Here is a 288358-nt window from a genome sequence, read left to right on the forward strand (position 1 = left end):
GAGGAAATTGGGGGCACTCGCTCTAACTTCAGGCTTCAGCCTGAACCTTTGTTGTGAAGTTCAACCTCCTTGGTTTCAAGTTCCACCTCTTTAATACGGAGGGTTAAACAAAGGCTTTCAGTGGGCAGCTGCTGCAGGTTGGTCAGGAGCCACAGCATTTACATATAACCAATTGCCCCAAGTATGACCAGTTCTCTCCACCAGTTTGTCACCCAGGCACTGCTTAAACTCTGCTTTTCAAGAACTATATGAAATCTCAACATTATAAAAATCATTGGGTGATCTGTACAGCAGTGAGTTGGTAAGTGCTCAAAAAAGAGGATGAGCCCCCATGTTATGGGGGGGGTCATAACATGAAGAGACACTAGAGCCTCCATTCTCCCTGTAGCAAGTCAAAAAGCATCACAATTACTCTGAAGCTGATTAATTAAGGTTTAAACTTGCATAGTTTCTCTTTAAAATAAAGATAAAAAGAATATCAGTTGTCTGTAAACAAAATGAGCTGCATTGAGAGGGTACACGAATGTATGCTAAGTTTGCAGAATCTTAAGACTCTTCCAGCTGCTGATAACTCTTCCATTGCTCCTGCAATTCATCATCAGTGAAATGAAATTAGTTCTGTTGAAAAATGTCAGGGGTTTGACAGAACTGACTCCTAAATTTCAAGGGTAAAGACGGACAACAGTCTACGTGACGACCCCCTTGCTATGCTGGTCCTCCTGTTTGGCCTGTTCCTCCTCATTCAGTGAGTGGCAGCAGAGAAGGGGCTCATCACTGGAATGTTGTTGTCGCTGGTCCTCACCTGTTTGTCTACATGTAAATAATCTTCACTCTCTGTTCCCTCTTGTGCTGTAATTTTACTGTAGGTTTCTTTCACCTGTGCATTCTCTCCGCAACACACATTGTTGCATCATGTACTTTATCTTCTCTCAGGTTCTCACTTTTCAAGGGTTTTCAAGCTTTTTCACATCTCGCAGATGTGGTTAGTCACTACTGCTCATTGGTAAACTTCTCCAATACACTTGTGGGTTATAACTGCTTTGGGTTTTACTTGTCATCATGTTTTTTGTACAAGACCTACACCACAAATGGTGCGTTTCACTTTAAAAAAAAATACAGAACCTTCCCCTATTGTATGGGAAGGGTGGGAATGCTAAATGTTCTCCCACTGAGCAGCTTTGCATACAATTTCCTAAATAAAAAAACAACAACAAAGAAACAAAATTTTTCCTGCTAGGAAATTGGTGAAGGTTATGGTGGAAGAATGGATCAACAAAACAACAGCCATTCTGTAACTGTGCGTTCACACCAAAAGCTTCCAAAGCGTCAAAAACGCTCGAGGGTGGGCGTCAGACAAGACAGCTACCAAAACGGCAAATATTTTCAGCCGCTTTGGCCGCTCGTCACGTGACTGACGTCAAAGTTCGACCGCGCTGGTCATTGGGGAGCCGAAATAAAGAAAAAAAAAAGAAAAAGAAAAAAAAGGCAGCCGACGGACATCTCTATTCTGACAGGCTGCCGCCGGTTGCCGCTTAACCGCGTCATAGCTAATTACCCTAAAGTTAAACCTGGCTCAACTTTTCATCTGGTGACACTTTGGACGCTTTGGACGCTTTGGAAGCGCGGCGACGCCTGTTGACGCTTTGGACGCTCAGTGTCGCCAGGCTCTCATTGAAAATGAATTGACTTCCGGCATTTTTGATGCTTTGGAAGCTTTTGGTGTGAACGCACAGTAACCTTTAGCAAGTAATCTTTACTACACACACAAAAAAAGTTAAACTTAGCTCATTAAACCCATTCTGGCATCATTACACTGGCTCCCTGTTCACTTCAGAATACACTTTAAAATTCTTTTGACCGTCTAAAAATCCCTTCATGGCCTCGCCCCTTCATACTCGGCTCGGCAAGCAACGTGGGTTAAAATCGGCTTGGCTCTGATCGGCTTGCAGTGGGAACACCAGACCCGGGTCAAAACGCTAATTTATGTGATGACGTTTAGCGTTACGTGACGCCACATAACATAGCGCCAGTCGCGTCTCATATAGGGTTGCCAACTCCCTGAAAAAAAAATAAGGGACACCTCACGCGGGACATGCCGGCCGACCCGATTGCCTTTACATCTCCTGCTGTGATTGATTTTTTAGCCCCCTTTTTTGTGCGTGAAACTATTTTTATAAGTATTTGTCTTGAACCTGCATTGAATTGGATACATAGCTATTTGTGTGACATGAACACATGGAAAACAAATTATTATCCAGAAATTCAATTTAATACTAAATAACAAAATTAGCTGAATAAAATATTTTTCATAAACATAAGCCTGCCCTGCTTAACATCAAACAGTACAAATTCATGTAAAAAAAAAAAAAATAGAATGTACAAACTTCATCCTGTAATAATAATAAATAATAATGTGTAATAGTGTTTTCAGTGCAACAGCAAGTGCAAACAGATAGAATGTAAACTTGTAAACATATTGTGAAAACTCATCACTCCAAATTTTTATAACTTCATACCTTCTCCACATTAAAAAAAAAAAAAAAAAAAAAAGATGGCTCAGACAGCATCACCAAACCATTGGCTTGTGCCTACACTGTTCAAAAAACTGAATAATAAACACTAATAATGAAACAATAACAAGATATTGTGCACAGACACGGGTCTCTCAGTCACTCTGCTCTGACTCGTCACCCATGCTGCTCTGTTGTCTTCCGCTATCTTTTCCGTGTGCAACACAAGGCTCGACCAATGGGATGAGCGTATTCTTGATCGTCATACTCGTGTGTGAATAAGCTGTCAGCTCATTGGTCACAGAGCAGGGCAGGGCCCGGGAACGAGTTTACCGTAAATTTTCATCTAGCGCGCCTTGTTATTCATTTTCCATTGGCTTTTTACTGACTGTTTGTTGGCTCTCACAGTAATACGGGACAAAGTGCGTCCCGTTCCCACTCAATACGGGACGAGTGTTTTTCCTTCTAAATACGGGACGATTCCGTTTTTCAAGGGACGGTTGGCAACCCTAGTCTCATATCACGTACCAAAACAAAGCTGTGCTCATATTCAAGACTGGGATTTGAGCGATTGATTTGAGCGCTCGAAAATTGTTCATCGTCCGCTGTCTTTCGACCGCTTTGAGGACGGACAAAAGTGCAAACAAAGAAAGAACACTGACCACCGCCTGACTCGCTTCCATGTTGCTCTCCATTGTTTACTTCCCTGAATTCTGTCGCACTTATGAGATCATCAACGCGATCCCAGCGTGATGACGTCACCAGACGCACAGTGAAGCGGAGGCCACGCAGCTTGCCAGCGTGGGGGTCAGACCCGGCTCGTTTTGGTCAATGGGAAAGGAGCCAAATGCCGATTGTTAGCGGGTCGACCTGCGTTTAAAAAACTTGCTGCCCCGACCAGCCCCTTCTCCACCAGTTTGTCACCCAGGCACTGCTTAAACTCCGCTTTTCAAGAAATATGATACCTCAACATTATAAAAATCATTGGGTGATCTGTACAGCAGTGAGTTGGGAAGTGCTCAAAAAAGAGGATGAGCCCCCAATTCATGTCATGGGTCAGCTGCTGATAACTCTTCCATTGCCCCTGCAATTCATCATCAGTGAAATGAAATTAGTTCTGTTGAAAAATGTCAGGAGTTTGACAGAACTGACTCCTAAATTTCAAGGGTAAAGTCGGACAACAGTCTATGTGACGACCCCCTTGCTATGCTGGTCCTCCTGTTTGGCCTGTTCCTCCTCATTCAGTGAGTGGCAGCAGAGAAGGGGCTCATCACTGGAATGTTGTTGTCGCTGGTCCTCACCTGTTTGTCTAAATAATCTTCACTCTCTGTTCCCTCTTGTGCTGTAATTTTACTGTAGGTTTCTTTCACCTGTGCATTCTCTCCGCAACACACATTGTTGCATGTACTTTATCTTCTCTCAGGTTCTCACTTTTCAAGGGTTTTCAAGCTTTTTCACATCTCGCAGATGTGGTTAGTTACAACTGCTCATTGGTAAACTTCTCCAATACACTTGTGGGTTATAACTGCTTTGGGTTTTACTGATCATCCTGTTTTTTGTACAAGAACTACACCACAAATTGTGCGTTTCACTTAAAAAAAAAAAAAATCCCCTATTGTATGGGAAGGGTGGGAATGCTAAATGTTCTCCCACTGAGCAGCTTTGCATACAATTTCCTAAATTAAAAAAATCAACAACAAAAAAACTAAATTTTTCCTGTTAGGAAATTGGTGAAGGTTATGGTGGAAGAATGGATCAACAAAACATCCAACAGCCATTCTGTAACCTTTAGCAAGTAATCTTTACTACACACAAAAAAACTTAAACTTAGCTCATTAAACCCATTCTGGCATCATTACACTGGCTCACTGTTCACTTCAGAATACATTTTAAAATTCTTTTGACCGTCTAAATCTAAATCTAAATCGCCTTCAATCGGCTTGGCTCTGATCGGCGTGCAGTGGGAACACCAGACCCAGGTCAACCCACTAATTTATGTGATGACGTTTAGCGTTACGTGACGCCACATAACATAGCGCCTCATATCATGTACCAAAACAAAGCTGTGCTCGCATTCGAGACTGGGATTTGAGCGATTGATTTGAGTGCTCGAAAATTGTTCATCGTTGTTGTAGGCTCGTGTAATTGTAATATGTAGTAGGAATGAAAACGACAGACTCAGTATTAACAGCTTTACTGCTCAACTTCTTCTCTTCTTACAACAGCACTTAGTCAACACAGTTAACACAGGCTCACAGCGACCCCCCTAGCGCTGCAATTCACAACATATTTCCCCCTTGTTTAAAGGGATATTCCGGCGTAAGTTTAACCCAGATGAAGTCTGCTAACCGCTAGCTTCTCTAGTTGTAGCAACTTTAGCAATGACCGCACCATAACAAACAGCGTATATGGATCCACGTGCAACCGATCAAAAAGCTACTTATAACCTCAAATAATGCTCAGAACAGCACCAAACATCATCAACAGTACAAACAGGGTCCCAGCATAATACGAGGCATCAAACATCTGTTAGCTTAGCCTGGTTTCTATTGAAACGAGACGAAAACAACTCACCCACTCTCCTCCAGTTATACGCTATGCAGCAACTTTCTGTGTCCAGCACAGCCAGGCACTGACAACCCATGTCCGTGGCCGACTGGCAGCACAAACATCTGGTTTCAGTGGCCACCAGACTGACCACTTGATTCCCCCAGGTCCAGCATTTAGACTCCACCAGCTCTCTCCCTCTGTCACTTTTAGCCTCCATTTCCAGAACAGTCTCCATCGCAGCTGCCCCTCTTTGACTTTACTCCTCCATTTCTTTCAGATTGTCTTCAGTAAACTCGGTCTCAAACTGATAGTGGCGCCCATCGAAATGAAACCAGTTGTTGTTGTTGTTGTCAAACTCCATAAACTCAGCCGTGTCCATGATGTCTCCTTCACTAAATTACAGACAGTCTCTTCTGTCAACGAACGGCATCGGCGTCCTGATCGCGCGTGTGACGTCGCGTCTAATCTCGCGCTTGTTTACGTAATTCTCTCCGTTCATTTCCCTCTGAACACTCGATAATAACTTTTATAAACTGATAGACAAGATACATAGGAACTTTGGCTGTGTAGTAAGGAGATGTATTATAGAGAATGCCCACAAGAGGGCGCAGTTGGTGTAGAGAACCAGTAATACACACAGAGGAAGTAAGGGCAGTTGATGTTTGTGACCAGCCCAATGTGATGTATGTCGATGTATACCCTGCCTGCCATTCTCCGGTTAAATGTGAAGTAAACCAGTTCTTCTTGAGATACCAGGACTCCGGTGTGAGTTACTACATAAATGGCGACGAGGATAAAGTTTTTTCCAGCGGATTGCCTCGTGAGAAAGCGCACAAATGCGTAAGTTGAACTGCTAAGTGGCTGCAACAGAAAAGCTAACAAAAAAAAAAAAAAAAATGGCTATGGTCGGAAGTACGGCTCCGTTCGATAACCGGACTCAGACGTGGGAGGAATATTGTGAGATTCTCCAACATTTTTTTGCGGCTAACAAGATAACAGATGCTGGTCAACAGAAAGCTATTTTGCTCAGTTCAGTGGGCAGTCAGACTTACGGTCTAATGAGGAACCTGGTTAGCCCCGCTAAACCAGGGGACAAGTCCTTTGATGAGCTCGTGAAGCTGCTAAAGGACCATTTCAACCCTAAACCCAGCGAGATTGTGCAGCGCTACAGATTCAACTCGAGAGCAAGGAGGTCTGGAGAATCAGTTATGGAATATGTTGCCGTGCTGAGGAAATTGGCGCAGGATTGCAACTATGGAGAAAAGTTATCAGAGATGCTTCGTGACAGACTGGTCTGCGGGATCGGCGACGACCGCATTCAGCGCCGGCTATTGTCAGAGCCGGACCTGACCTTCGACAAGGCGCTGAAGCTGGCTCAAGCCATTGAGACGGCCAGTAAGGATGTGAGAGACTTGCAGTCGCTGGAGTCCGCTGCCCCGCACGAGAGGATGCCCCAGGCTGTGCATAAGATGGCGGCGAGGCAGAGCTCTAGTAAGCACCAGTGGAAGTCTTGCTACAGGTGTGGGAGTGAGCAGCATAGGGCTGGGGACTGTAGGTTTGCTAGTGAAACCTGTCACAAGTGTGGTAAAACTGGTCACATTCAAAAAGTGTGTAGATCTAAAGGCTCAGCTAATGTAGCAAAAGCTAAATGGGGTGGAGAAAAACAGTCAAACAAATGTGCTAAACCTCAGGGAGCTAACTATGTTAGTCAAGGGGTAGAGGGAACAGATGAGACAGACACAGATGAGGTCATGTTTACACTGTACAAACTAGACGTGTTAGAGATACCGTCAGAAGAGCCATTTGTTGAGACATTGGAAGTTAATCACACAGACATACAGTTTGAAGTTGACTCAGGATGTGGGGTGACAGTAATGAATCACTCTGTGTACAAAATTTTATGGGGGAAAGAGGTACCAAAACTACAGCCATGCAGAGTCAGACTTAAAACATATACAGGACACACAGTTAATGTTTTGGGAGCAGCCAGGGTCAAGGTGCAGAGAAAAAACAACTCAGAAAAATACCTACCTGTGGTAGTAGTGACAGGAACAGGCCCTAGTTTAGTAGGCAGAGGCTGGATAAAAGAGCTAGGCTTACAGTGGAGATCAGAACCTCATATTCACCACATCAGGGAGGAGACCTTAGAGGAGGTTCTCGGGGAACATGCTGAGGTTTTCAAAGAGGAGCTAGGGAGGTTTAACGGGCCCCCAGCTAAGATATATGTGGACAAGGAAGCAACCCCCAGGTTTTTTAAAGCCAGACCTGTCCCATATGCGATGAGAGGAAGGGTGGAGGCAGAATTAGACCGTCTCTTAGCCCAGGACATAGTGGAACCTGTGAAGTATGCTGAGTGGGCAGCGCCTGTAGTTCCTGTCCTTAAACCAGATGACTCAGTTAGGCTGTGCGGGGACTACAAACTGACAGTAAATCTAGTGTCAAAACTAGAGCAGTATCCTATCCCCAGGATTGAAGATTTGTTTGCCAGCCTGTCAGGTGGACAGAAGTTCACAAAATTAGATCTGAGTCACGCATACCACCAAATCCCCTTGGATGAGGACGCAAAAAAGTATGTGACTGTAAACACACATAAAGGCTTGTTCACTTACAAAGTCTTACCTTTTGGAGTGTCTTCAAGCCCAGCAATCTTTCAACGGACAATGGAGGGATTGCTGCAGGGCATCCCTCATGTGGCCATATTCCTGGACGATATCCTTCTTACAGGAAAAAATGACCAAGAACACCTCCAGACACTGACCAAAGTGTTGCAGCGGCTGAAGGATGCCGGTCTCAGGCTCAGGAGGAGCAAGTGTTCATTCATGAGTGAGGAAGTGATGTTTCTAGGTCACAAGGTGGATGCAACTGGACTACACCCAGTCAATGAAAAGGTGCAAGCAATCAAGGAGGCACCTACACCTTCAAACGTGACAGAGCTGAAGGCTTATCTGGGACTATTAAACTATTATAACAAGTTTTTGCCAAACCTGTCCACCTTTCTCGCTCCACTGCACAAACTGCTACACAAAGACACAACGTGGCAGTGGGGAAAGGAACAGAAGGCTGCATTTGAGAAGTCAAAAGAGATGATGCAGTCAGCAGAGGTGCTGGTGCATTATGACCCAGAGAAGGACATTGTGTTGGCATGTGATGCATCACCGTACGGAGTAGGTGCAGTTTTGTCTCATCGTATGGCAGATGGAACTGAAAGACCAATAGGATTCACATCACGAACACTAAATGCAGCAGAAAAAAACTATTCACAACTGGACAAGGAAGGACTAGCAGTCATGTTTGGAATAAAACGCTTCCACAAGTACATTTATGGACGGAAATTCAGCATAGTGACAGATCACAAGCCGTTGCTGTCACTTTTCAGTGAGATGCGAGCCGTGCCACAAATGGCATCTCCGAGGATCCAGCGGTGGGCCGTCACCTTGAGAGCCTACGAATACACAATAGTGTATAAAGAAGGCAAGCATCACAACAATGCGGACGCCCTGAGCCGCCTGCCCTTATCAGAGAAATCAGACCAAGAGGGAATGGAAGAGAGGGTTCTCATGATTGAGAGCTCTGACATCACTCTGGTTACTGCAGACCAAGTGAAAGTATGGACTGATAAGGATCCGGTGCTCTCACGAGTGAGGGAGATGGTGCACAGAGGCTGGCCCTCAGAACTAAAGGGAAGTGAATTCGCACCTTACACAGTGAGAAAAAATGAACTCAGTATCCAAAACGGTTGTGTATTGTGGGGGGCTAGAGTGGTGGTGCCACAGCCAGGCCAAGACAGTGTTTTGAGACAGCTTCATCAATGCCACCCAGGGATGTCCAGGATGAAAGCGCTGGCCAGGAGTTATGTGTGGTGGCCAAAGCTGGACAAAGAAGTGGAGGATACTGTCAAAACCTGCACAATATGTCAAGAGCACCAAAATGTTCCAGCCCCAGCCCCTTTGCACCCGTGGGACTGGCCCGACAAGCCCTGGAGCCGTATCCATGTGGATTATGCGGGACCATTCATGGGAAAGATGTTTTTTGTTCTCATAGATGCACATTCCAAGTGGATGGATGTGTATCCGGTGAACTCTTCTACTTCAGCTACAACCATTGAGTGCCTGCGCACCAGTTTCAGCAACCATGGACTGCCTGAGTTGTTGGTGTCGGATAACGGTACTTGTTTTGTGAGCAGAGAGTTCAAGGACTTTTTGTACAAAAATGGTATTCGTCATGTGACCTCGGCACCCTACCATGCCTCCAGTAATGGGTTAGCAGAGAGAGGTGTACAGACATTTAAAAGAATGATGAAGAAATGTAAGGAAGGCACACTGACAGAAAAGGTGGCCAGAGTGTTGTTTGGCTACAGAGTAACCCCTCAGACTACAACAGGTCTATCACCAGCAGAACTTCTTCTAGGGAGAAAGCTGCGTTGCACACTGGATCTGATCCATCCAGATCTGAACAGGAAAGTGCTGAAGAAACAAGAACGACAGACCAGAGATCATGACACCAAAGCAAAAGCACGCTGGTTCAAAGTGGGAGACTCAGTGTTGACCCGGAACTTCAGTTTTGGCCCAAAGTGGATCCTAGGAATCATAGAGTCAGTAACAGGACCTGTATCCTATAAAGTGATGCTTGGTGATGGGAGTGTGGTCAGGAGACATGTGGACCAGATTCTGAGGCATCAACAGTCATCAGAGAAAATCACAGAGAGACATCAGACTGACACAATGCAGCAAAGTCACATCACAACACAGGACAGGACATTGCTGGATGTGGAGGATGTTGTTCTCGGCAGTGATAAGGTGGAGGAGCCAGCAGCTGCAGAGGCTGCAGAAAAATCAGAGACTGAACCAGAGACTATGTCAAATGCAAGTCCTGGGAGGAGAAAGTCAAAACGGGAAGTTAAGTTGCCCAGTCACCTTAAAGACTTTCAGTTGAACTAGAGGATTTGCTGAGAGTGTTGTTGTCACCTGTTGTAAAAGAAAAAAAAAAGAAACAAAAATGTTGTAATGTTCATGTTTCAGTTGGATGCATAGATCCTGCTTAAGGAGGGAGGGATGTAGTAAGGAGATGTATTATAGAGAATGCCCACAAGAGGGCGCAGTTGGTGTAGAGAACCAGTAATACACACAGAGGAAGTAAGGGCAGTTGATGTTTGTGACCAGCCCAATGTGATGTATGTCGATGTATACCCTGCCTGCCATTCTCCGGTTAAATGTGAAGTAAACCAGTTCTTCTTGAGATACCAGGACTCCGGTGTGAGTTACTACAGGCTGTATTATATGGAGTAATACACACACATTCATCCTTGAGCTGCGGGACTCTACTTCACTCGGTAATCGCCTCTACGCCAGCTGACTAACCATGGCAGTAACAAGCAGACATCACAGAAGGGACAACACGGCTGAGTGCAGTTTGAGAACAATGACAACTGGTTTCATTTCGATGGGCGCCACTATCAGTTTGAGACCGAGTTTACTGAAGACAAGCTGAAGGAAATAGGAGTAAAGTGAAAGAGGGGCAGCTGGAAATGCTGAAAATGGAGGCTAAAAGTGACAGAGGGAGAGAGCTGGTGGAGGATATGTGCTGGACCTGGGGGAATCAAGTGGTCAGTGTGGTGGTCACTGCCTGTCGGTGGCCGCTGAAACTAGATGATTGTGCTGCCAGTCGGCCTCGGACGTGAAACTAGATGATTGTGCTGCCAGTAGGCCTCGGACGTGTGTTGTCAGTGCTGGACTCTATGCTGGACACGGAAAGTTGCTGCATAGCGTATAACTGGAGCAGAGTGGGTGAGTTGTTTTCGTCTCAGTAGAAACCAGGCTAAGCTAACAGATGTTTGATGCCTCGTATTATGTGCTGGGACCCTCTTTGTACTGTTGATGACGTTTGGTGCTGTTCTGAGCTTTATTTGTGGCTATAAGTGGCTTTTTGATCGGTTGATAGTGGATCCGTATACTGCGCTGTTTGTTATGGTGCGGTCATTGCTAAAGTTGCTACAACTAGAGAAGCTAGCGGTTAGCAGACTTCATCTCTTGAGGGGGGGTCTAAGTCGGTGTTACGGTGCGTTGGACCATGGGTTAAATTTACGACGGAATATCCCTTTAAACGGGTGTGTTTAGAGCTGACAGTTGCTATGAAGATCTTTAAGGCTGTTGGCAGCTGCAGAGCTGGCTAGTTATATAAAATGTTCCATTTGTTACAGGCTCAGCCTGTTGCTGTGATTCTGTCATGTGGGAGGGGCTAGGGTTTCACGCGGTACGTGAACAGGGCATTCTGGGAAGGGGGGTGTTGTTGTTTTTCCGGGGTTCAGCAGTGCAGCCGTGTGTGTGACCCAGTTGCCAGTGTTGTATGGTTTATTTATGCTGGAAATAAATGCACAATTCTTCCAACCTGTTCCCGATCATTTTTTAAGTTACCACAACGAGCTAAACAGAGCTATTGTCAAGGGAGGTCCACCTACTACGGTCCGAGGGTCTGCCAGCTCAAGTTTGGTAAGACATTATACACACATTGTGACATGATTTTATTATAAAAACATATGGCTGCACCAGAACATTGTAAATGAAAGCATGAATTATTATATGCGATCATCAGTTTTACAGCATGGTATTTTGTTGTATTAGATTTATCTGCCCTTATGAAGAGACAGTTTTCCTTTGAATTCATTCTTTCCTTTTCACAAAATGCCTTTTTTTGTATAGCCACTGAAATTATAATTTCAAATGGGATAAATCATTTATTTGGCTATTCTCATCAGTCCCAACACAGTGGAGCTTGAATAAAGAATCATTTCATCTGTGCCAACTGCCAAGTGAATGTGCAGGAAATGACTACTTCAGTTTGAAAAAAAGGGGGAAAAAAACAGAAAACCAACCTCTTTGATTTCCTCCATATTAATGTGTGAGCATCACTTCACCTGCCAGCATCCATCTTTTTTTTTTTTTTTTTTAATCTCAGCCATGGAAGTCTTCAGCTTTTGCTTTGTTTTCTCAGAACAGGCACCTACCTCACTCTCTACCTGCTGCTGGAAGCCAGATTTGAAGCAGCAGTGGACAGTGAAGCAGAAAGACAACCTCACACACACACACGCACGCACGCACGCACGCACGCACGCACGCACACACACACACACACACATAAACGCCTTGTTTTCTACTGTAGGCTACATCTCTAATAGGGCTTCAAGGCTGAAGCTCCTTCCCCCACTCAACATTCATCCTGGGTCAAGGCATTAACCAGATCACTCAGAGGGACCCACCCACCCCCCTTCCCAACCACTCCCCACCTCCAAACTGTGGTGTAATATAATTTGTGCATTGAAGGTTATGTGGGTTCAGCTGATTATGTTAGCATTGCTGTGACGAGAGCTCAGCTCCTGTCTGCGATTCAACAAGGAGTAAAAATGAGCTGCAGACAGCTGGGGATGGAGGTATAAATTGGCGAGAACAGGGAGAAACAAGGAATGGTCATCATTAGCTCTGCATTTTCACAAACATTACCTTTAAATTGTAAAATAACTCTGTAATGTACCAGAGGGGGATTTTTTTTCACTTTAGACTGTAAGAGCCTAATGACTGGCTGTCAGAGAAGAGCAGCTCAGTTTATTTCTATCCTGCAGAACTGTGTCCAATAAACTGATTTGTTGTGTTGGAGGAGAAATGTTTTCAGGTCATCAGGTATTGTTTTGAAAAATTTGACAGACAACCTTTAATTTTTACAGGCAGCACTTAACATTTCATACATTTTGATATTCACCCTCTCCTCTCCTCTCCTCTCCTCTCCTCTCCTCTCCTCTCCTGTCCCTTGGGCCTATTAAGGCCTAATTGGAGCCAAGCTACTTACCACTGATGGGATCAATGGACGAAGCAACACTGGACACACACCATTTTCATTACTTACTGTAGTTCAATACACGGGCAGCCGCTGCAGCATTTAGTTCTGTGCAGCAGTAATAAGAACAGCTGCAGCCTGTCAGAAGACAGGAACAAAAATACAGTGCAGCTGGATTATTGTCCATAATGTGAATGGCTGACAGTAATTTTCTGAACATAAAGTGGATGAACAAATAAAATACACTTTAAAACACATTTTACTTTAAGTGCATTGTGATAATGTCGACTAAATCATTGATAGAGTGAGTCCAATGGAGGAAAGTGGTGGCACAACTGAAAATATCAAAGAGAGAATTTATGGTGAAGCACTCAGGTGTGAACTTGATGTCTTGTCATTTGTTAAATGCACGCCGTGCAGCGCACACACATTGCAGCTCCCATGAGATTTGTTGTATGATGGCCTTTCAGTGATAGGAAATCAATAGCTTCAGTGTATCAGTCAAACGTGCCTGACAAAACTGTCAATCACATCAAATCAAGAAATATGCCGCTGTGGTCCTCTAAAGCTCAGCCTCACTGCAGCTGAAACAAAAGAAGCAATATGAGAACCTTTGTTTTTGTGAAGCAAGGAGGGAAAAGTCCAATTTGCAAACAGATTACAGTGAACAATTGATTTGGCTTCACAAGTGAAAACACCTGTGGTTTGTCTAAACAAAAAACCTCCTTGATTGCTTTACTGGAATGGTGATAGATGGAGGCTATATTAAATGACAAGAAAAAAGTGTTTCCATTTGAAATGGAAAATAGGGTGAGACTTCAAAAAACATCCATCACACCTTTACTTGCACTTCAAAATACCATGACTGATTAAACAGGCGGGTAAATCACAAATGCACAAAAAAGTGATAAATGTGTCCGACTGAGGTTTCCGGAGACAGTACAGAGCCCATACAAAGTTAGAAACCAAACCTGCAGTGCACGCTATCGCCAACTCTAATGAGACATGGGTAATGACTGTAATAAATGACACTGTATGTCATTGTGATTGGAGTTAATTCACTTACAGCCATATGATGTTTTCCATGGCTTATTATCTAAGTTGATACTGTAGGCTACCTGTCCAGAGGTATTGTCCAGAGTACATCCAGACCACGGGCCACAGGCTTACAATGTCATTACACTCGGAAGGAAACCTTAAATACCTATCTTTATATTGGACATTATAATCTATAATCAAAACAGGATGCTTACGTATACGCTGGTTCAGACACAAATCAGAAATATCAAGATACATGGATGTATTACAATATACAAAAATGCAAAATAAAATGTTTTTTGCATTTTAATGCAGACAGGTCGGACCCTAAGGATAGTGCTCATCTGTCAGGAAGAGCTCTTTCTCTGTCTCTTTTTTAGTGTGTGTGTGTGTGTGGTGTGGATAACTGTCTAATATGAATCCCACTGGAGACTCAAAGCAGACTGCTAATGACACCGATCTGAGCTGCTTTGAATCACAAAGGAATAAAGAACAACTGAAACTTCTTCTTTTCTATCACAACAGTAATTATCAGAAAATCTGGCATAAATATTAGACTAGGGTCTTTATTCAACACCTGTCTGGAGGTACTTCTATCTATTGTATACTGAAATCTTAATGCCTTTTAAGGGCGTATACTGCATATACCTGCGTATCACATAGACTACACCACTAGTAATAGTACTCTAGTAAATATAGACTGCATTCAGCTGCCAGGTACTTATCATAAAGACTAGAAATGAAGAAAGAATTAATCTCACTGAAATCAGAAATTCCAGCCAGTAACAACGCATTAGCTATAGGTTTTTTTTTTTTTACTTCCAGTCCTCTGGAGCCTGGGACAGTTTCCTTTTTTACCACAGTAACATTTCAGTGATAAATGTTCTATTTAAACAGCATGGTGTATGAATAGAACGAACAATTTAACCAACACAGCTATGAAACGAAATGTGTTTACAGTGATCCATGTCTGTTTTCCCAGTGTCTGTTTACGATAGTGCTGTTATATTTTCCCCATAGCTCCAGCTGTAATAAATTTACCAGTAATTTATGTTCCTGTCTACACTATTGCCAGCATTAATAAAATGTGCCCTGGGGACTGGGAAGCAGTGTGTGTGTGTGTGTGTGTGTGTGTGTGTGTGTGTGTGTGTGTGTGTGTGTGTGTGTGTGTGTGTGTGTAAAAATTGTTTGACTGCAAAAAGCAGTTACACAAGCAACAAGGCATGCAGGCGCTGAGAGTCTAAGTAACATGTTGCATTTGTAAGATGTACAAATTATTAAGTCTCTAATGGATCTTGGTCAAAATAAGAAAATTATAGATTAGAAACATCTTAGCTACTAAGTACTAATGTTTGTCTGATATAAATACCATCTCTCCATCTTGACCCTTCTCAGACTTGTGTGACCAGATAAAGCAGTAGCCTAGCTTAACACCATTGAAAAATGAAGCCAACATGAAAGAACTGAGCTCTGAGTGAATCGACTCCCATAGACTGAAATATTGTCAAACTTTAAAACAGAAATAAACATGTTTACATCCTGGTGCAAACATGGTCCGCATCGCTAATTTCATTGGCTTAATTGTTTTGTAACTCATCTGAATAATATTAATCCTAATTGACGGTGTGCTGCTTTGACAGGTGAGTGAGTATCTGGTTGTCACAAACATGTCTCAGCTCTACACATACTCCACCCATTTGCCCATTTCAGGAGGCTAAGTCATACACTGACTGCCCACTCAGAGCTCCAAAACAGCTCTTCAGAAACCTATGAGGGACATCATAGAGGCTAAGTCCATCTCTATAAACAGTCAAGAAAATGTTATTGTTCTTTCTGTAACACTGTAGCCACACAACTGGATACAAAATAATAATATTAATAATAATAAAAAGACAAAATATCATGAAAATCTTGATCAACTCAAGTTCCCCCTGAAATCAGCTCCTCAATGCAAAGGACAGAGGCAAGGACATAGCTGGTGGGTGGAGACTCTGTGTCCAGACCATCTCTCATATGAGCTAATAGTGCCACAGCAAATGTCTGGCCTTCCCATCCATTTCTCCCTCCTTTTTTCTAACCTCCCTCTATCCTGAGAAGTGCAGCACTTAGTCTAATGTGAATAATGACGATGACTGTTTTCCAGGCTGGTCCTTACTCGCTGCCCCTATTGAGAAAGCAGTAAATGGGCCAAGATTTATTGCTATAAATTACATCATCTCTCTCTCTCCTCTTTAACTAGCCTTTGTTCTTCTTTTAATCAATGTCTTATTATTACTTTACATTTCGCTTTGTTACTTTGGTTACTGTTTTTATGTCTCCCGTCTCTTCTCTCTCTGAAATGAATTCACCTCCGTCTGCCTCCGAGGCATCAGTGCTCCATCTAGAATCAGCCGCACTGGTCCAAGTGAAAGCGCCATCTTGATTCGAGCTCCATTCATCTGCGTACATCAGATTCTTTCCACATTCACAACAGTCACCTAATGTTTTTGAAGCCGAAAACAGCGGCAACTGTGTCATCTGTTGTGTATCAGGTTCACGGATATCATCAAGGTAAAGAAGATGGCAACACTCACTCATTTGGGGCAAACAATAAATGTGTTTTACATCATCAATGCGTTTTATACATGGGTTTCAGTTTAATGTAACAGCCAAGAAATGCATTTATTTAAACTGTCTGATGGTGCAAAAGAAGCTATTATTAAGCATTAATCAAAGCTGTTATTAAAAGATCAAAGCTATTAAAGTGTGGGATAAAATGTCATCAATAAATAAAAGATAGGGGGGTGTCCGAGAGTCTAATTTGTTTTTTTTTTTCATTAGCACTTCCTACTGTCTTCCTTATTTTTTTTGTCATTTTAGAGAGAATAAGTAATGAGCTGCTGCAGGGCTGATTGTTGGTGTGTCTCTTTGTGCATGTGTGAAGTATACGCTCTGTCATTTTAAACACAGAGGAGGTGTCAGAGGGGACAAGTTTTGAGATGTGAAGCCTGCGGCTTGGCTGTAGGGTTGAAAGAAACACATATAGATACTTAGAGAGTGAAATATATTTTAAACATAATGCTCACACTACCAGCTGGGAGTTCAATCAGAGGATTGTGCTGAACTTTACTCATCAGAGGTCGACTGTTTTTCAAAGAAGGACCAAAGTGCCAATGATACATCAAACATGAAAGACCCACTGTGGGGGGGGGACCTGTGATTCATTCATTTGAAACAATTAAGATAATCACACACTAAACTATTCTCATGTGTTTTACTAACACATTGTGCATGTACGATCCAACATCAAAGGCGTAAACCAGTAGAGTCTCGGGTACTTGCTGTCATGTTCTCCATTTCCACTGGTACATTATTTGAGAGACAAAATTCACCTAAATATGGTTTGTTAAAATAATCATTAATATCAGAATGTATGTGAGGTTAAATGTTAAAGAAAATTTTAAATGTATTCCATTGGAAGTGTGGTCTTGTTTTACTGAAAACAAAGAAAAACACGCACTCTCGGAACAAACTGAAGAGGTGCACGGCCAGAAGTTGCACTTAAAGAAACAGAAGAAAGGCCAGCAGCTCGTGTCCTTCTCATCGTTTTTTATTGCAAACTGCGTTGGCGCTTAACACACACAGACCGGTTTCGACAACGTCTTCCTCAGTTGTCGAAGGACATGAGTGCTGCTGGCCTTTCTTCTGTTTCTTTAAGTGATCTTGTTTTACACCTGGTTTTACTTGAGTTCTTGCTTTACTCCCTGATGACCTGGGCTGATTGTGCAGTTGTGATGATAAAAAGCCAGAAATGTTGGATTTAACATTGCACATTGAAAAGCTTGATTTTGTTCACAATAGCCTTGAATTTTATTTCATTTTCAAATCCATCAAATTAATAAAAAAATTTCAGCAGGGAGTTGAACAATGCTCACCAGTTTTACAATAATGTTTGATTGATTTGATTAATGTTTCCTAAACATATATACATGTGCTGAATAATTTCTTGACTCTTTTCCACAGAATACTGAGGTATGGGATTGTCTCCTGCAGCTCAATCACGTAACACTGCAATTGGTTTCACTGGCACTCATTACCATTATACCTGCTCACATGCCTTAATCGGTTTTTACTGACTGAATAAAAGCTTCCTGCGTTAGTGTGATACCTGACTCCCCCAAGGTGAAGCACTGACAGTGAGAGGTGTAACATCCACACTCACATGCAGCTCTGTTTGAGACTGTGTCAATGTAATTTAGACTTGAAGACACTCAAGGGATTGTTACATGTAACTGCAGACGTGAATCTACATCAAACCAAAATGACTCAGTGAACCATGTCATTAACTAACATGAAAGATAATGAATCACAAACTTTTCACAGATCCAAAAAGTGTCAACAAAGAGCCTTGTCAAGTGCAGAAATCCTCTTTATGAAGGCAGGAAAGTGTGAGAAAAAAAAAAAGACAGGCAGAGGAACACAGTATTCACACATACCCTCATACATCAATGTGCTTTTAGGACCTGACTTCATCACTTCAGTGCTTCAACCAAAGTTTATGGAAAACAATAAGATAACTCACTTTCCTTATTGCTTTTTATTTATCCTCTGGAGTATGGTCCTGTTTTTTTTTTTTTTTAATTTTCTTGATTCACTTTCATTCTCAAATCTGTTTTAATCAGCGCTGATTTTTCTGTAATAAACTTAGAGCTTAATAAGAAATTTTCTCTGAGTCTACACAGCTTGTGTCAGACACAGGGACTAAGGAACTACAGCTAAATATTGTTTTTTTCCAAGCACACACCAACAACATGTACAGAGAAAGATTGAGAGAGAGAAAGAAGAGAGGGAGTAAACACCTTTTGTTAACTGTACCATGAGGAAAAAGATAATTTAAGTTTTTTTTTTTCCATCAGTGCGCTGCGCGTGTGTGTGCTTGTGAGATGTGTTTGTGTGTGAAAATAACATGATTGACAGCCTTGACAGTTCTGGCAGTTATAAGATTTTGAGGTGGGCTTTTTGATTGATGCGCCCGAGCAGACAGCAGTCAGTCCACACCTTACACACACACACACACACACACACACACACACACACACACACACACACACACACACACACACACACACACACACACACACACACACACACACACACACACACACACACACACACACACAAAGAAAGACATGCCCAAGCAATAATTGTAAACTGAAGTGTGAAACACATGATACAAACCATGTAATCTCTAACATTTAAACACAGCAATGTATGTGTGTGTATGTATGTATATGTGGAGAAAGGAAAACCAGATCATGACTGTGCTAAATAATATAATTTATTCAACTGACCTCACATGTTTACAACTATACTCGTATAGATCTCATAGACACTGCATGAATAAATAAATAGCTGCAATTTCACTGTTGACAAACATCATTCTCAGTGCTGCCTTTAAAAGTAGACGAATTTGTTCCTATGTTTTTTTGGTATATACATTTATCACACAAAAATACAGCATCATTGCAATTTACGACATAGAACCACAGATGTGTCCGTCTAACAGCTGATGATGATTCTTTTCAGTGTGTGTTCAGGTTTGTGGATGAACCTATGCTACAGCACACTCATTATGAGGCTTATCTGATGAGGAGGAAAGCTTACATTCACATTAAAGTCCAAAGAGATTGCCTGACACTTTGCATAGCATCAGAGCAGCAGTCACCCCATTCAGTTTCAAGCTGACGTCATCAAGGTGGCATATCTCCAAACCCACAACTGTATAAGACAGGGAGGGGCCAGGAGTCAGGTGGGGATTAAGTTTGCATCATTGTACTTCAACAGGTGTGGCTGCCTACAAGGATCAAACCCTCTTTATTCCCAAGTTGTGATAAAGACTAACTGCCAGGCCATTTCCACCTTAAAAGATAAGGCTACAATCTTCTTTCCGTCCACAAATCCTGTCAAATGACCAAAATCTACAATGACATGATCCTATATTCCCTCTGTAGCCAAAGTCTCTTTATATCCCTTTGTGTATTCCACCGGACTCTATTGTCCAAATACTGTTATAACCGTATCAGTAATCCACTCCTCATACTGTCACAGAATAAGGCATAATTCCCTCCGTAAAATAAATTTACTCACTGTAAATCATTTTTAGTTAACCCCACATACACCATCCTTCTGCAGTAAATAGTCACTAAACTACCAAAGGGCATAAATCCACATCCGTGGATTTCACACGGTCCATCCATTATCCACAGTGAAAATAGTCCCCAACACATGCATCATGTATCTTCCTTTAAATGACACCACATACAGTATTTGTGATCAATGTTAGAAGATTTTAGTCCTCAGGAATGAATGGGCTCATGGCTGAGTGCCACAGATGGTAAAGGGAAATCAGTGAACACCAGACCAACACGTAACTTGTGTTGGTCATAATTGATATTAACTTTAAAAAAACAGTACAACATTAGCCTAATGTTGTTGAAAAAGTTGCCATATTTGCAATGCTAATCCGCTCATTTCCCTCCACTGACCTCTGAATTAAGGCGAGTCCATAGATTAAAGACACCAACAAACCACAACAGCACTGAGGACAAACACAGAGGAGTCAACTGGACAACAGTAACACTTGACAATGCCAAAAATCATCATATAAAGTGACAACTCCTTTACTTCTACTCCTTATTCAGAGCTGCATTGTGTCCAGTAGTTTAAAACAGCCAGACCTTCGAGGATGTAAGGACTCAGATTGAGGAATGATGTGGATGATGGTCACATTAAAACTCTTCATCATTGTGTATAACACACTGTAAAACAAAGCCTCGTAAACCACAATCTCAAACCACTTTACAGCATTAATCAAACGTCCTGGGGGCTAATTGACTAGGGGCTGGATCAATAATGACTGGTGCTACTGACACCATCCTGGGAGGAACCATCACTTCCTGTCTCTGCTAACCTGCTGTGGCTGGCCAGTCAATACAGATATAGGATAAGCAAACACACTATTACAGGCACACGCACACAGACATATTTCAAAATAGATTCTCATTTTTAAAGGACCATATTTGTTCTTTAAAATAATGTTGTACTTTAATAACAATAATCATTTTCAAAACTTCCTGTAGTATAATCTTTTAGATTTCTGAATTTCGTACTGTCCAGGCAGCGATTTTGGTTCATTTGATTTATATGTGAAAATGAACTTACTTACATCAAATGTGCTTTTATTGTTGTGAATGCCTATGTAGATACAGTAAATATGTCTGTACATCAAAGCTTGGAAAAAACAGAGATTGCAAAATAGGTTTTCTGAATGTATGGTATAGCCAGTGGCTGCCTGGAAGGTAAGATTTTCAAAAACCTGTAAAACTATGGTATCTTTAATCTGGAGATTACAGTGGCCTTGAGAGTTCAACACATTGCAATTTCAGAAAACACAAGCAAAGACATAGTCTGTGTGCTGAAAATTCAGAAGTCTTCATTAGTTTGACAACACAGGAAGTGCATAAAATGACTGCACATACAGTACAAATAAATAGAAATGTAGACCGATTAACATGGAAGTGAAAGTGGTAGGTTCATCATATTTTCCTGACGGGGAGAGGGGAAAGTCAGAGAGACCATGAGGGACTTGAACCACTGTGATTACGCCTTCTTTGTGTCCCCACCCCTGGAAACACTTGAATTACGTAACATGAGTTGAGATTTTCTTTTTTTTTTTTTTTGTGCAGTGTTTGTGTATTTTGTGTTTTCTTCCGTTGCAGTGCGTTGAACTTTCAGGGCCATTGTAGGAAATCATTTCTGACTGGAGGATGTCTAATAAAAGACAAAGCTCCATTGGAATTACATCCATATCATGATGATTCTGCAGAATGTTTTACGTTTAGTGCAAACAAAAAGTACAAAAAGTGTGGGTGCAAGGTAGTAGTGGGGTGTATTTGATTTTGGCACCATAAACTTGGGTTTGGTTTTTTTGTTTTGTTTGTTTGTTTTTTGCTATTTTGTGTTATTCCAGCTGTTCTAATTAATCTCATTTCCAGTTTTCAATGTAAAGGTTCCGATAAACCCACTACCTGACAAAGCAAGCTACCAAATGGGAACCATAAGAATTTAGCAGCTGAAGAGAGTTACCTCAGATGTAGGTGGAGAACAAAGCAGAGGCAAAATTGTGATTAATTGACTAGTGTAGCTCTAATTTATGCATTGTGAGGAATAATAAATTGGCAGTGCACATTATAAAATGTGATTGACTGCAATCTGTGATTTTGCAGAATCATCCAATATCAACCTCCTGCTTAACAAGTCCAGGGTTTGGAAATATCATATAATATGGTGGTATGAGGCTCTTGAATTGACACTTGTTGTCAATTGTCAATTGACAATTGTCTGGAATAACTGAGAAAAACAGGAGGATTAAGAGCAAGCCGAACACACAAAACAAAATCTGCAAGGAATCTACCTCAAGTTAAAAACTATAATGCAACCTGCAAATTCAGTATAACGTATCTATCTGTACAAGACTGATCCTAAGAATTTTATTGCTCTATCAATAAATTTACTCTATGCAAACTTAACACTCAGTCTAAAAAGGTTGATGGAGCGCTCACTTGATGCTGCTTTGGCAGCAGGTGTACATACATACATACATACATACATACATTATGTACATCAACCCATACACTGCTTTGTGGACACAGTTCCTTGGTTATATTGCACTATTCTCATTACCCACAAACATTTGGAAACTTCCTCATATTGGTTTACTGTATGGCCACTGAATGTTCCCTTTATCACTGTAGCAGCACTTAAATTAAAATGGTTGTGGTGGTTTTGGATTCACAGTCATGATAGAAACACAACAATGAGTATGGTAAGCTTGACATAGCTGATTGACAGTCAACTTCCTGTCTCTGGGCAAGGAATCTCAAAAAAGAAGGAGGCACCATGTCATCAGCATAAAACAAACTTGTGGAGTCACTTGGAAGCCACAGCAGATTCCTGTTGATTTAGCTTCCAGTGTGGCAGTAGCAAGTTTTCTGAAGAATGTCAATGCCTCTTTGACTATTCCTTCTTCTTCATATTCCTTGGTTCTAGTTTCCTTTGTGCCTTTGTTGTCTAGTTTTCATTGTCAAAAGCCTCTGGGCTGGATGCTTCATCATCACTGAGGACCTCAGTGTTGATGAAGGTTCCAGCAAGTGACGCACCCAGGCCCTGCCTGACGGGCGCCATCTCTGAAAGGATGATGTTATCATGATTGCTCACTAGTGTAGCCTTGTCCATGATCTCCTTGCTGTGCTTGGACACCACAGCATCCAGGAAGTCGTACTTGTGTGACAGCATGCCACTTTCAAATAGGTACTTTGTGAGGTAAGAAAAGGCCACATTAGCCAAGAAGGATGCCACCATGGATACAGACTTGAACGGGAACCTCTGCTGGACAAAGTACTCCTTTTCACCAGTGAGGTGGTGGACCTTCTCCTGGGTCACCCAGCCAGGGTAGTAGATGAAGGGGGGGAGTTTGAGGTAGGGCTCCCCTCCACCAATGCGCAGCAAAAGACCAAAGATATAGCCAGCCACAGAACCATAGGTATTGGTGCCCTTGACGAACAGTACACTTAGAAGTTGGGGAAAGATGATGACATAGACCAGGTCAGAGCTCAGGTACCACAAGCCATAGACTGATCCTGTCAACAATGCCATAGCAGTGGCAAGAGCTCCAAATACAAAGATGGTGCAGCGCATCACCCAAACAATCTCACGATCTGAGGCCTGGAGGAAAGGAGGAAGGAATGAGAGAGTGAAAAAGGAAGAATGAAATGTGGAGAAGACCTGTTTACAGCTAGGAGCTCTGTAAGGCTAAACTAGCTAAAGACTAACGTCAGCGTTACCACAATGAAAATGTTAACTTATGTTTATTAATGTCAGTGAAATAATTCAGCGTATTAACATGTTACGACTTGCTAATTTGCATTTAACACAAAGTACAGTTAGTTGAAGTACAGTTATGGCGATTAATCCAGCGGTGCAATTACATATTTTCCAAATTGCATGTCCATTGATCTAATAGTTGTCGAAACATTTCAATCAAAACCATAAATTGCAATCATACAGTGCAGCTAGTTAGGGGTTCATTATGAGAATTCATCTTCTGGAAACCATGAATGTTTTATCCAATATATTATCCATTGGTTCATATATACAGTATAATAAAAAAAAACAACAGTTTATTATTATTAATAATTATCATTAATTTTGAGTGAACAGTTACAGTAAGTGTAGATTTATTTTGTGTGTGTTATTTTTAATCTGACTGATATGTGAAACCAATGAGATGAAACTGATTGATATATTGACTGACTGATGCTGAAACTGTGTTTCTTATATGTCGGTGTTTATGTTGGCACTCTTACCGACTGCCGAAAGGCGAGCTGATAGATGTTTCTGGCAAACATTGAGCTGGCGGAGAGAATCGACGAGTCTGCTGATGACATCACAGCAGCGGACACCGCCCCCAGACCAAAGAAAGAGACGTAAGGTGGACAGAGGTGCTGAAGCACTATGGGCAGGATCATATCTGATTGGTCCATGTCCTTCGGAGGGGAAGGATAAGAGGTTTGGTTCCAGTCTGGAAAAGAGAAAATGTTGAAATGAAAATGAACTACAGTGTCAATGCTTATTTTAACATCTCCTGTTTTTGAAAGTACTCTTCACTGCATCCAGTGGTTTTAGGATTTTATGTGACAGTGATAAAGAGAACAGAGTCATAATCGGTAAAAAAAAATATTACATCTATTTAATATTAACTGGTTAATACACTGACTTGACATTGGTGCAGCTTCACTGTAAAAAAGATTAAAAAAGTGTTGAGGAATACATTAAGTAGTTTAATTGCATTTTAATTGTAAATCTGATTAATAATCACTTATTTCATAATGATTCATTTCTGCAGCTAACCATTGACTCTAATGAGAGATTTTGATGGTTGATTAAATACAGAGTTATGCATGGATGGACTGTAGGCATATGATTTTTCTTAACCCATTTTGTGTATTTAAAAAATATATTTTAAAATGCACTATATCAATTTGGAATGGTTGTTAGTGGCTATAGTCAACAGTTACTCACACGGACATTACTCCCCTTCATCAAAGTCACCTATTACTGTAACCACTGCTGTTTTAGTCCTCCAGCTCAGAAGGCACTACATGTTCTCCTATACGTCTTTAGCTTTTAAACCCTCTGACATCTTTCCATCTCTCTCTGTTTCTTCATTTTACAGACGTACACAATCTCAGTCTCTGTCTTTCCCTTCCTTCCCTGGATATTCACAAACAGCAGTTGATTAGTGCCGGTTATACATGAAACAGCTTCAGATGGACCAGATTAATTAGCTCCTCTTCAGATGTAATATTCACTAAATCAGCATGGTCTGATGGCTCTCTCCTCTGCCCGTCGTGACAGGATCCGTCTGCTGTTGTTTACCCTCCAGACACTGTATGCATCTGCATTTACACATCTGAAAAAAAGCTGCTGGGGTGTAAACAACCCAGGAAGGCAGCGCACTCCCTTTGATCGCACTTTCCTATTTGAATAAAGGATCAGATTCCTGGATGTTTCGATTGTCTTATGATGTTTCATTTACTGCCTAATCAATGTACGTGTCTGTGTGTGTACACTTAATTCACAGATCAGCATCTGATATGTTTGTGTTCATCTGTACGATCTGTTTTCTCAGGTGCAATCCAGACATAAAAGTGTGTGTGTGTGTGTGTGCGTGCGTGTGTGCATCAAGCACGTAGACTCTATTAAAATACTTTAAAAGTTGTGTTCAGTGTTTAAACAGAGCTGTTACGTAAATCCAGAGCAACTTCAACATGTCTTGTAGTGACAGAGAGAGAGACAGAGAGACATGTGTGCTTATGTGTGCATGTGTGTATTTACCAGTGGAGGCCCCTATAGCTCCTATGAGTACCGAGGGGACGGCCATGACCAAGCAGCCGAAAGCGGCGATGAAGGAAAGGACCTGGGCGTAGGTAGCTGAAGAGGCAGAAAGAACCCGTTGAAAATAGACCTGCCAGGGAATCCCCCCCAACATCTAGAAACAGAAACACCATAGTAAATACAGACACCAAACCAATACATTAACGGTCAGCTAGACCACCTCCAACACAACTCTAAACATGTATCTATCTAATCTATCTCTTATCTATGTACTACACAACAAATGTGACAAATCTCTTCTGAAACTGTGCTTTGAGTGAATCGCAGATCATGTCATGTTTTTCACTTTTTGGAGAAATCTTTATCTTTAAAAAAAGAAAGAAAAGAAAAACTAGGCTGCACTGTGCTTGAGCTTTAATACTTTATTGAAGCCCACTTAGCTTATGACAGTTAAAGTGAAGTCACAATGTGTAATACGTTTACTTTACAGTGGTATTCTGTCTCCTACTGAATCTTCTGACAAGAGTTATGACTTACCAGTAAACAGAAGTTGTCCGCCCAGAGCCATTTGTCCTCAGGCTCAATCTTCCCCAGCCAGGGCGACTGGTAGATTACTTCCTTTGCTGTGATACTGATGTCCGACACGGCAGGATTGGACAAAGCAAAGGGAACACTGATCCACTGAAGTGTACAGAAAACAAAGATCATTATGGTTTCAACAAATATTTACTAACTCTGATATACAGTACTTCCATGATCAAAATATGCTCCTGCCAAATTCCCATTACTGATACAAATGATTTTTATTTAATACATTTATAATACATTTTGATCAGGTTTCATGTGATGCTTGTTATGCTTGATAAGTAACTCTCATCTTCATTGGTAAAACTTTGTCATCCCCTACTGCGTCGCCTCCATTGTCATCTCTAGTCTCTCCCTGGTGAGATATTAATCTGAAACTCACCAAGCCCAAAAAGATACAGAAGAGCTGGACCACATCTGTGTACGCAACAGAGTAGAGTCCTCCGACAAGTGTGTAGAAGATTGCTATCAGAGCTGAGATCACCACAGACATGTTGATGTCTATGTCCACGATGACGCTCAGAGTGGCACCTGCAGGGCAACACAGTCAGCTCAGCACACTTGGATTTAAAATAAACATCAAGTGATGGACATGGTTGAGTTCAGGGCATTTAAAGGCTAGTTAGGGGTTTTTCGTTTAGCCACAGATGTGATGACATTAAATATATACCATTTAAATTGCCTACCTAGGGCAGATAAAATGGCTGCAGACCAGAAGATTTCTCCCATGAGTGCAGGGATGAAGAGCAACCCTCCCATTCTTTGTCCATACAGCTGCTGGAAGGGATCCAGCATGGTGACGTATCCACGCGACCGCATGGGTTTGGCAAAGAAAAGGCCACCTGAATGAGTGGAAATTATTTTAGAAGGTGATTTTCAAAATTTGTACAGCATGACATGTATGCAAGTATATAGAGTGACTGTCTGAAGCATTGCATAGTGTGTAACTGACAGCAATCTGAACTACTTAGCTACTTAACAATAATGTAGTGACACAAAAAAACCCGATGACGATCAATCATTTCCTGCCCATTGTGATTATGTAAAATGAATGGAAATCTGCCTTGAGAGTAGGAAAAGCATATTCATCCTATGTGGTAAATGACGCATGTTACATGTGTGGTTCTTCATGAAGCTTGGTGCTTTTAATTTGCATCAACTCAACTCACTTCTTTGCACAGTTAAGATGAAAGAAATCGGTTCTTACCTACTACCAGACTAAGAGCATAACCAAAGGGCGCCTGTGCCCACGCCAGACCATAATCTGGCAGGTAGACATATTCTGCTGTCCCATTGATGTAGCCACCGCCCACCCAAGTGGCTGAAACCAAGAAAAAAAGTATAATTTGTAAAAAATAATATTTTTATTAAGTAGCAGTAGTACACGTTGCAAAAGCTTTACATTCTCTAAAATATAATGTTAAACTGGGGCAGTAAATTATATGTGTGACCCGTGCGCTCCCCGTGCGTAAAAGGTAGAGTTTGTGAAATTATGATCTTTTTCTAACCTCATATAACATCATATAACATCAAACACAGATTCAAAGACCGACTCACCGGTCATTGTGAATCCACCAACGAACAACCCGATGTCTCTTCCTCCGACCATGATACTTTCGCTCCGGTCTATGCCTTCGCTGACTCCAGAGTTCTTGTTCTTCCACGCAGCCCAGATCCCCACGGCCAGAATGAGGACATAAAAGACTATGATAGCCACGATACCCTCGGCGTGGACGGTCATCTTCCCTCCGTCCGCTTCCTCCCGCCGAGATCAGGTGTTAGTGCGCGCGGAGGGTTGGAATTTCATGGAGGGAGCTCGAGGAGGAGAAGAAACAGGTGCACGAGGACTGTTTGTGACTTTGATCTGGGACAAAAATGATGAGTTAAGAGAAGCTTCACCCCAAGTCTTTTAACAGAGACAAGACAGACTACAGTGCTCTGTGTCTGTGCGTATTGCGCGGAGCATGATTCAACCTGTTAAAACCCAATGGTCAAGTGTAAAACACCACAGTCAAAACTCTTTATCTGACGTTACCAAATTTAAAAACGTTACACTTACTTCGTAGACCTTAGTTTATAAAACTGTATTATATCAATCCAACTAATAACCACTGCTTTTCATTTAAACAATGCAAAGTGACTGACGTTCATCTTTTCTCCGTGAAAACGCTCTACAAAGACCTGACCAAATTTAGCCCATGCAATTCAGGAGTCATTCATTACAGGCGAGAATAAAACGCATCAATTACAATTTCGTGACAAATGGATTTTTGTTTTTCGTATTTTCTGTAAATAAAATGTCTGTTGGTAGCTTCCACTCAGTCATGTCAAAACAGTAAATTAAAGTGCGATGAAGTGTCAACCAGAAAAACATAAAAATGTCTGTTTTAACAAAACAACTCTCATATATTACTTTACGCAATAACCAGACAAACGACCAGCTGACATTGGAGGCTGTTTTGTTTGTTGTATTAAAATTAAAAATGTTCATGTTATTCTCGCTTTATTATTCACTTAATACCACAACAATAACGGTTTTTGGACTTCTTCGGTGAACGCTATGAAGAGGAGCTATACCTGATGCACATAGCAGAGGGAGAGGAACAACCAGTGCTCCTTATAAGATCAATGAATCAGAAAAATATTAAAACTAGAGCTGGTACTGATCATAGGAGTCCATAAATGATTGGTGGATCCGACACTGTCCAGCTTTAAAGACAGTTGAACATCTTTTACGCACGGTTCACTTTAATTACAGACATGCTTACTCCACTTATTGTGCTGGTTTACCCAGAGGTTCTCGGTTTATTTTCATCTTTAATTCAATTAAACTGTGGATAGATAGAAATAAGATATGGAAAATATGGACCGACACAGTTTTGTTCCTGTGCTGCTGCCGTGCGTAAAGGTCCATTACTTGTCCCAGACGAACCGTCACAAAAAAACTGCGAACCATAAACCAAAAGAGACCGAAAACAGAAGGTTAAGGTTTAATGTCCAATGTGCTGCATCACTTCAACCACAGCTGAGGGTTTCAGCTCCCGTTACGCTGACACCACGGTTTCAAGAGGCCGGTATTGCATTATTGATCTCTCTTTAAATCAACATCTGTCACTTTGTTCAAAAGCAGTTGCATTCAGCCAACACATTTAAGATAAAGGATGTAATATACAAAACGGACATTATCTTACCTCTCCTTCGGAGGAACAGGTGTAGAAACAGATGACAGGAGCAGGGCCTCCACAAGAAGCTTTGGAAAAGTGTCAAAGACGGGTTTTCTTAGGAAAATGTTGTGGTAACAAAAAGTAATCCTCTTGGACGAGCAAACACTATCCTATGATATTTTTAAGTCACCAATGCTCGTCAGAGAGCGAGAGAGAGAGAGAGAAAGAGAGAGAGAGAGTGGGAAAGGGAAAGAGCGAGGGAGGAGGGGGAGAGAGGGTGGAGATGAATGGGAGTGGTGGGTTTATTGGGTGCTGTCAGGGTGGGTAGATGGTGGATGAATGTCTTCCAGGGCAAGACGAAAATAGCACCTAATAGTGAGTGGCGTGACGCACGGCCTCTCCGGGAAAGCTTTCCAATATCATAATATCATACTGGCAATGGATGAAACATTTTGCTCTGCCAGGTTACATTTCAGGCCTGATTTACGATCTTGCGCAGGTCCTCGCTTGCTCCGCTATTAAAGCGCCGCGTTTATTCTGCAAACGCAGGCTGGATGGAGGTAATGGTGAGGATGTAAGGCCTGGGCAGGATCACTTTTTCATTTCATGAACCACCTTAGGCATGCATCCCAAGTTACGCCTTTTCTGGTCCAAGGCTATCACTTAACTCACCCCAAACATCACAACTACAAAATCTCCTATAGTCCTATAATAGAAACGGACATAAATTATGAGGAAGGAGTAGTGCTGACTCTCTGGTGACTTGAGGTACAATCCATTCTGAGACAAAATGGCAATTTTCTTTACATTTACGTGCCTCTCATAGCCTGACCCCAAACCTGGAGTGAAAAGGACCTACAACACCAAGCTACTGAATGACGGAGGAGGTTTCATAGGACCAGTCGCTGTCCGTGGTGCTGAAATGTGAAAACTCAGCCCCGACATCAGAAACCTCTTTCTAAATGAGGAAATTCACTTCAGCACATTATTATCCACTCACTTCCACTCAGGTCAAACGAGTGAATCTTTCTACCTTATTAAAATTTGTCATTTAAAACACACTATACATATACCACTGGAAAATCTTATACCAGGCAATTTTCTTCCTTGGATTCCAAAATAAACTAATTTTTCATTCTTCACCAGAAATATAGTCATTTAGCTCCCTGGTGTAAATGAAAATGTGACTACTGGGAGTAAGAAAAGTGATTTTGAATTGTGACATGTCCTCTAATTTAGTGTGTGTGGCTGACAGGCTGCTAGGCTGAGGGCAGCTCTAATTGGAGGGTTTTCGAACAAATGGGCCACAGTGTTACAGGTAGTTAGAAGCAGACTGTCTGGACAGCCTCACAACAGTCTCAAAGAACTTCACATCCAACATGCATCAGGTAATCATCGATTCCATTTCACATTAATGGTATTAATAGAGCTCAGTCTAGAAGAGCTGAGCATCAACCAGAGAGTCTATGCTACATCAAAGTCAGTGCGGGTCAGCTGCTTCCAACTTTGCGCCTCCTTCTCAAAGGATATTTGTCGCCATCTAGTGTCATCTTTAAGTCCGTGTGGGGGATATACGACAAGACACACTGCAGCAGATCTTAAGTGTTGAACTGAAGATTTAAACTGACAGAAGCGACACAAATAAGTCTAATGCTCTTAACTGCTGCAGGGTTTCCTCAGTGTTAAACTGTAACCAGTCTGATGTAAATATCACTGATGGATTTTGAGTCACGAAGTCAACGCTTTGCAACCTAATCCTGTCAGAGGCTTCTTTCTGTCCATATTTTGGAAGCAGGTTAAGAACAAGTGGAGATAAATCTGTTAAAGGCCATCAGCTCATGTTATTAGTTACAGCAACCATCTTACTGTACAAGTTAACATGTTAGCACTAAGAAAGGCCAATTAACAAAACATTTTTCATATTCCTTGTTTATCATTTATCTGAAAGTTGTTAGAAATGGAATAAATGTTTTTATTAAATAATTGACAACGTGAAAATGATTAAAAGACACAGACTGACTACAGACAATATGTTTGTTTAAAAAAGCACTTGTGCATTTGTAGAGTCTTTCACAAAATGTTTCTCCCAGCTAAAAAAAGAAAAAAGAAAAAAAAGTGTAGACTCCTACAAGGATGTGACGATAAGAATTGGTTATTCATTAAGAGTAGTATTGGAGTATTGTGCCAACTTGTTTATGTCCCTTGTGTGACTATTTGCAGGGATATGTTGCCACCTTCTGGTCCTTCAGGTACGTAGCAGCTGGTCAACAGGTTCTCACTTCACACAGAGCACAACAAACCCCAAAAACGTTTGAGGAAAATGTCATACTATGTAAATTTGTGATATTTCCCCAATGTGGCAGCTAATATTTAGTCAATTATAGGACTGTGGGACACAGGTCTGTTCTTTTCACTTTTCCAACTTGTTTAATTTGAGGAGGCAAAAATACATGGAAAGATGTTAAAAATAATTTGGAGATGTGAACAGTTCACTGTTTTGAATCATGCAGTATCATTTTCATTCATACACAAAGTTTGTGGCCTGTGGACAGTTATCGTGTTAGTGTCTCACCCAGTCTTAGACGTAGTTATTGAGTCTGTAGCCACTGCTAGAAAGGGAGCAAAGAGAGGGGGCATGATTGTCCTTCAGCGCCTCTGGGGGTCTGTATGGTGGGGCAGGAACATGTATGTTGTTGAAGGCAGGGGGAGGCGATGATGGTTGATTCCTCTGCGCATAGGGGGGACTCTGTGACCTTTCAACCCTGCTGCTCCAGCACAGAACCAGTCCTCCGCTCAGACTGAGGCAGGCCGAGGCGTAACCGAGGTATACGGCCAGGCCAATCTCATATTTCATCCCACTGGGAAGGAAGGGGTCGTAGAAATCCATTATGACATCGTTGGTGGTCCAGGACACTGTGACCAGGCAGAGTAGACCAGCACAGAGGAAGCAAATCCCCCCACTCATTGCCAACGGAGACTTGATCAACGAGCCACGGGCAAAGCGGGTGCACTTCATGCCCATGGCAGACACAACAGACGCCAGGACTGAGGTGATGCAGGACAGCACCATGAGCGCCCGGGCTGCCTGATGTAAAGGAGAACAAACACTTTTAGTGTAAGGACCAAACCTTCTGTCAGGCAGTATGAAGTTGGTCCATCACTGTCATGTGTGATTAAATGGGAAATTATGCAATTCCATAAGTCTTGACATAAAGTACACAAGGTGTTCAGTCATAGATAATATAATTTATAAACAAGTAGCACTAGTAGTAGTAGTAGTAGTAGCTCAATCAAATTGCTTCATTTACTGTCACTTCATCACATATGTTACAACAATGTCTCAACTTCAACACTTCTCTAAATGAATGAGTTGGGATGAAAGTGTTGTCGTTGCGTGCAGTTGTTTTTATCTTCACACATAAACCAGGAAGGAAGAAGTAAGGTTTAACATTGAAAGGTTAAAATTGTTTTCTGTCCTGTTGTGTCCTATAGTCATTAATTCAAATCACTGGTCAATTAATATCAATAAACAGTGACAACTGCACCAAAGTATAAATCATTCTTTAAATAATCTACTGTATTCTGCATCCCAATGTCACACAGTTTACACCTAAAATAATCCTCACTCAAATACCTCACCATCCACCTATTAATCAGGGGACTGCAATCTAAAATTGCATGAACTTATCATTGTAAATGATAACAAACAATTGTTTAATCTATAGATTGATCTACTGATTATTTTTCCAATTAATCTGAGTAACTGTTTTGTTGCGAAAATGAAAGTAAATAGAAAGTATTGTTAGGGTGGCATCCAACAGTCCAAATCCCAAAAATTAGTTTCCAAAAAATTATCCAAATCTATGGCAATTTACTTGGGCAATGGTAACACACAGCAAGGCAGATAAGATACATTATGTACAAGGTACATACATAAGTTGATTTGAATAAACACTATCAGTATGGTGTGTGTGTGTGTGTGTACAATACGTGTATAATACCTGCAGGTCGCGTGGCAGTGCCAGCAGAGATCTGTACAGCTCACACTGGTAAATACCAGTGCTGTGCCACACACACTCCATCCACAGGCCTTTCATGTAGGCGGTGGCTGTGATGATGTTCGAGCCCACATACGCAGTGCTGCGCCAGTGTGGGAGCAGAGTTGAAACTACGGTTCCCACAAGCCCCAACAGTCCCAAGAAGAAGCCAAAGAGCTGGACCGCCATGCTGGCCATGACTGTTTCACTCGGACAGATGCTCAAACTGTAAAGTACACAGTTACAGTTACAGCTGATTAGTGTGTTCACGTAATAGTACAGATTTAGCAGCATCAAGTATATCAGGCTGACACAGATACACTGAGTATCACACAATATAAGAAACTTTAAAAAGAAAATGAATGCAAAGGAACTGCTTTAAAGCACCTGAAAAAGAAGTACTTTAAGAACAAAACTACAGTCCCACAGGCCGAAGATGTGGCTGGATTCCTCCTGCGCTCCGCATGGTCCCCAGCAGTACAGTAATTTCCACTGAGCTAACATCCAGTCACAGCGTCTGAGCCATTGCTCAAGTGTCTCTGGAGAGCATTCAGAAATAGCTGCAGAAACTTTCAGTATTCAGGCATCAGTCTCTGGTGAGTGGCAGATGACTGCATCTGTAACTAATGAGAGCAGTGTTCAGCTTCACCTGTTTAACGCTCTCCTCTGGAGGGCAAAACCACAGCAGTCTATTTGTTAAGCTTTCCGCCACCCCTCAGGAAAGGAGAGACGGAGAGAGGAAATTAAACATTTACAGAAACTGCCCAAGCTGAGAGTACTGTTATAAACCACTAACTTTGAAATTTTTCACAGCTCTGCAGGGTATTTGACAGAGAGGGACTGAATAACTTGATCACAGAACTGCAGCCTGAACTGTGGGAATAAAGGATATTAGAGTGTTGTTGGAATAATTGGCAAATTTCTGTTATATCTAATTTACTGATTTGTGATCACCTGGCACTCAGTCGCTTTTACACACATTGCAGTAAAAATTCCACACCTCCCTCACGTAAGAAAATGAAAAACCCATGGGTAGTTGATCATTTACTTTTGTTCCTTTACAATGTTTTGAAGAGAATACCCTCTAGGTGACACGATTCTGAATATTGATCAGAGCAAATACGACCTCAAATCATGAATGGACAAACAACGCTCCTTAAATTCAAATTTGTTCATTGTGTCAACAAAACTCAGACAGACTGAGTTTTAAATTTTAAACCAGAGAAAACAATCTGTGCTCACACAGAGCCATTGTTTTGACTTCCTCAGAGAACAGAGGCTGTTTATAAAGCTTGATTATTGTTCAGTGTTAGACCTGGCGCTGTTGGGGCCCCTTAAATATCAGAGATACAAGCATCATTGTGCTTAATTAATGATTGACGACAGTGAACGCATAACAAGTAAGGAACAGGAACCGAAGCAAAACTGTGACAAGCTTTGCTTTTGTTTCATGTTTGTTTACTTTCAAATTAGTTTGAGCAAAAAACTGCTGTTGTGAACTACGTCACATGAACAGCTGGTTAATCTTACATACTTTAAATACTTAGTAAAAACTCTTAACATGTACTCACCAACGAGGCTACATGAGGTTACATGGTCACAGGTGTCCAGACGGCCCACTTGTCCTGAGTGACAGACACGTATTTGGAGACGTTCCAGATAAACAGGGTCACTGGCATTGATTCCTCACTGACCGGCTCCTTCTGTCTCTGCTTCTTTTTGAACAGACAAGTAAAGTGTGTGTGTGTGCACGCTGCAGGACTGTCAAATATGTGACTGGCCAGACATCATCATCATCAGCATTATTCCTGTCACCATCAGGAGCACCATGTCACTGATGACATGAGAGACGGTCCTGCTGCTGCTGGCTTGTTGCTGCACGCAGATAAACAGGGCGGATGTCAACTATCGGAGGCAGAGCGCAGATAGACAGAGGAGATATTGTCCTCACTGGTTGAGCTGCTTCAGTCTCAATAATTCAGCACTCTGCATCTCCAGATGTCTAGAAAATAAACACACATGAAACACAAAATAAAAAGAATGAAACGAAACAATGATTTCATAAATCAGATAATCAACTTAGATCCACCTTATAAAAAACCAAACATCAATCCACTGCAATCAGAAAGCAGTTTCACACTAAAAAGCAACAAAAACAACATTAAAAAAAGCATACATTTAAACAGTACTTGATGGTAATGTGGTACATACTGTGAGGCAAACCAGGTGAGATGATTCAAAGCAGTGGTTTTATCCCAGGTTCATCTTCTAAGTCCATCTTCTTGCTTATCGCTCGCTCCCTCTGCGGCTGAACCCACCATGACATCCTGTTGGGATACAAGAGCATTTCCCCGGCCCGTCCCCTGGGTCCCTCATGTAGTATTCATCTCTCTGTGAGAGCCCTATAGTGAAGGGATGATCCTCTCCAAGGTCTGCCTGTGGGAGACGCCATTTGAATGTGGAACACTTAATAGTCTTAGTTAAGCTGTATAATCCTGTGATTAGCAGCTGAGCGTAGCTGGTTTGTTGCACACTGCTAGAGGGGAACTCCATGTCAACAGTGTCGTACAGGCCCGGCTTTAAAAAAAAAAAAAAAAAAAAAAAACGTGTTCAGAGGTCTGAGTGGCTGCAATCCTCTCTGTATTACACACAAACCTTTTTTAACAACACATAACTATGCAGACACACACAAACACTCAACACTGACAAGATAAGCGTGCACACTTACCCTGCACACCCACACAGGTGTTGCTGTGGTTATTCTGGCTGATTGAACCTCTGCTCAGGTTTTGGCTGGAGGAGCAATGATGAGAGATATGTCAGGGGAAAAAACATTCAATACATGGGACGAAGCACTTGGCAACTTATGTGCTTCTTAAAAATAACAACAAACCTAGACCTTTATAGAGGCTATTGAAGGTCTAAGATACATATTACTTTGCAAATGAATTGTTTCCTTGTAATGCAACTCATTAAATAACAACACAGTATGTGGTTGTGACTTCCTATAATATAAACCAGGAAACAGACTATATTTATAATATGTATCACACTTTTCACTACTCATATTGTTTCAGTGACAGTTTGTATACTTTACCTTCCATGTACTGATATATTTAATGGACATATTTTTAACTATCTGAAATATTTCGTGCTGTTTTCTTGATGAAGTCTCTACTCGACACTTCCTGTTTACAGTTTATTTCGCGCCAGTGTGACCACGTCGTCACCAACAAGCTAAACTCACAGCAGCCTTGACCTTTACCTCTGCTGTTAATTATTACCTATAAATTAATGATATTGGTAAGTTACCTCCAACATAAGATTGATTTTTAAAAAATATTTATATATTTTTTATTTCTTCCTGTGGCTGCACAAACGGAAACGTTTAAGTCACAACTTACCCAGCATCACAGGAGGTTTGTCGGTGCTCAGTTTAGCTGCGGCTAGCGAGGTTAGCATGTGAGTTAGCATGGTCGGTTTACCTGGATGTAAAAGTGAAACTGTGTGAAACTGTAAAAAATGTGGCTGGTGTCGCCTCTTAGTGCCTTTTATCTACAGGTTTATACCCTCATCTTTGTATTTGTTTTATCTTATGTGAACGCAGTCAGCCCAGTGGTGAGGGTCATGGCGAGGAAATCCTCCAGAGGCGTCGAGAGGCGCTCACAGACACGAAGGAGCCGGCGACAGCGGAGCAGCCTCCGGCCTGGAAGAACCATGATGACCCGCAGCAGCAGCACCGGCCTCGGCCTCCTGAGCAGGCTGCCTGCCGAGGTGTTGGACTTGATCCTGGACAAACTGTCCCGTGAGTGTGACTGGCCTGGCTTTTATATAAAGTATGAACAGTTCATCAGTCTGAAGCTTCAAACATTCAACACCTTCCCCACAGGTTGCCCTATGAAAAGAAAAGAGCAAACAGGTCCATTACAAAGGCTTTAATTTTATTTAAATTAGTCAAGAGTCAATACAGTATGAAAGATACATGACAGGTTTAGACAGTAAAAAAATTGTTTTTAAAAAGACATATTTTATGCAGTTACTTTTTAAATGATTTATAAATTAATATATCAGAATATAGTTTTGCATAGCAAATGCAGAATACACACCATACTAAATACCAAAATATGTACTTTACTTTTAAGAGACATTTGTAACAGTAGTGTTGAAATTCCAGCATGGCTTAGCGCAATATTGACATTTCTGCAGCTGCAATATTCTCATAAAGATAGAATATGCTAACATAAGGTAATAATATGATATAAATGAATGGTTGTAGAGATATAGAGATGCCTCAGCCTATAAATCATATCTTATAGAATCTAGAAAAGGGGAAATGCTCATCTGGCTCAGACCACACAAAAATTATCATTGACAATTAGTGCAAGAGCCAAATTGAAACTTGTATTTTGATATTACAATGTATTTAATTAATTTAACCCATGTGCAGCATAATGAGTTGTGAAATGGTCCTTTGTGTTTGTCAGCGCTGGAGATGAGTGTGTTTGGCATGGTGTCCAAAGAGATCACTAGACATGTGGTGAACTACATCTCCACTGTGGCCTGGAAGAATAAAACGATTGTCCAGAGCTTTCACCACTCCACCTTCCCTGAGCAGCTGTCCATCACTGGACACTACAGAAACCTGGGTGAGCAGCACTTTTCCTGATCATCACACAGCACTGCTGTACAAAGTGAAAACATAGATGAGAGCACAAGTTGTTAATTTTGTCATATTTGGTAATTAACTTTTGTGTTGAACTGTGTCTCAGGTTTGTTGTTCAAAAGATGTACCCTGTTGCTGCCAACGAAGGAGAGGTTAAAGTTTATTCACAGCAGGTTTTCTGAGGTAATAAATGGCCAGGTTATATGTTTTAATTAAAGAGTGTTAGAAATAAAATGTTATATTATTATTGTTATTATTAGCTATTATTATTACATTGTTAAATAATTTACTGAAGGTACAAACTTCAGTGTGTGGGTGTCAACCACCATTATTACACCAGGCTGATTTTATTCATCAGATGGGCAGCACTAGTTATTGTTAGAATTTAATAAAAGATTTTATTGTTAACCAAGCAGTAAAACAGTTAAAATAGAGAACAGCAAGTCTGACTTATATTACATTGTAATTGTATTTGAATGAATACATAGTTCCAGTTCTCATTGGTGTTAACAGATAGTATTGACCTAGTATTGTCCTATTGATATCTTACAGAATCCCTGCTTTTTGTTGGAGCAGTGTCTAACTCCAGACTGCATTGGCTTTTCCACCTATGGTGTCTTCCTCAGGGTGAGAAATTTATGTTACGTCCAAATAAATTCCTGATAATTTGACTCTGAGTGTAATTAAACTAAATCTCAAGTACTGTTACACTTGATACAATAAATACCATGTAATTACATGCAGATTCCATGAAACTTTCTTTGTCCGTTTGAAATAGTTTAACAAAGTTTATTGTAATAAACACTCAGACTGTAGCTACAGCCTAGTACAGGGACATGCTCAAGTGCGACACCAGGCACAGATGAAAACATACAATTAATACTTTTTGTGTTTACAACAGCAAAGGCTTTTTAAAATGTCACACCTTTACTATGTCAACACCTCAAACACCTGAAAATGGTTGCTATATTTTGTTGCCCTGTGAGATACAGTAGCATCACTACATGGGAAAACAAATGTCATGTTGATTCCTTTTCAGACACTTATCGCAGGGTGGGATGAACTGGAGTGCCACAGGGTGTTCAATTTTGTGTGTGATGTCACAAACCTGCTGCATAAAATTGAGGCAGTAATCACTACAAAACCAGGTGTGTGTGTTATGTCTGGAAGTGAATGTAGAGTAGGACAGAGTGTAAAATGGGAAATAATCGTCAGTCTCTCTGTTAAACCAAGTATATCCAGTCAGAAAGTGAAGTGAAGAGTTGACTCTGACCTGTCTCTCAGTGACTCTGGGCCTTTTACTGTCGAGCATTGTGGAAGTCTCAAAAAGCCTTTTGTTGTGTGTGTGTGTCTGTTGGTCAGGGGTGAAGTGGTACCAGGAGCTGCAGCTCCGTCTTTTCTGCCGCCAGGTTCTGTTGGACCCGTGGATTCACCAACCTGAGAGTCGATTCTGGCTGATGCAGCTGCTGAAGCCCTGGCCCATGGTGAGCCAGGCACACCTACTGTTCATCCTCTATGGACCGCTGCTCCCTGAGGGTAAGACCACCTACCTATATATGGAACAGTTTATAGAAACATTTAAATAGCGGGGATTTTGTTTGATTTAATGAGACTGATGTTTGTTTTGCCGAGTTGGATGTTTCTCCATTTGTTTACACTCACTCCCTGAGAATATGAACAGACTGTAATCATCCTCTGTTTGCAGTAAAGGTAATTTCCATGAATTATTGTTAAGTGGCGAGTATTAGTGCTGAAATCAACCTCTCTCTGCATCAGATTTCCCTCCAGCAGAAAAAAGTGACTGCTGCCATTTTGGCTATGGCTCATTGATGTTCATGTATGTGGGCATTTGATTAAATGTAAAAATGTCAGATCAGTTTGTGTAACCACAAACAGCACTAATCAAGGCATAGACACTGTATTGTGAGACTAACCGAAATACATCATGGTGTGGTGTTGTGGTCACAGTAGGTGAGCGAGTCTCTCTGCTTGCAGGCACTCTGGGCTGGCAGCATCTGGTGGACCGGGGTCAGCCTCACAGCGCTCTGTGGGACCTCGCCAGCGCCATCCTGCTGCTTTTTGGCAAACTGACAGTTAAAGGCTGGACCACAGACTCAATGGTGGCAATCCTGGAGGAGCTCATTGGTAACATACTGAAGTATAAGAGGATATTGACTACTGAAGATACAGACCATCAGACAGACACATAGTCTATGGACCCCAAGGTTACACTTATGGTGCGTTCACACCAAAAGCGTCGGGAGCGCCAGCAGCATGGGCAGCAGACGCTTTCAACGCTCTGTTCAGCTCCAACGGCCAGCAGCCAAAGGGGCGGGACTTTCAAGCAGCGCGGAAGATGTGTCCACTCAGGCGCTCTCAATTTCTCCCACTGTGAGACTCCCGGTCTGCAACTGGCTGCCGCCGCCGCTGCGATGCTCCTCATTTGCATAAATGAATGACTTCTGGCCGCTGAAACGCTCCCGATGCTTTTGGTGTGAACGCACAGTTAGACACACCGTCTTATAAGCAAAGATCATAATTTATATTAAGTTAATATTGATAATATATTATTAATAAGATGTCTGAGAAAACCTAAGGTTCTATTATGTCAAATCTAAATCATATTTAAACAAAATTCACTATTTTACACTGATGTGATATGTGATATTATACCTTTAATGAGTAGATTGTTGTCCTCTTCACCATGTCCAGTGATTCCTCAGCCCTGGCACGTGGAGAACGTGGCTCGTCTGTTGGTGCTGTGTGGCAGCAGTCTCTGCTACACGGTCCTGGCCAGCAAGGCGCTGAATGGACGCCTCCCTGAGATCTCCAGACTCATCGTCTACATCATACTGGTGAGAGCACTGGTTGTTCTGTCATCTGCTGCACAGGGCCTCATTAGGCTCGATCAGGTATACTGGGTCTTTTCTTCAGAGTCTCATCAGTTAGGGTTGCCTTTTTCTGATTTGACACCATGCAGGTAGAGGGCAGAATTACTGGACAACTTCAACAAACTAACCATGAATGCAGGATAGGAGTGAATAGGAAAGGGTGAAATGAATCATCACTTGCTGCTCGAAGTGACTCATTTTTCCACGCCTGATTTTAGTAGTTACAGTGAGAGAGGAGTCAGTCTGAGGTGAAGAGAAAACAGAGGAGGTACTATCTACTTCGTACCATCTGTATTCCTTTCTACATCAAAGACGCAGGGCTCAAATGCACCTCAGGTGTGTTCGCTAGTTTCAGACGGACACAGTTGGTATTTTCCCATCCAGCATTATTTAAATAGTAAACACACTCACTGTATGCTCAGCTAAGAGGGTTATGGGTTTGTGAATCTTAAAGGGATAGTTCAGCATTTTGGCAAATTGGCTCATTGCCATAACCCCTACAGTCACAGCAGTAGGTTCGTTACCTTTAATTGTCGGTGCAAGCTATTTTTAGAACGGCGGAGCAGAGCTGCGAGCTGCTCAGAGCTACGCTACGGAGGCTCATGGGATTTCTTGGTTTCCCTCATTAAACTCATCAGATACACAATCCAACAACTCCAAAACGCTCTGGTGGACAAGTTGTGATCTGCACATTCACCACGCTATGAGATAAATAATGTAACGTTACGAGACAGAGCTGTTTTAGAGGTAAATGCCGAAAAACTGGACCTGAACGCGCATCAGTGGTTTTGCATGAATTTACCTCTAAAACAACTCTGTCTAGTAACGTTCCGTTATTATCTCATAGCGTGGTGAATGTGCAGGTCACAACTTGTCCACGGAGTTGTTAGATTGTGTATTTGATGAGTTTGATGAGGGAAACCAAGAAATCCCCTGAGCCTCCGTAGCGTAGCTCTGAGCAGCTCACGGCTCGGCTCCACCGTTCTAAAAATAGCTTGCACCGACAATTAAAGGTAACGAACCTACTGCTATGACTATAGGGACAATGGCAATGGGCCAATTTGCCAAAATGTTGAACTATCCCTTTAAAATGAGGTGTGGTCAGCTGCCTGGTTGGCACAAGGTGCGGTGAGTGGATAAGTGATTGAGCGAAAAAACCTTGTCTGAAGTCAGAGGAGGTTATTGTAAGGACACAGTGTCAGTAATATGTACTGTGATTGGTGCTGTAATGTGTCCAATGTATGGTATTATGTTCAAAAATGTGTTGAAAAGGCATTTAAAAAGTAACCTCTTTTTTATGTTATTTTCCTGATTTTGACTTTTTATTTTTTTAGAAAGTTTATTGGCTAATTAGCCTTGACACCAAATTATCTTAACTCGTAATTGCTGATTTTATGAGTTGAAGTTGTTTTGACAACATTTGTGCCGTGAAAAATGTCTGTTTGTTGAGTTTGTTTCTTTTTAACTGCTTTGCTCTCAGGTGTGTGAGAAGGACGGTTATCACATGAAGTGGGCGGTCAGGTTGGTACAACAGATCAGCAAGGTCTTCAGCTCGGCTCCTGAAAGGTTCAACTTCATCCGAGAAGTGGAGAATATGTTTTCAGACATCATCAGGGAGGTCTTTGAGTTTTCTGTGACAGGTAAGTTTTTTTTTTTTTGGATGATGATGATTTTTCAGTAAAGTTTTAAGTCTTATTTTGACTAAACTAAATATTGAACTCACTGGAATAAATAACATGAGTTTTTGGTCCAATGATAGGATGTTAACAACAACTATACAATTATATGAATGGAGGTTGACCGAATAAGATTTCCAGATGGTGAGATGAATATGTTATGTACTGTATGCCTGGACACAATACACATGCTGTATATAGTATAGAGGAGACATTCAGGGTGTGGAAGCAGGGCTGAGTTGTCACTGAGAAAATGATTTCCCTGCTGTGTGGAGCAGCTTGTGAAAGTCTGTGTGTTGGTGTGTGTATGTGACAGCTCAGACAGATGGCATTTACTGTAGTGAGAAGTCCTTATTTTTCTACTGGATGTGTCTTTGTCTCAATGTTTCCACCCAGAGCAAAAGTATTTTAGTAATACATGTTTAACTCAGTGCTAATGTGATGATCAGATTGTAATTCTTGTCAGCACACTCACATTTACCCACACACGCTGAAGATATTGTATTTACAGTATGTCATTTGTATTCTCTGGACCACTGGTTCTCTTCTGGCTCGTGACCTTTCACAGTTTCAGTGCTGACCCTCACCACAGGCTGCGTTTGCCTCAGAGCTGTGAACAGTTCAACCACACAGTGATATTTCCTCCTCATTTTGTTCCTGTGTAACACTGTCTGTAGTTTCTGGTCTCCTGCAGAGGCACATACTTAAATCTATATATATAAAGTCAGTCACACCATCATAATGTGTTCTAGGAAACCACCATGAACACAGTGAGACTCTGCAGACCCTCTATATCCTCCTGGACTCCAGTGCTCACTTCCACACTAAATTCCTCCACATGCTCCTGAAGTAGGACCGATGCAGATGTGGCGAGACGCACAAAAGAGGAGGAAGAGTCAAAGAAGAAACAAACAGCAGGAATGACGGGGACTTGCCTTCACAACAATAGAAAGACTTGAACATTGTGTTGCCAAGTGAAGTGTTGTCATCCCAGCTTTGACAGTTCAGAGAGATCCGAGGATGAATTTCGTTGACTATGGTTCACTATATGCACTACAACACATTTTATTAAGTGGTTGAAAATAGAAATGTTTTACTACTTTGACTGAAAAGCAGTGTTATTTATACAAGTTTTATATTAAATCTGCTCTTAATCCAATTTAGGTGTTATTTTTTATGAACAGTATTTGATATGTATTCATTAATAGTAACAGTATTTATTTGACACTATTTATTTACACTGAACCTTTCACCTTGGTGCAATAATAGCATTGTCATTGAATAATTTATTAAATTGTTATTTTCAATTTGAACTTGTCTTTGTTTTATCATCATATAGTGTGTATGTGTATGTGTGTGTGTGTGTGTATAGAGAGAAATGATAAAATATTTAACGTTCAGACTAATTATATTCAGAATGCATTCATGTTTGTGTTTGTAGTGTGTTAAATGAGTACTAAAAAAGCTTTTAAATTAAAATTTAGACAGACCAGTCATACAAGTTTTACTATTAGCAGATTTTTTTATTTCATTTTTTTTAAAGAAACTTGGCGTTAAATTTGTAGCACGCACAGGAAACACTAGACTATTTGACATTGAAGTTTAAGGCCTACAACATCAAGTGTGATGAGTACTCCAAGAGGTGATTAGGTCCACTGCATCCATGGTAACAGGCAGCTCAGTCGTTCATGTGTTCATTGTTTTGATATGATCTGGAAGGAGAGAAAAAAGTTTTTTTTTTCTATGACCTTGCTTTATACAGAACTGGTTAAAAACATCAACTTTTCTTGAATTTAAAGATGTGATCTAAGGGGTCATGTAGCATTTTCTGTGACCAGATGATCTACCAGGACACATACTGTATACAGCACAAGCTTCACTTTGGGTGAAGGTAAAAAAAATATGTATGGGAGATCTACAGTACGTAGCAGACAAGAGCTCCATTCGAACAGGATCCATTATTGTAAGGGAAGTTGAGTTTAGTACTGGAATCTCTTTTGTGTTAAATATGGTGTTTTACATCCAGAAAGATGCAGAGACACAGTCTAGCACCACAACCACCTCACACGCTAATGTGACACCGTCTGATGATACTTACTGTGCAATTTGTTCTGAGAGGGAAAAGAGACACAGGACTTAATGAGGAGGGCAGACAGCATTTGAACTTTGATGTTGCCCTCTTTTCTTTTTTGGCCTAACATGTGCCAGTTTTATTTAATGTACTAAAAAGAAACGTTACCTTGTAGCCAGTCCAAGCCTTCCTGTAGGCCCTCTCCCTTGATAGCATTACTGGCACTGAAAAAAATAAGATGTCAGGTGTTAATCTGATTGTGGCACACACTCACTTTCTCATGACTTTTCTTGGATCTTGGATGTTTAAAGCTGTCGAGCTCTTAATCCATCTGCTTTCCATCTGTCTAATGAGTAAACAGGGAGGAAAACACATGTATTTGAGAGAGCCAGGCATTGGAAGAACTGCATGCTGCCGTGGCTCCCAATAATGTTTAACCGACGAGCCACAGAAAAGGACAAGGAATGTGAACAGACTTTGGAGACAGACCCAGGAAGTAAGCACAGAGTAAACACACCTGGTCTCATTATTGTCTCTGTTAAATACTCTAAGCTGCAAATCTGGAAGCACAAAATGTTTCTGATGGGGAAGTGACAGGACTTGGCTGAGTTCAGTCAATTTAATCCACTTCCTTCAAAGCTGCCAAATACTTGAATGATTCCTGTAGCAAACAACTTAACAATGCCTCTGGAGGTTGTTGACTTTCTCTGGTTTTTCCCTCAGAGACGCCTCTTCAGGGTGACTACTGCACAATAAGGCAGCCACATGAACGCCACAGCAGGACTCCTACAACTGTGAAAGTGTGAAGTAGCAGAAATAAAGAGCTTATAAATACTGGAGCTCCGGACTGACGGATACATTACCAGATGTGCCAGGGTTTGTCTTTGATGTTCTCCAAACACAACATCTGTGAGACCTTGACAGAGGACATGGCGTCCCGCAGATCCATCTTGTTAGCAAAGAACAATACTGGTATCCTTTTACTGCGGATATCTGGATAATGAGAAAAAAAAACTGTTGAGTCATCAACCATCTAACATATATTATTTTATTACTAGAGCACAGACAGTTTTGGACTCAAGAATCAAGGCAGAAGATTATGTGGACATTATGTATTGGTTGTGAGGGCTATTTCTTCTCTTTTCTATTGTCCCTTTGGCCCAGCACCCCAAGCAAGGGATGTGCGTATATTTTCACAATTTTTTGACATTATGTATTGTAAAATTAATTTCTGTATTATAATACATTAAACTTTTTATTTGAAAGTGCAGTGATCAGTGAAATCAACTGTAGAGCACTGAAAACATAAAAACTCTAAACTGTTCATAATACATGAAATACTGTGAATAGACTAAAACAGGACACTGCTAATGCCAATAAATCAAATACACATTTGTATTTGTGTATCATACCATATTGAATTTGTGTGTTAGATCTAATGCATGTTACAGAGTTTCCCACAGTCGACCTGTGATCATATATGCAAAGAGAATATTACATTTAATTAATCTCATCTCTCTCTTTATATCACAGATGAAGAATATGAACCCGGAACCACACCTGGTGTTTCATAACAGTCCAACTATGATGAATATTTATTTACAGTATGTCTCTAAACTGTGTCCTGCAGATTGTGTCAACACATCAGACCGGACTGGACGGGGGAATTCACAATGAGTGCTGCGACAGGATATTTTTTGTACCTTCGTGGTTCAGAAGCGTATCCAGCTCCTCTTTGGCAACAACCATTCTCAGTTTGTCACCGCTGTCAATGACAAATATGATGGCATGGCTTTCTCTGAGGAGGACGAGAGGAGACACTGTCAGTGACACACAGCCACGCTCGAACTAATGCTGCGCCCACTAACATCAGCATATCACGTTGTGCGTTTCATACTTGTAGTAATGCTCCCACAGGTTTCTGTATCTGCTCTGGCCAGACATATCAAACACTGTGAAGGACAGGCTGCATGCAGAGAGAGAGAGAGAGGGAGAGATGGAGAGAGATGAGCACGACACTGCTGCATGTTTACTGTCTAACTAATAAAAACACAGTAGAAACGTCTCTAGGGGTCTACCTTGAACTCTTGAACTTTTCAATGTTGAAGCCAATTGTTGGGACTATTTCTTGTGCCTGCGTCTGCTTGCACACACACACACACACGAGCACAAACACAAACACACAAAAACAGACAAGTAATGGCAAAAGTATGTCAACAAGGAAACTATGAGGAAGGTATGATATGGGCTTTACCTGACTAGCATGTTTCCACTCCTCTGACAGTGGGCCTAAATGATTCGAATGCTGAAAACAAGCAATCAGTGCATGATTGCAGTGACATATAGGAGACTTTGACAGGCCGTCATCCCTAGTGATCATATGGTATTAGACAAGATTTACAGTATGTGTATAACCCACATGGCAGGACTACATACACAGAGGCCTCACAGTCTTCCTCTTAACAACAGTTAAACGCAGTGGCAGTGAAGCCAGTGTTGTGTACTCACATTAGTTGGCTTCAGCTGGTTGATGATAGTGGTTTTACCGCTGTTGTCCAGTCCCAAACACAAAACATTAACCTCTTTCTTCCTCAGGCCGAGCCAGCCCGACAGTTTATCCAGCAGCCCCATTAGACTCAGTTACCTCTGCACCATTAAATTTTTAACACATGGCCCCATAGATGGTCTGATTACTGCTAATTACACAAACTGCATTCACAAAATCTCATAGAAAGCAAACAATGAAGACAAACATAGCCGTGAATAGTGTGCTACCGCTTGCTGAGAATAGACACGAGCCAAGTTGCTGCCTGGGCATCCCAGCTTGTGACAGGTAATCCTATTAAGGCGATTTAAGCTCCGTGAACCACCCGGTGACCTGATCACGGTATATGGAGCTTCCCAGGCCCCCCATCCATCCAGATGCATTTGTTTTAGTGCCCTGAAGCACCTTACCTCTCTCTGAGGACCCCCTCTCTCACTAAAGGCCCCTTGAAGCCACATGAATACACAACATCAGAAGCTCCAACTTCCTCTGCCTCTAAAATAATTGCAGCCATTGTCAATCTGCTCCGTCAGCCGGTGTCCAACACAGTCTAATTCAACCCATCTGTCGAGTACATCTGTAACAAATAAGGGACAGGATGCACAAATCCATATACAGTACAAATGTCATGGCAAAGTACGACACAGGATACAGTCACAATAAACTCATATTATACATATTATAACAAATATAAGCTGACCTGAAAATGTTCTTTTCACAATAGGGCTTTGACAGTCTTCCTTAAATTTCACACCAAAGGTTAAAATTAGCATAATTGCAGAAATTCAATATAGACGCTTCACATGGCAGCTCTGGAGGGGGCCGGTGGTCCAACAGCTCCATCTCTTGGTTACGCATCACGTGTGCAATTCAATGTAGAAGTTTCAAGGTTGACAAAGGTGATTTACAGTGTAACAGTGATATAAAGCTGACAATACAACACAGGCCTACTTACAAACATGGTGGGAAAGTACTATGTAAACAATACAGTTTATTATATCATTGTCATTCTATCATTTCAAGCATGGACTAACTTTTTAAGTAAAGGTGGTGTATATCTTCTGAGTGGATGTCTGCTAGGTGTCAGGCTTCGGTGAGGTGAGGTGAATTGAGGCTGCGGCTGCAAGCAGCACACACTGTTTACTCGTAGAGAACCCTCCGACCCGGTGATATGGTGGTAAATAAAAAGCGGAGAGAGACGTACGGTTCATCTTAGCACTAGAAAACAACAGCATCTCCCAACCTGAAAAAATACCAGACAGCGTTTCCTCCTTGGAAATCAATGCAGTTCTGATTCTGTTTACTCGGACCTGAGATAAAAATCGAAACAGAATTAAATGAGCAGTCAACCACCAGAACTGTTCATCTTTATTTGCAAATAAATATTCGCTGTAACTGCCTCTTACAGTGTGCAAGATCTACAACATCTCTTTGGAAATCATAGAAAAATAAAATACAAGAATTATAAGTATACTTGTACTTTGTACAAAAGAATGTTCTAACATTGCTCAGCAGTAGAACATGCTAAACAAACAGCATCTGATATTCTCCATATTCTATAGAGGGGGTGGTGAGCATGTGTGTGTGTGTGTGTGTGTGTAAATATGTGTGTGGCGTGTGCACGTTTCCCTGCTCCTGAAGGCCTGGATGCATAACTAGACTGTGAGCCACAGGCACAGACCTCTAGTCTCTGAGCCTCCGTCTGTGATAGAGGCCACAGCTGTAGACCGGCGGCTGCTCCCTTCAACATGAAACACAACTCAAACTAATGGCTCGGTTCTGTGACTGCACTCAAACTCTTCAACTAAAGTATTTCTGCCTAACAAAGTGGAGGATATTCAGTGTGTGTGTGTGTGTGTCTGTGCATGTGTAACTGTTGATGTTAAAATGACACGAGTTAAGATGCTGCTGTTAATGCTCATTATTCCTCTTCCTCTGTGGTTCAATCTCAGCTCCGTCCTAACCACACAGATCTGAGATCAGTTTTCTTCTCTCCGTCAGGGTTTAGCTACTTCTGCTGCCTCCTACTCTAACTCTACTGACACTCTGCAGGACTTTCCTACTCATCATTGACTTGGAGAATGTAACAAAATCACATTAGTGGCAAACATCTGAATACTTGACATCATCTACTGCAGATCCAACAGTTTTCACTTCAGACTATGCTTATGTACACTAGACTCCCAAACTGACACGATTGCCACAACCTTAACATGACCACAGGGTAAGCACAGACTGGGGCAGAAGTAGTGCTCCCTGAAATCCATCAGGTGGCTTCACACCTGAGATGGATTATTCAGCTCTGACATCTTAGATCAACTTTGTCCCAGAAGGACAAACCGCTGCCTGTATCCGTGTATGCAGGCAAAAAAAAAGAAAAAGAAAAAGAAAGGACAAACATATGTGAGAGGATTTCTGATCAATTTCTGAAAAACCATAGAAGTCCAAGTTCAGTTTCCGAACACCTCCTATCTATACAGTATCTAAGATCTGTGAAACATTCATATGTTAAGACAGTGGAGCTGTGTGAGTGTCCTGTCAGGCAACGTTTAACATTCACAATCCCAAAAAAAATCAGGCCGATCACACTGTGAGTACACTGGCTGCTAAAAAACTGTCGGAATAGACTTGTATGGTTATTCACCTGAAGGCAACGGATCCGGTTCTGCAAGCTTAGCATGTGATAATAAAAACTGGTGCATGGTGTGTGAGCCTCATGTTTACATGTCAACAAGAGTTCTCTCATTGCACAATTCTTCATCTCTCTGAGATACTGAGGTGACTGCATAATACTGTATTGCTGACTTGGATAAAAATCTTAAATAAATAAAACATTTTAAATAAGATCCAGATTTACTAGGGCTTTCACATACAGGACTGCACATATATAGATATTAGGTTATGATAATAATTATCGATTAATTGTCTATACACTTTTAAACATTCAAGAAATCGCCATTACTTACTTCTTGCGTCTTTCTTCAAGTATTAGCGTACGATTCTCTGGAGAGAGGGTAAACTAAAGCAATGCAAATAATCCCTTCATGATAAATCATTAAACTCCAAAACAACAGAAAAAAAATATTGAGAATATTTTTTTTTTTTTCAAAAGACAAAACGTTTTCGATTGCACACCCGATAGCAGCTACATGAGCACATAACTCCGAGCGAGAAAAGAACAAAAGAATCTGTAGATTATGTTTGCAAATCTACATCTCTAGATATTGTTGCTCCACACACAAAGTACTGCTGCTGCAACAAGGCATTACATTCCCCTAAGTGAGGGCCGGCGCCAGTCTGTCAAGTCTGTGATAGTCTGGCAGAACCAGGTTTACTGGGTAAGAGGTGTAGAGTAGAAAAAGGTCTGTTACTACTGGATGTGAGGGAGACCACGGGGCAGTCTGCTGTGGCGGTCTGTCCAATGACCTCCTGCATGAGGGGTTGAGGCTCAGGCACAGGCTGCAGACTGTCAGTCCTACAGTCTAGACTTCACTTTCGTCTGCTCCATATATCTGTCCATCCCAGTTTCTGTCTGTGGGCGTCCTCATACATGGAAACCCTTCTCCTGTTCGTGCAGTAGCTGAAGACGAAGGGTCTGTAAGCTGCTGATGATCCGCCTCTGGTGGCCGATCAGCTCCACGCCAATACGCCTCACATCTCTAGGTCGAGAGGGAAACACAAAAACACAACATACACACACATCACTTTAACTTTGTGCTTGTTAAGACATTTGCATGAGCCTTGTTGGAGATCTTCTGAGTCACATAGACTACTGCATGTTTCCACTGCTCTCATTTTTCTATCCTCATGAAAACATTGTGTATGTGTATACAAACGATGAGTTTACCTGAGACGCTACATTTCAGTTACAGCGTCTTAAATCTACCAGCGCAAGACTCTGTATCAGCTGATCAAAGCCTCAAACACCTGAGCCAGTCATCTGACTTTTTATTTAGAAGTGGCTTATTCCGCACTGTCCATTTAACATTATTATTACTATTCCACTGATTATGGTTTATATTGGTTGTCCACCTTATTGATGATGTAATTATCATTTTGGCCTCTAGGATTGGTCATTACAATGTAGGGCTCAGAAAAAAACAGTGTCTACATTATGAATGTGTTGGTGGAGCAAGGTCTATGAAGAAAGTATTCTGTCTTTAATACTGACAGTGCATTGGAATTTATCTTCTTTGTACAGATCAACCTCTTCTATTTGAAAAATTTAATTTGTGCTTCAGCAATTTAATAAAACACTTTTTCAAAGGCTTTCAAAGCACAGTCTGAAGATGCACCTGATGACATCACCATGACTTTGTCTGGGTGACAGAAGACAGTCTGAATAGTGCTCCGTGTAATGATAATGTCAGCTCCATGAGTAAAATCAGCAAAGCACTGTTGCTGTAAAGATAGCTCCTCCTTGGTTTCTGGGCATGTAATAATGGTTATGTTTAGGCTTATCTACTCACTCAATGCCCATCCTGGCCACAGAATCCAATGTGTTGTAGCCTGCTGCCATGAAATTGCTCTTGTACTGACTCATCTTGATGGAGTCCAGCCAGTCACCGACGGAGATGAACATTGGGTAGTCCATTTCCTCCCCCGGAGACTCTGGTAGACTGATGCAAAAAAAAAAAAAAAAAAAAAAATCAGCTAATGTCAGATCCTGTCTATATTTATAAAGCATTTCAGAGTTGGAAAACTGGCCAGAACTTCTCAGAGTGACGCATATTTGCTGCAACTTTTTTTCAACTTTCTCACCCGAGGAAAGTGATGCTATCTTTGCCTGGGCTGAGGAGAGGCATCCTCTTATAGCTCAGTGTTAATTACTACTAAACTCTCAAGTTAAAGTAGTTCCAGAGACAAACATCCACTCAAATGAATCAAAGCAGCATCTAGAGTTGAATGAATTAAGAAATACTATCGAATCCTCAGTGCTGTACCTCTGAATGTCCTCTACCAGTGGCAGCAGGCTGCTGGGGTTGCGGATCAGTTTATCCAAGAAGGAGACAACATCTGTGAATTTGGGCCGATGACTCCTCTCCTTCTGCCAGCAGTGCAGCATCAGCTGATGCAGGGCCACAGGACAGCCCATTGGTGCAGGCAGCCGGTAGCCCTCTTCAATGGACAGAATCACCTGCAGAAGCAGATGGAGAGGAGAGAGGGTCAGATCTAAATGTGGAGGACGACTGCTGTGTCTGCTTGGTTGAAGAGTTGATGAGTGTCATAACCAGTTTGCTAATGGTCACTTTGAAGAGCTGTTTGTATTTGACACTTTGTTCTACAGAAAAAGGAAGGTAAACCAGGGGTGTAACATGCACTGTAATTGGCACAATTACACAAAGAGTTAAGAACAATTAAAATGTATCATGAATTTCAAATGTACCACATGTAATGTTGACTAAATTCACCTACTTTACTGCATTAGCATGCTAACTAATAATACTTCTAGAAAAAGAATGACAAAGATATATAGGGAACATTTAGGTCAAATTAATAAGAGTTCTGCCTGTCGGCAGCAAATAGTATTGACGTAGAGATGATGAAGAGAACAGAGGAAAAATAATCAAAACAGAGAGCGTGATCACATTTAATTGTTATTATAAACTTCTATCATTCCTCACAACCTCTTCCTTGGATATTTGATTTTTGTTGTGCTGAAACGACTATCAATCAACTCCTGTATGGTTTGCTTTTTCAGCTGAGCTGATGGTATGTACTGGCCTCCATATAGTCCATCTCCAATCATACTGTACCTGTGGTTGCTTGGGAACCATGTATCTTTGCAGGGAGCAATGGTAAGTGGCTGTCCAGGATGAGATAGTGTTGGGCTGGTTTTGCAGCTTGGCTGGCCTTTTGCCTTGGAAAGAACTTCTAAGCAATTCCCAAATCCTCCCCAAACCCCGAGACCTTAGTGAATGTGTTCGTGTGGGTGTCTGTGTATAGATGTGTAAGAGTCTGTGTGTAAGGGGTTGAAGGGATTACGGTGGAGCTTTCACACTCAGCGGAGAGAGGGATGGATCTGCTTCCTCCATGGCCCTTCCAATCCCTGACCACAGCCCAGGGATCAGCGGGTTGCTCAGCCACACTGAATCCACAGCTTTAAACCCTCCTCCCAACCCCTCTACTGGACCCAAGTCCTCTGAACCTCTGACCTTTACTGCTCTTTTCTGTTCCCCCCCTCCCTCATCTTTCTCATCCATTTGCTGAATCTGACCAGCGTTTCGGTTCCTAACCTCCTCTCACTCAGCTTTCTGATGCGAAACAGTCAGTCAAGAATCAGGCGAAAGGGCAACAGTTGTAACAGATGCAATAGAAAGTAATTACAGTTCAAAAAATGTGTGTGTGTGTGTGTGTGTGTGTGGAAATTCTGCAGATATTTGCAAATACAAAGAAACAACTTGTTTCTTTGTATTTGCAAATATCTGCAGGATTTTTCTAATTGTTGGCATTGCCACACTGACGCTTCATATAGCTACAAAACATAGTGCTGGAAGTCTGGTGAGTGCTTTATTCTTTTTAGTTACATTAGTTTCAATGTTGTTTTCTGATGCGGCTGATAAAGATAGTGGAATCTGCCGTGAGTAGATGATGCATACTCACTACACAGTCTATCATTTTTCTCCCTATTTGGGTAGACATAGCTGTTTCTGCCCTCAACATTTCTACAAATCTTGATCACAGTCATAATTGCAGCGTAGTATAAACAAAATAGAACAAACTAATGACTCCAAATCTGTTTTACTTGATGCTAACTTTAATTTTTCATTATTATTAACTGAGATCTCAACTTTGTGTTTAAGGAGGAAACCAGCCGGCAGCTCAGTGGAGGGGTGGCGTGGCTTTTTCTCAGAGGAAATAACTGTAGTGTAAACCAACCTCATGATGATTACAAATACTCACATCCTGATTGGACATCTCCCAGTATGGCCGTTCCCCGTATGACATCACTTCCCACATGACAATGCCGTAACTCCATGCGTCACTGGCTGAGGAGAATTTCCTGTATGAGATGGCCTCAGGTGCTGTCCATCGAATTGGGATCTTACCTCCCTGTTCACACACACACAAAATAAAATAAAGACATATGCATTTATAGATCAACTCAAACCATCACCCGACAGTCTTAAATGTTCCACATTTTACACTTTACTGGTTTTATGTTTTAAGTGTCAATATCCATTCTCTGTATTTGTGGATTTAATTTAGTTTATTCTATCTTTCAGGCTTCTCTCAGGAACTCCAGCAGACAACTCAGCCACTCTTTTATTGGCTGACTTTTCTGAGTGATACAATAAAAATGTAGCAGATTTTAAGTAAACATTCAGAGAAACTAAATCCAAGATTCGATGATGGGTTCATGTGGGTGGGGCTTGGGGCATGCTTGAGGGAAGTGGCTGCTTTGTTGTGACATCACAAAGTTAAGGAAGTCTCAATGGGTCATTGTAAGGTTCAGTTTTGGGTGTGCGTTTTCTGCAGAACTAAGCATTATGATCATTTCACAGTAGTAACCTTACACATATGGGAATTTTCTTCTAATGTTTATTAGGTACAACATCTGATAAATGTTTCAAATACAGTATATCTCCCCATCTCAATGGCCTCATTGCAATGAGTTTTGACTGAAGGAAGTTGTTGTGACAGTGTGCATGTAGAGTGCAGTTAGAGTCATGTAGAACCATTTTAACCACGAGTGCTTCTCTTTTCTGAATCTTGAACCAAATTCTCTCACCTCACCTCACCTCACCTCACCTCACCTCACCTCACCTCACCTCACCGTGGATTTCGATCGCAGACTTGTGAAGCTGAAAGTTTACCTTGGAGCCATAAACAACATTTCTTTCTCACAATAACCTCAATAGAAACCCAGGAAATAGAGGTCACTGTGGGTTCAGACAGATTTACAGAACAACGTCCTTTCAGCAAAAACATTTTGAAGTTGAGCTTTTGCTACATAAGGCAAGTCTTTCACTTTCACTGGCCTCAGGAGAGAAATTTCATCAGTCTAATCAGGTAGGAGAGGAGTGATGCATCAGTTAGCTGATGTGGCAAGCGTACATACACTTTAGAGCTTCCGTCTGTGCACACAATCTTTGATGTTTGTCCTTCAGTGGAAAGTGTCCAACATTTCACATGTCTTTCCAAAGACCTTCCTGATACTGAAGTCATTCCATCTGCAGCTTGTTCGGGGTACTGTGGGTACAAGTTTGTACATCAGATACTCTTTATGTTACTGTGATGTTACCGAGAGGATCAGCAAAAGGCGTTGCTTGTCGGATCTGCTCTGCAACTTAACGACTGTACCTTCAATAGTTTTAACTTCCACTGTTGCTTCAAATGAGGTTCTCTCAAAATGCATGAAGAGACCAGGAGGGTTGGCTTACTAGTCGTAAATGTGAATGACGTAGTAAAAATATGTATGCTTGATGTAACTGCTGCAATTTTAGCGTATACTGTACGTGGTGGAGGTATGTGTGTCTTGTCAATGAGACACCGATTTCTAGCACAATATTGTTAGTTTGTGTCAGACATAAATAACTGAGACATAGAGATTTTTTCAAAATGAAAAGATAAATCATTCAGCAAGACTTGGGTTATCTTTAATAATTTAAGATGACAGTGAGATTGCAAAGCAGCTGCTTTACCATGCGAACGCGCACAGTAAATAAATGACTTAAACTGATCCACACACTCTTCACACTCCAGCTAAACGTACTGTAAGGAATACAGAAAATCTTTGTTTATGTAATGTACTTTTGTTAAAGGGCCTAGATTTTACACTTGTTTTAGTGTTTCATTTAACGTTTTGATATCCATTGTAAGACATAGTTGTGGTTTTAGGTAACAAAACAGGTCAGCAGACCAGTGACTACTTTGTTGTGACTTTGTGAACTCACAGAAGTCTGATGGCTGGATTTTATAGCTCAGCTTGTCAATACAGGCTGTATGCACTTCTCTGTGGACTGAGGCTTTGACACTTTCACATGATTATTATGAAACCTACACCTACTTCATTATTTAAAATACAATACAATAGAGGATCTTCAAAAAGAAATATCAAGCAAAAAAAAAAAGGATCGGAAAGTGTGGTATGAGGTGTTTCAGATTTTTTAATGCAATTTAAGAATTGAGAAAAGTAGGTTATGACTATAGGAAAGCCTGAATTTCTAACTAGAGGAGCCCTGGCTTCTGGCATTAAACATGAATGAGTTCCCAAATAAACATAATAGCAAAATCTTGAAGCAATTTTCAATACTAATAGGTAAAAGGTATAAGTGTTGTCAGTGCTGTCATTCTTTGTGTCTGTGTCAAAACATATACAGGAGCTCAGCTATGATCTTCAGTGGATGATATATAATAAGTAAATAAATATAAATAAAAATAAATAATAAGATACAATTAGGTTCAGGATTACTGCATTATGCCTCTGATCCCCTCAAGACAGGATGCTGTTGTGTGAACTGTTCACCGCTGAAGTAAAACATGTTAATAGTGAACACTTCAAGCATTAAAAAGGTAGTGTACCGTTGTGGTGTAGGCCGCCTCCGGGTCGTCCTCCAGCACTCGAGACAGGCCGAAGTCTGACACTTTACACACCAAGTTGCTGTTGACCAGGATGTTTCGAGCTGCCAGGTCTCTGTGAACGTAGCCTATGTCTGACAGGTACTTCATGCCCGAGGCGATGCCACGCAGCATGCCCACCAACTGGATGACAGTGAAGTGACCATCATGTTGCTGACAGGGAGAGCAGACAACAGAAGAAAATTAACTTACAGAAATGAGAGAAAATGGGGAGAAAATAAACAAGACAAGGAAAGAACAATGACCAAAAGCAACAGAGTGTCTATTGAAACATAAATCGGAGACAGTTTATTACTGACAGTTTGACAATTGACATTGTGCTGCTATAAATAGTAGCTGCTATAAATATGCTCCAAAATTTAAGAGAAAAAGACAAACTGCTTGTTTTTCCTATGATTTTAACTAACTTTCTATTCCTCCTCTGTTTGCAACTAAGCACATTGTTTAGCTTGAGCCAGTGACTGAGGGTACATTTGCTATCGGCCTGCAGGGGCTTATAATGACCTGATACACACTGACGTGTAGAGGTAGTGTGGTTCCAAAAGACTAAAGCAAATGCAGTGATGTGCTTTTTCTTTTCATATCAGCAATTTGGACCTGTGTTTATTTCCTACAAAATACTCCCTGAGGCAGGAAATACACATAATCATACCCAAGTTCTTTGATCACATCAACACTCACCCTCAGAAATGAGTCCAATGATCCATTTTCCACATATTCCACCACGATCATCACAGGTCTGCCTGCAAACACAGCAATACACGGGCCTTACACAATTAATGAATAAATCATTGTTAATACCTGTAGGTAGGCATCAGTGCTCAAAGAGACAATATTATTAGATTTCATATAACCTTGACTGCTTGATTCAATGGATCAAGTCTCCTCTAACTACAGATTAAATTCATGTCTGCTAAGCATCAAGGGAATGTGTCAGCAGTGAAACTAATAAAAGCATGGAACAACACCGAGCACAGGCCGGTCAGCATGATAGATGATAGCACATGGTCACTCATCTATTTGTTCCTAAATGATCATCTGATCAACCACAAGATAATGTTTGGAGGTGGGAGGTAGGTGACACATTGGACTCTGGTAAACATTGGTGAACAAAAGTCACACAGCACAAACTGTGAGCTCAACAAGTCCTAGAGGGCGGTAGCAGGGAAGACTACATTGGTGTGTGTTCAGGAGTGGATTGAACAGTGATTGGTACATCAAGTGAAGATTCATATTTCTCCTCCATCTCTACATGTTCAACTGGCAAATGGGATCTGTTTTGCATTCAGTCCGTCTATAACATAAAACATTCATTAGAGACACAGGTGCAGGCGCACTTTCTCTATCCAATTGTTATTGTTTCCCCACAGAGGATCCCTGTGGTGTTACAGATTGACTGGTTTACAGCTGGGAGGCAGTCGTCCAGCCCCGTGTGCTGGTGAGCTGTAAAGAGCTCTCAACTGCTGGAGTAAGAAATAAAACTGTTACTGTGGCAAAGTGACACCACGGTATTACATTTCCAATTCAAGTCGTCTTTTGTCACTCAAATAGGAATATGAAAAAGCACATTGTTACAGGTGGAGATGACAGATTTGTAAAAGCCTTTCTTTAATACAACTAATTAACTAATTTAATACGACTGAATGCATGGTGTTTCACAATCCAAGATCAGACATAAGCAGTGTCCCTTCAGAGACTAAAGACATTTGATAATTTCCTCAGTTTCCACAATGAGGTAAAAGTACAGATGCCTATGACAATAGTGCACTTGCTCCACATATATTCCTTATTGGAGGAAATTAAATCAATTTGGGTAACAAGGAGATAGTTTACAGCCTGTGCCATATTACAACAAACCTAAATAATGGAAATCACCACTACTTCACACCCACTGTTTTATAAGCGGGTAATAACCACAATGTTAGTAAGGTAATTTTTTTTTTCAGGTGTTAACGATAGTTTAAGTAGCTACAAAATAAAAAAGAAAGACGGGAGAGTGTCACATGTGGTTTCAGCTCTGTATCTGATTTACCAGCCATGGGAAGTCTTCAGAAGTGGCTATAGGTTCATCCATGGTAGAGAAGCTGTTCAAATGCAATTTTCCAAACCAAGTGCTTAGTCCTCGTTGTTGTGAGGGAAAAACATACTGTGTGGAAATGCAGCAGATAAAGCATACATTTCACCTTTGTGTAGCTTTTTACGTACATTTATTTTTCATTGCCTCTTGTCCTTCACCATCCACATATGGCACCACTATGCCTGTTCCTGAAAACCACAAAAAGGCACAATCTAAGCTTCAAGCAGTAGGGTTTTATTTTGCAAGTGGAGGGTTTGGCCAACGCTGGTTGTGATTTTATTTCTCCTCCACCTTTGATGAAGAACAGCTCAAGGCCACTTTTCAAGTTTTTCATTGGGAGGCATCTGGAACTGTCAAATAATGCTACATGATTAAAAAAAACAGATGGTGCAAACTACTGTGACACCAAAACTGCATTGTTCCAGTGGATTGTCAATGACACACCCGTAACTCCACCTCCCAGTGTGGCTCAAAACATATGCTAAACAGGCACAGGTTAAAACACTGCTCCTGCAACGCAATGCAATGTTGTCATTATGAATGTAATGTAACATAACGTAACATCTTATTTCATTTATTATTGACAATTACTTTTTACACATGACTAAATGTTGAGAATGGCCATTTTTACATGTTGAGAATGGGCAGCAAAAGTCTGGGGCATACTGGGATATTCATCAGTTTATAATCAACACACCTTCTATTCAGAAAAACTCTTCATGACAGAAAAGACACAGTGGGTGAATAAATGGATGAGCAGACCGCTCAGTCTGTACTGAACTCTATCACTTTCTTCAGACCAAACAGACACTGTTGTTGTTTTTTCCCAGCTACACGTTATCATGATATCTTTAAATTTACAGGTACTGTCTCTGCACACAAATCCAGCAGGAATAGACAGGAAATTATTTGATCAAGCTTGGCTTTCCTGAGCTAATTAGCAAGGTCTGGAAACAATATATAGTTATGCAGTGCAGCGCCTGAACAAAAACAAACGCACCTGTTTACCAGAGTCTAATGTGTCACCTGTTATTTCAGTGCAGGTATAGCAGTCAGTCACAGCATAATACTCTCCATAATTAGTCTCTAAAGAACAACAACAGATGGAGGGAGAGGAAGATGGAGAGAGCGAGAGAAAGACAAACAGACAGGCAGGCGGACGGAGAGAGGGTACTCAGAATTAATGTCTTTCGATAAAGGATGCCCCACTGCCAAGCACAAATGGCTTTCGATTGTGTGATTCGGTGTGTGTAGTGTATTGTGTGTGATTGTGTGTGTACTGGATGGGCAAACACTGGGAATGGTTTGCTCTTCTTCCGTCAGAAACACAGATAGGCCTAACTAAAAAGCTTGTAATTACTCTATAAGGTTTTATTGTTTGTTTAATGTGATGTTATATACACACAGTGTGTTCTGCTCACATTTTCATACTTCCTCTGTATGCTCTTTTGCATTTATCTCAAAGTGAACTTTTTATCTTTTCCAGGAGGATCTATAAGCAGTGTTAGCATTACAGCTACATCTGGAAGAAACTTTGTGAGTTCAGCATCAAACTCCTTTACTGTCTCCAGTCTTATGTAAGTAACGGCAATGTCAACAACGTTAACACTGTGTTGTTGTGCTTCTGTTTTTATCACTTCTTTCCTGGTAGTGGAGTGAGCATGCTAACTAGCTCGCCCATCTCATCACTTTTGCATATTGACTGTAGCACTGAGGCAATGTGAAGGAAAGTGCTGCCCAGAAGACACATTATAACATCTTCCATTGCAATGATGAAGCTTTTGGACAGACTGACTGGTGAGAAAACAGATTCAGGGTTAATGTCAGCTGTGCTGCAATAGCAAACAGACAACAGCAATAACACTTTTAAACAATGACAAAATTATTATGTTTTGTGCATATCTGCTGTATTATATCAGTTTCTCACCCTTCCTTGTAATGAGAAAAAATAATTTAAAAGGTAAGGCCAAATAACATACAAAGACTGTCCAAATCAAATACTCAAACTGTCTAGTGAAGTCAATAGCTCTGAAAAAGCTGTCACTGACAAATAAGAGACCTGAATATCTATTCAGTGAAGCCAGTTATAGCTGACTCACAATGTTCATATTGTTTTACACTTTGTATGTGAGTAGTTAAACCTATCAGTGGAAAATACCAGCAATCAGCAGATGTAATGATAGAATAATGGCAGTATGGGCCTTTAAAATCTCTTATAAGTTGAATCCTTGTCAGTGGGGTCAGAGCTGAGGAGTGTCCTTTATCTGCATTCAGGGAGGGGTGGTGAGTCTTCAGGGGACACATTTATATTCACAGCCATGTCTCAGTTTATACACCCCCTGTAAAAACAACCATATGTTGCGCTGGGTGAGCCCCGTAAAACAGAGCTCGTTAACAAGTTCACATTTACACACGTACACATACACTCAGACACGCAGGCACACACACTCACCTTGTGCAGATAACACACACTCCTGCACAGAAACAGTGAATTTGAGCCTACACTCAAAGATGCATGCTGGCCACTTACACATAACACTGACGCATGTGTGTGCACTGCACACATATTCACAGTGAGACACAAAACTGTGCATACTGTATAAAGAGAACAGGCAGTAATCTAGGTAATGTGGAGAAAAACAAACCTTCAAGGTCTTTTTACTGTATTTTACCACTGAAACAACCAATGTCATACACTTACTCACCCATCAGCCTGTGATAAACTGTCTGATGGGTAAAGACCCAGAGACTTTAAATGCCCTTATTACATGTTATTTAGTATTTAGGCGAAAAGTCAGTGCAGCAGTTGGGTTGTCAACAGAGTAATTTTCACACTGAATGGCAAATGTTTCTATAACACAGTGACGTTTTCTTGTCTCTGTCTCTCTGTGCATTACTGGAATCACACCTGGGAAAATGCAGGACATGAACGTACAGGCAAAGGCAGCAGACTGACTGTATTACTTGTACACAGGATGATTGACACTCAGATTTGACAGAGGTGACATGAAAATGGGAGAAAGTGATATAGTATATATCCATGGAGTAAGCTATGCCAAGTTTCCCATAATTCCTCTTACTTTTGGTGACCACGCCCTCCAACCGGATGATATTGGGATGGTCAAACTGGCCCATGATTGATGCTTCACGCAAGAAGTCTCGCCTCTGACGCTCCACGTAGCCTCCTTTCAAGGTCTTTATCGCCACGGCAATCTCCTTCTTCCCCGGTGTTCTCAGGCGACCGCTGCACACCTCACCAAACTCGCCTGGGGTACTCACACACACACACACACATACCGACACACACACACACACACAAACAGAAGATAAAAAGTGAGGAGTCCATCACCTCCACTTGACACCTTCACTGTGTGACAGTACAGTATGCCACCTGGGGGCAGTGTTGCAGTTCTCCTCTAAAATCCAGCATTATTGCCTCTTGTCTGATTGGTCTAACTTAATAAAACTCTCTATTTCACCATCTAAAAAAAGCACAGAATCTATTCTTACACTTTCTTTTGTTCGCTAAAGATGTTAAAGCTTTAATATTCCTGTAGTCTGTGCAGAGAAAATGACAGTGAGACACAGGGAAATGGAAAAAAGGCGTCCTCTTCAGTGTGTACAATAGAGGAGAGGGCGGTTCACAGCAATTATGAGTGGAATGAAAATAGATCATCTCTTATGGCACATTTGAAGTTATTGTCATTCTAACCAACGTAAACTGATCCTCCCCCACCCACAGGCGGACTGCATGAATCAGTAAGACACAAGTGGATGAATAAGTAACTGTGTATATACCGGCTCCGATCACCCTCTCAATGCGGATCCTGCATGGGTCGATCTCCTTGGTGAACTCGTGGACAGCCTGAGTGGGGTCCTCATATGTGTCGGGGTCTACGTAGGTCTTTATTCCTGGGAAAGGGACTGTGAACACAGAGAGAATAAGAGACAGTGTGCTTGTTTTGTATACCACAAACCACAATGATTTTAGACTCACATCAATCATATATTCAAATTAATGGCCCACTGATACGTTGTATTGTTGCTGCCATGAACTACTGGGACTACTTTTACTGCTTTAATGTTATGATCTATCTCTACAGCTGCTACTGTTGCTGCTATAAATAAAGCCCAACCCGGGGCACTGGAACCCTGCAGACAGAGGTAACTCTGCATTTACCAGGGAGTGTGTGGAAAGACTGCAGAAATTCAGATGTGATTAAAAAAGCACACACGACATATTTTGGTTTACAAACCTGTGTGAGGTTAATCTTTAGTATATTTACTGTCACAACAAATATTAAACTACCAGCTACAGTACTGTACGATAAGCTGACTTCACGAGACACGCCTCCACATACTTAATTATGTTCTACCACTTTAACATGCTGTGCTGTGATTGAGAGGGCGAACAGGGAAGTCAGTCAATTTCAACTTTTGTAATTATTTTTGTTATACTGTGTAATTGCATGACATATATACATACATAAAACAATACTGTCATGTGCAGTCATGTGTGAGACTCACACACACAAAAATAACAGCATATCACTAGCTTGTCTTTTGTTGCCGAGGCAATGTGTTGAGCCCTTTAGCCTGTACTAAAGGAAGCATCCACCTGCTTAAGTGTCTATGAGCAAGTCAGTGGATCTTTAACAGGCTGCTGCTGATCTCGCACTGACACCTGACCTCCCAGTGGTGGGGGCTGGGGGAAGGTTACACAAAAGCTGTGTTACTCTTTCAGGGATCGATGTGGTATAGAAAACAACAATCAGTTCTCTCTGATGCATGAACCGGCACCAGTCAAACCCAGAGGAGCCTGTTCTCCTCCCAAAACTTCTGCTCAACGCCAAACTCAGTTCAGAGACCCGAGACAGGACACAGGACAAAGGGGGGCTTTTAACATCAACGCTTTATGGGTAAACAAAGACACTTTAGTGTGTTTCCTCGCCTTCAATTCTAGTGGAAAATTTGTCAGCTTGAGGTCAATAAAATATCTGTGCACAGTCTCCTGTAGAGTCGGGTGCTGGTGAGCAGCAGGAACGTGGAACATAAACTTGAAATGGAAAAACTACAGCACACTGGCAGACTTTACTCTTAATTGAGCGCGAGCAACGTGTTTCGCTTGCAGAGTCATCACGTTCGCAAAAGCATGAACAGGTGATTTTACATGACTGCTGGTCACATGACGCGTAGCAGTCACGTGACAGCTTGTTAGCTACATTCAACGCTATTACCTTTTTCTATCTCTTTCTGTGTCTCCAGTCTCGATCCAACTTCTTAAAACGTTCCCCACCCAAATTGTCCTCCCCTCTCTTCCCCTGCCCCTCTACCTGTTTGCCCTCATCCTCACTTCTCTTTCCTGTCTGTTTCTCATCTTGCAGTTGTCATGGCACAAACATTTTTGTACAGCTTTCACTTCAATTTGTGTTTTTCCATGTCAGGAATGAGAAGTTGGGTATTAGAAGACAAACAACAGGAAAATAGACAGAAAAAAAATTACAAGGGAGCAAAAGCAAACAGCTCAGGGAACAAGAAAAAAAAACCCCAAAACAAAAGTCCTCCCAAAAAACTACTCAGGTAGAAAGGGAAGAGTAGACATAAAGATGAAGGTGCACGGTGGTTTGTTGATTTCTCTCTGACTTCTTCTCTCACCAGAAAGTCTTTGCATTTGCATTCTGTAAAGCGTGTGGTGGGGTTTTGTCACTCCTAAACAAATTTTAAATATGCATAGTTCCAGAAACACATGGGAAATGATCCATACAGTGCACTGCGTTGAATGCAAACAGAAGAGCAGGTGGCTATCCTGTTAGCTGGTAACTGTGCCTCACAGAATCTCTCTCTTCTCGTTTCAGCCTCGTTTACTGGCAAAAACAAATCACAGAAAAGAAAACCTGGCACGTTTTCGCCAAATGGTTTGGTGCTCTTGGCAAAAGCAATATTCAACACTAATGTTGTGAAGTGTTCCAAACAGATTTTAAATTCCATTACAATTAGACTGAACAGACTTCCCCCACAATCATTACCATAAATATGTAAATTGATTATCCTTGACTCAATCTTTTTGCAATGTGAAACTAGTGAAAATGCCAAAACTCAGAAAGAGGCAAAAAACCAAAAACCATTCAAAACAACAGAGAGGGGAGAGAAAGACTGATCTCACTCACCATGTCCATTCTGATAACTGGCCCTCCTTTTCTCCTCTGAGGTCATCTTGGCCTTGAAGTACCACTGACACCTGCAAAATAAATGAATGTAACTAAAATGTGCAGTAATATTGTCTGGAATTACACTCTCTAAAAGAAAGGCAAGTTAGAAACAGGTCTAATGTGTGTGTCTGTGGGAACGTCATAAGACTTTACTTTGTTTCTTTCACAATTTTTCTCACACACACACCTAACTGCAGATCGTATGAGGTGTTTTAACAACCTCACACTCAGACTGTGGTAGAGGTTTGAATAGTGGCACCTGCAGCTTAATTCAACAGTTTCATGAACTGTGAAATGTGACAGTGAGGCAAACATCCATCTGTGTGGTTCCATGTTGAGTTTCTGTGCGGTGACTTGTGGAAAAATAGAACACAAATGATAAAATAGATGGAGAAATGAGTGAACCAGACATGAACCAGGAGGTAGGAGCAGAAAGAGAAAGGTTCAGTCATTTCGCAGAGGCTAATTGGGCTCTTAAAGCTGCCATCCATTTTCATAGAAACACTTTATGAAAGGAAAACAGAAAAAACAACTGGGACAGAATAAAACAGAACAGTAAGGTAAAGTTTAGTGATTCATCTGAAGAAAAATATTAATACACAGTGACAGTCTGGCCTTGAGTGCTAAACAAGTTTTATGCCAGGATACAGTAAATATGCGCAGACACGCAAATTCCTGCAAAGATGAAAGAAAGAGGGGTCGCCTGGTCTGGGTCGATGAGTGCACGTAACTTAGAGAAACAGATGCTCTGAGAATGAAACAGCAACAGAAGGGAGGTACATTTGCACGCACTAATGCAAAAACTCCCTCCTGTGTGTGCGAGTGTGTGTTTGTGTGAGAGTTTATCTGGGCACCAAGAGACCGACAGACAGCCAATGACTGATAAAAAGCCTGTCTGCCAAGAAAGTCTGAAAAGCTGCGAGATTAGATGACAGCATCTGCAAAAGACCACAGAGGAATTTATCCAAATAGATGCTTGGATGCTACTCTGAAATCAAAAACTGAGAAAACACAAAGTACAACCATCTACAATCACATCCATGGCAAAGTACAGTGTGCGAACGTGGACTTGACTCACAGCTAAAACACATTTCTGTTTAATCCAAAAACCGTTGTTCAAAAATACCCCAGCTACAGAGTATTTAAGGCACATTCTGTGATTGAGCAGAAGCTAAAAACGCAATAAATGTGATAAACCTCTACGCAGATAAATACATGACAAAAAGTCCACACACTTAAATGACAAAATGGATCATTAAATTACTGTGATGATGCTTCAAAAATAAAACAATAAGTGCTTTTCCGAGCTGCCATCACTGTGGTTCAGATTTGGCTGGACAGTCCTGTGGTAAAACATTAAAATATACGATGTAATCCTCAGTGAAACAGTACTGCAGTAAATAAGTGGACCATTTGGAGTAGAGCCAGTGAAATACATGAAATTGTCATCTCAGATTATAGGTGTGACTCTCAGAACTACAGTATACTATCATGATGATTCTGGCAGCAGGCAGGAATCATGTCCTCCATACCACTCCTCTTCTAACATCAGGTTACTGCAGAAATTTCAGACTGAAATTAAATTACAGTTCTGACTCAAGGTCCCCAATTTTCACTTTTCATACCTGATCTGGCTACACTAGGAGTTCATTATAACAAGTTATGCATAAAACAAAACTGGGAGGGCGGCACAGCAGCAGGGGGCTTAGCACTGTCGCCTCACAGCAAGGAGGCTCTCTATTCCTGGGACGTTTCTGTGTGGAGTTTGCCTATTCTCTCTTTACCATCGTGGGCTCTCCGGCTTCCAAGGACATGATAATTAGGTTCCTTGATGACTAAATTTCATGTGAATGTGAGTGTATGAGGTTGTTGTATCTCTATATGCCAGCCCTGTGATAGACTGGCGACCTGTCCAGGGTGGATGATGGATGGACAAAACTGTAACTTTTAAATCAGAGACGTATGTACAGGTATATCGGTTAGACAAGGACTAATACAAGGCTACAACTTCCTCCCCTGCTGCAGTAGTAGTGCATTCATAAAGGCTCTGAACCTCAGCAGCATTTATAATTCAATAATAATTCAACATGAACTCTCTGCATGGTCAGATACAGTATCAGCTGTGGTTAAAGCAAGAATGTCTTTTTCCTTTTAAATAACTTTGACAAACTTACCCATAAAAATAAAACATCAGCTAAGAGCCTTCAATCTTGGTTCAGTATCACCTAAATCCTCAATAAAGGAAGACCACAAGTGAAATAATGTTTGTTTTTCTTAGTTTAAAATCAGACTTTGACTGACTTTTTCAGGATTAGGGCCATGTGTGTATTTCATTGATTTAATTTAATCTCAGATTTCTAAAGAAAAACAAAAAACAAACTCCGTTGTGTCCCAACTCCTCTTCAGTCATTAACAAGTGGCGTCCGAGGGGGAGAGGTGGCACTGCTGGAGAGGAGCTGTGAGATGGAAAATAATGATGAAGGTAGACAGGTGCTCTCAATTCTGGCTCAGGAGGTATCCTGATGAATTTTAAAACTTATTTTGCAGTAGAGGGCTTAATTAATGACCATGTGCATGAGGGACCCTCCCTGTCACTCCTCCCCAGTGGATCCCCTTATAAATGTTCTCATATTTCATAATTTATTAGATAGACTATAGAATTATGCCGCATACGGTCCCACAGCAACCCCACTAGTTAAAATGACAAACTCAAGGCTGTGACTTTTGTTCTGAATCCCTCTTTACTCACATACTGTTTATTATGATTTTTTAATGGAAGATGATGCTGTGTGCAGCCGACATTGAATAACAAACAAGCAAAACTTTACTCCTTAACAACTTGAAATTTCAAAGCTGATTCAGTTTCTTTAGTGTTTTGACTGATGTTATACACATAAGAGACGGTAATTGAGTGATAAATTCACAACAGTGGTCTTAAGAAGGGAAACGAGACATGTCTTTAAAACCTCTGTGTATTTACAGCTTTCTGTCAGTGTGACAGTATTAACTCAGAGTTTTGCTTTGTTGGATGTGTGACAGAAATGTAAAGTGCTTCTTAGACAGACCGCCGTCCTGACTTTTTATAGACAAGTAAGCTGGCATTTATTCAAATATGAGATTGATGTGTTAAATTGCCAACACATTTACAGCACGTAATAAAGAGTATGTCTGAACAGGGCTTTAAAAGAGTGGCAGCAAGTAGAAGAGCAGAGCCCAGAGACTTGACCCAAACCCCCAACAGTGCCAGAGCAGAGACAGAAACAGAGATCTCACATAGTCACACTGTCACTTCAGAGGACAATCCTCTCCTCACTGTCACTGCTCCAGACAAGTCCGCCTCTCCCCCAAGCCCTGGGCCCCCACTACTGTGGTCTGGATGAGTGATGCTATCTCCCTCCTGGAGAGCTGTGGGAGCTGAGGGACAGAGGTCTACAGCTTGGTCCCACAGGACATGATGATATTGACATATTTATTTCTAGTTTGGGTGCAGAGCATGAATATAATGACTTGTCAACAAATGTTAATATTAAGCATAACTGATTATGAATTACACTTCAAAATACATAATCTGTCTCATTTTGGCTTCATGCAGCGCTCTACATCACTCCCCACATCTCCAGCTCCCAATATGCTGATTGATACCTCGGAGATGTAGTGACTTCACAGTGTGGGACTGAACACATGGTGTAAAACTGCCAATGCCACAATACAGAACCCACAAAACATTAGCAGCAATGTAACTAAAGATGTGGTACAAAATTAAACAATTGACACTACACATTACATTGGAATTACAACTCCAGGCTAACTTTTCCTTTGACCTTTCTATGGCACATTCTTCACATAAAATACCTACAGTGCAAAGATGACATTCCAGATTAATCGTTTCTAAACAAAAATATAACCAAGAAAATGCCACTTCTCCAAACTGACCTTTTCCTTAAAAGCAACAACAATCAGTGAAGCAACAGCTTCACAATTTTGTTGAAACCTGTTTCTGTTGTTCAAGGAAGGTCCACATTTTGCTCACACTTTGAAGGAATACAGTATATTATACAACATAAAAAATAAAAAAATAGGCCCATTTCCTTTTCTGTGCACTCACTGTTCAATCTGTCTGTCACAGTCTGATCTACACACTACATCACAACACAAAAAATGAAAAAGTTGGATCTAAAAAAACAACACACAACCAAACCAAACAATTTGCAAATGGATAACCTTACACAACAGATCCTGCAGCTCCCCAATTTTATATTTTGAACCCTTTTTTAGCTCTTTTGTTTGGTTTGATCACACACATATTTACTATGCTAAACTTGTATTCCTGGTAACTGCACTCACCACTTCAATTAGAAACTCACTATAATACAGTACCTTCATTTTCAAATCAACAGATCTTCATAGTTTTGATTCCACAAGATTTTGGACATTTTGCTTCGAGATTCTGCTTCGCATAGGCACGACCTTATCACTTCTCATTTCTATAGATTTGTCTGCTGAGCATTCATGCTGCCAGTCTCTTACTCTACATCTCAAGGGTCAGATCTTGACACAAGGCAGTTTGGGTCCATGGATTCATAATGTTGACAAGTCAGAAGCAGAAATCCATATTCACCAGACCAGGCTACATTTTACCAGTCTTCACATAGCCAGTTTAGTGAGCCTGTCCCCACTGCAGCCTCTTCTATTCCTGTCTACTATTGTAGTCCATCTGCCTCAGTTTTCAAGGTGTTGTTCTCTTTGAGGTGTTTTACTGCTCACCACAGTGGTAAAGAGTGGATATCTGTTTTACCACAGCCTCTCTGTCAGCTCCAACCACCACCTGGCCACCAGCCTAAACACTGTCCTGTGTGAACACCTTTTGAAAATGTTCAAACCTGTCATCACACCATGTTCAAAATCACTGCGATCACATTTTTTTCTCATTTTGATGTTGAATGTGGACACTAACAGAATCCTAACCTGTATTTGCATGTTTTTCTAGCACTGCTGCCACATGATTCACTGATAATCGCATGAATCAGCAGATGTGCAGGTGTTCAGTGAATGCATATTTATACTGGATACAGTAAGTCTGCAGCACATAATGTCTGTGGAGCTGAAGGCGGCCAGCGCAGAGTGACTGAGTTAGGGCTCTAAGGAGGCCGTAACATCTGTTGCACACTCTTTGTTCTTCTTATCTCTGAAGGCAGTTCTTTATGACTCTGCCTTTGTGTTCGGGCTTATTGTGCTGCTGCAGAATGAATTTGGGACTGATCAAAGCCCACCATGATGTTATTGCATGATGGAAGAGTCTAAACATCTGAGTGAGTGGATCTGACCATGAGCAATATCAACATGTAGTAGTGGAGACAGTCTGTCTGTAAATGCTTGCTTATATGAGTGTGTGTGGGTTCATGTGATCACATGTGAGCCTCCTTCTTTTTGAGGATTTAACATAATCCAGGTTGCCAGATTAGAGCAGGTGTCGGAGGGCTGTGAGCCACAGGTTGCCAGATTGGGGCTTCACCTCAGCCAAGTCTGTGGGATCCTGGACACTGATAGACAGAACAGATAACATGTCGAGTAACACTGGCAGAGAGGACAAGAAGGGGATTTGAAAAGCCACTGTTGACCTGTGCTGATGGGGTCAAGCTGTTCATTAAAGAAATGGTGGCATGTGCCTTTATCAGCCTTTTCCAGTCGTATCCTCTGATCCCCTTTATCCGCCTATCCCTCTGTCCCACTGGCTTTCATGTTGAAAAGAAGCTGCACACGAAGACACACAAAGACATTTATCACACACGAAGACCTTGGCTTCTTTCACTGATCCTCTGGGCTGCTGAGCATTGTTTCAATGCATATTCACACACACATTCACAAATACTTTCCCCACCGACGCACACCAGTAAAACAACCTTGCCCTGAGCCCCAATCAAAGCATCGTGATACAAAACCACTTCTCTCTTGCCCTAACTCCCCTTGCAGTCGGTCCACCATGACACATCTCTGCTGCAGACGCTACAGAGGGCGCAGCGGAAAGATGGGATTTCAGAAAATATGGAGAAAATGATACAAAAAGAGCTGCAAGGATCCAAGGATAATGAGTACACACACTTTAAAACTCTTCAGCAAGCCTACACCTGTGAAATTGTAGCGGCATTGCTCTCGCAGAAGTTCTAACTCTTCAAATTTAGAACGAGCAAATGCAAACAGATGTAAATTTCAGAAGCTTTTAGGGCAGCCAGGTGTTAAAGCTCCTCGTGCAGCAGCTCCTCTTATATCCTCACTAGTGTTGTACAACCTAAAAGAACTATGTCACTGGAAGCTCTAATCTTTCTCAAGCAGCTCAAGTACATTTGCAGCTTTTTCAAACTGAAAGAGAGTGAAAGTCCCTCCCACACAGGGCAGACGGATTGCAGATGTGACAGACTGGTGAAGTCAAAAACTACTTCAACTACTGCTATGACTGCTTTTAGCTAGACTGAGGTAGAAAAGTTCCTCTTGTGACAACACACAAAGATGTTGCACCTGGTGTTTTGATGAGTTTTTAATAAATAAATAAATTAGGAACAGAGTCCCTCCTACACATACTGCTATTACACCGCATATGACTTTTTTGGTAAAGGGACTGACTTAAAATTATTTTGTCATAAAGGCATCATGAATCTACAGAGTTCAGTGCTCAGTTGTGAAACTGAAACTGAAACACGGTTGAAATGCAGTTTCTCCAAAGGGACTAGATGCTGTTTTGGGAGGATCTGAGAGTCACACTGCTGAGATGTGAAGACTTTTTTTCTGAGAGCAAGTCTTCTTCTCAGTGTCAAGCCATGTTAGCTAGTTGTTCAAATTCTTCACATGATATTAAATATTCATTCACAGCTCCATTGAGCTCAGTTGAGTGTTCAAATACAGTCTACGGTTTTCACCTCATCTGAAAATGTAACAAACCTTTGTAGGCTCACACTGGTGTTCAAATTCATTTTACTATAGTAGGACTCGAGGTTATGATCAGACCAGGCTTGACTTCATTCTTCTTAATTTTTTGGATTTGTTCACTAATATTTCAGTAGATAGCAGATGGATCCATGTGTGGGATAAAAGTCAGTTTTGGTGTTTGGTGTGAGTCTTTTCTATAATATCTCATCACAGTTTCTGACATGCAGTTTTTATGTCCAATAAAGATCATTGCTTTTAAATTCACCTGCAGCATTTGCAGTTGTGTGAGAGAGATTTATATGCAAACCCGTTAACCCGACCTTTGCAAATGATGTGTATCCAAATGTGCAGTCATCCTAATCATATCTACAATACTTCTTAAAATGCATAAAGATCTCTCCTGACTACTGACACAGTGAGCAACTCAAACAAACTTGACTGTATGATGTCCAGCCTCTAATGGAGCTGACGGGGAAACACAACGCAAAAGGCTTTGGAAATGCTTCCTTCAGACTGTGTCGATGTGACTGAGAGAACCTTAAATGTCAGGTATTTTTTCCACAGACATTGTGCTGTCTAATAACTGCAGTCTTACCTGCAGAAGAGTGTATTAATGTTGAGATTAAAAATACCAATTGAAAAAGCGAGTGTGCTGTCTTGGTTGACAAGAGTTGCAGATTATCACATGCAGTTATGGAGGTTCCCATTTGCTTGTCTCACACGGCTTCACCTCTTATGTGTTTTCTACTTCTGGTGCTTGCTTCTTACTCTATTCAGCACCTTCGTAGTGAAATGTCAAATTATTTTGTTTTCAAACTGCACACTCCTGAAGCAAAACCTAATCTTTTTCTTGCCCCAGTGTTGTTGATTTCTTTTTTGCAGAGTCACACACCTACGCACACATCTACAAACACAAAAACAGACGGCTGTGTATGTGTAGGTGTGTGAGCCTATGTGGGTACTGTATGTGCTTCGAGTGTGTGTCCTCAGTGTTGGGGCAGATGCTTCTTTTGAGTCTTTCAATTTTCCCCAATTTAACTTGCTTTGAGTGTTTTCTCTGAATTTTAATTTTGTTAATGTGTGTCCACCTCCTCCATTATACATGAACATTGTGTCTGTGTACTTATGGCTTGCACGGGGTGAAATGAGAATTATTCTGAGTGGTTCACCCCGTAGAGCATGTACCGTGAAGGCTTAGTCCTAACGCCAGTTGCCCGCGTTTGAATCCGACTGGCAGCCCTTTGTGGCATGTTATCCATCCTCTCTCTCCCTTAATTTCCTGTCAATCTCACACTGTCACTATCAAAATAAAAATAGCAGAGACAGGCCCTCGTACAGTATATACAGCACATATGTTTGCTCACAGTAAATATTGCATATATTTATACGTGAGTGCTGGTCTCTACTACTGTAGCATCTGGACCTGTCAACACTTTTTTGGAGCTGTGCAGATGTTCTCTACACTTTCTCGACAAAAAAAGGCGTAAGGTATTAAAGGGATAGTTCACCCAAAATTCAAATTTCACCCTCATGTCGACTAAGGGCTGGGAGAAGTTTCAGGGGGGGTCTGCGCAGCACTGCATGTCCATATGACGGTTGCGAACGGAGCTCACTTTTCTTTGTCCAAAAAGACACACCAAAAAACATGTCCGTCTTGTATTGAAGCCCCAACATGAGAAATTGTTCCAAAAAAAATTAAATAAATCTATATTTTAAGCTAAGACACAGGCAGAGCAGTGAACTGAGACACTGGGAGCTTCTGCTACAAACAAGCTTAAAATATAGACTTATTTAATTTTTTTCGGAACAATTTCTCATGTTGGGGCTTCAATACAAGACGGACATTACAGACGAGCACTATGGAGGTATTTGGATGTTTTTTGGTGTGTCTTTTTGGACGAAGAAAAGTGAGCTCCGTTCGCAACCGTCATATGGACATGCAGTGCTGCACGGAGCCCCGCTGTAACTCAGAGAAGGCACAGAGGACTCTGAAACTTCTCCCAGCCCTTAGTCAACATGAGGGTGAGTAGATAATGAGTGAAATTTGAATTTTGGGTGAACTATCCCTTTAAATTGAAATGCAACACCACATTCTCAAACACATTATTATTATATTATTGCTCTTTCTATGAGGTCACAGACACATCCAGAAACAGCACCTGTTCAAACCTCGTACCTGCCCACACTTCCTCAGCACACTTCCTATCTCTTGATAACAGTGGTCCAGAGTTCAGAGTCCAAAGGCAATTGTTGAAGCAGAATGTAATACAGTCTGTTGTAATGGAGGGTTGTGCCAATGCCCTGGAGGAAATAATGAACACCTAGCCAAGGAATATGAAGCTCATGCGGTCGATGCAGAAAGAAATGAGATTGTCCTCCTGTAAAAAACAAGCCCATAGTGCTCTGTGCAAACAGCTTATTATGACCCGTAGTGACGTGTTATTGTTAGGCGACCTCTAGCACCTGCAGTAATTATGGCGGGAGCAAAAGGAGGAAGTTGGGTGATAAAAATAAATAAAGACTGACCACCTCAGGAGGAGGCTGGGCTGGGTGGATGGATTAACAAAACACAAGAGATCGCTATTATTTACTATATGTTTCTTACAGTACATCCATGACCTTACCATAACCTATTTTGTTATTGTGGCGATGACCATGAAGGCCCTCTAAGCTTATGTAAGTAAGTAAGTAATGTAAGTAAGTAAGTAACTTCTTTAATGTAACTTATTAGAATTTGAGGCTAATGAAGCTCTGGCACATCTGCATCCCTGCTGAGTTGAATCCAAGGGAAGGAGCAGGCGACCCACAGTATATAGTCATTTAGGTTGGAGGAGCTGCTAGAAGGACATGAAGTTGTTGCACCAAACAAAAATGATTTTTTTTCACTGTAATATCTGCAATGATTGACTCAGCAGGAAAAACACAGGTGTCAAGGCAACAGATCATTTAAGGCAAGTGGAGCAAAAGGAAGGAAAAGAAGTTACTCCCTTCTGAAGTAAGTCAAGTTTTACAAGAAAGGAAATGGTCTTCGTTCTTATAACCATGTAGCCTGGATCTTGTTCTATTCATAGTTTGAGTTGGTCTTATTCAGAAAAGTTTATTTAGTTGAACCCCAGTGACATCTCTGCGACATTGGACCAATTAAGGCCCAGAACATCCACAAAGGTTATCAAGTTATTCTGGCTGATCTGGCTGAAGGTGAATTAGATGAGGTTAACAAAACTCCTTAGCAAAACTGCTAAGACTCGACTCTGCCACAGGTGCAACAAAACTAAGACAGTGAGTGAAAGAAAACCACTCCCTGTACCAGCACTGCTTTGAGGGTATGTGACTGGATTACTATGAAAAAATGGTCATTACATTTCCATTCCCTCAAAAATGACTCTTGCACCCAGATATTTTTAGAGTGGAGTTACAGTACCATAAATATAAAACGTCTGATGTCGGAAATTAGTAAAACTGTCTGGGGTTAGAACAGTTTTTTTTCTGGAATGAAACTGCCTGCTCAGGGTTTCTCTCTGTTCTCATCAGGATGCAGACGCCTCAATTTACAGCATCATGGGACATCACAGAAAATCTCAGCTGACAGTTGGCAACACGGACTGGTTGATTTTTAAAGTTCAACTTAGTAATATTGGCAACATGTAACATCATTTCAAACCATGCAGTGAAAAGTATCAACAATGCACTGGGATAAGTGAATTCATCTTACCTTCCAGTGATGAGGAGGAAGAGTGTGAGGATGACGAGGAGGGTAAAGCCACCAACTGCTGCTGTGACGATGACCAACACCTGACCTTGATCAGAAGCCATGTCTGACGCTGAAGGTGGTGGAGAATTGGCAATGGTTGGAGAGAAAAGGCATGAGGAGGATGAGGGGACAAAAGAAGTAGAGAGACCAGAGGGTGCGACAGAGAGAGTGAGGAGTAAAGAGCAAGTCAGGATGATAAAAAGTGGTGAGGAAAGAAAAGAGGGAAATGAGATGGAGAAAAAGAAAAGTTTTCATTCAGTATCATTTTAAATATTCCTCTCCATCAGTGCCCCAGACACAGACCATGCGCGCTCTCTTGATAGGCAGATATTACAGAAAGATGTTTGATCAGCTTTTTGTCATGCAAAAATCCTCTGTCAGCTTTCGTACTGGAATGATTCATATGCCTGCTTCTGTTTAATTAATATTATTCATTCATGAAATTGTGATTTAGTCCATGATCATTTGGTTAAATTGGTCCCATTTGATATTCATGATTTTCCTTTTTCTGTGTCTTGTCACAAGGCTAACGAATCCCAGATAATTGAAAGATGATTGCTATTACCAAGCTTATTTCTATAATATTTTGCGCTTAATGAATATGAATTGAAGATCAGGGTGCGTGGTCGCTTGCCCAATGAATGAGGCTCATGTGGGTTTATGCTGTACAGTATGTGTGAATGTGTGTGCGTGAATGTGTGAGTGTGCTTGTGTGTCTGGATGGATAGAAGTAATTACAGATCACTCGGCAGGAGGGAGAGTGAAAGTGGCGGTGGCCCGATCACACAAGACATTTCATCCAGCCATCAGCCTCATGCACTCACACATGTCACTAGCTAAACAGATGTGCTGGACTTGTGTGTGTGTGTGTGTGTGTGATGAGAGAGCGCGAGACGAGAGATGGGTGGCGGATGAAGAATGCAAAGTGAGGGATGAGGAAATGAATGAGAGGAGAGATGATGACAAGTGTATAGGGAGAGAGAGCGGTGGAGGTGACAGACAGATTCGCAGACTGACGGAAAAACAAACACATGAGACTGACTGACAGGCGGACAGACAGACTGACAGAGGGAGAGAGAGCGACAGGGGCCAAATCTGCTTTCTCTTTCAGATAAAAGGCCAGGCAGTACAAAGGCTTGGCCAAGCAGCGTCTGATCCGCAGATAAAGCAGATCTCTGCAGCTTTGGAAGGGAGAGGGCCACTGTGAAGCCAAATCACCTCTCAACAATACCTGACCTGACATAAAAGGGCAGCTGGACCTTTATATTTTATGAGCAGGTTTGCAATAAAGCTACTACTCAACCAGGCTGAAAAAAAAAACATTGATTCAAAATATGCTGACCATCAAGACTGTATTGTCAGACTCCCTGGTTGATTGTACTGAATTTTTGATTGCTATTGCTACTGATATCCTGACGTTTCAGGGTTTTGTTACCACAAATCAATGAGAAACTGAAACTGTAGAGAAAACCCTGGTCTATCACATCAAATATTAATGAACAAAATTATGATGTGCTGCAATTTAGAACATCAGTTACACTAAAATCAAGTATGTATTATGGTTCCTAATCTTCTTTTACTACTTAAATTAGCATTGTTTATATATTTAAAATTATTAACCTGTTACATGTTGCTTCTATAACAATGGATTGATATTTTTTCTCTGTTGTTGATGTTGTAAATTCTGATAGCTCAACACCAGAATGAGTGCAGCTGTGGAGAAACTGGCCCAGAAAAGTAACCTAAGGTAGAGTTCAGTTACAGTTCAGTCATTTCCATTAAAATCATAGAACTTTAGAGTTTTGTTTAAAGGGACAGAAAATGTGTCTGCAACAAGCATGGAGAAAACAATCCAAAAACAGATGAAAATGTAAAAACATCAAGATTGCCTCAATAAAGATGCAATAAAAGGGACTGTGTGGATTGCTCCATACTTTAACACATAGCAATCACAAATATTTCACATTATTTCTTATAAAATCCAATCAGGAAGCAAACAGTGAGGGAAAATGGGAACTGTGTGTATAGGATGATATGAATTTAGTAGCTTCTTCCAAAATGTGTTCAGCAGCCACACATTGTGAAAGCTTCTCCCTGATTTGGCAGCACAGTGCACGTGTTTCTACACTGTTGTTGACTGTAGAACCAAACATCGCCAGGTCCCAAATTAACTTTCATGTGTTATGGCAAAGAGGAGCTACAGGTTGCCTGCAGTGTAAGAGCAACATCAAAAGGGACTAGAGTGTGATTTGGAAAGGATCAGCAGTGATGTAGACAGATGATGTTCTGGTTAGATGCAAGTGAGTTCTCTTTACTTTGATTATATTTCAAGAAGAGGTGTGGTGTGCTTGTGATTGTTTGACTGCAAATTTCCCAGTATCTTTTCAAAAAGCTGCTGGTTTGAATCCCACTTTTGGTGCAACTGTTCATGGACTCATATCCAGGTTTATTATTTGCTGCTGTGCCTTTCAAAACACATGGGCATGTTAATTATGTTTAGGACATTTGACTGAATTCATTGACTTGAATAATTTCACTGCACATAACTCAAAGGTTACAGATTAAACCTACATGTAGTGAGATTACATTACACCACACTAATGACAAACTATTACATTAACTGATCTTGATTGATTGATCTAAGCATATGGAGACTTTTAGAGTTCATGTGAAGTGCACTCAAAAATTATGGCTTTTTTTTTTTACACGTTTTCTTTGCTCCCATCTCATGGTTTCTGCACACATCTTCTTCAAAAGACATAAATACAACAGTTTGCCCATTACCTGAGCATAAACTTGATGATCTTAACCCTAAACCAATCCTTATCTCTGTCTAGATGTTCAAAGGGGTGAGGGTTTTTTCTTATCTTTCAGTTGTGTATATAATAATGTGTATATGTAGAATGTGTTACCTTTTTTATATGTGGTATTTTTTTGTTGCTGTCTTTTTTATAGGATTCCCTTTAACATCAGGCAGAGGGACTACCGATGAAAATTAGCCTTTTAGCTAAACTCAGGCACATTTACATTTGTTTTCACAATGTTTTATTAATGTACACTGTCCCTTTTCAAATAAACTAATAAATAAAAAACAAATAAAATCTTATTGTTTTGCTCACAATACACAAATACACACATTCCCTGACACACACACACACACACACACACACACACATGTATCCACTCCACATAAACATGCTCTGTAGGTCTCAGGTACTTACAGTCTCCTGTAGTTTTGTATTCATATTTCGGCGAGTAGGAACTGTATCCATCTGGCGTGCGGGAACGTACACTGAAGACGTACCACGTTGCTGATTTTAAACCTGAGATGATCACACTGGGAGCCTTGGTGCGTGTAGACGAGTAGCTCAGCTGCTCATGTTCCTGAGGGTGAGAGTGGAAGACAATCAAAAAAAAGAAAGATAAAATATATAAAAGAACAGATTTCCAAACCTGATCACGTCACCATTGACCATGTTTACCTGGGTGGAAGGTGCACTGCATCTCTCCTCCAATTTGGACCACAATACGTGTGTAATTACTGTCTCTTTTATTATGGCAGCTGCTGACTGCACAACCAATAATTAGGACTGTCTACAAGCGAGGGAGAGCTCAAAATCAAACTGAATCACTTTAGTTAACAAAAACAGACTTCTTTTTCCTGGAATGACATTTCATTGAGTTACTGGTAACTGTAGCCCCCCCTGCATAGCTGTGACTGTCTGCAGAGAGAGGATAGTAGACAGTATTTGCACTTTGGGATCATTAAACTCCAGGAAAACAATACTTTTATCTCTTGGAAGGTATTGGACCCTTCCTTTGGTTGATACAATGAGGAGCTTGTATTAATGAAGCTCTGCTGCAACAACAACAATTTAAAATTGATTATCACTATCTGTATAAACATACCAGACCATGAATAACTATGAAGTTAAAGATTATAAATCGGAGACCTCTGTGATACAGTCTTTTTTGGTTGCACAAAAACAATCTTCAGTGACACTGAGGTCAAAAGCATTAACTTATTTTTTGACTCACTGCTCACTTTAATTTAAACACAATTATGGATGATAAGCAAGACAGATACAATCTCACTCCAATAAACAGTACCTGCTTAATCAACATCACTGTGCCACAAAAACCTTTAGGTCTGAGGACAAATATAATAGTTTGGTCAGTCAACACATGAGTCTGATGCCCTGCAGACCTGAATATAAGTAGAAGTCAACGTACCTTTTCGTAATATTTGATCTCGTAGTCTAGGATGGGCAGTGCTGTCTGTTCAGGTTGCTGCCAGGACAGAGCAATGCTGTTGGGAGAGGCCCAGTCCTTCTTCACTGCCCCAACCACAGACAGACCTGGTGTGAAAACATAATACACAGATGTCAGCTTCAGTGTATTGACACAGTTAGTTCAATTAGTTCAGTCATGTTTAGTGAGCATTTAATGAGCATTGTAATGAGTACAATAAAATTAATGGGTTACATGTTGACACTAGATGGAGAAGAATCATCTACAAATCCTGAATATAACTGGCAAGCAAACTATTTCACATGAATGCATCACTCGCCTCCTGATACAGTGTATTTGGTGGCTCTTTAATTGTGTATACTATAGCCTAGAAGAAAATATCATTAAGTTAATCAATACAATATGTAAAACTATAAAATAAGTAGCCAGGGCTGACCCAAAAAAATCGAAGCTTCGATTATTGGGGCAACCCTAAAAATAAGGTATCATTTTTAAAGTAATTTGTGTTTCTTGCTTGTTTTGTTATTTTATCATTGTCAAACACATTGTTATCTCTGATCTTGATATAGCCTATGATTAAACTATGTATTATATATAGGCTACTGTTATACACCACCCATAAAGTTGGAATAACATTTTTTTTAACCTCTTCTTATGAAATGATTATTCTGGATAGATAAAGTGTAGGCCTATATCTTCTCAAAGCGTAAATGATCAATCTCTTCCAAACATATCACTGTGAAAATTAAACCAGAATTAACCTTTGTAATAGGAATAAAAAGAGGAATGTGTCTGAAAACAAAATAATTCCAACTTTATGGGCAACAGTGTATTTTTCATACTTGATTGTTTTGAATTTAGTTGAATAAGAACTTTATTTCAAATGTTACTGTGGGTCATAATCAAAACATTTCATAGAGCAAATATGTCAGTGTCAGCTCGATATCTACATAGAACTTTTCATTGCATGTCATAAAATAATAACATTAGTAGCATGTTATTATCTTAGGTCCAATGCAGAAGAATTGTGCGAAGAAATTGTTGCACTAACTCTACAGGTGGTTTTAAACAGTACATGAAAAATGCATATTACTCAGGGTTAACAAGATAATGAGATGATTTTACTTAAATTGAGTTGAGCAAAGCCCCTGAATAATGGATCACATGTAATTAAATTGTGATAAACTGCCTTGATTTGGGTTAATGCAGCATATTGTTCCTTCAATACCCAAGAGTATTATCAGCCAACACCTGTAAAAGACATTCCCATCAGCCTAAGAGGTAGTATGTGCCAACTGTCAAGTGTTAGTAGTTGACCATATTCAGCAACAGCATGGTACCCTTCTCAGCAAAATGCATGCTGATGTTACCATTTAGCTGCCATTAAGCCCGAGTACAGCCTCACAGAGCCTGGCAGTAGACTCTTGTTGATCTAGACAGAACCAGCTAACCCCAGCGAGCAGACAGTTTGATAAAAAATGTGCACCGAATACAGAGTGAGGTGAAGCAGGAGCTAACAAACAGTGTGAATGTGCATAAGCATTAACACACATGCGGGCTAAACACACACATCAACACCTACCCACCTTGTCAGCAATAATTGTCACACATCCGTGCGCACTCTCAATTATTCTATTTCAAAATCACTGTGAAAAGCATCCACATGACTCCCCCCTAGGATCATCAGGTTTAAATTGAAAATAAGTTGAGGGAGCTATCTTTTCCTGCACTGAATTGCATTAGCTTAGCTCCGTGAATTTCTGCTGGGTAAATAATTGCACTGAGTTCCCAAGAGAGGTCAGCAGATGTAACTGCCATGAGAGCTATTATTATATATTATATGTCTAATGTTACAGAGCTGACTCATTATGTGGCCATTAAATGTAGACCTGTTTTTCTCGTGTGTATTCAAAGTGAAACTACTGACTAGCTACTGAGTTTTTTTTCATTTCTTCTACAGCTGTGTGTCTGGGGAGGCTGTTTGCAGTCCTTTGACTGAGGTCGGGTGTTCTGGGCTGGGAGGTTTGTGTGCAGGGAATAGACGAGGGATCAGTTGTGGGGCTTAGGGTTGGGGGGTGCGGGTGTTAGGGAGGTTTAGGTTCAGGGGTCAGGTGTTAGATGAGATCAGAGATGTGGGCCGTCTGGGATTTGAGCTTTTTAGCCAGATGCTGAGAGACCCACTGCTACTAATGCAATAAAAGAAGCTGGAAGTGAACATCTCTCTTCCCATCTTCCCACTTGTACAGTACTTGTTCTATTTTCCTCACCACCTGTCTTTTTTTTTGGCCATTGACTCTCCATCTGCTGTTGGCTTTATCCGTTTGCATGATTATAAATTTCAACTTGTTCTCTGCTGCTCCTTTTTAAGCACATCTCTAAATTTCAGTCCTCGCTCATTGTGGGAGGAAATTAAGTCTCAATGTAATAGACGTTCAGTGCTGTTGGTGTTCTCAAAAACTGACTGAACTGAGCAAGTACTGTAACATCTTTACTGTTGAGAAAAATCTTTGTGACAAAAGTTGTTTATCAGACTCTGTAGATGAAGGTTAAGCCACAAAGGGATAAATATGAAAAAAACAAAAACAAATAACTCATTACAATCGCCTCTAATTGTGCTGTGTTTTTGAATAAATAAAAAAAATCAATTCAAATCATCTGAAAGGGCTTTTTGATTGTATTGTGTTTTGATTGTACTGTATAATGTGCCAAATTTGACAATAACTCTAAATTTACTTGACAACATGTTGGCCATTATTTACATGATGAACAAATGGTAGTTTTGATTACAAATGACTAAAACCTCCAGTTAATCAAGCAGCCAGTAACTCAGGTCAGTAATTTTACTGCAACAAAACCTGGTGACCGGTGAAATAGGGCTAGAAGGGTGAGGTACATTGTGCAGCATCTAGTTTACAGCAACAGCCTCTTTTACATTAAATGCCTTTTAATGCTTGGCTTCTCCTTAATAACAGACACCTTAATAGCCATTTAAAATTTGGTAGGTTGTCTGAAATGCTAGCCAAAAAAGAACAACGTAATATCATGCGTGAGTGAAAACAGTTAATAATATTAGCATAATCAGCAAGCTCAAAGGGCATGGTGTGTGTGTTAGAATACATGTGTATGTTGGAGTTTATGTGAGGGCACAAGTGTGAGTGCCTCTTCTCTGAAAAATGGAGCCGCTAGAGTAGAAAATACAGCCTTGCTTTTCCAGCGACACAATAAGCCAATGCCACTCTGACATCTTATTAGGCGTTATCATTAAATATAACCTCTCATATGGCCATTTTATTCTGAGTGTGCTCGTATCCTCTGTTCCCTCTGTCCTCAGTGTGAGAAAAAAATTCATCTCAGGGGGATTTTATCTGATCTAACTCTGGCTAATGAACCACTCTGCTGAAGCCCTGATGTTGCAAGGTTTCTTGCTCTGTTTGTGCCAGCTTGGTACAACGGTCGGTGGCGGCAGGGCGGCGTGGTTTGTGGCTAGAGTCACGCAGCGGAGGCATCAAACTAAGACACAGCAAGATGGTTGGCATCTGCTGTTAGCATATTGGCCCCTGATAGGGAACAATAAACAAAGCCTGAATACAATCTCCCTCTGACTCACAGATTCAAATCAACCTCCCACCGCAAGGCGCTGCAGAATGCACACTCACACGAGTTGTGCAAACAAACCAGGGAACACAGAACATGTCAAAACTGAACTTGTTGTGCCACAACACTCAAAAAATACTCCCAGAGCGAGCACAAAGTCTGCTGTTATTCTAATTGAACTACTCGTTGCCTTTACCTAAGGTGATACTCTATACACAATATATTCTTCGAATTAGAGCCTGAAGTGAAAAGAGGACACAGACTTTTGATTGGGTTTTTTGGACTTGATCATGCTATCGGATTCCTTATCACAATAATTTCACCTCTGGCTGGTTTTATAACTGACATGCAATCCTTTGTTATCTACAGTAAATGCAGGTAATTCAGTAAGACTAATGGGGAGGAGCATGATTTTGGACAAGGATCATAATATATTACTTTCAGTATTGGTTCCTTATTATCATTATCAGTCAGTCAGTGTTATCCAGATGTAATTTAATGATGTGATACAGTTGGCTGATGATAAAAAGCCCTAAACCTAAACTAGTTCCCAGCTACGTGAGTGGATAGGTGTAGTCAGTATCACACTTCTCCTAAAGCATTAGCCTTAAATAAACTCCTCTAGAGCGCGATCATAGACATATTTACCCATGAAATCACTGAAGACTCATGACAAATTATGTCCGCCTCAGTGTGCACAGTGGGTGCACATTGTTTATCTCTACAGACAGGAGTATGAGACACATCACCAGGCAGTGACAAGATACTTTGAGGACACAGGACACGTGGCAGCCATCTTTAATGATTCTGTATGTGGGTTATTAGAGCTGCAGCATGAAATCTGCCAGACGAACCGACTCTGTTTCTCTGAGATGCGGGAGCATTGGAAAGCCATTAGAAACACCAGTCAATTACGATGCCCGATGGATGGATTTTCCAGTCAAGCGTGGTTAAGCTCAACATAAACTAATGGGGAGTCTTTAAATGAGCTTGACCTGCATATGATTTTAATTAGCTTTCCTGCCCTAAAGGCTTCCATTAACTGTTTAAAAAAATCAATAGAGCCAGTATTGATGCTGTGCGAGAGCTTAAACGATGTCCTAACACTCCACTGATTCACCGCTGATAGAGAGGTAGCGCGAGAGAGAAACATACACACACAAATACACAATATAGGTGCTCCTGTTTACAACAGTCATATTGATATGTCTGTCTCTTTTCTGGGTATCTGGTTGCGTCTCGTCTTAACGGTAACAGAAAACGGTCCTTCCAGCACGACAGTCAGCAGTGAATAGCATTAGAGATTTACAGTTTGAGCAAACGTACATGTGTATATTGGATATAAAAACATACAAATATTCAATTTGCTTGAATGCACCGGCTGCCATTGTGAAAAGTGTGGTGTGCTTCACAGTCACTTCATAGTTGCTTCAGGGACTAAGGGAATGAACGAATGAATTGAAGTTGTCTCCAGCGTCACCGCTGGGAACGCAAGTAATCAGTTGGAGCAGTGTCACATTTATAGAATCTGCAATGTCAGTGTGTGAACATGTGTGTGGATGTGGTTTTGTGTGTGCTGTTTTTACAAACCGTAAGACAGAACTGAAGTGACACGGGGTCTGTCTGGAGGACGATCATCATTACCCTTTGTTAATGCTGGAGGTCATCCCCCAGCGCTCTCTGGGCTATCTGCTCTGTGCCATGAACTCCAAGCACAAACACTAGACACCACAGAGACCTGACAACGGTCAAATAAACTGTTGGGTCTGAGTCTAATTATAGAGAGTTAATGTGAAATCTGACACAAATAAGTCACTGATCTGCTCAACTCAATCAGGCTCAGTATAATTGAAATTGTTGCCTAATTAGCACGGGCCTCTGTGTTATCCAAGGGAGAATTGTGCTGCACTGCTTTCCCTGTCTTTTTGTTAGATAGTCAAGGTGTGTCCTGCAAATTGAGAAATACGGTTGAGCTCCTTCCTGAACTTCAGCCTTAACAGGTAGCTAGCCTCGCTTCATATTAGGAGCATGCGCATATTTTCCAAAATGTTGAACAAGGTGATAGAAGAACATTAAGCCACGTCCCTCAGTGTTTGTTGGAGGTTTGTTGAGCACATGCTGAATTTACTGTAAAAGTATTTTAGCACTGCTGGCAGTCTTGGCCAGTATAATTAAACTGATGCAAACACTTATCTTAGCAATTATATCAGGGTTGTTATGGTGTACTCTATAAATACAGGACTAACTAAAGAAAACCAAAAACTGACAGCAGACTCTATATGACACAGGTTGACTGGGCGAATGTTGGAACCTCATTGGAGCCACTCATGAGACAGCATCTTCTCCTCACTGTCAGCAGAGACTCCAGTCTGCAGTATCGCTGATAAACCTGAGAATTACGAATAGTCTACCTGATAAAAGTTAAAGGGATATTTCAACATTTTGGCAATTTCGCCTACTGTCATAATCCCAATAGTCTTTGGAGTAGGTTCATTATCTTTAAAAGGTACAAATCGGTGAAATCGGTTAGATGGCAGACGGACAACAGCCGCTGCAGGTAACGGCTTAAACAAGCCTTTATGTAAACAAGTGGCCCGTCAGCACGAGGCAAAACAATACACGTGACAATATGTTGTCATGGCGATGTGGTATTGTTGACCTGACCCACGTTTTACCGGCTTTCTCTCGACTTCTGTGACTAAAATGACATCTGGTTTGTTACCGACGGCCGTTTTTCCGACTGCACCTGAATGCAGCATTCACGTGCAGTCCTCACAGTCCTCACTGCACCGCGGTGACTTTTCACAGACGCCACCTCGACCTGAGCCGACAGCTCCAGTGTCTCCGAGTTTGAGTTTCCGTGGTTTCCTGCGGTCACGGTGCCACTGAGCGACACGACATGTCAGCCACCACCGAGCTTACCCGCTCGATGTATATATGAATGATATGAACGGCAAATTCAGAGCTTACTGAAACACTTCAGTTTGTTGATGGGGGTAATTATTGATGAATGAAAAACGTACTTTTTAATGAAATAATCGATTTTCGTGAATAGATAACAGGAGAACTTAGACAATGTACCTTTAATTGTCGGTGCAAGCTGTTTTGAGATCAACTGGGCAGACGTGAGCTCTGCACGGTGCACAGTATTTCCGGGCTTTCCCTTATCAAACTCATCAAATACACAATCCAACAACTCCAAACGCTCTCATGGAATATACCTTTAAGTTTGAGTTTCAGCCCTCTGTCTGCACTTCTGCATGCTCCATGTCTCTGTACTTTCAATTTGTCTTTCTCTATCTCTTTTCTCTCTTTTTTAGTAGGTGGGTTAAATGACATTTAAACGTCTCTGGCATTTAATTAACTTTCATTCCTGGTAATACAACCCATTCTCAAAAGACGAGAAGCGTCTGATCTATGTCCTACCCTGGTCAATGGGGTCTCACTGATGTGATGTTAACCCACAGACTCCTGAAGCAAGTTTGACCTGAGTAACTCTGTTGATGTGAATGAGGTATACATGCAAGATCAGTTCCTTATAAACGGACACATCAAACCTTTCCTACCATGTTTGACTGGTGACACCAAATTACCTGATTTTTACGTCCATTTTCTGCAAACAAAATGCTGCATTTTGCTGGCCATCGTCCTCTACAGCAGTGACAACAGTTATAGGAGTTTTGATAAATCCCTAAATAAGCTGTAAGGGAAGCACTGCTGCAGTATCAAATATGGTATCGGATATTTTCCTGGGCATCGATATCAAGTTTGAAATGTTAGTATTGTGACAATCCTACAGTACAATTCTGTGAAGACACACTTGGCCACGACAAACACAAAAACAGCAAGAAACAACTAAAATGCAAGAGAATACATGTCCTTGTACAAATTAAAGAGATAAATTAAAATGATTTTCCTTTCATAATCAGTTGTGTTACATTTTATATGACCATTTCATGTATGAGTGAGGGGGTACTTGTGGTATGACAAAAAGGCTCAGGGGGTACACAATACAAAACAGGTTGGGAACCACTGGTCTACAGCCATCTCTCTCCCTACTGCTGTGACGAGGGCGTCTTTTTCTAGAAGTATAATGTAGCTACCTACTGTACAGTCTCAGGGAGGAAAAATGGATGTGACCCCTATGACACTAAATAGCTGTCAACCGGATCTAAACTGGGACAGTTTCCTGCTCTCCCTCGGCACACCTGCAATCCTCCCCTGCTGTGGTTGTCTTTAGTGTGACAGTGGAGAAAAGCTCCTTAAGACTCCTTTGCCCCATCCAGATGGTGGCTTCAACAGCCACCAAGACCATTTATCATGTGTATCTGCTGAGTACAGGGAGTTAACAGGTAATTAAAATCATCAGTCACGCAACAAAAGCGGGGAATGGGGAGGGAGTGAGAGAAAGAGAAAAGGTATGAGACCTTTCTAAAACTCCTGAGCTATTTCTGTGGCGTTTAGTTGTAGCACGAAAAAAGAGACTGAGAAAATAGAAGCAGGAAAAGTAACTACAAAAGGGAAAGAGAAAGGAGAGGCAAATTAAACAAACCTAGTGAGACAAAGTTTGACTTTGTATGGTCTTTGACTTGCAAACAGCCTCTAACATTTATACCTCTGTCCTCTTATTGACAATCGGCACTAAAGCAATGGAAGAGGGATTTAAAGAAAGACAGACAGACAGATACAAAGTGAAAAGAAGAAGTGTTGTCCACTGTCACGTGGAGAAGGTTTGTGCGTTAGCTAGCCTGTCTGACACTCTAAGGTCCTGTCTTTAATAGGGTCCCAGCTTGCCACTGATCCCTCTTGTTCCCACTTAATGGGGATGTGGAGAGGCAATGACGTGTGGGAAAGGCCAGTGAAACCAGCCCTATACTGGCCCACCACAATCAATACTCATTTGGCCTCCACCTCTCTTTCCCCAAAAGTAATTAATGAGAAGAACGGAAGTATCTGGCTGCTGACAGCTGATTTCCCTGCCGGTCCCTGTCTTTAACACCCTGTCCACTTCTCATGCTTCTACTTAAAAGCTTCATTATGGTTGAAACCAAGCATTCAGTATTGGAAAGTGACACAGATATGGGCCGACACAGATGTCGATGTGCATAATATTCTCTCTTCTTATTCTCACAAAAGAAGAGGCGTCATACTAGCCAGTTCAGCGTGGTTGATAAAACACACAGACACATGGACACACACATACTCTTCATGACTTCTTGAATTTAAAATTCAGTTTTGTTCTACTGGGCCGTTCAATGGCAATGGGTTGAATGAGTTGTTCCTAAAATGCACTGGTGAAGCAGCACATCAGGGTTCGTCCTGGTACAACCAAGTGTTTTCAGTGCTGACATGTTTCTTGCTTTGGGCAAAACAAATGTTTAGAAAAAGGAAAAGAACATTTCCTGGCAGTGACCTTTATGTAATGATCAGTGATGAAATGACTAAATTCTTCTTTGTAACAGCAGCAGCAATATTAATACCTCTTGGAAACGCTAGAGGGGAAAGTGTCTATTGCAAATTCAAGAGTGCATATCAGAACAGAATATAAACTTTTTTCAAAATCTCCTCTTGTCTCCTCTCCAGTCCTCTCCTCTCTGAATAAGAGTGCATAGGGAGAAGAGTGGAGTGCCTCTGCAGTGGAGGTACAGTATAAATAGCAGTCAACCCTCCTATAGCCCCCAGAGCAGACTTACTGCAGCAGAACACACAGCAGGCAGAGTGGCATTACGCTCTTTCCTATAGAGCCCATTTCAAGCAGAACCATCTATACACAACCCTGCTGTCAAAGTCAACCATCCTCGGTTAAAGATAGCTCATACTATTGATACAGCTGCTGTATGAAAGGGTCATGATGAAGCTTTCTTTGAACAGAGAGAGCTGTAAGACAGTTGGACCCACACCCTGAAATGTTATCTCTGAAACAATGGAGGTTTCCCCCAGAATGGAGGGAACCACTTTGTATGAATTGTAGGGCTGTCAGAACGAACTTCGCTATTCGAATACAATTCGAATGTTAGTCAAAATGAGAACATTCGAAGGTGGAAACTGACGTTCGAACGTTTTTAACGAGGCAAATTAACGTAGTGCGTCGCGACGTTCAGAGTAGTACACATGTTGATAAAACAAAATGCAGTTGTTGTTGTGCACAAGGTAAAGCTGCAGCTTCAAATATACGAGCAGAGTTTTTTTAATTGCCCGTTCATTTGGCTGCCACGGTGCGCGTATGTGTCCCCACACTACACGCACAACTTTTTTTTTTAATTGATCGATCCGCGGACCACTTGTGTGCTGATCATGGATCAGCTGTGATCTGTTGCACCACTACTCTGGGCTGTATAGGCTACCCCGCCCGCCCCCGCCTGTGAAGCCGGGTTTCCACCGAATCAACGATCCTTTTTTTTTTTTTACCGCAACGGTTCACGTCAAGATAACTTATGTATTTTTCCATAGTGCTCTTTGTTTAACACTTCAAGAGACCTTTGGTTGGACAGCTCCTATGCAGGATCGTTCTGCTGTGTCGGTGTCGCCGTCAGGGCTATTCCTCCATGTTCAGAAGGTCACTGAGTGACTTCTCACCTACATCTGCCATCCCTGAACTAAGATATATGATATATATATATATGATATCAGATTCCTTAACAGCAGAATTCAGTTCTTAAAAGGCTTATATTCTTAATTATTGGTTAACTTCTAATTCTCACTGATATTTAATGGTAAAGTTATTTAATTAAATGGAGTCAGATTGAATAAATAATTACTTTACACTGACAAAACCTCATTTTAACTCTGGAAGGACAGAATAAGTATTGGGGAGATATCAACACGTCTCTAAATATTTCCTCTCCTACAGAGCAGCATGTTTTTTAATGATCCACCTAATCAAAACATTACTCCAATTTAAGTTCAAAGTTGTTAAGCCAAAATTATTATTTCAGTTTAGGTAATGGAGTACTTAATAGTAATTGATAGTAATCAAAATTGACATTTTTAGATCAACACAATGTTTTATTATTCCACATTTATTATATTAACTTAATGACTCTACATGGAACTTCATAGAAATGTGGAAGTCCTAAGGACAATAATTGCCATTTAAATCTAGTGGAATAAAAGTCATGTTAACTGGTAACCCTAATACTTGAAAAATAAACTGAACGCACAAACAAATGAGTGAGAGAAGAAGACGCGGAGTAGTCCTGATAAAAGACAGCTTGTCAATGTATTTGATGTCTCACTCGGAAAATATTTGAACACACTGTGGAAAATGGAGTACAAACTGCAACACCTTAAGCTGAGTGTCTTCAATGGTTGTTAAAATGTAAAAAGGTCTAGGGAGATTTAAGTCGGAACTGCTGTCATTATGAATGGTTTGATGGAGGGAGGCTAATGCAATTTCATTTAAATGAACTGAAGCGACAAAAGGCAGCAGCAACTGATTTATCTAACTTTCACAAGACAATGGGGTGGCATTCTTGGGAGGAAATTCACCCCAAAGATTGAAGAGGGGATTGAGGTGGGAGTTGAGAGAGAAAAAACTTCAGAGAACATCCATCAGGATTGCAGAACAATGAATCCAATCACTCTGTATTAATGAGTCAATGCTTAAAATAGTTCCCGTTGTGAAGTGAAGTCAGGGGAAATGATCTTTGCAGGGGGGGAGAAGCTTCCTGATAAAAGTCTGGGCATAAATCATTTTGTGGAGTAGAAATAGCTAATCTCTTTTCCTTCAAACTCCCCACCTGCTCTGAACACTGCTGAGTAGCGACCCTGGGGAATAGCTATTCTTACCGCTGACTGGTGAATAGGTGACTTACTGTATGTCTGGGGGGTTCAAAGGAGCTGGCTGAGGATATATATGGCCACACATAACACTGTACATGTGGACAGCTCAGTGGCGGCTTACAAAACCCAAAGCAGAAATGCATGAAGCTCCTTCAAATATCCAGATGCTGAGTGCTGTATAAAGCAGATTTTTATCTCCATAGCAATTCTATGACATGTTAAATTAATTTAACTTCTGAATTGTTACTTATACTGAGTAGCCACTGAATTTATGCACCTACTGAGAGGTTAGTAACTGTTGTCACAGCATCACAGGTGTGTGTCATCAAAGTAACAGAATACTTTATCTTTTGCAGTTGGCTACATTGGTGTAATTTTTCCCTTCATAAATTACATAGGATATTTATAGTTTTTTAACTGAGTTTGTGATGCAGCATGAGTCCCTCTATCACTTTGGGTCTAACTGCAAAAACTTAACTACTGGCTGGGGTTGCCATGAAATTTGTTTGGACATTTGGACAGTTGAACAAGAGCGCCTGACCAATCACAGACCTGGCAAATGGATCTCCAGCTCCTGCTGTACAGATGAGGAGCTTTGGATAATGCCCTACCTAAATGCAGCTATTTATCATTCAAGATTTCAGGAGGATGACAGTTAAAGGATGGGATGATGTCCTGACTCCTCCTTGACTTTAATTTATTCTTAATAATATGCCTAGGCTGCAGCTGAATAGATTATCATGTAATTTACTAAAGACCATGAATAAAAACATAAACTCCAACATGTTTTCAGTACTTTGGTTAACTACATGCAAAACTAAGACTAATAACTTCAATTGCACTCTTTGTTCAGTCCTAAATACTAAAATGGCAAACATGGCTGACGTTATAATATGTTATGAGGGTGTTTACTCTTAACAAATGGTGATGATTCCCTGTAGACGACAAACTTCTCAAACAAATGTGTGCTCTGTCTTTTAATAAATGGCTCCTTTTTTCCATTATACTGTTGTCAGGACCTGCAATGTTATCTGAAACAATTTTAAGATTCAATCAAATCACATCAATTGCAGGGAAGTTTATACTGATATAGCAAATAACTCACATTAATCTTTTATGCGTGTCCCTAAAGTTTGTCTTGACTATATGACTTTGTCACAAGCCCATGATCTGATGTTACCCATATTAATCAGGTAAGTATTTGGATGCTGCAACATGAATACAAATAAACAGATACAAGGCCAACATAGGTACAGATCTCCCCACTGGGCCCAGCTGTGCTTTAATGCCCCTTCTCACCTCCTCTTCACTTCCTCTTGCCCCCGTCACCTCTTTCATTCATCTCCACAAAATACACAAATGCAGCTCAATCTGATCCACAAAAGCCTTAATATTAAATCACCATCTCTCTTCACCTTTTGCACCTAAATGCAGAAAGTTGATAGATTTACATTTTATGGTGAACCTGAAATCTGCTACTAAGGGACTCTTATTTGTAATCCACACCTACAGTATTGTCGTTGTTGGTATTTCACTCAAAACTATTTTATTCTGTATGTTTGTGTTTGTGTATGGATGTGAGTGAGTGTGTGTGGTAGCAGCAGGTCATGGGCATAGTTAAAAACGGGCACTGAAGGGCAGAAAATGGGCAGGGGGCAACAGATGCCCCAGGTCACATGAAGCCCCATGGGAAGCCAGATGAACAAACCTGCCAACAAACACAGGAAGCAAACACCTGCTGACATCACAGATGCACACTGTTATCAAGTCTACACAAACTTTGCAGTAGCTATTTGCAGCAGGGCCTGTAATTCTTTACTTTTTAATGAATTATGTAATGAGCTGATTACTGTATATGGCCATTGTTCAGATTAGTCTGTCAGCTTTTGTGCTGGCCCAGCATTTTATTTCATTAAGTTTTTTTTTTTTTTCAATGTGAACCAAGTTTACACAGGCACATACTGCCTCAAGTAAAATAGCTGTATGCCACTCTAGAAATGACACTGACAAAAGCTCACACTCTCTCATATTTCATGTTACTGTGGAGCCAGAAAGGAAACATGGGGAGAGTGTAGGGGAGTGACATGCACTAAACATTGTGGCCGGCTGAAAGTCAAACTGGGGACCTGCTGCTCAGGACGTTTTACACTCATGTGGCATGCGCCCAAGCCACTTGACCATTGGGTCACCCATCAACTTCCATTTGCCACTAAACTGACAGTGGCAAAGTGTGTGTATGTGACACTAACCTATACACATGGCTGGACCCTGCTCTTCCTTGTCAATTTCTGTACATTCCCAGCTGCAGCCCATATGTGTGAGAATGCAACAACACTTGAAACCTTCAGGGCTCACAAGATTAGTTCATGTGGCAGTTAGACGGCAGACTCAATGCTTATAGCCTGTTACCCTGCAGATATTATTCCAGATTCCTGTTGCCTTTGGACCTTGGAGAAAGTCACTGCTTTGGTCTGGTAAAGCAACACAACTTTTATTTATTTAGATCATTTAATCATCTCCAGGTTACAAGTTCATAAACCTTTGTTTTTTTCTTTTAAGAATAAAAGGATGTTTCAATTTCAGAACATATTGACACATAATGCTTTACTTCTACTTAATAAAAAGCACCATACATGAATACTCAATTCATTTCCAGACCTTACTGTATACATTGAGAAGTGGTACCTCTTAGCACTTGTATGTGACTACATAATTAAAAATGTTAAAATGTTATTCATAATTACAGATGTAGCGAGGACCGGTATTTTTTGGTCCCGGTTCCTAATTGGGTACAAGGTACAGTTAAGATTCTGGACAAATGATACTGTTATCAGTCTACTTAACTGTTGCGTATTTGTGACACTGCCGAAATTAATGTATCGGTACCGATAAGGAGTATCGGTGTCGGTACCGTATAGATAAAATCCTAACGATATCATTAGCGCGGGAAGTTTGGATTCAACAGGAAAGCGGCAGTTGGTCGTTAATCTGTGAGAGTACATCCACACTTCCTTACAATACAATCATTGTGTTGGTTTGCCAAAAGATTTTAAAGTTTTAAACCAGCAAGGTCATATCTGCTGAATAATGTTAGTGATATAAACTCCAAACGATTTCCTCTTTTTCTTCCCCTTCATAGGCCTGTGTGAAAATACAGCCTTGGCAACACCACACAGGCTGAACTGATTAATTATATGTTAAGGTACAGTAATGTTGTGGATCAGCATTACTACTCCCTGCTGTGGCAGAGAATGTAATCCCATGATATCATTGCTGAAGACTTTAATACTGCTCCAGTAGAGGAAAGAGATCTTTTCCCATATAAAAATTGCACTGCAAAACTCAATTTTTCAGTAAGTGACATAATCTTACATTTAGATTTAAAATCCAGTCTGGCTTGTTTTGAGTATGGATTGGATTATCAAGTGCTGGCAATGGAAGGCTGTTTGATTAATTCTTAATTCAAGGAAATGCTTGTGTTTGTGTTTGTATTGTTTGATAGCAACTTACAAATTCAATTCAATTCAGTTTAAGCAGTTCAAGGCTAGGTCGGTACAATATAAACCTGTGGTCTCAGGAATGATCTAATTACCTTCTCTGATGAAACATATTAATAATAATAGTAAACTTTATCTATAGAGCAATTTTCATACATGAGATGTAGCTCAGTGCTTTACATTAACAAGCCACTGACTTCAGAGCAGCTTTTTGCTCATCGAACTTTCCAATGCCCTAAAATAGCAGTGCGCAAACAACACACCTCATTTTAAGCCCAGTATGCTCACAGGCGCGCCGACAAGCTAATGCGTAATTGCTGTTTAAAGCTACAGTTGGTAAGTCGCCAAAAGTGAAAGTAAAGTCCGTGACTTGGTTGGTCCCTCTATGAACCTCTGCCAAGCGCCCAGCACTGGCTGTAAGATACCCCTCTTTAGGTTTAAAACCTGGTTGGCCAAGGCTCCATAAAAGTACTGTCTGAGTGACATTTTATTATTATCTAGATAGAAACAAGAATAGCATCTGTTTTAAGACTTGTGGTACGGTATGGACATCCGGGTTTATTAATCTTATCAAGTGAAAATCACTTACTGCACTGGCAGCCCAATTTGTGTCAAGCAAAAATAATGCTCATATCTAAATTGATTTCACTTAAATGTTTGTAGTGTGTTCAAGTAGTTTTCACAGTAGCTCTGGAACTTTTCTTCAAAAAGGAAGGGTTTGGGGGTTATCACTATACTGATACTACTGTACTTTACCACTGTGCTGTGGTACCTAATGTATCCCAATGCACATTTGATAATAGAAGGGAAGTAATCTGGAGGTCTCCAGTACATGACAGGAGGGTTGTTACTAAGGTGTGATACAGACACCCAAAACCACTGACCTAAGATACCATCCCTGAAATCAGAAAGTAAATTATATAAATGAAAAACAATACACCACTTCATTATTTGAACTCTATGTATGGCTTGGAACAGCTGTCAGACTTGGCCTTTCTATGTGCCATTTTATTTAACTTGAGGTGAGGTTTTTCCATTTAACATGCTGGTGTTAACAAGGATATACACTGTGGTAACCCCGCACAATTATTGTGGGATGTGGAGCAGAACGAACAGTGAACTATTTAGGTCTGATAGATCATTTTTCTTGCTCAGGAGGAGAGCAAGCAGATTGAAAGTGGCCCTCATGGTACAGTAGGTACTAGGTAACCACACAGCCAACACTTTCAGTAAATCGGTTGTTTTCTGGTGCTAGTAAGTATGACTAGCAAGAGAGCAAAGGCAGAAGATCTAGATCTTATGTTCTCTCACTGTCTTGATTCTCTATTTCTCTCCATCCACCAGCGGCCTCCCTCTGACGGCTCTCTTTATCTCTTTTCTCATCTCTTTCTTTCCCTGCGTCTCGTTCTTCTCTCCCCTCATTCTTTCTCGTTGCCGAGCTCATGGCAGTGGCTGGGTTGTGATCCAATCACAGACTGGCTGCAGCAATCACCGTCTGCTGATTGGTTTTATAATCCTCACTCAGGATCTCAGATGGGAGAAAATCAGCTGGCCAAGAAGTGCTGCTCTGAAAGCTGTCATACTGATGCACACACACATGTTTGCTCTCTCTCTCTCACACACACACACACATACTTGTCGAATCTATATCACACGTCTTGACTCCATATCATTGCTTTCATTCTCTGTATGAATGTGTGTGTATGTGTATTGGGATAGCAATGATTGAACAACAAAGAGCAAAGGAAAGCATTCACTCACTCACTCATGGTTTGCTATCTGAAATAAAATATTATTCATTGTGTGTGTGTGTGCCAGTGACTTCGAGCATTTAGCTTTGTTGTGTATATGTGTGTATACGTACAATAACATGTGCATCAATATATTTTAGAACATGATGCAAGACCGCATCCTAGCCCTGCAACACCTCACAAGGGCACAAAGGGACAGGATGAAGTAAAATATAAGTGAATGTGGTAAGGCTACACATACGGCAGCCCAAACTCCCAGTTCAATAAACTAAGCTTTATCTCTCATATTTAAACATCCAGAGAAGAAAAGCTAATCTTCAAGGCACAATATCGCAGCTCAATCCACAAATACTCGCAGGTAACAGCGGTGGTTCGATTTGCCTTCTGGCACGGATAACCATATGAGAAGAGAAAATGTAATTAGTCAATACACACAGGTGCTATTCTTGAAAAAATACAATAACTCGTATATAAATGCACTTGAGCGGATGTGGAAAAATCCACATCCCACATCTGTGTGTGTGTATTGTTACTTTATTTATACATCTCATATCCTGTGTTTTACATCCTGCATTTAAGGATCTAAAAGCCTTTATTCTTTGGGTCTTGTTTTCTGCATAGTTCAGCGAGTTGCATCAGCCTGTAACCTACTGTATGTCCTATTTACTGTACTGTGTCCTTGTCCTATATCTGTGAAGTTGTACAGTAGAAGCACAATAGATACTTGTACTACTCTCAACATGTGTCTTCCGTGTGCCTATCAAATTTCACTGTACAAGTGCAGAAACATTCATAGGAAAATTTGAACTTGTGCTGTTTAGTAATCCAACAATGAGGCCAGGCAAGGAGCCAGCTAATGATTTTTATGACAGAATTACACAGTGTATTGAGTCTTTGTTTAGTTTGAATATTTCCTGTAGCTATTAAACACTCTCAGATTGTTGTTCATGTACTGTTCATAGGGTTTGTTAACATAATCTATATAGCAGCTATAGTATTCCAGGCTCATGCATTAGGCTTGACAGAGATGTAGCTTCTGCTACATGCACAGTAAGTATATGTCAGAGACATCATCCTCCTGTAGAAAACAAACCCTCAGGTTGTCTGTGTAAGCAGCTTACTTTGATTCATACTGTAGTTAACTTTTATTGTAGACCTCTAGATACTGTAGTAATTATGACAGGAGTGAAGGAGGAAATCAGGTGATGTAAACAGCAAAATGATATAAACAGTTTTGAATCATAGGTTGCAATAAGAATATATTGTTTTAGAAGAGGTTTTTACTGCTAGAGATTTAGATTCAGGATGCATAGAAATGGTCTAACATATTGAATGATTGGCTCAAATGTATTTATAGTAGGACTGTCAATCGATTAAAAAACAACAACTAATTACTAATCACAGTGGCCAGTGGCTGCTGAGACTGAATGTTTGTGCTGCCAGTCGGCCTCGGACGCTATGCTGGATGCGGAAAGTTGCTGCATATATTATGTATAACTGAAGGAGAGTGGGTGAGTTGTTTTCGTCTCTTTTCAATAGAAGGCAAAACAGATGTTTGATGCCTCGTGTTATGGGATAGGACACTGTTTGTACTGTTGATGCAGTTTGGTGCTGTTCTGAGCATTATTTGTGGCTACAAGTGGCTTTTTGATCACGGTTTGCGCATGGAGAAAATAGACTTGCTAAAGTTGCTACAACTAGAGAAGCTAGCGGTCAGCAGACAGCAGAGGGGGGGGTCTAACTCGGTGTCACGGTGCGTAGGTTTAGATTTACGCCGGAATATCCCTTTAAGTACAATGACAAACAAATCTATATATGACCATAACTTTGAAATCCTGTGTGATTTGCGTTATGAGGTTTTCTCTCCAGGTGATCCCTGAGCTCCACCAATGATTACAGATCTTCATCAACACCTCGGCTGTACACCCCTCTCCACTCGGCTGGTGTTCCAGTCCCAGATTATGTTTATTCTCACCCAAAGTTGCTCACCCCTATTCACTTCCAGCTCACAGGAGTTTATGATTAATACTGCATAATCTCCAGGAGGCAACGCTGTGGTGTGGGAAACCAAACTACATTCCTCTTTACCATGTGACCTGCACCCTAAGTATCATAACCTCTGTGCTAAAAAAATATAAACTCTTTCTTCATTTTGAATAAACAATGGAAAGGGTAAGAAAGGCATCATGTGCTGTACATAGCTGTAAACAGAAGCCAGAAGACACACACATGCACGCACAGACACACACACACACACACACACGATGCACACATCTAATCCCACAGCTTTGCCTTTAGCTCAGTGTGTGTGTTCACTGGGGTGAAACCACGCCACTGGGAGCATCATTCATTCCAGGCCTGGAGGGAAAGAGGGGAGACTGTGGCCCGAGCCTCTTCCCTTCCCTTCCCTTCCCCCCCCCCTCTCTCTCTCTCTCTCTCTCTCTCTCTCTTTCTGTAACACATATACATACACATACACACACATACACACACAGTCCCCTGTGAGGTCAGCAGGATAAGCTGGCTTGAGGAAGGTATGTACCCTTCACTTCCTGTCAATGACAACATGGGCTGGTAGCTGCTACGCACCACTGAATTCAAATCACTGTCTTCCTCTCTCTTTCACACTCATTGTTTTTGTCTGTATCTCTTTACCCGACAACTTCCCATGTATCAAATCCTCCCTCACCTCTGCATCCGCACCTCCCCCCAAATCATCTTCGTATAAGATGAAACTTTAATGATTTCCTTGGGGAAATTGGCTTGTTCCAGAGGAAATATATATATAAAATGTAGTCATAACAATAATGGGATGCATGAAAGAGGAAATATTTGGATCGGTGAGTGTGTTTTCAGGAGGGGGGCTTTTTTCTGCACACTCATTCTAGCTCTCTGCTAAGGTTAGTCTCATTTCCTGGAGCGATACAATAGTTTAATTAAATAAAAGATATTATTATTTTTCCTTATTATTCCTTATTTGAAAATGTGACCAACATTGGTCAAAACTGAAGTCACATTTTCAAAACTCTTAACCCAGCCTGCAAAGCCACAGTCAACAAAATGAACTCTTATCTCAGTTACTAGTTCACCACCTGCAAAACACTTAAGTTGTAAGCACATTTTTCAAATGCTAACATAGCTTGCAAGCTTGATGCATTGGTTAGTGAGCTAAATAACACGGCCCTGGTCAAATTTTAGCTTCATAATATAAAAGATGTAGCTGGTTTTCAAACATAACACAAGCACCCTTCATAACAAAGAATACATTAGAATAAAAAGGCAGTGGCAAAACCATCTCTTCAGTCTCCTCCATCTCCCACTGGGCTCTAAGCACACAAGGGACTGTCATCCTCACTCTGTCCTTTCACTCCTTCTGCCTCTCTTTTCTCAAATGTCAATTTTTTTTGTCCATCAACCCTCTCAACACATCCATGTCCCTCGGCTATTGGTAAAAAAAAAAGAAAAAAGAAAAACCCAAAAGATATTACAAGACAGCTGGCTGCTTCCTTTAGGCTCATTTAGAGTACAACTTCTGAGGATTGGTTTCAGATGTTATTGAGAGAAGACTTGAGTCTTTGGAGAAGTTGAAACATGAACAATCATGGAAGTCATTGTTTTTTTAATACCAGACCAATGATAATGGCAGAGTATAACAAAATAATCCACAGTGTGTATCTGTGTGTGATGTCATAACTCGTTGAAGTTGCAATGGTTTCTGATCAGACCGTTTTGTTATAATGTACATCAAGGGTAAAGACACTGATGAGGAAAAATACCAAGTCCCAGAGGAGTTAAAATTACTTGAAAACAGTCACATCTTTCCTCTATCTGCTCTTGCGGATAATATTTTATTCATCTTGCAGAGGCCCTTATCTGACTTATGATGAGTGACCAGACAGGGCATGACTGTCTTACTCAAGGACACTTTGACAGGAAAAACCTTCTGGTAACAGGACTGTGTAGTCTGTGGGGACTCAGTGGCAGCTAAGTATGCATGTGTGAGTTATGTGTGTCATCCATCTGTGGTGCTATCTCACACACACACACACACACACACACACACACACACACACACACACACACACACACACACAACAACTAACAGATGTGACTTCTCTGTGACACGTTAAAGATAAACAAACAAAGGTTTAGATGAGTTTCTGTCCACTAGTTCTTTCTGTGTTGTTCCCTTTCATCCCTAGCACCTACTTTAGCTTTTCTCACATACTCTTCTTTTTCTTCTTCCATTTCCATCCCCAGAATTTATCTAGTCCTCACAATAATGAACCACTGTCAGGGACATGTTTTACACCACTTGGTTCAGTACTCAAGCACTTGAAAGATTTAAGAATATTTGAGGGGATGGGATGTTTTGACTCAAAAAGTTTATCAATTTGACTTCGGTCCAACAAAGCAAATTACTTTACTTGAACCCAGGATTGAGGGTAAACAAGTAAAGTACAGAAAATCATCAATTGAGGGGCTAGGAAATACTTATTTATGTTTACTAAACCACAGGAATGATGTTGAAATTTGTATAGTTTCCACTCTGATCAGTTGCTGTGGATGTGAACAGCCAAATAAAAGCCACAAAATCACAACTTCTACCTCTACCCTCAGTCTGGGTTTGATTTCAGATCTAAAATGCTGTAGTACAATGCTGACAGAACAAAAGCTGTCTTCCTGCTCTAATACTTTCCGGCTTCTTTGTTCTCAGCCTTCTCCAATCTCTCTGTACCACTAGTTCTAAAGTCCTTCAGCACTGGCCTCCATTACATCTGACTGCTGACTGGACAATATTACAGTGCTACCCTCAATGTTACTGTTAAACCTGTAATGGGGTTGCTTATTAAAAATGGTCCACTTTTATTCTGAAGGTCAGGTGCCCTTACATTGGAAGTACTGTTGTCCGAAGAAGTCATTTGAAAGTGAGTACTCCTCTCTTCCATAACGTATTTCCTATACAGTGGAGGGTAACAAGGGGCTTGGATAACTTCTTGAAAGTAATTATCAAATATTTGATATAATATACTTTGACATAGTTTATACTTAGATACGGTATTAGTAGTGGTCTGCTGTGGCATTCAACCAAAAGCCAAGTATAAATCTCCATCTGTCTATTATTGTTGACATAATACATGTTGGGCTGGCCCTGTGGTGTAGCGTCTGTAGAAGAACTGTCACTGTCTCCAGTCAGTCTGTTCTGTTCATTCTGACCTCTTCTACTGTGTTGTCTGCAGGTCTTCCATCCTGTTACTATGCTTTAGTTGTATGGTAGTACCTGTGTGGTACTGAAACAGGTCCTTTCCATAATATGCTGATTGTGAAATGTCAAAATAAATAATATTCAGCATAATATCACCATAACAGCATATAAAAACAACTGGTGAAAAGCATCTTAACTATTTCTGCGTGGAGCCTTTGTTAGCTCTGTGCTCCAGTGTGAAAATGTCCCCCTATTGTTTGTTTATAGGTGCTATATATCACAGGACTTCCAATGGTAATCACTAATGATGTTGCAATCTCAAAGCATTTAGGCCACTAGTCTACAGCCCATACCAGTTTGATGGAGCTAAAGTCATTATTTCTTTGTGTGTGTGTTCACACATGTGGAAAAGTGTGTGTCCATCTTACTCAGCATTATCACTCAATTTTCAGGTGCAGGATTGTTCTGTTGTGCGTTGTTATGCATGCCTGTGTCTGCATGTGTGTGTTTATGTGTTTGTTTGTACCGTACTATTTGCACAATTGCAAGCGCAGCACTCCACTAGCCTAACACATAAAGCGGTCTCCCCTGACAGGTGCACTCAATCATGGTAATTTTTTACCGATACAGCATTATTCAACTGGCACGGACAAAACTGTGAGTTTACCTCCATAAGCTTTTGTGAAAGGTTAACAAGTAACCAGAAGGCTCACATTTGTGTTTGTTCACAGTGAGAAGATGTAATACACAACCTGTTAAAAAACCTTTTTTTTAGTTGGGACACGCCATACAATTATATAAACAGCAGCTCCTGTAGTTTCACAGCTGCAGTTTTAATTTCACCAGCAATCATGATAATGCATAAATCATCAACTTTCTTGCTACCAAAACTTTTAGTTGGAAATGACAGATAGAAATTCTGTTAACAGCCATGCTGCTCTTTGTGACAATCACTTGGAGATGTGATTAATTATCACTTTGTTGTTCCGACTTTGTGATAACAAATCTGTCAACTACTGTAGATTATGTCACAAAAATATTATGAATTTCTTCATATCTCAGTATAGGATAAAAGTACTGGCAAAGAGAGCAGAATGGATTTCAGGGATATGAAATCATTTGGTTATGACACAATGGAAAGACTTAAAAGACAAATTAGAGAAATAGGTAGTTAAAGGGATAGTTCAACATTTTGGCAAATTGGCCCATTGCCATAATATCTATTGTTTTAGGGTAGAGTAGGTTCGTTACCTTTATTTATCGGTGGAAGCTATTTTTAGAACAGTGGAGCAGAGCCGCGAGCTGCTCAGAGCTACACCACAGAGGCTCATTCATCAAACTCATCAAATACACAATCCAACAACTCCAAAACGCTCTGGTGGACAAGTTGTGACCTGCACATTCACCACGCTATGAGATAATAACGGAGCATTACGAGACGGAGTTGTTTTCTAGGTAAAAAGCTTGCACCGACAATCCAAGGTAACAAACCTACTTGTAAGACTATAGGGATTATGGCAATGGGCCAATTTGCCAAAATGTTGAACTATCCCTTTAACAATGTTGTACCGTAGTGCAGTTGTCAAGGTCAGGCATGGCTTTTACATTCTCATCTCTCGACTTCCTTGTCTGTCTTTGACTGTCCTTCTCTCAGGATTTTAAAAACCACGGTTCTTTATTAAAAGTAAGAAAACATGATTAAACCAAAGGAGCTTGGTGCTGTCTCAATTTGATGGGTTCGTGGACAAAGCCAGTTTCTATGTGAAGATTAAAAATGCATCTTAAGAGAGATGAAGAAAGTGTGAGCCTGAGCCTTCCTCTCTCTCTGTGTGCATGTGTGATTGTCTCCTAGCTCTCCTTGAGGACTTTACTCTATTAAAAGTCAGGGGTGTCAGAAGAGTACAAACAGCATTATGCACACACTGTAAGAAGTTTCTGTCACACACACACACACACACACACACACACACACACACACACACACACACACACACACACACACACACACACACACACACACACACACACACACAGCTTTGTAAAGTGTAAAACAAAATATATTTCCCGCTGAGACCTTCTCATCTACTCTGTTAAGAGAGAAGCTTCTCACCACAGAGTAACTACGAAGAAATTGAAATTATACCAACATTTCAGTCTTCCTGTGGAGACGCAGCACGGGAATGCAACAAGAAAAAACTTTGTCAAACATTTTCTACATTATGCGCAAATATAGGCAATATATATCCACTGGAAAAAAAGTTACTTAAGATAACAATGCTCATGTTGCCTTACATCCATACTGTAGAATAAAATAAGAAGAAGTTAAAAACATGCAATTAAACATAATGTGGATGATTGGGTTGGTATACAGTATAGGCACAATATGATTTCACAACCCTCAAGTGAGAATATTGTACCTAGAAGTGTCATCTATTAGTGTTAGCATGCTAGATGAAAGAGTGGTAAAATATTCCACCAAGAACTACATTATCCTTTAAAATACACTACATTTGGACTTTTATCTGACAGCACAAAGATTCTATCAAGTGTAATCTCGTCCATCCATGCCTCCACTTTTGCCACCTTCTCTTAAAACTGCCTTCCTCTTTTCATAGTCTCTCGGTGCTTACTTTCTCTTTCATCTGTTTGTGTCCCACTTCAAAGGTTGCTGCTATCATTACAGACTTGAAATGCAAAAAGCAATAGAGCAGTTATACAGTAGGTAGAAAGAGACCGAGGGAAGGAGCTACGGACGGCTGTGAACACCTTCAAAGCAGCAAAGATTTTAAATAGTTTAGTTTTACACGGAAATGTGATGTCAATGGAATTAGAGTCGTAATCACAACATTAGGACGTCAAACCTGGACCAAATCCAAGCTTCAGTACATTCATCAACAGTCATGACAAGTTGGATGTAGCATTGTCATGTCTTTCACATGTCAGGATTAGTGGGATAGTGCACTATGAGAGAATTTCTGAGACCTGTGTGTTCTCCCCAGTTTTAAATCTTACACTACAGCTCTACATACAGTATTCTCCTTCTTATTAAGAACAGGGCTGGTGCAGTAGAAGTGGAGTGGCTGTCATATATGCAGTGGTTCTAATAATGACATGTAAATCAAAGAAGAAAAAATGTCATGAAAATTCAACCCAGCTGCAAGACATGCAGTACATGTGCTGAAGCATTTTCTATGGACGTATTGCACATAGATGTCAAGAGAATGAGATGTATACACATGCACATAGGTATCGTATATTTATGTGCTGTACGTACATGTCACAGGAATGATATGTACTGTATATAGATGAATATATGAATAAATAGGCTATGTACATCTTGGAGAGGAGGGTGGCATATACATAATGTCCAAAGCTGGAATGGAAGCAGGGATGTAGTAGTAGCTACATAATATTTATAGTTGGCCTACATCAGTCTGAGTCGAGAGTGTTGATGTTTAAGGACGTCAAGCTTGAGAATCCAACAGTGGTGTGTCAATTCAAATACTTCCATACACTTCCATTATTTTGAGTATGTAAGTGAGTCTCAATTCACACGTATGCCAGAATGCAGTGTACTGTAGGTACCCGGATGGTGCACTCAAAACGGTCCAAAAGTTGGGTGTGGAAGGATGCACACTTCACACCCTCAATGATCGCCGTCGTGGTTATGTAGCGTATATGTAAATCAACATACTGGTAGGCCAATGTTTTCTGCCAGGAAGAGGAGCCGGCTGACGCGGCAGCATAATCTCCACCTCACATTACTGTAAACAGGTGGCGCACACAAGCAAAGAAAAAAGAAAAGAAAAAAAAAAGAAGTAAGGCGTTCATTATCGTTAATTGAAATAAGAAAACAAAACCAGCCGGTAAATTAGTTGACGGGCAATACCAACGGTCCAAAAAAATTAATATTAGTCAATTTTAGATTAGATATTAGAATTCTTCTATAACATTGAAAACGTCTCGGGGCGGCGTTTAGTTTTCCTGCATGTCATTGCCCCTCTCTGCCTCCCCATTTCCTGTCTCTCTCTCGACTTTGCTATCAATTAAAAGGCATTAAAAGCCCAAAAAATAAAACATTGAAAATTTTTCACTGTGGATGAAGGAAACTCCATCCAATGATAGGCTTGAACCTCTAGGAAACATTTGTGCATGGACCTTGAGCTGAGATTGTTTTCCCATGTCCATCTCCCTTTTGAACGATTACTCTTTTAATCATCACTTCAAAAACAAGAAAAGTCCAATACTGTACAAGCACAAAGTCAACTACAGTCAGAAAAAAAATCAGTGTCTTTCATGTTAGGATGAAAATGAGAACAAAGCACCAACAGCAAACACTTCATTATTTCCAGTAATACAGCAACAGCTGAAGCCTGCTCTGATCTGCTTGGTATTCAGCACTGATGTCCGAGAGTAAAGAATGAGTGTAGTAGACATGAGGGCAGTGAGGACGTGGGTGGAGGAAAGTGTTGGTAGGTGTGTGATGGGATCAGTCACCCCTGGGTGTTGAGGTCACTCAGAGAGGGTTGGAAAGGGCCGGAAAAGACCACAGAGGGGAAAAAAAGAAGTATAAAGAAAAGAAATATTATGGCAGGGAATCATATAACTGTCTGTCAAACAAAACATTTTCATTCAAATTTCAAAATGTTAAACTAACAAATACAAACTGATCTACTAGATTTCCACCGTACCTAGTTTAAACAAACAATGAACATGGCTTAGATGAGAAAACATGAAGGTACTGGTATGGATATGAGCATTTCAAGTCTACATGCTGCAAAGTGTAATTACCATGTGTTCATCATTGCACAGCTCTCAACTATCCAGCATGAGCAGACAGGTTCAGAATGAAGAATGAAGAATGAAGGATGAAGGATGAAGCAAAGAGATTCAATTTCCATCTCCACCATTTCCCAAAAGAAGCAAGTAACAAGACAAACAAATTAACACACTGGGAATGACAGAGTGATGGGTGAGCTGGTTGTTCCTATTTCTGAATGGTAATTCTTCCAAATATAGTATCAAATATTTCATCTGAATGGATTCAAATGAATTTAACCAACCAGAGTTGGGAAGGGAAGGATAAGCCAGTATTACAGTGAGTAGGAAATGTGAAGCTGCTAGTTGATAGAACAGATGAACTGAACTGAACCGAACCACTTATGAACTACTTATGTTGCATTTTGAGGTGCAGCAGGAGTAAAGAGGTGTAATCTCACATAATACACAGAAAAATAAGAAAAGAACAAGCAAATTGGGATCCTATGATTGCAGCTGTGGCTTTCAACTCCAGGATACAGGTTATTATCCATCTTCAACCCACTTTCCAAACAGCTCAAATTAGTGGAAAACGTAATGTATTGATGGTGTTAACCAAATTCAAAAGCCTCCTGTTACATGGGATTCACTGCAACACTTCACATTAAAAATTAAACTTCATGAAAATACCACATTTGTGGTGATCAACTGCAAAGGTCTTTCATGCTGTAAAAACTTGATTGTTGTATAAACAAAACAGAGGGTGGGATGTAACACAGCGCAAAGTGTGCATCAAAATATGATCAAGAAAGAAAATGATATTCAGACCTGACAAAAAAGTCTAATCATTGACTGTGTAGATCTGGGGAATACATTTTTCAATTTTATAAGGAATCAGGACGGTTCACATTAAACCCCCAAGTAATAATTTCTTTGCTATAATTGAACTGTATGCATGAAACATACAACATGGGTAATAACTACAGTCAGTATGACAATCCTGTAGAAAATTGCCAAGTGCAACATGAATATTTCAATACTTTTTCCTCTGGATAAAGATCTTAGACATCTTTATTTTCAGTGTGCAAAGCTTTATCAGGAATCATAATTCATTTCTGACGTTACCAATCTTACAATCTATAATGTAATCTGTGCTGATGTTACAATAATGACTGGGTGACAAAAAGAAAAAGCAGTATTCAGTGCAAAATATGCAAAATATTGCGTAACTCCTCTCATGAAACAAAAAGATCAGACAGAAAGAGATTAAAAAAACACATTTGATCTAATGGCATTTTACTGATCAGATAATAGAAATGCAAGTGGGAAGACAGTTAAACATTATGGATAAAAGGAGATAAGGCCTTTAAACTTCACCTTTAATGCAGTAAATCAGTGTCACACGGCTGCCTTGACACGGTAAAATATAATAGCATGTGTTGTCAGTGCTTGTAATGATGAACACTCACAATTCAAACACACACATGGCCTTAATGTAAAAGTATGGAGGGGGGAAAGAGAAAGAAGAGAAAAGAGAAAGATAAAGGCACATCACCAGGATAAATACTCTGATAAATCACTGTAGAGGCAGAGAGCTGTCATATAAATTTACACCAGCCTATTGTTACCCCTGTATCTCCCTCCACAGGAGGCATTAAGAGTGTGTGTGACTGTGTGCGTGCGAGCGTGTTTGTGTGTGAGACAGAGTGATGATGAAGATGACCCTGGTACTGAGCAGTTGCATTGATGAATACAGCAACATAAGGCACATGCACACACACGACATCCAGGATACGATGACACAAAATATCCCTTTGACACGGCTCCACATGCACACGTGACGCAGAGTAATAGGGGCCCCCCGGGGCCGATCTCTGGGCCTGGGTGCCAAGGGCGAGCGTTCCTTACAGAGGGGCAGATAAATCAACTGTTAATAAGCCAGAAAACGTGGAGGCGCTATTTACGACCGCTCTCCCTCAACAAGGCCAGCACCACCAGCCAAGCTGTGGTCACTCACACACACACACACACGCACGCACGCACACACTTAATCTTTATCAGACAGAGGACACCCAAGATACACATGCTCATATTATGGCATGTCAAGAAGAAAAGATCTTCTTGTGTAATGTGATATATTCAGCATTTTTTAATCAGTGCCTGGTTTTTCCCATTAACCCATAATGGAGTAGGGATCAAAGCTAAATCTACAGTACTGACACACACACACACATACAGTACACACACAAGCGCACACAGTGGACTTCAACCATCTCGGGCAGATCTACAATTGTAGCTGTTGCTCAGCATAGCAGCACAGTGGAAACAGTATTGATTCATCCACAGAAAGTCACCTTCCCCCTTACCCCACCCTGGATGTTGCCTCGGGGCCCCCGGTCATTCCACTCAGTCAATTTGTATGGCTGTTGTTATTATTAGTGTTTCTCCAGCATGGCGCGTTGGTCTCGGGGCACGGACGCACCACTTTATGATGCCGCGCCTAATAAACATCATTGTGATTTTCCCAAGCTAGTAATTAAGTGTGGGGCTAATTTGTCATAGTTAGTTAGATCATGGCACTATGCCGAGAGCCGGCTGCCTGGGAGGGGTACAGTGGCTGAGGAGCCCAGGACCTTAATGCACACCATTCATTCATAACCACTACAGCATAATTACATTGGTGTGGGCTGGGGGCATGGCACCAGGCCATCACAGATCAAGGTGGGCCAGAGGTTTTCCTATAATGAATCTGACATGGACAATTTTCTTCCCAATGCTCTGAAGGTTTGACAGGTACTATTTATTTATTTAAAAACCAAGATTCTCTGCCAGGAGTTAAAACCTTTGCATGTAACTACTGCACAAAACATGAATCAGACAATCATGAGACTGGGCTACAGACAGTCGGACACCATGCACCCCCCTTATCAGACCACATGAAGCATGTGTCAAAGCAACACTGGTCAAAGAGAGTGAAGAGGAAAAAACAGGAACAAAAAAGGATAGGGATATTTGAATAGAGAGACAGATAAGATTCAGCTCAATCCCTTTTGACAGACATTAGAATAAAACAGTAATAAGCCTTAAGAGGAAGACAAGCTTGACTCATATCAGTGAGAAGTTAATCTCTTTGGCTCAGAGTAATTGTACATGCAAAAAAAAAAATCTCAAATTTTAACACACTGCAAAAACATGACAAATTGTAATAAATGGAGACAATAATAAACGTTTTGTAGTGCAGGAAATCATCATCCTCCCTGTTCCCTCAGTAGTCTTCCTTATGGAATAAATGAATATCATTGGAAAATTCAGAATCACAAATCTATACAGCTAATTAGTGAAGTGAATTTAACCTGCCTGTGTGTCATGCGTTTTATGTCTTTGTAATCATGTTGTTAAATTTTAGGCACTGAGTTGTGTCCCAAAAAGAAAAGCTTAAGCACGTTCGGTTTTATTTTCCATGTGCCATCCACCCATCCATCTGTCCATCCATCAACTGCAGATACAGATTAAATTAGTGTTTCCAACTAACCCTACATTTGCAAAGAACATTAAATATTTCTCAAGACTTTGAAATTGCAGACAACCAACACACAAACTATAATGGAAGATGCTGCTATCTTATATAACACTACAGAACATTACCAAAAACACAATATCTACATCTTAAAAATGCAGATGAGGTTTGTTGCAACATCCCTGAGCATTGTGACTCACACCATCAGGTTTACAATAGAATCAGTATCTTTTATTAATAATTCCTGACTACACCCAATTCTGCACACTGACTCCAAAACTCTCTATGCATGGGTCTGGTATCATCAATCTAGGATCATCAATTTAGATTCTGATTGTCTCAGATTACGGTTTGCGTTGGCAACCCAGTGTGGTTTGCACTGTTTACTGTGCACTGTGACCAGGAGAAGAAACCCAGGCTAATGAGTGGCAGGAAAACACTGGAGCAGCTTTAACCCTGAAACCGTGTACGGTTGGCTGTGTTTACATGCAGACAAGCACACTCTCACATCAACTACGATTTTGTGGAATGTGGCGTATTATCATTGCTGATGCACGATGTCGGCATGCGCCTTCAGGTGAATGAAAATACATGCAAATGATCTGGACACTTGGAATCAATGCCAAGTCAATGAGCAGCACTCCTCTCGCCAGCTCCTCCCACGTTATTCCACATCACACAGATCTGAGATTGTTAGTTTTACCCGCTGGCTTTTCATCTACAAAAGACTGTCTGATTAGAGTCTTTTCAAGTTGCTGTAAGACTGTTCTGATGCGTCGCTGCAACTGAGGAGCTGATCTGTGTCTGATTGCTTTCAGTGACATACACAATTACCCAGCTGCTTCCTGTGATTAAAGCAACTCTCCTGTTTCTAGGCCATTTCCTCCTTCTCCTCCTCTTCCTCCTCCTGCTTCACTCCTTTCTGCAGTCATCCACCTGTCCACCCCCTCTCACTACTTGTTTTACGCTTGGCATTATGAAACACAGGTATTACTTTTAAAATCCCTCCTGTCCATATGCTGTGTACATGCACACACAGGATTTTTTCAAATAAATACTTTGAGCCTGAAACTAGCAAACACCTCAACTTTTTAAGAAGTTGTGTCAATACTTTTGAGTTCAAGACTAAAACTTGAACAGCTTGAAATTTTTTGAAAGTTTTGTACTGTCTGAAAAACTGAGAAAACATCCCTCAAGTTTTCTATCAACCTCAAAGGACTACAGTATATGCAGTATGAAGAAACTTAGGGTTTTCTATCTCTTCCTATAAGACTTCTAAAATATTGTTGGTTCAACTCAGTGAAATAAATTTGACCACCAAACTTAAAAAAAAGGCAAACTTAAGAAATGAATGAATCAATAATTAACCTTGACAACTAGGATTTCACTAAGATGATGTGTGGCCAGAAAAAGAGGAAAACTCTGTATACTGAAATGTGATGCAACTCAGAGCACTGCACCGACATACATCTTGAGGCAATATTGTGGTGGTAATGGTGCTGTCCTGAACTGTACCAAAGTGAAATGTATGTGCGCTTTGCAGCCAATAAAAGTAAAATAGGTGAAGGTGAACACCTGTGAAATCTGCATCTACAGAAGGAGCTTGTGTGAAGTTGGCAAAACGATAGGCAGATTCCAGCTAATGTGCTTATATTTTCGTAATGAGCATATTTTAGTACAAAATATAAAAAATTTAGTTAAAGGACATACATTGCAAATTGTTTTTGGCTGAACCTAGGAGTGCACAGATGTGTCCCTTTGTGGTGGCTTCTCTTTGCTCTCTTTATCCTTTGCCCACATTTCTTGTCAGCTAATTTAGCATCTTCTTCATCCTGCCACCCGTTTCTTTCCTCTTTAGGTCCTCTCTTCGCTCAATCATCTTTTTCATACTCTGCTTCTCATTTTCACCCTCTTCTTTTTTCTCTGTCACTTCATCTGTCTCTGTCCCGCTGCTCTCCCGCTCTGCACATCCATAACACTTCTCTGTCTCTCTTTTCTCTCCCCGAGTCCCTCTTCCTCTCTATTTACCGCTCAGACTTACTCCCTCATTTCACTTCTCCTCTGTTCACTTAACCTCCCACATCCATATTCAGCTGTCACTTGTCCTCCAGCTGCCTTGTCCTCTTTTCCTCCTTGTCCTGACCCAGTCACCTACTTTGTGAAAAAATAATAATCTTGGGCTCCTTTGAACAGCAGCATATGTGAGCAACTACATTACATACAGTAAGACATACAGCTGTAGTCAATGGTCATTGGTAAGGGGCCAGATGGGCTACTGAAACCATCTGGAAGTGTGTCAGGTTCCTCCTTCTCCTTCTTCAACAGCACAGACTAAAAATAATTCAGCATAGATCAAACTGTTGGCTGTGAACCTTTCTGTCCTCATGTTGACCATAAGCTGGTAAGTCAGACAGATCACAGCGGTGCCATGCTCCTGGTGCTGACTTCAAGAACCGCAAATGCACACATAATTTCCCCTGACTCTTATTCTCTTTCTCCAAATATGAGAGGATTTACTCCAGGCCCAGACTCTCCCCTGCTGTTAATCCTCATGCTTTATAATTCTCCACACTCAGTCTCGCTGTATGTGTATGTGTGTGTGTGTGTGTGTGTGTATGTATGCATGCGTCATGAAGATTGATGCATACATCAGATGAGCTTCACTGTATGAATTCAAAATATTGAAAAGGTTATGCCTGACAGGAAATTATCACAGGTCTATATAGTTTCTCTATGCCACTGATGCATTTGTACAGTGTGTGTGTTGACACACGGCAAATCATGGACTAACCTCACTGCCACAAAGCATGCACTAAAAGGGTCATCTGCATTTTAATGACTAAGTCTAATTTATCTATGGCTACTGCACATTATTACAGGAGACTGTTGATATTCCCCACATAGCCACACAGAGTTTAAGATGGCCGCCTAATTTCTGCTGATGGCGACGCTATGCTAATGGTTTTTTGCATTTTCAGTGCACCTTTCCAAACCAGCTCATCACAGAGACGTTTAGGTGGATGTGTCTCGGGAGGCATATGCAAAAGTATGCATAATTTATCGCAGAGCATGATTCAGATGAAATAGTGAAGGTGCCTCTATATACGGGCAACGCAAATGCAGCCCTGGGTTTCACAGTGCTGTGCTTGTTGAGGAGAGTAATTACTGCTAAAGTGCTTCAGTGCCACAACGGCAGAGGAAGAGTTTCACAGTATCAAGTCCTTTAGGTGATAGATTCTTTCCGTGGTGTGTTTTTTTCTGCAAACATTGACAAGAAGAGTATGTATCACTGTAGTGGAAAACAGAGGCTGCTCCAACTGTGGTTCAGCAGTAGTGTATGAATATGTGTAGATACTGTACAAGTTTAATAAGTTTTATTTACTGGTCTGGTCCATTTACCAATAAGTATGTGTGCAAGTCAGTGTATGTACTGTATATGTAGAAGTATATGTAAGTGCTCTTCTAACTAGAAACATTTTTCCAAGAGACATATAAAAATCAACTGGCAACTTATGAATGAATAATAATAATGATGAATACGTTTAAAAAAAAAAGGATCTGATGTTGTGTTTCAAATGAAAGAAAACATTAAAAACTTTTCCAGTTACTCTGTAAATAACATTTGGGAGATTATCTGTGAAAACAAATTGAAGCTGCACTAAAGATGAGGCCAAATGATTTTTTTTCAGTACATTCATTTCACAAAAACTATGTATCATTTATATCTTTTTTCAAAGTCAGTATATCTCAAAGGATAAAGCTCTTTGAGATTCATGCTTTAATGTTCAAGAAGCTTCTTACAGAACGTTGCATTTCACAGTAAATAAATAGATGAATAAATGAACAAAAATAAAAAAGGAGTTTAACTGGCTTGCAACATATAATGGCCTAATCCACAAATAATTATATTCTAAGCTCTACATTAAAAGAAAATGTCACAATAAATCGACAAGTTATTTAAGTAATTGGTACTAAAGAATGTTTGCTTTTTGTGTGCATGAAATCTCATCCTTCTGGTTTATATGCATCAGTCTACAAATCCTTTAAAATGAGCTTCCAGTTGAGGTGTGAAAAGAAAATATTACATTGTACGGTGTGTAAAATGCAAGTTTGTAAATATGTAGAAAACTTATGAGACTTCTCAGGGTGCTAGTCAGCACAGTAGTGTAAGTTGTAAAGTATAGGCAATAGTGTGCATTGAATCAAGCATACTGCTTATCGGTGGTTTTCAACAGAATGGTCCAGCTACAGCAAGCCCTGAGGGCAAAATGTCAGTCACCACTCACACAGCATACAGTAAATTAAGGCACACTATGTCATAGATTTAAGACATTTTGTATGTCATGATTGTTTAAGGTTAGAATTGGTCTATTGATAGCACCTGCAATTAACCTTGTAAACTACAAAAAACTGAGAGGGTAGGAGAAGTCCCCAATCATAGGATTCACTTAAATAAATAAATATAAACCAGAATAATCAGTGCATGGGCACACTACAAGCCAGCATAGAGCTAGCTGTTAGATCTGATCAATAACTCTTCACATGCATGATACTGTCCACAGACTCACTAAACTAAACTCTGGTTTCTATCAAGGTGATAGTGGTTAAACACATCATTCATCACTGGCGGAGGGCCACGAATCTGCCTCTTCCCTTGAGCATTTTAAATAGCTGCAGCGCGGTATATTAGTGATGAAATGAGTCTTGTGTACTGCCAGGGGACCTGCCACGACTACGTGCTAAAGTGGGCATCCTAATGAAATAAAAAGGCTACGTGTAACACTGAGTTACCTGTAAAGGCTAGAGTTGTCCCCGGTGACACAGAATAATGCATTAAATGTGTTTTGGCTGTATGAGTAAATGTATTTCTCCCAGACTCCCACGGCAACAGAAGGATGGAGGGAAGGAGAGAAAGAAGAGAGGAGGCAAGAAAAAAGAAAGAAAAAACAAACATGTTTGGAAGCAGGAAACAGGAGAGAGAGGAGGGGGAGGACAAACAACCGATAGAAAAAAGAGGTGAGAGAATAGTCAAGGGAGGATGGGAGCAGGAGGAGTGAGAAAACAGAAAACACAGTGTTTGCAAATCGCAAATTAAAAGCATAAGCGTTCTACGCACCAAGTCTTGTCCCAGAGGAAATGTGGGCCTTTCAGCATAAAAACCTTATTCAGAGCAAGTAGGTAGGTAGAGACAACCTCTCCTTGGCCTCCTGCCATCATTTCCACTAGCAGTATACAAAACTACAAGTACTACTGTAACACTAAGTATAACGTTTTTCAGAGTTAACCCTAGTCTCTGCCATCTGCAATAAAGGCCGCAGAGCTAGTACAGAGTTTTTATTCATAAAAAGTATGCTAGCTCCAGTTTTGAAAAGTTCAAGGTGCTACTGTGCTATTAACCTGGCATTTTATTAACATTTAGAACGTCTCATCATGAATGTGGTGGCAACATACACAGTGCAGACATCCTAATGCAGACCTAATTGGTCTAGGTACTGTATGGGGCTAGTATGGTGACAGGAAAATGTTGGCATTGAAAATCAAAATTAACTGTTGACTGAAAATAATTTTGATATACAGTATGTGATCTTTTTCAATGTCAATCTTCAGATTTTTTCTTTTTATCTGTCTTTTTTTGGTGACAGTGTTATGCTGTCAGTACTTTGTCACTGGTTTTCATTTTCAATTTTCTGTCAATGCTCTGGCGTGTGTGTGTGTGTGTGTGTGTGTGTTTTGGTGTGTGGAGCACTTGATTTATTAACACCTGACAGGACTGCATGCCGCAAGAGCTTAGTTCACCCGCAACTCCAGAATTACACAAAAGTCAGATTCTCTCCAAATAAATAAATAAATAAGGATTCAATGACATGTGGAGAATTTCCCAGTCTATTGCTAGCATTTACATTCAATCAATTTTGCCATCTATTAATGAGATGCCATCAAATTTTGTAAAAATGTTTTATACCTGTATTGTACTGTAATTTAATGGTTTATTCAAGAGATATTGCAGTTTATGTTGGATGTGCTGGGCCGAACTTACAAAGGATGAGTTGGACAAACAATTTAAAAATTATATTTGTATTCTGTATCTTGACATACAGTAGGATGTTGAGAGTTTACGTCTCATATATGTAAAGCTGTTCTTCTTAACATTTTTATACCTGCATCTTGAACATCCTCCCTGTTAGTCCTCCTCCGTCCTGCCTCTGCTAGCACATTGTGCTGTTTCTGAGTACATCACTGCCCCATTGATTCGTGGGATAATGTGTGTTGTGTTCCTCATGTGCGTGCATAAACAACATGGGGTCTCACTCACGTGTGGGTCAAAAACTCCACAAGGTACCTTAAAAATTCAGTTCTAGAGTTCCACAGTTCCACAGTGTGTACAGTGAAATGTCCAGGAAAAGTGAGTCATGAAAACAAACTTGAAATGTTCTTACCATATGGTGGCACTATCTCTGCCAAGAGTTCCCTGGCTCATGGCCTAACCACCATAAAAGTCCAATAAAATCTAATTAGTATTTCAGTTATTCTGCTAACATATGGGACTGAATGATGCAGATGCATTTATGGCCACCCATTAACCTTATAAAGCCATACCAGGCTCAGCATTATTACGGATTGCACCAGACTGTCTGTATAGACCCTATCTGATGTAATAATGTGATGGGAGATGGGAGGATGTATTTGAGGCGCATGCATTGCTATATGGAAACCCTGCCATAACTTAACAAAACTAATTAACCTAGTCATAATTAAAACAAGTGATAACTTATTGGGCTTTTTAAATACTGTGAAGTTAGACTTAATCTCACTGTTATTTAGATATTTGTCCTCAAGAAAACATGTTGTATAATGTGATCTTCAACACACTGTAACGAAAAACGAAAAGTGAAAAGTTGAGCCAAATTCTAATAACATATACTCACCACCCTGGTCAGTGCTGACAGTGATGATGGCTACCGGGCGAGGGAAGGAGCTCATGTCTGACACCCCATTGAGCGACTCAATCTCAAAGGTGTAATTGGCGTGTGCTGAGAAGTCTGTGACAGTGACAGTGGCGTTGGTCAGCCCTAATGGTCGTGGCAGGAAACGAAGCTCCTCCTCACACAGCCGGCACTGATTGGGCTCGGGGCCACAGCGTTTACACTGGACGTTGTAGGTGAGGTCCCGGCGTCCCCCAGTGTCGCTGGGCGGTGACCACTCCAGCATCAGACAGGTGTCGTTCAGGTTAAACATTAAGTTGCGGGGAGGAGATGGAGGACCTAATAACAGAGGAAAAAAGAATAGCTGAATCAACTAATGCTTAAAAAAAGAGTCACGATTACTGTGATCAATAGTTTAAGCACTGGTTCCTGTTGTGACCATGGCTAGTGGTACATGACACTTACTTTCAACCAGACAGTAAAGCTTTTTATTATGGTATAAAATCAATGATTCACAAACATTAAGCAGTTAATGTATTGGCTTGGAGGGGTTTTGTCTTCTGTTCCGTTACTCTTCTGATTAAAAGCCTAGCAGCTGATTTTAATGCAAACAAAGCTCAAGCCACTGTTGTGCTATTATTCCTCAGTGGCCGAAGAAGTCGGAATAATTGCAATGGCAAAAATAAAAAGGTTGATTACAGGCTACAGAAGAAATTATTCTGGAGAACTTATTTTGACTTTGGAAAAACATCTATAAAGGAGTGCGGAGAAAATAAGAAACAAAACAAAGAACAAATAATCATCATTATTATCTCTGCCGAGCTGGAGGCCATTTAATTATAAAGTCATTATGCCCATACCATTATGCAGACAGGAAGAAGAAACAGTCATACTTGAGCCAGCTGAATGTAGGGATGCACGATCGGTGCCAAAATTCACAGATGAGTCCGATTATTAAATATTTGCCTACTTACTTGCCTTATTACAGTGCCTTGGTAGGCAAATGCTTGCTGAAAAACTGCCCCAGACGGGAACGCGCATCAGCTGTTTTGCATGAATTTATCTCTAAAACAACTCTGTCTCGTAACGCTCCGTTATTATCTCATAGCGTGGTGAATGTGCAGGTCACAACTTGTCCACAAGAGCGTTTTGGAGTTGTTGGATTGTGTATTTGATGAGTTTGATGAGGGAAACCAAGAAATCCCATGAGCCTCCGTAGCGTAGCTTGCACCGACAATTAAAGGTAACGAACCTCCTCCTAAGACTATAGGAATTATGGCAATGGGCCAATCTGCCAAAATGTTGAATTATCCCTTTAACCTTAAGTGTGTATATAAACTATTAAAACTGTGGTCGGTTATCAGCATCGGTATCGGTTGTGAGAAGCAGGAAGTTATTGGTTATCGGTATTGGTGGGGAAAAAAGTTATCGTGTATCTCTGTTAAAATGCATTAGCTCCAACTTTGTGATGTGGCCAGGGACAGGAGGACTCGGAGCGCCTAGCAACACAGGACCTAAACTTGACCCCTGATGGACACCAGAGCTAACACAATATTCCAAATGTTCGCACAAACAACAAGTCAGTTAATCCAAGTTTGAAGAATCCCCACAAATGTAATGGCTGTAATTCACAGAGGTACGCCGCAGTATAAAATTGTTATGGTTAAATATCACATTATTACTGTACCACATAACTCTTCATAATGCATTCCTCTCCTGTGCAGTAAACATTCTAAGTTATTTCACCTCCCTCACATTTCACTTCGGGGAGGTATTTTGGTGCTGTCGGGGATGCGCGTGTTTGTCTGCCAGGGTAAGTATTGTGCTATAGCAAGCAGCCAGCTGTCAACAGGGTGGAGTTAAAAGGCCTGAGGGATTTGAACACTCCCATCCTGCCAAGCTCACTGTCTGCCCAGACAATGGGATGTTTTCTCTCTCCTTTATACCATCCATCCCTCAATCCCTCTCCCTCCCTGCCTTTGCTAAAATCTCAGCAGACAGGACGGGCTCCTCCCGTCCCTCCTCCACCTCTGTCAGTGGATGTCCATTCTCTCTCTCTCTCTCTCTTTATCTCTTTCGACCTCCATCGGCCATTATCTCACCTCCTCTATTCTCTCCATCGAGGAGAATCCACCCACCTCCCCCCTGCAGAGCAACCCCACTGCCATCACTCAGCTGCTATTCTCCTCTGGGAGAGATTGGTATCATCACCCTCCTCCCTTTCTCTCTTCACTGTCTACGCCATCAAGCCCTCACACTTTCTCTCCACCTTTATCTCTCTCCCTGTGACATCCCTTCTTTCTCTCTCTACCTTTGTCTTCCTCTCAGGCACTCAGCCTTTAATCTCCATTTCTCTTTTTTTGTTTTTAGATGTCAAGCAAGAAAACTGTTTATGCTCTGGCCTACAAGTCCCTGATTAAAATGCATTTCACAAACTTCATAGCTTGAAGAAAAGGATAAGAAAAAGAAAGGTGGTAGTCTACTCCCCTTAGACTGCTGGGTCGTCACATACCCACAAGCCTTTATACACGGTGTTTGAATTGGTACCAAAAGTGGCTCTCAAGATTCAGCATATGAGGCTGACTAGAACAGTTGGTTTAACAACTAACAACAACTGTTGTAAAGCTGCATCTTGAAATAAACCACTTTTCTGACATATCTAAAGCCATCTGATCAGCATTTTATTTTTAGATTTTGTTGACAGATGTGATTGCGGTTAACCCCGAGACAATTTCTCTGGTAGCTGTCCAACAAACGGATCATCTGAGTCTAAATTTAGAACTGAAAACCTTGAATGAAAAACTGAGCCTTACAGTGCACGTTGCAGGGCACTGTAAACTCACAGCATTCCTGCAATGACTGGGCTTTGTCTCGCCGTAAAAAGACAAATACAGTCTTTCACCCTGGAGAGCTCTCAGACGTGGCCCCCGTCTATCTCAGTGACAGCTAAATGGCTTTTTAATTAAAGGAGAATTAGTCCGGTTAAACTGTAATTTAATGCAAATATGAAGTCGTAATGACAGTCAGTGAATCATCGATGAAGACGAGGCAGCTGAACAAAAGCCATGTAATTCATCCATGAGACTCTCTAATGCATAGTTTCACACCAGATAAGTCCTAGAGACGAGGCTGGATTTACGGCCACAGTGAAATCTGAGAGACCACTGGAGTAATCCACCAGCTCTGTAGACAAAGTAATAACTTACCCCGGCATACACAAGTATAGAAACCTTTAATTAGAATTCACAATTAACAGAAAGTCTCCTGAATACCATTTTTGACTATCCTTATTTGTCTTCATTGGTGAGAGTCAACCTACTGTAAACAGCAGGGCAATTTAGCATTCTTGCAATAACTCTGATTGTATCTAAAAGGAAAGGACGGCTAAAAGCATTTTACCTCAGACTCACCTGCTTGAGAGCCTCACAGAGTCTTTAATGCAATGGCTGAGGTTTTGTAAGTCTATGCGGTTAGGTGACTAATGAGTATTAGGTTCTACTTACGTGTGCAAGCCATAGTTGGAGGATCTTTCTCGGCCCTGAAGAAGCCCATCTCACAGCGACAGATGGTAGCACCTTCTCCATAGCTGAAACTGTGCGGAGGGCACTTAGAGCACTTGATGTTTCCAGCATATGCCTTGTAGAAGCCTGGGTGGCACGCTGGGGGTGACAGAAAGAAACATGATATTTCAACATATGGTCAAGCCACGTTATGGACATAAAGGGAATAGTGATATTTTGCATGATTTACATGATTTTTACATGAAGTGGCACAAGGGGACCAAGAATAGGGGATTATTATTTCTCTACCCATGAGGCCCTAAGGGATACACATTGTTTCCTGAAAATATTAATAATGAAAATTTATATTTATGAATTTAGCATTATCCATTTCGTTAACAATATTGATCAGAAATTCATATCTTAGAACACTGAATACTAATATATCCATGAAAATGTGGTTTTATTTTCAAATATGGAAAGTGATGCAGCACAATTCACCAAACTATAATGAGACCATCTGTTTAGGTTTGTTACAACCATGTTGTTTGTTGCAAACCATGGCTCTAACAATTAAAAATCATGATTATCATTTTATGGGAAAATTATTATTCTCTAAGTTTTGGTGTCCAACTTTTCAAAAGATTTGAGAAATATGAAAAGTTGTGGAGTTAGGAAGAAAGCACGGCAGAGCTGAAAGAATTAGACTTTGGCTAAATATGTATTCTCTGTCACAAACATTTTTAAAATGCAAATTTCAGTTAATGCCCTCCAAATGAACAGTGAAATAGGCCTTTTTTAAAAACACCTGTGTAGGTGTACCATGGGCGTGTGGAAAATCTACTGTGCATGCAGTAATCTAAATAGAAAACATATTTACATGGCAAAAGGGGATCTTAGCTTAGAGCATGAAAACACATTCTGCACCAAGCTATTTAACTGTGTAGACTGAATGGGATGCTTCACCACAGTACAGTTTTTAAGGACACAACATCTTTCAAAGAGCAGTGATTGTGTCTTACATCTATAAATGAGGACAACATTATGCAGCGTTATTTCAAAAATAATATCAGTGTTGTTGCAGAGAAGACATACAGGCCTACACTTTAACATGGATACTTCAGAGTATTTTTAATTTTAAACACATAAAGAGCTGTAGCTCCTTCATTCTTTCCTAACAGAGGAGAGAGAGAGAGAGAGAGAGAGAGAGAGAGAGAGAGAGAGAGAGAGAGAGAGAGAGAGAGAGAGAGGCTTTAGGCATCTTGGTCTGCTGTATGAAACATTTTGCCAAAACAGCTGATCTTCTTCCAGAAACCGTGTGTATGAAAGCATGTAATGAAGAGGTTTTCTGTTGGTTCCAAATTTACACAAAACACATGTATTACTATCAAACCCAAGGTCTGGCATCAACATTTGCATATTGAAATAGAAAAAATGGCAAATAATGCTTGCATTGTGTTTGCAACCCTGGAAGCCTTGGAAGCACTTCCATATCACAAAGACACGCAAAAGTCTTCTGACTTGTGAGATTTCCATTGCTGCTGGTTGTCACCAAACACATCGATTTAACAAGGTAACACAAGCTGAGCAATTTGAACAGAATCACCTTGAAGCACCGAGTGCCTTTGTATCTCTCCATTGCTGCCTGTGATAAATGGAAGTGTAGGGAGGACAAGGAAGCACCCATAACCGTGACTGCTCTGATCTAATGGGGACAATAGGGACAATTAGGACTGAGGCAAAGAGGCTAACCCATACACACATGCAGCACAGGTTGACATTTGTATCCTTGTTTGTCTGTTTGAGGGCTGTTGGCCGGTAAAATGACACATTTACTGTATTGAGGACCAGTACTACACAGCTGAAAATAGCCCGTTCATTATAATCTGGTATTTTATAATCAATGGAATCTATATAACTAAATCTGAGCTTTTTGACAATTGTTGTATTCCATTTAAATAGAAAGTCATGTATCTCATAATTGGGTAAAATAAATGGTATAAAAATGTAAAATGCAAACATTTAAAAAAAAAATTGGCCAGTGAATTATTACATTCAAACTGATATTTGCCTCAACAACTTGACATACACACATACATACAGTACAGTACACAAACACACACACACCCCAACAGAGGTTGAGGAGGTATGATAAGTGGCATCCCCTACAGCGTACCAAGGCTGCCTCTGTCATTAACCTCTGATACCAACGTGTCCTTGAGTCAAAAACCGTCAGTCAACACCCCCACACCACTAGACCCTGTTTCAGACTCTGTCAACCTAATGATGCCTCTGTCCGACCTTCGCTGAACTGAGGGGATGTTCCTTTTCGAACCTCACAGCTTCCCTCTGCAATCTGTCCGGCCAGGCTCTGTCCAAGGCCACGGTACAGCTGTACAATGGCTGACCATGCATCACCCGAGGATGGATGCACACATGGTGGAAAGAAGGTTAGCACTCGCATGCCGCTGCGCCCGCAAATGCACACACGTGCCAGTGGACATGGCAACAGCACATTGAACTGAAGAGGGTAGCAGGTCGAATGTGAATGAAGCCTGGAGATTTGGACTGGAAAAAGACAAGCCAGAGGCTGTGGATCAAATACCACCGATGATCCATCAAGGACAATCATGTTGTCCTAATAATCAAGCATGCAAGCAGTTGGTGTCAGTATGACTAAATCAGTTACTTACAAAAAATCACTACTATTTCCACAATGAATAAACACTCTGATCAATATGCATGAAAAATACTTGGCATTGTGTTGATTTACACATTAGGCAGCTGATGGTCTGGTGACTCTGAGTCCCAGAACAAAACAGCACAGTGGAGGGAGGCTGCAGGACAAGACTGCCAATGTATGTCTGTGTGCGTGTGTGTGTTTAGAAGCTGTTCGGTTTCTTGTCAGGTCACATGCACATGCACAGTGCATTAAAATGCACAATCTTAATGCAGTGCGATGTTGCAATAGCTGCAGAAGACTGAACAACAATCAGTAAGGTGTCGTTGACAATCAGTGTCTCATGTAGCAACAATGAAGTGAGAGCTACTGCCTGCATCAAGTGTCACAAGGTTGCACTGACACTGAGAAAACATATTGTACTGTATGTCTGCCTGTCAGAGAGGCACAACATGACCGTTGCTCTGTTTGTTGGTGCTGACACCAGAGCCCAGCACCAACATTTTATAGAAGCACATGGAAACAGAGCAATGACTACAGACTCAGCAAACATGACATACCATTATTCATCACAGAACAAAATGCATCAATTACATATACTGTAAGAGATTTTCAAAAGTGAATATGAGAGATATTAATAAAAATACTATTTCCACTCTTTATCTGAGTTGAGAATAGTGAAATGATCATAACCTTTAATGCCAAAGTGATTATACACAAAATATAATACTTCTATACTTCTGTAATACTTCTAGCTATGAAAGTCGTTACTGAGTCTATCGACATACTAGCCTTTGGAGACATGGGCTGGGGTGTGCTGTATATACTGCACACCTTTGAAGCAAGTAGACTAGTGCTGAGCAGGGGATGGGAGAATAGCATCCTGACCCACTGGCCTTTGGGGCTCTGATCTAATTCTAGACCCTCAGTCCAAGGTTAATGAGATCTGGAAGTCATCCAGAACATCTTCAAGCCCTGGGCTCAAAGCCCTGATCTGGGCCCTGAGACGCAGAGGTAGCAGATTGGTTGGTTGGTTGGTGCTACTTCACACTCACTGGACCTGAACAACAGCAGGGCAACTGGCAGGCATGTCGGGTATGGGGAGTAGACCTGCCTGTCTGCTTCTGCCTCTCTACTGTAGATACTGTACTATGTGTAGGATTGTCTGCAGCAGCTTGGATTCTGGTTCTCTGATTGGATAGATAAGTGTAGTGGTGGAGTGAGTAGAGCTCCTTTTATTTAATTAGCTGAACAGGCTGGTGGTTCCAGATATTCAAACAGAAATGTGTGTGGTTTGTTTTCTCAACAGTATCTAAATTTAATTGTAACCGCAATCATTTCTGCTAATGTCTGCCTGATCCTTACCAGTTCTTACATGAAATTTATTTGCCATAACCTCTTTACTGCAGCTATCAAATAAATCCCCGAAAAATGTACAAATAATGATTATGTATATATAAAAATCAGGCTTCATTTAACATTATAACTTTCTATGGCCGCTCTCCATGCATTGAAAACTGACCTATTTGTCAAATGCAACACATATTATGACCTTTTCAGTGTATCTGCATGTGCGTTTTGTGTCTGCAGGACTGCTTGCATGATTGCATGAAACTTGCTGGCTCTTGAGGTTGTATAGCCGATGATGGTGGGTTCCTCTCCCGGTGGTCAGCGAAGAAGAACAATTCCAAGAGGAGCACAATTCTGCAGCATTTACTTGCAGAACCACATCAACAAATGTTGCAGAATAGTTCAGCTCTTGAAATCAAAGGCAGCGTGGTGAAGAGGCGATGTAAAGGATGAGAGATCATTGCAGAGATGGTGGCATTATAAGGCGAGATGCAGCCGGAAACTTATTGCATATGGGGAGAGAATGGAAGATGTTCCCGATTTTCTGTTTCATTCCACACAAATATCATCCTCCTCGGTGTCCCGTCCATGACAATGGTTGAACAATACAAATAAAAACCTTATTGCTTTTCCTCTGTCTCTGCTGACACAGAAGACATCACTGCCTTACATATTAGCTACAACTGTTTAGTCCCCCTTGATTTCTCCATACACTCTAATATCCATCATACTACACCAAAAAAAAGAAAGAAAAGACAAGACCACCCCTTCCCCCCAGCTTATACAGTACAACATAGAGCCATCCAAATAGAACAAAGAAGACTACCAATAGCACTAGGATAATTTAGGATGATAGAAAACCATGAGACTTGGTTCATGACTGTTGTTGAGCCAACACACTAGTTTGTGTTCTGACATACACCTACACTCTTTCTTGCTGTAATGCAATATGCATTATGTATTAACACTAGAGATGATGAAGAGTCACACCTCTTCTTCAGATTTTCTAAAAAAAAGAAAAAAAAAAGAAAGAAAAAGTAGTAGCAGTGGTGCTTTTAAACCTACCTTTAATACTTTTCACATGTAATCAAAAACAGCGCTCTCCAACACTCATAATGAAAAGCCCTCCTCTCTTCTCTCTTTCAGCCCGTCTCTCATGCTCATCAGCCTTCCTCCCTCTCTTCATTAGCTCAAAGCAGTGAGCGCTATCTCTGATTTGCACTTGAGGATTAGTGGGCCTCTCCAACACATCTCCGCTGAAGTGTTGGGAATGGTGTTCGCTCTTTTCACAGTCTCCCTAAAGTGACAGCTTCAGGAAGTTAAACTATATTAGAACTATCAAATGGGCAATGAGAATGTTTCTTTCTTTCTTTTTAGTATGTTGTATGGTCACTGTAACCATAAACATCCTAGTCATTACCACTACTTGGCCCAGTACATTGCCTCTATAGTGTGTGTTCTGCTGCTGCAAAATGTCTTGGTTAGTGTATTGGGAAAATACACTGTCGGAGGTTTTCCTTATGTGTTCTGTACCCTGTTTTAGCGTTTTCCCTGTACATCCTAAGGTAAAATCCTGGAATCTATGTAGTTAGTAAACACCATGGATCGCACTTTGTTATCATACTTAGTTTTCATGTATGACATGTGCGCTTCCCAGCAAAACATACACACATGGAACATCTGTTCAAAGTAATAAGCGCAACTGTGTCAATGTCTATGTTTTGTCTGAATATGAAAGACAAGAAAAATAGATCTCATATCTAAACCATTTTAGCAGCAACATGCAGCGACAATGGAGACTGAATGTATGGATATGGTTATAGCAGAAACCTAATGTAGGGTATACTCATATCATGTCAACAATGTAACAGGTGAAGGGCAATATTTGATGTATTGTATGAATACTAGGGCCCAACCAATATGGATGTTTTTAGGGCTGTTGTTGATATCAGGGAATAAATAATTCTGATAACCAATGTATTGGCCAAATAAATTATTAAAGTAAAAATAAAACAAATAGCTGCTTTTGATAGCTTAAATGTAGTTCAAACACTTACAAAAATATAAATTGAAGAAAGATCCATTTTACTATTTTCAAATACTTTTATTGTCAAAAATTGTATTTGTGTTGTGTGGGGCAAGCAGCAAATGAACACTTCTGTGCCTATTACCGTACATTATTCATTTACTTCAGGCCAGCAATGCATTTCACCTCTGCTTGATAAATAATAGCACATGGAAATCATTTCTTAGTAAAACCAAGTCATATTCCCCGCACTTTATTAGTCAAAATATAAGTGTTAACATCGGCGTCTATCGGCCAACATTTGGCTAATTAATGGTTATACAGTTATAATTGGCCGATTAAACGGGTCTGCTGATTAATCAGTCGGGGTTACCCTTACCCCTTTTCATGCTACAATGTGTCAGATATGTATTATGTGTGTGCATGGTTTTCTTTTGAATTGAATGAACTTTGCTTTCAACACTCATGAACATGTTTGGAGTTTCAGCCATCTTGAGGCGACAGTTTCCTCGGTCACAAAAAGCTCAATTCAGTGATGAAGAGGAGGGAATGAGTTGCATTCAGCTGCAGCAAAAGCATCATTCCCAACTGCTGCTTCATTTGTTCCCTTATGTTCCTCTTTTGCCACAGTTATTTGAATTTCATCAATTGCATTGATTTTTCCCCTGTTTAATTAGACTAGTATTTTGCAGCATGAGGGTTTAATACATTGAATTAGGCTTTGATAAGATACAATGACTGGAGATTCGTTATTGAAGGTAAGGTAATGAAGGTAATAAGCTTTTTCAATGAAGGGAGCAAACAAACAAACAAACAAACAAACAACAAACAAACAAAAACCAATACTATTAACCAGGATAATCAGAGCTAATGATCACTGACTGAAGAGGCTTTATGAAGAATTTAAATCCTTTGTACAGTTGACATCACAACTTTTACTAGGCTATATTATATATATGTTTTCTGTGAAATACTTGGACAATCATGGTGACACCTGTCCTTCCCACCCTCCACCTTCTCTTCCTACAATAGGCCCTGGTTTCATGGGAATACTTTAAAAAAGGGCACATGCTAACAAACTGCATTTATAGCACTTTACATTGTATATCTCAGTCCTCCATTTACACACACAATCATACACACATTTACATCTCTGATGAAACAGTATCAGGAGCAGTCAGGGCTTCAGTATCTTGCTCAAGGCAAGACTCTTCGATGTGACCTCTGAAGAAGCCGGGGGTTGAACCAGGAACTAGACAAACCACCCTGATCTTTCCTCGTGTCTAATTTGTACAAGTCATTGAACTGTTCCTTATTTTTCCTTTACATCACATTATTCATCCAGTTGTCTCATTAAAAGCACTTTGTGTTTTGTTTTATGAAGAGCAAAGTTTTGTTAAAATTCACAATACTAAAGCACAAGCTTTATACATTCTTTTTTTTCCTAATGAAACATTTGTAAAGCATTTTCCCCCAAGTATTTGAAATCTTGCATTGCTTACAACAATGTTTACTTGCTTGCAGTTTTCTTATTCCCTGCCAGTGGGAGTGGAAACAGTCACTAAAAATCTATGTGCGTGTGTGTGTGTGCAAATCCCCATCAACTAGAGTATTACTTCTCAAATTATTGTTACAAAAAAAGTCATCACACATGAACAAAAGACAATGTGGTGTAGCAGAATCAAACACAATTTGTTTCTGTTGCTGCGTGACATTTCTACACTCCAGGAGGATTAATTACAGAAACAACAGAGACACCTGGCATCAAAGTGTTTCCTGTTCTATGAAAACTTGGGAGTTATAGTGTTGGCATCCAGCTCAGTGAAATGTCCTGATAAACTAGTTTGGATATTTTTAAAGGAGATAAAGGTGAGATGAGAACAAAGTGTGCGATCCTGAAGAGGGGGAGACGAGCTTAATTAACAACCAGACAATGAGAGGAAGATGAAAACACACATTCACGAAAAAGGCAAGAAAGTGAAAGTTTTCACCAAAGGCAGTGCTGTGTAAACTCCTTCAGGGGTGGCCGTCGCTTATAGGAGGTATCAGTGACATTATCGCAGACAAAGATCTCTTTATGGACTTTACAGAGGTCAGCTTCACTGATCCTTTTATGGCAGTGTTTATAGCAGCGCAGAAAGAATCTTACACCCAATGAACCAACAGAGTAGTAAACCTTTCAAAAGACATCAGTTAACTCTGAGTGAGAGCAGAGTTCCTCTCTAAATCTTACTTTGGAGACGAAACAGTGGCTGATGGAGGCTTTGAGGCAGTGTTTTTATCGTCGGAGGTGCACTGCTGAGATAATGTCCTGGCTGGCTCCAAGACTTTGCTGACCTGTATTAGGATATCTCAGATGCATGATCACAACAATAAATCCATGAGAGCCCTTATCATTGGCCAGTGGGTGCTGACCCAGAAAACAACTAGTGAAATGTAGCACTTGTTGCTCTGCAAGTGGTGAAGTTTATGAATAGTGATGAGATTGATTCTTTCCACTTATCCACTTCTATTAGTACTACAGGACACAGAAAGCTGAGCTGTCCCTTTAGCCAGAATTTAAAAGACAAGGTGTTCTATAGGTTTTAGAGATTTATTAATTAAGAAAACCTGTTGCTGAGAGTAACACAATGTGAACATTGATATAAATTGAGGTAAATATAAACAATGTCACCATAAAGGTTTCGTTTACATTTTGGCATATCCATGCAGTGGAATTCAATGCTACATGCACAAGAAAACAGATAATTTATTGTAGAACTCATTCACCCGTTGCTTCTAAACCAGTTTGGTTTATATCCAACCCACTATTTTTATTGTTACCAAGTTTAATTATAAAATTCACAAGGCTGTATGCCTCTCGAAGAAGAGAGAATGTGTGTCAATGCGTGTGTAAAGAGGCTTAATGAATTTATTATAAGGTGTTATGAAGATTAGCATGTCTTAGCCCCAAACTTTTCCCTCACTCCCCGCCTTCCTTCCACATGATTGATGCTGATTGTGGTTTTAACACGCTGTTAAATCGACAGCAAATCGTTTTTAGCAGAGGTCGCATTAGCATAAAGGCCTTCTTGTGGAAAATAAACAACAGCAATGTCTTCTCAAAAACAGCACAAACAAAAGAGGGAGATAATGACATGGCAGCCCTTTAGTAACATCAACAACAACATAATGGAGCTAGAGTGAAATTAAAGTGGATCAGTCAATTTAAATGCCTTTGGTGATGCTCTCTCTCCCTCTTGCTCTCTTCATTTTCATTTTCCTTTCTACATCTCGCTCTTGCAGGCTTCTAATCCAAAGTGTAGGTAAGAGAACATGAGCTTGAAAAAAAGATTTGAAACCTTTTTGGATGGAAGGACGACCCGAGAACATAATACATCAGGCCCCAGCGGCCACCGGCCTGGAGGCAGAAGTAGGTGAAATGATTAACAATGATATCGATAATATACTAACTACTGACACTGTAACAGAAACAACAGAGAGACAGTAAACAGTAGCTATGTTTCCATCCACTTGTCAATCAAATTATCTGACATTTGCTAAAAATATTAATGAGAAAAAAGACTATGAGAGGCTATGAGGGGCCCCTTGAGAAATAATTCTTATTTGCTCTCTCACACACCAATACTCATACACAGACACTACTACACTACAGTATCTCACACACACTAGGCAACTCATACACAAACACACACCACTATACTATCTGAATACTGAATCACAACACCGTGTTTCGGTCACGTCTTATCAGTAATACACTATAACGTAATAGGGTAATAACTGCTTTATCCCACAATGCTGTGAATATTATATCCTATACGATTATATTTTTATTTATCTATGGTGTAAAAAAAATTGAACAAATCCACGTAAAAAAGAGAAGTCAATCAATCCAATTAACCCCGGAACTAAATTTAGTTCCTATTCTTGCGGTCTTCCAAAGAACCAATCAGAAACTGCCATTTCAATCAAACTCTCTCACAAATACTACTATACTCTAGGGCTGTCAATCTTGCCCAAAAATCAGGTTCGAATTTCTAACCCATCTTATGTTAAATAATCGAATAATATTCGAATTTTTAATGTGTTTTTTTTTTTTTCCTTTAAGCTCATTATAGGGGGGGGGGGGGGGGGGGGGGGGCGATGACGGTGGCGACACCAACACAGCAGAACGATCCTGCATAGGAGCTGTCCAACCAAAGGTCTCTTGAAGTGTTAAACAAAGAGCACTATGGAAAAATACACAAGTTATCTTGACGTGAACCATATGTTGCGGTAAAATAAAAAAAAAGGATCGTTGATTCGGTGGAAACCCGGCCTCACAGGCGGGGTAGCCTATACAGCCCAGAGTAGTGGTGCAACAGATCACAGCTGATCAGCACACAAGTGGTCCGCGGATCGATCAATTAAAAAAAAAAGGTGTGCGTGTAGTGTGGGGACACATACAGTACGCGCACCGTGGCAGCCGAATGAACGGGCAATTAAAAAAAATCTGCTTGTATATTTGAAGCTGCAGCTTTACCTTGCGCACAACAACTGCATTTTGTTTTATCAACATGTGTACTACTCTGAACGTTGCGACGCACTACGTTAATTTGTCTCGTTAAAAACGTTTGAATGTCAGTTTCCACCTTCGAATGTTCTCATTTTGACTAACATTCGAATTGTATTCGAATAGCGAAGTTCGTTCTGACAGCCCTACTATACTCTCTGACAGACACTACTATACCCTCTCACATATACTATAGTGGTGTTTGTGTATGAGTAAAGTATGTGTGTAAGAGAGTAGTGGTGTGTGTAAGACAGTATAGTGGTGTGTGAGAGAGTATAGTGGTGTGTGTGTATGAGTATAAAAGACAGTAAAAGTGTGTTTCCATCTAAGAGCTTTGCAATCAAATTGGTGTATCAAATAGATCTCTTGCATTTTCTTTGTTTACTCCTGCCATGTCTTTGAAATATCGGAAATACATACAGTACAATTGACGTAAAATGTGATGGCAATTCACATTTATTTGGCAAAAGCACTGTTTCCATCAGCATTTATCACATACGGTATACCTTTTATTGATCGAGAGAAAATCCAATGAGATCGACAGTACTGTACAAACGTTTTGTTGATTTTCATGACATTTAATCGAATTTTACTGTTTCCATAAGGCATTTTTCATTTGTGTGGATGGAAACATAGCAAGGGTCAAATTAAATTTCTGAAAAGCAGCTGTGGGATGTCAACACTTAGTTTGTGAGATGTGAGAAAATCTAACTGGCACACTGTGAATGTGTGAGCTTTGTGTGTATTTACCGTAGGAAAAACTTTGCCAAAAGAAAGCAGGGGCTACTCTGGTTGAAAGCAAAGGAGAAAACAGATGACAGGGTCTGTTTTCTATTGACCATCACAAATCTCAGAGAGAGACGTGGCCTTGTTCTTTAGCACAAAAAAACAAAGACAAAAAGTACATGTGAGAAGTTTGATAAATTAATAACTTAAAGCAGAAGTAAGCGGTCCGGTCGTTTTGGCTAATGCTGCGTTCCAGGCAGGCTTTTGAAATCGTAAATTACAGCTTCAAGTCACGGCTTACGACTTTGTAGCGTTCCAGGCAACCCACTCGTGTTTTTCCGACCTGTTTTACCTGTGAAAGTCACTATAACGGCCACTCGTAACTTCCGACCCGTGAACTCGTACCAGATCGAACTGGTACGACCTCACAGGTCGGAAAAACATGAGTTACGAGTTGCCTTGAACGCACCATAACTTCTTGTCAGCCGATGGAGTTAGCAGCCCCCGCCCTCGTCATGGATCTATTGGTCCTCGTCCCTACGTCACCACATTCAGGCGCATCCCTTGGCTGCACACACAGAGAGGACCGCCCCTTTATGCCGTTCTCTCTCCTCATTGGATAAAACTTGTAGGATACAAGAAAAGTTTTCTCCTCGGCTCAGAGCAGAGCAGAGTGACTGTCAGACCCGTGTTTCGGTCCAAACACTCTATGTACTGTAAGTGATTGCTGTCGGAAGATATAACTATTTAAGACTTATATTAACACAAAAATATCGCTTACTTCTGCTTTAATTATTTTCATTAATCCCCAAAGGGAAATTCATTTGTCTGGCAGCTCATGTACCATTTGCAGAAGAATGAAAAAGCCTGATGGCTGAAGGCCCAAAGGATCTTCTACGTCTCCTGATATCATTAACAGTTTGTTTCCAGTTTTTAACAGGATGTTTAGTCGGTATCCAACAACTTAATGGAGAATGTCAGCAACAGCCATTAGTGAGATGTACACAAGTATTGTTAGGTTTGAAAAAATGTCTACTTCCTGAGTCTTCATCAATATCTCAGCTCAGTTCATCGCTCTTGTTGGAGCCACAAAACAACCGCAGATGGGACGCAGAGTTGACATTTCCCATGATGACTGACAGCAGAACGGGCCTACATCTCCACTTCCAAGCTTTCACCTTTGCACCAGCACAGCAACCACGAAAACCGGGGTGGCAGCCTCCAGACTTTCTCCATTTTCAATGAAAGAAGCTCCTAACCTGAACAAACTCCTTTCGCCACAAAAGTATCCACCAGTAGTTGACAAAAAAAACAACATAAACATCCAAAGCATAACAAAAATAAAGGAAAGGTTGAGTAAAAACTCAGAGCTGCCAGACTTTGCTGCCACCAGTTGAAGTGCATGTTCTAGACTTTTCTGGATGACAACTTTTACCCACAGTTCTGGCAACTAATAATCTTAAAAACACTGGTATTAAAGTTTACTTTAAATAAAGATTGAGGGCCTTTAAGTAAATAATTTCAGTCAAGGTGCTAATGGCTTCATAAAGGCTGCTTTGCGGTAATCTGTCATGATTACCGGATCATCAGAAACCATGAGCCAAGTGAATATTTTGGCCTGAGGACAGACAAAAAAGAAAAGAGACCACAGAGAACATAAAAGCGCTCAATTAATTTCATTACAAGCTGCCCATTAAATTTCATATATATTTTACAGTACGTTAACAGACTGTACCAAAATTGATACAGTTTTATAGCATTTTATAGCAAACTGTAACTTTGAATGTAACTAGCCTTTATAAGGCTGAGAGAAGAATGAACATGCTTTACTTCATGGTTGGTGTGAAAGTCCTTCTGGTACACTCTGAGTTTGTGACTTCAGAGAACTTGCTTAGCAAAGGACAGAAAACACTCCGAGTGCAGTCATCTGGGATGATGGAGTGTGACTTCATGGGACTAGCGGGAAGCATTTGCCAGTAATTAGGGGGAGAATGTGCACAATTGGAGCACAGACTTCTCTTGTTAATGATCTGGGGACAACACATTCATTCTGCACGCTCAGTGAAACCACAAACACACACACACATACGTCAAACTCACTCATATTACCAAAGTTTCATGTTGTCTCAGTTCTGTTGGCAGTTTAGTTAAGCGACATCTGATGAGTGGAGCACAATCTTCCCTCCTTTGAACAGCACAGCAATCAATGGCCCAAAGCATTTATGATGTGAGGATACAATGAGGCAGAGCCTGAACATGTTCCAACATCTGCACAGCATTTATTTTACTATGCTCTACATAAAATATAAATCTACTCAACAGAAATAGATGGTGCAATATTTGGAGGAAATACAGTTCATGGGTTTAAAAGTGTTCATGATATTTGTTTAGAAAAAAAAAAGCTTCAGCCTTGCTGTGAGAGTTGGATAAAGATGCTTGGCTCAGTCTCTACTTTCATAGTTTTCTACTGAAACTCTTCTCAGTCCAACAAAGACGTCTCAATCTGCTACTGTACGGCCTAATAATGAGCTGCTGCTGCTGCTGAAGTGACAGCTTTCCACTATTCTCAGCTTCTTAACTGTATATTTATAACGGTGGCTGATAATCAAATATGCTACTGAGTGTGTGTTGTTGAGGCGCTGATCTGTGGGAAGAAGTTTTCAAATCAGTAGAGGGAGGGATTGGATTTGCTGAGAGAACTGTATGTGTGTGAGTGAGTGTGTGGGAAGTGGCTGGAAGTGTGTACCTTTGTGTGTATGTATGGAGTGCAGAATATATATTTGAGTAGGTGGAGAGCAAAGAGTACCTGTGGGAGAATAAAGTATGTTAAGTAGGTAGGTTAAGTATTTGCAGGTCTCTGTATACACAGATGCATACAGTATGTGTATATATAGTTGATTTTTATTAGATACACTCAGCTATACCTAGGCACAGCCTTGAAATGAATCCTTCATTTTTTTTTATTATGTTTCAAAGAGGACTCAGTTCAGCTTCATGATCACACTGGCTGCAGTTGTGCTGCTTCACAGCACCAAAAACCAGTGTGGTCAGAGCGGTTAGACCATTTTGTCCATCTTAGGATGCCTCATGTATTTACTGCAGCAATTTAATTGCTATTTAACTATTGTTGCCGAATGTTTACTAGCCGTCTTTCCCACATTCAGCGGTTTTGCATAAAAACAAAGAGGCTTTGGCTGGAATGTCACGTTAATTGATAGCACATGTGTAAACAATAGGGCTGTCCCGATTATCATATTTTGATAATCGAATATTCGCGGACATGAAATCGATCAAAATCGAAGCTTCGACCCTAACGTCTAGTAGACTAGTCAGCCCTAGTAAACAACATTGTATTCAAGGTTCAACATTTATACTGCTAGCTTCTTTTGATGGTTACCATTTTGATGTGAAACACAACTGCTGTCTGCATCATGTTCACAAGCTAAGTTTAAATACAAGTGTTGTGCTCTTGCACTACTTGAGAGTCCCAGGGAGGTGGTTGGTGTGTATGATGGACACACAGAACAATAACACAACAATACAAAGTCCAGGACTTTGACACCAGAGATCAGGCTTTGCATCTAAATTAAGGACACTGCGCTTTGGTTACGGTTTGTTTTAGTTACACTTTTAAAAAGGTAACCTTCGTCAAGTTTTAACTAAGAGTATGGCCTTGTGCTTTTGATAACTAAGTCCTGTGAGTGGGTACAGCAGAATAAATGAATATGGTTTTTATTTTGTGACATTTTGTGACTTGGCAGTCACATGCATTTACAAGATTTCCTCATTGGATCGACTCAGTTCCACCAACACAGCATCTATTTCAAAAATATAGTTGCTGTAACTTTCCTTAATGAAGTCAGGCTTGGTGTATATGCTTTCTGCAATGTGCAGGCACATGTCTCAGGAGCTGTCTGTGAGTACAGTGAGTGTGAGTGTTTGACTTTGTCAGAGTGCACTTCCTGCTGTTGAGAAATCTTTAGAAAACAACGCCACAAAACAAATAACAGCTTGTTTTTCTCAGGCTTCAGGAGCCAAATGTTGAGAGTGGAACTTGCCTTCAGGCTCAGCTGCCTTCTATGTATTGTAACACTGTTTGACTGGTGTGATAGCGCTCACCTGCACCGATCCTCTGACGGCATACGTGTACGCTCAGTTTTCATGACAGCAACATGAGGTGATATGATGAGGATGGCACACAGTGATTAGTCTCTGTTGATGAGCAGAGTCGACTGAAATAGGTTCTCTGCTACTGTAGCACTCACATGAATGTATCTTAATGATGTTGTTTAGTCACCAACTACTGCAAACCTATCAAGTAATAACAAACTCATTTGGTTTCTTGTCTGACTGCATTCAGAATCATCTCTGTTAAACGCTAGTTGCAGAGAACCAGCTTATCATGCATAATTCACTTGTTACTATCTATACCACAACATACACATACAGTATTACCTATAGCTACTCTCATTTGGCACAAAGTGATGGCATGTGCTGTCAGGCTGGCACCACAGAGAAGACACATCTTTACTGTACAAGTACATCAAAGTTTGTTCTGGTGGATATCACTTTCATGCACTGAATTATACAAAATCAAAGTGAAACTGTTTTGTAGTCATGTGTGATCAGACCTATAGTACATTACTCCTGCCAGTCTGTGTGAGTTCATTTAGCCTGTTAGAGAGAGAGAACAAAAAATGCATTGTTGCGCTGGCAGCATCTTAAATGCAGTTGCTCTGAATTTTCTTTATACTCAATAAATGACAGGCGTAACTCGGAATGACATTTGCCCTGATGAAATACAGAACTATGACTTCAACTACAGACAAATCCTGGATCATATCAAAGGCAGACCACAGCCACTGGATCATATCTGATGTTTAATAAAACACTCTCATTTATGGGCATATAATCCCAATTTACACACACAGATGAGCAGGCAGTATATCCTTTTCAGATCCCTGTCTGATCTATAGAGTGTAATAGTGTTTAATAAGGCTGACATTACGCTGGGATAATCCCACTCTCTCATGCACCGACACACAACCAATTCCATTTCCACCGCCTCAGCTGTTTTCTCTGCGCTCCAAAAGCTCATTTCAACAAAAGGAGGCTGGGGCGCAAAATGAAGCCTCAAATATCAATTACCACTGATGGGAGAGAGGGGAAAAAGCTGATGGATGCTACATTTCCTCAAATCCTTTGCTATTCTTTTCATTTTGGTTTAATATATGTATATATTTTTTTTATTACAGTGATAACAGCATATGTTGAGGATAAATTAATACTGATTGGTCTAATGAGGCTCAGGAATGGTAAAAATGCAGTGCCTTCAAAATATGTGTTGATATGAATGTGTGTATGCATTTATATATTTGTGTGCCAACAGATATGAAAATAACTGTTTGACTCTCTTTGTATGCAGACAGGATTCAGGGAAAATTCTGCAACTACTCTGGTTTTAGGTTTCCATCCATTGCCTCGCTTACTCATAAAAGGGGGCTGGAGCCTATTTCAGCCGACATAGGGTGAGGACAGGTTAAGCCCTGGACATGTCACGGGTCTATCACAGGGCTGACAGATGAACAACCTCACACACCCACATATACACCTACAGACAATTTCAAGTCACCAGTTAGCCTAGTGTGTATTTTTTGACTGACGAGAGGAAGCTGGAGAACCTGGAGAGAACCTACATGGGAATAGGCAGAATGTCAAACTCCACTTACAGCCCTTTTCCACTAGCGCAACTTGGCTCAACTCGCCACGGCTCTACTCAGTTTTTTTTTTGCTTCTCCACTAGTACCTGGTACCCGGTACTTTTTTGGTAACGCCTCAGCCGGGGTTCAAGCGAGTCAAGGCAATACTAAAATGTGACGTCAACCTGGGGCAGTGTTTAGCTCAGTTGGTAGAGCACCCGCCCCATGTGTTGAGGCTATAGTCCTCACTGCAGGCGACCCCGGTTCGAATCCCGCACCGAGCGGCCCTATCCTGTGTGTCATTCCCCCCCTCTGCCTCCCCATTTCCTGTCTCTCTCAACTGTCCTATCAAATAAAGGCATGAAAAGCCAAAAAAAAAAAAATATAATAAAAAAAAAGTGACGTCAACCGACTGCCTTCCACTGACTGGCCAGAGCGTCATCACCGGAAGAGTCGCAAGTGCGACATCCGACATGAGAATCAAATCCACTAACTTTAAAAGCACAGCAGCAACAACCCACTGATCTGTACTAAGACTGTTGCTATTCTTTTACGTGAGTTAAATGACTGTTGTGTGGAAAACCACGCTGTGGTACATAATCGAGGTGCAGATGAGTGAGTTTGGAGCTGACAAGAGGATTGAAAAAAGAGAGCGAGACGACACAGCCATAGCTGCGGTGCTATGATGACTCCGCCCATGCTGAGGAGGAACTGAAGTACTCAGCACCTAAACCAAGTTGAGTCGAGTTGAGTCAAGCCTAGTAGAGCTGTAACTGTGTAGTAGAAAAGAGCCATTAGAAAGGCCCTAGGCCGAGGAATTAGACCACATCACCGTGCTGCGCTGGTTTTGGGGTTTCCATGAGTTTATTCCATTACTTGAAAATATCACAGTTTCACAAATTAACCTGGGTGAGATGATGACACCTTCCTAAATGCATTTACGGCAAAAAAGTCTAAACTTATCGAGATTGCACTTCATGCAGACAGCTTTAATGCATTTTAGAAAATTGCAGTTACAAAGATGAAATCCTGAGACAACGCAACGGAGAGGGTAAAATTGTGGAGGCTGCTAATCAAAAAGGAGTATAAATACTAAAAGCAGCATCAGCAGAGTTAACCAGGATTTGCAAATGAGACTAGAAAAAGACCACTGCCGAATGACCCGTCTGTGTGTCTAAGGCTGCTCAGTATGTCTAACACTGTGGAATAAAGTTATTCAGTTCTTCATAGATCAGCAATTTGAAGTTGAGCTTTGATACTAGACAAGACATTAGTCCCCCTCTATTGTCCAGCATCAAAGCTCTGGCTGCTATCCTATCCCCTACAGTTTTGAGAAAGATCAGTATTTACAATTTATTTTACAACCTGCAGTTCTGGCTACAATATCCTATTTCTTCTGTGATATCACACCACTTCTGAAACAAAGGTTCCCAGCTTCAAATTTAAGAGACAAGGGAAGTTGAGTTCCTTTCAAAGTTAGCTCTTCTTGCATCAAAGTTTGTGGGGGATCCTATTCTACTTGGTGGGGATATGAATCTGGTAAATGAGACAAGGGATGAAGATAAATCTTTCTTTCCACTGTGGACTCCACAAGTCTGAGTGTCAGGATGTAGAGATTATTTAACAGAGGACCAAAGACTGATTGTTGAGGAACCTCTGCACCTAGTCTTATGTGGAGAGACAGCTTAAATCCCATTGTGGATGAAGCAGCTTTCATTTTCGAAATCTGATTGAGGAGCGCCATATAGCTCAGTGGGTTGAGCGGGCGCCCCATACCCGATCTGGTGCATGGCCCTTTGCTGCATGTCATTCCCCCTCTCACTGCCTCCCCATTTCCTGTCTCTCTACACTATCCTATAGATTAAAGGCACCCCCCCACACACACACACAAAAAGTGAGTGTATTAGAAAGCTGAAGGCTTGCATGCTTCTCTATAATTCACTTCGAGCAGTGACCTTACAGAAACGGTGTCTGCCCTCTGACCACATTTATTGGATCGAAAGTAAACAGAATAGTTATCCATAAAAATCATAGTAAAAATGAAAACTGCTACTGTAACAGAGCCAAGAGACAGGAAATTAAATGTAGACTACTGAATAATAGATCATCCAGATCCCTTCAATGACCTGATAACTGATCATCTGAATGATCTACTCTGTCTTACTGAAACCTGGCTGCAACAGGATGAATATGTTAGTCTGAATGAATCAACACCCCTTCTCATATTAATTTTCACACAGCTCGAAGCACAGGCTGAGGGGAGGGTAGCAGTGATTTTTCATTCCAGCTTATTAATCAGCCCTGAAACTAAACTTAGTCATAACTCATCTGAAAGCCTTATTCTTTCACACCCATGCTGGAAGGCACAAAGAACAGCTCTACCAACCCTTACCTGATCTTACGCGAGGCCACAGACTTTTTATTTGGCGCAGATAAAGTCATATTGGGCGATTTCAACATTCATGTCAGCCCCTGTCTTTATCTAATTCACTGTTACACACAGAAGGCTTCTCTCAACATGTAAATGATCTCATTCACTGTTTTGAAGGAGACATATTATGCCCATTTTCCACAAATCTAAATAGCTCCCAGGTGTCTTAAAGACGAGTGTGTGACACGCTGTGGTCAAAATACCTCCAAGGATCAAACATCACTGCTCTCTTTTCATCCACTCAAAACAGCCCTGTTCAGAACAGCAGGTAACAGAGCCTGTGCCTATATGCCTGTTATTTTGAAGGAAATTAAGAACCTACTGATTGCAATTACACTCAAAACTTTTCCTATGCTTCTTAACTCTTCACGTGTGAGTTCACCATCAGCACATTACGCTTTATTTGTTTCGGAGACAATATTAAAAGAACTGCGTTAAGAAGCTGATGGAGCTGAAGAAAATTGATGAAATGTTGATCCAGGAATCAGACAGTAATGTAGATAATGAAATTGATTGTAGGAGGGGATGGAGCCAGAAGTTCAGTAGCAGTGGAGGATTAGGGATGTGTTTTCTAGGGTTATTTATTAAAGCTCAGTATGAAAATGTTCATTTAGTTTTTGCTAATATTTATGTACCAACCAATGGAGTGGATTGAATAGCAGTACTTAATGTCTTTTGTGATACCATTAGGAACTGTACCCTGATGAAGACCTCGGTCGAAACATTGGTTACGTTTGTTTAACTATATTAAACCAAAGGTATGTGACATCAATGGCTACGAGTGTGCGCCGCGGCATCACTTCACTACGTCAGTGTCTTTCCTGTTGTCAGCACCTCATCAACACTGGAGTGCGTTCCCAGTGTCTTCACCTTTAGGAACTGTAGCAGTGATGAGCCTTTGTTTTTAGTGGGTAATTGTAACTGTGCCAATAATCTAAAGACTTGACAGAAATCACAAAGACATTCATCTTGCGTCATCGTGCAGACAGCTAACTTAAGCTCACAAGTTGCCCTAATGTGTGCAGAATTTTTCATTAAACTCGCAGACGGTACTGGAGTCACTCTAAAGATAATGTGTTATCTCTTGCCAAGCTGGACCACATTAATTATTTTCGGTGTAAATGGTGGTAACTAAACACTGGTTTTACAAATCAATTTTGGTCTCCCTCATACATTTATATCCAACTCCCACACTCCCTTGGAGTTTGTTTCTTTCCCTCTGTCTCTCTCCGGCCTCATTCTGCAGGTCTCGGACTGTGCCAATAAGACTCTCTATTGTTATTATCATATACTTTTAATTAACAATCAACAGAATATACAGCTGTGCCTTCTTCCTCGTACAGTAAAAGTGAATTGCTCCTCCCTGCATCAACAAGTGCTGCTTTTTTGTGGGAACTGTTGGGTTTCTCTCTATAATAAAAGGAAGGTCTAGACCCTGAGCCTGTGAAGTGCCTTTACAAAATGTATGTCCATGATTTGGTGCTATACAAATAAAATTGAATTAAAATTAATTTTGGAAAGTGAATAATAGTCAAGACAACAGCCATTAGCTGGGTTGTAAACACAGTCACCACCTCTGCCCTATGGCTCCTCTCCCCATATAAATCAGTGAATAGGGCAAGGTAAGGTGTGTGTGGCTGTCCCCAGTTTGCGTAATTAGTTTAGTGTTATTGCATTCGCATGGAACAGAGGGTGTAAAATGTGTTATTGCTTTTTAACTGAACACAGTGGGTAAACTAATGTGCTCAACATGATCAATAAATCATATCTGAACACATCAACTCCCTGCCAACTGGAAAATGAAGCAGCTTCTCGCTTGCGTCTGAAATAAGGGTGTGAATTGTGTCTTTATGCATGCAGAATATAGTTAATCTGACAATATGTGCCTGTACCATTTACATTCATTCAACTGCATACCTAATTGCACCTGGTTTCTTAATAATAAAAAGCAACACCTATTATGAGCAGCTTCACACATGATCTTCTCAGGCCTCAGGATATCTGCCTTAAAAATCTTCTCATTGCTTTTTCTCCTCTCCTCCCACACTGTGGGCGGCTAAGACAGTTGGTCCACTTTGTAAAAGCCTCCTGCAGTTCGCTAATCATGTTGACCGCCAGCTACCAAATTAAAGCTGTCACTGACGCTGCTGGATGTCGTTGGTCCAAGCAATGTGGCTTCCAACAGTTAAATGGATCCACCACAAGGGGCCGTTCCTATCGTAGTCTGTCATACAGATACTGCTGCCATGTGAAGGCCCCGAGAATTCAATTTTAGTTTTAGATTTTCTTCTTTTCTCTTCAGATCAAGGATTACTGTCAAATCTGACTACAGATGGTTTGCTACAATGGTGTTACTGTGGCTTTAGTCTCTTGTTTGAGCTATTTCATAGGGTGCATTCATGAACATAGCAAACTGGATGCTTGTTTTTTTATCATTTAGAACACAGAGGTACAGTACACAAAACTGACCACATTAGCATTGTATGTAATGTTTGACTGTCAGCAAACACCCAATGAAATCCGTTGAATACATGCGTCTGTTTTCATGGAAACAGATCAGCTGTGCGCATCACACTGGAGACGTAACTACTCGGTTAAAGATCCATGGCGCTGTTAACGCGAGCGACAGAAATAGAAACCGGGCGTCCGGCTCTAAACGGCACATCGCGTCCCGTTAAGAAATTAAACAGTGTATCATTTTTGCATGTGCTGTGGACCAAGGTTGAACATCAGTATGTGTGTAAACACCCTTAAAACTGTGCTGTATGTCGCAGGCAGTTTGAACAACAACAAAAAAAATTAAAACGTGATATGTTACCATGTTACCTTGCGGACCACACTTTGAGAAAGTCTGCTTTAGATCACCTTCTGACTCAAGTAGTGTAACCAGAGAGAGAGAGAGAAACAATGAAGAGAAGCAAGGTGCATTTCCTGCTCTTGTGGAAGACAAGACCTTGAATGCACCAGCAAGACAGAGATTGACCTCTGCAGCACTGAGAAAGATAAAAGGGGACAGGAGGTTCACTGAGATAGATTACCTCACTCAGACTTACTGTTAAGTCTTCAAGTTTATGTGTACTGTAGTGAAATGAACAGCAGTCAGTGGCTGTGTGGAAGCTACATATCATTTGGTGCATAGTCTCAAAAGATGTTTCCTGGAAAACATATCAAAGCTATACATAAATATGGGGATGACATGACAAAGGGTTATTGCAGGAGTAGCACCAATGGGACTAGATGGCTTTGTGTGTCCCTTTCCTACGACTGCAGCTTTTGTAAACATTTTGTTTACCGCTTCAGCAAGATTGCCAAGTCAATACAGTTGCTGAACTGACAGAGGCCGACTGAAGAGCTGGAAGTGTTTTCAAAGTGCACAGATGAAGAGCCAAATATGAGGTTCCTATCTTCAGATGGTTTATTGCCATGGTATTCTGGCTTCACACTGCAGGGCACTGCTTTCTATTCACTTTAGTTTAGTGTATTTGCCATAATGCAGCTGTGATGCAGCTCAAAGCCTGCATAATAAAGTTTGATACAGTCACAAGGCTCTAGGGCTAGGTACTCCCTCCAGAAGACATACAGTATATCAAAATAAGCATATTGAAATCATTTAAAAGTTGTTGAATGTGCAGCTCTCCAACAAGTTCACTGAGCCAAAAAGCTCCCTTGAGCCAGCCCCCATCACTGCCACATAAAAAACACAGAGAAAGAGAGAGAGGGAGAGAGGGAGGAAAGAAGGTAAATGTTCTCTGATAAAGAACTACTGAGCTCTTCTGTAAATCACAACATCGTTAACACAGTAGCTCCACCTCGAAATCGAATGCAAATATAAGACAACATGGCTTGGTAAAGGGATTTAATTAAGTACATATCTCTGTATTTCCCTTGCAATTAAACCCCAGTGGAGTCCTCCAGCAGTTCAAACATATTAGAAAAATGCCTCATGTCAGAAGCTGATGCCGCAGCCCATTAGCCTATCCACAGGCACATAGAGGGTGTGTGGAGAAGAATGAATATTGGATAAGACTTTATTTCAGTTTCGAGGACCATTTTGGCTGCAAATGTTATGTCTTCAGGACGCACACGCACACACAAACACACACACACACACACACAAAGAGGGAATGTAAGGAAACATTTGGCAAGTAGTAGCACTGACATACAAACACCTAAACATGCCAACACAGACCATTATCATAGACTATACACACTTAACCTATACCCTCTATTCACCACCCACACGCTGCTGCAGGAGTGCTGCAAAATAAAAGCTCTCAGGCTATCTTTTCTTCCCCATCTTCCTGTTAAAACATTGCTTAATGACAGAGCGGGGGAGAGGAAGATTTTAATTAGTCGGCAAAGGAAGCTTCATTAAATCTCTCCACCGGCCTCTTCCATCCTGCCAGGCACTGTTCTGATACAAAACTCTCACTGCCAGGTACTTCCAGCATATTGACAAAGGGAACTCAGATACATCTACCACACAGCTTGACACTGCTGATGGCTTGGCAATTTTCCGGTATATGGGAATGTAAATCCTCAGACTATCAATTCAGAAAGTGTACAGTCTGTTTTCATCCAACTTTCTCTGTTGAAAAGTGTGCATGTAAAGGAATATCAAGAAAATCCATACCAAAAAAACATAACAAAATCAAAGCAACAATTGATATAATCAGATCTATGAGTTTAAATTTAACATAATGCACTTTACAAAGCTTTATTTTCAATTGCACTCTTTTCAAGACAGCTTCAGGTGATGCTTTTCAAGGCTGGCTTTTATTTTATTTTTTCTGATGTATCTACTGTAGCTTTACTTTTTCATGTGCAATCAGAGCTTTAATCTAGTTCCAACATACAGAATGATCCGCTATCTTGCAAAGGCGCATGGGAGTAGATTTTAAGACATTCATCTTCCATATTTATAACATTCTATATCTCAGGACTTTGGGAGAGAGCAGTCACATTTCAGATGATGCAACTGTGTGGACTGATGTTTCCTGGAGGTGTTTAGAAAAATATATGTCCCCAGAATCAGCACTCATATGAATAGTTAGTGTTCATATTTCAACTGAAAAGTTGGCCAAAGAGGAACACAAGTGCACAACTCTGAGCTTCAGTGGTTGCAAACAACCTGCATGTGCATTAGGACGGGATGATGTAAGAAGGCTTTCCTTTAAGTTCAAACGCACACACATTTACACATCACACATACAAAACTGTCTGTGATGTAAATCGGGGGAGACGCACTGGGCCCTTTTCCAAACTTCAAGATCTGTCATAAAGCTTTTTATTTATTATTTTTTCTTGTCATGTAAATTGAAAAGTGGATGTAAGAGAAAAGTTAGTCACAGTTTTCTGGAAGGCCAATTAGTGAGTAAGTTTTAAATGAAGAGAAGAACAAGCAACAGCTCCTGAAGAAGTCAGGTAAATGTCATTGTTCTCACACACACACTTTACATGCTTCTATAGATAACATAAACACCTCCCACATCTGTCAACAGAAGACAACTACACACACATGTTCAATCCTCCCATAATCTTCCCACTTGTCTCTTCTCCTGCCAGCCATCATGGTGTATCACTTCATCCCTCCTTCAAAGCTCCCACGAGACGAGTGCTACACAGAGAAAAGTGAAATGAGAAATTCCCATTGCCACCTAATTGCATGGCCAAATCGATCCTGTAATAGATTCCTTCTCGCTGACATCCAGTCTCACTGACAGCACTATCAGACAGACAAATCAGAACAGTGAGTGTGTTTCTGTTTGTGTGTGTGCGTGTGGCCTGCTCAGGCTTCAACATGGCAGGCTCTGGACAGCCAGACATCCATTTGATTACCAAGATGCAGGGGAAAGGCAGATTGGGGTTCTGCTATACGCGCTTCCCACCATTTTGTTGCAGATGGGCTGTGGACAATCCAATACTAAACAAAAAAGAAAAAAAAGCAATATGATAGAAAGTGAGCCAAGTGATCTGTGAAATATGTGGAGGGAGGATATCTTGTGTGAGATAGAATGAAATTTCAGATCCACACAGCATCAATTGCATGTAAAACCGCTTACAGTCTGAACATGTTATTAAATTTTATCTTTTTCAAGTCCTCAAAAAATCCACTAAAATGACCTGTAACCTACTGTACTGTACTGTATATGCAAGAATGGGTAAAATGTCAAAAACATGTTTTGCATCTGTTACCCTATTCACCAGATTGTGATGATTAAAGTTCACAGGCTGAATTTACATTTTCAACTCCAATTTAAGAACTTCAATCATGGTTTGGTGACCTCAGGTGCCATAAACTATAATTGCTTTTGTAAATAAAATGTAAAAAAAAAAAAAGCTACAAGCATTTATGACTCTGCCAAAATCAATGTTTTGCAGTAGGTGACCCTCCATGGCACCCACAGAGCTACAGACCATTTCAGATAGAGGTGTAAAAACCCAACTGCAGCCATCGTTCTTCTCCTCTTTCTGTGTCTCCAAGAAGCCGAGGTCCCTGACCCTGCACTCTGGAGCATCATCCTGTATGGGAGCCCACAGTCAGGCTAGAGACCTGTGTGCCCCCATGTCTCATCTGGGCAATGAAAGAAAGCCTTTCCTCCTCCCTGCAGTGAAAACTGCAGATGTGAGAAGAGCCACAAAGTCCACAAATCCTCCCTCTGTCTGTGCTCCAAACCACAAGCTTTGAACTGCGCAACAATGCAGATGAACAACAAAATGACCCACAGTCATCATCATGCAACGCTGAGGACTGAGCAAAATAAAACTGCCTGACAAGCATACTGTTAATAGATGCACATGTAAACTGTTTGTTCATATTAATGATATTATTAATGTATTACATGACACATTAATTAAACATTTCCCAGATTCAGATGACATAGAAACGCATGTAATGCATAAACAAATGGTTTGAGCTTCCATTAACATGGTTTGATGACTATTTATAACTGTAAATACTCAGTATTTAAATATATACATGAAAAACCCACTACACACAACAAAGTCATTCAGAATTATACCCTGTGCATTTTTTTCTTCATATCAGAAACATTCAGTTTGAACATCTGAAGTGTGTACACAAACACTCAAAGTGTATGAGGTAATATATGCAAAAGTTCACCACTTCCTTCCCTGATGCACCTGTCCACCGAGTGTGCATCAGACAATATTCTCGGCACTGCATATTCATTCTGGTGAAACATGACCAAAGCCGTGTTTGTTTACTTACTGAAAGAACAAAAAGCGAGGAGTTTAAAACTCCATAAATCTAAGAAAAGCATTATGCCTTTCCTTTGTGGTGTTCTACTGTTTAATCTAGTTTCAGATGAATAATCACACCTTTAGCAAAGTAAAGGTATTATCTGCTGCATGGTCTGGGATGGAATATCTCCTATTGGACTGAAACAATGGACTTCAGTATGACAACCAAGAAACAGAAATATTCAGAAGAGGACACTTCTAAAGAACAGAGGAGTCACCCAGCTGTCAATCAGGATATTCATATTCAATTCAAACGCAGATCAGAGGCACAGAGATTGCCGATGAATGCATCACAATTGTTTTTGTTCCTGGTAGCTAAGTACATAAGGAGAATGTGGTTAAGCAATGTTCTTTTGTTCTGATCAGTGCTCAGACCTTGATGATTAAGTTTTAATTAAATAGTCCTTGTTATCGTCAAACTAGATGGGAAATCAGGACATATAATGTACCAGATGAATCAAGATTTGTCTTTATGAAGACAATACGTGATTGTATCACTTCTCACACCTACTGTCTGTCCAAGTCCCGAGAAGAGAGATAAGTATCAGCTGGAAAAGACTGCATGCTCACACACACACACACACACTCAAAAACACCCAGGATGAAACAAAATGATCCCTTTCATATCAGCACACATGCACTGACCCCCGGTTACTTCTGCACCGCTGCCACTGAGAGACTGAGACTGTGTGTGTGTTTGTTCTCTTATCATCTGGTGCCCTGAAAACCGCAGCAGCTGCAGGTGTTTTTCACTTACAGTGTCATTTCTTTTTAACTTGGGGTTCATTGAAAGGAGACAAAGAAAGAGAAACAGTGAGAAGAAGAACAAGGTAGCCAGTAAGTGCCCTCTCCATTGCCTCTGTGCACAGGTGTGTGTGTGTGTATGACTGAGAGAAAGAGAAAAGAGAGAGAGACAGCAGGCAGACGGTAGTTGGGTTCAAAGGCTTGCGTCTAACACCCTGGGGTCTTCTGGAGCCCTGACACACACATAATGTTAATCACTGTCCGTGATCCGGTCTGGCTGGTGTTAACACTCAGGTGGAAGGAGCTTCTGTAGGAGATGTATTCAAAGACACGCAGTCATGCACAGACCTGAGGCCAGATGTTTGAATTATATGTATGCAAGTAAAAGAGACTATACAGGGAAGTTTAATGAGCAGAAATTGGTATTTAAAAAAAAAAGATAATTTGCTATTGCTTTACACATCGACTATCATGTGTCTTTTAAGTTGAGGGAGAGAGTTGTGTTAAAGGACCAGTGTGTAGGATTCAGGTGGATCTATGGGCAGAAATGGAACACAGTATTCATGATCAACTTGATCACCTGTAAGTCAGACCTGTTTTTGTCAGAATCCATATGAAGTACATAGGGAGTCGTCTATACAGTAACCTTGAACAGACAAACACCTGAAGGCTGCCAAAGGTTTTCAAACACTCTTGGAAAAGGAGGAATCAGGTGGCGGGCATTCAGTAGGTTGCAATCTGGGACCTCACCTCTAGATGCCACTAAATCCTACACCCTGACCTGTCATGAGTTTAACGAACTAAGATATAACGAGAACGGGTCGAACAGACAGCCTGAGAGCAATAATCCTCTGCCTCCATGATAGCAGCATAGGCATAAAAACTCTGAGTTATGTGTACACTGCAGTTATTACGTGTTGAGCTGGAGTTCTTGTTTTCAATGCAATTTTATTCAGTTTTAATTGAATAAATCTCATAAGAAATCTCATAAGTATTCTTCGAATGCAGTGTTTCAGTGTGTGTGTTCTCTCTCTATGTGTGTGTGTGCTGTTCCTTTAGGATTTTTCTAATACAAGAAAGTTTTCAACCCTCTGACATGTTTTGAACGCAGCATGATATATGAATGTCAGAAAAGGTGATGGCACTAAACAGTGTAATTGTAAACACTTTCATCGTTCTCTTTCATTGTCATACCTTTATTACCTCCTGTCAGTCTGAATAAAGATAAGGAGAACACTTCATTGATGGAGACACAGGCAGATCAATCCCCCATAAAACAAGCAGTATTGGTTTATAAATCAGGTCTCCAGTCTCTGCCTGTGGCTGCTCAATAAGCATACATCAGCTTTAATGTAAGGAGTGGGATGAGCTGCCTCCTATCTGCAGCTGGTGATAGATGAGTACACACATACACACATGAGCAGAGAATATGCACAAAACATGCAAACACGAGAAAGTAAGATCCCCAACGTCAGTGTCTTTCACACCAGCGTAGGTACACATGCACATTTATCTACAGAAAGGCGTTTGTAGACTACACACACACATACATACATATAAGAAATGTATTAAAGTGCTATTTTGTCTCTGTAACTGTTGGCCTTTACTGTAGTATAAAAAGCCACTTTGCCTTTTCAGGGGTTATACAAATTTCACAGGAACCATCCATTTGACTAGTTGGTGAAGTCTAATGGTGCAGAGTGTTACCATTACAAAGAGTAATGACAGTTTGAAATGACTCCACAAAAGGCCATATTCCAATGTTGGGCTGATTTGTGGCCAAGCTTTTCCACTCAAACTGTACAGTTCATGGGTGGACCCCAGAAAAGTTAGTATTCAAAATGTACTCACAGAAGAAATAGCTGTACATGAATCAATGCACAGCATGCTGTCTTACATGCATACAGGCCTGTATGGTCATCTTACCATTTTCTTCCATTAACACATTATTGCAGGTTAAAGGTCCCATATTATGCTGTTTTTCGACCATTTCACATGGGTCTAAGTTGTCCAACCATACTGACTGTCGCTGTTACGGAAAAGTCTCAGCGGGCGGAGCTCACGTTTTTCTAGACTGGCCCAGGGGGAGTATAAGGAAGTACCGGGAGGTGGAGTCACTCCAAGTTAGGTGCCTCGTGACATCAAGCAGCATAGCACTTCCAATTCGCCTGTTTGGAGACACGATCTCAAAAAAGTGTAGCAATCAATTAAAGTAACATTGCAGAGTTTTTCGGCCTTAAAATAATGTTTCCAGACTCATTGCAATGGTAGAAAAATGGTTAATAGGATGAATGGTGCTGCCGCCGCAGCCTGAGCGGGGTCGCGTCGACTGAAACTGCACTATGTAACTTCCCTGCACGGGTACGAAACACTGCCCCCCCCCCCCTCCTCCCCCCTCCCCTCTGCGTCGAGGGAGAGACGTGGTGGGTAAAAGCGAAACTACGGTTCTCCTCCGGTCGTCGCCGCCGTTGTCGCCGCCGCCGCCCCCCCACCCCACACACCCCCTCCCCTCCTCCACACAGTCTCCTTGCAAACATGTGGGAAATACTGTCGTTTATTAATGGGAATAAACGCTGGATGCGCTCGCTGTTAAGTTTCGTTTTCGCTTTTCCCCCCAGACGATAGCGCTTCTCAACCAGATGGTGGAAGCACTGCGCTGAAACTCCGCAATGTTGCTTTAATGGAGTGAACAGACTTTTTTCACCTCCAGGCGTCGTAGAAAGGCTACGGGAACACATAGGACGGCTACGAAACCAGTAGAAAGTGGATTTCGCATAATATGGGCGCTTTAATATTATTAGTCTGCCCACGCGTGGAGTCACTGAGGAATATGTGTAACCCAGTGAGATAAACTGTATGTGTGTAGAGGCAGTTATGCCGTTATTCATCTTACCCAGCAAGAACAGACACACATTATAAATGTTGCATTGTCTGCTACCAAATTTCAGGCCTCATTGAAGGATGAGGTGTTTATGTTAAATATGTTGGTGGCTTCAGGCCTTTGCTGTTCCATATTCATCGATGATGGTGTGTTCCCGCCGCAGGGAGTTCTGTATCTGCAATAAAGTGTCTTTTACTTGTTAATTCAAGAACACAGTCTATATCCTTTGGACTCCATAAAGTATACAGTGTTTTGGTGGATGATTCAACACTGCATTGAGTTTTCAAAACAGACAAAAACAAAGAGGTATAAATTAGGGGTGTACTGTCAACAGCCATGACTGTGACTGTGACACTGAAAACACATGTCTTAGGAATGTATTTACAGGTGCGTGTCCTTAACCCTCAGCAACCTTTGATTCTAAAAGAAGTAAGACTTCCACATGGTTTCTCTCGTGTACATAATCTCACCTTCCCAGGAAGTTCAGAAACAAAGAGAATACACACAACTGCATGACAAAAAAGAATAAATAAATGAAACCAACAAACTGTATTTTCTGTATGAAGAATAACTAAATTGAGTTGGAAAATATCTAACAGGCTTACGTCATATGTTTTTTTTAAAGTCCACCCTTAACATTTGTACCTGGAAGTGAAATTCCTGGAATGCTTATGTGAAGTACGAGCCTCAACAGAAGTGAGTCACCATCAGTCCCAGCTCCACTGCTTTAAACTTTCTCTCCCCTAGTTAATCTCGGCATGAGGAAAACCCAATTACAGCTACTCTATTTTATCCATGCCTAAAATACTCCTCGTATGGCTTAAGCCCACGTTTTAGCCTGATCAATGAAGTTGTCAGCATTAATTCAGACCGATTCCATCCAACAAATTCAAAGGTTTCATTGTGTGTCTGTACTTGTTGGGGGGGGGGTCAGCCAAAGTTCAGACCTCAATCCACCCCGAGGGGGACGGTTTCACACCGCAGTCTTCTCTAGAACTGACCCAGTTCTGCTATCGCTGCTTACCGCATTCAATGACTGGATTAAGCCTATCCACGGGACACTTGTGCATGTGTATATGTGTGCGTATGTGTGAGTGTGTGCAATTCCACTAGTGTGACTAACAAGCTTGGCTGTTGCAGTCCGGCAGATTGAGAGACACCTACTGCTAGTTAAAGCCTTTCGTACCCTGGGTTCATCGGCTCACTTCATGCGCTGCTGCTGCTCATATATGAGAAGATAGAGGGATAGGGTGAGGAACAGAGAGGTGAAACTGGTGTCAAATGCTAACTTTTTTTTATACGAATATTTTGGAAAAAAAAATGCAACATATGAAAAGCAGCAGAGCTTCATCAGTTTGTAGATTTTTTTTAAAGCCTTTATATCAGTCTGTGACTTCAAAACAACAAAAATCTGTGCTGTTATGTTATGTCACATATCTAAATACACATTCATGTTCATAATAACGCCAGCATGCAAATACTGTGATACAACTGCACGTTAGCAGCAAAAAGTGGAAACTCAAACTTAATAACTGGCACTGATTAATACTATGCTAGTGGTTCACCAATACCAATATTGTAGGCAAACAATTTCCATTACATCTCAGTGCCACGTTGGAGGATTTAAATCTTTACACATGAACAATACTTTGTGTTCTGCACAAAAACCAAAGCCATTTATACTTGGGGTTTTTGATCACAGATACTCTGAGCTGGTATAAACACAAGTATACTTTCATTTCTAAAGGACTACCAAATTATTACTCTGAAAAAAAAAACGAAAAAAAAAAAAAAAAACACAACCTCATCTGTGCCACTCCACCTAACTTGGCATAAATAGGTTCAGATCGAGCCAGGAAAGAGGTGCAGGTGCACTGAAATCAACAACGATACAAATCTGGCACTCGAACTGGCTTCTATCTTTGCACTATTGCCAGAAACATGTGTGCCAGCATAAAAATAAAAGACACTGAGTGTAGAGACATGAGAACAAATGATGACCGTCACCTTCTGGGCCATAATGTAACAAATGTGTCATCCTTTGAACAACAATGTGGTAGATCTGTTATTGTTTCACATGAATTAATGTAGATTCCACTGATGTTTAAAAAACTGCCTCAGACATATCAAAAAAGAAATCATCACGTTGAAATATTTATCTTGTAGTGGGTAAAAATATGAATACAATCTACACCTGTGCATTGGAGGAAATGGGAAAGGGATTGAATGTATGGACAGGTTGGCTCTGAGGCTGACCAGAGGCAGATATAGATAACTCGTGCATGGGATGAGTAATTGTGTTGATGGGGCTGCAAGTCAAGGAGTTCTGGCTAATGCATCCAGTTCATCAGTATGCATGAGAGAAATGTGGATAGTGAGAGTGATATCTTAATTAGAACAACTTTCAAAACCCCATCTCCACCCATCTCCCTAATGAGGGCTCACTTATAAATCATTCATTTTTTACATGGTAGATGAAACATGTATGTTTAAATCATTGGGCACACGAGTATTAAGTCTTTTACTTTACGTCTGTGGGATAAACAAACTGCCACGGAGACAAAACATGGTTCTAACTGATGCTGAACCCCCAATAACCCTTTTTTTCTGGGGAGGAGCTGTCTCCCGCTCCTAAAGTGTACTTTCATTTATGACAAGTCTGCTCTTCAATAGCAGCCTGTGATGTGTTATCTGGGCCATGTCGTGATATACATACCCTTTAATGACTAATTCAGTCTCTTGGCTTTCGTACTAAAATAGAACACACACATATGAGGGAAAAGGGAAATCAATTGAAATGTTGCAATGTCTGACAGGACTGTGCTCGAGGAGACAAAAAAAAAAAGAAAAAGAAAAAAGAAAAAAAAAAACATCAGAAGATGTCGCTTGCTTTTGTTTTCTGAGCGAGAGAGCGTGTGGTGTTGAGACAGGCAGAAGCTGTATGTATGTATGCAGGGTGCTGGTACGTTGGGGAATTTATTTTTTCAACTGTCTTTGATCACTTCCTGGCTTTGAAGTAACTCTCAGCGAATGGGGGAAAAAGCCAAGCAGAAGTCACCGCAAGTTCACATTGCAACTAGGACTCGGAAAAACTGCAATCTGCATAATTTATTCTTTAAACAGTTAAAATGCAAAGAGATGAGGAGATCTCTAGGTGCCCAACAAACCCGCCCCTCCGCCTGACAACCCCAATTAAACACTCTCCCTCTCCACATTTGTTCTCAATTACAGCTTGAAGAGCGACAACATGAGAGTTTCTAATGCTCATCAAGTGACTGATAAAGAGAGACAGTGGAAGGTAAAGCATGAGAAGTCTGGAGGAAAACACTGTCAATTCAGTTAGAATGAAGCATGTACGTACATGCTGTACATGAACACATCCACCTGTCAACATGCTTTTCCTCCTTTCAGATATTTAGATAGGACAATGTACTCCTTCACTATTTCTACTTCTTTTGTGTCTTAGTGTGCTGCTCTTTAATTTTTTTTTTTTAATCTGATTTGTCAGATTTTGCCTTTAGTAGACTAATCGTCGAATCATGTTGTGTTTTCCCTCATTGGTTCATGATCTCATTTGCGTCTTTTCTGCTCCAGAGAAAAGAGCTAAAACATCCAAATAAACAAATTTAACTCTTCAGTTGGCATCATATAACGATAAGCGGACATTCTCCATCCATCCTTTTCCTGATCTCACTCATTAGGCTCGCGTGCATGACATGGATCACTGTCTCTCTTTTGGGGACAGTCAGTGTAGCGATGACGAGTATGAGTTTGTGCATGGACATTATACGTACAGTCGGTTCAGGGATCGAGTGTCACAGCACCATGGACAGCGCGGTTTTTTGTGCGCAGAGAGAGAGAGACACAGAGAGAGAGAAGCGAGGAGGCAGGTGGCCTTTCCGACCCAGGACCCCCATTGGACAGATTAAGCACTGCTGATGTTTCTATCAAAACAGGCATTATATCATGAATTATGTAAAATCAGATGTTCAGCAGCAGTGAGCACCTCCATATATGTTTTTCATAACCATATTTTGTGACAATTTGGTGACAAGATTGGCAGTCGAATCAGACTTCTCCAAATCGAATCAACAAATCATCAACTATTCAGGGTCACCCCAAAAGTGTTTTAGATTTTTTTTTTGTTTAAATTTATGATTTTCAGTTTCATCATATCATGTTATCAAATGTCAAACACTCAAAGCGGACTTGTAAAAAACACACATACCTATTTGTTTTTCAAAATTTGTGTTTTTCCCTTCAAACCATGAAATGTAAAGTACCTTGACAAACAGGATTTTTTAACATTAACATCTATTTTAGAATCCCAAAACATACAGTATTACATTACATTACATATATTACATTAAGTCATTCATTGAAGTGTAACATTATATTACACAGTAACAGTAATTAAAGCTTTAAACACTGAAGTAACTTGACCTTAATTCTAAGTACTTAATCTTATCCCAACCCCAGCTCTAATCTATCTTTAATCATCTAGAGCCATTAGGTTCATCTCTAACTTTAATTTTACCTACTGGGAAAAGGTACCAAACTGTGCCCAACCTCAGGAACAGCGTGCTGTCAAAAGTGGGTCCTCAGAAGGACGGATAAATCCAACCTCAAACAAGCTCTTCACCCACAGTATGATCCAGATTGAAGGTCATTGCATCATACAGCAGAGAATATCGAGTACAGACTGAGACTTGTGCAATATTTACATGCAGAAGTTACCCACAGCAAGCACTCTTTGTCTCACAGTGAAGAGATAACGTTGGCAGCCTCGCTCAAATTTCTTATTTCCCTTAACAAAAATAAAACTAATTTAAGAAAGATTTTATTCTGGGTTAGGGTTAACCCTTTTAAACTGTGTTTTAAACATAGCAATGGTTATACAAGTGGTACAGCCAACACTTGAGGTCAGAAAACACAGTGGTACAAGCTTTGTAGCGCTTTCTACTCCTCATGATGAGCTGAATGAAAAAGTACCTGAACAACCTTAATTTGATGTCTGAATTTAAAGAAGTGTGAAGTGTGTATTCAGACATTCACTATGTATGCTCTGTGTTGAATGATAATAAATGGTGTCTGATATATTTTCAAAGTTAAAATTAGATCTTGCCCTGACTAATCCATACAAATACAACTGTTTTCTTTTTTCAACAATTTAAAAAATCTTTATATAGTAGGTGGGATTAACTGAATTCTTGTAGTCTTGGTCATTATCAGACATGATATGTGACGTTAAATGCTAATGACAGTCAATTGGTCTAATTTCATTTTACTGGGACTAAAAATGGACGCCACAATCAAGGCTTTCTTCAACAAGAAGACTCACCTGGCCAAGTATCATTCCCTTTCCTGTATACTGTTGACAAATCCATTGATTTAATGATTACTAGCATCATATTAAATGTTTTAATTTAGAATAATGTCTAATGAATTATTTCATTTTCAGTGCTCATTTATTGTACATGTTGACAGCATGTAGTAACACTGAGTGCAGCAGTGGGCTGACAGCAGCTATTTACACGGGGCATAATTCAGGCCACATCAAGCCTTTGGCAGGGAAACTCCACGCCTCTCAGTGATACGCTGAGCTTAATGACAACTCAGGGGAAATGGGCATTAGCATACTGTCAGCATTCAAAAAGCTTTCAATTATATTGTTTGTGATAGCTGCAAAATCAAATGCTAATACAGTGACTATGTAAACAACAAACAAAAGGCTTTGTATCCAAGTTCAGCCTTATTGTGTGATTTGTTCTCTTATAAGCACGAAGTGAACAGGACAGTAAGTTTGAGAATTAATTAAATGAGGTAAATGATGAGAGAGTCATTTGTATGTCTGATAAGAGACATCATCATTTACTAACATCTGGGAGGCAATGGATGACTGAGGACAGAGAACATAATGAAGCTACGGTGGAGTCCCTGCCTTTGATCTACGTCAGCTCTGCCCTTAACTCATTGAGTGCCGCGCTCCTTTCCAAAGTTTTAGTCAAGTGTAGCTGCGCTGCATCTGCATGCAGAACTCCGTTTGCAGAAGCTGAGTTATGATAAAAACTTCCAGATCATGAGCTGTCATGTGACTTTGATCGTCATCTATTTCAGTTCTCCTCGTCGTAGAGTCCCCAAATTTACATATAATGTGTATTAAAGTGTCTATTTTCATAATTTAAAAAAAAAGCAAAAAACGAAAAATTTCGTTTTTGGCACTCAACGCATGGGAACGAAAAACGAGAAATTACGTGGTTGGCACTCAATGAGTTAAGAAGAGAGACGTGTCCTTCAGGACTGAATGTGTTTTTTGATGCTGAATGAAATGGGGCTAAATTTATCTGACAATCTACAATGCACTATGAGCATACATTCTCTCTCTGTTTCTCTCTCTCTCTCTCTCCCCAGACACTCCCAATTAAGCCTGAAGGGCCAAGCTTGTTAAACTAAAACCATCCTTTTCTGAAATGTCACAGCGTCTCCCCGCAGTGTGGCCCGTCTGTAAGCAGCTCCATTGCTGATGCCAGCCTGAACCCCCTGGTGTGTCTCCTTGTGTGTGTTTGTTGGAGCGTGTTTCGTGAGAGCAAAATGTTGTCTCTTGCATTAACACTTTGCACTTGTTGTGAATGCTTGCTCGCATCTCTGACTTTGTATGTGTGTGTACGTGTTTGTGGTTGTTGCTTACCATGATGCCAGGTGGCTGGCGTGGTGCTCTAGCTGTTGTGTCTTTGCCTTGGTGTGTGTGCGTGCAATTCATTTTGTGCACATTCCTCTGAGCGTCGCCTCTGTCTTGAGTGTGTGTGTGTGTTTGACATCTCATTTGGCGGGCTGACAGGTTGAAGGATATGTGCTGTAATTGTTGTCTGACTGTCTTCATGCTGTAATTGAAAATGTCTTATAAGTGAAACTTTGTTCAAGATGTTTATAGCCGCATGCCAATTAACATCAACTTAGCTCTTCCGCTTACCCAACCAATTACCCGTGTGTAGCCCACATAGGCACCTGATTGTGTAAAAGGTTAGCTGGAAGAAAAAAAAACTGTCAGCACAATTTGTGACTTCTTATGGGAGAACACTTATCTTAAAACAACAAGATAATTATTTTTTGATCTAAAGATACCATGCCTAAAAAAACACTAGCAAACATTTCTGGTTTCCACTTCCCACCCAGTCCTGCTATTTTATTTTTGTTTTATAAAATAGTACTTAACAAACTGTGACTGTGTGTTGTGTTGTGTTATTTTTATTCCTTGAATGAATTTGTTATTCTTTAATATGAGAGGTTTGTGGCACAGCATTAGTTGAAGATGTAAATAGATTGCTCTTACTTTGCCTTAACGCAACACAGGGAAGAACTGCTTCATTTTGGCGAATAACAAATGGCACGCAGCTACAAACTCGCCAGTGCACGCACACAGAAATAAACACAAACAAACACACTGTGATTACATTATTCATAGCACTGCAGAGAGCTTTTACAGAGAGGCCGACTAACACACAGGATCAGCTGTAAAACACTGAACGGTAACAGCGTCTGCTAGATTGTCTTACACTGAGAGGGAAAGATGGTGCGAGGAAGAGAGAGCTAGAGAGAGAGAGCACATGTCATTTAGGTATGCAAGGGGTGTCTTCTTGCATTAACACCATGAATTGCACTTATTGATGTTTTGTGTGTGTGTGTATGTGTGTGTGTGTGTGCACGTCTGTAGTCTTAGTTGCTTTCACAGTTTCTATAGGCAGGGTTGTCAAGCAGGAGGTAAGAGCAAATTCATACTTAATAAAATGAGTTTGTTGCATTACTCAATACACACACACACACGCACGCACACACTTATCATAATGTTTTAGATAGTTGCACACACTATTTACTTACATCCATGTAAAATAGACACAAAATGCTGGCATGCAAAACATAGTTTTTACAGCTGCAAGAACAATGCTTCACTTCAACCTGTAGGCCTCACAAAAAAGACAAAAACACTTAATGATGATAAATGGCGTAAGAACTGGTTGCTTCACAAAGAAGCACTTTCTCTGCCTCCCTCAGCTCTTTCTCTATGCCTCCGTTGCCTCCCTTTAGAGGGAATGTGCATCACCCTCGAAACTTTATTCATAAAGGCTCATTTTATTTCATGCAGCTACGTTAAGCACAATTTGCAACAAGGAGCTCAGAGATATTTAAAGCAGCGTGGTGTGAAATCAGTAATAAAAATGACTCAATAGTAGGTATTAACACTTCTACATTTACAGCTGGTATAGCTTTAATTGGGTTCTAATTAATTTATTGATGAGAACTAATTCAGAATCAAATTATCACATTGATGCTTTGATAACAAGTCTCATTCTCCTAAATTAATTTTGAAAAAAAAGAAGAAAAAGAAATGCCAATACTGATGGCAATCACATCACGTTGAATATGGCAGGTTTTAAAATAATCATTATAACAGTTACATTAATCATTTAACCTATTTAAGTCAGAGAAGACAAGCATGTGTGTGTCTCCCAGCCGTAATAAGGAATAATTCTGATTCAACTTACCTAACACTAACATAAATCATTATCATTGATCATGACCAGCGTGAGTGCTAACCATCATGTGATCATCATGTCATGTGAGACAAGTGCGACAAAACTGCAGTTTGAATGGACTGGAGTGAAATATCTAAAAATGACACAGCAGTAACAACTGTAGGAAAGTATAAGACCACAGCAAAAAGTTGTTTTGTTTTTTTCTGGGGACTATAATCCAAAAGAACTTTATCTTCTTTGGAACCAGAGTTTAAACTTTATTATGGTTCCTGCCCCCCAGAAATTCCTGTGCAGGCAGTATTACTTTCTGATCACACTGAGCCAGAGTTCTCAGCGCTGAACATCACTGATGGTCAAACACAGGCCTGGTGGCCCCTGCTACTTCTGTATGAATTTATTTGTGTGATCATCAAAAATGGACAAAATGGGGGAGGGAACAGGGAAAAAAAGAGACAATGCAATGAGCAAGTGAATGGGAAACAGAACTTGATTTGCAATTTTAATCACTAAAGGCACTCAAAAATAAATAAATTGCCCAGCAGATGGTCACTACTTTGGAAGCAAGCTGGAGTGTTCGGTCTCTATTTTACCTCTGTCTTTTCTTTTTATTCATTCATTACATCTACTCAGACTTAAGAATCTCACAGTAAATACAAAGAACAACACAATGACATAAGAGGACTTTAAGTTCTTGTGGCTCCTTAAAGGGATACTTCACCCAAAATGAATAATTCACAAATTTTCTACTCACCGCCATGCCAAGGAAGGGTTTGGAGAACTTTCGGAGTCATCAAAACACTTCCAGGGGGATCCGGCTGGCAACAGATAATCATATAATGGTGGCGGATAGAGTTCACTTTTGAATCGTCCAAAACACACATCCAAATACCTCCATACTGCTCGTCCGTACCAACCCAAGTGTCCTGAAGCCGCGACATGAAAAAGTCATTCGAAAAAAAAAAAAGTGATATCTGTTTTTAGCCTTGTTGTAATAGTAGCTCCCAATGGCTGTGCAAGATGCACGAGATTTGCTGCGAGATGCTCTTCTGTGTTTACATCATACATCCAATGGTTTACGGCGACGAACAAACAACTCGCAGCAAATCTTGCGCATGTGCATAAACATCAACAGAGCCACTGGGAGCTACTGCTACATCAAGGCTAAAAACAGACTGAACGACTTTTTCATGTCGCGAGTTCAGGACACTTGGGTCAGTACGGACGGGCAGTATGGAGGTATTTGGATGTTTCATACTGTGTGTTTTGGACGATTCAAAAGTGAGCTCTATCTGCTGCCATTATATGAAAATCCGTTGCCAGCCGGACCACCCCTGGAAGAGTTTTGATGACTCTGAAAGCTCTCCAAACCCTTCCTTGGCATGACGGTGAGTAAAAAAAGGTGAATTATCAGGATGTTGAGTGGCGCAGGAGGTTAAGCAGGTGCCACATGTTTAGAGGCTACGGTCCTCGCTGTGCCTTAATAGTAAACCAACAAAATATATTCATTTGTTTCTTTAAGTCTAACAAAAACACTTTTGTTCTTCCACCAGCCAGTAGTCTCGCTGCAGAGCCAGTATACAGATAATTGACTTGGTCATATCAATTTAGTTATTTTTATTTTTATTTTTTTTTTAAATTGACCTACAACTGTCAGGTGTAATCACTGTGATCCACAGCACTGGTGGTCAGAAACTCCAGTATAGCCTTTAATTATGTACCACAAAGCCCAGGCATATGGTTGTGCTATAAAACCACTGGTATCTCATGTAATAAGAAGGTTCACAAACATATCATTTCTCATAGAAAATAAAAAGCAGGGATTTTAGACTCCATTCTGTGCAGTAAGTCCACAAGAACCACAAAACCAGAAAGCAAGTGCTGAGGAGCGTGCCAGTTGGAGCATAGGTTACAGGGGTTATTGTCAGCTACTAGGTTTGATTAACATCAGCCTTTACAGCAGCAGACTGACACTCTGAACTTCACCCAGGAAATGGATAGAGGATTAGAGGAGTATTGTGACCAAATTCACTGGGTTTGAATGAGAGAAGAAAAAGATTATTTGGCTTTAGCTGATTGGATAGCGTGTCCTTTTTTCCACCTCAGTGGAGCTGGAGCCCTTTATTCAGACTTCAGACAGCTCATCTTTTCTCTTAAGGTTTGTAAGTCAGAACCAGAGAGCTTGTTTGTCAAATATCTGCAGCTGGTCCTTTGTAAGGGTTTATCTCATTTTGCACCAAGACTGTTTTGCACTCTTTTAGAACTAAATGGGGTAATGTGATATGGAGATTTTTGTCTAACATCTGTGCTTATACTACAGATAAATTACATGAAATCTGGAGAGTAAAAGAGCTTTAACCAACGAATATTGCTCTCTTCATGCTAGAAACAACACAGATTTTATTCTGACTTATGTTTTACTTGTAAATTTTAAGCTTTAACCGATACTTCTGTTCAGAATAACTTTGAAAGGCGAAGTACATCCGTGCCAATACACAAACAACCAAGGTAAGGAGCACAAAGGTCAATGCTTTGCTCTTAAACATTCAATTATGGTCTTTTACTAACATCCCAAATCATTCAAACTTGTTACTGTATTTCTTTCCAACTTAGTCAAGCAGCCATTGCAGTTACAGGACCGGTTGGCTGTAAACCCGGGGTTGAAGCATTAGCTAGCCAGCCACCTCAGTCGTTCTCCTTCAATGCCCACGGCGCTCCAGTGGTACCTTGTGTGGAGGCTTTTAATAACGACACTTGTTTGAATCCTGGAACAATGAGCAGCGGCCGCCTTTCAGGGCTGACACTGCAGTAAAATGCCATCACATTGCCCAAAAGGCTAAACTTAACCCAACTGTGAAATCTGCTTCTCTGAGAGTGAACAGTGAAGGAAAAGGAAGGGAAGACAAATTGCTTTAGTTTATGGGGCCATAGGCACTCTGATAGGTGACCTTGTTGTGGTTGCTTATTGCTATAAATGGCAAAGAGTAAAAAATACTATTTTTCAACTTGTGCTTCTTTTTGCCTCTTTCAAATATGATGTGGCACACTGGGTTTTTACAAACACAAATGCAAACAGAGACAGATTTATGTTACACACAGCAGGACCTCTTCCTATTTAAATATTTCATGCTGTTACATAATCGCACATTGCAACTACTTTTTTAAAATGTTTATCAAAACAAACTTTCTGGTTTTGTAGTATTACAGTGTACATGCAATAATGTAGGGGTGGGATTCATGTAAGAATCGAGATTCTTATTCTCTAAGATTCTGAATGGATTCATAATCTTCAAAAATCGATTTTTTATTCAGTTTCCTCCGTCTCAATATGCGCCCTCACAGTGCCGTACACAGCGCTGCAGCACGCCATGGTGCTAAAAGACGCTCGTTAACCGCCTACAAACGTTAACTGATCTGATTTAAATGCTCTATTGAATGTCTGTGACTAGGCTTGTGTACATCAGCAATCCGACCCTCTATTGGGGAGAGAGGACGATCGCTGTTTTTTTTTTGTTTTTTTTGCCGTTAAACACACACGCGGAGCAGCCACATCCACTGCGCTTTGGATCAGCTGATCGGTGCTCAGGTGACGTTAGATCTTCACTTTTTTAAACCCATACGAAGTGCAGCCAAACAGCAGGCTGAAGACAGAGGACCAGCAGCAGCAGCTCCTCTGACAGCTCCTCTGTGGCGTGCAGACAGGCTGCAGGTGAGCTGGCGTGAGAGTTGAGTGCCGTCTTTTTTTTTTTTTTTTAGCAGCGTCTTTGTTACAGGTGATACATGTCTATGTGCACGTGCATGAGAACTGATTTTGAATCGAATAGACACCCAAATATTCAAATCCCTTCAGTCCAGGCTTTTGAAAAGAGAGTATCCTAAAAAATCAGCTTCATGTAGCAGTTTACTTTAAAATGGTTCAAATATATTGCTGCTGAATAAATCTGAAACAATGATGTGCATTTTTTGGGGGGAAATATGGCTTCTGATATAATAGTCTGTAGACATCATCATCATTCAACTTTTTCACATGGTTTGATGTTAATAAAGCAAACTAAAAATCGCTAAAAGAAAATCAAGAATCGGTTGAATCGAAAATCGATTTTTGAATCGAATCGGTTGAATCGAAAATCGATTTTGAATCGAATCGTGACCCTAAAAATCGGAATCGAATCGAATCGTGAGCCAACCAAAGATTCACATCCCTACAATAATGAGTCCACCCATGAATGAAAGATGGCTGAACACACAACAGGAACGCACCACAACAATTACAACCTGTCTCTAAAACAAACTCCATTTGCCATCTGTCTTACTCCTCAGTCCTCAAGAATGAGTTTTTCTTCCATGACTAAGCTTGTCCCATCACACAACAATTAAAGAATGTATAAGAATAGGAAAAACGATAAAGGAACAGAGACGAGTGAAGTCACCGTTTTGGTATAGTCTGGCTCTAATCACAGCTGCTGTCTCACCCTTGCCCTGCTGATTGCGATGCAGCTGTGAGTGCAGCTGGGAACCCTCTCTGACCCATGTCACAAGATGAACCGTAATCAACTGTATGAGGACATCTGGTTCTGGATGGTGAATGGATGGAGGGAAGTGGTGAATAGTCTTGAGAGCGTTTTTCAAAAGGGCACTACAAGCAAAGCGTTAGTTTTCTGGTGGTTTTTGGATAGATTAATGATTTTTGGAGAGGAACAAAACCGCCCTATGTCATCCAATTTGTACCACTGATTCTGCCTACTGTGCATCTTGTTCATTCTAGTAAAATAAATGTTGGGGTACGGTGTCTTGATCCGTCACAATGTCACAAACCAGTCAGCGGGACACAGATAAAAAGATTGGGTTTGTGTCACCAGCTTCCTTTATGTTAAATTCTTTGCAGTAAATGTAGAACAGTCGCATGTGTTAAAATTAGTGATGTTCCAGTGGCACCATGCGTGGTATATTGTTACTTGTCAGGATTAATTAGATGTAGGAGTTTGGTCAGCAAATTAAGCTGTGTATTTAAATTCTATAACCTAACACTTTTTACATTAAGTGGGTGGTTTCTCTCCAAGGACACAGGATACCTTGTAGACTGCATATCTGCCTATTGTATTTTTAGTCATGTAATTAACTGTTAAACCAGGCCTTTACATGGTTTAAAAATAAGTTATGCTGGGCCTCCATAAAGGCATTTTGCGGGTGTTTAGCTCAGTTGTTGAGGCTACAGTCCTCACTGCAGGTGGCCCCGGTTCGAATCCCGCATCGAGCGGCCCTTTCCTGCATGTCATTCCCCCTCTCTCTGCCTCCCATTTCCTGTCTCTCTCTCTTAACTGTGCTATCAACTAAAGGCCAAAAAAGCCCCCAAAAATAAGTTTATAAAAATAAAGGCATTTTTTTGTACTGCAGCTTTCCCCCTGACTGGTGGTGCCAGCGATAACCCCAAGCTCATATCAGAGAGTTGAGGATCAAACTGGGACCAAGCCAGCCAGGTAATCTGTCACACCAAGGTAGCCTTTGGGACAGTGGGTGGTACAACATTGATATACACAACAACATACAAATACATACACACACTCCATTCTCCTGTAGTTCTGTGCACAGCCTGAACTTCAACACAAACACAAGACAGATAGCACTGAGTCAGCAAATGCTATGAAAGAGCTCTGATGTTGGAGTCTTCACTTTTGACCACAAACTGGATTCACCAATGCACTGCTATCTGTAAATCACACACACACACACACACACACACACACACACACACACACACACACACACACCACACACACACACACACACACACACACACACACACACACACACACACACACCACACACACCACACACACACACACACACACACACACACACACACACACACACACACACACACACACACACACAGCCTTTGACAGTACCAGAAACGCTCTATGCCAGCACACTAACAATCCTAAACACTGTATTCTCCACAAATTATCTGGTCTTATTTGCCAAAGAGTTAGCATCTACCAATAACATGGTGGGGATGAAGAATGGTGATGAGGAACAGGAGGGGGTGAAGTGAGGAAGCAAAACTGAAAAAGAAAATGCTTTTGGAAATCTTTGATATAGGACGACACCGGAGATTAGTGTATGGATGCAATATATAGAAAATGGACTCTTCTAGAAAGATGGAAAGCCACTTACATACACGTTATCATTTGTAGCTGTTGCATGCATTGTGAAAATACATGAAATAGATGGAAATCAAGCTGTGCAGATACTCTATCAGCCACCTTATCTATCCGCATTTCTTATCTGACTAACAGTGTGATGCTTCAGTTCTTCTATTAAACACGCCAAATGAGAAATTGACTCCCTGGCTATAGTACTGTAAGTCTTCACATGTTGATTAAAGAATATATTAACAAATGAAGGGAACAGACAGAAAAGAGTGAAAAGAATAGAGAAGGGAATATACAGAAGACTCTTAAGTGAGGGGGCCATTTGGGTAGAAAGTGAGAACTGTAAATAACAGACTAAAGATATACACGTCCTGTTTGATCATGCAGTTCAGCTCTGTTTTGAGACAGCAAACAGCACAAGAAGATATGACTGGGCTTGAGGTCCTTTCAGCTCTTAAACAAAAGACCTCTTTAGTTCAAACCGACTCGTGGATAGCTCCAGCATTTACTTTGTGGTGTGGTCGGTGAGAAGACTCAGTGACTGGCCCAGCCATGATGTGGGTTGTTAATATCATATGAGTCACAGTGTTTGATATAAAATTCATCACATTAAAAGAACGCAGTAACAGAGGAGGTGGTCAACGACACCACTTATGTGCTGCTTCCGATGCAGTATTGAGATCACTCCCCAGACAACTTAACACCTAACCAGACCATGAGTCAGGTGACCATTCCGACTCACATGATGGCCAGCTGGGTCAACTATTTTCTTCAGTGGTACTCATGGTGTAAATGACCCCAAAAGAAGTTAAATGCCTGGAACTCCACAGTAGATAGTACTGAAGAGGCTATTTCACAATGTGAAATAATATAAGGATAATTGCAGTTTTTTACAATCTGGACCTTATTTCTAGCATAAAATACGATCATTTACTCACCCAGACAACTATGGTGTCATTACAAGTCGTTCCGATGAAATTGGCGCGTACTGTATATCCATATAATGCAAGTACACAGGGCAGCACAATGCAGCCTCTAAATAACGCGAAACTCATTCATTTCTCCAATATTTTGTTATGATACGCTAGTGCTATTCCCCTCTGAGTCCGGGGTTAGCTGTTATCAACATCCGGGGTCTGTAGGTTGACCTACTAACCTCTGACCTGGATGATATCATCTCTGAGCGCCGCGGGGCTTGTTGCTACTGCTAATGCTATGGTCAGTTTCTGCGTGTTTCTGAGTTGTCAGAACAAAATGAGCAGCTGGACGAAGTTTAGCTTCCACAGCTTTCCTCTCCGCAGCCTGGACTCACTAAAGCTCCGGCTAGTTGTGCTAAAAATGGACCCGAATGCCAAAGTGGAATGATTATTATCAGAATGAGCCGGGCAGCGCTCAGAGATGACATCATCCAGGTCAGAGGTTAGTACCTACAGACCCCGGTTGTTGATAACAGCTAACCGCGGACTCAGAGGGGAATAGCACTAGCGTATCATAACAAAATATTGGTGAAATGAACAAGTTTTGCGGCAGATAATGTGTTATTTAGCTGCATTGCGCTGCCCCATGTACTTCGTCGGAACGACTTGTAATGACACCAAAGTTATCTGGGTGAGTAAATTATCATATTTTATGCTAGAAATAAGGCCCAGATTGTAAAAAAATGGCAATTCCCCTTTAATCCAGCTGCTTTTGTAAAGCTGTAAGAGATACCATGACCTGGATGGCTGAGACTGAGACTGAGAGCGCAGTCCAACATTCTATGTTGTATGTACAAGCCATTTTCCCCAACGGTTTCTTGATATTGTGCGATCAGGAAGACTTCTTCTAACAAAATGTTATGTTTATGAATCATAAGCAAAATACTAGATAGAAAAGTTGGGAAACTCACCAACACATGAGCCGTCAAGCTCCTCATATCCAACGCTGCAGACGCATCTTCCCAAGGGGACCAACCAATCACCATCAGCTCCACAGAACAACTTGGGTGTGTCTCTTTCTTCGGCATGATCAATGCATGCTCCCCTCACCTCCACCAGTGAGGACGAGTCCACCCGAGGTACCGTGTCTGGAAATGAGGCCAGGTTCCTCAGCGTGAACGGACATTTCTTATAGTAAACCCTCACTGAAACCAAGGCTATGCAGGCACCAATGTCCTGGAATGCCAGATAGAAGCCCTTCCTGGTCATGGGTCCCACCTCGCGCACCTCTGTGTTGAGCTTGAGGATGCGATCTCCGAGATCCATCTGAGTGAAGCTCTCATCAGCAGCGATGGTGTCGATCTTGGTGTACTGTGCAGGCTTGAATTTGACACCATGAGCTTCATCAGTCTCATGGTAGAAGAGGTTGAAGGTCTCCTTGCAGGTGCCAGAGACCCAAGGAATGGAGTTGCAATCACGCAGGGTGAAGCGAAGCTCCACGTAAATCTTTTGAGCCGCCTGTCGAGAGATCCAGTTGGAACGGAGCCAGTTGTTCTGATTGGGCTCCATCACATTGCAAACCTGGAAGGTATGGATGGGCCGGTTGTGCTCGTCCATCTCCGTGATGGCATCCCACTAAAGAGGAAATAAGAAGGGGCATATGGTGGTGGGGCAGAGGAGGAAATAATAGGGAAAGAGAGAAGCAAAAAAGCAATTAATAAATAGAATCAGTAATTGAATTTAGTGCCCCAAGAAGCACCAGGTAATGTTAAAGTGATGGGCAGAATAACCAACATCTTGACGGTTTCCCTGGTGGAGCTAAAATATAAAAATTTAATGTGGTGGCACAAAAGAAAGCACAGTGAAATAATTTCCATTTGTTCACAAAAGCATGGAAGACAATAACTTAGTTATTGTCTAGAATAAATGGTTGTTCATTGCTTTGTTTGTTTTCACCTGCTGTTTTGTATAGGAAAATAGACCACTCCATGACTACAGATGTTAAATTGGTACTTTTTTCTGAGTTTGAAATATAGCAGAGATGGAGACATCAAAACAGACTGGAATGCACTATAATAGATAGTCTGATAAGAGTGTAGGGAATACAAACAAGCAAACTAAGTCAAAGAGGGTAAAGTAAGGGGGGTCTGAGATAATTAAGAAGTTGTGTCTTCTAATTGCATATTAAATTGGTTGAACTACAGGTGAATGTGTAGCATGACCTTCATGGAGATGCCGCTTCACTGTCAGGTTTCTAACTTGGACCTGTACACTGAAGGCTTTGTAACACTGATGCGATGTGACAGAAATGAAACATGCAAGCATACAGTGGGGGCGTCTATGCATACCAGGGAATCTAAGGTTACCACTGACATGCTAACACTGTCTATTCACTTGCATTATTTACAGAGAGAATTACTGGAAATGTGGTGCTGTACATTTGATAACTATTTGGAGATTGAACTGAATGTAGCTTACAAGACAGACAAGATAGATCAACCAAAGTTTCTGTTAGGTGACTTCTGATGGATGGTGTTTTACCTCTACACCATCAGTAAATCAGTGCTGTGCTATCAACTCCATAAGGCACCATGAGACTGAGTAGAACATCCCCCCCAGAGATCAAGTTTGGCGACCACAAACTTGTAACTCAAGTTGTAGCGACTTCAGTACAGCCAGGTAGCAAATACTGCTGTCTATGGAGCCACAGCCAACCACAGATAAAAAGAAGCTACTCATGGCCACAAATAATGCTCAAAACAGCACCATACTTTGTCAACTGTAAAAATATGGTCCCAGCACATAATACGAGGCATCAAACACCTGTTAGCTTTGCATGGTTTCTATTGAAATCATGCAAAGCTTTTGACAAGCTTTTGAGTGTTAAAGGTTGGGTCTGGAGTTTTGTGCCCAAAAATAAACATTAGACTTGTACAAATGAAATCCATCTTAATCATCACCTACGGGCTTCTAGGCCTGTGTGGTGGGGGCTGTGTCTGCAGCCCCCCCTCCCCTTGCCTGTATTTTGGTCTTTTGCTCTGTTTTGTTCAGGTTTTGTTATGCACGTGGACGTTTCTGGGTGGAGCGAGAGAGTCCCAAGAGAGCATAGATATCTATGGCGAGAGAGTCTGTGTTTTCTCTCCAGCCAATTACAGAGCTCAGGTGAAGCTACGTGCAGTAGAGTAGGAGGACTCAGGCCTGCTAGCCGCACTAGCTGTCTGATGCTACTGAGTCTCTCTCTCTCTCAGCAGCAGCAGTCAGGACAACAAAGTAAAACTAGAAAATTTCCTCTGGGGAAATTTTGAAAGGCCCACGGGGCTACTGCCGGTTTTGCCATCTCTGTCAACATGGGAATCAAACCCATGATCTTAAGGTCAAGACAGAGCTGATCAGACAGACACATGATCATCTTTCTATAAGCACTGATATGGAGGAGCTGTAAGCTGTATGTGTGTTAGAGTGTGGGAGAGGAGTGCGCGCTTCCGCGCATTTGTATGTTACCTGTGTGTTTTGATGTGTGTGTGTGTAACTGTAATCACATGAAGCTGGCTCTAGAGTCTGTGTGTGACTGACTTGACACATGTTATGAGCTGCATCCTGTGTCAGTCTGATTTAGCTGTGTCTGTGTTTATAAACATTTAAACGAGCACCAGGTGGATTGTTTATGAAGTTAACGAGCTCTGGCCTGAGAATCAGACATTACCACGGCAACTCGAGGTGGTTACCACGGCGATAGGGGCCCCCCAGGCTGAGGCAGACAGAAACGTGGAGAAAAAGAGCGATTTTCTGCCTCTGCACCGGTCTCACATTTAGGCTTACTGTGACAAAACGGTAACTCCTATCAGAACAAAACACAGATCACGTTGCTCTAAGGACTTCCTGAAAAATGTGGTACGATTTGGTGTTTCTACAGTAAATATTTTGGAGACGCTGGCAGTTTTAAAACATCGGTCCGTTCTGCTTCTCTCAGAAAATATTTGTATTGGAGTCAGAGGCTTGTTCTGTAAATTCTGTAAGTCTCTCTGATATTTTGAGCACATGATATGAGAGATAACAAGTTTGTCTTACAATTTCTGAAAAAATTATGTGTGTAGAGTGTAAATTGTGGCCGGGCTGACAGTTTATCCAGAAAAAATCCAGAATGTTTTTTCACTCTCTCCCACTCTAACCGATGATGTCACGCGCTCTGACACGAACATTCCGTGCAATACACAACCATTATAATCTCATAATTTCTCCAAAAATGATCATGGTCATTGATCATGGATTGATCAAAAACTATATGACCCATCAAAACGTGGAGGAATACAACAATACACAAGACTTGTGTCTACTGTTTAAAGTTTAAATGAAGTCTCTAGGTGAAAGTATGCCTGAGCAGTAGACGTTTGTTAAACTCCAATGATTGGTCTTTTTCGCCCGTCCCATTGACTTCAATGCAAAATTTTGCGCAGTTTTTCGCGACTTACGTCGCACTCAACACTGTTGAGAAAAGTAATAGCACACCGATCCCGATCAAACCGCACGTTTTGATCATAGACTGTAAAAAGAATGGACGTAGCGTCCGTGACGTCACCCATTGGTTTTGGGGAGTCGTTTTTGTGACTCAAATATGGCGGCCTGGACAGCGCCATGTTGGATTGGCCGGCCGAGAACCCGCCCACTGGCCTCGAAGCAGCTGTCCACGGAGCTGCTCGGACCTGTCACTCAACGTTTCCGCGCCCTAATTGGCTAGAGTTTTAAGCGGGGGTAGAAACTATCGATTGAGACGAAAAAACGTTCTGACACCAGGCTTTTAACATGTTTACTGAGGATGTAAAGTCGGCGATTTTAACACGGGGGTCTATGGGGAATGCTCCCTTCTGACACCAGCCCCCAGAGGAATCCGAGGGGATTGCAGTTTTTTGAACGCGGAAGTGAGCTTCACTTCTCAGACCGACAACTGCCCCCTTGGTTTTGATATATAATTTGTCCTGCAACTAACCGAAATCTGGCCGGAAGATGAAGAAAGAAAACTAGGAACTAAACTCCACACAATAACAGCTGCAGCTATTTCATAGCTGTAGGGATCAGTGCCCGGTGCGATGGCCCGTGGCCCTAATAAATACAGTCTGAGTGAAGCGCTGGAGCTGCGGACCGATTCCCGACCGTCACCGACACTGGTAACAAGTATTGCGGCCGTTGTAGTGAGCTAGCTCGATGCTAACTTCGGCTAGCGCTAGCGGTTAGCATCCGTTGCTAACACCCGCTTCTTAGTTCACCACAACGGCATAAAAACATACACGGAGGCTCCCGGTGTTGGCGAAAGGTCGGCTAATCGGCCCACGGCTCCAGCGGTTCTTTCAGACTGTATTTCCTTTCCTTTGCGGTCCTGACAACGGCTGCTGTCAGGAGCAGGAGGCTACACAGCTTAGCCCGAGAGGAGGGGCTGAGTTTCAATGTTTTGTTTACAAACTGCAACAAACAAAACTCCAGACCCTACCTTTAAGCGGTACCCACGGCCCATTTACCATTGTATGTCACTAAACTGTCTGCGTTAACCTCCTTTGGCCTTGCAGTGCCATGTTGATTGTTATTGTATTTTATCTATGCACTGCCCTATGCCGTGTGCATACGTTTCTTTATGCTTTTTATTGTTATTTAATTTTTGTGTTGATTGAATTATTGTTTTATTTGTATACTGTATTATTTGTACACAGTAGCACTGTGTACTCGTACTACGAAGGGTGCTATATAAATTAAAATTTAGTTTATTTAGGGCAGGGTTTTTCCTGGCCAAAATTTCGGCTGAGGCGGCAGCGGGGGGGGAGTGGAGTCCCATATTGCTGCGTGACAATGTTTATACCAGGGGTGCTCATTACGTTGATCGCGATCGAGACAGTGTGGGTCGATCGCGTGATGAAGAACAACAAAAAAAAGTATATTTAAAGGGGACCTATTATGCTTTTCCAGCTTTTCAGACTTTTATATATGTTTAAAATGTTGGATAATGGTTCTAGAGGCCGTGGAAGTGTCATATCATGAGGTTAATGCATTTGGAGGTAAACCCTGCTAGATAATTGAGATTTCTCTGCACACCTGTTACACTCGGTTGTGCTTTTTTTTGACATGAGCTCGAGTCTACGTCATGGCGTGCCGGACTCCCCTACATGGTCATGCCGAGGTCTCTGCTCCAGCCGGCCCCGCCTCCTCCCATGCTGCTCTGTTGTGCCTGGTGTCACAGCGGAGAGCGAAGCGGACTACTTCCTGCTTCTTCCCTGCATGTTTTAGCGCTGTAACGTCACTTTACTAAGTTTTATTTAGAAGTTTACGCCGACGTTTCATGTAAGTGAAGCTGTACCTGTGTGAGCAGCGACGTACCGCCGGGGCGACGTTGTTCGTCGGACCGACGTAACGCTGGACCGCCGGAGCACCGGAGCTCCGGAGCTGCAGCGGCTCCTCACACAGGCAGAGCCCGTCTGCAGGCCTCCTTGGCCGGGCAGGCGTCCGTGCTCATCGCGGTAGAGAAAACCATCGCTAATAAACATACCCGCAGGTTTTTTAGACGTTTACCGCCGTGTGGTTAGTCTATTTAGCAGAATGTTGGTCTCATTGATGAAATCTTGTGGCAGTTGAATTAGTTTGAATGAAAAGTGAAGCTGTGAGAAGGAGGAGGAGAGGAGCAGTGCTGCTGTAGTCTATGTGCACAAATCACCACATTTACATCAATAAATAACTGTTTTACAATGAACTGACCATTCTGCATATATTTTTAATTTATTTTATATATTTATTTTTGCATTTTTATATTACATGTTACATGGTTACAGTAGCCTACATGGCAAAGACTACTCTATACCATCTTTGGTTAGGGTGAGACTAGGTCATGGGCACATTTCATTACACAATGTAGACTGGTCAGATGCATACTGGAGATCTGGCAATTTGCCTACTGCAGATTTAGCTTTTGTTTGCATACTACATTTTGGCCAAATCAGTATAGGTACTAGTAGTAGACATCGTCATGGTAACGCAATGCTGAGGGAGTGGTTCATTTGCATTTAAAGGGAGGGGCCACTGAAACAGACCGTTTTGCAGAGCCCTGTTTTTGAGAATGCTGTGATGTTTGATCTTTGGGGTATTTTGACCGAAACACGTCACAGACATGTCTTTAAGACACCCAGGAACTATTTTAGTTGGTGCAAAAAGGAGCATAATAGGTCCCCTTTAAAAAAACACAGTTGTCTGGACAGCAGGCATTTTTCTCACAACCGACCTCAAAAGCGAGGGCAGGTCCGCCGAAGCATCATTCCGGGTGAATCACGCTCTCCGCCCGTTGTCTTTGTTGTTACTTTGTTGCTGCTCCACAGAGCGCACATGGCTACTTAATTATGCACGTGCTGAGGCATTCTAGGGGTGGAATATGAGGTGTGTTCATGTCTGCACCATTCTTGGGTCCGGTGTGATTTATCAATGGAATATTGCGGAGAGTTGTGCGTACGCACAGCTTGATCAGTGTTTCCCACTAACATAAAATTTTTTTTAAAAAGTATCCAAATAAATTTTTTATTTTTTTTCCTCACGTGTGTGTACTTGCGGTGCGCCCGCGCGCGCGAGAGGCGGCAGGTTGAGAGGCTGACTGGCAGAGATGAGAGATGGTGAAACGCTAGCATGATTATTAAAAATTTGGGACCGGCAGTAAATTGGGAGTCGGCTTTTACGGGTACCCGAAGTCCTGTCACCAAGCAGCAAAGGACACCACCGCGTCTCCTTCTCTCTCTCTTCACGCTCTGCGCCGGTGAGGTGCGTCGGTTCACGCTCAGCATAACGTCTGAACGGAGCGGAGCCCCAATGAGCCCCGCCCCCGCGGGCACACAAGCAGCGCGTCAACATCACCTTGCGGCCCGGCCCGGAGTTTAAATCAAACGCACCCCTTCTGCTGCGGTCGAGTTGAGAACGTCTCTGGTTGAAAACAGCGTCACTGAGCTTTCATTGATTTTCAATCAAGATTCAGGCGCGCGGCCGCCTCAAAATTTATAATGCAGAAAAAACCCTGCATATCGCTGGGGGCGGCACAAAAACCCTGGCTACTCTTACTTACGTTGAAAAGAGACAAAAACAGAACTCACCCACTCTCCTCCAGCTGCTTCCTACTAATGCAGAAGCCCTAACAAATCAATTACCAAGTGCAGTAGAAAGGTAAGGAGTCCAGTGATGTTCATTTCTAATGCAAGCTGGCTTTGCTGACTGTGATAGTTTGAGCAACTCCCTCACACACTGTTATTGTTACAGCACTGTCTGTGCTGAAGTCGCACCAACTCGAGAAGTTTGCGGTCGGCAAACTTGATCACTGGAGGGAGTGTTCTACTCGGTCTCACAATGTGATTCATAGACCATGGGTTAAACTTACGCCAGAATATCCCTTTTAAGTCAAATATAGCAGCTAAGACATCAACTCGAAAAATGTGCTGATGACACGGTCCTGGTTGCCTGTCTACAGGATGTAACTAGCTCTACTTACTCTCAACCACTGACCACCTTGCCACTTGGTTTGACAGTAGCTTCTTTGACCTTAATGTCAGTAAGACCAAAGTGCTGTGTCTGGGAGGGAGGATAGAAGCAGCAGTCAGTATAGGACCTGTCTTCAAGGCACTTATTATGAAAGGGCAGGAAGTGAAGCAGGTCACTCACATAGTCAAGGTCTCCCTTGCCAGGAAAAAAAGGGGATAAAAAAATCATTTGTGCCCTTTGGCTGTGAGTATTCTCAATAGGGACATAATAAAGAACCACCCCTATGACCTGTGAGCATTGCTACTAAAAAATGTATGCATTTTGTATATTTCATACATCTGATTCTTCTGACAAATTTCTACTGCATGCAATTCCAATGGACAATGATGATTTAATTGTTTTCAGATCATAAAGCCACCAGATGGATTTTAGCTTTCTCGCGAGCTATCTCACTTATTTTCAGACTGTATTCATACTGTAAATGAATGAGCATCTGAATCAATTTATACTTCCCTTGGCTAACTGTAGGGGTCTGTCGTAGATTTTGTACAAAAAATTCAAATATTTAAATTTAGATCTTTTCTGGATTTAAAGAAATTAAAGAAATGATAATCTCATCTACACATGAACAAACAAAAACTGTGTCCATTGACAAAATGGGATAAAAATTAAATACAGATGTGATTGTTAAAAAAAGATCAGCAGCATTTGTACTGCCTACATGAACTAACTTCACTTGGAGTGCTGTTGATATTCAATTATCTAATCTTAGGAAAAACTCAAAAGAAAAATGTAAGGTCCGACGTTAAGGTTTTTCCCTATTCTCAAATCTACTTGCCCCATCTAAATTCTTACTTGCCCTGCCTAAGAGGTTTTTTTCTGTGTGATGCATACTTTCGCTCATGACTTACCAGTATATCTTACTAAAATCCATTTCCTGTTGACTGTATACAACACTACACAACAGTTCTTTCTTCAGAAAGCAGTATTATTATTTATAATTAAATTAAATGGCAATCATTGCAGATATGTGAAATTAAATGCTATTTCACATTATTTTACCAGTAGCAGTTACACCCTCCCTGCCCTATCTGAAGAGATGAGCCACCTGCTTAATGCCCGATCACAGTTGAAATCTTGAACTGAAGGGCCTTTAATGGCCAAAAACATTAACCTGGACAACATTTTAGCAGATATCTGACTCCTCCAGTCAGATTTTGCATTCACATGCTGCAGTGGACAGTGGACAATTGCTTCAGTATTAATTCAGTATCTAAAAAAAATGTATCCAACTATATGCTCTCAATACTTGGTTGGGGCCATTTGACTTGAACTACTGGAAATAGCCCAGACCTTTCCATGTTATTCTAGTTTATTGAGATGCCCCTGTAAAAGTCAAGGAAGTGGGACATTGAAACAACAGTGACAGGCAAACAGCCAATCATCTAACAGCTGTGTAGTTCGGTTGAAGCACCGTTTTCAGGTGTGTTTATTGCCAACAGGGTTATAACCTAAAAAGGACACGTTAGCTCGTCGGTATGGTAACGGTAACAGGTGACTGTTACTGTGTGCGTCTGCCCCGAGTCTGAAACAGCAGCGGCGTTAATGAAGCAGCGTCAGGCCGCTCACCGTCAGCGAAACGCTCGGTGAAATTGCCGATTAAATACGACGAGCCGCAGGCGACATACGTATCTCACCTGGTAGAGCACAACCGCTGCGGTGAGTACGATTCCACACAGTCCCTTTGCTCTGCGTCAAATTCACCGTCAATCCCCCCTCTCACTCTCTCCCCCCTCTCCCCCTGTCTTTCTCCAGTGTCCTTTCAAAATAAATGCATAAAAGCCCGAAAATAAAAAATAAGAAAATCTGAGTCAGTGCTTGCCTGATCGGGCATGTCTGCGCAGTTTCTGCTGGCCCGCTGGAAATATTTACTTGCCCCGGGCATTCGGGCAACCGTTCATGTCGGACCCTGTAATGGGTGTATTAGTTCTTACTTATGCACCCTCAATTTATATTTATATTCCTTTAACTCTTTGTAATACTTACATTTGGATCGGTTTTATGGAGGTGAGTTGTCTGTGTGTTCTGTGAACTTGCTGCCCCTTGAAGAATAAATAAGGAATCTTGAATTGAAATGAGTCAAGAAACTAACCATCCCTTTTCCTCTGATCCCTTCAGATCTTTCTCTGAGAATGATGTCTGACTTGAGGTGCCTAGTCATCAGCTCAGCAGCTCCCTGGTCACATGATCAGGGAGTATGGCTGCTTTGCAGGGTTATGAGGTTGCCTGTTCCAATGCTGATGGGAGAGAAGTTAATGGGGGTTTTTAGCCCCCTGGCCCACCACCGGCCTCTGGTTTTATTAGAGTGGGGACTGGCTACATGGATGACCCCAAAACCACCCCAACATCGACCTCCAAGAATCAAATTACCTGCCTGGGAAAAAGGCTTCCTAAATCACTTTGCTTATAATGCAGCCCTGGACCCTCCATGAGGTGCACCGTTTGCCTTTGTGTGTGTGCCTTATAATTAGTCTGATTTTATGTGGCTATTGGTAGTAGCACCATTACTACTTTAGATACACTGCTAATTAAAAAAAACTAAAAACAACAACAACAATTGAATAGTCATTTTGGGTGCAATTTCACTGGACTTGGATAAGTTGGTTAAACTGTGTAAATTCTAACAACATAGACAACATTAGCAGTAATTCATAACTTTAACTCCAGGTATCAAATAAGACACTAATGAGGCCCTGTAGTTGCTCACCACTGATCTCAGTGTGTACACCGAGTACATCACCCAGAGCCTGTAACACTGTAACCAACAGAGATGAGCTTGGAGATGCTTTGAAAGGGTTTAGGTACAAGGCCAAGTACAGAGCTATTAATTAGCAACAAGCATTCACATAAATATCACCCTGTATTTAGATAGGAACTGATTACATCACACACATACACTAAATGTTACCTTCCTCAGTAATAGGAGGAGAGAGCCAGTTTGAGCAATTTTAATGAATGGCTGGAAAACAGCCTTTCCAAAGACAAACACAGTCTAGAGAGTTGTTCTAGTGCAGGTTAATTTACCAATACTATCTGCCTGATGAGCCTGCACATTTAATAAGCTGTTTTGCACTTAGTTAAATATTACCTCTTGATGAGAGTAGTAATCAAAGCCTAATGTTTGCTTTCACATACTCATTATCCTTTTTAATAACATATTCTAATTCAATCATCCAATGACGACAGGCCTTAATCTGCTCTGCCCTCAAGGTAATTGTAGCGTTATAGTCGAACAAATTGATTTTGATTAGATATGATATTACCCATCACCCACTGCACACACATCACAGCAGTAAAACACATCACCATCTAAATACGGCAGAAATACGCATTTGTTTTCCCACATCAGTGTAAACCAGAGATAAATGTTAAATTCCAATTGGCACCAAATCATTATGTATGTCTTAATACAAATGAATCAACTAAACTGCTTTTATTACACAATTGTACACCACTACTTCATTTTGGACAGATGGCCGACAGTGCTAATGGGGAGAACGCTAAATGCAAAAGAGATGTGTTCTAGGAATAGCAGTGATAACCACTCTATTCTTTTCACCAGTGTATCCACATTGTGATCTTAAAAAAATATTGTGGACCCTAAATTACTGCATGAAAGCATAACCGTGTCTGTTTCAAAGGATTTGGCATTAATGATCGATTTGATTACTCACATCCCACAACACTGCACGGATAAGCAGTTTATCCAGTGGATGGATGGACAGTATTACAGCAGGAATGAAAATATATCAGAATTTAAAAAAAAAAAGTTTTAGAAAGGAACACTAACCATACCAACATTATCGTCATATGATCTGACCCTTTAATGACACAGACATGTCATCTGGTCTCCATGGACCTTCAGAGAGTGGACATTTTGCACAAGATTAATTAAAGCAGCAGTTGGCAGACTAATTCATGATGAAAGTAATCATCAGTTTTTCACAAATGCTCAGCTTGGTCTGGCTATGGAACTCTTTGAAATGTGCTGATTCAATCCAACCTTGAGGCTTTTTCAATCTGATTTGACCACTTACTCAGCTGTTGACCTGCAGGGGTGTTTGGAGGAGGAGGAAAGATGCATCAGCACCCTTGGGCTCAAAGACTTTCTTTTAACCACGGTAAGCTCTACAGCTTAGGAGACTTACTGAGGAAATTGATATGATACAGGAGGATACCATGTCTTGGTTTAAAAAGAGAATGTTTGACATTTTCACACTGGAGACATGACTTGGGAATTTAAAAAAAGGTCATTCTGAAAATGTAGCCCATGGAAAGTACAAGCATGTCTCTGTCAGAGATGCAAACAAAGTGAAGTTGCAGATAAAAAAAAGGGTTTTCTACAATAAATATGGCACAACGGCATCAGTGGCTTCAATCTCAAACAGATAAAGACAAGATGGCTCTTGTATTTGATAAGACTGATGAGATTGCTGAAAATTGTTTGCTTGACCTAATACAGGGGATATTTGCAGTCGCTGTCGGTTATATTCAGTTTAGTTTATGACAACACATTTCACTATCACAATGGTGAAATATATTAAGTGTCTAAATTAAACTTTATGGTCCTACAACAGATGCTAAAGGCCAACCAAGCAAGCCGCTGAAACCCCAGTCTGTCACAAATCAGTAGTGAATGACTGTCACTGCGCTGAACATCCACAGTGTAAAGGGAAGAGACCGTTTGACTGTGAGGTCTGCTGAAAATTAGATATACCATATGTCTTTACACACACGTACCAACTTGTGCACACACAAAGACAGACACACTGAACAAGGTCAGACATAGCCCCCAGTCTCTCAGCCGAGGACATCTTTATAGTGCATCAAGGAGGATAAAATCTAATATCTTGGTATAAAACATAAGACATTCCTATTACGCTGCAATCTTAAATAGAAAAGTATTGAATTTGAGACGGAGGAAGACAGAAAGTGGAAGAGAGGGCAATAACAAATAGAATATGTGTTAAGAATGTAGAGATGTCTTGAAAAACATTGTTCATCAGAAGATACAAGGGAATTACTAAAGTTAGGAGGCAGTGGAATGAGCTAAAATGCCATTGTAGATAAACTGTGGCCAGAGACAAAGAGATAGAGGCAGCTATGTCAGAGAGATTTATCCCAAAGGGGGAAAACAATCCACTGTGATAGGAACACATTGCTGCTTGAATGCCCAACTAAACACCACTCGGAGCTGATCTAAAGGCCCCTAAGACTTTCACATCTTGTCAGCTGGCTGATAATGTCAAGCAGCGATGTGGTGGCAGCTCTTTATGGTAAGTCGCTCTGCTGCTTGGGAATTATAAAAGATAGTAAATCTGTTTTTTTCTCAATTGTCTTGTAAATAATGAAATATCTCCTCCTAATTGCTTTCAAAATAAAAAGGGTCGTTTCAGCGACAGCATCACACTTTTGGTGATGCAAAGGTCTGCAGTCCACTTGGAAAGAGCAGCCACACAACGTGTCAGTGTGTGTAATCTGAATGAATCTTTTTTTCAAAGAAGAAAACTTTAAGTTGACGCCTCGCCTGGCCACCTCACTACCTTGCCAGCCAGCCTTAACATGCATAATTGAAAAATGGTCAGAAAATGTGGTTGATTGATTGCCGCCTGAGACTAAAGCCCTTGTAGCCCATCTCTCTCTCACATGAAAGAGAGCCAGTCATTTTACTGGCCACTCGCCCAGAGGTGAGCTCCCTTTAAACTGTGAAACCTGCGGTGCCGTTGAGAGCTGCACTTTTAACTATAGTGTCATAACCTGCTCTGCTTGTCTTCAATCGAAATTAAACATTTAGCGATCCTAAATGTTCCCACCACTTGGTTAGATCTGAGGTTGTAGAGGAAAAGAATTAAATACAACTTAAATGTCCAATGTATGAATGAGAGAGTGTTATCATACACTGTGAATGAATTTCTTAATTATTTTTGCATTGCTGACAGAAAATAGTGGGGCAGGTTAAGAAGAGAGAACAAAAGTTTTAGTATTAGACTCGTTATCAATCAGACTATGATGTATCATAACAACATTTTTTTAAATACCTGATACAAACACACACAGCCATCATGGACACTGCACAAACTGAGTAAAAGTACGGATACCATGTCTATGCATGCATAATATAAATGAAAATTCCCAAAATTATTGAGTTTGCAGAAGCACACACACACAGTTCGATCTTCTCTAAGGATGCTTGTGCATAATATCCAATACATAACTGTACACTGTGATTATATTCCATTATGCATTTCAATTAACGTCAATTAACAAGTATAAACAACCCAAAGTATGGAAATGATCAACTACGAGGATGCTGGCATTTTCTTGATTTATGTCTCCTATTTGTACATGTAAATAATAAATGCCAGTATATAAAAGCAGCACAATTTATCTTCTTGTGGCTTGAATATAAATCGTCCCACAGCAAATTTAGGGAGGAATTACAAATGTCCTGTGGGAGACAAAGAGGACATTGCTGTTGCATATTGGTGGCAAAGAAGAATACAGTGATATCACAGGTGTTCATTTAGGCCACAGGAGACTAGATCTGAATAAATATTTATAATCTCTTTTCCTTTTGTCATCACCAGGGACTGCGGGACTGTGCAGTCTCCTGTCACATCACCTGCTGTACTCAGGCCAAGACATGATTCTGCTGCGCACATACACATACAAAAATAAGTTGGGAGTAGATCATAGACGGAGCAGATGTATTTTTCCCTCATCTCTTGAGATTTCTTCTTTCAATTAAAGCCAAGACAGAGATTGTGGGGACACAAACTTTCTTTGTACAATATCCTCTACTCAGTTTTTTTTTTTTTTGTCTTTCTTGCTTTTCCTCATGTGACAACAAGAACAAACTCACTACAACAGGCTAAAAGATGTCCAAAATGTGCTGACAAAATCAGAATTAATGCCATTTTGAAAACATGTTCACTTTATGCCCTTTTAATGTGAAGTACTTGGCGTATGTAAATTCTTTGTTTTAAAGCACTTGGAACTGCATTTCTTGTATGATAGATGCTGTTCAAATAAAGTGTATCATTTTTATTATGAAATGGAAAAACTAAAAACATCAACAGCAAATGCATCTACCACTTAACTGTGCGAGGTTGTGAGGGGGCTGGAGACACAGGGCTTGCATGGTGCAACCCAAACAGGTCAACAGTCTATCACGGGCCGACACATAAGGACGCACAATGCTCACATTCACATCTACTGGCAATTTTAGAGTCTGTATTTATTCAGACGGTGAGAAGAAGCCAAACACAGACAGAACATGCAAACTCCACCTAGAAATAAAGGCCTAGGAATTGAACCCAGAACTGAGAGTATCACTATGCCACCTACAGCAAATACAGAAAATACCCAGAATACAGACTGTTGAGCATTAAGTTTTTTTGGTCTTAGTCTTTCTCTTCTGTATCATTATGAACAACACATTTGTTATGCTAGGATTAGTGTTTCAGCAATTATTTAAGTATAATTACAAATATTATTAATTAATAATGGACTCTCTGCTATTGATTTTCTGCTAACACTCTCTTAAACACTAGTTCTTAAAACAGAATGAGTATTTTTTTCACAAATGTACAAAAAGTTTCTCTCTCCATCTTTCTCTCTCAAAAATCCTTATTTTTCCTTGCACTCTCTTTTAGTCCTCTATTCCCATGTCTCTCCTCTGTTTGTCTGATGCTCTATACCCCTGTCTTCTCACTACACTTTGTCTCATAGATACAAATGCACCTTGCTGAGGCGAGTGCATGCGTATGTGTGTGTGTTGCCACTGTCAATGGGATTGAGAGATTTTTATTTAATCCCAGAGTCTCTGTCAGTGATGGATGAAAAACATCCACTCCTACCTCCCACTCGTGCGCACACACACACAAACACACACACATACACACAAAACACAGACACACTTTCACACAAACACACTTGCAATAGTAATTTAAGTATTAGGGAGACAGATGCTCACTAGGGAACTTGATGTCAGCTCTTTGACTTTATGAGAAAAGAACAAACATTGAGAGGAAAGTACAGTAAAACAACTTAAACTAAATGACAGAGAGAAGGAAAAAATATAATGCAAAATTTAACTTGTTCTTACAACATTTTTATGACTTATGAATATTAATGATCACCATCTTAAAATTATGACGGCAAGAAAAGTGAATAAAGTTACCCCTCCACCCCTTCATCCCCCCATTTAATAAGATTTAGTCTCAGAGACCATGGGGAACATTTATACATTCAAAGAACCTCATTAACTCCACAGTCACTCTCTCATTGCTAGGGCTGTTACTTTTTATTCGAATGTTCGTTCGAAGGGAGGAAAAAAGTTGATGTTCAAATTGTAATGACGTATTTCAATTCAAAATTTAATGTCTTGTGATCCAGCAGGGTGAGTTCTAAAATTTCACTATCAACTTGACCTATAGCACCCACAACAGACCAATCAGTAAAGTAATCAAGTCATTTTATGTTGTTTGCTAAAAAAAATGGAGGACACGAGTGAACAGAAGAAGCAGTCATACTGAGGGCAATCAGAACAACAAAGCATCCGAGGCAGTCTGCTCTTCACTGTCAAACCAATTACAGCCCTCTTCACTACTGCAAACACAGAATGGCATTTATATTTCAAGGTGCAATATGTAAGAATGTGGCCAAAAACGGTCACTGCAGTCAAATTCAAAACACAGCGATCTTGTTTTTTCTCCCAGTCGTAGCGGCAGCTCAGTGGACCAGACCGGAGGCTGAAATGCCACTGACGCCGCCGTGACTAGGAGAGAGGGCTAGGTGGCGCAACATGTAAACACGTAAATTCAAAACATAAACATGATTTGCAGTCTGCAAAAAAAGATTTTTAATGCGAATACTCTGGCTGTACTATTGTTGTTGGTGAGTTCATCATGTTATATGAACATTATTCCTGAGTCTCTGTGACATATTAGGAGGATTTTACAGCCAGTTGCTTTAGATTTCTTACATATTGTACCTTTAAATACTCAAAGACTCCATATTTGTTTGAATGTGAAAACAGAATGTTTACTTCTCCTACTATGAGCTTTCACAAAGTCTAAGGCCTAGTCCACACGAACACGGGTATTTTTGAAACCAAACTTTTTGGGCCCCGGTTTAAAAAAAAAATCCCCATCCACACCAGCGGCATGATAAAAAAATCTCCGTCCACATGAAACCGCAAAATCCGCCTCAAACAATGTCATGCACATTCCAAAGCAGTAGGTGGCGATATCACTCCTAACAGGAAAGCAGCTGTAACTTACTTACTGTACAGAGAGAGTGAAGGCTCAAACTGACCGGCACCGTGAGTCCGCGCTACTAACACACCCCGCCCGTAATCTCTTGTTTATGACTGATACAAAAATACACAAATACACACATAGCAACGATAATCCATCGATCCACTAATTGATTATGAAAGGCTTAATTGAAAACAAATGTACAGGACGGGAGGAAGCAAAACAGTGGGGAAGTGACCGCAATTTACAATTTGATAAAAGCCTATTTTCGCCATATCAACATTATGTTTACATATGGTGACCACGCGATTTTGTATTAGTGTCCGCATGTTTAGTGATTATTGATATTCACAGTAGCCTATAGTCCACTCATATGCGTCTGAGCGGTCAGCGCATGATGATCCATGGGTCAGCGTCGAGAAGCTTGACGTGCTAGCAACAGTAGCTAAGGCGGGCGGGGCTTTGTGAAAAATGTCCGGTTTTCCTGTCCACACATGAAGCTGAAACCGGAGTTTTCGAAAAACTTCACCCTGGACTCCGGTTACAAAAAACTCCGGTTTCAGGAGCCCACAACTGCGGTTACGTGTGGCTGAAAGGCCAAACCGCGCAGAGAAACACACGGTTTCAAAAATACCCGGGTTCGTATGGACGGCCCCTAAAATACAAGCTTGACTTAAATACAACTAAATGGCGATTCACACTGCCCTATTTATACCAAATGTATAATGTGAGAGCAGGTGTCAGAAGTTGGTCCATAGAGGGCTCATTAGGGACAAGTGGGGCTTAACTTGGGGGATTTTGTCAATATCTGGCAACCTCGATGGAGTCATTGTGTTTAACAGAATGTCAAAAAGACAATCGATTCTTTGATTGGAGAATTATGGAGATAGATTTCACTGTGTACTTTGGGACTTCCAATTCAATTACTAAGGAAGAGCCAATGTGGACTATTGGCAGGATGTAACAATGAGCAAAAACTTGCATAACAATACTGAACATGTCAGAAGATCTTTTATATTGATACCTTAGAAAAATGAACAGTTTTTTTATAAGAACAGAATGGTGGTGGGTATATTCACCATGAAAACAATGCATGTGGGTGATCTAATGCTTCTCTGATATATGTTGTTTGTTCTTTGGGAGTGATTCATCAATTAAAACAAAGTAAGATGCAACTCACATTATTCTCCCACACCCTTACACAGTATCCCACTGCCTGTCACCACTAAATCAATAGGAGCGAGTGAACAGCGGTGAGCAAATGGAATCCAAAGACCCTGTGCTCCTCTCATTCTTGCATCCATCACAGTGGATGGGTAGCCAGCAGGGTGGAGCCAAAGCACCCATCTGTCATCCCAGTGGCACTCTCACAAAGTGACACCCTGTTGGTCATGGCCTCAGTCATCCTCCAAAGATAGCCAGGGGCACTGAAGATAGTGTTCAACGTGTATGACATTCTGGAGCTCACTGATCTACTGATGTCTGTAACTCATTTTCACTATCTTCATATGCTGGCCAGTTTTAAAAGTCACTGAAACACACACACACTAGAAGTGTTTTCTTCTGGTAATACACACGGGTCAGGAAAAAAAACCCTTCAAATTAATGACAGCCAGTAAGAGCAAGACCAATAAAATTCTGTTAATTAAGTGTTTGCAATTCCCTCAAGGTATTTTTGATTGCAGGTTGAAGAGACCTGTTGAGCAAATACAGCCACTTTTCTGAAATTATGTCTTGGGTCATACACTGACATTTAAATAACCATATGCTAGCTGTGGTCAGTGAAGGAACTTCCACCATTATCAGAGTTATGCAGAATACATATTGACTAACAATTGATTTTTATCAAATGCCAAACATTAGCCCATGAATTGACTTTACATAACAGTAACTCTTGCCCTCTAAAACTTGGTTTTTATTTGAACTGGCACAGGTCCACTTTTACTGTCTTGTTTGGACAAGTAATACTTTTTCAAGCAAACAGTGAGAAGCAGCAGGACACAGTAAAAATATCACAGTGATGAGATCACAGAGGACAGAGACAAAGAAAACTGCACTTTTTAGAGCATACTGCTAAGGTTATTACACTTTTTGCCCCAAGTGACATTGGATGATCTATGGAGTGTCTTGTGAACTTTTTCAGGTGAATAACATGTTATTCAGAGACATCAGGAATACAGAGGAAACCGAAGATAAACGTTTCTAAATGTAATGTTGAACTGCTTGAGATAACACAGTAAGGAGAAACAGAAAGAGAGAAGGGAAAAAGAAGTATTGATATCTGCTATGTGACAGCTACTTCACAACCACAGTGCAATGATCAGGCCCATTCATCAAGATTATATTGATTACCATATTAGAGAGCTGTATGCAAAATGACATGGCCTTTTGAATGTTTGTTGGATTATAAAAACAATGAAACAAAATAATGACATTAGGTGCAAATAAAACCAGGATGAATGGCAAAGCAACTTAGACATCCAACATGTTTGGCTCTGTCAGCACCTCATGTCTTTTGCATTTATGCCACTTAGCACAGTATAATGTCCATTACCGTTAAGGCCTCCGGGGAGCATCCCGATCTATCATTTGTCTATGGCAGCTATAGATTTCTCCGCCTTCTGTTGTGTTAAATCAATCAAGCATGGCATTTGTATGCAAATCTTTGCCTTTTAGACTTTTAATGGACAAAAATGGAAAAAGTGTCAAAAAAGAGGCCATCCCTTCATCAGGGGCACCCATCCTGCTTAAGTGTCCCTGAACCTACAAGTAGCTCTGGCGCTGCTGCTCTGCCTGACCTCTAACCTCCCAAAGCAACATTAATGAAAAAACATCCACACTATCACAGCTATCGCAGGAGCAATTTAGTAGTCATTGAGGGCTTCCGAATTTAACCAGGAGAAGATGATATTGCATTTCAAACTCAAACACTTGTGCAGAAATGAGTTTGTAGTCCATCACTTCGATGAAATTGAAATATCTCAGTCTACGGCCATGTAAACTTGCACTGAAATGCACAGTGCCGAGACAATATACCCTGAAGACTGCAGATCTTCTAACTTTCCTGACAGTGCCACCAGTACCTTAACATTGATTATTTTGAGTGAAATGTCTACTTGTTTTTGTTAGACATATTGATATCCCCTTTAGGAGTTTTTATTGAATACCAAGTATGGTCCCAAACTTTTGTTCCTGCCATGATTCCTAACTTTTTTCCTTACTTTTCAAGGTCACAAAATAAAAAATAATTGTGCGTTAAGATTTGACATTAGAACTGAATTTTTTATGTTGCTGCAGGGCTTGTACTTGCTTCTTTTCACATCAAAAACCTACAAAATATGTAATTTAGCCCAGGGGTTCCCAGACATCTGGATACATCTGCAACTTTGATGATCTCTTGATGTTGATCTATGTAGCACTATCTTCAGGTTATAGATTATGTCTGTTTGATATTTTAAGACAGTCTGCCAGATACTTACAGTGGGTACCAGTTTCAAATAGACGTTTCACTCACGGAAAGCGTGATTCACACATTGCGTGAAACTGTAGGTCACACTGTAGCCACTAGGTGGAAGCATAGTACTGAAATGCAGCTCAAAAGATTTTGGGATAATTCCAAGTTTGACCACAATGTAGCTGCAACGGAGAGTGGCGCTGTTCAGGCTACTTAATTTACTTAAAGCAGAAGTAAGCGATATATTTGTGTTAATATAAGTCTTAAATAGTTATATCTTCCGACAGCAATCACTTACATAGAGTGTTTGGACCGAAACACGGGTCTGTCAGTCACTCTGTTCTGCTCTGAGCCGAGGAGAAAACTTTCCTTGTATCCTACAGTTTTTATCCAATGAGGAGAGAGAACGGCATGCAGGGCTGTGTGTGCAGCCAAGGGATGCACGTGAACGTGGTGACGTAGGGACGAGGACTGTTATGGTGCGTTCAATGCAGCCCGTAACTCGTAACTCGTGTTTTTCCGACCTGTGAAGTCGGGAGACAGCTCTCCATTCCGACACCCCTCCACTTCGACACCCCACTGTTCCGAAATAGCCCCACTTCGAAACACCGCTACTCCGACACCCCCTCCTCCCCCCCGCAGCTGTCCAAGGTGCTGAACCGTGTGACGTTGTTTACATTCTGCTTTGTGGCTTGTCTGTGAAACGTGCGCTGCTCAGGGACTGGGCAGATCTGTCCCACTTGCTTTCTCCCCGACTTCGTTGTTGGAGATCTCCCACACAGTAATAGAAATACACTTTTTTTCTTTTTCTCCCCCCCTGCTCCGCTCGAGCGCGGCTGAACCCGGCTTGAGCTCACAGGGGCGCGAGGCTGCTGCAGCCGCCGCTCGCACTGACAGCTGACTGAGGGAGATGCTTTGGTTGGGCTTAGGCAATGAAGAAAGGAGTTGGTTAAGTTTAGTAAAAAAGACCAGGTAGAAGCTAGACAGGCTAGAAGCATAATGAACGTTATATGTCATTAATATGAAGTATTTGCTTGTTTTGCAGTTAATTATGCACATGATCCGTTTCGACCCCAAAAAGGAAAAAAGGATCAATGCGCACTGCGCGCTGGGGGTTTCCCCCAATAGCCTTTTCGGAGTAGCGGGGTCTTTAGAAAAAATAGAAAACCCCGCTATTACGATGAATGGAAGTCTATTGTCGGAAAGGCGGGGCTTCGGAAAGGCGGGGTGTAACCGTGAAGTCGTACCAGTTCGATCTGGTACGAGTTCACGGGTCGGAAGTTACGAGTGGCCGTTATAGTGCACTTTCACAGGTAAAACAGGTCGGAAAAACACGAGTGGGTTGCTTGGAACGCTACAAAATCGTAAGTTGTGACTTGAAGCTGTAATTTACGGTTTCAAAAGCCTGCCTGGAACGCAGCATTAGCGAAAACGACCGGATCGCTTACTTCTGCTTTAATAGCTGTAAATAGTTAGGCTGTCATATCAACATAAATGAGACAAAAACTACTATATACTCGATCCATTGAAATAAAAGAAATTAGTTTTTGTTTTGTTTTAGCAAAATTCCTGTTAATTGCCTGGTTAATTTAATGTAGGCTAATAAACAACGTCAGGTAAGAGTGTGTAATGTTGTTTATCAAATCTTTAAGTATGGAACAGTTTTTCTTAGACCCCACAGGATAACAAAAAACTGAATTCCCTTTAGATCTCAAGTTAGGATGAAGATACAGCATGTTATTACTATCAGCAGCTTCAAAATCGACACAGCAACAGAACTCTGTCTACTTTCAGTATCAACACTGGTTGAGGGCATGAACCTTGTCTCCTTTCACCGTATTCTCCTCTACCTCATTTGCCTAAACGGTGATATGTCAGTCCCCTCCACACATGCTGACTCTTTCTCATCTGAGCTGACACTGAGCAGAGACCTTTCTTTTTCTTCCCACCAAGCTCAGACAAACTATGCGTGGGAAAACGGGGGAAAAGAGCTTGTCGTTTTACATATCTATTTTTGCCAGAGAGGCAGGCAGGCAGGCAGGCAGGCTGGAATGTCAATGTGTGGCTCAGCAGCCTCTGACTGATGTGAGATCACAGTGACGGCTGCACACAGTGTTACAACGAACCCACACACAGACTTTGCCAGTGGGTGAGGTAGCAGGGTTCAACCACAGCTTAGATAAGACCAGGTCACCCAGGTAGAAGAAAGCATCCTCTACAGACGCACACAAATATAGTCTGGCTAGGACATTAATTCAATGTCGAGTCATTCTTGTGTTATACTCTAAAAACGCTCACTGTTAACAAACAAATAAATAAATAAATAGACAAACGATATTGTGGGGAAATTGCAAGTGTTAAATATTTTTTATGAATAATGTATTATTTATTATGGGTCCTTAAAAATAGAAGAGGTTTCTCTGAGACTCATCTGCATGCCCAGAACTAATAAAGAGACCTTTCAAAAACTCTTATTTTGGAGGGCATATATCTTCAGATCAGTGCTCCAAACTGATGACTCAAAAGCAAGAGCCGAACTGCCATCAAACACTGGAGTCAATGATAAAGACAACTGTGGCATTTTAAACTGCAGAAAAGGTCACCACCATCTCATTCTCTCTTACTTTTCTCAGTCCCTGTTCAATTAAATACAAGTCTTCTTTATTGGTCTGCCACACATGAAATCTGCACTGAAAAACAATATTGTATTGATTGAGTTGCAGTAATATTATGCTTCCATCAAGTAATGTTAGAGATTTACAAAGGACACAATTAGATGTGATCGTTGTAGCCAAGAGAATGGAGACTATAACAACTGTTTTTAGTAAAGGTTATGTAGTTTCTAACATGTATGTGATGTATTACATGTTCAATTCAATCTGTCCAAAAACTCATTCTACAATGAATTACCAAACACACTGACATCCTGTCAATGCAGCAGCATCTCAATATACTTGACTGATTAAAAAAACATTTGATGACTGTTCAGTGTTTCCCCTACTGCCGCGATGGCTCCTAGATTTCCTGTCCGAGCGGACCTGTTGGTCTGACTAGTCCAAAACAGTTGGAGCCCCCCGAAGCACCCAGTAAGAAACTGCGGGTCAACCAAACGGCGCTATTCTCCCTCTGCCATCTGATTTTTAAATACCAGCGCCCACCCTCAAAAACCGATCACATGAATGCGATGCAGCCTTCGAGGGCGCAGAATCGCGGATGTGTTTGTCTTTCAGAATAAAATCAAAGCAGAGTCGTTTTTCCCTCCTTATACGTCTATGTAGTTTGGAGCCCCCTGCCCCCACAGAATGGACCTCCACCCCCCCCAAGACAAAAAAGCTATACTGCTGTTTCAAACTGAAAGCCCTTGAATGAAGATTTGAGTGCACCCTAAGGCAGCAGCATGATGAGAGGATGAGTAATGATCAAAGTGAAATAATAAAATAGCTGCGTTATCTGGAGTTACATCATAAATATCACTTCAATTCTAATGTTTCATTTAGTTAATTACACTGTCTCCCCTCTGCAGACATACAGGATGAAATGCACACAAACACACCCACGACACATGCCTCTTGCCTGTTTTCACAGTCTGCTGCTCTCTGTTAAGAAGAGGCTGTCAGAGAGACAGAGAGATGAGGGGGTTGGGTGAGGCAGAGGGAGAGGGAGAGAAAATGAAGAAATGACACAACGATATCAAGAGGATGGGGAATGGGTATGACGAACTGCAAAGGCTCCACGAGACAGTAAGACAGCGGACAAGAGGTAAGGGAGCTGATTGTATGCAACAATGTGTGTGTATGTGAGTGTACTGTAGTACTTATGCTTGAGAGCTGAATTTTAAAAATAAATTGAGAGGATCCTCATTACCAAATGGATGCTTTAAACTTAACCTCACTGCATTACTTGAGGCTGAAGTTAGTGGAACTTAATTTAAGCCTGCGATACCTCATAAAAAGTAAAAAAGGCAAAAAAAATTGAAAAAACTATATGCCATACATTTACCAAACCAGACGAAGAAACCATTTAAAGGCTCAGGAAACTTTTGCAGGCGTGTTGAGTTAATTAGCTCATTAGAGTGTGACACCATTAGGTAACAATAGTGAACATTTTCACAATATTTCAGCCTGTGTATAATAATAATAATATTTTAAATTGATTTATTTTTCAAGAATGAGAGGTACATATTAATGGACATTTTATGTTGGTAATTTCCATCTAGAGTTGGGTGAATTTTACATTTTCAGATCACCTTAATCGCCCCCTGGGATATCGCCCAATGCCATCGCGGGTTGTGTGTGTATGTTGTTTGAATAGCTATTAATAAGAAGAATAATATGAGTTTCACTATTTGAATTGAACTTAGGGCTGGGCGGAAGGACCAAATTTTCAAAATCATACCAGTTTCAGTATTTTACCTTTTTTTTTCATGCAAGAGTGGACTTACCCACATATTCTTCTAATGAGAAAAGAATTACTGCAGATCTGCTTTAAGTAGCCCATTCTGTCATAAGGACAGTGTTTTTTTCATGTCCACACACAGGTACAGTAAGCGCTGTGCCCTATGGCCCTGATACCAGAGTCACCATGGAAACAGGTAAATAAAAGTCAGTCAGCTGACTCAGCTCGCGTTTTGATTGGCTGTTGGTCCAGTACACGTGACATTACACACTGTGCGTGCTCGGCTCTGCTCAGAACACCCCACACACTACAGGATTTCTAGTAAATATTAAACACGTTCATTATTTACGATCTCTCCTTCCGACGCCGTCTGAGCAGATCGGACCAGACAAAATCACTTAACTCATTGAGTGCCGTGCTCCTTTCCAAAGTTTTAGTCAAGTGTACCGGCAATTTAAACCATTTTTGACGATTTATGTAGAGCCATAGTGTATTCTATATTATTGCCACCAACACATACTGTGGCTCATAAGGTGAAACTTTCTGCTTCAAATGGCCACAAACCGTTTGTTTCTACGTGCCTCCGTTCCTGAGAAAACTCAAGCTAAACATGGCTGGGTTTCACCAAAATCCCTGCTTTTTTTCTAGAAAAGGAGATACAGCGTCTTTTATGAAAGGTGCTCTGTTTGTGCCTGTCGCTCTTCTGACACTCGCATTTCTGGATCAAAGGGCTCGTGTAAGATAAATATATACAACAATTGTTGTTCTATTCACAAAACCACCATCGGGGGCGGGGAGGGCGCCACTAAACAACAATAACACAGACGCACCGTGCCGTGTCACAGCCTCTCCCCGCGGAATGTGATGGTCTCTCGGCCACAGCATGTTGGGAACACCGGCCCCACCAGTGGTCGCGGTCCTTCTGTGGTACGGGTCGGTGGTGCCGGCCTGCTTTGTTCCATCACATTTTACCGCGGGAGGACACGGTGTTGCTCGAGATGAAGACCGGGCGGGACTGTCGGCTGAGAGCTTCCTGTTCTGCTCCGAGCTGCTGGAGCCTCGCGGGTGAGAGCAGAGCAGCTGTGCTGCATCCACATGCAGCACTCGGTTAGCAAAAGCCGAGTTATGATGAAAACTTCCAGATCGTGAGCTGTCATGAGTTTTTGATCGTCATCTATTTCAGTTCTGCTTGTCGTATCCCCAAATTTACACATAAAAGTGTGTTAAAGTGTCTAGTTTCATAAAAAGCAAAAAACAAGAAATTACGTTTTTGACACTCAGCGCATGGGAACGAAAAACAAGAAATTACGTGGTTGGCACTCAATGAGTTAACACACCCCATGCCACAAGAAACTCAGACACGATGTTGTTTGCAAACATCAGATAATCGGGCCTTTGCTGGCTTTGATGGTAAGGGACAAAAATCGTCCCGATTATCCTGTAGTGTGTACCCCCCTTTAGTCAACTGATATTCTGATTATGATGATGGTGTCATTTGTTGTTGTTGTTTTTCCCCTTTTTGACACTGATAAAAAGAGGAGCGACTTTAAGAGATCAATCTTATATATTTTCCTGACAAGTGCTTGCTTTTGCTGTCTTGCAAATAATTACTGTCCTTTTCAGAGAGACTGGAGCTTTGGCTGCCTTTGCAAATACCTGGTAACATCCTATAATTAGCATTCAACAGTAAAACATGTTTTAGAGACTTTTTTACGTAAAGCCTTGGGGAGAAACTCAATAGATGGTTTTAAGCATTACAAGAAAGTAGGGCTGCAACGATTAGTCGACATAATCGATTACGTCGACAATAACAATTAATCTATGAGAATTTTTAGCGTTGGCACTGCCATATGATCACATAGCCTGCTTTTAAATAAATAAGCAACACTATGTAGTCGACCTTAACTTCGACTGTGTTAGTGTTAGAAAAACGGTTAACATGAGCAACCAATCACGAGGCTGGCACATACAGAAACTCACTATCACACATAATGACAACTAACAGTTCCAAATTTACCTAACCTGCAAACATGGGTGAAACAGAGAAACTCCACACAGGTAAGCCACTGCTCTCCAGCACACTGGAACAAAGGACCATCTTGCTGAAAGGCAGCCACTGCAACATGCTGCCCAGAACCAATTACTTGTGTTAAATAGTTTAACAGAAAATGGAATGGAGGGAAGCATGGCACTTTTTTTTCCCGTGCTCAAGCTGTTTAATAAAAAGGGTTGGAGCGAGTGATGTAATTGGCTTAGTTAGAGGAAAAACAAGCCACCAGAAAAGAAGCCAATCAGGCTTGTTGTACGTTCTTAATGAAAGCAGCTCCCCATTACCAACCACGGGCTTTCTGTGGGGTAGTTGGATGGGTGTGTCATGCATTTGATAACCGTTATTGATCTATAGAAACCTTTATTACTGTGGGGTTTTAAAAAAAGTATAGTTTTCTTGGGTAAACAGATGAGGTATGATGTGCACTAACCTATTTGTAGGGCCTATGAACATACACTTAGCACTTGGTAGAAGATTCAAATTAAATATTAAAATAGCAACTTTAAAAGACAGCAGTTGTATGGACACAGGTGCATAGTAAACCTCGGCACAAATATCCATTAAGACTCTGCAAAGCTGCTCTCAGGGTGCACAGCATTGTTTCAGGTTTGTCTTCTGGGTTTTTAAGTTAGTGCGTTTGCTGTCTCTCACCCATGTCTGCCGGTCTATCCGCCTGCCTTTCTGGTAACACTAGGATACATCTTCCCCTTCACAAAGCCATATGACTCCAGTCTGTAATGCTTAAACAAGCCTGACTGGAAATGAGTGCAGACAATACGGGATTGCCTGGGCTGCTCGATCAATTAGGACAGAGAAAGCAGCAGAGAGATAGACTGAGAAAGCGTGTGGTGAAGCATGGCTTTCAGTATACTCAGAATTTGTATAAAATGTTAAGTGCATTTTAGGGAGCTTGCCAGACAAAACATTCATCTCCAATGAAACCATATCCCTCTTGGAGGCACCATCTTCTGACCTCAAATGCCCCCATCCACCCTCTTATCCAGGATCTAAGATTTAGATTGAGGTAAGACCCAAGAGGTGAGAAGAAAACAAGATGTTTCTCTCTCCTGTCCCTCTGTCTCTACTTGTAAAGGAGACAGAGAGGATAAACTGTGAAGCTTCAGGGAATGAATTTCAGCCAAGTGACCCCGCCTCTCCTCTATCACAGCTCTAACTCCATTTCCTTGAAGAAATACAAGAATATAAATGAGAAACAAACACACTCAGAGGGAATGGTAACTTTTGAATTATTGGCATGTTTTCCACTTCAGTGCTGCCTTGGCAAATTAGATATATTCTTATTATTATAGTACAATGTTTGACTGCAGTATAGAGAGCTTCGTGGCTGTTAGGACAAAGAATTACATTAATAGGGTTGAATATGCTAAGCTACAGTACTATGACTGTGATAATCAAACCCTCCCAGAGCTTCCAAATGTTTCAAACACTTGATACTAGTAGCTCATTCAATAAATGTATGCCCTCTAAGTTGATGATGTGGTGACATCCATTCAATGATGCATTGCAAAGCCCAAGTCACAATTACTGTATATATTTTCAGGTGATCTATCCTTGCTTTACTTTATCCCCAGATATGTAGTTTATAAGTGAGTTTTGAAAGTCTAGGAGACAAATGATATTAAATACAGGGACTCTGCCATCATTTGGGGTTTAGTAAATTGATACCAAGGGTGACAGGGAGAAAAGGGGGGGTAGAAAGGATGAGGTTTTGTCCTGCAGTGTTGTGATTAATCTTCTACACCAGCATTTTGTTACTACATGGAGCAGAACTACAATCCATCCACACCCTTCACCAGCTTGAATTGGGATTCAGGGGTTTGGGGAGGTGAGTGGTGGCTTATTCTCAGATTGAATGAGCTGAAATGGATGGTTCTCTGCATGCCCCAGCAGCAGTTTTACATAGGAATGTGTAAACGCTACTCAGCTATAAAGAGAAATCGGTTCTAATATCAAATGTCAACCCTGCAAACTGGCACATCTCTCTCTGTCTCTCTCTGATCATAAGGCTGGGCTAGACATATGCTATGAATATGGATGCAAATTATTTGAACCCATTGGAAACCATTTGACTTTCTGAATATGTATGGGGCCCATTTCAATTTTCAGCATGACAGGATACATGACCTTCTCCGCCTTCAACGGTGTACTGATGCAGCGGCATCAGGGGATGTAAAGGGTGTAATCTATGTGTAACAGAGATGGATTGTGGTCATCCTTATTGTATGAACTCCTGCTGAGACACAACAATGTGTCATGAAGGAGGGGACTTATTGGTGGGAGAGAGATGGTAGATGCAAAAGGAGGGAAGTTTCACACACTTTGGCATATTATGAGGCTATTATCCCTATGAACGATGCTGCCTTCAATGTTTCAGCAGATTAACGGTAAATATAGGGTAGGTAACCACGTTTTTTGTTGTTGTTGTTTTCCAATTTACATTTCGACCTCTGAATGACCCAAATAATGTTGAGAAGAATGTGTACCAGTGGTTGGTGAAATACATATAATCGAATTTTCTTTCTATAACCTAAAATGTAGCCTTACAATATTCCTTGGCCACTCTGTCTCAGTGACATGCATGCCCCAAAGTCACAATGGTTCACATCTGTCCTACTGTGAAATCAACCAGTGCTTGGTGTGTCACTGGTTAACTTCTTCTAACATTTATGCTCACTTTCTGTATAGGTTCACAATCATAATCCTTCAGACTTTGCTCAGGGGAATAACCCACAGTGCGTAGTGCTGTGTGGTTAAAAGAGCAATGAAGAAGTGTCCTTGTGACTTAGAGGTTAAGGTGTTGAGAATGAACCGCACAATCAGGTCTGGCCAAGGACCTTTAGTGCATGTCGTTTCCCATCCCTCTTCCCCGTCATCTCTTCACCGTCTGCTGTCTAGAGGCCTTTACACACCAGGGATGTGAAATAAAAGACAAGAAAATGTAGAATATTCGCCACACATTGTTCTTCATTTCATTGTCTTTGTACTGTTTGTGTCCCCATGTCAGACAAGACAGGGTGGTGAGACCCAGGTGATTAGTAGGTCCACCATTGTTGTTGTGTAGTGTTGTGACGTACCTCCTTTCCACGCAACATGATGAGTTGATGCATTTAGTCGCTGAGCAAAAGCTCCGGAAAATCTAGCTAACCAACACATAACTAATATTTTGTCGCATTTTCGCTGCAACACATTCACTGTCTGTGTGAAAGGACTCAAGATGAAAACCAGCGTTTGAAAAAATATTGATGTGCGAATTATCTGCATGAATAATACAACCCCAGTGTTTAAGGGCCTTAAAAAAGCCAATAAACTGCATGTTAACAGTGAGCAAACACATATACATTTGATTCAGCTCTCCCTTTTTAGACTGTTTTGCGTTTGTTTTAATGCATGACACAAGAAAAAGTCAAACTAGAGAGACTGAAATCGAGAATTGGCAATGGCTATGGACTCTCTGACACACTCTGAGTATCAAACACATGAGTATCAAACCCTGTTTTGAAACTATGTTAAACTGCATTGACCCTATCATAATAAATAACTAGAAAAAAAACAGCATTTATGTAAAATGACTGCTGGCCACAAATATGTCTCAGTCTGAGTAGTGTGTGTTTTCACAATGTGCTCTCCCATCCCTCAAACAGAGTTTTGAGCAATGTCTGCATTCATTGATCACACAGGTGACAAGTCTGTGAGGGTTGAGTGCTCAGGACTGGACACTGGAACTGGGCCAAAGCAATGACTTTATATAAAGATGGACAATATGACAGCTCCCCAAAAGTGAGGCCATGACATCTCAACCCCCCACTGGTCCTGGCTGCCGTATATATCATAAACTCCAACCTTTCCATGTTTGCTGATGGGACATGGGTCAAACAAAAAAGTAAATATCAAATAAAAATTTTCCGCATGAAGCCTGGCATGATTGACAGCTGTGATTGACTTGCAGGTGGGTCTGGTGGGTGCATGGGTGGGACCTCAGTCAGACAGCTTCACTCCCTGATCACTGCTGTGCAGACGATGGCTCCAAACCCTGTCTCTATAGCATTTCGGCTTAATTGAGATGTGTCATCTTTATAATCACTGTGCCAAAGTAACACATTTTGTGGCCTCTGCTTTGTGCATTTATGTAAAAAAAAATGTTCAGAAAATTAACAGCGAGTGTTAGAAAAGTCTGAGCTCCCCTCCAAGCTGGTAAGAATACCATCCTGCAATAAATAGGTAGTAAATGGGAAAATTTACTAAACAAATACTTTTAATTGTTTTACTTTTTATTTGATCATATGTATGGTTAATTTCATGGTAGCTTTGGGTTTCTCCTTTAATGCTTGGCTTTTATATGACCAAAAATGAGGAAAACGCGGTGACTAATAGGAATCATTTCAGTCATTAGGTGATATGTACGCAAGGATTTACAAATGTCCCAATGAACACTGACCTCTTGTAGTTCTACTCCTGATTATGTATTTTCCATTTTAGTTTGTTATGTCACTGACTCCATTGATCTGAGATCGGGTAAAATGTCAACTCTGAGTTGATCAATCTCTGTTTGAAACATTTTCTTTTCCATTTCCAAGTGTCAGATTAGACATTCATCACTGTCTGTTTCAACAGCTCACTGACATGTCCATATCCAAACCATAACACCGCTGAAGATGCATTTTGTTGTGTTTCAGAATGCCTGATCAAAATACAATAACACCATATGCTGGGACACATTTCCTTGAGTTACATCTCAGTGTGTGTGCTTTTGTGTGTGTGTTGTGCTTGCATGTGTGCATCTTCCCTTGGTTTTCTATCTGACCACAGAGAGTGTGACAAATGGATATGTCAGAGCTTGATGGAGCACTGCGATTGCTCTGCTAGGCACAAAGCTATTACAAAACTACGGTATATAGACAGCTCCAAAGAAAAATCCTGTTTGAATCAACCACACATAATCTGGGTGACAAAGAAAGATGTTCAACTGTTGATTGAAAGAGCCAGGCTACCTTTGTGAAGAAGATCATTTTCTAATACAGAATTTAAATCTGTTAGTATCTTTCAAAGTTGAAATCAGATTTGTGTACTATGTGTCACTCTACAAGGCAAAAGCAAGTTGTAGTTCAGAGCACTGATCCAGTGACGATGAACAGGAGATTTCTTACACGGATTTGCTGTTCACATGTGACCAGATTTTGAAGTTTGAAAGATTAGAAAACAAAGCTAATAAATAGCAACTCAAAATACGATTACAAAAGAACGACATAATATGTAGTTTTATGTGATGTTATTTAAATATTATGTGTATTTGGCTCAAAGGTAAGTTTCAGCAGAGGTTTCTGGTTCAAGTAATATTACTGATTACTAAGTCTTCCCACGGCACACGGAAATGATTTCTCCTCTCAGACATCTCAAATGTCAGCAATGCTATAAAGGCAACATGTCATTTAGCAGGATTATGTACACAGAGCTTTTCAGGGCTTAAAGGCATTATAATATTTTGACACAGAAGACTGGTTTTAAATACAAGGTAAAAATAGCAGGCTACAATGCATCTGCAAATCCACAGCTCCACAATCAACTAACTGTGACAAGCATCAGGCCCACAATTTAACACTGAATATGAACAAACCCAAATCTCTTAAAACAATTAAAATCAATGCAATAAACACATCTATGGACTCTTATAAGTTTTTTTTTGCCAAAATCGGCTGCTATTGCATGCTATGTGCTGTATTTTAGGGGCAATGATCAGTCTGTTGCCTCTGCAATAAATACATTAGTGCAGAGTTGAGGCTGAGGTTTGGAATATGGCAGACATGCGTCAGTGTCACTGTAATATATTTTTCTGATGCAAGTCAAGTGAAACAGACAGGAGTAAACAGCCTACTGGAGATAAAGCACTGTGACCTTGGGCAGGTTCCCTCTAACTGGGCCACCTAACAATTCTTTCGGAGTGCGCATGAGAATGTGTGCAATAGTGCGTGATGTGTCAGTACTTGTGCCTGTGTGTGCGCATAGAGCAGGACATAAAGGAGCAGGTGATGAGTGGGGAAACAAATCTGTATGTGCATGCCTTTGTCTGTGCATGCAAGTTCACTATGTGGGTGCAGTGTGCGTGTGAGAGAGTGAGTAAGAGAAACCGAACTGTCAAGGTGCAAACTCTGGGGTGTCTGTTGCTGTGGCTGTGTGTGGCTGTGTAGGTCACTGCTTATTGCAGTGTACCTTGCTGAAAGTCAATTCCTGGATGAGCAGAACCTTGCTACTTCACTGACTGCACTTACATAACCCGAAACACTTTTCTGATCTCCTTTTTATGTTCTAACAAACCAAGTTTCCTTCTACAGTACATGCAACTTGACCACCACCAAATAGAACTGCAGGATCAGACTAAAGACGACATGTTTCTAGCACCAATTCTGAATGGATCTACAGAAAAACTTGAGTACTATAGTACTTCAGACTATAGTTTATGATGCACTATGAAAGAATGTGAGCCCCCCTCTCTCTGATAATTAATTACCTTGTGATTATCTGCTTGTTGGTGCCAACACAGGACTGCTTGAATGCTGACTTTCCTGCATATAAATGCAAGTCCAACAACCTATAAAAAATTAATGGTTTTCCAGTTTTAACCTCATGCTGTCCCTCTGTCGCTACCTTCCTTCATCTTTTAACTTGGTTGTTCTCCTTTTGGCAAAGCATTTAGAGCTAGAGTTTTTTCTTTCTTTTTAAAACCAATCACACACACGCACACACACAGTTTTTCCTTTCCAGTGCACCAACGTCAATATGCAGGAAAGGTAAGATGGAGTGAGGGAGGAGTAAAAGGGGAGTGGAGACAGGTCGCCACTGAAGGAGAGGGTGAAGACAGATATAGAGACATAGGGCAGAGAGAGGAGGACAGGAGGAGGAATAGAGGGCAAAGGCAGGGTCGACAGAGAAGGACAATTAGAGACAGAGACAGAGAGAGAGAGAGAGAGGTTCCCTTTTATTTCTTGCTCAGTAAACTTTGTTCACTTCAGAGTAATAAATAAAATCCTCCTCTGATGTGACTCACTTTATTGCTCATTTGTAGAGAACTGTTGTGCCAAATCTGGAGAAGTTTTATCAAGGCGCTATCGAAATGTTATGTACTTTGTACTGACACTCCAAAATGAATATGCCTCTGTCCCAGGCTGGAGGAATAATGATTATTTAAGACACATTTAAGGTATAATGAACATTTATTTTATTAATTTGCAAACACAACACATACTTTAATAATATCACTCACAGCCTGAAAATTGTATAAATAGCATTAGATATAAATTTGATTAAATGTGTATCTGACACCTTAGAACAGGTGTAGCCCATTTATATTTTACAATAATACTGATACTTAATACTGAAGGTCCTGATTCAGATCTATAAAGGGACAGTCCTGTTATCTATATATATATATATATATATATATATACATGGAGCGGGTAAGCTCGGTGGTGGCTGACATGTCGTGTCGCCATGTTTTTACGTTCAGTGGCAGCGTGACGGTAGGAAACCACAGAAATCGGAGACACCGGAGCTGTCAGCTCAGGTCGAGGTGGCGTCTGTGAAAAGTCACCGCAGTGCAGTGAGGAGGAATGGAGCGTTACACTCATGCTGCATTCAAGTGCAGTCGGACAGACGGCCATCGGTAACAAACCAGATGTCATTTTAGTCACAGAAGTCGAGAGAAAGCCGGTAAAACGTGGATCAGTTAAACAATACGACATCGCTATGACAACATACTGTCACATGCAGGGTCCAAAACTAACTTTTTTTTTTTTACCAGCCAGGCAGATATTTTACCAGCCAACCAACTAAAAATTGCGTTTAAGTGCTGTCAGTATTATTTAACGTGACATTTGGGTCTTATATGCGATTCTCAATCAATATTTTAGTAGTACGTACTAATACTAGGGGTGTGCAAAGCATCCGGTATTTGTATTTGTTGAGGGCGGGGAAGTATTTCTATTTGTATTTGTGTTCGAGTAAAATTCAAAATAGGTGTAAAAATCCAGTTTTTTTGAGATACACTTCTAATTCTAATCCATTATGAATCCCACCACCACCTGCTGAACAGACAGAAAATAAACAAATAAACTATCATTAGTTCAAAAATCTCTCTCTCTCTTACAGTTGTTTAGGATTGTGTGTGGTGTTTTTAATCGTATTTTTTTTAAAGAATAATAATTAGTTTAAAAAATATTTTATCAGTAATTTATTTTTTTCAATTACTAGACATTTAAGGCGACCCCATCTGAATTCCAGGCGACCCCACATGGGGTCCTGATCCTATGGTTGAAAAACACTGCTCTACTGTCTTTCCTGTCTGCTCTCAGAGTGTGTGTGTGGGGGGTAATGTAGTGTTGATTCTCTCTCTCTCTCTCACACACACACGCGCGCACACAAACAAACAGGCGCGCCCACACACATGTTGTCAGCGGTGAGGTCCGACCAGAGCGATTGACATGTGTCCAACCAACCCAATCAGACGCGCGGGTTCGGAGTCCGGACCGAGAATTAAAAGTTGGACCGCGCTGGTCCGTGCTTCAGCACCGTGTGTCGGGCCGCGTCTGGTTTTAATTAATACGGGGGTATAAACAGTCAGCGTAGCGGTCACCGGAGCTGATCACGGCCCTATAAGCAATGAGAGCATTTTTTACCGGGCGCGCTAAACCACACAAACGGGTACGACAGTAACAACAGTTATCCACCTCGATGCTGTGAATGACGGCCTGACGCGCTCACCTGACCAAAGATCGTCTCTGCTGGAAAGACACATTACTCTGTCAGGAAACAACATACCAGCATCGTTCTCCACCAGTAACGAAAAAATGAAATTTTGATCTGTAAAAAATAACTCGCCAGAGTGGCGAGTGGTCTTAAAAATTTACCAGCCAGAGACAAAATCTACCCGTAATTGGCGAGTGGCGAGTGTTAGTTTTGGACCCTGGTCACATGTATTGTTTTGCCTCGTGCTGACGGACCAGTTGTTAACATAGAGGCTTGTTTATGCCGTTACATGCAGTGGCTGTCGCCTGCCCAATTTCACGTGAATGCAGCATGAAAAATACTATTGAGTTGCTTGCGATATACGACCGCTACGCTAGATGGGAGCAATTCCTACACAATATACCTTTATGCAAAGAAACTTCAAATATTGATATAATGTGTATGAAAGTTTAACTTGAAAATTTCAAATACGTGTGAACATTTCTGAGATGGGTGAGTGGAAGGTTGAATGCAAGTACAAAATGTGTCAACTGTCAACAGAGATGAGCTGACATGCTGATTAAACCTTATATGTGATATTGAGCTTTATAAATATTGACTTGACTTGAAATACAGAATTGTGGTACAGTGATCATCTTATCATTTCACCACAGACATTCTTGATCCACTTGCCACGACACGCAAAAGCACAAAGAGGTGGAGTGGTGTTTCTCTAATTAATAAGTGATCTCTATCTGACACTGACTTAAAGAAAGCATACTAACTACGTGAGGCAAGCTGAACTGCAGTGAGGTTACTTAACCACAGCTGATACAATCTGCCACTGGCTTCATTTATCATTTCAGTCGGCAAAGGTGAAGTTCAGTGTCAGCAAAAAGAAACCTGCTACTTTTTTTGTACATTGCATGTATGGGCATTTTATCAGACGTAAACAGAATCTTAAAATGGAGCCATCGATCAGAACCCAACCATGCACAGTGTTATCAGAACACAGCTCTGGCAATAACCATGGCTTTTTTGCATTTAGTTTCCCACTCTTTTACTGTATAGTCAAATAGCAGCACGACATAGCACTGCACGACAAATGATGGTGGTAACTGACAACTCTCAGCCAACATGCTGCTTGTGAGCTTTCCTTTCAGGTACATCGATGTCTTCAATTAAATGTTGATATTTGGTTGAATTTAGGTTGTGATTCAATAAATTCAATATCAAGACAACTTCTAAGGCCACTGTAACTACAGTTCAAACGTCTCATGTTTTATCTCTTACATATGAAAAGTCAAATGTCACAAAGTCAGGTGGGCAATGTTAGGTTTGGACATCAACCTGATTTTCATTTCCAAGCAACATGTAATGTCTCTTCTTCACTAGTCTACTCCCAGCTGGGTTGTGTCAAAAAATAACCTAACCTTAAATACTTCTAACACGGTCTGCAAATGTATTGAAAGGCTATTAAAATTGAATGTTGCCACTGTTGTGTTTTTTTAATCAAAGTATTTTTTTCTAGAAACCTTGTTGATAAGTGTTCTTACTTAGACCACACTATTTGCCGTTTTGCATTTGAAACATGACCACATGAAACAAAGATGTCCAGAGCTTTTCACTCATGAAAATAAGCATGTGTCTAAACTCTATCTGTCTCACAGAAACCACATATTCTGTTTTCTTAGTTGCCAATCCTTATCATATTTATGTATTCAGCCCCTGTGTTCAGCTGGGTGCTAATAACCTCCTCACTCTTCCTTCCCTCTGTGTTTTTTTTAAATTTTCTTTTAAATTTGCATCCATCCGTTAGTTTCCTCCTGCTCTTTCTCTAACTCAGCTTCACTGCATTCCTCACACGGTGAGGGTTAGCCCAAAAAGCTGTCAGGATATGTTCTGCTGTCAGCGAGATGCCGAGTGGGAGCGCATTAGATATCGGCCTCGGTGTGTCCCTGACAAGAAACAAGCCAATTAAGGAATCCCCCGGCACTGCTTAAGCCCGGTTATGGCAGAGGTCCCTGAGCCGAACACTGGTGTGCTAAATCATCATACCTTTTTTATATTAGAGCCTCCATGGGGAGAAGTTGAGTGATTCTGGCTTATTCCCTTTTTTTCCTCTCTCTCACAGCACTGCCGGCCATCACTCAGCAGCACGCCTTAGAGAAGTTTATCTGAGCTATGAAGGACACTGACATACAGATTTTCCTCTCTCTCCTCCTCCACTCTGTTGTTCAGTCTCACTGTCAACGCTAATAGTATTAGCGATGGAGGAAGTGCTTTGAGATAAGCCTTAGGTCATGTAGTTGCAATCAATTACTGTGGTTAAATATTGCAATAAAAAGATTAGGGATTAGTATTGGGGGAGAGAAAGGAGGCTTGAGAGGGTTGGCAAATGCCTTCCTCAGGGTGTGAGCACTTGAATTCGTGCTAGTCATTTTATTCATTTTCACTCTCACAAATTCTATCCAATCACTCGCTGACATGGCCACCCATCTATTTCTATATGTCTTTTTTCTCAATTTTTCTCTCATTTCAATTCTGTCTGTCACTGCCGTCCTCCAAACACAAAGGCTAAATCTGACAGCAATCCTCTGAAAACTTTTCTCAAAACTGACAGACCGATTTGTTCTGAGGACTTTTTGTCGATTAGAGCCTGCCAGAGCTAACTCTTGTTGTATCTGGGAATAACAACAAAAGCTGGGTGTTATCATGGTGCACTATCACAAAATAGCACAGTGGGATGCTGCATGATGGAGCTACACAAACAATTTGGCATCCAAAGCTGAATGGGTAAAAGTGGGGTCTTTAAAGGCCGATACTGACACTTTTGTACTGAAGCTGTAATTGAAGGCACCAGTCGGGATTTTTAACTCTGGACCCTAATAAAGACATCTTGTATTCTTCTGTATTTTCCTACTGTCAACAAATTCCACAAAACAATGTGATAGTCTTTTTCCGAATACTTTGTGACTCCTCCATCCTGTCACTGAGCCAATTTGTCACTTCCTGCTGAAAACAGGTCAAAAACATTGCTGCACTGCAGTAGTAAGTAGCAAATTTGTTGGAGATGTTTGCAGCAGCAAATTAATGCACATTTGCTGGATTCTTTACAAATGCACCTGTCTACACACACTCTGAGACAAATGTCTTGCTCTGAGCTAAACAATTGTGAGTTATCGAGGTTGCGCAGCCTAATATTTGACTGAGCAGAGTTCCAGCAGCAGTAAACCAATGTGCTGGCGCTGTACTTACGTAACACTGTGTTTACGCCCCCAGTAGATGTGACTTATTGGCTGCTTGGAACCTGATAATAGATAAAAATAGGATTCTTCCCTCACCTTTAGTTACCCTATTGGTAAATATCAAATATCTTCATCTTTGTCAGGCCGGCTTGCTCTCGGTTGTCATTATAGTGTCAATGAGTGAAAGCAAAAAAGACAACATTAGGAATTCTTAATCCCTTAAAGCTGTTTCATGTAATTTAATAACTATGTGCGTCTCCCTTTGCTTCACCCCTACCCCACACCCCCCTCAACCACCCACCACTGGGAAATGACTCATGCATATTTCAGCAGTGTGTCTGCCCATTCCGAGTGGAGCTTATTGTGGCTGCATGCAGACGCCAATTCAACCCTCTTTCCCTTCTCCTCCCTCCGTCTCTCTCCCTCTCATTCACCCCTCTGACACCCTGTTCATCATCACTATTCCACATCTCAGAACATGGAGGGAAAGACTGAGAATAGAGACACAAATCTTTCCCTCATGAAAAAACAAACCTCCCAGCATCTTTTCTTTTAAAGTATCTGTTTGCCTTTGGCATTCTCAAACACACAATTATCTTCTGCTAAAGGGAAAAGTTTGCAGACCTTGAAGTCCTTGAAAGATGTGGTACAGATCGATTCTTGTTCAATATGCACAAATCTAACGAGTGAAACCTTTGAGGGTGAATGTCTTTTCTAACTGGGAGGATATTCCCACATTCAGTTAAATCATTAATAAACATAACAACAGCCCTTCTTGCATGGTTTCCCTTGCAGGCTGATTGAAACAGGTCTATTTACTTTCCAGGGAGAGCAGGTATAAAATAATCAAAGGGCACCTTGCACTGAAGGCAGGGCATGACCAAGACGTATGGTTGTGTTTACAGTGTGTAAACATCTGTTTACAGCTTTCCACTGAGCTGGAGATGCCTTGAATGCAAACCTACAGGGAAATGCATTCCAGGGATGGGGAGTCCAAGCCCAATCAATTAATTGATTGAAGTGTCTCCGTCTTTCTATAATTAAAAGTATTCCCAGTGATAATCACATACATTATGTGCCCATTGCCAGGAATTTACAGCTCTGTGTTGCCATTTCACTACCTGGACAGACAGACAGATGTCTGTACCATCTACCACAACAGAACATCTCTAAAATTGAGATGAGCATTGGAAGTCACAGAACAGAGAAGATGTAGCAAGAGTTAAGATGTGTCAATAAAAAGGCCATGTGTAGTAAGACAGTGTTGTGAAGAAGAGGACTGTGGTAAACTTTTATGTGTTAACTTTCTCCCAAGAAATATCATATTGTGCTTCAATTTTGGTGGGTGTACGTGAACAACTATATCTCACAAGTTTGAGTTACAGCAGTGGAATGCTATATCAGTGTGTGTGTGTGTGTGTGTGTGTGTGTGTGTGTGTGTGTGTGTGTGTGTGTGTGTGTGTGTGTGTGTGTGTGTGTGTGTGTGTGTGTGTGCGTGTGTGTGTGTGTGTGTGTGTGAAACAAAGGAGCCTCCCAAGAGGGTCATAAGATAGCTGAACAGGAGCCAAGTGAGAGACCTGTTCAAGGATACTGAGAGAGGTGGAAGGGGCAGGTGCATATTGTAATCCTACTTATCATCTGTCCTCTGTCATACTGTAACTATATTTCAGGCCAAGAATCTGCTGCCATCGCCTTTATCTTGACAAAAACCACCACACTGTTCATATAGCCAACCTCTTTTTCTGGATATCACAGGCAAAAGACTAATTATGCATCTAGGATGAAAGCTGTCACAAATTACTATAATGTCTATTGTTAGGGTTTGCTATTTTCAACTACTTAATTAAATGTCTTATATTTGCATTATTAAAAAAGAATTCCTTGACAAAGATGCAAGAAACATAAAACATTTAGCTCATTGGCCAATGCGTGACACTGCTGAAAGCCATTTAGATTGACTAACCTGGTCCCTTACTGGCATGTGGCTTATTTTGTAGCATTTATCTGCATTTGTGACAATGGCCTTAATAATAATTTTTCATTCTCCACCTAACTGCCTCACCTTTCCTCCTCTTTGAACCATCACACTGGGTGACTTGTCCTTAATGTAATTGGTAGAAAACAAGCAGCAGCCTCCATGTCTAAAAAACAAAGCCAACACATAAGTATTAAAAAACTGCACTTCTTCTTCTTCCGCTTGAGTGTGGCTCCAAAAACGACTAAATCCCCAGCCCCCATGTTGAAATGTCTAACTTTACCCGATAAATAATCATATTTACAACCTGGTACAGTACCAAAAATATTCTGCATGGTTGAGGATGTGCCTCGTTGAGTGACAGCTGAGTGAGCGCACTGTTGCCCCAAACCAGCATTCACCAAAGTCTGGGCTCCTCAAGCAGCCCCTCATCTTTGTCCATTTTAGGATTAGCTGAAAGATCAGCGAGGTGGCAATTGCAGAGCAGCCCACTCAGCCACCAGAGTGCTGTCATGGAGGCTGTATTCAGCTTCATTTACATTCTAATAGAAGCAGGTACGTGGTTGCTACTTGATCAAGAAAAGGTGATGACATAATTTTTGATGCTGTTAGAAGAGCAATAGCTGCATGGAACTAACTCATTCCTGCTTGCCATGTTATTACTGGTCATGTTGATGGCCAAAACAACCCTGAGACCCATGTTGTTCAAGTGACCACACAGATGTGAGGCGTATATTGGGATACAGTTCCCATGGAAATATAGTGTCCTGCAACAGTGCTGGCAGACCATGTAGTTAACCCTCCCCTACTATTAATCTACACATTGTAGCCTGGTTACAAGGTGTTTACTGGCTTTTAATAAAATATATATATTTAAAAAACACAACTCAATTTCCACTTGAACTTCAATTGCATATACAACCAGCTACATTCCTGCCAGATTCATCATCAGGTAATCATGTTGGAGGAGTAACTGCATACAAAATTATTTGAAGGTGTGCACTAGGCAGGACTGACAGACAGGCAGGAGTTTATATCCACAACTAGTGTGCGACTCTGATAGGCAGCTACATGGGGAGCTGCTGTATCGGCCTGATACCAGGCTGTGTCTAATATGGCGGGGATTGACTTCCTCTTGCTGGCTCCCAGGTAGTGAGGGGGATTTAAACTATTTTACCTCCCCAGATCTTCACACCTTCCCTCAGGCCCTCTCACCTCGATGCCTTAAATATTAATGGTAAATCGGAGGATAGTGGATGAGTGAGGAGGGGAGAGGCCTGACAGCTTAATCATGGAGGCAGCAGCCTCCCTCTCTCCTCTTCCTCAACGCTGTGGGCGGCTGTCACCACGACCTACATGATGTAATCACCTCCATAACCCTGATATGGGCCACAGAGGGCCGCGCAGAAAGAGATAGAGAGACAGAGAAGGGGGGAGGACCTAAGGGATCCTCCAGCTGAGGATCATTTAAAGTCAAAACCCACAGAGAGCACAGATAGTAGGAGGATGCAGAAACACATCAGTTTGAAAAATAAAAGAAATTTATGATACAGCTGACTGAAACACAACCTCAATCCACTTACTGTCACCTATACCACAGACATCAGCTGATTTTATTTTTGTGATCTTTATTAGCCTATCTCTTGGTCAATCTTTTTTTTTTTTTTCTTCACGGATCTTTCATATGATAACATTTATTTTTAATAAAGTCATTATTAATAATGTCAAACTCAGATCAAGTACCAATTTCAAGGTTTGTTTTCAGCTAACTAATGTGCCATCTTTATCCTTTTTCTGAGTTCTTATCAACTGCCAGTGAAAGTATTAAAAAATGAGCCCTGAGCTTTTACAGTGGCTGGTTAAGGCAGTGACTTCATTATTCATTGTGATATTGTAACAATGAGCTGCCCTGAAATTCCATAACTGGGATAACTTGGAAAAGCTTTACCATTTATTGTCAACTGTTTTGTATGTCCAAATGTTTCCATCCTCAATTAATTAGATATTGAAAATCAAAATCTAAAGTATTGTATGATGTCTAGAGACACCGGAGACTTCATACACAAAATAAAAAATGTCAATTGGTTTCCAAGGGTTATCGGCTTATATGTAAATCACTACTGTATTACATCAAGACAAAAAAGCTGTCATGAGAGATCCCAACTGATAGGGTATGACACAGGTGAGAACTTCAAATACAAGCAGTTACCTCATTAAGCAAAGCACTTTATACTTGACATTTTGAAAGGTGCTATATGAAAGAACTTTTAACACCCCAGGCATTTTCTCAACAAGAAATCACTGATGGGGAGCCCTTATATTCTAGGAAAATGGGGATGAAATACAGTCAAACATGGACCAAATTAAGCATGGGCATTTTGAGTAGTTTTCTAACCAAGTAACCCAACCTGGTCTTACTTGAGTAACCGATTACTTTAATAAAAATAGAATGACTCATAAATGATTGATCCGAAACAGAACCATGACATGATTATGTAGTTTGATCAGACGTTAGACATGCCATTTTTTAAATCCTAGGTTAACCGGGTAATAATTCGTAACAGATTAGCAGATTGCCTACTCGGGTACTCGAGTACCCAGGAAACCGTGCACATGCCTAGACCAAATGCAATCAGAGTGGCATGAGCATAGAAGGAGAGACCCTCCCCATCCCTACAATAAGTCTATATTGAATTGAACTGTGTTATACTTAATAGGGAGACAAGCCTGTCACAGTGAATATGAACAAGGAAGTGGAAGTCAGCCACTTCTGCCTGTGTAGCTTATTGCATACAACAAGAAGACGTTTTCAATCCGTCCCTCAGGTACTCTGACAGCACAGAGATCAAAACATGAAGGTCTTGATCTGAGGACGTTATTTGTTGTCAGCACATCTATATTTTATGATGCCAAGGCACCTTCAGTTTGGCTGTTTCTCTGATTTTCAGCTGGACTGGAGGCACTTACTGCCAGAGCAAAATGAAAATACCCCTTTTAGGGCACTGACAAAAATACAGAATATGGAGCAGTTCATGTAGTCAATGTTTCTCAAGCAACTGAGAGGCAACTGGAGTTAAAATGGAGACTCGAACATTCACTTTCTGTGGTATGGAAGCTTTGTTTTACTCTTAAAGATGAAGACCTGGCTGATGTGAAACTTACTGCAGTGGTTTGGCATTGGATTAGATCAATATAACCAATTGCAATGGTTGTTATTTTAATGATGTAAAATTTATGTGCAGACAAATAGAAAAATACAGGTATCAAATGTCATATATAATTGTATTTCTATCCTGGACAGACAGCTTTCTGTAGCTCTCTAGTGACTCCAGTGGGACAATAATTAATAGTGAGAGTGAGAGAACATTTAATGGGGAGCTTCCAACTCGTTTGACTGATTATCTGTCCACAAGTTACAGTATACAGTTCCCACGTCAACAGAGAGCTCTAAAGAAAATAGACTAATTGATCTAATTAATGTAGCAATTGCCATATAATTTGAACACTGGACAGTAAGGCCAAGAGAAATATAATCAGGAGAAGAGTTGCCCTTCTTACCCCATTTATGGGATACGTCTTCCATCCAAGCTCTCCTAGCACAGACGTCGTATCCAGCAGCACAACTGAAATGGGAAAAGGAGGAGAAGGGAAAATACAACCATTAGCAATCTGTCAACACACAAAAAGTCCTATTTTCAGCCTGGAAATTGAAATATCAGTCATAAATGTGTTCATTTAGACATTTCTTATATTAACAGAAATGAGTTTCTTGGATGAATATTTATGTGTATGGCAGGGTATACAGTGAGAGCAACATTTTTTGCTCCTTGCAACACAATTTAGGGACTGATGGATTGCAGTCAGATTGCTGTCAACAGTCCATTCCCTTACCTGCCATCCCTCGCTCCCACCCACAGCTTTCCTTCAATCTCACTCACAACAATGTGCTCCTCTTCAGCCTATGACTGAGACTGTTCATGAGCTATAATCAGGGATAATTCTGTCTTCAACACTTTTTTATGTGCCGTTCAATTACGTGGTTCATTCTTCCAAATATTAATCAAGACAGTTTTTCCATGTATCTTAAATGGAGCTCTGATATTGCTTCTCCCCAGAGTTCAATATACAGTGATATTAATCTTGCCATAGCATGATACTGTAATTGTCAACTGACTCTAAGCTTCCATGTGGTGTTAAAAAAAACAAAAAAAACACAATGCAATTTTACCCTGGAAAATATTGCCATCCTTGACAATATTTTGTCTTGCTCTCAAGGACAGTCGATTTAATAATTCAGGAGGAAAGTGTTTCCCCCAGCAACAAGTGATTTACAGTGAAAAGGAGCAGATACGGCTTGCTGAATTTACCTTCAATGACGCCAGAATAGCATAGCTGAATTTAAAAAAAAAGTTTACCTACTCTTGTGACAACATTAGGGAATAGAAAGGCAACAGAGTTCCATTTTGAAACTCCATAAATATTAAATAGAGCCCATCCAGTCACCTTGTCAAATGCGCCAAATGTACATTATATGTAACAATACAGTTATGTCCTACTTGCATGTAGATCCACTGCATCATGAAGTAGGTATAAGAAAATAATTGATATTCAGGGAGAGAGCTGGCAGAAAAACAATACACACTCAGGAGACTTGTTTTAAAGCCAGTCACCCCCCCCCCCCATAGTCATCATTGTAGAATCTGCTCATCAGCAGCCGAAAAATTTCGTCTTCAAACTTGCCCTTGAGCAACCATTGCCTCACATCTTACATGCCTTGCCAAAAATCACATGTTTTACACAGATTCGGATTTCTGATAAATCTCGGGGTATTTTTCTACTTTGATGATGACTGAGGCTTAAGTGTCAGTCAGTCATGAATGTCCACTTAGAGCTTTGCAAGTAGTCCTTGAGGGGCTCATTACACCAACACAAATCTCTATCAGTGACAATTCTTCCTGAATAAATCTCCATTAACATGATTGCTCTGGGACAGTTAGTTAATACAACTAAATGTACATCAAAGGAGGTAGTTTCAATGGTGTGATATTATCATTCGCAAATTACAAAATTGATGTTTGTATCTCTATAAATGTACTCTGACAAGATCAAGGCAAGAAGATAAAGGGCCATGTTTAAATCTGTTCGTTTCACAGTTTAGAGCCAGCCAGAGATTGTCTTTCAGCTGTTCAGTTAGGTTTTCAAACTTTTCATTGTGCTCCGTGTACGTGTCTGTCACACACAACTGAATACTCCCTCAACTTTCCCTGGTCTTCCACAGAACTCGGATTAGACACAACCGACACAACACAACACCTGCTATTTAGAGAGTTAAGAAAACCATCCAGGATATGGCACTCTGGCCTTGTCAGAGCCACGAAATGCAACAGGGGGAAAAATACAAGTTGATGCTTTGCAGTGCTGGTGTGGTTGCACAGCAGACAAGTGTAGCCTACCGTAGGCCTATATTTCAATACATCAAAAACACAAGCAAGATAAATAATAGTTACTTTGTGATTTATTTTAATTCTTTACTCTCATCATATCATTTAAGGTGTACAAAGCATCCTTTAAAAGCCTGCACAGTCTAAGTTGCAATGTTAGACTGAACATTGCATTGGGTGACACAAAATTAATACATGATTTATCATTGTTATAACCTCCCATAAATACTCACAGAATGTAATTAACTATTAATTGTTATCTGCTTCCACATATGGATGTTATACTGAGTTTTGGTGGTTGAAGCCAATTCAGCAAGCGAGAAAGAAAAAAAAGAAAAAATGGAGAGCCAAACAGGCTACAGTATGCGCACACAGCTGCATACAATTGACGTGCAAGGATTGACAAAGTGACCCAGTAAAAGTGTGAAAATAATTGATGTAAAAAGTCACCATACAGGCGGAACAGTAATGACAGTAACTTAGCTTGCTAAGGTTGCGTGCAGCCAGCTCACCTCTGGAGCTGTCATTATGTTAGCTTTGACAAGCTAACGTTAGCATTGTTGTGCAGAGCATTGCTACAACAAATGCTTTCTGTCGCAGTTCCAGTTAGGGACATGTCTGCTCCAACATGTTGTTAGGAGGTAGCACGCGTAACTTACTCACCCCTCTGCTACTGTCTGTCTTTGAGCCGCTTAGGTTGTTCTTCCTTTCATTTGAAACTAACTTAGTCTGTGGCACCGTCTATAGGCTACTGGCGTTAGGTTGTCACTGCTGACCCGCCACACAGGCAAAACTCCATACATGATACATCCCACATGCTAGGGAATCTGTTGCTTCACCTACAGTACAGTTTGCTGCCATCCCGCTGCTGTGTCCCCTTCAGGTGCTGTGTACCTATTCTGGCGCAAACTAAGGTATGGCCTTTAGAGCCACCGTAGACCGCGAAGACTAATCAACCCCCCCCCCCCTTTTTTTTTTTTTTTTTAGTTTTTAATAAGTTAATGAGTTAAAGTTTTAAGCCCCATTTTCTCTGGTCAATTTAACCATAACCCAATATTCAAAAGGGTAGCCTAATCCCAATTTAATGTCACTGTTGCTGCTAAAAAAATATTTTTATTAATTTGGGATAGCCTACTGAAAAGAGGTTTACAGCAGGTTTAAATGAATTATAATAAAATTGATACAAATCAAAATTAAGAAGTGCCAGCTTTGGCAGAGGAACAAGCTATGATGTGGATCTGAGGGGAACTGCAAAGTTGGATGATCATTCTTTGTGAGATCATAATAGCTACTTGAGCCATTCTTTTACTATCTGGTCTGGTCCAGTGGCTGTGTTTAAATGTAAATTGCATGGATTGCATTTTTGCACCCTGCTCCTATTGCCTCACCAACCAAAACTTAACTGACATAGCCTACAGTATGTAAGAAGAAGTAAGAAGAGCAGTGGAGGACACATTACAGTAATAGAGCGGGAACTCCCTGTGAGTAAGCCAGGGCAACTTATTCAAAAACCTAATAGCATGTGTGCTTCCTGAAACCTGGCCTATACGTAATAGGCCTAGTAGCTACTCTTTTAAGGACAGAGAAATATGGTTCTCTACGATTTCCAGTATAACATTATAAATGTCATTCGTAAAAATCCATAAGCTGCACACAGCTGGGGAGTGGTAACCTCAGACTGCCTTAGCAAAAGGAAAAGAAAAAGAGAGACAGATATGCAGCAACAAAAAGAGAAAAGAGAGAGTGAGACAAGTTTTAGTGATTGACTAGTTGTAACCGTGGTTTAGTCACTTTGCATTTTGATAAAATAAAGCAACAGCATGTCTTTAACACCAGATCATATTTAATATGGAAAACCTTTTTAGAACTGGAAAATAAAGTAGGCCTAATTAATGAGTCCTGTTATGTTATATCAGTCTGAGATAAAATAGACATTGATTTTAATGAAAACGTTGCAGATTATTCTATTGATTACAATCCAGTCTGACAGAAAGGCTTCATGCCGATCCTTTTCATCTCTCAACCCAAATATCTTAGTTTTAAGGTAACCTCCATGTTTCAATGTTGACTCATTTTGGATCTTTTCCAGCGTCTCTATGTCTTTTTCTGCTCACCTGTGCCAGGTCTGTGCCATGTCAGTGCCAGTGCCATGCTGGAGGACTAGCTGGCACTGCCTCTAGTGTTAATGGACACCATTAGGCTACTGTGGGCAGGTGAGCAGCACAGTCCCTGGAGAATGGCCTAATTACTGTGAGTTGGCTGTGTTGCTCACTGCAGTGAGCAGTTTCACACCTCACTTTGCCATAAATAAAGAACAGCTGATGTACATTAGTAGGCAGTGTGAAAGTATCCAGCAGAGAACACTGTGCTGTTGGGTCAAAACATTGTGTTTCCATCTTCATAGGAGATAAGAAAATAGTTTGATCTTGACTAAAAAAAGTTTTATAATGTTTGAACCAGCTTTGTAGAACTTGTACAATGAACTATATCACAAAGACAATCATAGGTTATCAGGCATTAGGTACAGTAGGCTATTGTATTCACGATATCACAAGTCAAATACAGGTGGACAAGTAGTTTGGCACCCAATCCCAATTTCTCCCTCAAGACCTCAGTCAACTCTCACAGATGTCTCCTGTGTGTTGAGTAATATTTAACCTTAACTTTATATTACTACAAATGTCCAAAATTTACAGACAAGCTGAGTCCAGAAATGATAGAGAGGGAAAAAAAAGAAGAAGCCGCGAGTATCATTGGAAAACCGGAAGGTCAAAACACAAAAAATCTGAAGAACTAAAATAACTTACAGGCTACAAATGGCTGAGGCCAAAAGAACATGGATCCAAGGCACAGGAGACGAAACATTAGAAACAGCAGAGACATCGATTAAAGGTAGAGACAAATAAACATACTGACAGAGACTTCAGTGCAATAAAGGAGCAGGTGAAACTATTAGGGGCAGGGCAGGCAGTCACATTGGTGGGGGCAAAAACAAACTAAACACACAGACATAAAGTAAGTGTTTACCAAATAAACAGGTCATTTCAGGTCAGGATGTGCTTGATTTGTGCAAAAGATGAAAGATGCTTTTTTTTAAATGAAGCACTTCTGGTGACAGTTTTGAACTGCAGTGACCACTGTGACCTGACATGAACACAGTTCACAAAGCCAGTCCTCAACCAAAATCTGCCTTTCTACTTTTAAAATCAATATCCATCCATTTTGATTATAAAAAATGTAGTTTTTCCAATGACCAAAAGTGAATGGGTGTATGAGTCCATGCGTTAAACTATATATTCTCATGTGTTTGCACTTTCGCTTGCCTGTGTGTGCATATTTTCGTTTAGGCATAGGTGCCCTGAGCAGCATACCTACCACTGTACACTAAAACTGCTTGCATAGGAGGCATATCCATCCATCCTCTCTCTTTCTATTTCTCTCCCTCTCTCTTTCTCTCCATAGAGTCATCTTTCAGCCAAGCACCCACAGACCCCGCCTGGAGCTGAGGGTCCTCTGGGACTTCCACTGGTTAGATATAAAAATAGAACATGAGCTGGCCAACTCATAAATATATGGAGCTCCAGTAGAATGATGACATCTCCTGTCTGGCCTACAGCCCTCGCAGGCCACACAAACACCCAAAAATAACTACCGCACTAATAACAGACCCAAAAGGAAGTCTCATCCGCTGTTACTTCATGTAAATTTCAATTTGGAGCAGAAAACAGAGATACAGGTGTTGCCACCTTGCTCAAGTAGAGCAGGTAAAACTACAAAAGGATGCTGCTTCTTTGAGGGTTTGTGTTTTTTTAGTTAGGTTTGGGTAATGAGTTTGCACTGGACTGCCCTAAATCTAAGACTTGTTTGATTTGTTTAACTAGAAAAAATAGTACACTACGCCACTTAAAACGCTCATTATTGTAGTTGATTTGGTACATGACATGGATTTTGACAGTATGATAAACGTTGAATGGATGGATATATTAAAGTTTTGTGTGAGAGTAAATCTTTCTGTAAACCAAGTATTTAAAATCTACACAGTTTTCTTTTGCAGTGAAAGATTAATGAAGTATGCAACTGAAATGTATTTCTTTTTTCTCAGATGTCTGTGGTTCAAAAAGCAAAGTTGAATCCAAAACAAAACAAAAGCTTTTCATTTGCAAGCACTCTACACAGCCACTGGTAAACAGTAAGTCTTGTTAAAAGACAAATAACAGCATTTGATGAGCAGAGACTTATGGAAATTGATTTTGGTGAGTATTTCAGCGACAACTTTGTGTTGTCATTTAGTAGGGTAAACAAAGTACTGGGCTCTCAGCAGATGATATGCTGTGAAATAGGGGGAAAAAAATACACAGCAAGAGGCAGGAGCTGACAGGCATGACATGATTTTCAACACATCTTCACACTCCACAAGATCAAATATTCAGCAACATAATAAATGACAGCATTCCAATACGTGTGATTAGATGTGATATAGGCTGAAAGTGTTTTTAAATGAGAGATTAGTGAAGGGGATTCATGCCAATAAAATGTGAATTAGTTGTTCTGCACTAGGTCAAGTACTGTTGCTCGATGTAACATGTTGCAGTTCACCTCAAGTAACATCACAACAGCCGTTTTCAATTCGTCTCCAAGGCCAAAGCCCTGCAGAGACACCACTGATGAGGCTGAAGCAAGAAGTGCCCACAATGTTTGATAAGATAAACTTTAAATCATCCTGTATGATACATGCATGGGAGAAAACAAAAGTGTGGGCTTTTATGGCACATCAACTCATATGATCCTTTTAAAGGATAATTACCGTTTTTTTTATTTCTAGCATAAAAAGAGATCATTACTCACCCAGATAACTTTGGTGTCATTACAAGTCGTTCCGACGAAATTAGATCCAGCCAAAGCCGCGTATATCCGTTGCGAGTACACAGGGCAGCGCAATGCAGCCTCTAAATAACACATTATCCACCGCGAAACTCGTTCATTTCACCAGTATTTTGTTATGATACGCTAGTGCTATTCCCCTCTGAGTCCGGGGTTAGCTGTTATCAACATCCGGCGTCTGTAGGTTGACCTACTAACCTCTGACCTGGATGATGTCATCTCTGACCGCGGTGCGGCACGGCTTGTTGCTACCGCTAATGCTACGGTTCGTTTCTGCGTATTTACGACTTGTCAGAACAAAATGAGCAGCTGGACGAAGTTAAGCTTCAACAGGCTTCCTCGCTGCAGCCTGGACTCACTAAAGCTCCGGCTAGTTGTGCTAAAAATGGACCCGAATGCCAAAGTGGAATGATTATGATCAGAATGAGCCGGGCAGCGCTCAGAGATGACATCATCCAGGTCAGAGGTTAGTAGGTCAACCTACAGACACGGATGTTGATAACAGGTCATCCCAGACTCAGAAGGGAATAGCAGAGTATGTGTTATTTAGAGGCTGCATTGCGTGCCCCATGTACTCGCATTATACGGATATACGCGGCTCTCGGCTGGATCTAATTTCGTCGGAACGACTTGACACCAAAATTATCCGGGTGAGTAAATTATCGTATTTTATGCTAGAAATAAGGTCCAGATTGTAAAAAATGGTATTTATCCTTGCAAAGAAAATACCTTTCAGGATATTTCAGACAGTCAATAAGTAAATATAGTACAGTGATTTCCTACTACGCAGGATGCCATATCTCACACATTAAACGCACAACACGGAGCTGTTTCTTCCATGTTTTTCTCTAAGAAAGTAATTTTTTTCATGTTGTGATTTTATACAAAGTACATTAATTAGAACACCTGTGTGGGTGTAGAAAAGGTGTGTGGTGCCCTTGACTCAAACAAGTTTCAGATGTCTGCAAACCGACTCTCAAAACATCCAACCTGTCTGTCTGAAACCTTAAGGTATGTTTTGCACGCAGCACTTCCAGCACAGTCCTTTTAATACCAAAGCTAGTTTATATAAACCACATTTCAAAATTAAACAGCACTCACTGAGGCATAATTGCCTGATCATTCATACATTTGAAAGGAGTTATTTTCCTCAAGAGTAAAACATGAAGTGGATCTTGTTCACCAGGTGGCTATAAAGCTCAAAGACAGCACAACTCGACAGTCATTATCTTAATGACTTTGAAAAAGCCTGGCCTTGACAAAAGGCATTTCCCTCTCTCCAGGCAGGTGGCCTTCGTGCAAAGACCTCTCTTTACATGTGGCAGCGTGTACTCCACTAATAGCGATGAAGTTAAATCTGATATACACTATATCACAATGCATTTATACAACCCTGAACACATAAGAAGAACGAACAGAAGACAATGCATCTCCAGTGCAAAAATAATTTTGAATTGCCTATTTTTCTTTTTCAAAGAACGGTTTCAAACTGTGCACAGACACAGATACTGAAACTGACAGTGTGCACAGTGTTTTTCCTCTTGTATAATAAGCATTCACATGACACACAAGCAAAGACAGAGAGTTGTGAGTCAAAGGTGCGGAGTTAACATTTTTTGTGGCTCTGGATCGGCTGGTTGATTGATTTTCTTTGACAGCACACGGCTGCTGAATATCTCCTTCATCTACGGCAGTGATGGCAATGTCAGCGCTCTGCGGGTGGCACCAGTGAGATGAGGCACTTTAATCAGCCATCCACACAAATCAGCGTAAAACAGTTGAGTTATTATTTTGACTTTATTGCTGGATCCATTTGCGTCTTGCAATGCATACGAGTGAGAAGCTCAACCATCAGCTTTCTGACATGTGTTCCTGAAAGAATTGAAATGCGTTTGGGGGTGGGTCATACATGATGGTCTGATTTTCCAAGAGTGACTTTACTTTATGAATTTTCATGCATGGATTTGGAGCGCAACAAGATTTGACTGAATATGAAAGCAATCCTCTGCTCAGGAAAAATCTACAACAGCTGAAGAATAATAAATGATAAATAATAAATAAATCAGATTTGCAAATGTTCACGACAATAAATATTGCTTTTTTTTTCTTTCTTTTTTTTTACAAGGAAGGGGAAATGGCCCAAAAAACTAAATTAAAGTAAAGAATATGGGAAGAGGAAGGAAAAAAAGGTTTGTTCAAACTTGGCAGTGAGTGAATAGAGCTTTGTTAATAACTGTCTGCAATCCCAGTTGAGTTGATGTGGGGGATTGTCTGACATGTTGCTGTGAGAGAAGGCACGCAGGCGAGAAGGGAAAGGTGATTGGTTTTTATTGTTCTCCTAACAGCTGACATCTCGCCCAATTTTGTCTGTGAAATCCCCAATCTTTGGAGTTGTGCTTGTCTGTGTTCAGAAGCATCAAACTACACTAAAACACCCCTGAGAAACGGTGTTGAGTTTTGTCCCAAGCTTACACTTACAGTCTATACTGTATCTTAGCAGGAGGAAACAAAAGCTCATGTTTATTAGTTTTGACCTTCATGAAATTTTAACATGAACATGATGGAAAGGTTAAGACAGACACTGTTCATCCATGCCACTGCAATTTAGTCTCTTCAGTTCAGTTCATAAAGCTACTGGACCACTGAACACAGTCTGGTGTTAATTTGATAAGAAGAAAAAAAACACAGTGAGAAATTAGCAGGAGAAGTGGTGAAAAAACATGAATGCCTTGCCATTTAATGAGACACTTTTCTCAGAGTTATTATCAGTTTTTCCACACTGAGCTATCATGCTGTGGTAGACCATAACTGCTATTGTGCCACTGAGGTCCCAGACCAGTCAATATGAGAGCCTAAAGTACAATAGAAAGTAAACATCAGTTCAATCATTCAATCTGTGGCAGAGAAAAACAGAGTGAGGCTGTTATGTAGCAGCTGTCTGGGAGAACAAGGGGTAGCATCACTCTTATTGAACTCAGAGAACAATAAAATATAACCTAGGGGGCAGATCCTGCTGTGTCCCTACACAATCAATAAGACTATTTTAAACCTCACTGATGCTGCAGCTGTGTGCGTGTTGTGTGTGTGTGTGTGTGTGTGTGTGTGTGTGTGTGTGTGTGTGTGTGTGTGTGTGTGTGTGTGTGTGTGTGTGTGTGTGTGTGCGTGTGCTCGCGCGCGTGAAGCCAAGGAAGACCCCACACACAGAGAAAAGTGTGTGTTAGCCCCAACCATAAAGACCATAGACTGGTGGACTGCATGCACATGAAAACGATATTCATTATATTCAGTGACACTCACGCGCGCGCACACTGCACAAACGCGCATGCAGTTGCACAAGTGCACGGCACCAGACTTACGCGGCATGTGCATCTAAGTACGCACGAGGCATAAAGTGAAAGCACGTACATTTTCACCCCACGCGCGCGCGCACATGCACGCACACTGAGTGATTTCATCTTTGGCGGCTCAGTAGCATTTACTGTAGGTATGTGTGTCTGAAATCTATTGCAATACTTCCAGCATAAAACATGACAGGCACCCAAGTCTGCTCCCCTCACACTGTCAGCCACTTAATGATTTAATCCTTGGCTTTTGGTGTGTGTGTGTGTGTGTGTGTGTGTGTGTGTGTGTGTGTGTGTGTGTGTGTGTGTGTGTGTGTGTGTGTGTGTATAAAATAGGATATAGAATGTGTAATTACAGAAGCCTCGAGGATGTCACTTCACTTTATGATTTTATGACCCAATTCAGTATAGGGAAAAAAACGGAGCGGAGTGTGTTCACTGAACTCCACTGTATGAAAACAATAAACTTAATCTGACTGTGAGCCGTGGTTCATTCTAGCGCGGCCAGAATAACTAGTTAGTTATTAGGAGTAATACGACTAATGGCATGAAAAATAATTCCATAAACAGCTAGGGTTAAAGTATATCTCTGCAAATCTTTTGCCATGTTTTAATTTTAGTACAATAAAGCAAAAATATCCACAAAAAGTGGATTCTCACATCTAGTAGATACACTATGTGCATCAATTTCATTTCCTTTTCTCAGTGGTATCAGTTTATTGGTTTAACTTCGGCGGGGTAGTGTTACTTAACTTACAGTTACAGTGTCCATAATGGAAATGGAAAAACCTTCCAGGAAAATAATAATAATTTAACAATGAAATAAAAAATAAAATGAACAAATTGTCTGTATGCTGTCTGAACAAACTCGGGTCTGACATGAGAGGATGGTTGAACTCTGTGAGGTTCGTCTCACCTTGGTTGCACTGGATGAAGCGAGTGAGGACAATCCCAAGATAGAGTGAAACGATGAAAAATCTCTTTCCAAAAGTCATGTCTGCTGCGGCATCTGAGGTACTTCTGTCCGAGAGGTAATGTGGTCAGAGAAAAGCGATCCTCCACAAGCCCTGATCCAACCCGTCCTGGTACCTACATTTGGTCCCGGATGAAGAGAGCTGCCCTGTTACTGAACGACACATCCATCCTTTTACCTGCTGGCAGCGGCGGCGACGAAGCGGAACAGACAGAATCTGGATAAAGTCTGAAGTGTTTTTCTTTCTTTCTTTCTTTCTTTCTTTTTTTAACACACGATAAAAAAAACACTTGGCTCCTAAGAAGTTTGGAGATCTCCCCTGGACTTCGCTCACCGTTATTACATTGTTTCAAAGAGACACTAAAATGCCCTCATCGGTCCGGTGCGTCTCCGTGGCGCACAGAGTCGTGACAGACTTGAGAAACCCTGGTGTTGGCGCGGGAGATGTGCCGTGGACAGCCGGCTGCGTGTCTCCAGCCCGGTCCGCCGAAGCAGCGGGATGCGGACGGTGAACAGAGGAGTGACTGGGATGCAGCGGAGGAGCAGCTGAAGCGACGGCTACAGTGGGAGACTGTGCGCATCTGTGCAGGATGCTCGGCACTAGAGGGGGTTAGCTGACAAGGCAATGGCGTATGTGTGTATGTATGTGTGTGTGTGTGTGTGTGTGTGTGTGTGTGTGTGTGTGTGTGTGTGTGTGTGTTATCTGCTGGTTCAAGTACAGGGCTTCCTAAATTTTTCCACAAGGACCTGAAAATGTTAAATATAGCCTCCTGCGTTCCTGTTTGGTATGATTTTCCCTTGAACATCTCTTTTATATTGTATAATCTCATGTGAAATGTTACCAGTGTTGTGAGAGAGCAAGCTTGTAATAAGTCTCTTGCACATAGTTTGATAAATGAAATGCTAAACCTTGAAATCAGCCAGTAGTGTAACTTGTGAATTGATACATCCACTTTCATTTCAACTCTTAGTTGAGGAACTTGTACAAGTCAACATGTCTATGCAGGACATGCAGTGAAGAATGTGAAATCACGTGGCCTTTATTATATGTTCAGATATATATGTTTGCAGCAGTGAAGAGGAAAATGCACCATACATAGTTTTCATCGGTCTCCTCTTTAACTGAGCAACAGATAGAGAGACTGGTGATGTAATCTGAGTAAAGTACTGGGGTTGCTTCACGAGAAAGTGGCCGATGGGGGGAAAAAAGAAGAAAAAACACAGGAACCACTAATTCACTGTAGACAGACCAACTGTATAAAAGTGACATCTAATAAATCTCTCCAGTGGAGTTCTACTGCACTGATTTCCTCCTTGGGGAAGCGGTTTTGATCAAATTTACTGTGGACTGGAAGAACAAACTTTAAATTCTTTTTATTTTCTTTCTTTTTTTGAGTGGATTTTCTCTGTGTGATGTTGACAGCTGAAAAACTCAAATGACAATGGAAAATGGGGTATTTTACAGATAACGGGTATTACACCAGTGTTGAAGTGAAATAGACAACCCTTGTTCTGCAGTTACAGAAAACCTTATCCCACAGGAAGTGCAGCTTCATTTCCATCCATTTGTAGTACAACAGTGAGCTTGCCAAGCCACCAATGTCAGCCAAGATTAGGAAAGGTCTTCCTCTCATCTTCATGGACGTCTCATCGAATGAGTAAGCAAACCCTCCCCAACCTGACCGGGTTAAACAAAGCTATGCCTGCTGCTGTGATGAGAGCCAGTCAATCAGAACATAGGAACAGCTACCTGTCAGCACAGAGGGGGTAAATACATCAACATCACAATCCGTCACCACCACTTAGCTCCCAGCCAATCACCAAACAATGCAGAAGAAGATGCTGCCAGCACCAAGTGCAAACACACTAGAGGACAGAGGGTGGTGGGGTAGAATATATTGACCACAGCGGCCTGTTTGTGTCTATTGTAGCTCGAGGGAGGCCGTACATTCAGCCGAAATGGATCAAGCTATTAACGTCACATTGCAGATGTATTGCAGCTATAAAAAGATGGATAAACTTTGTGGGGTCTCTCAGTAAGAGGGGTGGTTATTGAAATTTTAGACCAGTGTGTGTGCTGTAAATTTGTCATTGATGGGGAAATAGATTTGAATATTTTAATCGCTTTCACACTCGCAGCTACTTTATGCCTTTATTCCCCAAAAGTTATCGATAAAAAGTCAACAGATTTTTGGCAGAAATGTTTACATTCCCTCTTTACTGACTATGGTTATGAGATAGTGCTGCTACAACACCCACTATTATTTCCAGTGATGAATACTTTATTACTATCTGCTGTACTACTCCTAAAAATGCAAAATAGAACTTATTGCAGACCATTTAAATCATCTCTCGTTCCTGTAGAGAGTGAGACTGGTGATGACTTAGAATGATGATCAAAGAGGGCAAACTGTTGAGAAGAGGTCCTCTACTGCCACCCCCCTGCAATGATTTGGTTTCCTTTGCTGTAATAGTGGTCAATGAGGTGTGACTGTAGTGTATAGGGGGCCTAACTGTGAGCTATGATTCCCCCTGTCCAGAGAGAACAAGCTCCGTCCATCTGTACTCATCACAAGCAAAGAGCTGGAACGAGACCACATCAGCACAACTGACAGAGACAATGAGACTTTATAACGCTAATGGTTTCACTAATGTCCTGTTCACAATGAAGTGCCAGCTCATACAGAACTGCCCCACACGTGGGTTGAATCCAAACTGATAAAACAAAAAGAAAGTCCATTACACGTTACACAATTGCGATACACCTTGTTTATCTGGTTTTTATTACTAGTCTGTTGTTTGCTAGTGTGTTTTTATGATTCTGTTAAGTGGACAATCTAACAACACAACCTGTCATAAAGCACATTGGTCGTGGTTTTTGCATGTTTTCCCCTCATTTGTTCTCTGGAGTGGCACAGTGGTGCGGTGGTATAACAGTCAACTCACAGCCAAAAGGTTCTGGGTTTGACCCCTGGAGGGCTTTCTGTGTGAAGTTTGCATACTTCCCCTCTGCCAACATACGTAGGTTCTTTCCATGTTCTCCAGCTTCCTCCACAGTCCAAAGACGTGCACACGAGGCACGTTAAGTGTAAGTGTGAATGTGTGTGTGTGTTGGTCTCTTTTAAGTAATTTTTGGGGGGTTTTCAGGCATTTAATGGATAGGAGAGAGGGGGATTGACGTGCAGCAAAGAGCCACCAGTATGCAAACCATTTTGCCAAGAGGTCAATGATCACTTTACAGTCAGGTTTGCACATCCTTTATGGGTGAGTGAGTTCACCCTCCGTTACAAGAGCACAGTTCCACTGTGTAGATTCACAGAAAAAACACACAGGTTAAATGCAAGTGAAGTTTATAAATCAGTTAAATACTTCTGAATGGTATTTAAGTAAATTTAGTAAATCAATGTAGATGCATATATCAAAAAAGTGCATGAGTTAACAGTGATGCCCTATTTATTCAGGTTCTGTAAAGGCAAAATGCAAGTGCAAAAATGCCTGTCAGTCAAAGCTGTTAGATCAATCAACTATCTTTTGATTTGTATTTTTCTGTATTTAATTTGTAACTTGAGTTTCAAACAAGATCTAGTTGTTTGCAACACAAGGAACCAAATAAAAACTTTTGCGCTCTCTTCTAAAGCTTTCAGACCACAGGGATAAAATCATTTCATTGCAGTGATGAGAAAATGTTTCTGGTGAGCCTTCTGTTAAACCTGCTATGAAACAAGTGTCATGCAGGACGGAGCTGCACACACTTAAAAGAGCTTCACTACTCTGAGTTTTAATTGACAGTTTCAGTTTTTAATGACGAGAGCGAGATCCGGGAAGAGTAAAACTTTAAACAAGAGAACAATACTGGGGAATCCATAAATGTTTTTATTATCCAGCAGAAAAAAATTCTGTCTTATAACATTACTGCTCTTCAGCTTTTAAAACGTAATTTAGTCCAGCTCTTGTTGATCCAGTTGCAGCCAACTCCAGATAACGTGATTAAAGTGGCTGTGAAGCTGAGCTGTCTAGGACACAGCATTTAAACAGTGTTTTTTTTTTAAGTTGGCACAATAAAGAATAAGTTCCCAATCTCTGTGCGAATCACCCACTGCTGCTGTAACAGTTAAAGAAAGTATACAATACAGCAGCAAGTCAGTTTTTCCTCATTAGGTATGTGAGTAACGTACAGTTTATGGACATCCACTCAGTGATGATTTAATGACATTTGAGCCCATGTTTTCCCATGGTAAGGGGTTACAATACACCTTATCCACAATAAACTTTTGAGACTCACAGGATTTGCGGTGCAACAGTAAACCCATTTCCCTATTCTTGATTATTGCATTGGCCCTGAGGGAACACTCTGTTATCTATGCGAAGCTTCACTCTGTTGCCCAAGGCGAGAATGACATTGAATATTTTCAAATAGCAGAACACAAAACAGTTACAGAGGAAAAAACTGTTGCTCAAAAACAAACCATGATTACAGTACTTCAAAATTGCCCGCAGCAATTTACAGCCTTCCTTGTCTTCTGATTTGTTTTTCAAAATCAAGCTCAGCTTTTGATTTACATGATGCATTTGTATGAAGCTGTTTGGCCTGTAAACACAAGCTCCCCCCTAGGGTGAAGCACAGTGGAGAGCATTGACCTACACATGCACAGCCATGGGTGCATGCCATGCTGTGCACCGACCTCTTATGTGCACAGTGTTAAAGTTTCTGCACGGGCACATAGGCAAGCAAGGCAGACAAGTGCATACAGTAAGTGGCTCATGGGCAGAAGCCTATTCTTATTAGATCTGCTTTGGGGGCAGCGAAAAAAGTTGCAAACACAAAGTTACTAGTGAAGAGTTTCTTACATTCCAGCACTTACAGTACCATTAATCTAGAGTCATGTTTATAACAACTTGTTGAATATAAATCCAACACTTACTCTTCTTTTAGCTCTGTTTTTGGTCTCCACCACCAAAATATCTGATACTTTACCTGTTAAAGTCTCCATTGGTTCAGCAGCCTCTCACTAACTTCGTCTGCTTGTTAGAGTTCAGCAGGTTGTATTGTGGGTTTTAAAAGTATTTCACTGACAACAGCAGCTTTTTCCAGCCAATTGGTGTCATGAGAGCAGTTAGAGCCAAACAGGGAAGTGGCCACATGAGTGCAGAGCTGGAACATGGAGGACTCCTTACTGTCAATACTGCCACTCATATGGAATTCCTACTGTGTGCCACTGCCAGCACAGTGTACTAGACACCACACACACTGTGCATGTTTTGGTTGCCCTCTGCCCTCCCACCGTGTGCACTACTGTGTCTGTGAGAGATAGTGATTGCTGATTTATGATGTTGTATCAATATGCAACAGTGTATATGTCTCACACTGGTAGCCTATACTACAGCATGATGCTGGAGGTCCTCCAAGCTAATTCTATCTATAGCTTAAGCCAAATCTGCACAACCTGCCAGCATCTCAGATAGAATAAAGACAGAGCTCTCTGGGCTTTGCTTTTGCTTTTTTTTTTTTCAGTAAACCTCCAGTGGAATTCATTTAAAATATTCAATAAAGTCGTGCTGTACTGTACACACAATATGTTGTACGGTTTAAATTGGATTTCCATACTTGATTTCTTATGCACACATCTCAAACAGTAGATTCACATTTGGAAATACTATGAGGACACAACTGCATACATAGATACAATTTTAAGCATGTGGCCTGACATTTCTATCTTATTGTTTATTGTTTATTTTGGATCCTCATTAGTCTTCACTGAGATGAAAACAATTCTTTCTGGGGTCGACATCTTGTGTCCCTCTCATAAAAAGGCAGCGGAGATGAGCAAACATTCAGTCTCATCTTGATAATGTTAAAATAACTCATGGATGTTACATTGAAGTATACTTCTCCAGGTTTCTGTCCTTGTTAGAACATTGGGTCCTCATAAAGAATAGAAGAACAAGAGCGCAAACTCTCCGACAGACAATTTCTTCCCCCCTAAAATGACTTGTAGTGTGTATTGCAGAGCACACAGACATACACACTTGTGCTACACTTCTGAGGTTGCCCACCTCCCTGGCTGCCTAATGGGCCATAGGCTCTAATCTGGATGGCCATGGCGCTCAGGAGAATGAGCAGAGCAAATAGAGAGAGCAGCTCATCAGGCCTGAGAGCTGGTGTGTCGGTAACCCCGGCTGTTAAAGAGACATCCGCCTATCGTTCAGAGATGAGGGAAGAAAACAGGATGGCTTCACAGGCCGTGGTAATTTCCAGGGACTTACGGCAGATAGCTTCTCACGAAACCTTTTTTTTCCTCAACCTTCATAATGTGCCTTCATCTATTCAAGAGGCATTCTCGTTTCTGTCACCCTTTATTTATTATCCCTAGATTTATTATTGCTTTATTTACCCCTTACTGCAATATATTTTGTTTCAGAGTGGAATTACCATATGTATGTATGCATATACTGTATATGAATGTATACACTGAACACCGTTGAGGACAAGAAATGAAACATTTTGATGATCTTGCTCCAATTACCTGTCAATATAAGCATCAAATGAAGAGTTAGTGTAGTCAGTTCTTGAAGTTGTCTTGGATGCAAGAAAAAAGCTGAATGACTATGACAAGGGCAGCGCATCGTGTGAGGTGGTCCCAGCATTCAGTGCCTACCTGAAGATGTGCAAGAAAGGACAAACTATGAAGTGATGACAGTGTAATGGAGCAAAGGTGTGTGGTCTGATCTCACAGAGGAGCCACTCTAGCACAGATTGCTGAAAACCTCAGTGCTGGCCTTGCTGTCAGCAGCAGAGTCAGTGTGATGCTCTGGGCAATGTTCTCCACCTACCTAAACACGGTTTCAGACCAAGACATCCCTTCGTGGCTACAGTGTTCCCTGAAGGCAGTAGCTGGATAATGTGCCCTGCCACACTGGGTAAAAAAAAGGATTCAGTAATGGTTTGAAGAACATGACAAAGAGTTCAAGGTGTTGACTTCAGATCCTCCAGATCTCAGTCTGATCGAGAATAAAGTAAAGGACCTGATATTTGGTGCCAGATCCAGGACACCTTTACATGTCTTGTTGTCAGAGCTGTTGTGGCGGCACGATGTGGACCTATATGATATTAGGCGAGTGGTTTTAATAAATAATCAGTGCATACATGTATTTAATATGACATAATAATTAAAAACAGTTGGTTATAAACGTGTCTATAAGTGAAAGACACTTGTTCATAATTTGTAAATGTATTTTACAGCTGTAATCCAACTAAACTGTTGACTGGTGTTCATTGTAATGAATGAAGTGAAGTCATTTCTAATGTAGTCATCTGCTCTCCAGACTTCTGATAACAGGGAGGGAACAATGTAACACCATTTCTCACTTATTTGCATAATCTCTCATAATTCCTGCATGTTTCCTTTCATCAAAGGAGTTTGAAAAGGTGTCTGGGAACAAATCCATCTCCTCACTCCATTGTTTCTAAATGTGATGTTCTCCACTAGAGAGTATAATTTTCTCACTCAGCAGTGTCATCAGCAAGGTGCTTGTCTTGCAGTGAACGCTTATTAAACAACACAACAATGTATGGTAGTCAGCCAATCATGTTCACAGCACCAGTAAAAATGGATCTCTGGAAATGACAGTGTTGATAATAACCCTGAACCACAATAAACATCATTATCACCCACAGCACTTTTTTTTTGGAGGAGGGATGAGTGTTTCTGTTACTTTTCAGACAGGCTTTGTAATTACAGTCAGCAGTGATGCAATGTGGCATTCAGAGACTTGACAGTTCCCGAGACCTGCCCCGCAACCCTGTCCTCAACCCCAAAATTTCCATTAGTAATTGACAAATGGATGGATTAATGGTGTATAAAATGAACCATCCATCACGGGGGATAAATGGGTTGAGAGAGCACTACTCTGTCAGACATGCCTTTTTAGAGCCTAGTTTTCATGACCTCTGAAGCTGGAGACAGCAGCGGTTGCCGTTATTTTACTTCCTTTAAAAAAGCTATTTCAGCGAAAAAGACAAAAATTCTCAGCTGTTATAAACTGTGAGTTAATTGAATTAATACGCAGAACTGAGCAGATACCAACCCTCCTTAGCACTGTCTTTCTTTCTTTCTTTATCAGAGTAAAGACAGGTAGCCTATCTCGTTTAAAATCCATGCACTTATTGAGAGCAACACATCTCTAAGTCTGTGAAATAGAATGATGGAAAATTGTTACTTTACTCTGACTTGAAACAGCAGTTCATCTCCAAGTTGTAAGACTGCTCATCTGTTCATTAAGTGAAAAAGAGAGGATAAACAAGTATAATAACAATAATAACCATTACCAATAATACTTTTAAACCACTGGCAAACTTGACTGGTGGAAAATGTGTTATAAGACTTAAACTCATGAAAACTCATGATCAATTGTTTGTAATAACTTTACAATTATTCACTTCTATGCAGTTGATAATAATTAACCATGAGCAGTGGGTAATGTGGATGGAACCTCATACATATAAACAATTTGGTGATTGAAATTAAAATTGAAATGCATGCTAAACTCCATGTGTTCACTATGGTCATGAAATAGAGCAGTGGTCCTTCAAGTCACTTAGCCTTTCTGCTCTGTTTCCCCCTCACCTGGAAACACTCCTCACTTATCAGCACTTACACAAAAGATCCACATGCTGAGTCGGTCAGATAGACCGTGGTAGGGCGAGAAACCAGCAGGAGGACAGTTTAGATTTTTTTTTTTTCTTTTCAACAAAGCTTTGAGGTGATCCAGCAATTGCTTTTACATATTTATCATTTTCTGCTTCAGTTGACAGCAAGTGAGATAAGCTACATTTGAGTAGCCAGGATATTTTATTGTTTTAAGTCTTTTAACTTACATTTCCCTTTTTAATGTCTTAAACCACTGTGTTGTATCTCTTTGGGCAGAAGGGCAAATACGTGACCTGCCTTACCAACAACAGAACACAGAAGCACAATATATTTAACTCTTTATTTTTTAAACTCTGCATGTCGCTAACGTGCACCTGTACAAGGGCCGACCAAACACCAGTGAGAAGATACCAAATAGGAGAATGAGACTCGCCTGTCACTGTAATCGACACCGGGAGCTGCAGCCAGAGAGCTTGTGCTATGGGAACCAATGCAAGGCCCTGGATCAGGAGGGCGTCCCAAAGCTAACTACGTATGTGGACATAAGAAGGATGCTGGAACGAAGAGCACATGCAAGCTGGCTAGATGTATGGAAAACAGAGACGACTGGAGATATCATTGGAGAGCTCATCTGAGGAAGACCTAACCATTTTTAAAACTTTGCATCAAAACCTCTTTTTACGAAGTATATTTTCATCATCTTTTTTAAAAAGATTGTGAAGTCCATGCTGCTGCTCCTTGTTCGAAGTTAATAATGTTAGTAATGTTGTTCCCAAGTATGTCATCTTTTAAATTGGTAACGATGAATCTATTGATTTTAGATCAACATTAGCCTTGGACCAACTTGCATAGGTAGATGATGTGATAGAGAAATCTATTGGAGATTTGGATATTGTGCAACCATGTGCACAAGTTAGCGCTGTGGATTTGACAGTGACATACATTTTATTTCTAAATATTTCTTAGAAGGTTCAAATCCAATGTTCCCTCTCAAGTTAAACATAGTCAGTGTTGATAGTTAACAATTTTTTACAACTATAGTGGCTTTAAACAATACAATTATTATATAACGCCTGATTTTAGTATGAAAAGAAAGCCTTGAAATAATCCATGTAACATGCTTTATCACTGAGAGAGCTCCTGCAACCTCCTGATATAGAATTTATGCTGCACTGTATGAGATTATGTTCTGTGGCATAAGTAAAAACAGTGGCTCACTGCTGCAGAGCTTCACAAAGAAACAGAAGTGTCTGTCTTTGTGTGTTAGATAAAGTCAGACAAAGGGACAGTAACAAGTCAGCAGCTGTTACTGTGATTTGATGGATTCTGGGAGAATTTCATGTCCGTTTTAAGACGCCTGTCCATTCCCATCAACCCCTGTTTTTTTTTGTTTTTTTTACTTTAGCAAGATTCCAATAACCCCAGGGATTAGAAGGGACCCATCCAACTCAATTAAATCAATGGAACCGGGGAGATAAACAATGACAAGGCAAAATCTCCAGTCAATCGTTGACAGGTACGAGTTTGTGTGTGTCAGCGGCCAAACGTGTACACACACTAGTGGCAACACCCAACTGAGCCTATGCATGTGTGTTGAGTGAAAAGCTTTACTAATGCTTCAGATCTGCAGCCTAATAAATAATGTAATGGTAGTGTGTCTGTGCTGCTGCGTACCTCTGCCCCGCATCAGTGGACAGCAGAAAGCATCACAACTCTGGCACAGGTACAGCCATCACACACAGTCAGTGATAATCATGGCAAGATAATATGTAGATTAAATGGAAATACGACACATTAACATGATGTGACACATCCCCCCCTGATAAAATTCACAATTATATATACTGACTGTCATTACTGTAGTGAGGTTTTGCTGCTGCATACACACTGCATGTTGTGTTTTGCAATAATGTTCTCCACCATTATTCAATTTTATTTGATAAAAAACAGGAATAGAAAGAAGTGAATTTTTATTCATCCTAAACGATTTACTAACTTACTGCAAATGACATAACCAACATTTGCCTCACTGTTGGGTAGATATAATATGTAAATGATGCAGGTTATATGAAGATTTTTCGAGAGGACAGAATCTGTCACACATGAAGAGGTGTCTTATTTGGCTAATGTATCATGTGTGAGGGAAACAAAGTACTTATAAGTAACTTCACCGAGAAAGAAGCTCAGCAACAGACACATGAAATCTTTTAAGCCACTTAAATACACTTCTCACCAGGGGACCGCTAATTGCGCATGGCGCCAGACTTTCAGAGTGACCTTTGAATCTGATTTTTGATGAGAGGATGTTACTGGACTTATTAAATCTTTAGCAAGTTCTATCCTCAAAGAAAAACTATAGAAACTTATCAGAATCTGTTCACTTTATTACAGAAAACCGGGGGAAAATGGCACTGAGAGAACTCTTGCCTTTTGATAAGCAGGGAAATTGCAAAGTATTGATGCAAAAATGCAAATACCGGTGAGACAAAGTTCAGAGTTGACATCCACAAAACTCTTGGAAAAAAAGTGAGAAAAGCCACAGTGTGCAGCTGATTGTTATTATAAATAGCATTTACACTTCAAACAGTTGGAGCCAGCAGTTTAAAAAAAAACCTCTTCAGCAAGGGATCTTTACAAAAATAGCCTCTGATTTATTTCTAATGAACTGTGAGATGAGGAAACCATCAGATGAGCGTGAAACTGCAGTAAACAACATTTACCATTACCATGATACTGTTGTCCAAGTACACTTCAAGCATTACATGTACACAATTAAACACTGATTGATATGACAATACCATCAGCCAGATTGAAGTTTTTGAGACTCAAGACGAGTCAGTGTTGATTAAAGATAGTGTTTTGATGTCTGATTTCCTTGAAGACAAAGAAAAATGGCGGCACGGTGGTGCAGTGGTTAGCACTGTCGCCTTACAGCAGAGGGCAGAGGGTTCTGGGTTCAAACCCGCTGACTAGCTGGGACCCTTCTGTGTGGAGTTTGCATGTTTGGCAACTCTAAATTGCCCATAAGTGTAAATGAGAGTGTGAATGGTTGTCTGTCTGTTTATGTTAGCCCTGCGATAGACCTGTCCAGGGTGTACGCCGCCTCTCGCCCAAAGTCAGCTGAGGCTCCAGCTCACCCGTGACCCTAGTGCAGGATAAGCGGTATAGAAAATGAATGAATGCTTTACAAGCAGACCAGAGAGAGGCTATGTGTAGCTATGTGTAATTGGGGCTTTGGTGACATTGAGTGACAACAAGAAATAGTGTGAAATCATGAGAGTTGTTGTCTTCACTGTAAACGTCTCCTGGCGTCTCCTTCACTGTCAGTAGATCAGGAACTCAAAACACGTCTTGGGATTATAACTGTTGAAATGTCAGCATCATCTCCTCTCCTTCTCAAACTTACTACTTTCTCTCTCTCTTTCTCTGTTGCTACCAGAACTGGGCCAAAATACCACAAAAAACAACCAACAAACAAATTAAGAATCAAATAAATAATACATCTGTTTTGTGCTGATGTTTTGTGACCGTTTACCTTGTGGCAACTTAGGAATCAGTTATTACCAGTAGCAAAATGAATGGGGACACCTCTCCATAACAAAAGAGCAGGGGTTTAAATAATAGAGCAGCTTCACTTTAAAAACCTGATTTGCTGATGTTCTTTGGTGGACACAGGACATAACGTCTTAGTGGCTAGGAGCTGTGCTGCCAAACATTTGCCTGACTTTCTTTCCCCATGCAAATTTAAAATTCTGACATCCAACGACTAAAATCGTTCAAGTGATTAAAACTTATAGTTGTACTTGGCTAAAATTAAATTATTAAATTATATGTCAATATTCATTCTTAGACATTTTAATGTGGAAAGGTTACATAGTCCAGCTTTAAGCAAAGTGAAACTGAAGCTGCGAGGCCAGTTGAGGGGGTTGTACTGTCTGCTCAGATCTGTGTCTTTTGATTTTACACCCAAAACATCCAAACAGTCATCATTGACCATTTAAAAAATCTCACTGAGTCCCTCTGTTGGTGAGAATATATAAGGCTACGTCTCACTGCATCTCTTTTAAAGCCTTAACTCAGAGGGCAAGAGTATAATAGTATTTTCACAAAGCTGGAAGAAGGCTAACATCTTTGGGTCAACAATGTGTGTGTATTCTCTCTCGGGTTGGAGTCATTACCATGTATTTGTCCATATCTCAATAGAGTCCCCTACCCAGTTCTCACGCTTCTTACTGACTGAACCAGAAAGTGAATAATTAGCTTGAGCTATTTTCTTCATGTTAGCAGCGCGGCAGCTGACATGGTAATTGCAGCCTTTCAGAGAGGGGGGAAAGTGTACGAAGAAGAGCGTAGCTACTCAGCAAGCGACTGCCGTATTTAAGACCTCTTCACTTGCCTCAAGTTGGGCTCTCTGTCAGCAGCTGTCACACCATAATCACCCTCACGCAGCTGTGCGCACACACTGGCACACACAGAAAGACAAACATGCATGAATGCATGTGCAAACAAATAATAGTCCCAATCAAACTTTTTTCTTTCATTTCAAAGCTAATTTTGTTTTTTTTGTTTGACGATGATACCATCACATAATATAACATCAGCTACATCCACTGCAGCGTCTATTTCAACCAATTTTTAACCTTGTAAAGCACTCTTAAGTTTTGAAATAGATTACAGATAGTGTGTAGTGCCAGGGACAGTTGCTGAGCCCAAGGCATATTCCTATAATTAGCACCATAATAGATAACCACAGTCTGTACTCTTCATTTCTTCACACCCTGCGGCTGCAGTGATGAAGCTGTTACAACTTCAATTAGACCAGTGATAACACACAGTTGTCTTTTCATGCTACCATCCTACATTCTGGCCCACTGTTTATGCTGCTATTTTAGCACAGTGTAATGCACAATGCTTTCTCTGATTAGTTAGTTAATTGCCATTTAACAATCAATTTGGAGGCAAAGTGGCATTTTCCCAGCCCCATCATATGCAAAGTCACGAGTAAGAAAGGACAGTCACATTCTAGAAGTCACTCTGCCATTTGTGCAGCAAGAATTACAGTGTTGTCAAACAATCAGTCACAGTCGCTCACTGCGATTCCTGCAGTCATCAGAGAGAGCGGCGTTCTCGGATGATGAGTTTGATGAGTTTGATTTGTTCCAGAGCGGCAGGCTTCCTCCAGCACTACAGAGTTTGAGATAAAACAGTGAGTGGGGCTTCTTATGAAATAGCAAATATGCAAAGTTGACCTTTTCTCCTGACAAAATTGATTAATTGGGGGTCTGCATGGATGAGTTTGATGAGAGCAGCCAAGAGGAATCACAGATTTGCGATGGCCGGCATTTTGTTTGAAATGTTATAGATCTATATTGTGTAAACACCCCACATACATGTGTTTAGCAACGAACATGAGAGAATTTAACAACCCAAAAACCAACAGTCTGAAATATATGGCCAAATATTGTATAACAATGCATCAAAAATTTGAAGCATTTGTTTGCATTCACGTAAAATAAACAAATCCGAGGGAAGCTTTCTACTCACATAACCCAACCGAGTTTGTGAGACTGCTCTATCTGCAGGCTTTTATTTTGCAAGCTTTTGAATTAGCTGAGCCTGGATGGAGGCAGTTTTCTCACTGACAGACTAAAGCTGTGTGGTGATGTGGTCCTGAAAATGCAGCGTAATAGTATTGACTATGGTTCAACAAGTACTACATCCAGAGCAGTAGTTTCAAAACCACAGCTTTCCAGTCCGTTGACCTAAAGAAGCCCCTGCTGCTGAACTGGATCTGCTGCTGCTGCTGCTGCTGCTGAAAGACACTGCACTTCATCAAGATTCTTGTCCACTGTTCTCATGAAATGTGAAATAAAAAATCCTGTATTTGGATTTTTTTTTTTTAGTTTATTAGAATTTAGGAATGTCAATGTGGATATTGTATATGGAAATGAATGTTTTATATAAATTAAATACAGTAATACCATAAACAGTACTATAACCTTAAACATAACAAATCATCCATTCTGACCGAATGATGATCACTTCTTAATAAAATACATGCAGACAATTCAGTGCCATTTCCAAGTTTAAATCTCTGAATTTCAAGTTTAAAGTCACAAATTTATGGAAAACCAAAAAACTGAATATTCTCTGACATATAAAGTCACAAATTAGAAGGAAATATTTTGCAAATTTGAGAGAAAAAACATGATAATCAATCTATAACCTCAACTTCATTAATTTGACTATGTAAATTTAAGCTCCTGTTTTACCACCCCATTAATCATTTGTGCAAATTTGTTTGTTTTTTTCTTGAAATTTGTGTTTTTTCCACAAACTTGTATGAAAATTTGTGAGGTTTTTTTTTTTTTTTGTAAATTTGCAACTTTAAACTTTAAATTCTGCATTCTGAACATGGAAATCCATGGAAATAAGAGGCAATTAACACATTTGAAGAATGCTAATTACAGCATTTAATTGATTTAAATGATTTTGTCCTAGGCAGATGGATATCATTAGCCATCATTTGTCAACCACCAGCCAGGATGCTAGAGAATTATGGGACTTGTGTATAAACCTGTGAACAAGAGGCAGTTTTCTTTTAAAGAATAAAAACATAATGAAATTAAGAGAATTTCCAAATCTCATTAAACCTTGCAGCAGGAAAGGCAAATTTACAAATGAATAACCATAATTACTAAAAGTCGACAGCACTAATTTTCAACAAGTCTGACAGGACCTCAGTTAGACGACAGATTTTTAAATGTGCATCGGATAAAATGTGTTTTGTCAATATTGATTTTATTTGTAGAGTCATTTGTAGAAAATAATACAGCCAGATTATGGAATACACAGCCATCAGGTATTTAAATGTTCTTATTAATAAGTGAATGAAACATGAATTGAATGAGGTTAAAGTAAAGCTGCTATTAGAAAAGTATTGTAGTCACAGCAGCGTTGGGCGAAGAGAAGTAATTAGCCTGGCCATGAAAGAAGCAAGTCCTGCCATCTGTATTCGACCCAGACTGCCATTCAGTGTGTTTATGTGTGTTTAAAAAACACACACTCTCACTGCTGTCATCCTGTGCACGTTGGTGGGCTCTGACCAATCCTATTGCTTCAAGCTGGGTCACACATAAACAGGTCCGTGTTTGGGAAAGCGGGATTCAGTCTGTTAAAGCCAGGAGCCAATAATCTTTGACTCTCACTCTCATCGTGTGTGAGTGTGTATGCCTATGTTTGTGTGTGTGTGTGTGTGTGTGTGTGCGTGTGCGTGTGTATGAATCAAAAGGCCAAATCGACAATGTTGGACTCAGCTGACAATCATCTGGTGCAGTGGACCAAAGGCAGGTGTTGAGAATGACCTTGACTGTCCTAGGAAGGAGCCGACTCACACGGGGTCTGAGAATATCACAGCAACTCCTCATCACTGAGCAACACAATGAATAATAAAATAACTTCATGAGCTTATGATGAAACTCTAAAAAAAAAGATTTTAGTCTCACATCACATAAATAATCACATCCATGACTCTGGACTTTGGGCAGAAAAATAAAAATGAATAAAATAGGCTACAACAACTAAGGAGGATAGGGAGTTAAGTTAGAAATGTAGTTATCAACTTATATTATAGCAGTAAGATTTGTCATATTTTCCTGTATCAAATCAAAGGTAACCCTTTCTTTTACAGTCCCCTAATTACTGTGTATTTACTGTGTAATTACAAGGTAATAGAAAGAAATTACAAGGTAACTAACACTGGTAAAAATGATGGTAACTACAGAGTAAATACTAAGTAATTGCCTTGAAATATCTCAACTATTACTAAAGAACAACACTGCATTAATGGGTAATTACTACCGTCATTATGAAGGTAACTACAGTAAAATAATAACGCAATTACAATGTAAAAGGAGAGAAATTACATCCCATTTACCTGGTAGTATAATCCAATATCTCACCTGTCCATCGTGTTACTAAGTTATTGAGCTGTTTTGGCTGGTAATAACTTTGCTCATTCATTTATCATGCCTTATTTTATTTAGTACTTACCTGGCAAATATGCCATCAGAGTCGTCTTCTTAATTAAAGCTGTGTTACCAGGTAAAACCTGTATATTTACCAAGCAAATAAGATGAAAGTGTGCTGTAAAAGAAAGCGTGGCTTCTTTCCACAGTATTACCAGTTTATTACTATGTAATTAAGCCAAGACTGTTCAGTTTTACACATTTTCGTTTCTCAACATTACCATGTATTTTCTGTAGCTTTACTAGGTAAAACACATCTATTTACCCAAGTAAATAAGATGAAAGTGTGCTGTAAAAGAAAAGCGTGGCTTCTTACCAGTTTATTACTATGTAATTAAACCAAGATTGTTCAGTTTTACACATTTTCGTTTCACAACATTACCATGTATTTTCTATAGTGTTACCAGGTAAAACACATCTATTTACCGAGCAAATAAGATGAAAGTGTGCTGTAAAAGAAAGCGTGGCTTCTTTCCACAGTATTACCAGTTTATTACTATGTAATTAAGCCAAGACTGTTCAGTTTTACACATTTTCGTTTCTCAACATTACCATGTATTTTCTGTAGCATTACTAGGTAAAACACATCTATTTACCAAGTAAATAAGATGAAAGTGTGCTGTAAAAGAAAGCGTGGCTTCTTACCAGTTTATTACTATGTAATTAAACCAAGACTGTTCAGTTTTACACATTTTTCGTTTCACAACATTACCATGTATTTTCTATAGTGTTACCAGTAAAACACATCTATTTACCAAGCAAATAAGATGAAACTGTGCTGTAAAAGAAAGCGTGGCTTCTTTTCCACAGTATTACCAGTTTATTACTATGTAATTAAACCAAGACTGTTCAGTTTTACATATTTTCGTTTCTCAACATTACCATGTATTTTCTGTAGCATTACTAGGTAAAAACACATCTATTTACCAAGTAAATAAGATGAAAGTGTGCTGTAAAAGAAAAGCGTGGCTTCTTTCCACCAGTATTACCAGTTTCTTACTATGTAATTAAACCAGTACTGTTCAGTTTTACATTATTTTCCATTCTCAACATTACCATGTATTTTCTGTAGTGTTACCAGGTAAAACATGACTATTTTCCAAGTAAATAAGATGAAACTGTGCTGTAAAAGAAAGTGTGGCTTCTTTCCACAGTATTACCAGTTTATTACTATGTAATTAAACCAAGACTGTTCAGTTTTACATATTTTCGTTTCTCAACATTACCATTTATTTTCTGTAGTGTTACCAGGTAAAACATGTCTATTTACCAAGTAAGTAAGATGAAAGTGTGCTGTAAAAGAAAGTGTGGCCTCTTTCCACAGTATTACCAGTTTCTTACTGTGTAATTGAACCAAGACTCTTCAGTTTTACACATTTTCCATCCTCAACATTACCATGTATTTTCTATAGTGTTACCAGGTAAAACATGACTATTTTCCAAGTAAATAAGATGAAACTGTGCTGTAAAAAAGTGTGGCTTCTTTCCATAGTATTACCAGTTTCTTACTGTGTAATTGAACCAAGACTCTCAGTTTTACACATTTTCCATCCTCAACATTACCATGTATTTTCTATAGTGTTACCAGGTAAAACATGACTATTTTCCAAGTAATAAGATGAAACTGTGCTGTAAAAAGAAAGTGTGGCTTCTTTCCATAGTATTACCAGTTTCTTACTGTGTAATTAAACCAAGACTTTTCAGTAACAATACACAAAAATCACAGTTCGATACGTACCTCGGTTTTGAGGTCTCGGTTCGGTTAATTTTCGGTACAGTAAGATAACCAAATGCAAATTTGATTGTTGTTTATTAGGAATTTTTCTCAACCAAATGTACAGGTTTTGGTCAAATGTAATTATTTTTTACCACCGACTAATGTTATGTTGTACATTGTCCCTGATACAAATAAACTTATTAAACCATTATACAAAATATAAAAAAAAGAGAAAAGAATAGGCCTAAAGTGCTGCCTAATAAGTCAAATAAATTATTCTCAAATTAACAAAATACGGTATAAATAAGCCTTACAATGAATAAAATATTCACAAATAAACAAAATATATAAAACATGATTAAAAAAAAAATTCTCACACAACTTTTGCAACACAGCCAGAGAGAGAGAGAGAGACGGACAGACAGACAAAGGGACAGGCAGACTGTGCCTACAAGCAGGGGGGTCCTCAAGCCTCTGTTTTCTTGCTAGCGGTAGCATTAGCCACGACGCAAACGGGCTGCACATGTAGCTGCAGTCGGACTGTAAACACACACAACTTCTCACCCGTGCTCAGCGTTGTACCGAACCGAACGCCCCGTACCGAAACGGTTCAATACAAATACATGTAGTGGCGTCGCCTGGCCTGGGCATTCCTGGCTCTAGCCCCGAACATTTCTTATTCAGCCCCGGATGTTTTCTCAGACGGAGTTAAACAGAAGTGAGATGGTAGTTTTGTAATTTCCCAGTCACAGTGAATGCAACACAGGCACGACGCCACGACCAATCAGAGAGAAGTGTTGTGGAAGTGGAGACTCCTCCTCCGTGTTTTATTGGCTAACAGCCAGGTAACCAAGGTAACTATTTGAATTGTAGCGTCGACATCAGGCGGTTTTTTTTTTTTTCTCGGCACGAACCAGCGCGTCTGGTCGGATTGGGCCGTCCATGTTCGCTTGAGCCCAAAAGAACAACCAGCAGCAGAGTACAAAAACAGAGGAACAGAGACAGCACAGCAACAGGTGTGTGTGTGTGTGTGTGTGTGTGTGTGTGTGTGTGGTGTTTGTATGTGTGTGTGTGTGTGGTGTGCATGTGCGTGCATGTGCGTGTGCGTTACCTGCTGGCAAAAGGTAGGCTAATAATTTATATATATATATATTGGCTGAAAAAATCTTAGGACATGTGTAAAGCTCAAGCATGTTGTTCTTGCCATTACAATGATAGGAACCGTTCTCAGTCAATAATAAATCTGTTTTATTTTATCTAAAGCAATGTTGTCCTTTATTTTCTCCTCAGAGTTGTCTACACCAGCATGCCTTCCTGCTTGTAGGAGGGGTGGGCGGCGGGGCGGTGGCTCCTCTCTCTGTGTTTGTCTGTCTGCCTGTCCCTCTGTCTGTCCGTCTCTCTCTCTTTCTCTCTCTCTCTCTGGCCGTGTTGCGCAAGGGCTCCAGCACCTGTGGATCTGCTTGCCAATGTGCCATGAGCATCGTCAGGCAGCCGTTGTGGCATTTGCCCACATTGCCCTATGGTCGGTCCGTCAAAAGTTGTGTGAGAAGTTTTTTTTTTAAATCATGTTTTTATATATTTTGTTTATTTGTGAATATTTAATTCATTGTAAGGCTTATTTTATATACCGTATTTTGTTTAATTTGAGAATAATTTATTTAACTTATTAGGCAGCACTTTAGAACAGTAGGCCTAGGCCTATTCTTTTCTCTCTCTTCTTTAATATTTTGTATAATGGTTTAGTTTAGTTTAATACGTTTATTTGTATCAGGGACAATGTACAACATAACATTAGTAGGTGAGTAAAATAATTACATTTGACTAAAACATGTACATTTGGTTTAGAAAAATTCCTAATAAACAATCAAATTTATGTTTTGCATTTGGTTCTCTTACTGTACCGAAAATGATCCGAACTGACATGGTAATGTTGAGAACGCAAAATATGTAAAACTGAACAGTCTTGGTTTAATTAAATAGTAATAAACTGGTTATACTGTGGAAAGAAGCCACGCTTTCTTTTACAGCACACTTTCATCTTATTTACTTGGTAAATAGATGTGTTTTTCCTAGTAATACTACAGAAAATACATGGTAATGTTGAGAAACGAAAATGTGTAAAACTGAACAGTCTTGGTTTAATTACATAGTAATAAACTGGTAATACTGTGGAAAGAAGCCACACTTTCTTTTACAGCACAGTTTCATCTTATTTACTTGGTAAATAGATGTGTTTTACCTAGTAATGCTACAGAAAATACATGGTAATGTTGAGAAACGAAAATATGTAAAACTGAACAGTCTTGGTTTAATTACATAGTAATAAACTGGTAAGAAGCCACGCTTTCTTTTACAGCACACTTTCATCTTATTTACTTGGTAAATAGATGTGTTTTACCTAGTAATGCTACAGAAAATACATGGTAATGTTGAGAAACGAAAATATGTAAAACTGAACAGTCTTGGTTTAATTACATAGTAATAAACTGGTAATACTGTGGAAAGAAGCCACGCTTTCTTTTACAGCACACTTTCATCTTATTTGCTCGGTAAATAGATGTGTTTTACCTGGTAACACTATAGAAAATACATGGTAATGTTGTGAAACGAAAATGTGTAAAAACTGAACAGTCTTGGTTTAATTACATAGTAATAAACTGGTAAGAAGCCACGCTTTCTTTTACAGCACACTTTCATCTTATTTTACTTGGTAAATAGATGTGTTTTTACCTGGTAACACTATAGAAAATACATGGTAAAGTTGAGAAAAAAAAATATGTAAAACTGAACAGTCTTGGTTTAATTACATAGTAATAAACTGGTAAGAAGCCACGCTTTCTTTTACAGCACACTTTCATCTTATTTGCTTGGTAAATAGATGTGTTTTACCTGGTAACACTATAGAAAATACATGGTAAAGTTGAGAAACAAAAATATGTAAAACTGAACAGTCTTGGTTTAATTACATAGTAATAAACTGGTAAGAAGCCACGCTTTCTTTTACAGCACACTTTCATCTTATTTACTTGGTAAATAGATGTGTTTTACCTAGTAATGCTACAGAAAATACATGGTAATGTTGAGAAAACGAAAAATGTGTAAAACTGAACAGTCTTGGCTTAATTACATAGTAATAAACTGGTAATACTGTGGAAAGAAGCCACGCTTTCTTTTACAGCACACTTTCATCTTATTTGCTTGGTAAATATACAGGTTTTACCTGGTAACACTACAGAAGGTTTAATTAACAAGACGACTCTGATGGCATATTTGCCAGGTAAGTACTAAATAAAATCATGCATGATAAATGAATGAGCAAAGTTATTACCAGCCAAAACAGCTCAATAACTTAGTAACACGATGGACAGGTGAGATATTGGATTATACTACCAGGTAAATGGGATGTAATTTCTCTCCTTTTACATTGTAATTGCGTTATTATTTTACTGTAGTTACCTTCATAATGACGGTAGTAATTACCCATTAATGCAGTGTTGTTCTTTAGTAATAGTTGAGATATTTCAAGGCAATTACTTAGTATTTACTCTGTAGTTACCACCATTTTACAGTGTTAGTTACCTTGTAATTTCTTTCTTTTACCTTGTAATTACACAGTAAATACACAGTAATTAGGGGACTGTAAAAGAAAGGGTTACCAAATCGAAGAATCTGGAAGGTGAAATAATGGATGAATCCATCTGGAGTGGACAAACCACATATGTTATACATTTATTTATTTGTAGTCTCATTCGATAGATCACCACAACATCATCAGAGTTAAAGCAGCCACATTTATATATAAACAGAGTTTGCTCTCACAGCCTTGTCATGCTGTGTTAATTACATTTTGTTTATTATCATAGAGTAATTGTTCAATTATCTGTGTTGTCTCTGTATTTTACACCTAAATGTGTGTCGCTCAAACCAATCACATGGTGCATGCCTTATGGCCTGCATTAAAGTATTAAAACGGCTAAGATTCTATTGATAAATCAGTAAATAAGCATTCAATCCAATGAGAAAATCAAACGTTTAATTATATCTGTTTTTCACATAACATGGTGTTTCTGTTTGTGAGTGTTGTTATGGCACTTAGCCACAGCAGGATGCTTAAAACACGTCTGGTTCTGATCTCAATGATCACAGAGAATGAATCATATATTTATGGGGCATAAAATCATCACACGGGAACAACACAATATTGTTAACTTCCCCTTAACATATGCTGTGTTTGTGTGTGGTAGCATGACTGATTTTGCCATTAAAAGCCCCTAATGATCATTTTACGCTCATAATACCATAACTGTCTGTGGCACCACTGTTCTCGTCAAAACTTCATTATGTATTAGGCTACTCCTCCCATCTTTCTCTCTCTGTCTCTCTCTCTTGTTCTCTCATCCATTCTCCTTCTCCAGACTTTCAGGCTGACCACTTCAACACTTAGTCTGTGATATCTCAGCTTTGTTGTAATTACTGTTGTCTCTAATAGGTGAAAGTCAATTACTGCTTGAGTACTGTATTGTATGCAGTAGAATACTTTGCATTTGCCACTGCAGTAGATGTGAAGTCCCATCTCTAATGCCAGAACTGGTTTCCACTATATTGGTGATTATCTAATACAGTTATGAACATGACAGTGGTCTAAAATTTAAATAAATTAATTATTCATCTGAATGCAAAACATTGTTTTTTCTCATTGCCAACGTCAGTCTCAAATCTAACATCTTTCAAACAAGACAGAATGAAATGGATTAGGTCTCAGGGACTGTGTGTGGACAAGACAACAGTCAGCTATACTATTATCTATGACATGATGGTGTTATGTAATAACGAGCACATGCCCACATGATGTATAGCTTGTGTATATTATAAGGGAGCCATCTTTTTCCTGGTAAAATTAGCTCTTCTCTAATTCAGACAGAGCGACTTAAAGACAGAGTCGGGGAAGGGGACAGCCTGCTCCTCCTGCTCTCTGGCTTCCGTGACTATCACAAGGATTCAGAGCTGACTCTAATTCAACAGGACTGTCATAGCTCATGAAAAAATCATGTCGTATAATCAAATCGGAGTAAAAACCCTGCGCTGGGCCTCACGGGAGTCTCCATGCGCCCTGAATATTTCATGTAATGGAGGCTCTCACCACCATGGAAACTCTCAACAGTTCAGGATTGCGTGCAAATATTGACTGTAGTGTGCAGGGCCGAGGGCCGGGAGAGGCCGACTACGCAACCGAGCCTGAGTGAGCTTTATAAATAATGGTAATCACATGTGACACCACTCGCAGCAGGGGGGCTCGTGGCCACTCATATCCTCGTGCTGGATTGATGTTACTGAGTGCAGGGGTAGAGTTAAAACTAGGGAAGACACAGCTGAGAGAGAAAGTGGCAGTGGCAGAGAGGGAGGGTGAGGGTAAAAAAAAGTGCCCTGATGCATATGAATTGACAAATGTCTGTTTTGGCTGCTGAGAATGGAGCTCAATTGTAGGTCTGAGGAAACATCAAAACACAATTCAGGGCTGACATCCAGTGGGCAGAGGGAGAGGGGAGGGGGGGATGACAGCTTACCCGGGCTGCAAGCACTGCACTGCGGCTAAGCTGCTGGCTTAGCAGGGCCTTCTCCAAATGCTCAGACAACCAGAGACAGTCAGCTTCCAAGGAATAAAAACTCAGAGATGATGAAGAGGCTCAAAGGTGCTACAATGTGATGTCGTAATTTTTCACGCGAATTAACTTTAAAGTCTTTTGGAGCAAATCCAAAGTCAGTCAAGTCGTTACAGATGGAGCAAGTCACAAGTCAAGTACCATATCATTCAAGACAGTCTGATAGAGAAAGTCTCAAGTCATGTCAGGAGGCAGTCCTCAAGTTTATCTCCAGTCAAAGTTACAGTGGCCCCGAGGGTGAAAATACAACATTCAACTCATGTGCAAATTACAAGTCAAGCTACTAAATACAAACTATGTGATATTTAAACATTTTTCTTTCTTTTTTTTTTTTTTTACTTTGCTGAGGCAAAGTTGGTTTTATTTATAGGCCGGTTAGTAAATGATTTTCAAGCTTCTTTGACACGCAAGACCTTTCAGTTTCAATCTAAATCTAAAGCGTCTGTGATCGCTGTCTCTAGGTAGAATTAATGTGTCGTAGTAACTTGGACGCAGTGCAAGAGTCCCAAGGCAAAAAGAAAAGAAAAAAAGACAAAAAATTGCATTTTTAAAATTTTTATTTCTCCTGCTTTTCAGATGACATACTGGCCTGCAGCTTATTAGCCCTCATAAATGACTAATGCTCCATAAGTAAAAAGGGACATGAAAGAGTACAGCTGAATCGACTGCTTTAAAGATGGACCGTTGCCTGTAGTGTAGACCCATTTTAAATCATGTGGTCTGGATCAGGACAAGGCATGAGACCGTCTTATCATGTCTGTGCATTTGATGGGGAGCCTGGCATGTCTAAATACACGTATTCAGATACATCCGACAACCACACACACTCACTCATCACTCACAAGATAATGACTCCACTCTGATTGTTACAAACATTGTTCAATGAAGTGCAGTCCAGACAGACAGTGTAAAAAGCAAACTGTATTTACGTGCTGGTAATGGTGAGGAGTGGTGCCGTTTGCATGTATTATCTGCACCTCTCAGACGTGGTAATTGAGGCTCAGTGCTGTTATGAGTCTGGGTGAGAGGCAAATAAATGCATCTCCTCACTGCTGATGCCGAAATCCGATCCTGTCTGCACATATTTACTGTCGGCTGCGTGCTGTCTGTGCCCGTAAGCCTGTGCATTACGCCTGATTCATCAATCGCCTGTTTATCTCACCAAGCAAGCAAGAAGAGAAAAAAAAGACCTGCAGTAAATTCCCATTATTAGATGAAGTGTGAGGAGGCCATGGGTTGAGAAGAGACAGACAGCATGGCTTTGATACAGCAGCAGCCCTTCAGACAGCAGGTGTAGTCTGCTGGGGCAGATCATTAGCGGTATCACTCGAAGATGATGTTTTACGGTTTGGTGGGAGTTGATTTACTCTGATCAATGAGGGATCTGACTCTGCAGAGTAGAAACACTGTAAATTTTAACAAACAGTGATGTTATTAGCCTCGTGCTTCCTGGGCTGTGAGGCCAACAAAGAGTTTACGACGAGCCGCCTCACATAAGACCTTGGCACAGATGGCTCAGGTTTTAAGACTGCAATCCTAAAGTGTCAAAACACCAGTACACAGCCCCATGGAGGATGTTTCATGCACCTTTTCAAAGTTGGCAAACATCGTGCACATTTCTTAATTGCTTTCAACCATCTCACTGACACAAGGAAATTAGCCCATTGGTCATTTGTGCAGCATTTTATTATTACACATATACACTGTATTAGAACTTAGATCAGGTGCATAAAAATCCATCCATAACCCACCCGAGCCCACACACATTTTCTCCAAATCTGGATTGGGCCATATTCAGGCTCGAGCAAAGAATCTAACCTCTACCATCTATACGTTTTGTTGTTAGGTGACATCTAGTAGCTGTCGTAATTATGACAGGAACAAAGTGAGAAGTGTGATGAGACAAATTCTGTGTCAAGAGGAGTTTGGTATGGATATCCATTTATAATTGTCATTTCAACAGAACATCCAGTTCTTGTAAAGAAATTACTGTGTGACTACTGAATGTTGAAAAGCTACAAGGCCACATTATTGGTGCTGCCAACATAATGAGCCCATTTTGATGGTAACACTGTGACTTGTACTTTATGACAATGCAATAATCTGTTGCCAACATTAAATTATGCTAAGATTAACACACAATTTCATCTCATCATTCCACGGCCTTCATGGTGTCAATCACAAAAAACCACAGTAAGATAGCTTTAATTAATTAACACTACAGATTGGTGATCACAGATTTATTAGTCTGGAAAGGATAAAACTCAAAAACAGCGAGAGCAAAGAAGGTACAATCCAGTGAATTCAAATTATCGTAACAAGGAGTATTACACAGATAAGCCAGCTTTGACAAGAAAAAATCAAAAGGAACAGATGATGCCATAGAGGCCTGTGGATGTGAGTGGGAACACATGAATTGTAGAGGATAAATCAATATTCAGTATTCTACAGGTGAACTGGATCCAGACTCAAAATCCCAAATTGTGTTTCATTCCTATTAAAGCTCCTCAGCCAAACACAATGGAGGAGAACAAAGCCCGGAATGACATACATGCAATATGTCTACCAATATCACTGGTTAACTAGGCTATACGCAGCTAATCAGGAAGTTACTGGTTTGTTTAATTCATACAAATGAACTGAGTTATGACCTGCTGGATCCCGTAGCCAGCGGCAACAGTGGTGTGGCGCTTCTTGGGAAATTTCAGTGTCTCTTTCAGCAGCGTGATCCTAACAATCCTAACAAGACCCTGTTTCTGTCCTGTCCACAGTCCACACTGACTTCAGCTTTGTCTAATTCTCACTTAGGTGTCTTAACTTCCTCCTCTGAGGAAATTATTTCTGTCAGTTACAGGCTAATATAAGAGCAGTGCCGGATCTGTCACATTTCCTTGATTAAAATGACAGAACAATAAAAGTAAAGTAATTTTTGTAATTAACTATTTGCATGGCTCCTCAGCTGGATATGTAGACAGAGGAGGGAGGAAGAAAAGTGTTATTTTGTCTAGAATGAGGAGTGACTTAGTGGTGGTGAGCTGCACTTCTACCGCTCCAGCTACAAACTATTTGCCGAAGTTGAACTATTCTCAACTCTAGCAAACATGTCTTCACTTGAGTTTTGTGCAGCAGAGGGCCAACCGGCGTCTGTTCACCTCTGTTTGGATCTTTCTGTGATGCTTTCATGCCATTAAATTTGGTCTTGCCTTGCATAATGCTGTTCAGAGGCAGCGTTCTCCACATTTGTCATGGAGTCAGTCGGAGTGTGAGCGGAGACCTATTTGGTGGGAGCAAACAGAAAGCTCGAAGCAGCTGAGAGTGCAGAGATAAACTAAATTCTTTGAATGAGCTGCAAAAACTTCTGCTGCTCCACTCCATTCACACTCTTGAATCCTCAGTGGCTTTACTCATCTGAGCAGCTTTTAAAATCCACAGATGAGCATGGAATGTAACAGGTACTCCAACATACTGTAGACATCATCTGGGCATTCAGGTGATCTTGATGTTAGCATCCAAAGCTCCAACCTGTAGCAACTTTAACATCAAAATGCTATAGAAAACCACCGTAAACCAACCAAAGAAGTGATGGAAACTATCTGAGAATAAATTAAGGATAATTCAAATAACATTACTGCTATTAAAACAAGGATGAAATAGGATAGTTGACGAATAAAATTTCATATTAGGCAATGTGAATCCTCACTTGACCAGATTAAAAGATCATCTGCCACTGTTGATGACACACCAGTATGGATTCAGAAAATCTACCAAATCCAACTTTAGACAAAAAGAAAGAAAGAAAGAAAAAACAACAAAAAGAAAACTTGCCATTTTGGTCAGAACATCAAATAAAACCTCAAGCTAAAGATAGACAACAGAGAGAACCAACTCCCTGGAGAAAGTTCTCTCTCTCTTTTTAAGTGCAGTGTGGTGCTTCAGTGCCATCACTTGCCTTCCCCTGTCACGTTTGACCTCTTTCTGTTGCTTCTTCTAAAAGGAGGCAGGCACGCGATCCCACGCTGCAGGGAGGACGAGGCCTATTATGTTATTTATAATGCATGCATTATCGCCTATGAGTTCATGAGGTCTAAAATCTGCAGCACTGTGACAACACATGTTTGTGTGTACAGTGCCTATAGTGTTAAAAGCTTCACATGTTTATACAGTGGTCTCTTTTTTCCCCACAAAGGGAGACGCTGATATTTACAGAGGGATCTGAAAAAAGGGAAGCAGAAAATATCCAGTAAAAACTCACTGCATTTTGTTCCATCCATTTACAATGTCAGCTAGCAGACTGGTTTATACTGTAATTAATACCTTTAAATGATCCTGTAGGACTATGCAAGTAATCAGATTTTGTATTTATTTACTCTTGTTTACTTGACCTGTTTACCATTGCACAGTGCTCAGGTGTATATGAAATGAGCTATGGGAAATATTCTGTTTAGAAAACGAAAGCACACAAACAGCTTTGCCGACACCATTCTGTATGTAATTACTTTTAGAGGTTGCACAAATAACAGATGGAAAGGTGACCTTTTCACAATATTTATTTATGCTTGAAATTTAATCTGTCCCTGTCTGGCCTTTGTGGAAGAGAATGAGGGAAAATGCTCAAATATCAAAGGAAAGCCGTGTCAGACCAAACATGCAGAGAGAGCTCTGATAGAGGATCAGTTAGTTTTAACACATCTATGAGATTTTAATTTTAATTTGTAATTGACAGAATGCAACTCGAAAAAATAAATAAAAAGGATTTCAAAAGAGTGCTTGTGGTTTATTTTTCAATGATATTTGGAGGCTGGTTTTTAATTATGATCAACAATAACATCTCTGCTGTTGATCCTGCAGACTGATCGGTCTAATTTCCCTGATGCTTAGCTTAGTGCTCGCCATTTCCCATTCAACTGACCTTGCAAAGCCAGTTTGAGGCTCGGCGCCATGTTAATTTCTCCCTTGCTGGAACCTGCTCTACAAGACCCAAACCGCACTGGAACCAAGTTAACGCAGCACACTGCTCTGATGCAAATTGTCCCATATGACATTAAAACAGCCCAATTTGTCACTGAAAGTGTCTCAGATTTCTCCGCATTGTTGCTCTCCCACTGCGAGCGCTGGCTAATTCATACATACTCATTAGCTTATCTCTTCTCCGCCTCCCACTCCTGTCTCCTCCCATCTCCTCAAGAGCTAACTCAAAGCTAATTTGCAATTATCAGTGGCAGAGGAATTGATGTCTCATCTTGGTGCTAGGTAACAGAATTATGTGAGTAATGAGAGAGCGACGAAAGAAAAAAAAGAGTCAAGGAGAGAGACGCACAGAGAGAAAGAGAGAGAGAGAGAGATTTTGATGCAAGGATTTGGTTGCTTTATCTTGATTACTTTTCCTTGTGGGAATTGGGAATCTATCATAACTTATGCAGCAGGTTTGACCTCCTGACATGGAAGGGAGGGAACATTATTGTTCATGTCATACAATTCATTTCCCATTCAATCCTTTATGGAAAACATTGAGAATGTCATTGCTGGAGGGCGCTGTTCAGTGGAATAAACTGTGTCTGGTTTGTTTAGATAACCACCTCTACCTCTATTTTTAGTCCTTTAATTCACACCATGAGCTCATGCTGAGTTTTAGGTTTTGGGAAACAGTTAGGATAGTTAGGCCAGTGGTAATACTGTATGAGGAAAGTATTCTCCATTCATCAATTGTAATGTCTGTGTATATCAGACACATACATGAAGGATGATACATTTTGATGTCTGTAAAAATTGGGATTACGGGGCGGTGCGTGGCGCAGTGGTTAAAGCGGCCGCCCCATGTAGAGGCTATAGTCCTCAACGCAGGCGTCCCCGGATTGAATCCCGTGTCGGGCAGACCTTTCCTGCATGTCATTCCCCCTCTCTCTGCCTCCCCCTTTCCTGTCTGTCTCACTATGACCTATCAAATAAAGGCAAAAAAGCCCAAAAATATACTTTAAAAAAAATGGGATTACAAGTTAGAATACTGTAATTACAGGCAATACTCCTTGCAGGTCAGAACTACATTTCCTACAAGAGCTCTCGCAGGGGAACAGGTCAGTCAGAAAAGACACTCAGAGTATTTTGTCTGTTTTCCAAATGGCAGAGGCCAGACTAACCACAGGTTACAGACTGTACAATTACTGCAGCTTGGTAAAAATCTCAGGAGCCATTCAAACAAGCCAGGGGCCTGGATCCTTTGCAACCACTGGGTCATGTGGAGGAGGTTCTCGTCTGCTGTGTGGCACCGTCCAGGTCCAAAGCAGGTGTGCCACAGCCTCTCGGTAAAGTGCCACTGTGCCTGCCGCCGCCAGACTGTGTAGAGGTTTGAATGGGAATGATTGTGACTGCTTTTGAGAGACTGGTGGCAGCGTGGCATATATCGGGGGAAATTATAGGGGAAAATATGCTTTGCTCTGGATACAAAGCCGTCAAGCAGCTTATTCTTTTTTCAGAGCTATCACTCTGGGCGGTGGATATCATCCCTCAACTGGGGAATAAAGCAAGTTTGCAGTCCACACGCACAGACTTAAAGACAGTTGGTGTACAGCTCAAGTGTAACTGAAAATGATTGATAAAATGGGAAACTTAAAACACCAAGAAAAAAGTAATCCAATGATTAAAAAAAAGAAAAGATCAAAAGCTGTAAAGATAACTGAAATAAACACTAGTAAAGAGTCCTTGATAGAGAGATACATTAGAGATACATTAAAAAAAGGTCTGGAAATTTCACTTACACACCTTTAACCATAACATTGTGACATCATAAACATCAAGCTATTGACAAGTTAATATGTGTCTGGTTAAGATTGATATAGTTAAGTTGTGGTAATGTTACACAATTAAGACTTTGGAAACATTACTCAATAAAAACGTAGACAACCTTTAGTAGCCTGCAGGAAAGTCTAATGATACATGCACATCCTATTGTATGACTTGCTAAATATAGGACACACTGCTTCCTGTATCGGTGATGAATTTTGATACTCATGGAAAATCGCACAGCTTCAGGATCGGATCGTCCTACATGGATGCTGTGTAGCCTGAGCTGCATGGCTCAGCAGCCCACTGCCCTTCAAGCTGAATTTTTCAAAATAAAGGAAAGTTCAGTAGGAAAATCTGAGATCACCGAGCACAGAAAATAAATTATAATGGGGTGAGCTTTGTTCCATAAAATTTTCTTTGACCTCAAAGAAAAGAGCCTTTTACTGTATTCAGATTCACAACTGGGATGCATGAAGCAGCAGGATATCTCACAAGGGACATGCAGTCAATTGCACTGCAAATGTTTTTGGGGAAAGAACTGAGCTGCTGCAGTTTCTCAAGTAGGTTTTAAGACCAGAGAGCTATAGCTGTCCTTCTTGTGTATTTGTTAAACATATCAGTTAGGGAACTGATAAATATCTTTTTCGGGGGGTTAATAAAGGAACCTTCACACTATAAACACACACATTTCCAACAGCCTGCATATATAAACTCACATGTCCACACGCACATGTTAACAAGTGTGGACATTCCAATGACAGTCATATCATATCATTGTCAGCCCACGGGTGACTTCACAGCTCAACAAACAGACAATTAACAGCTGACAATGAAGCATATGGTGCAGCAACACTGCTGCTAAAACACCACTTACTCTACCTTGTTTTTTCAAAATAGGCTCCATAAAAAAACAAGACAAATAAGACAAAGGTTTCATTATTCATTATTTGTTACTACTATTGCTATGTTACTTTATACAATACTATATTATGTTATGTTATTTTATACTATGTCAATTAATTACATACTGTACTGGACTATGCTATACTAATCGTTTTTATATTGTTCATGTATGAGGGAGTGTGATCCTACTGTAAACTATAAAAGGCCTGTGAGGCGGTATTTAAAGGGGTATTTAAAGACATTATTTAACTTCAACAGTTCTACTGAACGAATGAGAGCTTTTTTTGGGTTACCATTGGTAAAATACATCTGCTCCACAGTTGTTTTGCTCTGTAAGGCACTAAACATAAGAGAATAGTAAAACAAAGATGAGGTCAATGACACAGCAGCACAGGTTGAAATGCTGACCAGTGGTAAACCACTAACCTCTGTCTCTGTGCTGTGTTCCCACCTATAATGTGTCTGATAAACATGGAGCCTAAAGAGAAACTGTCAAACTGTTAACCAGTAATAACTCTGTGTTCCACTTGAGCAGCCTGACAAATAGTGGGTGTAACAAGGAGGAAATGCACTCCAGTAATTATCACATCTTTATGTTTGTATGTGTGTGTGTGTGTGTGTGGAGGGGGTGGTGGTGGGGGGGCGGGGTGAACAGTGCTGCTGTATGTCACAGTTAGACTTTGGTGACGCAAGTGTTTGAACAGTTGTACAAAAAAGCTATGTGTTGTCTAGCTTATAGTCTGTCTCTCTGTGAGAAAGAATTAGAGGAGAATATATCACCAGTGGCACTAATGGTGGTAGGGCACACGAGAATAAGACCAAATAAAAAAAAACTGAAAAATTATTGTTATTGTGTGTATTGTAACTCCTCTGAGCAAAGCTATGTCTTTAAGTTGGACTGCAGGGCCCAATGAGTCGCTATCAGAAAGTGACAAGATGGGTTGGAGCTAAATGCTTAAGATGCTAATGTCAATAAAGGAGTTAATTAGAGTTTGAAAAGACAGCAACACATGTTAACATTTATGTTGCTGTCCACCACTGGAGACAGGCGAAAGGGCTTATATTTGATGCTGACCTCACAATGTTTGTTCTAGGCCTATTAATGCTAACAGCGACAACTTAGCAGTATTAACTTACAAACAGTTCCTTCGAACCATTTATCACTTAAAAATAAAGTTTCTCATTAATTCTATGTTACTAAATTAATGGATGAATCAACATATCATTTTGGGCAAAGGTGTTATAGGGCAAAGTAATACCCAAAGTAATATTTTTGAGATTTTGCTCATCTTTGCCAATCGAGCATCCATTTTTTTTTTAAATCATCATTAAAAATGCATACACAAGGAGCTCAGCGTCAGCCAACTGATATTGGTGGTGCATGTGTTTTTGAGTTCATACAAATGAAGCTTGGTGAGTGTGTGTGGCATATATAAGTGTGTTGCTCACTTGAATGCCTCCTGCTGTGAAGGCATCTGTCTGCATAACAGCCCTCAGGTAATAACAGTAAAATCCCCCACCTGCTGTGTGAAATGAACTTGGTGCCACTCACACACACTTCTCACACGGACAGGTTGTGTTTATATTGCAGGTTACCACCAGCGGCCACCCAGGAGGTTTCACAAAACTCTAATTAGGTGAAGGGTGGGCTACCAAAACCCAAATCAACACACCCTGTGACTTGACTGAGTTTTGCCTTGACCCATCATTGGACTAGTTCACCTGGAGGTTGAACCAGAACAGTAGGGTAATTATTCTCGTGTGACTGGAATAATAAAGTCAGGTGCATGCCCATCAATATCACTGACCTCTAATGTGTACTGAATATTCTGTCAGTACCACATGGCTGGCATTGAAAAGTATTTAATTTAAGGTAAACTCTTACTGGCATGTTAAACTATTTTAATCTCAATGTTCTTTAAATATCACAGAGGAAATATGACTTGCCATTTTTTTGTGTAGATAACACTTTAACTACGGTATTTTGTTTATTATTATTATGAAATGTAGGTTTAGATTATTTATCATGGCTGAATTATCTGCTACAAAAATGAGAAAAACTGCCAATTAAACAAAGTGCAATTAGTTTTAAGTGTTAAAGCCTAATAAAGGAAGGTGTGATGATCATGTAATATAATACTATAATGAAAGTATTAGGTTTAAAATACTTCAGTGGAGAAACAATGTCATTTATGTGGGTTTAACTTCCCTCAGCTTTTTGGCAATATTGATTTGATAGCTGCATGATGTTCACCAACTAAACTGAACTAAAACCTTTGTGGTGATAACATGATTTTTCCTGTAGAGGAGCTGACAGAGTGGAGGCAGGAGGAGAGGCCAGCCTGCAGCAAGATGTATGGCTCTCAGGGCATAATGCTGGAGGGGAAACAGACTTCAGCTTTATCCAGACAGTAATTGCATCATCAATTATAACTGCTAAACGCTTTTTAAGTCAACTGCTGATATGGCCACCATTAACCTCGCCGTGCTTGACCAAGGTGAACACTGCACCGCATAACGTATGTCAAACATGCTATCACAGTGCACGAGCACAGGTGTGCCGCTCTTCCTGATAGATGCCGATAAAGGTGAAGGCTTGAACACAATCTAGAGATAAAAGAGGACAAGATGTTTGTCCTGCTCGTAAAATGACAGGGTGCAGCCATAAACAAAACTGGCCACAAATTTTCCACCCAAGTGCGCTTTACTTTGGAATCAAATGTCTTTTATCCGCCGTATGATATTTGAAATCTTTATTTTGCTGACATTTGGCTTTAGGAAGTGGTTTGTAGAGTCAGTAATGTGGCCTACAGCACAGCCGGTGAGTTAATATGCCCTCTCTCTCTCTCCCCTGCTGTACACTTCTGTCTTTGGATCTTTGACTGGGAAATCAATTCTATCTCCAGCCCAGCATGAGTCAACATGTGTCACAGTGCCTTTTCTCCCGAATCATTCATATGTGTTGCATAGCTGTGACTGTGTGAGTGCATTCAAACAGCACACCGAGGCCAGTCAAATGACAGAACGCCATGCCCTCACACAAACAGAGAGAAAATTGTGCCTAATTTGTTGGTCTTTATCTTTAAAAAGGTAGCAGTTTAGTGTGTAGATTTTTACAAACCTGTTTTGGGATGTAAATTTAATTCTGTGTCATTCAACTTCAGGAATAGAGACACATTAAAGCAGAAACAATTTACTCCCTTGTAATTTAATAAATGACTGTTTCTCCATTATATGTCACTGTTGATATGCAAGTTTTCACACTCAATGTCAGTCACTCAGCAGTTATTCAGCTGGTGAAATACAACATAGTCACACTGAGCTGCTCCAACTCCACTTTGAATTATCACAACATACTTTTGTAACTTTCCTATAGCTTTGTCTTAATTGCTCAGTAAAATTAGGACTCCTTTGGGGAGAGGTATTAATTCAAATTCCTGTCATTTTCACCTACAGTTAAGAAAAACCTCTTTAAGATAATGTTTATTTTTTCACAGAAGAAACAAGTATCTTCGCTGCAAAAATGTAAATCTTTATTTATTTAACTGTGACTCTCTACCTTTAAAAGTAATTTGTGCCACTTATTTGAACTCATAGTTACATTTAATTGTAGCTCTTGCACCTCTACCAGTTGTATGAGACAGTCAGGTGTTTCACTGAATGACACAAAGCAACACATGCCCTAACCTTTCAAGTGGTAAAGCAGTTATTATGTATGAAGTGGTGATTATGACAAGAGCGAAAGAAGTCAGCTGACTCTTACAGAGCCACAATATCCCCATTATGTAGAGGTTGGCTTGATGGATTGGTGGACAAAAGACTGAATAGGAAACCATGAACTATGAAACCGATAGTCATCTGACCTTCTTGTTTTATTGCTGTAACCATGACGAGACAGTTATTTATTGGTGCCGTGATTCAAACCATGATCTTATCCTCAGCCTCACCAGTAATTTTTTAACAGTTTATCTGTAGTGTGTCGTGTGCTGCCATTGGGGGCGCTGTTTCCCATGGGTCGTATCACAGTAGCAGGGAAAGGTGACATACTGTATGCACCTACTTAAGGTTAGTGGACTTGTTGAAGTACAAGGATATCTCTTTGGTACCAGTACAAGTGCACGTATGTGTTAGTGCATGTTGATGCATTCAGTGTGCTGCTTTGGTTGTGTGAAGGCAATTTTGTCTGTGCGTGCATGTGTACGTGCGTGGGAGTGAATCCCCAGGGCCGTCTACTCTTTTACCTTCTCACCTTTTCTCTCAAGGCGCTGCTTGGTCACGCTACCGGCTAAACCTTCATGCTGGGTTACAGCACACACAACACGCTATGGGGCTGTGGGAGCAGACCAAGTCTCCCAGGAGCCTCGTAGCAGGCGTGCATTATCCTCAAAAGCCAGCACATACCGCGTGAGCTCAGAGAGTTCACTCTGCCAAAGGTCTAGTTAAAAGTTAAAAATCAGTGGTGTCTGGATGATGACATCTAGCATCTCACGGACAACCATTTAAAAATTCTTTTAGGATAAAACGATGATTTCCTACCTTGCCTGTTTCTGTGGTAATAAGTTTAATATAAATGTCTATTTCCAGGCCAGTGGGGCCAAAGAGAATGAAATAAGCCTTTCTTTCTTCTCAATTAAGCCTTTCACCTTCAGATGTTTGTAAGTTTTCATTTTAAATATTGATCAAGGCAAAGTTATTGGAAACAAAGTTGTTGGACTCACTGTGAAACATGCTGTAATAAAACTGATATCGGGGCAGCTGCTCGGGTTAAATGATTAAGGAACTTGCGATTAAACACAGGAAATCAATTAGGCAGTATGCAGACACAGAGAGACGCCATGATCTGTATTTCTATCAGAGGGAGACGGAGACCGGCCTCCTGTGTCTGTGAGCCTCCAGGCCATGCTTTCAACCTAGAATCAATGTTACTCCACTTAGAAGTAAATTGAAACTGTTTTTCCATCGAGTCCCCACCATTTTAATTTTCACCTGAAGGGGTCAGAGAGAGGACACTTTAGTGATGATGAAAGACATTTTCCCATTTACACAGCTTGGTCACGCTTTGACACATCATTATCCCATTGACTTAATACATGGCTTCCCGTCCGCCTCACCCTTCCTCCCTCGTCTATCAGCACCAGTCTCCTCTCTCTTCCCTTTCTCCTCCTTTACCACTCTCATCTACCTCCATACACATCTGCCTGTAGATCCACCTTTCCCTCAATTCACCCCTGCTATACCACCCACAATAGTCCTGTAGCTTTTTATGTCTTAATCTTCTCTCCCTATCACTTTGTCCATCTACCTCCTCTCAATTTTCTGCCATTTCCTCTTCCCCCCAGATTCTCACCCCTTTAATGCTCTCCATCCATCTCCACATCGAGTGCCTCTTCTTTCATATTACCACCCTCCTCTGTCATTCTCTCCCTGCGCCTTCTTTGTTTTCTCTACTGCAGTTCCCTTCTTCTGTGCCAGCTCTGCCAGTTTAAGCAAGGAGAGATCTTTACTTTTTCTCAGCATTGTGCTTTTCATTGCCAGAACACCACTTTCACCTCCAAGTCTTACATTGCCTCCTAGGCTACTACAAAAATATAACAGGTCCCCTGAATGTTGCTTCTGAGTTATGCATTGGGAATTAATTCTTTGAATTCTTTGAACTTATTTCACCTCATCTTCATCCTTGTCAAAAGTAATGTGTTTGAGCTAATAACACAAAAACAATTACAATATTGTGTATCCTTATTAAAAACATTCATTAAATATTTGCAGTGCTGATGGAAAAAGTGAGTGAACCCTTGTAGCTAATAGCTAACTGCTTGAACCTCCTTTGGCAGCAATAACCTAAAACCAACTCCTCCAGTATCTAGGCTAATCAATGTTCCTGCTTCTTTCCTTCAGGTCTGTTTCAGCTCATACACATGTTCATTTTCTCTGGTGTAGGTTGACGAGGATATCAGATTTTTACTTAAAGGTGTTCAGAAATGGCCATTTGTCCTGTTTGTCCCTTCACCTTCCAGGGGCGTTATCGAGCAGGCGGGATATTCAATGTTTTGGGCCGGGACCGGATTGGGACACAGTGTTCACAGTGTGTGTGTGTGTGTGTCTGTGTATGTGCTTTATACAGTATGGTGTTTGCGTATGTTTAGCTAACACAGCTAACTGTTAGCTAGTAGGCTAGCTACGTTATAGCTTGCTAACTGGGGGTCGCCCCCCTGCTATGCTAACTTAACTAGCTAGGCTAAGTGATGGACTGCAGAGTGACTGAGAGTTTTGTGTTGGTGGTGGTGGACGAGTATTTAACCACTACACAACCAATGATCCTGATATCATTGGTTGATGAATTGTGAGCAACGTGATGCATAATTTGTGCGCCTGCATTATCCATGGCGAAAAAAACGACCCCACTTTTACCCCGGATTTACTTGAAAATAGATTTGAAAATTTTGCACAAACTTTGGCCTACATCATTGATAGATGACTGCTTACACAAATTTGAACACCCATAGTGGGATCAAATTGAATTTCACCTTTAATGATTAGCCTATCATTGCCAAAATAATTAACTGCAGTAGGGGAGCGCCGGGTCGATCACTACCTTCAGCACTCAACACCTACCAATCCTGGGAAAGCTCGTGAAATGACGTCACGCCATTCAAAAGTTATTAGCGCGAACCAGTTTTTGACTACGGAAAGTAAAATGTTACTTGCGGTAGTTTTTTTGTGATCAAAAGTTGTATTGTGTGTTTCATGCAATAATAATATGACCTAACAACAGATGAATTCGTACATAAACAGGTCCTAAACTATGCAATGTCATAGTTTTGAAGTTTAGAGGCAAAACAGGTTGAAGTGTCAGTAGTCGCTGCAGGGACGATTGATACAGCTCAAATGTCCCTCACGCCACCGTGCGTAGTTATTGTGGTCACATTGCGCGATCAATATCTGTATATAAACAACAGACCGATTTGAATGAACAACATGTATTTTTAATAAACACCACATATTTTTAATGTTCGTGTTTATGACATGAATCAACAGATATTCAGCAAAGTGAGGGGAAAATGCCGAGGGTAAAATGACAATATGTTCAACTGTGTATCCATAAACATGACTTAGGACAGGGAAATAAGTCAATGAAATGAAAATGCAGTCATCCAACAACTCGTACAAAAGAAGAAAGGTGAGTTTAATCGAAATGCGGATCTTGACAATTACGCATGGGACAAAAATATTTATTTGACTTATAGCCTAGCTACTGTGTGAGAAATGATGTGACATTTTGGCAACGACGAGTACACTAGTATGTTGTCCGATATGCTGCATAAAAACGAGAGTAATGTCAGTAGTTTCTGTTTAAAACATGCTGTTTCAACCGTCCCTCCTCTGTGTCTCAAACAACCCGCATAGGTGGGGCGTTAGAGACAAATGTCAACTTACGTTCAAAGTTATAAAACAGCGTGATCATCCAACATATGTGTTAAATTACACTTGTAACTAAGAGAATACACATGTGAGTTGTTGATTACATGATAAAAATGTTTGTGTACATAATGTCATCTTTGAAAAAGACGTTTAAATGAAAAGTGTATCAATCGACCCGGCGCTCCCCTACAAGGCAATACAAAATATTTAGCCTATAGAAGACATAAAAGCCTTAACTTTGTTTATGGTGTGTAACTGTAGACAAGTCATATTGGTAACCGTCATATTTTATAGCTTTATAACCACCAAGACTTCACTTATTTTTTTCTTGCCACTGTTAGGATATAACACGTATTTAACCACGTATTTAACCATCTGTGTGATGGTTATCAAATAAAGCTTTGTTATTGTGGCAGTGCAGTAATTACCAGAGGCAATGCTACATTTCTGTTTGATATCTTTTGTGCTCCTCTTAATTCTGGCAATACATTCACTGCAATTATATGTATAAAATGTAAATAGACACTTTTATTAAAGATCCCCTCATATAGATAAAAAGTTGATCTGGTTCTAACTGGGAAAGTGTGAAAGCAAATGTGCCGTAGTGTGATATGATAAATATGACAAGGTTAAGACTGTTAACTCTGTGCTATGGTTATTATTTGGATTTGTATAATATCATCATCACTTTGCTGCAAAATTAAACTAGCCATGCTAACAAGAAAACTGGCCCAAGCAGATTTTCAGTGTCAGACATATGCCCAGCTTTGAATGGAGAATATTACACAAGTGCTTTTTGAATTAGACATTTTACAACAGCAAATAGCATTTGGAATATTACAAGCAAACAGTAGGCTATTGCTTTGTACAGACAAACTCTGATATAACACCAATCAAGACGTGAGCCTTTTCAAGGTGCTCCATTTCCCTCTGTAAGGGCATAGCACCTCTAATGACTGGGACAAGTTGTCCTGTGAGCTAACAGGGCAAAATCACTGAGCTGAGGAAACATGCAGCAGTGCTGTTTCAGAACCACGGACAGCTACTGCCCAGTGGCAATGCACTGTGGAAGCTTATTAAGCAATGCTGTCAGCACCAACTATAGACAACAGGCCCCGGAGCAGCTTGATGTCCAGCAATACAGTATTCAACATTGTGAGTCAGACCAACAGGTTACTACATTGTAATAATTGATAAGTCAATTAGGTTATACTCCTATTTCTTTATAGCACAGGATGCCACGCATGTGGATGTTTGTGAATGTCTTTGGCTAAATGGGTCATTTTCAACAATTTCAACAATTCGGTTACAAAAACACACATGCAAATGATGCTGATATGAAGAATACACAAATGTGGGTATACACAGGTTGATACAAATCAAATCATTCAAGAAATAACCACATAATAATATTAAGTATTTTCACAATTCTAACAACAATTCACAAAAATAATGCTAAACAATTCCACATTTCTTATACACAGTTCGCTACACACAGACGTGACCTAACCTAACCTACTTCACCTAACCTATCCTAACCTTTTTTTAAAGTAGGCTATATATTTTTGGGGCTTTTTTGCCTTTTATGGACAAGGAGAGTTGAGAGAGAGAGAGAGAGAGAGAGAGAGAGAGAGAGAGAGAGAGGAAATGGGAGGCAGAGAGGAGGGGAATGACATGCAGGGCCGCTCGGCGCGGGATTCATACTGGGGTCGCCTGCAATGAGGAATAGCCTCAACACATGGGGCGGGTGCTCCAACTGAGCTAAACACCGCCCCAACCTAACCTAACCTAACCTAACCTGACCTAATGTGTGCTGTGTTGTTGAAACAAAAGAAAGGATTTTTTAAATTTTATTTTTCTCCTCAAAATGTTTACAGGAGCTCTTCATCCTGTAGCCGCTAGTTTCTGTGGCCAACTCAGCACTTACAGTGGCCTTGTCCTTTATGTCCCATCCATATTTTAATGGAAGGAAGTGATGTGTGTGGGCGTTGAGTGAGGGAGGGCCTCTGTGGGAGCTCTCTGCTGCAAGGATAATTAAATCAAGCTTTAAAATGTAAATATACCATAAAACAATATTGAGCTCCACTGGTTTTAATTGATGCCTGTCCTGAATGCTCGATGAGGCTGTTAATTTTGACTGATGGCTCACTATAGCCACATAACAACTGACAGCAGACCTGGAGATGGGACCCTTTACACTACGGCCAGAAGAGGAGGGGTTAGAGTTGATTAGGACCTTTTTAGTATGGAAATCCAAAGGATGTTGAAATATTATCTATACATGAATCAAGAAACTTTGATTGGCAGAGCGTACAAGTGGCCTCATACACACTCATATATACACTTCTATACAGTATCTAAGGTCTCATGTAATCATTTAAATGATTCCAGCACAGCAGTGAGGTATAGGTGTCAGCCTACACCCCAAACCCTTCTTTTTCTCCCAAGCTCCCCCTTGTCCCTATATAATCACCACGGTACAGTACAAACACTAGCCCGAGTGCCACACAGACAGACCAGTGAGAAAGATGGATTTAAGGTGATGTCGTATTGGTAACCAATGACATTCCAATTTGCAGAGGCTCCACAGAGCATCAATGAATTGATTTCACTCAAACCTCCCCTGTGTTGGTATTTTCAGCCAAGCTTTAAAAAATACCACTTGATTGATGTGGGGTTTGAAGCCTGACACAAACTGACATTTCCATCAGCTTGTGCGTGTGATATCTAAATCCTGTGTATGATGCATTAAAGTCTCACCATTGTTATAAAGGTATTGAATGTTAGCAAACTTAAGTACATTTAGAAAAGCAATAGAAACAGCATGTGGGCTTGAGAATATGATGGCAATAAAAGTACATTCAATGACATTTGGTTAAGTGTTGTGTGCATGGTTTGCTGGCAGTTATATAACATAAAAGCTACCATATATTCTAGTGGCTAATCGGTGTTTTAGTTTAACCCCTTTAATATTCTATTTTGCCTAAAATACATGGCACTGTACAGCACATTGTTTATACAGTACATGTTATTGTGTAGTTCTTCTATGTGTGCTTGTGTGTAAGTTCAGATAGTGATTTATTAATGAAGGGAAGAGGGACTTTTCTACTCAGCCCTCACTGATTCAATAGTCCAGAGCCAAAAAGGAATATATAATTCATTAGTGCTAATACAGAATCCATTTTGTATTGCTGAGATCAGTTGCAGGATGTGACTTTTGATGATGCTTCATTTTGAACCTGCATTTAAGAATGCAGAAATTACTGTAGAAATATAAGTGAAAAATCAGCATATTACAGCTAATGTGGGTCTTGGGTCATTAATGGTGTGTAGGGACTGTAAAATCTCCAAGTACCTTCAGTAAACTTGGAAATATTTCTTGAAAATGGAGATGCTGAAGAAACACGTGAACTTGCCAAGAATGCAGGTGCTCACTCCTCCTCCTCTCTCACCCTAACTCTTGCATTCCTTCTTCTTTTCTCATCATATCCTCCAGTCAACCTCCCTACCTCTCTGTTCTCTGCATCATCGTTTTCCTCGTATATACTGTACCTTTGACTCATATTTTTTATTCCCATGAAACTCCTCTGTCATCTTTCTCTTTTTCCTCTGTCCACTAATCAGCATTCGCTCAATACTCTGCCTCCTGTCCTCCTAAGTTTACCTCCCTCAACCTCTTGCTTTTATAAAACCTGCTTTTATAATCCAGAGCAGGTAGAGAACTTTATTTATTAATGGCCATGATCATCATTTATGCTGCTTGTCTGACTCTCAGTGTCGGGCAACTGCATGTTTATGCGGTGCCTTTTAGTCTTTTATGTAACACTTTTAATATCTTCTGCAAAATCAATTGGTCGGTTTGAAAACTGGAAGTTAAATTTGATTTGTTGTGGTCTCATTGCCACCTGCGACAGCTCCTCTCCCATGGGAAACTCTCATTATGTTCCCATTCTTTCAATTACATACTTGAGGCATAATGCATAAAAGCAGCTGGATTTATTTCAGTGGTTATATTTGAACCTTTGCTGACGGAGTAAAAATATTGTATGTGTGTTCTTCCCACTATAATTGTCACAACTGTGAATATATATTAATAAATTATACTTAATAACATTTCAAACACACAAATCTATCATTATTTCATTTGTGATGGAAATTGTGCAAATTGACATTTTAAATTGCATTAAAGTGGTTCTGCTGACTCCTATGAAAAAGGAGAATTTGAACTTTTCACACAACTAGACTACGTGACTTCCCTCAGCTCTGGAGGATAAAGAACTGTAGTAGCCAGATTAGTGTTCGTCTTAACTAATTATCCACAGGTAATTAATGTGAGGAAAAAGCAATCAAAACGGCTACACCTGTCTAATTATATACAAGTCAAACAGCGTGGGGTTGGATCCAAGAAAAGGTGAGTGATGAAAGTCTCAAGGCTGGACTCCTGTGCTGACAACCTGTTTAATTAGATTAAATAGGAAGTTGCTAATTAATTAGTATATCATGGTTGACTGGTACTGGAGTCTTTATGGCCAGAGTTGGTGGATGTTTGACGACCTGTGTTATAAAAACTTCTCAGGAACATTAAGAGTTTAACAAGGACTGTTGCTTTTACTTTCATGTCATATAGAGCGATGCCAGTCTGAGGAAAATGGATCTGAGGCTCTGTCATTTTCCTATTTTTGGATGTAAACAAAACGCAATTTTAGGGGACACAGTGAGTTTTGGTAACCGAGAGAAAACATAACTAATAGCTGCTTTCCATACTGGCCATGAAGGGGTGATGGGTCTGTAGAGAGACTAGACAGGGGACAAAATCTGCATGTGTTTATTCCATGTTGAAATAAATGCCTGCTAAAGTTCAGCCAGAGCAGATATGTGGCTCTAAAAGTGGGGACTTTATCTTTTGATGCCATCTTTTCTTTTGTGCAGTGGTAGCTGAGAGGGATCACTTCACACAGCCATTATGAACAGAGGGATAGCTGGTGGGCCAAGTTCAACAACATATTTGACATCAGTACATTTTTGTTTTGGTTAAAACAAAAATAAAAAAAAATTGTGATTGGAGAAATGTGTTAGAGGCCCTGGTGGACTGTGAAGGTATTGCAGGAGGTTTTCAGTTTTGGAGTGGATCATTGAGTCCATTTCTTTTTCTTGTTGTTATGTGGCTGACGGCCACTCCACTTCTGAATCCGTATCCATATCCACTCTTTGTGATGATATGGCTGAGGGAGTTCAGGTCGATGCAGAGCAGCGGTGGAAACAGTGCCTGACTTTGGTGATGTCCTTGATGGTGACTTATGCAATGGCCTTGGTGATAGCAAGGCAATTTCCAGTGTTGGAATCCAGTCCAGGTGAAGGTCAGGCTGGTCTGTCTATGTTTGGAAGTCTCTTATTAACATCCCGTTGTACTTTTTTCCCCACTCAAGGTCTGTCTCTCATGACACCATTCTGCATTTCCATTTGCCAACTAACATCCCTCCAGACTTTGTTGATCTTAGTTTCCAGCTGTCTTCTCCACAGGGGCACTCTCTGCATGTTGCATTCTCAATCTCATACACAAGTTTCTATAAGATTACTGTTGAAGTGGTATATATACTGTAGGTTCATTGGTTTCCGTGATGGTGGTAGTGGTGATAGTGAGGAGAGTTGTGTTAGCATCTGCAAGCATCTCCTCTTATGAGACATTGTCAGCGAGCTGGGGAGTCGCATTCAGGGATTGACTTTGTTTAGTCTGGCCTCAGTTTTTATCCTCAGCTCAGTGGATGCAGCTGTCACGTCAGGTGGTTGAGTATCATCTTGTTCCTTTGCACTGCCTTACTCCACACTATATACAGTACTATATGTGTATATATGTGTGAGTTTGTATGATTTGTCTCCCCTCCCTAAATATTTCTCCTACTTTCAGTTCAATTCCAACTATTTTATCATGATCAGTAAAATAATCTGTGAACTACTTCTGAGATTTTCAATTGGGCTAGAAATTTGAAAAGGTTGGAAACCACTGCGCCTAGTTCATTTGCTTTGATCTGAAAAACACCTAAAATTAAGCATTTGTTGTGTGAATGTTGCCTTTAGTTGATGGGACTGCCAATGTTACTCAGCCAGAGACAACTATCAACTGTCTATCTCATGGAATGTGTCAAATCAGTCTTCCCCACATTTCTAATTAAAAACCCAGAGTGCTTGTTGTGTCACATCAACACTTCTTTTCCCCACTCTGTCGTTCACGTCCCATGCTGAGGTGTTTCTGTCTCACCCTCCAGGCTGCAAATTGAGCCTTGAAATAACTGCTCTTTCCAGTTTTAAAACCCAAGGCAACATTGGAAATAAATAGCCCTGCTTTGTCCATCATCAACACAGTCCAGAGGGAACCTGAAACCTGGGACTTGGCTCCCTTTGGCACCTGTGTTGGCATATTTAGGCATCCTAAGAGCTGCAGCCTGGGGGCTGCTGATAGAGTGGCTCCTGTGCTGTAAAGGAGCTGATTGAAATCAACTGGAAATCAACCCCCTCCACCTCTCTGTTCATTCTTCAGCAGGGTAGACTCCAGATGGTGCTGCCATTTATGTCTCTTTTTATTTTGCTTTACTGGCACATAGTCAACTGGCACTGAGTAAAAAGTGGGGAAAAACGGCGGCTCTCCTTCATGAGGGGCCAGGAAGGAGACGAAGACTTCACAACTGGATATCACATCCACAGGATGTGAAACTGATGTAATGTTCAGAAATATGGAATTGGAGGTGGTAGACACTGTACACGTATTATCTCTAGAGAAGCCTGGAAATTTCTTATTTAAATTATTTCAGTCAACTATCTCTACGCAATGATGTCCATATTGAATGATTCTGCCTCTTGGTTAATGTTAAATGCAATGTAAGGTTGACTGGCTGGTTTTGGAGACATGGTTTTCTCTATGAAATGTTTCAGCAGGCTGAAGGCAACTATGAATTTAGCATATTTTATTTGTCCTAAGAATTATTTTTCTTTGTACCATAGATGCCATGCATAAAGTTAGAAAAGCTTAAAATCATCATGAAGAACTATACGTTGAACATACTGTAGTCTGGTTAGAATCAACTAGTCAGTCACTGGCTGACTGAATATTTAAAGTTCAGTTAAGTTAAAGGACAATTCCAGGCAAATTCAACTCAGGGGTGTATTTTCCTATCATTTTAGGTCTAAAAGAAGGAATCTGAAGATTTTCAGTTTAATCGCTCCTGTTTTGCGGTAGTTGCGTCTGTCCCCGCATTGCCACGGCAGCAATGAATGGGTGTGGATGTAAGTTCCGCTGTTTAGGCTGTTTACAGCCCTCAAAGCCGCATTTTTTTTCCACAGACAGCGTCAGATGGCTACTCAAACATGCACCGAGAAGTTTATTTACTTCAAGCAAGCCGACATGTTTGTAAAACTAGATCTAATTCAAAGTCTCCCGGAGTCCGGCACGCCCAAAGTTGCAGTGCTGGTGTATTCAGGTGCAGTCGGAGCTACCGTTTGTGTCATAAACACAGGAATATCATCTCTTTACTTGCTTCAAGTGTACATTTTTTTCCACAGACAGCGTCAGGTGGCTACTCAAACATGCGCCGAGAAGTTTTTTTTACTTGAAGCAAGTCAAGAGTTGATATTCCTGTGTTTATGACACAAACGGGAGCTTTCCCACTGCACCTGAACACACCGTGCACGGCAACTGGGTCTCGCGCGAGACTCCGGGAGACTTTGAATTAGATCTAGTTTTACAAACATGTCGGCTTGCTGGAAGTAAAGAAACTTCTCGGTGCATGTTTGAGTAGCCATCTGACGCTGTCTGCGGCTTTGAGGGCTGGAAACAGCCTAAACAGCGGAACTTACATCCACTCCCATTCATTGCTGCCGTGGCGATGCGGGGACAGACACAACTACCGCAAAACAGGAGCGATTAAACTGAAAATCTTCAGATTCCTTCTTTTAGACCTAAAATGATAGGAAAATACACCCCCGAGTTGAATTCGCCTGGAATTGTCCTTTAAAACCTAAATGTGTAAATAAATATAATTTCAAAAATAAAATGTCAATTGTGATATAATACTCATTTACACTTTTTAAATAAAATATACTTAAATGTAATACAAAAAAAATGCTTTTAATGAAGTATATGCATCTACTGTACACATTATGGGTTGTGGAAATCTTAAAGGTCCAGTGTGTAATATGGGGGTAAAACCGTGATATAGCGTTCAGATTCTAGTTTGCAGCACTCACTCACTCACTCACACTCACTGCACTGAACCTTTAAATATTAGCTTTTTCAATTATTTAATTGAATATTTTTCAACATCATGAATCAGATCTCAGCTTGCTTTTATATGATCATACATTTTTATTTCCAACCAAAACAGGGCTCTTATTGCTTCATACATCTAATTTCATGTTTTAAAGGATGTCATTGTAAATGCTACAGGATATTTAGCACACTTGGTATGAATAGTAATTGTGGTTTTATGCACTTTTAATCTGAGTAAAATGTCAGCTGTGCTGTTCAGTAATCCTTTCACCTCTGCCAGTAAATATGGCAGACCAGGACGAGGCACCGTCAGCAGACACACAGCACACCACTGCTCTGCTGTGCGTCTGCTCCCACCCTACCCCCTCACCCCCTCATGTTGTCAGTGTGTATGGTGTGTGTTTGTTTGGCGTTGTTTTGATCGCCGATGCTTGTGTGTTTGGGCTGTGCTGGCTGGGCGGCGAGTGTGCCCAGTGCAGAGCTGATGGCGTGCCAAGTGCTCCCTGCGGACCGGCTGTGCCTTCCAGTCTGCTCAGCCACCGTGAACGCTGAGCCGACAGACTGCTGCAGGGGGAACACCACTTCCTCTCTCCTTCTCTCTCCTGCTCCCACATACACACAGAGAGGCTGCAGCCTCACTCCACATCAGCTCTTTTCTTCCCTCCCCGCCATCTCCCAGTTTTTCTTCATCTCTTTCTTTCCCTTATTTTTCTTTCTGCTACTGTGTTCCACTCTTTAGTCCTTTCCTGTTCCTCCACAGACATATCTTGTAATAACATTGATTTCAAAGATAGATTAGAACATAATTAGATTTTTTTTTCATTTAGTCAAAGTTCTTTGGATATTGCATTTTAAAGAGATTTACAACTCTGCATTTGAATGTTTTACAGAAAATGCTCCGAAATACTCCAATCACTCTTCTTTGTTTTATAAAAGTGGCTTTTGAAAGTTTCTTATTCTTCTCTGATGCAATCCCTGCATGTTGTTGCTGCAATTCCTTGTTGATTTTAACCACTATAGCTATTCACAGACATCCTATTTCATTGGATTTAGCTGGAAACCCCTGCCCGGGCATTGAATTGCAGTACCTACTGTTCATTAACATTTAGCTCTAATTACCAGGCTCATTAAAACATCGAATTAGCAGAAAAATTCCTTCAGCCTCCTCCATGTGCTTAATCGTTAAGCAAATGGCGCGTCACAAGTTTGAAGTGATTACTATTGAGATGTAAGCGCCACGGCCCCATGAAATGTCACTCCGCTGGCCCAAGAAAAAAAAAGAAAAGAAAGGGGGTGGGGGGTGTTACTGCAAGTAATTTACTTCCACTTGGTGGGCAATCTGGTTTGTGTGCACATGGAGAGGTCAGCTCTAGCCTCAAACACAGCTATTATTGTAGTGCTGTGAGGAACGGTTTCTATAGAAGGTCACAACATTTACATCCAGTTAGGAAAACAAAAAGGCTGACAGCTGCTGACCTGTCCAGGTAATGCAAACTTCTCAAACACAGAGGCCCCTCCTACCACAGACCCCCAAAATGTATGTATAGGCACGCACACACACACAGTCAAAATACAGTCAGATCAGTATACTAAATTGACCATCAACAAATGTGAGTTTGCTGTTCACAAGAACCAACAGCTGATGAGAAGGCTCACTTACATAAAGAAAGGAACAAATACATCTCTGAAGAAAGCTAAAAGAGTTTCAAAGTCATTAAGCTGTTTAGATATTCATCAGTCCACATTTAGACATGGTGTCTGTAAATAGAGATAATTTAGTTCTGTGGCTACTACTGTGGGCGTCCAGCTACGATGACTCAAAGGCCACAATGCAGAATGAAGAACCTCAGCTAAAGGCTTGAAATAATCATTGCAGTTAATTGACATCACTATTCATTAATCTGTTTCATGTAAATCATGGTGCACGGTTACGACAGAGTCTGGCATTTATGACAGGACATTGTGGAGGAAGATGCCACCCATGTTCATCAAAGTATCATACAGGATAATGTCCATGGAGGTGGTTGACGCAGCAGGACAAACGTCAAGTAAATCTACTACAGAATGACTTCTAACTAAGAAAATCCACCTGCTGCTGTTATGTGGCCCAGTCACAACTGTGACCGTAATCTAACTCACACCAGACCTCTTAAAAAGTTGAGCTGCATCTCATTTGTCCAGAACTCATTCTGAACATCGAACAGGTCCAATCAGCAGCTACTGGCAGAGGTTTGCAGTAATTCCTGCCGAAGGAGGTTTGACCAGTTCTATAAAAAAAAATAAAAAAAATTGTGATATCAGTTCAAGATCAGATCACATGATGAATTAATGCAGAAAACCAGGCCCTTCAAAAACGTCCTCATACTTCTTGCAGGGGGTTTGTGGGTTAACCTTAGTGCACAAACACACACACACGCACACATCCATAAAGTGTCCACTACAAAACGCAAACACTCACACGCACACACACCCATTGACAATCGAACAGTGCTACTTGGTATTCAGGAGGTCAAGATTAAACATGTCTTTCATTGGTTGATCCTTGTGGGTCACAACCTTGAATTAGTAATGTCAGATTAATTGATTGGTTGATACTTCTAAGGGAATATATGGAGAGAATTAACTAGGGTTAGACGGTTCTTACACACATGGAAACACATGTTCACAAACCGGTGCACACATGCAGCACCGTGTCCCAACACACTGGAAGTGCCCTTTACAACTTTGCAACTGAATTGAAAAGACAACATACATGCTGAAGCATATCAGTCAATCCCACAGCCTGTTAATTCATGCATTCTTGATTCTCATTTGAATTATTTGCTGCAACAATGCCTCTTTTGGTCTGAATCAGTCACCAGCTGTAATATAAAATGTTACATTGTGACTTTACAGTGATATACATATTACAGTAAAATACATTTGCTGTGTATGTGCTAATTTAAAGTCAAACATCTTTTCAGTTTGAATAAAGTTTTGACACCATAACCTTCTGCATAACTCTGCAGAATTGGATGTTTAATAACAGTGTTTTGTCTGCTTGTTTTCAGTATTCTTGTTTTATTAGAAGTGTATAGTTTGTGCAAACTCTGAATATGTTTCTTTTTTTTGGTGTAGAAGTTTACTCGAAAAACAGAGAGCGCTGTATTACACCTTACATAAGTATTTTCCCCCGTTTCTCAGTCAGTGTGGAGGTGGAGGTGACCTGTCTCATGAATAAAATAAAAGAATAATTCTAGTTAAAAATGTAATCATGAACAGAGAGGGAAAAAAAAACCTGAGAGTCGTGGGATTTGAAACATGCTTTAAGGTTGGAGGAAGTTTTGTGTTGCATGGTGCTGGTTTAGAGAAGCCATGGGTGTTTTACTGAAAAGCAGCAGGAGACGGAGTTAATGTGGTGTATCGCTATCCGAAAGACCTGCTCCTATTACAAGCCACTCATCTCCAACAAACTCTCCCATGACTCTTTCTACCTCCACACTTCTCTATCTGTTTCTCTAGGTCTCACCTCTCTCCATTTCATGGCTGTTTTCTTCCTCTATTTGCTTGACAAGACAATGGATAATGACCCTGGAATAGCACAGAGACCGGCAAATGAGAGTAATCAAGCTGTCTTGTCCTGGTGGTGTTCAGGTTCACTCATCAAACCCTAATTATCACCCTGGAAACCAATGTTCCGCTTTAATTGTTCTGATGAATGAAATATTACAGAGAGGAGTCGGGCTGCAGCCGAGCGGAATAACAGCTTTTAGCCATAAAACACAGCAGAGTAGGAGGTGGAGAGCGGAGGGTGGGAGGAGGAGGAGGAGGAGTGAAGGTGACTCAGGAGAGAACGAGGCAGAGTGTGAGAGAGCTGGCAAAAGTAATGGATAAATAGAGTTCAGCATGAACGATGTGAGAAAAGGAAGAAGAGAGAAATCAGGGGAGAAAAAAAGTTGTCGAGACAAATGTGAAAAATGACAGTAAGAACGTTCAGGGAGGCAAGCCAATGACTCAGACTGAGGATGTTTAAGTGTGGTCTAATTGCTTCAAGATAGCACACGAGGAGGTGTCTGGCCGGTAATCGAGACAGATTGCACCCAGTGGTTTTTTACATGGCTCCCAGTTGAGTTGTTCCAGTATGAAAAAGCGCTGAATTATTGGGCCTGATTCCTCTCGACGCGCCTGAACATCCGTTATCAAATCCCACATAGGCCACTGTATATTGTTCTGATCTTTAACTTTTTAAAAATCATTTTAAATGATGATGATTATTAATATCAAGTGGGTTTTATCTTCTGTATCCTTTTGCTTTTATGCTTTTAATGTCATTTTATCACACAATTAATATTCATTTTATGTCTTTTTCACTTTGAGGTGCAATTCTTGTGAGAAAGGTGTGAGATGAATTAAGTTTCTTTTATTTATATGTTCACTGTTACAATTAGGGATAGTTTGATTGCTTGATTTGTAAAACTTCAATCACATTGATGCTGGTACTATAGTGATGCCTTCAGAATTCTTGTGAAAACCTGAAAATCATGAAAAAGTGCAACAGGGCAGGAGAAGCAGAGAGATCGAAAAAGTTACCAATTAATTTTCTGTCAATCAATGAATTGTTTCAGCTCTACTTGTATTTACTGGTAGATCACCGTAAGTTATGACCCGCATGTGCAGTGACATCACGCCACAACAGTGTTTATGGAAGCAACCATGGCAACGGCAACCGGTATTGTAGGACTTTATGGCTTAATGCTAAAAAAAAAAAAAAAATCACGTTGGATTCGAACCCGCCACCTCTCCCGCACTCCATCAGCCTCCCTATACCCACAGCATTACGCTTAAAAAAAAAAAAAAGTGTCTGAATTTAAAGCCACCGACTTTTGATGTGATATGCAGTCGGCCTGCCTGGCTCATCATCTGACAGCTCAGTGTGACGCTACGGCCGACAGCCTTTATTTCTAAATCCCTCAGTTTATTTTCATTAGCAACCAAGCTCATCGTTCATTAGTTCATCTTCCTCTTCCTCACGTACTGTCCTCGCTGCACTGTCGGACCTGCATGGGTCTCTGTCACCGTTGCGCTGTAGCAAACAAATGAATACTGGCTATTATTTGAAGTAATCCCGTATCAAATCGGTCATTGATAAGTGTGCGTCTCATCCTGGTCTCATCCCCTGACTCTCCCAACAAAAATCCCGCCCCCCCTCTCAGAAATATGCGCCTGTGGCACATTTTTTGTTTTTCAATCAACTTTATTTGTCATTCATTTACAAAACAGTGCAGCGCGGGTCAGAATGACGTCAAAGTCGCATTAAATGCGACCTGGCTGTTCAGATTACGGTCGCATTCAAAAAAATCAGATACGTATCCGATTCAGTACCACATTTAAAAGTGGCCTGAATCTGATTTGAAAAAGTCAGATTCAATGCGACTTGTGCTGTTCACACTATCAAAAGCAAATCAGATATGGGTCACATATGAGCGAAAAAATCAGATTCAGGTCACTTAAGTAACTGCGGTGTGAACGTAGCCAGATGCCATCACTGAAAGCAGACATCATACATGTCAACAAAAATACATGTCTGTACTAATAATAATAATAATAATTTTTATTTGTAACGCACTTTATATTTACCAAAAAATCTCAAAGTGCTACAACAGCAACCAAAAAAGAAAAATAGGTTAAAAACACAAATTGTTCCTGATGTCCCCCAAGTTTTCGGCACCTGAATTTCTACCCTGACACCTTGCTGTATTACACCATGTGCTTTCATCAATAATGGAGTGTATGGGATGTATCCAAAGGGGGTTTGTAGCATGATTGATATCACTTCCTCCCTAACCCCCAGTCGTTCCTGGTGCGTAAACAACAGGGGTGGAGCCATGGGGTGAACAGAGGGAGATGGCTGACAAAGGAGAAGCATCAGCCCGTCTTTAAACAGACACTCATAAACACACACACACACACACACACATACAAATAATAATGCATGTGCAATTACACAAAAAACAAGAAAACACATGAATACGTAATCATGCACACACAAATCCAAGTCATCATCTATCTCTATCTGTGCTTCTCATTATCACGTGATTGATGAACAAGCCACAGCCACCCTATGGACAGGTGGACAGATGGAGTGAAGCATGGTGTGTGTGTACAAACATATGTCTGGTTGAATGAATGAGAGGTGGATGAGCGGACAGGGCTGCCTATACGTTCTACTAAAAAATAAATTGAGAAAGAGGGTGTCAGAGAAATAGAGAAACTTTGATGGGAAAGTTACTGGATGTGGTAAATTTAACCAGAAGATGTGAACAGACACATGATGAATAAAATATCCAAAGAGTGAGGGCCGTCTGGTATCATTGTATCAGTCCTTTAAGAATAGTAAGAGAGGATAGTTGTAACCAGGACACAATCACTGACATTTCCTGAGATGCAGTCACTGCTCCTGGACCTGAAAACTCTATTACTTTATAAAGAACCTGATCTTTAACACAATCTACTGACAACTTCCCTGAAATATCATTCACATCTCCACCAGACACTTTCTTAACTGTTAACTTTGTTATCAGATGTTGGTTCACAAACTGAAACGGTCTTGAGTTGGAACTCGTAGCCCATAGCGTGACTGGCCTCCCTGAACACCTTTTGCCACGGTAAATTATGAAGCAGATGTAACTAGTCCTGTAAAACTATTCTTTTATTGTACATTATTCATCCCTCGTAAATGCATAATGGATTCAGCCATACAGACATGTGTACACTAGACACGCACATGTACATATTAACACACAGTATATACTGTATGTTTGTCATGAGAAAGTGAACCGAGCACCGTGACTTCCACCACCCGTGTTCAGTTGGCTTCCACACTGGGAGCTTCCCAGAACGAACAAGAGGCCCTTTGCTCTTAAAAATGATTCATTTATTCAGATACACAGATAGTTCAGCCTCAGACTCCTTAACTAACCATTTTAAATGCATTCATTTTCAAAATGTGCATAAATGAAACATGAAACATTTAATCTTATTCTTTTATCTTCTGTGTAAATCTGCTACATTATAATTTAGTCGACACCGAATGGAATAGAAATAGCCAATGTTGTAAGAAGAGTGCAGTGACTCCAAAAAACTGACTTCATGTTGCAGGTTGAGTGAATCAAACATGCACCACTTGCTGCAATTTGTCATGGAAAGGGAAAATAAAACAACAAAAGCCATAGGTACGTGGCAAGGCTGCTTCAGTGGCCGGTGATAAATCACTCCTAAATTGCATTTCCAAACTATTAAGCTAACAAGGCGGTCGGCAGCCTGGGTTAACTTCAAACGATGGGAGCAGAGCTTGTAGGAGGAGCACGCTGAGTGAGACGAATGCTAAACGGAGAAGATCAGAGAACGAGAGTGTTTCTTCCAAAATGAAACATTTCCTACCTAATGTCTTTTGTCCTTGGGGTTCCATATGGAGGTTTGACGACTGTGTTTCGGCTGACGCACAATAAATGGGGGAAGGTAAAAAGAACACAGCTCAGGTTCATCATGCCTCTGGGTAGAAGTGTACACAGACAGCTGTGTGTCATAAATAATACACATAGTATTACACCAGCGCCAATGAGGTTTTGACTGGCATTGGCTTTTAAAAGGCCGAGCCAATTTTTCTTTTGAACAGTGCTGCCAAAATAAGTTGAATCTTTTATTCTCCAAAGCTTCAGTCAATTCTGATTTCATAATTAGAAGTCTGGAAACATCTTCAGCTCAGCAAACTGAACCATGGATATAACATAAAGTGGAAAAAATGACTGATCAATTGTAAAAAAAAAACAATAAAAAAAAAATACTGTGATCAATTTTAGTCATAGTAATGTTACAAATATTAACTAATAAATCTATTAATTAATGTGTAATAATTGTGTATAATGGCCTATGTGATACAGTATACATTAAAACTGATATCAAATCCAAATTAGAAACAATTACGAATTAGAAGATTTAAACAGGACCAAAGAAGTAACATAAGGGTACAGTAAGTTTTGGGATTATATGCCATAGAATACATCAGACACAATAATGCTGGCACTGCAGTATAGCAGAGGAAGTCCCGTAAAAATTAGCAGTCTTGTTCCTGTTAAGGGCAACAAGTCCTTGCCTCTTATCTGCAGTCCAGCTGAGTTGGTTGGTCCTATCAGCAGGCTGTTATCTTGGTGCCCTCTTAAACCTCAGCACTGTATGAGCTACCTGGGCCTTATCAGTGTCTGTCCTCCTAGAGAAGGATCCATGGCCGCCGGGTCTTCACCGACCCTGGATCGACCTCTCCTTGGTTCTCCTCTTCCAGTCTTTGCCGGTCTGTTTTACCCTGAGTTCTCTCTCTCTCTTGCTCTCTCTCATTCACTTTCTGTCCCTGCTCTCTCTTTTGTTTTGAATGTCATGGCATATGCATATGTATATGCATATGTCCAAAGCAATCTGCCAGTATTCAACTTTGTAATGCATGACTATACAGTATTATTGCTCAGAATATTATACTCTAGGTCCAAGATAAATGTAAGTTGCAATAAAAAAAAGAAAAAAAAACACATGTCCTTGCTTTATTACTACTGCACAACTGCTGTGGTCAGGTCTTAAACGCACTGTACAGGGCTGGATGACACATGCATTGCACTTACTGTCATTCACACAGCCTAACAATGACATGATTTGACTCCACAGAGACTTGGGTAATGGAGGAGAATCACCCATTTCATCTTATCACCACTTTGTCATGAGCTCAAACCGCATCCAGCCTTGGCAACACGTACTGCTTTAAAACTTACTCTGAATTACACACTGATATCAACAGTATATCTGAAAAATACTTCAGTCTCCCTGTAAATCTATTGATTTTTTTAAACTAATGTTTTGTACCGTACCTCACAGCAACAATATGGCTGCATGTCTCTTCACACTGGAGATGCCACATTGGTATTCATGGTGTGCTGTAGTTAGAGCACCCAGTACATAACAGCCAACCAATTATTCCATAACAATTGAGAACATGCATATTAGAAATGTCAAATTACAAAAACTAAATGTGCTAAGTGCATGCCTTGCAAAACAATCACTGGGTAAACGGGACCACACAGCTTTGCCAAAGTCAAATCCTGTCTCCTGCATTATTTATTCTATATGCTCTATTTTGTAAACAATGGGAAACCTACACATACATTTTGTTATGCAGCAAATTAAAACTCAAATGGAATATCATATGGGACAAATATGGGAAAAATAAAAAAGAATAATAATCACAGTGTATTGGGGTTGTAAGAAAAAGAATTGAGGTGGGAGGAATAACAAAAATTACCTAAGCAAGGAAGTCATACATTCAGCTCACTTTCTCACTAGACCCTTAGTCCATATACGTTACTATTAAATGGAAGAAATGAAAAACAAAATAAAATTGTGCTGTTGGCTGATTGTTCACTATGGGTCTACTCTGCAATTATTATAGCTATAGAAACACAAAGCAGCTATTAGAGTTACATACAGTAATTTTCTGTCATGCCTCTAAACTAAAGTTTTCATATCTTCAACTTTTTGAGAAACACCAAATGCTAAATCAAATCATACAAAACTGGTATGATGTTGTGAAGGATGACCACAACAGTTGTACTGTCAACTATAAAATTGGCCGACACTACTTATGCAAAACACAAGACCATAATCAAAATGTCACTGATGTCAATACCTTTTGTAATTATTAAAAAAAAAAAAAAAAAAGTATTCAGCTCACTTTGCTCACAGTTGGAGCAAACACTGTCTCCAGACCAACTTGCAACATTCATTGAGTTTGACAGGAAAATTTAAAAAACCCATCAAGACTATTGAAGACCCCCTGCTTCTGTGAAATAGTGCTGCCTCTCACCAGGATATTAAAACGGGACATTCACATGCAAGTAAATTTGTTGTAACTCACGCTAATTGACAGGCCCACGAGGCTGCGCCATAATGCGCTGATGCCATCCCAGGAAGCTGTGTGTGTTGTAACACAAGAGAGTTTACAGTGGCAGTAATTATTGGAGTGGCAATGGTGACAGCAGCACTAATGAGTGTTGACAGCCACACCCCCATGGCTGTTTGTTCTAATAGCCGAAACATCAGGCATAGAAAGAATTTGTTTTTTATGTCTCGTGTACACACACACACACACACACACACACACACACACACACACACACACACACACACACACACACACACACACACACACACACACACACACACACACACACACACACGTGTAAGAATACACATTGATGAGATCATTGCAGACAATACACACTGTGCATATTTGTGCATGCAGAGAAACACATGGACATACATACATACGGTTGACTAAACATGCTCTTTTGCAACAAGATTACATTTGTGCCGTTTTCAGCCAGTATAATTACAAGATTCTGCTGTGGAGAATCTCATGGCTCGTTGTTTGTTTGTTTTACATGAGGACACCTAAAGTATATGCGTCTCTTTAGTTTCTAGTCCTTCAAATCTGCAATTTTTTGGTTATAGAACTACATTCATGACTGGCATCACATTGGGTATCAAAAGTGTATTGACAAGTTTCCTTCCGAGCTGAAACGATTCTCTTGTATTCTTTAACAAATTCAAGTATTTTCACGAATATTGGCCAAGGCTATTACCAAATGTAGTAGGTCTTCATTTGAAGAAGGTCTTTATAAAACGTCTCTTAAGTAAGCATAATTGGTCATATTCTTATATGACACCTGGTTTTGATCTGCTCTGTTTTGCCCTGTTTACTGTAATGTTGCAAATCACAATGAATTCTTAAAGGGATAGTTCAACATTTTGGCAAATTGGCCCATTGCCATAATTGCTATAGTCATAGCAGTAGGTTCATTACCTTTAATTGTAGGTGTAAGCTATTTTCAGTACAGCGGAGCGCAGCAGCAGGCTGCTCAGAGCTATGCTATGGAGGCTAACGGAATTTCTTGGTTTCCCTCATTAAACTCATCAAATTCAACATCCCAAAACTCCACAGCACTTTTGTAGACAAGTTGTGACCTGCACAACCACCACGCTATGAGATAATGACGGAACGATACGAAACGGAGCCGTTTTCGAGGTAAATTCATACAAAACCGCTGATGCGCGTTGCGTTCAGGGACAGTTTTTCAGCAAGCAGTCTCCGTATTTACCCTGTATTTACCTCGAAAACGGCTCAGTTTCGTATCGTTCCGTCATTATCTCATAGCGTGGTGGTTGTGCAGGTCACAACTTGTCTACAAAAGCGCTGTGGAGTTTTGGGATGTTGAATTTGATCGAGTTTAATGAGGGAAACCAAGAAATTCCGTTAGCCTCCATAGCGTAGCTCTGAGCAGCCAGCTGCTGCGCTCCGCCGTACTGAAAATAGCTTACACCTACAATTAAAGGTAATGAACCTACTGCTATGACTATAGCAATTATGGCAATGGGCCAATTTGCCAAAATGTTGAACTATCCCTTTAAGCGGTACACACACCAAAAGTGACTTTTCTTTGTGGCACGACAAAATTAAATTTAACTGATCAATGACAAAGTCAATGACATGGCGCAACATCCTGTTTGAGGCAAGGGCAGACCTGTAGCGCTACTTGTCGCTCCAGGAGGCGACTAGCTTGTCGCGCAAGTTCAATATATTCAACTTCAGCGACAAGTCTGTGTTGAACAAAGCGTTATCAAACTGGGCACTGGTGAGCCTCAGGTAGCTCTGGAAAGGGCCATCACAAAGGCGCAGCACTGAACACTGAAGTGCTGAGATTACATTAATCATACTTTTGAATTTACTGAAGTTATGTGGTGAAAAAATACATTACGCCAAATATATATCACACATACACATGCATGACATACTATATAACACATATATTCTACATTTGGAAATTGAAGTATACAGGCCATGTCAAGGTACAGACCAGCTTGCAAAAGCCTCTATTCTAAACCACTCAATCACTCCAACACACCAACATAATAATTTTACCATCTGTGGCAAATTGGTTATTGTCAGTCACATACTGTAAGGGTGCAAGATGTTTCAACTGCATCTATTCCATTCATTTCTGCGCTCCCACCTGCAATTTCTCTCTTGATTATGCGTTAGCCACTTTGAACTGAGGTTATTCTGTTCATTCCAGGTGACTCACTTGAGTGATAAACTGGTGGTGACCTCACTTCTGTTGTTGTGTTACTGTAATGTCATTGAAGAGCTGTTGCATTTTTCAAACTTAACCTCAATTCTCAACATCTCATATTGTTTGGTTTATGACTGGCCATTGAACAGCAATACTTTTCTCCATTTTGTGTTAACAAAGAAAACATTAGACTAGTTTAATGACGGGGCAACAGGATATGAGCTAACTGCTGGACCTATACAGTGAATTTAATATTCAGTATGAGCAAGTATTATAATATTACCCTGTATAAAATATTATACCTCCAATATATAGAAATTATTCAGTTGTGGTCATTTCATTGGAAAAAGGGCCTAAATGTTGAGAATTAAGGCAACCGGTACTTATACTACACTGTAGCAAAAAGTGTTTGCCTGAAGAGTTCACCCTGAATCTAACCATAATGTCCCAAATAAATTGAAAAAAAGGAAGAACCATGTCCTTGTTTTTCCTTGAAAGCATTCCCAGAGTGCACTGCCCTGGGGACCCAGTATTACCACAGCTTGAGAAGGAAACACTATGACCTGCAGACTGCATTCTTTCTGAACAAAGCAGGAGCCCTAACTGCAGAAAAACAACTGCGTTCATTTGCTCGATCATTATATTGTGACAACTTATCTGGCTCTAATTTGGAAATAATGAATTATATTAGCCACAAATCCTGTTCCCTTCTAATTAGTGGCTCAGGGACCTGGTTTGTCGTTTATGAGACTGTGAGAATGGAGTAATTACATTGTATAAATCAATTAGGGCCCTCCAATCGTGTACAATGTGTTTTCCAAAGCAGATTAAATGGTACTTGTGATAAAGACAGAACCTGTCCAGTACACTGTGAAGTGGGAAATTAAAAGGAGGAAGAGGGAGGAAAGGGGAAGGAAGGGAAAGGAAGGGAATGGAGTCAGAGAGAGGGAGGACAGAGGAATCAAAACAAGGCTACAAGGGCAAGGGCATGCTGAGAGGATAATTTGCACTTGTCTCACATGCAGGCAGAGAGACAGATGTGTGCAGAAGGGCAGAAAGAGTAAAAAACTGAACAACACACAGTCTGATTCGGTTGAGGTGGGCTTTTGAATGGCAATTAGGTACACAATTTTAATTTTGACAGGACACTCAAACCTGATTTTGATCATTTAAATTAGACACTACTTTAACTTTATTGAAACACTTAGTGGACTAGGACACATCTTTCTCCGGTGAAACAATGTGACTGACCCCATCGCATCAACTTTATTGTTTATGGAATATTTTTGACCTACCAACAAAACAGTTAAGTTGTTACATTCGATGGTTGGTTTCCAATTTACCATGGTAAGCTGCCACTGTCACCACGGCATGGGTGAAATTATTACTGTAGTATGCATTTTCAATAAGTGCAAGTACAACCAACTGTTGTATTATCTTATATTAGATGTGACATAAATTGCTCAGCTGGGTGGCTTTAAAAGAAGGTCTATAATATTTCTATAATACTTTGTTTTTATAAAAAAGCAGATTATCAAATTATTTAAACAATTAATTTCTTGCAGCTTTGAACAAGTTACTATTGATTTACATGATTACTATTATTACTTTTGTTGCTGTTTTTGTTATTTGTCTACTGTATGTGTTCTTTGTTAATGTTTTAATCTATTTATAATTTATCTACAGTGTAATTTATAAACTGTAGAATAAACAATGAACAGAAAAAAATCAATAACATGTTAACCGTAACCTGTTTTCATTTGCTGCATGTATCTAATATGGTACATTCATACATTCATTGTGAACCTACAAAATAATAGATATTATTTTTTACTTTTAGTTGGAGAAGCTGGTTCGATTTTCTTTGAGTAATTTTTATCAGTCATCTAACTGACTCCACATCCATCCATCCATTAACTGTTTTGTTACTTCAGCCCCCCAACTCGGGTCTTTAGGGGTTGGATACTAAAGTATTTCATTCAAATATATAGTGAAAGTTTTAGAAACAAACATACAAAAGTTAAATGAGAAATTGTTATGGATTCATTATCTGTGTTCAAACAATGTATTTGTTTCCCCTGCTTTGCAATGAATGGAAAGCCTATCTTTTTTAATATATTTGATTAAAAAAATGTTTTTGATTAAAATACATCAGATTAAATTAAACCCATGAAGCTAAGACAGCACATCTACAGTATAAAGGCTACTGTAGACAGTTCCCTTGCACCCTTCTGTTGCTATGGGCTTCGCTCCAACAGTGTGACCAACAGCTATTCTGGTCCTGTGTGCTCCAACACTGCTCCACTCCACAACAACACCCATCTCATCCTTTTTCTTCCACTGTACGTCCAACTTCACACTTTCATTCTTTCTGGTTAGGATCACAGAACTCACCAACACATATGAATATAGAGATCATGTGACTGCGATTGAAATCACCATGCATGTCTGGACATTTTGATATCAAAGTGAAAAGTCGTTTTCATTCTGGGGCTGCTTTTTGCATGTCTCAGACATTTGAATATAAATGTTTTGTTGCAGAAATTCTACAGTGTGTTGTGGTCATATACATGTTCTTTGTCTTCTCATGCATTTTATATTTGTAATACATACAGTATACAGTCGTGTAATATTTCCTGGAGGAATCGCCAAAATTATTCTTTTTTTTTTCCAGTTATTGGCTGTAAGCTTTGATAACTCTATACTGTTTCTTTTAAAAAGGCACCTTTCAAAATGAATGTATAGAATTTTAAGAGCCTGGGTCCTCCATACAAGGAGTTGCATACTTTATGGTTCCCATTACAGAGAATACTGAGGAGAGGAATCCAAAATGCATTGGCTGTCACTGTATTTACACACCCAAACAAGACAGAAAAGATAGAATAGAATAGAATAGAATTGAATAGAATAGAATAGAAAATACTTTATTGTCTACCATTTGCAATGACAGAAATTTGTGTTTGGCGTACATGTGGCAAGACCAATGCATTAAAAACATATCATGTCCAACCACGTCATACGATAGATTTCACACAAGCGACTGTAGCCTACAAGCTATGTTAAAAAATAGAAAAGAAATGAGCGCCAGTTTATGGCTGAAAGAGAATAAAAGGATCTCAAGTGCTGTGTGCTGAGGAAGTAGGCTGACTTACCAAAGATATCAAGATGTGATAACTAGAATAAGGAGGAAAAGGGAATTTATGTAACAATGAATATAAATAACTAATATAATATGAGACAACAAGATGGTGAATTACATGATAATAACATGGTGCACAATTATTAGGGGAAAAAGTAAATAAAATGTTGAACAAAGTGTTAAGGGCTGGAGATTAATACTTTTGAACAACAAGTGAATATTGGATTTATTTTTTATGAGCAACATCTTCAGTTTGGAATGCATTGAGCAGTGTGGTATCAAAACATATTTTTCCCCTAATGGCTTAGTAATTGATGTATTTAAATTTCAGTAGTAGAGCTTGGTGCTGCAGAATCAACCCTGAAAGTTTGCTTAAATGTAAAATTGATAGTGTATTATGTCAAGTACTTTGTCTTAAATGTTATTTGAGTTCAATGCAGGTTGGTGAGTCAAAGTTGTTGATTCATTTTTCTTGTTTTGTAAAGCCATTTCATCACAATATCATTTCTAGTCAGACTATCCAGCTGTATATTACCGGCACTAAGCTTGATGAGCCATGATGACTGTACACCATCACATATGTGCTGTCCAGGGCTTCTTACTATACAATACGATCCGAAGACTGCAACAAAAAAAAAGAAAAGAAAAAGAAAACCCAGGCTTTGTTTTAAACAACAGAGGAGTGCTGATGGAGAGTGATAACAACAGCTCATGTTTTAGTGACAGTCATAAATAAATAAAAAAAAGAGGAGGCTTGCGTGACAAGGAGCGATTTAACGAGCCTCTCTTCCCTCTAGTTGGAGGCGGGGTGGGAGGTGGGAGGTGGGGGCTGGTGGCGCGGGTGTCAGTCCTCTGGCCTTACTCCACCTCAAATGTCACAGTCTCTGATGGTGACGGGGTTTGTCGGTGCAAGCAAATGTTAAATGAATTTGGTGTGAATCTCTTGACTGGAGAGAAGGAGGGGTGTGTGCTTTAGCAATGAACACCATCACTCACTCTGTTATAAGATTTCGTATCAGGTTGTGCTGAAGAAAGACATAGAGCGTCCTCTGCTGCTGTCTCCACTCTTCTGTCCTCTGCTGTACTGGACTGATGGCTATGTCGATAAGATGACAGCATGATGATGGGTACTGTGGTGTGGGTATTATCTGGATATGTTGTTCAGGAGGAAATTATTGAAATAGAAAACTTTTAATTCATTTAACAGATATGGAGAAGAGCAGAAGATTTAAAAACCACATTGTGGCGTGGTGAACATTTTACCCCTGCTCCATGAAATGGTATTTAACCTGCTGTATCGTCATTACTGTGTGAGGCCCATGCAGCAGAAATCTGTGAAATAAAGATAGTAAAAAGCAAGTCTTGCTGGCTCAAGATTCATTAGATAAGGGAGTTATAGCAGCAGGGAGAGATGAAGAACTGACTTGAATGAAAACTTTGGATTACTTTGGATTTAAACCGGGTAGTATCCTCTTGTCTATGAAGTTGTTACAAAGTTATCTCATCAATACTGCTTGACTGTCTGAAGCAGAGAAGTGACTGAGAAAAATGCAGGGTAGAGTTTTGAAAGTTGGACAAAAGTACAAAAAATAAGATGAAATCTGGAAAAAAAAAAAAGAAAAGTTTAGAATCTTGCCAAATACAGCAGCTGCCAAATTAGTTCTGAATTGGACAGCCAGAAAAAGAAAGTGAAGTGGGGAAACTATGACCATTTAAAAAAAACATTTAGCAAACATTTAGATATGTTTTTTTTTTTTTTTTTTTTAACATCCAGGCAGACAGATACAAACAGTGGGTAGGAATAGAGAGTGCTGTAATAACTTCAAAATTATGCCTTATATAGTCTTACAATGATTTTAAAAGATGTACCAATTATCCCTGGACACAATCTACAAACAGTCACAAAACATACAAGTGAATAGACAAATATTTAAAATGTTATATTCCAGAAATGAGTTCAAAGACCCATACAACCTATGCAGGTTCCTGACTGTCTGTCTCATTCAGAGAGGAACATTACCAGGCACTTTAGTTTTAACTCACATGCAGTCACTGCAAGCAGAGAGCAATGAGGGGCTGTGTGGGTTGAATCACCTGATTGTTTAAAACCCACTGTCCTCTGTGGTGCCAAAAATTATATTGCCATGTTATATAATTTCACTTTATATAACTTGGGATCATCCATCACACAACAATATTTTGTTTAAGCTGCCAGTTCTGTTTTGTGTTCCCACAATTTTCTATCTTGGCTCAAGCCCAGTTTCAGAGTAACTGGGCCCTGCATCAGTTTCTAATTTCAGTCATTTTGAGCAGACATGTTTCTCTCCAAGATTTCAGAAATCCACATCTCAAACTATGCAGAAAAGAAGAACATGGCAGAAGATATATTTAGAAACATTGATAAATTTGTTAACACTCCTGGTTTCATTTATATAGCTCTGTTAACTTTTTTTTTTCAGTTGTAGCTTCTTTTCTTTTTTAGACTGTGCTCCAGGGTATGCTCATGATTTATAACATTTAGAAGTTAAATAATAATTATAAAAATAATATAGACAAAATTATTAAAAAGTTTAAAGAAAAAATGAGGACAGGAAAA

General features: G+C 40.5%; 5 protein-coding genes across 11 annotated transcripts; 1 reads left to right on the forward strand and 4 right to left on the reverse strand.

Annotated features, from left to right (window-relative positions):
* Positions 1–19218: 19218 nt before the first annotated feature.
* On the reverse strand, positions 19219–28253 carry LOC146964849 (high-affinity choline transporter 1). Its single transcript, XM_085765407.1, has 8 exons — positions 27999–28253; positions 27649–27762; positions 27128–27283; positions 26824–26972; positions 26394–26537; positions 25857–26010; positions 24326–24540; positions 19219–23684 (listed from the first exon to the last, which is right to left on the reverse strand). The coding sequence occupies exons 1-8, from the start codon at positions 28180–28182 to the stop codon at positions 23031–23033; spliced, it is 1770 nt and encodes a 589-aa protein (XP_085621533.1). The 5' UTR covers positions 28183–28253; the 3' UTR covers positions 19219–23030.
* A 3248-nt stretch (positions 28254–31501) lies between these two features.
* On the reverse strand, positions 31502–36181 carry LOC146964850 (claudin-14-like). 4 transcript variants are annotated; one of them, XM_085765313.1, is made up of 5 exons: positions 35854–36181; positions 35214–35644; positions 34030–34265; positions 33607–33868; positions 31510–32690 (listed from the first exon to the last, which is right to left on the reverse strand). In XM_085765313.1, the coding sequence occupies exons 4-5, from the start codon at positions 33838–33840 to the stop codon at positions 32184–32186; spliced, it is 741 nt and encodes a 246-aa protein (XP_085621439.1). In that variant the 5' UTR covers positions 33841–33868; positions 34030–34265; positions 35214–35644; positions 35854–36181; the 3' UTR covers positions 31510–32183. The 4 variants fall into 4 exon arrangements, with proteins under 4 accessions (XP_085621438.1, XP_085621439.1, XP_085621437.1 ...); XM_085765311.1 differs by lacking the exon at positions 34030–34265 and adding an exon at positions 34292–34356 and having other exon boundaries at positions 31952–32690; positions 35854–36180; XM_085765310.1 differs by lacking the exon at positions 34030–34265 and having other exon boundaries at positions 31952–32690; positions 35854–36180.
* Positions 36182–36835: 654 nt separating this feature from the next.
* Positions 36836–44125, forward strand: LOC146964851 (F-box only protein 47-like). Of its 3 annotated transcripts, none has more exons than XM_085764699.1 (11): positions 36836–36945; positions 37250–37447; positions 38127–38288; positions 38412–38488; positions 38858–38932; positions 39345–39453; positions 39668–39841; positions 40301–40450; positions 41018–41160; positions 42677–42836; positions 43625–44125. In XM_085764699.1, exons 2-11 carry the CDS (start codon positions 37270–37272, stop codon positions 43723–43725), a joined length of 1329 nt encoding a protein of 442 aa, XP_085620825.1. In that variant the 5' UTR covers positions 36836–36945; positions 37250–37269; the 3' UTR covers positions 43726–44125. The 3 variants fall into 3 exon arrangements, with proteins under 3 accessions (XP_085620825.1, XP_085620826.1, XP_085620827.1); XM_085764700.1 differs by having other exon boundaries at positions 43726–44125; XM_085764701.1 differs by lacking the exon at positions 38858–38932.
* A 204-nt stretch (positions 44126–44329) lies between these two features.
* Positions 44330–47776, reverse strand: LOC146964852 (ADP-ribosylation factor-like protein 6). 2 transcript variants are annotated; one of them, XM_085765619.1, is made up of 8 exons: positions 47452–47775; positions 47198–47248; positions 47022–47083; positions 46841–46909; positions 46647–46741; positions 45807–45936; positions 45112–45167; positions 44331–44584 (listed from the first exon to the last, which is right to left on the reverse strand). In XM_085765619.1, exons 1-8 carry the CDS (start codon positions 47572–47574, stop codon positions 44559–44561), a joined length of 612 nt encoding a protein of 203 aa, XP_085621745.1. In that variant the 5' UTR covers positions 47575–47775; the 3' UTR covers positions 44331–44558. The 2 variants fall into 2 exon arrangements, with proteins under 2 accessions (XP_085621746.1, XP_085621745.1); XM_085765620.1 differs by lacking the exon at positions 47198–47248 and having other exon boundaries at positions 44330–44584; positions 47452–47776.
* A 2419-nt stretch (positions 47777–50195) lies between these two features.
* On the reverse strand, positions 50196–223649 carry LOC146964853 (ephrin type-A receptor 6-like). Its single transcript, XM_085764227.1, has 17 exons — positions 223004–223649; positions 211983–212047; positions 167728–168391; positions 120811–120966; positions 117311–117646; positions 80262–80386; positions 79250–79412; positions 75990–76098; positions 65315–65385; positions 62946–63071; positions 62228–62413; positions 57752–57813; positions 57014–57223; positions 54392–54541; positions 52432–52625; positions 51958–52107; positions 50196–51147 (listed from the first exon to the last, which is right to left on the reverse strand). Exons 1-17 carry the CDS (start codon positions 223080–223082, stop codon positions 51033–51035), a joined length of 2961 nt encoding a protein of 986 aa, XP_085620353.1. The 5' UTR covers positions 223083–223649; the 3' UTR covers positions 50196–51032.
* Between the last annotated feature and the right edge of the window lie 64709 nt (positions 223650–288358).

Source organism: Trachurus japonicus, chromosome 21 (genome assembly GCF_045865225.1).
Source record: "Trachurus japonicus isolate A0001 chromosome 21, Traja_1.0".
NCBI classification, from domain to species: Eukaryota; Metazoa; Chordata; class Actinopteri; order Carangiformes; family Carangidae; genus Trachurus; species Trachurus japonicus.

Coding starts and splice junctions, on each gene's coding strand:
- LOC146964852 (XM_085765619.1), bottom strand. CDS start 47,574: ATGGGGCTGCTGGATAAACTGTCGGGCTGGCTCGGCCTGAGGAAGAAA. Junction 46,742..46,840: donor CTGTGGGAGCATTACTACAA/GTATGAAACGCA, acceptor CGTCCTCCTCAG/AGAAAGCCATGCCATCATAT. Junction 45,937..46,646: donor TACGCTTCTGAACCACGAAG/GTACAAAAAATA, acceptor CTCATTATCCAG/ATATCCGCAGTAAAAGGATA.
- LOC146964853 (XM_085764227.1), bottom strand. CDS start 223,082: ATGACTTTTGGAAAGAGATTTTTCATCGTTTCACTCTATCTTGGGATT. Junction 212,048..223,003: donor CTTCATCCAGTGCAACCAAG/GTGAGACGAACC, acceptor TTCCCATTTCAG/TTGTGCTGCTGGATACGACG. Junction 117,647..120,810: donor TCCAACTATGGCTTGCACAC/GTAAGTAGAACC, acceptor CTCTGTTATTAG/GTCCTCCATCTCCTCCCCGC.
- LOC146964851 (XM_085764699.1), top strand. CDS start 37,270: ATGGCGAGGAAATCCTCCAGAGGCGTCGAGAGGCGCTCACAGACACGA. Junction 38,289..38,411: donor TGGACACTACAGAAACCTGG/GTGAGCAGCACT, acceptor ACTGTGTCTCAG/GTTTGTTGTTCAAAAGATGT. Junction 41,161..42,676: donor TCATCGTCTACATCATACTG/GTGAGAGCACTG, acceptor CTTTGCTCTCAG/GTGTGTGAGAAGGACGGTTA.
- LOC146964850 (XM_085765312.1), bottom strand. CDS start 33,840: ATGGCCAGCATGGCGGTCCAGCTCTTTGGCTTCTTCTTGGGACTGTTG. Junction 32,691..33,606: donor CACTGCCACGCGACCTGCAG/GTATTATACACG, acceptor CCTTTACATCAG/GCAGCCCGGGCGCTCATGGT.
- LOC146964849 (XM_085765407.1), bottom strand. CDS start 28,182: ATGACCGTCCACGCCGAGGGTATCGTGGCTATCATAGTCTTTTATGTC. Junction 27,763..27,998: donor TGGTGGATTCACAATGACCG/GTGAGTCGGTCT, acceptor TCTTGGTTTCAG/CCACTTGGGTGGGCGGTGGC. Junction 26,538..26,823: donor TCTGTATCTTTTTGGGCTTG/GTGAGTTTCAGA, acceptor TGTACACTTCAG/TGGATCAGTGTTCCCTTTGC.